The sequence below is a fragment of the Schistocerca nitens genome, chromosome 5 (genome assembly GCF_023898315.1).
Source record: "Schistocerca nitens isolate TAMUIC-IGC-003100 chromosome 5, iqSchNite1.1, whole genome shotgun sequence".
NCBI classification, from domain to species: domain Eukaryota; kingdom Metazoa; phylum Arthropoda; class Insecta; order Orthoptera; family Acrididae; genus Schistocerca; species Schistocerca nitens.
This window is the reverse complement of record NC_064618.1, coordinates 192,161,393-192,449,750: the sequence shown is the minus strand read 5'-3', so window position 1 is coordinate 192,449,750 and position 288,358 is coordinate 192,161,393. Positions and strand designations below refer to the sequence as shown.

General features: G+C 42.5%; 1 protein-coding gene across 1 annotated transcript; it reads right to left on the bottom strand.

Annotated features, from left to right (window-relative positions):
• Nucleotides 1-48,289: 48,289 nt before the first annotated feature.
• Nucleotides 48,290-275,002, bottom strand: LOC126260338 (nephrin-like). Its single transcript, XM_049957663.1, has 6 exons — nucleotides 274,948-275,002; nucleotides 265,732-265,842; nucleotides 184,607-184,810; nucleotides 88,515-88,666; nucleotides 51,256-51,400; nucleotides 48,290-48,468 (listed from the first exon to the last, which is right to left on the bottom strand). Exons 1-6 carry the CDS (start codon nucleotides 275,000-275,002, stop codon nucleotides 48,290-48,292), a joined length of 846 nt encoding a protein of 281 aa, XP_049813620.1.
• Nucleotides 275,003-288,358: the final 13,356 nt, after the last annotated feature.

The following is a 288,358-nucleotide window of genomic DNA, read 5'->3' as shown; positions in this document are numbered from 1 at the left end:
AGATCAGTTAGCATGCATAAGATATGTAGAACAGAGCCGTAAAACTTCCTTCTCGACTAATGCCCCATTTCCTGTGAAAAACAGCCTACCGCAACTCTAGCTGAAGTTAAGGTCGTTAAGGGTGAGAGTAGACTTCCTCAAGTGCCGTCATCTCTAACAAAACATTTCCAGGTAAATGACCATTTCATCATGTTATATAAGTAAAAGGATTTATCGTTGTCCGAAGTAACTGTCAGTACTTTTATTAACTGCTGACAAAACTCGTTGCAGTTATTGCGACCGACCGCCGAGGCCAGTTACTCGTAAGAACTATTTGAACAGATGCGTGGCTGTCTTACTGTTCGTCCTCTGAAAGAGTGTCACAGCAATGTCATAGGACATCATACTTCCGAAACCAGCAGTTTACGCTTTTGGATGGCTGAAAGATAAAAGATACGACAGGCATTCAATAAGTAATGCAACACTCTTTTTCTCAGCCCATTTCGTTTGAAAAAACAGGGAATTCGTTATGGGACATCGAGAAATATTCACGCTTGTGCCTCTACAGTTTCATGAAGTTCCGATACGTAGCGGCGCTTTACGTAGCCTCGAAACTGGAATCAATGAACCGTCTAGAAACTCAGTGACGATATACACTCATTAACCAAACCATTATGACCATTGTCCACAGGTACATTGGATACCGACTGGTGGCGTTACGGGCGGATGGCGGGGTAGCGCAAGTATATAAGCGGAGCAGACACGGACGGAGCATAGCCCTAGCCAAGATATGGGGTGCAGATCCAGAAATCCTTGAGATAAGCGACTTTCACAAAGGGCACATTATTATTACGCAGAGCATGTAAACGACTACCTCCACGTTGGCGAAGATAGTCGAATTTTCACTTGCTACTGTCGTGAGTATGTATGGAAAGAGGTAGAACGACACTGGCACTACCGCTAGATCCTAAATAGTTGTACGGCAATGACTCTTCAGTGAACGTGGAATTCGGAGGCTTGTCTGCTCTGTAAAGTACGATGGGTGATGATCTGTGGCATCTCTGCCGAACGAGTACAATGCTGGTGCACGCACAAGTGTTTCGGAACACATCGTTCATCTTACATTGTTGAGCATGGAGTTCCGCAGCAGGCCATCTCTCGGTGTTGACATGTTGACACAACGACATAGTCAGTTACGATTGGAGAGGGCAAGGGACCATCATGAGTCGACTGTCTGTAGGGAAGCAGCCTACTCACGCTGTAGTAAATTCACGTCAGTCTTTCCATTGTGTGCCAGCCAGTCCGCTGTAACTAGCTCTGACGTCATAAATGTTGCGCAATACTTTAAAAATCAAGCAAATAACCTAAAACTTTTCTAGCATGTCAGGTGTAATACTAAATTAATATGTGTTAAATATCAGTTCGATAACTTTAGCCATTTTCGAAATTTGGACGTTTTTCTGTAAAAATCATTGGCGCAACAGAAAAGAGCTAGAGACTTCAAAATTTATATTTAAATTCATCTTTCATAATAATTTAATAAAAACAGTACTTTGGATTTCACAAATTAAAATTTTAGTGGAAATTCATGATTTTCTGGTTTTCGTCTCAAAACTTAAGGAAGCAAGATAGATTAAGTAGGCTAATAAATAAGGCTAGGATGTTTAGATTTAAATAGGTTGGAGATCCGCTATAACTATGAAGATGTGAAAAGTTTCATTTGAATACCTATAAAATTATAGCGATAGCGTATCTCCAAAGGGCCAGTTCAGAGCTCGTCTACTGCGTGCAGTGTAATTAAATTAATTCTCTCGCCCAAAATATTTAACTTAGCCACGTCAAAATTTTATTATCAATACTTACCTGCGTGCTGAATGCACATTTAAATTAAGAGCTTCATCGGCCATCAGCAAGAGAAGCTATGATTTATTAGGTGACTTAAAGTGGTACATCACTAGCCCAGCGACTAGTCGGGAGAGCCGATTTGATCAGGCGTTCCCTTAGCCGTCCGCACCGCGGCTTTATATATAAGAGCGCTGCGCGAGGAAGCAAGGCCCCAGTTCTCTCCAGACCCTGAATAACACGCCATCTGTGTCGGGAGTCGCGTCGCGTCGGTATCCTTGCTACAAACAGCCTCGGGTGCCGTATTAAGTTACTCGAGATACGCGTAACCATGAAATCATTTGCGCGTGAAGTGTTAATTCTGGGTTGACTTTCATTATCTAGCTTCAGTTTCCGTATTGTCGTATTTTCACGTGCCGTCGCGGGACAGACATTCTACCATTATTTAGCGTGGCGTTTGATGAAACTAATCATCAAATTATGGCGAGCATTCATTTCAACATTTAATTCGGACATTTATAGTTGCATCAGCGCATTAGACTCTGAACTGCTCTGTTAGTTAGGTTGTATGGATACTTGTGTTTTTCATCTGTGACTTTCAGAATATACTCAACTATTTTAGAAAATCGTTTTTGATTATAAATCCCGGACAATCTCCTAATTCCTCAGAGCTATGAGCTGCAGCTATAATTGTATTCTCAGATGAAGTGGGCACTAGGAATTCTAATTACAGGCTTCACGTTTTGTTAAATCACTTTCTGGTTGCTAAAGTGTAATTAGAGAGCGAGTGTTGAGAACGGCGAAAGACAGCATAAATAACATACTAAATAATAGGAACTGATTCAACGTTCAAACTTTTATACAGCAACCATATTTTTCAATACACGCCGCCGCCCCACATGTCGATCAATGGAAACATACCGACTCTTCAGGTGAATCACATTTTTGATACGCTAGACCAATGATCGTCTCCAGAAAGGCCGTCATCGAGATGAATGGCGGCTCGAAACGTGCAGCGCATTACGGACACAGGCTGGTGGGAGCAGTATTACGCTGTGGGAGGCATTCTCCAGTGCTTGCATAGGATCTACGGTAGTATTAGAAGACACGCTGACAGCTGCGAACCATCTGCATCCCTTCATTCTCTACGGCGAGGTCATTATTCAGCAGTGTAATTGTGTCGTTTGAGGAGCATTACAGTGAATTCACGCTGGTGTATCGGCAATCAAATTCGGCTGACTTAAATCGTATGGAACCCGTCTGGGTCACTATCGGGCAGCACTATCCTTTACGTAAATCAGCAGCGCGTTATCTATGTGTGTGAGTAGTCTTGTTTCGAGAACGTTACATCATCAGTTTCAACGAGTACTGCTACAATGATTTCCGACAGACACAGGGGAATTCGGCGCTAAAGCCGTTTATGCTTCAGGAGCCTTGTTACCGATGTTAGAGACCGAATAGCTTTTCATTTAATTCGTTGTGGTTGCGAGCTACTTAGCCACGATGCTACGGATACAACGTAGCTCAACGCTAACGTCAAGGTGTTCACGCTGTTGATATAAGTAAGGCTAAAAAAAAATCAAAGAGAAGTCATCGGCTCTCAGTTTCTCTCTTACGCACTCAATTATGTTTCTAGCACTACCAATGCCAGCAGTATTACCGGTAACCTTACTATTTACTGCGTCATCTGTGTACCGAACCACAGTTTTGGTAGAGCGCAACCCCTGGGGGGGGACTACATACATAGCTGTATTCATGACTAACATTTCAACACATCCGCACACAGAGTGCAGGACTAACACAATCTACGATTTTTGTGTAAGGAAATATTACATAGTGGATTTCTCAATCCACGAACCACATGTGAAAGTTGGTTTCTTGCGGGACGATTGTATTATGCCTCGTGTGAGATGGAGAAACATCTACTGCCACATGTCGAAATTCGACTATGGCAAGATCATAGTCTGTGGACACGCGGTTTATATTTCTGCTATATTGCTGCCTGCAGTGGTCCGGAAGGAATCACTCTCATGGACTCGATGGGTCCAGGAAACCTGTACTCATGCTAGTTCTCATCGGTCCCTAGAGACTAGCGCCTGATAGGACATAAGCTATGTCTTCAAAAGTATCCGGACACCTGCTTAAAAATGGATTATATGTTCGTATCGCCCTCCATTGATAATGCTGGAATTCAAATATGGTGTTGGCCCACCCTTAACCTTGATGACAGCTTCCACGCCCACAGGCATACGTTCAATCAGGTACTGGAAGGTTTCTTGGGGAATGGCAGCCCATTCTTCGCGGAGTGCTGCACTGTGGAGAGGTATCGATGTCAGTCGGTGAGGCCTGGCACGAAGTCGGCGTGCCAAAACATCCAAAAGGTGTTCTATCGGATTCAGGTCAGGACTTTGTGAAGGTCAGTCCATTACAGGGATGTTCTTGTCGTTTAACCACTCAGCCACAGGCCTTGCATTATGCTGGATCGTGCTGAAAGACGCAATCGCCATCCCCGAATTGCTCTTCAATAGTGGGAAGCAAGGAGGTGCTTGAAACATCAACGTAGGCCTCCACTTTTACAGTGTCATGCGAAACAACAAGTGGTGCAGCCCCCTCCATGAAAAACATGACCACACCATAACACCACTGCCTCCGAATTTTACTGTTGGCACTAAACACGCTGGCAGATGACATTCACTGGGCATTCACCAAATCCACACCCTTTCATCAGATCGCCACATTGTGTACCGTGATTCTTCGCTCCACACAACGTTTCTCCAGTGTTCAAGCGTCCAATGTTTACACTCCTTACACCGAGCGAGGCGTCATTTGGCATTTACCGGCGTAGCTTATGAGCAGCCGCCCGACCATGAAATCCAAGTTTTATCACCTAACTGTACATACAGAGGATCCTGATGCAGACAGGAATTCCTGTGTGATAGTCTGGATAGATATCTGCCTATTACACATTACGAATGTCGGCGGTCTCTGTCGGTCGACACACGAGGCCGGCCTGTACGCTTTTGTGCTGTACGTGTCCCTTCACGTTTCCACTTCACTATCAAATCGGAAACAGTGGACCCAGGGGTGTTTAGGGCGGTGGAAATCTCGCGTACAGATATGTGACGCAAGTGTCACCCAATTACCTGACCACATTCGAAGTTCGTGAGTTCCGCGGAGCGCCCCATTCTGCTTTCTCACAAAGTCTAATGACTACTGAGGTTGCTGATATGGAGTACCTGGCAGTAGGTGGCAGCACAATGCACCTAATATGAAAAACGCATGTTTTCTGGGGTGTCCGGATACTTTTGCTCACATCGTGTATGTAATGTTTCTTCGGTCTTGCAGTATTGCACAGCCCCTTGAGTCAAGCTTGCATCAAGAAACGGGCTAATTTGCAGCGAGATAGGTATACGTGCGGGCAGTTGGACGACTTCTGGTGTAGTACAGATTGTCAGCACGGCGACCACTTTTGCGGCTTCCCTTGACGCGGATACAGAACCGGCACCACGATGTCTTTCCAAAGGACTGTGGCGTCTGTGTACAGCATCATGAAGACGGTATGAATGTGTGGAGACTCCGATGGAACGAACGTATCAGATTGCGTTTGTCAGAGTAATATGGCTCTTACACCTGGCCTGATGGTACGTTATGGCGTTGGGTACTCCACGCGATCTACTAAGGTTCGCATATCCGATAATTTTGTTTAAGCTGTTACATTTCGGACGTGTTAAAGACGGTGGCTGTAACCTGCCTTCGAGGTCTCCGTGACGTTAATTTTCAAAAACACGGCACACGACCGCATGTAGCCTGTGCTGTCATGACCCAATATCTGTATGGATGGTGTTCGATTGTTATCCCGGCCGGCCCATTCTGTAGATCTCTCTCTCCTTGAAAATGTCTGGTCATGGGTTGTGGAGGGAGTGGCGCTGCACCACTCGGCAAGCAGAGTGCCAGATCCGCTATAGCACAGAGTTGTAGTAGCAGAAAATGACGTAACTACATCTGAAATCCAAGATCAGTTCGACTTAACCCTAGCAGAAGTACCAGCGCAGTTTCCTTTTTCCCATAACGCGCATTACCATGGATGAGGGGGTGAGGGGGGCAGGGGTATTCAAGCCAACCCTTAAAACATTTTTAAAAAGTCAAAACTCTTTAGTTTTTTGACTATATTAAGAACATACTTCTCAAAGAGGTGCCTATGTGTATGTAGAGTCCGGAAACTGAAAATACCTTTTAGCACCCCCTTACCACTGTCAACGGACTATCAAAGGGAGGCTACCTTATGACCACAACAATAAACTAATTTTTTTTTTTACTTTTACTCTTACCATTCCACTTACAGATATATTCATGTGTAAATAAGGTCCTGAATCTAAATGGTTCAAAGGGCTCTGAGCACTATGGGACTTAACATCTGAGGTCTTCAGTCCCCTCGAACATATAACTATTTTAAACCTAACTAACCTAACGACATCACATACATCCATTCCCGAGGCCGGATTCGAACCTGCGACCGTAGAGGTCGTGCGGTTCCAGACTGAAGCGCCTAGAGCCTCTCGGCCACATTGGCTGTCCCTGAATCTGAAAATGTTGGGTATAACGTGCATTGGGGAAAGTGAGATCCCTTACTAAAAATTAATTGTTCGGAATTTTGTGCTGAGTTCCTATGGGACCAAACTGCTGACTTTATTGATCCCTAGGTTTGTACACTACTTAATCTAATTTAAACTAACTTACGCTAAGGACAACACACCACCCATGCCCGAGGGAGGACTCGAACCTCCGACGGAGGGAGCCGCGCGGACCGTGGTAAGGCGCCTATACCACGTGGCTACCCCACGCGGCTAAATTTTCGGTTTGGATCAAAGCGAAAAGATTAAAATATTTCATCAGTCAGGTAGAAAAATTCACTAAAACCAATAAATAATTTTTCAGGAATTTAAAATATGAAGTAACTGATTAGATCACGATATTTTCAAAAGAAGGGCATAAAGTACTAAACCCCACCCCCTCTTGATATTGCGAGGGATAATTCCCAGTCGGGTCAAAGCTATTGCTGCGGCAAGAGTTGGCAGCTCTGTGTTCTAGATTTCGTACTATGTATAATACTAAATCATCTTCAAATTCTTGTCTGCTCCCTTCTAAGTAATAAACTGTTTGGTTCCTGATATTGCATATTTTTATTTCCGGCAGTATAGATCATGAAAAGTGTCGGTACTGCATTCTAGGGCCGGCCGAGGTGGCCGAGCGGTTCTAGGCGCTACAGTCTGGAAGCGCGCGATCGCTACGGTCGCATGTTCGAATCCTGCCTCGGGCCTGGATATGTGTGATAGGTTAGTTAGTTTTACCTAGTTCTAAGTTCTAGGGGACTGATGACCTCAGAAGTTAAGTCCCATAGTGCTCAGAGCCATTTGAACCATTTTTTGCATTCTAGGAAAATATGGTCGCTTCACCTGCTGGCATCACGTGGAAGACGCACGGCTGTTGCTGCTGGCCAATGGCGTTGCGGGCCCAGCAGAGGAGGGAGCCGTAGTCGCCGTCTGCTACCGGCGCGTAGACCAGCTCGGAGACAGCGGCCGACCAGTTGAAGCGCGACTGCGGCACCTGCAGCGTCTCGGCGGAGTTGTTGAAGGCCCAGCGGAAGCCGCGAGGCGGCGGCGAGGCGTCCACCGAGCACCGCACGTGCGCCGACTCGTGAGGCGACACCGCGAACACATGGCGCTGCCCGCCTTGGCACACCGGCTTGTCTGCGGGACGAGGCGGCGGTTTAACGACTGGGTTTAATTTCCCTCCATTACTCTAGCAACAGTTACTTTTAATTGCACACAAAGCTACGTGATCAACGATCTACCGCTAGGAATAATTTGAGCAAACAGGTATCATTCTTATTTCCCTTGGGACAGTGGGAATCCAAATGCGGGCACTCTTGTATCTGCGTAAAGTATCACCTAAGTTGATTGCCTACAGTTGTATCATACCACAGTTTTCGTTGTAAATGGTTGTGTCCACTAACATCCTGGGCGAGAATTATTTTTAATTAATATTAGTTATCGGCCAAAGGCCTTGCCGAAGTCGTGCCACCAGTTCCCTCAGATCACCGAAGTTAAGCTTTCTGTCTTCCCGAGAACTTGGATGGGTCACTGTCCTGGTCTGCCGAGTGCTGTTGGCCAACTGGGTCCACTCAGCCCTTGGGAGGCCAATTGAGCAGCTACATGATTGACAAGTAGCGGCACTGGTCACGAAAATTGACAGTGGCCAGTAGAATTGTGTGCTGACATCATGCCCCTCCGTATCTGCATCCAATGACGCCTATGGACCGAGGATGGCATGGCGGCCAGTCCGTACCGTTTGTCCTTCAAGGCCTGTTCGGACGGTGTTTGCTTCATTGTTTATTTATTTCTATTATTCCTTTGAGGATTGGCTGGCAGCATCCCAACTGCTGTACTTCACGCTATGTAAATAACATTTTACACAGATACAGAAACGTGTAAATGGTAGGTCAGTGATGTTGGAATGCAAGTCTACAATTTGTGAAGATATACGTGTTGTGTGATGCTTCTTACCGTACTTTAAGGTCTAGGATGGCGAATGGCAACATAACAAAAAGAATATAAATATATATAGCATTTTAAAGTTTTGTTCAGAAACCAGGTAATATAATTTACTTCAGTATTTATTAGCATTCTGTTACTATTGAAACTATGGATCAACGAACGTGGAGATATTTCTGTTTACTATCATTTGATACTTTTGATAATTTATTTTCTTAGCTAACAGGAGCTGTTCATGAAATATTTCAATTCTTCCTCAAATCACTTCATTAAGTTTTTCTTAACTATACTGATGACTTCCTATCAATTAAATAATTTTTTGAAACAGATGAGTAATTTTGATACTTTTCCAATTTCTGACTCTTCGTTTGCCTGTGAAAATACGGGAAAGTCCATTGCGTAATTTTCCCTCGGATCACCATTTTTTTCTTATTTATCTTGAGTACTTCCGAGCAATTAGATCTTCCCTTACTAAACTACATCACACGCTGATCAATTTGACACGCCATTTGTTCGTTCCCCACTCTTCCTTTGGCTTTGAAAATTTCGGCAGAAATCCTTTGTGTAATTTCTAGCGAGCGTTGTTTTCGCTTCACTCAAACATTTGACCAAAATGGGCGCACTCTGTGCAAGGGGGGCAGATTTTGGACCGAGCGAATTGGCGCAGTGCACTCGCATTCAGGAGGACGACGGTTCGAACACGCACCCAACCATCCTGATTTAGGTTTCCCGTGATTTTCCCAAAATCCCTTCAGGCGAACGCACGGAAAGTTCCTTTCAATGGGCACTGCCGACTGCTTACCCCATCCTTCCCTACCCCGATGGGACACATGACCTCGCTGTGGGTCTCCTCACCCAAATCAACCAATCAGTCAACGAGTTGTTGGTGGTAGAAAGGAAGTAGGATTCTAGTCAGGCTGTAGAATGCTTGAGTGAAGCCATTAACTGGGATGAGAGGAGTGGCATAGTTTACAGCTGACAATATGTGTAGGTTTCAGAAATGGTTTCAAGGTCTGGAAAGAAAATGCGGTGAAATTTACCCTAGGAAAGGATATGAGGCACCAAAACACTGAGAGAAGGTGAATTGTTGTGGTATAGGCGGCAATCAGGCCAGGAGTTTGGGGGATGGGAATAAAAAGGGATGTTTTGATTCATGTCTGAGCAAGGATGGAAATAAAAACTGAGTTTCTTGTTTCACTGGCGACGATTTATGAGAGAGAAGGCCGGCGCGTTCTAGGCGCTACAGTCTGGAACTGCGCGGCCGCTACAGTCGCGCGTTCGAATCCTGTCACGGGCATGGATGTGTGTGATGACTTTAGGTTAGTTAGGTTTAAGTAGTTCTAAGTTCTAGGGGACTGATGACCTCAAAGTCCCATAGTGCTCAGAGGCATTAGATTTTTTTTGTGAGAGAAGGATGAAGAAGTACACAGGCCGTCTTCATCACAAGGGAACCATTCCAGCATCTGCTTACAGCAATTTATGGAAATCAATTTACGTTTATGAGATGTGTAGGATAGACAAATGTGTTCCATGCGTTTCAGATGTTTTGGGACTTTAAGAGTTTACTCTGTCTGTGGATGGAAGGAGCAGCAAAACACTGAACGCTGGCTGGAATGCATGTCGTTCCTGGACTTGATGCATCTTGCAATGATTGGAGGGCTATGCAATAATTGAGTAGGTGAAGACGGCACAGATTAGGTCTTATATGTGTCATTAGTTTCTGCGTGTTTTAGTACCCTTATTCGTCCCATTTCTGGCTTATGATATGTCTTTGGGTTCGTGGAAGATAGGTGAAGAGGGAGAAGGGGTCCAAGTAGGTGCAATGCTGTGGCGGTACTGCACCGCTGCGGAAGAGCGAGCGCCTGGTCATCAACAGTCGAAAGTAACTAACACTGTCCTTCAGAAACAGCAGTTATGTAGCACAGCGTAAGCCGTCGTAAGCCACTGAAGTTGAGATGAGACAAGTATCTTCCAGCTCCTTTATTTCATAGTGCAGGTTTTGAATACTGAAGGCGGTCATTACCATCTCTGTAACAATCACGCTCCTCGACGGTATTACAGAGACTGACATCTATATATCCTTCGTGATACTGTGATACGTTCATCAATGTAAACAATGAAATATTTGCATTCCTACTTACTTTCCTACTTACTTTCCATCAAAGTTATCACTATCACATAGTTCATGAGAACATCACACCGAAAGTTTGTATAATATGAATTTTTATATTGTACCGAAATGCTCCACGTGTCGGTTACTACAATACTGTTTTGTACGATCAAACGTCGACAAATAAACCCATCAGGTGAATAAGTACTGATTAGAGTACTATCTTTGATCTTTATACTCACAGAATTGCATGATGTCCACTCAATATTTTTGCTCACTGTTAAAGAAAGATGGGTTTCTGACACATAGTAATTACAACCATTTTTGCGGATACTTCCATATACAGAGATAATATCTTGAAAATCGGATTAATTATTTTAAATGCTTGATATAGCTTGTCAATGACCAAGCCTTGTATGACAAATCGAAAATCAGGATGTTATCACCTGTTGTATCTCAGGGAAAAGCCTGCAGGATACAGTAATCTCAATGCATTTTAGATTGTTAAAACTGTTAATTGAGGATAATATTCGAATAATAACTGTGTAAACTGCGTCGCAAATGGAATTTGAGGAAAACATAAAATCATAGAATACTGGGACCAATGCCGTGTTTGGAATATGATTTCAGGGGAAAATTCACGAGTACTTATGAAGTTATCTTCCCCCTCACGATTCAGCCTAGTCTCCTCAAATTCTGGTGCATGAAGACTCCTTGTCCAGAAACTGAGACATCAATGACGTAATATCTATTAAGTCTCTCCCTACCGGAGCAAATATCTTACAGTTAGTATGACACTTCTTATAGAATTGTCCCCTATGTATTATTTAGCATCTCTGGGCACTAGAGGCTCCTGTATTATACACTACACTGTGTAAAAAAAAGAAATTTTCGTTTTAAAGTTTCGATTGCTAGGTAAGCAGTTATAAACTTTAAACTGAAGTAAGCACAAGATACACATCTTAATACAACATTTCCACCTTGTAAGGGGTTCCGTAGGCCCTTACTACAACTTTGCACTCGGCACAAGTCGATAGGGCAATCAATTGATTGTGACGTGTTGAGAGAGCGAGTGTCGAGTTGCGCCAGTGTGGTTGGCAGAAATGGTGTGTGTGTGGAGGCCATTATTGAAATACAGGGTCTTTAACCGAGAAGGGTGTCACCATCGCCGTGGTTAGACCCCTATGTAATAGATTAATACCGGGAATGTGATGAAGTATCATTATGAAATTGATCAGTGACGTTACTAGTGCCGATATTTAGTTTCGCGTCTACCGCATCGACCTAACCTTGGATTGCAGTGTTGGATGCAGTGATGGATTAGCGTGTGACGATAATGGAAAATGAAGAAAGCCTGTGCTGAGATTAGCCGTAATTAAATATGTATGACGAAGGCAGTGGCTGTCTCCTTTTTGTGTTTTGAGAAGAATATAAGTTCTTAATTAGTAAAACTGTGTTGGTGTTCCTTATTACCATACATTCAGTATTATAGTATTGAACAGGACGAACTGGAAAGTAACAACTTCCGTAGCAGTCAATTCAGATTACCAGCCCCATTAGGTTCACGGTCATGTTAATAATAAATATTGGGCTGCTATTCGATCAGCTCAGGTCAGGATAAAAAACGGAGGTGTTACAACCACTAGAGAAACTTAAATAAGGGAAAATCGATAATAAAATCGTTAAGTTAGAGCTGAATTGGCGTAAATCACATTATTAATTTAACTGTTAGTGAAACATTTATCACATATATAGTACTGACTGTTCATTGTTACGCTAGCACAAATATCACAAAAGTGGCACGGAATTCAATAATATTCGCACGTTCCGCTCATTGTACAATACTGTTTCTTGTTCATCAGTTAATGTTCTCGGAGAAGACTTACTATTCCCCCCAAACAGGTTTCACGGCTATCTTTTTGTTTTCCAGTAAAGCTTTAAGTCTGTTACTTAATGTGTTCCTGGGAACCGAGTGTTTCTCAAACGCATTACTGATTTTCGTTTAAAGAATTGTGACGTTGGGCACGTCTTCCTTCATGTGATTTTCATCCCATTTAATAGTATCTTCTCCGCATTTGGTTGTTAAAGAAAAAAAAAATGCAAAAAAAATCAAGTTTTATTCCGTTTTGTCCGATACAACCCAAAATTGTTTAGTCCGAGCAAACCTGACGTACCGCTGTTGTAGTTTAAAATTCCTACTTTTGTTTCTTGTGCTAGACATTTTCAGAGCCTACAAGGGCGACCAAAATTGTAGTTTTATCCAAATATAGGTAGGATCTAATGGTCCAGCTGTAAAGTACGTGACTGGAATGCGAGAGGTCGTGTGATCGAATCCCAGCTTAACCCAACATTTTCTGTCTGTCTTCACCTCTTAACTATGTGAGGAGTCGTCAGTAATGATATGTGGTTCGGATTTCGTGTTAACTGTAGCTTATTTCCGCAGTTAGCTAACTGTGACATGTTTGGGTCATGCAAGTCGCCGAATGGGCGTCCTACAGAGAGTCTTGCACTCAGCCATTGAGCCAAACCTATTCGTTATCTAAATGTACTAAAAATGTGACATTAGTTACTTATGAACAGTCGTAACACTCCAAAATAATTTTCTTGAAACGAAAAACGTTTTTCAGGGTTGCACGAATAACGTCGATGACATCGTCAACTCTTTACCATGAAACGTAAACAGTTTACAAACACGGGTTTCGGCAAGTATTGTTCTTTGTAGATCTCCTGCCATGTGAAATGTCCATTTTCAACAAATAGTCCCTGGCATCAAAACTCTCTGTTAAGGAGCATAATAATAATCCACAGTGCAAAAGGAAATATACTTCAATTCGCGACCTAGAAATTTTGTGTCTGGCAGGCGCAGCTTTAAAATATTGAATATTTCGTGGTATTAACGTGCGTTATGAATGTATACCAGAGGAGCGGAATTTCGGAAGTGTCTGTTACTTTTCAAACTTGAGCGCTACAGAGCGCTTTGTTTCCTGCGGCCAACAGTTGCGATCAAAGAGCAGAGCTTAAGCTTTCGCCACCCGCGCACTACCGCCCTATAATTGCAATCATTCACATGTCACTCAATGCTTTGAGTGGCGAATGAGTTTCATGTCTTCTGCAAGCTACCTTCATACTGTTCGGTAATATCAAATGTCATGTTAACGCACCACATTTCACGATCCATCAAGAGTTTTGTTGTTCATTTGTAAATATACGTGAGAGAAACTTTGATATATTCACTTGTTTTTACCGAATATTATTTGATTCGTATGAGATACACGGGTAGGTCACGAAGTCAAGATTCCAATGGAAAGAGTGTACTAGAGCTGCTTTCATATTGCTTTGCAATTCAATACGTGGCATTAGTTCCTGCAGATGAAATATGGATAACAGAAATAAGACAATTGCTCCTAGGATGAAAACAGGACACATATATGGAAATTACGGAAATATAATAAAGATGAATGCCATTGTTAGCAGGGAGACCCCAAGTGGTAGGTTTAGTTGCCTACCCTGAACGGGTTTTCCTTCCGCCGCGCGTAACTGCTTATTTCCTTATAGATATGTGTGATATGTGCCTTTTGTGCAGTTGTGGATTTTAGATGAGAGTAATGTATGAGTGTAGTGCAGTGTTATACTGGTATTCCTTGATGTTTTGGAGTGAATAGCACCAACGGGGCCTCCAAGCTTAACGTCACAATCTGACAGACGTATCAGAGTGAACAGCCTCGCATGCACTCACTTCGTGAGACACTGCAGAGAAGCTTTGAATTTAATACAAGACATCAGAGGAAAGCCTTGTGATCAAGAAGTCTACGCGACCACCCCTCCCCTCTCCTTTGCCGGCCAAACAGTGACAGAAGTGGAACAGTGAAATTCTCACCTACCACAGGGATTTGAACGAGCTTCTTACCAAGCCAAACATCACCGCACAGCCATGCGTTAGCTACCTCGGCTACGGATATTGGTAAAATCTACGGAAAATGAGGAACAAGTGCTTGCTGTCATCTTCCGCTCTTGCAGGCGCCTATACCCGCGCCAAGACTCTGTCGATTCAAATCAATATAGTGGCACACTGTCTTCAATGGTTAATTAAAGTGGCTTCATAGAGTAATATTAACTGAAGATCCAAAGAAACTGGTACACCTGCCTAATATCGTGTAGGCCCCCCACGAACACACAGAAGGGGCACAACACGGCGTGGTATGAACTCTATTCGTGTCTGAAGTAGTGCTGGAGGGAACTGACACCATGAATCCCGCAGGGCGTAAATCCTTAACAGTATGAGGGGGTGGACATCTCGTCTGAACAGCACGTTGCAAGGTATCCCTGATACGCTCAGTAATGTTCATTTCTGAGGAGTCTGGTGGCCATCGGAAGTGTTTAAACTCAGAAAAAATGGTTCAAATGGCTCCGAGCACTATGGGACTCAACTGCTGTGGTCTTCAGTCCCCTAGAACTTAGAACTACTTAAACCTAACTAACCTAAGGACATCACACACACCCATGCCCAAGGCAGGATTCGAACCTGCGACCGTAGCAGCAGCGCGGCTCCGGACTGGAGCGCCTAGAACCGCACGGCCACCGCGGCCGGTTAAACTCAGAAGAGTGTTCCTGAACCCACTCTGCAGCGATTCTGGACGTGTGGGGTGTCGCATTGTCCTGCTGGATCTGCCCAAGTCCGTCAGAATGCAAAAAGGGCATGAGTGGATGCAGGGGATCAGAAAGGATGCTTACGTACATGTCACAAGTCACAGTCGCATCTAGACGTATCTGGCGCCCCATATCACCCCAGCCGCACATGCCCCACACCATTACAGAGGCTCTAATATCTTGAACAGTCACCTGCTGGCATGCAGGGTCCATGGATTCATGTCATTGTCTCCATAACTGTACACGTCGATCCGCTAGATACAATTTGAAACGAGACTCATCCAACCAGCCAACATGTTTCCAGTCATCAACAGGCTAATTTCGGTGTTGACGGGTTCAGGAGAAGCGTATAGCTTTGTGTTGCGCAGTCATCAAAGTTACACGAGTGGGGCCTTCGCCCATACGGATGATGTATCGTTGAATGGTTCGCACGCTAACACTTGTTGATGGCCCAGCATTGAAACTGCAGTAATTTGCGGAAGGGTAGCACTTCTATCTCGTTGAACGATTCTCTTCAATCGTCATTGGTCCTGTTCTTGCAGGACGTTTCTCCGGCCGCAGAAATGTCAGCGATTTGATATTTTACCGGATTCTTGATATTCAAAGTACACTCCTGAAATGGTCGTACGGGAAGATATCCACTTCATCGGAGATGCTGTGTCCCATCGCCCGTGCACCGACTAAAACAGCACGTTCAAACTCACTTAAATATTGATAACATGTCGCAGTAGCAGCAATACTCTAACTAACAACTCTGACAGACACTTGTTGCCTTATATGGGCGTTGCTGACCGCAACACCATATTCTGCCTGTTTACATATTTCTTTATTTGAATATGCGTGCCTATACCAGTTTCTTTATCGCTTCAGTGTATGTTACAGAAAATGTATATTACAGAAAAGGTCAAGAATCGTATTGTTGATACAGGGCTTTAACTTTCACCCAAGAAGTAATTGTTATTGAGGATAGCTGCACGTACACGCTCCAGCACAGGCGTTTAACCACAGACTCCACTGATACATCCGCAGATTCCACACCTTTGTAGACCTCTACTAATGTGCACTGTACAGTGGATTTCGCAGTATACAAGGTGCAACGTGTGTAAGTGCAGATATTTTTATATGTGGAACCTTAATATACACACATAATTGTGTTGGTTTTTTTTTTCTCAGCGTCGAAGAACCTTCCCACAAAAATATAGCAAACTTGACGACCTGGTGTTTTCTGCACGGTTGTCACTGCAAACCTACGTGGACTACTTCTGTCAGGACAGACTAGCATTTTTTCTGCCGCGCGTTGACAGTTCAACACCTGACGTGTTTCCTAGGGACAACTAAGCATTAAAGGCTTGCTCTTGCCACGTGCACGTGTAATTGTTACCCACTTTAAAAACTTACGACTGTTAATAGCTATTATTATTAGTCTCCAAATGACGTAAATATTGATTTAATGTTATTCCGTACACCGTCCACAGCCACTAACAGTAATATCTACCCCTGTTCCCACTGCAAGCTGTATATGAAAGAGTATAAAACGGAAACATTTGTTAGAAAGGATGTGAGAATGGGTAGTAGCCTATACACCATCACATTCATGGTGTTCCCTGAGAAAACAGTAAAAAAAGTCAGAATGACGTTCGGGCAGGGAATTAAGGTTCAGGGAGCAGAAATAAAATCTGCTATACTGTAATTGCCTTAGAGGCATTAAATGATGTGGAAGTGAACATGAACAAAATAATTGGTGCCTTGAAAATAGGTTACAAGATGACCATCAAATAAAGGTAACGGAATGTATTCGGATAAAATCAGATGTTGCTGAGGGTGTTACATTAGAAAATTAGACGCTAGAAGTAGTATATGAGTTTTACTACTGATATTTAGACAGCAAAATAACTGATGACGGTCGAAATAGAGGATAAAAAAGGCAGACAGTCTGTAGCAGAAAAATCACATCTGACATAGAAAAATTTAGTGGAATGTGATGTAAATTTAAGTATGTGGCAGTCTTCCCTGGGGGTATTTACATGTAGCTTAGCGTTGTACGGTGGTGAAACGTGGACAATAAACAGTTCAGACAAGAACGCTACAGAAAGTTTGGAAATATGTTGCTAGAGAAGAATGCTGAGAGTAGATGGGTAGATGGAGCGCTTGACGGAAGAGAGCGAACCGAATTGGAGAGGAAAGAAGTATATGGCACCACTTTACTAAATGAGGGTCTAGGTTGAGAGGAGACTTCCTGAGGCATCAAGGAATTGTCTAGTTGGCAAGGAAGAGAAGTGCAGAGGGTGAAAAATGTGGAGGGATAAGTACAGAAAACAGCTTCAAATGTATATAGGTTTGCAACAGTTATGCACAGATGAAAAGGCTAGCGTAGGTTGGATTCTCATGGAGAGCTCCATCCAACCAGTCTTCGGACAGAAGACCACAGGTAGTACAACGTGTATGCGTGGATACACATACATTTCTGTCCGTGAATTTGAACATTTCTGTCTGCCTTTATTGAAACACTAATATTTTGCGATCTAAATGCTAAAAGGAATTCGTTAAACTTTGGTTACACGATAAATGAGTCTAATCTAAAAGCCGTAAATTCAACCAAATACCTAGCTATTACAATTACGAGCAACTTAAATTGGAAAGAACACATAGAAAATGTTGTGGGGTGGGCTAACCAAAGGCTACGTGTTATTGGTAGAACACTTAGAAAATGTATAGGTGTTCATTCTTTCTGCGCGTATACGAGATTGGTATAATAGAGAATTGTGAAGGTGTTTCGATGAACCTTTGCCAGGCACTTAAATGTGATTTACAGTGTATCAGTGTAGATGTAGATGAGTCAAGCCGATCTACAGAAACCTAGGATCGTATATCAAGACAGAGAGCCCTCTGAACGCACATGTCCTTCACCATGTTAGGTGAAGCTGATAAATGTGTGACTAAAATTCTAGAATTGTGGGCTCTTCTTGTACAGAACCACTTCCTCACCCCGGCCCTTGTTTAAAAAATCGAACTTACTTTTAAAAATACCTTAGAATGTGTGGGTAATTATTGCCCCGTTTTAAGTAATGTTAATTTCTCACGCCACTCAATATTTAGGGCGTCATACAACGTGAACTATAGCGGCGAATACAAATCGCAGCACCAAATAATAATTAGTGTAGTGTAATGAAATAACAGAAGTACATTCGTACAGGTAACATATTTAATTGATTAACACTACAAGATTTCAGGTTAATGTAAGCGGGAGGAAAGTTAACATTGGAAGGTTAAAGGTTAATATAAGCGGGAGAAAAGCCATTGCAAATGTGAAATGCTGATACATTAGTAACCGGTGAAATGATATGGAGTCTTCTGCATGTTGCACTTGGTCGGGAAATACAGGGACGGTTAACGCTGTTTTTGGATGATGCTGGAGTTGTCATCCGATGATGTCCCATTATGTGCTCGACTGGGAACAGGCCAAGGCATCATGTCGAGACTCTGTAGGGCATGTTAGGTTACAATAGCGGTATTTGGCCGAGCGTTATTCTGTTGGAAAACACCCCCTGTAGCGCTGTTCATGAATGGCGGAACAATAGGTCGAATCACCAGACTGACGTACAGATTTACAACCAGGGTTGGTGCGATGACCACGCAAGTTTTCCTGTTGTCATACGAAATCGCACCCCAAACCATAACGCCAGGTGTATGACCAGTGTGTCTAGGACGAAACAGGTCGGTTGCAAGACCTCAACTGGACTCGTTCCTGCTTGCCGTCACACGACCATCGGAGACACCGAGAAAGAACCAGTTTTCATCACCCTGCCTTCCAATGAGCTCCCGCCTGACACCACTCAAGTCACAAATGGCGGTGCATTGGGGTGAGTGGAACGCAGCTTCATCCCCTTCTAGAAGTTACAATATTTGTTTCCATCTGTGTATGTGTCGCACAATTATTTAATTTTGCGAGTACATGCATTGGTATATGGGGATACTGTCTACAAAATGTTTTACTACTAAAGAAGTACGCTTACCAGACAAAAAGTTTGGCACCTCAGTGCGCACGCCCTCACATAGGCCGCGGCGTTCGAGTAAAATGCTGAACCAAGCACGCTATGTCTCTACGTGAGCGTAAGGCATGTGCGATCAGTGAAACATTTACGTTTCAAGCGGAAGTTGTACTCAAACATGAGTAAATGTAAGAACGTGGCAGAGTGGCAAAAACGGGCAACCATGGTTAGCCCTTCCCATGGCCATACGATATACGAAGCCGCTGCATTTGCTGGGGTTTGCCGTCCGGTGTGGCCGTGCGGTTCTAGGCGCTTCAGTCTGGAACCGCGTGACCGCTACGGTCGCAGTTTCGAATCCTGCCTCGGGCATGGGTGTGTGTGATGTCCTTAGATTAGTTAGGTTTAAGTGGTTCTAAGTTCTAGGGGACTGATGTCCACAGATGTTAAGTCCCATAGTGCTCAGAGCCATTTGAAACATTTTTTTCTGGGGTTTTGTGCGGGCTGTTCAAGAGTCAACAAGCAGTGGATTAACACGCGTGGCCATTAAACACAGAGGGATCGAAGACGCGTTTCACAGCTTTCGCATCGAAATTGTATTTAAACCCGACAGGAATTACTGCAGGCAGTGAATGAATGAATGTTCGTCCCAACCTGTGGGCGAAAGAACATTGCGATAAGAATTGCATGCAATGAACGTTTGAAGACGGTCATTGATACCTCCATTTTTCAAGGCGACAACAGCAGAGCTCATCGGGCTGAAAGAATAAGTGGGGAGTTTCCTATTGCATCTCGACTTGACTGCAAAATCACCTGATTAGAACCCCATAGAAATTCTGTCCCACAGATACGTTGGAACAGAGGGTAAAACGCCGACATCAGTATCCGTCCAGTCTGGTGGAACTCTGCGTTCAGATCCTCAGCGAGTGGGTTAACCTGGATGGGACGTATATGCTCAACCTTGTGGACTCACTTCTTGACCGAATGTATGTGGTAATCTGGTCTATGGGCGGGATTACGCGGTACTGAAAAATGCTTGTAACGATTTCTCTAGTGGTGACTAATTGTTTGTCCGGTCGCTTACTAAACGAAAACGTCGTAACTGATATTGAAGTTTTACTGCGTGATCAGAGACAGAAGTAGTAAGAGATAGACATTTTTCCTTTCGTTATTCTGTGAGGCGGAGGAATGTCACAGAGAAAAAGTGTGGAAAAATTTGAAAATATGTTTAAAGTTACTTGAAAGTTGCTGCGTGCTTTCTTTCTCAGCTGGGTGAATATAGTCTGTTTCATTTGCGCGTCAGTTATTACTCTACGTGTAGATAACCACGCAGTTTGCAGTTTCAAGACTTAACTGGTTGTGTTAAACCTTTAATGTAAGATTATACTTCTAAGTGAGTATATTATGACAGCATTTTAAATTTTAGAAATTTGCCTAATAATTGTATAAAATACTAAGAGTCTGACTTTTGTTGCCACTGGAAACAGGTACGAAATCGGAAACTGGGAATGGGTAACCTGATGACCGTTTTCGCGGTTTAGGCATATGTGCAGGTGCGCTAAATTATTTCCGCGTACACGGTAACGCGAAACCATAGTGAACAGGTGCGGGCTGAAATCTGCAGCGAAGTGCCAGTGCCCGCCCTACGACGGCGTCCTCTCCATTATGCAACGCTAGCCGCTGACGTCAGGGATTGATCTGCGGATTACGCAGGCTGCCTCTCCCTTGCTGGTGAACTAAGTCTGTTCGATGGGCTTCAGGCGACCTGCCTCTAAATCCCACTCGTCGGCCTAAACTCGCGTTAATTTTCGTGAATAATTAGTCGTAAATGAAAACATTACATGGGATATGTTTTGTTTATAGAGATGGCAATATTGGCAAGTAGTGGTTCAAAATGGCTCTGAGCACTGTTGGACTTAACGTCTATGGTGATCAGTCCCCTAGAACTTAGAACTATTTAAACCTAACTAACCTAAGGACATCACATAACACCCAGTCATCACGAGGCAGAGAAAATCCTTGACCCCGCCGGGAAGCGAACCCGGGAACCCGGGCGCGGGAAGCGAGAACGCTACCGCACGACCACGAGCTGCGGACGGCAAGTAGTGGTGTGGGTGGTAGGTGCTTAGGCATTTTAAGACATAAAGCCATCAACATATTAGTCAGTTTGTCATTATATCATAAAAATTTTTCTCGACTGAATGTGTCAACTTAAGATCAGAATTCTATTCATATGTAGGAAGTTTAATTGTCTGCTCTAACATGACGAACTCTGCGGATGACGTTCGTAAAATGCTGGGTAAGACCTATGGGGTGAAAGAAACTGCAGAGGATAGTTTCAACTCCCCAAGAACGGTGATTCTGACGCCGAATATCGCTGTGGTGGCGGCAGAGAGAAGGTTTTCGAAGCTAGTGAAACCGACAGAAACAGTCAGAGGAGATCGTCATCGAAAGTGTTTGAGCTGAACACTGAAAGACAAACGGCCACAATACCGTAATAGACATGAAAAGACGATTTTCCAGCATGACAGTGCTCTCGACACCATGTCACAACACCCGTCAAAAACATACTTGGAAACTTTGAAATGGGCAATACTACATCAACCGCCGTAATCTACACTCACTACTGCCTCTCGCTACCACCTCTTTAGATCAGTGACATCTGCGGTCATATGAAGAAGTGCGAAACTGGATCGATTCATGAAACTCCTAAACAGACACCCAGTTCTTCCGCCATGGGATTCGTTTGCTGCCCGAAAGATGGACAGCAAAGACCAGTAATTTGAATCACACATTTTTCTCAAGAAAGCCTCGAACTTTGAGAGGAAACGGTGGAAGCAAAGTTACAGGCCTAAGAGTATGCGAGAGCACCGATCGTAGCAGCAAGGGAAGTTGTGGTTCCTGGGGGACAGTGTACGTAGGAACACATGAAGTTTTCCGGTCGGCGTTTCTGTTTTAGAATCACATAAAGGAACAAACACTCCGGATTGCCATAAGCAGATTGCTGTATTTTCTACTTTTTTTATTGTTTTAAGACATGAATATATCTTTTGTGCAGCGTTTGTATACATTAAGAGATCTACATACGTAAGTGCTGGTAATATACTGAAGCTATCTGGAAGGTACTGTTAATTATTCAGTTACAATGTTTTATAGTCAGTAAAACTCTACATATTTTAAAAACTAGTTACATAATGTATGAAAGGGTAAACCATACTATTATTTTTTCGGTCATGCTCCACCTTGTACCTTTAAATGGAAAAAGGTACTCTTCCATGGGACATGCGGTATTTATAAATGAACTGAGTTCACCTGTTCATAAAATGGAAATTTGTGTTAGTTCCTAATAGCTTCTTCTATTTCAAATTATATTTAAGTTGCAACAGGTTTTTGATTACTATGCTTCTACTTACTTTGATTTCAGTTACCGATTATTATTGTTTGATAGAGTAATTAATGCATATGCCATTTAATATAGTACTGACAAAATTTTGTCGACTGTAACAACTTTTAAATTTCAATAGAATATAGGAACATGACCATGCTGTACCTCGGAACATTTTTTTTGGCGTTTGGAAAAACATTACTTTTGTGGAGGTATTCTCATAAAATCAGAAAAAAATATTTTTCACACAAAAAATGGGTGCTATCATTCAAAAATGGAAGAAGAAAAGATATGATTCTTCTTCTGCAGGGCTCGCTAGAGGCGAAAATCGGAAAAGTGATCCAAGGATCAGTCGTTCCCACCTACTCGTTCACAAGGAGAGGTCTGCCAATGAAAAACTTGGTTTATATTGGCATTGTTATTGGGAAGAAGAGAGATACCAAAATATATCTCAAATTGATGGTTCAGTTCAAAATGGTTCAAATGGCTCTGAGCACTATGGGACTGATGGTTCAGTTCTCCAGTGCTAGACAGACATCTAGCTTAAGAGAGAAATTATTGAACACACGGCATCTGACAAACATGCCACGAAGCGAGACAATTATTTGTACTTAAATTTCCTGTGTTAATAAATTTAAAAGATAACACTTTGTCAGCTTCTTTGGCGTTCATTTTCATGATTTATTGTGACCACTTGTCTTTGCAACATGGTGCCATCATCAGTTGGCTGAAATTTAAACATCAATTGTTAAGTAAAGATACATGTGAATTGTGAATCGACTTTTCGCTGGATAGGCCAGTGAGGTTAAGTTCCGTTATGCACTGAAACAATTATAAAAAAAACTGTCTTACAAAGTTTAAGTTATACTCCGCGACTGCATCTGAAATGAAGAATCCGATATATAGATTCTGCAACATGCCGTTTCTGAGTGACGGCAATAATACCCAGCCGTGTTTACACAATTGTAAGATAACATCTATTAAAATTTCGCGCCAGTCGTATAAGACTGAAACTAGCAGAGCCACTGAGAGGATGCAAATGAGTTTTGCTTTAAATATGCGCTGTAACGATCGTGAGCGTTAGTTACATTTGAGATAGGACGTAGTGAGTTGATGTTAGTCAAGAATGTCTTTAAACGGACAAATACGCCATTATCAACACCCCACAGGGTCCGGCCGCGGTAGCTGAGTGGTCAGCGTGACGGAATATCAATCCGAAGGTCCCGGGTTCGATTCCCGGCTGAGTCGGAAATTTTCTTCGCTCAGGGACTGGGTGTTGTGTTGTCCTAATCATCATCATTTCATCCCCATCGACGCGCAGGTCGCCGAAGTGGCGTCAAATCGAAAGACCTGCACCAGGCGAACGGTCTACCCGACGGGAGGCCTTAGACACACGACATTTCATTTCGTTTCAACACCCCACTGAATTTGAACGAAATCGTGTAACAGGTCTACGAGAAGCTGGATATTCGTTATGCAATACTGCAGAAAGACTTGACAGGAATGTAACCACTGTACATGATTGCTGGCAGCGGTGGGCACGAGAATGTACGGTCGTAAGGAGACCGGACCTCGGACGGCCACGTAGTACCACCGAGAGGGAAGATCATCGTGTTCGGTGCATTGACCTGGAGCATCGACTGTATCTGCAGCCGCAATCTGAACAGTAGTTGGCACCACAGTGACACAACAAACCGTTACAAATCGGTTACTTCAAGGAGAGCTCCGAGCCAGATGCATTCCATTGATACCAAATCACGCCCTTTTGCGGTGTCAAGCTAGAGATCATTGTAGGGCAGTGCGAAAGTCTGTTGTGTTTTCTGACGAAAGCTGGGTCTGCCTCAGTACCGTTGTGTTGGTTAGGAGGAGGCCAGATGAGACCCTACAAAGAGTCTCTCTGCGTGCTAGGCACGCTGGACCTACACCTAAAGTTATGGTCTAGGGTGCGATTTCATATGACAGCAGTATCACTCTCGTTGTTATTTCACACACTCTGACCGAAAATTTGTTGGAAAACCTGGTGATTCGACCTATCGTGCTGTTATTTACGAACAGCAAACCATAGGTTGTTTTCCAACAGGATAACGCTCACCCACATATCACTGTTGTAGCCCACCGTGCTCTACAGAGTGTTGACACATTACCTTGTGGCGCTGTGTCACCTGGTGTATCTCCAAATGAGCACATAGGAGACATCATCGGGTGACGGCTCCAGCGTCATCCCCAAACAGCAGTAACCGTACCAGCACTTCACATCTGCATTGGCCTGCCTCTCTCTTACATTAAACTATGATGTAGCTATGTTAATCACTTACATTAGTTACCTAGGCAAATGTATTCCTGAAATTTCGTTTCTCAACACCAACTATTTTTTGGCATTCCAATTATTTTCCCTAAGTATAACGAACAGTAAGCACTTCAGGTTAATAATTCGATCATTCTGAAATTAAATATTGTGATTAGTGTATTTAATAGTGTGTAATATGCACGAGTCGGCTACGTAACTGTTCCAGGCGATGTTAGTTCGCGATTTGTCGTATAAAAATGAGGTAATGTGGTAGAAAACAGAGTATGTATGATTCAATGCAGTGAATAATTACCGAATATATAGGGATATTTAACAAATCTTTGGTAAGTAAAAAATTTCTTAGAATAAAAGCAATATGTAATTCATTGGAAAAAAATCTTATTTGTATCAAGGACATTGTGGTGTCACCGCCAGACACCACACTTGCTAGGTGGTAGCTTAAATCGGCCGCGGTCCATTAGTACATGTCGGACCCGCGTGTCGCCACTGTCAAGATCGCAGATCGAGCGCCACCACACGGCAGGTCTCGAGAGACTTACTATAGCACTCGCCCCAGTTGTACGACGACATTGCTAGCGACTACACTGACGAAGCCTTTCTCTCATTTGCCGAGAGACAGTTAGAATAGCCCTCAGCTAAGTCCATGGCTACGACCTAGCAAGGCGCATTAACCATATCTGGAGAGAGTCTCACTTGTATTATCAAGAGAAATGTACCACAATGAATTAAAGTTAAGTATACGAGAAGCTCCGTTCTTTTCTTTATAGCTTTCATCACGTATCCTGTTTCAGACTTAACGCCAGTCGGCGTGTGTGTACGCGTGCCTTTCGGTTACCCGTCACTGTGGACTGGCTGGCTTGGCAGTCCACTACAGATATCATATATGTAAACGAATCCAATGTTAAAAAATTTTGACTACAATATTAAACAAATTCTCATAACAAGTATATTTAGCATGGTGGAACTTCTTAATAAAGATTTTTACTTAAACTGCTGACTGAAATTGAATGCTGTCTCTTTGCTATTTTATCATTTCAACACTGACCCGCAACATCCCTGCGCAACGCAATCTGACTGCTCAAAAATGATAACCTGACTTCAAATAATTAATACAGAAGTATGGTCCTGAATAAGAATAAATTCTGACAATAACATATACATTTCATTAATCACTTACCTGACAAAGATCTTCATTACCCGAACTACAGCGATACAAGCGCCAATACTTCCAGCTACATAAGAGATTCTAACTACTGTAGACTCTGACTACTAATAGGCATGTGGTTAGCAAGGGAAAGGTTTTCTTGCAGAGCAAACAATACGTTTATCAGATTTTACTTTAATCAAGTGACAACCAGTTGAAAAAAATTATATAATCATCAGTCATAAATCTCGGTGACGGATACACATTCAGACCGTCCGCTCGCGCTAACACTTCAAACCTACAACACTGATTATTATTAACCTCTAACCTCGATCACTGCTGACTACTCACTCCCAACTTCCATCACTGCTGGCTGTTCACCTCGAAGTGCTATCACTGCTGACTATTCACTTCTAACAGCGAGTCTGATCAGCCACAGAGCCTCTTACAGAGTGCACACATCGCCGTCAGGGTTATTAATGCAGAACGCTACATAGCGATGGCAACGTACAAACATATAAACAGCCTACTTACACAAGTATATTCAACACTTAGTACGATAATACGAATTGTAATAGGAGTTTTTAGCAAAATGAGAAATTCATTAATTTTAAAAGACTGTAAATAGATTCGGTTGACTAATCTCTGATTATTGTTTTCGTCAGGTGGAGCATTATGTATTTTTCAGATGTCGGTGCTTTGGTGAGCCATTTTAATAACAGTTTGACATCATGTGAATCATAAGGTTTTCACTTGCGTATTTACTCATCCACGAAGTTCCTAATATCGGAAATCATCTCCTCAATGAGCTAAGTTGAGTACAGAGCACTTTTTTTGAGTTTACTACACGCCCCTCGACCAATTAACTGTAATTCACTAAATAAGCAGTTACATGAACTTTGCTAAGAAGGGCTAGGAGAGAGAATTATGTAATATGACAATTTTGTTTAGGGTAGATTTCGGCAACATAATAACACCCAACACATATCGTTTCGCGATTCACATGAATCTGCATTAAACAACTAACGTGTAAGTAACAGGTAGCTACGTGAAGATGGCAGAATGCCGGATTACAAACGTGAATGAAGGTGATAAATTATTATTTTATAAAATTCATAAAATTATTACATAGCGATGAATCAGTATTTTTAGGTGAAAAGGCATAATGAGCATACAGAAGCCGATAACAGAAAATAGTAACACATCTTCTCGAGAGACAAGAAGAAAGAGAAGGAAAGTGTATGTACAGACACTCTAACTCGTTTTAATTCAAATTTTTTACTTAGTCCTAGGGTTACTGAACTGCATAGGATTAAGTGGTGACTAGATATAACATTATCTCCTTACCGTGCAATGCAAGTACGTAATATTTAGCCAACAGACAATGCCAGTTATGCAAGTTACAATCACTTCAAAAACTGACTCAGGTTCTTTAAGTCTCTGTGTCGTTTAATGCGTGGATGGTGGTGAAACCACATAAATTTTGGAAAGTTGAATCTTATACTACGACCACCCAGCTTTCAAGCGGATGTCAACTGTGCAACTATCACCCGAACAACATGGAAATGCTAGCGAAACATTGACTCTTAGTAAATTACATTGATTTGAGTAATTTTTTTACACTGAAGCACTTAAATTAGCATTTTCTCTTATTTCCGTGAAATTAACGGTGGTTGATGCAATACCATTAACAGGTGACCAGATTAAGACTAATTCCTCTCCTGCAACAGACACAGAGCTCTTTAAATGAATGTTTAATACTAGATAACGAAGTTACAGTAGCAAACAGTTGAAACAGTGGAGGTTCTCAGGAGAGATATACCACAGGCCGCTGTTGTTCAGCGTCCACTGTGGAGTCCATATGACCTAGTTAGCTGATCGCTTACTTAGACCGAAAAACCTTTACGACTAAATTTTATTTAGGACGACAAGTCATTGTCCACACATTTTAATTCAAATCCACACTGTTTACGGAAGAAGCAGAAGCATTACCAAGAGATATGACGAGGTGACTGCGCCAGGCTGACCAGTCATCGCCTTTGTAAACAAAAACTTGGGTAGTTGAGAGTCGGTCTCAAGCTCTCAAGGATCCATACGAACTTAATTATGTATACTCATAGTTCATCCAGCCCTGGAATCGAGAATCTAGAGGTTTTTCGCTTTTATGAACATTCGTAGTGGCAAGGTATTGGTTCCGGAATACAAGACTTTCGAGAATATCGCAATTTTACTCTTAAGTTTAGAGTTGGATAACAAATGACAAAAGAATATTTTTTTTCTTATGATGCAATTACAAATTAACAATTTCCAGAAGTTTTTCCTTTACCTGTACTGTGAAACCTTGCTTCTTGCCAAATTTCGTGATTCTAGGACAACGTAAAGTATCTTATGTGTTTAATGAACGTTTTTGAACATCAAAATATGTAAATAAATGGCCTTATCTTTTGATGTCATTGACTCAGAAACTAAACGTTTTTGCACCATGAAGCAACCATAGACCTTACTGAGACAATCATGTCTTAATACACGGACGGTTACAGAGACAGTGGGACAACTAATGATTTTAAAAAAATGTAGTGAAATTTAATTATAAATTCACTCTTTTTGGTATCTATTCTTTACTTGCAATGTTGCTTCTAGCCCGATTTCATGATTTTATGTCAACGAGAAATAACCTTGACTTTATGAGTATCAAAATAGGTAACATGAATGGTTGTATGTTTCGAGTGAACTGACTGAGGAGCTTATTTGTATTACACTGCCAAGGGACCTTAGACCTTAGCATTTTTCATGGCATTTTTTGCGTCATCTCGTTATTCTGAAATGCACAATGGATCAATACAGTTATCCATGTATCCATGGGGACCAGGTTCACCCCTACATGCAGTTTTTTTTCTCTGCACAACAGAATCCACCGGTAAGACAATGAAACGTGTCACACAGTTCGCGTTGTACGTGCGTGGTCCGAAGAGCACCCGTATGAGATTATCCTACTCCTCTGCCCACCAAAATCTTCAGAATTAAACCCAATGCAGATTCGAGTAGCTCGGTCCGGCTGTACTCGTCATGGATTGTCAACCAAGAAACCTAGAATAGCTGGCCACGGCGCTGCTGGATTCGGCATGACTCCACATCCCCGTCGATACTTTCCACAACCTCAATCACTCTTTCCTTACACGTCTCTCAGCGATCCGAACAGCAAAAGCTGGTTATTCAGGCATTTAACTGGTGATCACATTCATGTAACTGTATCTTTCAGCAGGTGGTCAAGCATTTAATACGCTTTCTTTTCTAGCGTCCAGCCGGCCGGGGTGGCCGAGCGGTTCTAGGCGTTACTGTCTGGAGCCGCGCGACCGCTACGGTCGCAGGTTCGAATCCTGCCTCGGATATGGAAGCGTGTGACGTCCTTAGGTTGGTTAGGTTTAAGTAGTTCTAAGTTCTAGGGGACTGATGACCTCAGCAGTTAAGTCCCATAGTGCTCAGAGCCATTTTAACCATTTTTTTGCTAGCGTCCCTCACTGGTGAACGATCTCGTAATCAGTTATTCGGTTATGAGCAATCATGTTCGTCTGCAGCTTCCCATAGCGAGATTTGAATTTCGGAAAGCACCGATTAATCTCAGGAAGGTTTACGCAACATTCTACGCACATTAAGTGTCCATCTATCTTAACCGCTACCCATTGTGCATATCCGTACTCCATTGATCAAGGTATGAGCGTTTATTTTCTATCTCCATCAGCTGTAGGGTATCGTTCGGAGTATCTTGGAACCCAGGACCGGAGAAAACATCGTCATCGTGAGGAGAAATGAAAGTCCTATATTCTGGAAAGCAGATTGGTCCCAGTCAATTGTTTGTGAGTATAACGATTAGCTTTTTTAACTGTATGACTTGAATCGCATAGGTTTTCACACGGGCTACACTCAGAGCATGTACTGCTGTTCATAGTTACCTTATTTAATTCGAGATTTGTATTCTACTCCCACATGTTGGCAGAACTGCAAAACAATCAGGACCTCATAAGAGGGTCACTCCAAATGAGCCGGCCGGGGTGGCCGAGTAGTTCTAGGCCCTACAGCCTGGAACCGCGCCACCGCTACAGTCGCAGGTTCGAATCCTTCCTCGGGCATGGATGTTTGTGATGTTCTTAGCTGAGTTAGGTTTAAGTAGTTCTAAGTTCTAGGGGAATGATGACCTCAGATGATAAGTCTCATAGTGCTCATAGCCATTTGAACCATTTGAACTCCAAATGAAATGCACTAGGCTTTATAAACAAGCCATTTATTTTCCATACTTTTGATCTTTTACATTATGTAGATTGATTCTGAAGAGAGAAAACGTCATATTTCCACATAATCTCCATCCCATTCAACTGCCTAACACCACGGTGGACTAAGGCGTGCATACATGGAAGTCGCCACAGGGAAGTTACCATGTTTCAAACTCATTCCGCGAAGAGATTACTTCAGTTTACCGAAAAGCTGGTAATCACGTGGTGCCATATGAAGCCTCTACGGCAGATGATTTAGTTTTATCCACCCATGCTTTCTCACTGGCTTGTGGTCAGTCGTTACCACGCAACAGCAAAGTTTCGTGTTTTTTTCCGATATAGTCTAATGCAATATATTTGAGCACGGAGTATTTTGTTATCTGCCCTATGCTTCCGGAGTTGATAGTGGTGGTGTGTAGCAAGGTGTCCACAAGCAACAGTCAGTCTGGAAAAAAAATGTTGCCACCAGTTTTCCTACCATAGTCGCGGTGTTCAACACCTGTTCTCCGGTGAATTTGTATGGTTTCATTCCATTCAATTCTATCGACTGCCTTTTCGTCTACGATATGCAATTGGTTCTCATCTCCCGTCACAGTTCTTGCAAGAAAGACATTTCCATTGTTGTCGTTTTGTTCCAAAAGCATGCTGCCCACTGCCATCCATGTATCTTAGTGGGCATCCGTCAACATTTTCGGAAACCGCCTGACACAAACCTTTCTCAGCGTCAGCTGTCACAACGTTCTGCACACACGCCTTTCATGTACTGCCACTCGGATTGATATTTCATCACTGTTAGACAACTGACAGCCAAAATCAGAATGTGAACTCACTAGACATCGTCAGGGGACCGCCCAGTGCCCGGTCTGACGCTGCGTGCGACACCCAGAGTACTGGCGCGCCCTCTTTCACAGGTTCATCTTCTTGCCTAACGATTAACTGTACTTCGCTCAGCAGCGTCATCCACGCTACAGCGGAGATCTACGAAAAGGTGAGCAGCAACCCCTCGGGCACATCTGGCACGCGTGCAGTCTACACAGCCCCTGCACACCTCAGCATCACCATCTCTCTACGACGCAGTCACGACTGGACCCCAGGCGGCGGTACCAGCGCTGGCAGAGGTCGCCTCTTCCGAGGGACCTATTCTCACCAGCACAACACGTGACAAGAAAATCGTAGCCGCTGGAAGCTGTATATGTCGCGCCTGATCTACACGACTCAGTTCTTCCGATTTCGAGTGCCTCTCCAGGCCTCCGGTTGGCTGCTATTCACTCTCAGGGCTCTCTCGAAGCCCATCGTGGGGAGCAATGCCGCTGCACACAACTTTCGCGGTTCTCTCCCTATGTGGACTTTGACTGCATTAAAGGTATACTTTCTGTGCGTGTGTTGGACCTAATTAGGACGACATTATTGGAACTTGGATTATTTACCTGCAAGCGTATCTTCCTACGAAGCTCCTTGTGCTATTATTATATACTATAAACTGTGAAGCGACTTTCAGATAGCAGCTCGGTCAAGCCTCTTTACCAGTACCTAGTGAGGCGCTGTATTTTGTGCTTTTTGTTCTTACCATCGAAGAAGACGTATATTTATTTCTCAATAAACTGTTTGAAACTTGATCAATAGTTTCCATGTGAGCGACATTTCAATCCCTATATAAGCTTTTCAATCTCTCGTGAATCTCTGACACTGACTCATCCACACAATACGGGCGATCTATAACAGTAGGTTCTTTCAGAAAAATAAAAAGTGCGGTATCCGTCTGGACGCAGTGAGACAACGACGTGACTTGAAAGAAGAGGTTGAATTAAATTTGTTGCCTCTGTAATAGCAAACATGCAGAGCAAAGCCTACATTTTTCACCATATGTTGTACGTCTTTTTAGTGACCGTCATTGTTTTTGTTATTGTGCAATTCTTCCTCCTACTATGTAAGTCAATGATACAAATTTCTTATTATTTTGCATATCATCAGACGTTTACAGCTGAAATTCAAATGTGTGGATGTTTTTCATATCTGCTGAAGTGCATCTTTCGGCAGTGACTTAAAGAATTCGTGGAGTCATTGTTGCTGTTGTGGTCTTCAGTCCTGAGACTGATTTGATGCAGCTCTCCATGCTACTCTATCCTGCGCAAGCTGCTTCATCTCCCAGTGCGTACTGGAGCCTACATCCTTCTGAATGTGCTTAGAGTATTCATCTCTTGGTCTCCCTCTACGATTTTACCCACCAATACTAAATTGGTGATCCCTTGATGCCTCGGAATCATAACTCAGGGCCGGACAAGGCGTGCCAAGCTTCACGCTTGAAGCGTGTGCAGGTCACGGGCGGACCAAGACATGGTTGACGCTCGGCTTTGCGCGGTCCTTCTCGGAAGAACCCGGAACAGATCGACGTTTCATTTAGCACTGTGGTGTGGCACATTTTTGTCGCCTCAGATATCTTCAGTTTCGTATAATAGTGGTCTCAACGCTGTATGAGCTTCGTTGTTTGTTCGTGGTATGAAGGACATTCACTGGTCCAGTGGCTGTATGCACAGAGGATGCAATTTAGCGATCTGTAGTAGGAACCCTTTAAAATCAATGTGTGTGACAGAAACAGCATTACAATACCAAACAGAAAGAATGTAAACATTTACTTGAAAATGAAAGGGCAACAAATTTCAGAGACCCAAGTACAGGATTCATTATTTTGTACATCAAAAATCACTTTGTGCTAAATTTGCAGGCCTGAAGAATGTGCAGAATTTAGGGTGCAAATACAAAAATTTCTGAAGCAACGCGCATTATTCTATTGTTAGTTCCAACAGTTTTGAATGTAACTGAACGAAGAGTATGGAGACTTTATACACACATTAGAAATAAGTTTTGCATCACCTCGGTCACCAGAGTTCCGGAACATGTACAGAAAATTGCAATAAGGATCAATATAAACATCATTTCCGCCCTTTTTATTGCTCACGAAAACCACATATTGTATGTTGTACCACCATACAGCGAGACCTTCATTGATGGTGGTCCACATTGCTGCACACATCTATACCTCTACTACCCAGCAGCACCTCTTCTTGCGTTGATGCATGCCTGTATTCGTCGTGGCATACTGACCACACGTTCATCAAGGCATTGTTGGTCCAGATTGTCCCTCTTCTTACGGCGCTTCGGCGTAGACCCCTCAGAATGTTTGGTGGGTCTCGTCTTCCACAAACAGCTATTTTCAATCCTTCCCAGGCATGTTCGATAGGTTTTGTGTCTCGAGAACATGCTGGCCACTCTAGTCGAGCGATGTCGTCATCCTGGAGGAAGTCGTTCACAATATGTGCACGATGGGGGCGCGAATTGTCGTCCATGAAGACGAATACCTTGCCAATATGCTGCCGTTATGACTGCAGTATCAGTCGGAGGATGGCATTCGTGTATCGTACAGCCGTTACGGCGCCTTCCACGACCACCAGGGGCGTACGTGGGCCCCACTTAATGCCACCCCAAAACAGCAGGGAACCTCTACCTTGCTGCACTCACTGGACAGTGTGTCCAAGGCGTTCAGCCTGACCGGATTGCCTCCAAGCACGTCTCCGGCGATTGTCTGGTTGAAGGCATATGCGACAGTCATCGGTGAAGAGAACGTGAATCGAATCCTGTGCGGTGCATTCGGCACGTTGTTGGGTCCATCTGTACCGCACTGCATGGTGTCGTGGTTGCAAAGATGGACCTTGCCATGGATGTTGGGAGTGACGTCGCGCATGATACAGCCTACTGCGCACAGTTGGAGTAGTAACATCACGTACTGTGACTACACGAAAAGCGTTATTCAACATGGTGGCGCTGCTATCAGGGTTCCTCTGAGCTATAATCCGTAGGGGGCGGTCATGCACTGCAGTAGTAGCCCTTGGGTGGCCTGAGCGAGGCATATCATCGACCGTTCCTGTCTGCCTGCATCTCCGCCATGTCCGAACAACATTGCTTTGCTTCACTCTGAGACGCCCAAACGCTTCCCTATTTCCTGGCACAAAGGAAGAAAGCAGATGCGATCCAACTGCGGTACTGATCGTCTAGGCATGGCTCAACAACAGACAACACGAGCCGTGTACCTGCTTCCTCGTGGAATTACTGGAACTGATCGGCTGTCGGTTCCCCACCCTCTCATAGGAGCTACTCATGCATCGTTGAATACGTCATTGGGCGGGTTCAGTGACATCTCTGAACAGTCAAAGGGACTGTGACTGTGATACAATATCCACAGTCAACGTCAATCTTCAGGAGTTCTGGGAACCGCGGTGATGCAGAACTTTTTTTTAATATGTGTATGTTACGGCACAGTACCTCCCCCATGAACCATGGACCTTGCAGTTGGTGGGGAGGCTTGCGTGCCTCAGCGATACAGATAGCCGTACCGTAGGTGCAACCACAACGGAGGGGTATCTGTTGAGAGGCCAGACAAACGTGTGGTTCCTGAATAGGGGCAGCAGCCTTTTCAGTAGTTGCAAGGGCAACAGTCTTGATGATTGACTGATGTGGCCTTGTAACAATAACCAAAACGGCCTTGCTGTGCTGGTACTGCGAACGGCTGAAAGCAAGGGAAAACTACAGCCGCAATTTTTCCCGAGGGCATGCAGCTTTACTGTATGATTAAATGACGATGGCGTCCTCTTGGGTAAAATATTCCGAATGTAAAATAGTCCCCCATTCGGATCTCCGGGCGGGGACTACTCAAGAGGATGTCGTTATCAGGAGAAAGAAAACTGGCGTTCTAAGGATCGGAACGTGGAATGTCAGATCCCTTAATCGGGCAGGTAGGTTAGAAAATTTAAAAAGCTAAATGGATAGGTTGAAGTTAGATATAGTGGGAATTAGTGAAGTTCGGTGGCAGGAGGAACAAGACTTCTGGTCAAGTGACTACAGGGTTATAAACACAAAATCAAATAGGGGTAGTGCAGGAGGTAGGTTTAATAATGAATAGGAAAACAGGAATGTGGGTAAGCTACTACAAACAGCATAGTGAACGCATTATTGTGGCCAAGATAGATACGAAGCCCACATCTACTACAGTATTACAAATTTATATGCCAACTAGCTCTGCAGATGACGAAGAAATTGAAGAAATGTATGATGAAATAAAAGAAATTATTCAGATTGTGAAGGGAGACGAAAATGTAATAGTCATGGGTGACTGGAATTCGAGTGTAGGAAAAGGGAGAGAAGGAAACATAGTAGGTGAATATGGATTGGGGCTAAGAAATGAAGCCGCCTGGTAGAATTTTGCACAGAGCACAACACAATCATAGCTAACACTTGGTTTAAGAATCATGAAAGAAGGTTGTATACATGGAAGAACCCTGGAGATACTAAAAGGTATCAGATAGATTATATAATGGTAAGACAGAGATTTAGGAACCAGGTTTTAAATTGTAAGACATTTCCAGGGGCAGATGTGGACTCTGAATACAATCTATTGGTTATGACCTGAAGATTAAAACTGAAGAAACTGCAAAAAGGTGGGAATTTAAGGAGATGGGACCTGGATAAACTGAAAGACCCAGAGGTTGTACAGAGTTTCAGGGAGAGCATAAGGGAACAATTGACAGGAATGGGGGAAAGAACTACAGTAGAAGAAGAATGGATAGCTTTGAGGGATGAAGTAGCGAAGGCAGCAGACGATCAAGTAGGTAAAAAGACGAGGACTAGTAGAAATCCTTGGGTAACAGGAGAAATATTAAATTTAATTGATGAAAGGAGAAAATATAAAAATGCAGTAAATGAAGCAGGCAAAAAGGAATACAAACGTCTCAAAAATGACATCGACAGGAAGTGCAAAATGGCTAAGCAGGGATGGCTAGAGGACAAATGTAAGGATGTAGAAGCCTATCTCACTAGGGGTAAGATAGATACTGCCTACAGGAAAATTAAAGAGACCTTTGGCGATAAGAGAACGACTTGTATGAATATCAAGAGCTCAGATGGAAACCCAGTTCTAAGCAAAAAAGGGAAAACAGAAAGGTGGAAGGAGTGTATAGAGGGTCTATACAAGGGCGATGTACTTGAGGACAATTTTATGGAAAAGGAAGAGGATGTAGATGAAGATGAAATGGGTGATATGATACTGCGTGAAGAGTTTGACAGAGCACTGAAAGACCTGAGTCGAAACAAGGCCCCCGGATTAGACAGCATTCCATTGGAACTACTGACGGCCTTGGGAGAGCCAGTACTGACAAAACTCTACCATCTGGTGAGCAAGATGTATGAAACAGGCGAAATACCCTCAGACTTCAAGAAGAATATAATAATTCCAATCCCAAAGAAGGCAGGTGTTGACAGATGTGAAAATTACTGAACTATCAGTTTAATAAGTCAAGCTGCAAAATACTAACACGAATTCTTTACAGACGAATGGAAAAACTAGTAGAAGCCAACCTCGGGGCAGATCAGTTTGGATTCCGTAGAAACACTGGAACACGTGAGGCAATACTGACCTTACGACTTATCTTAGAAGAAAGATTAAGGTAAGGCAAACCTATGTTTCTAGCATTTGTGGACTTAGAGAAAGCTTTTGACAATGTTGACTGGAATACTCTCTTTCAAATTCTAAAGGTGGCAGGGGTAAAATACAGGGAGTGAAAGGCTATTTACAATTTGTACTGAAACCAGATGGCAGTTATAAGAGTCGAGGGACATGAAAGGGAAGCAGCGGTTGGGAAGGGAGTGAGACAGGGATGTAGCCTGTCCCCGATGTTATTCAATCTGTATATTGAGCAAGCAGTAAAGAAAACAAAAGAAAAATTCGGAGTAGGTATTAAAGTCCATGGAGAAGAAATAAAAACTTTGAGATTCGCCGATGACATTGTAATTCTGTCAGAGACAGCAAAGGACTTGGAAGAGCAGTTGAATGGAATGGACAGTGTCTTGAAAGGAGGATATAAGATGAACATCAACAAAAGCAAAACAAGGATAATGGAATGTAGTTTAATTAAGTCGGGTGATGCTGACGGAATTAGATTAGAAAATGAGACACTTAAAGTAGTAAAGGAGTTTTGCTATTTGGGGAGCAAAATAACTGATTATGGTCGAAGTAGAGAGGACATAAAATGTAGACTGGCAATGGCAAGGAAAGCGTTTCTGAAGAAAAGAAATTTGTTAACATCGAGTATAGATTTAAGTGTCAGGAAGTCATTTCTGAAAGTACTTGTATGGAGTGTAGCCATGTATGGAAGTGAAACATGGACGATAAATAGTTTGGACAAGAAGAGAATAGAAGCTTTCGAAATGTGGTGCTACAGAAGAATGCTGAAGATTAGATGGGTAGATCACATAACTAATGAGGAAGTATTGAATAGGATTGGGGAGAAGAGAAGTTTGTGGCACAACTTGATCAGAAGAAGGGATCGGTTGGTAGGACATGTTCTGAGGCATCAAGGGATCACCAATTTAGTATTGGAGGGCAGCGTGGAGGGTAAAAATCGTAGAGGGAGACCAAGAGATGAATACACTAAGCAGATTCAGAAGGATGTAGGTTGCAGTAGGTACTGGGGGATGAAAAAGCTTGCACAGGATAGAGTAGCATGGAGAGCTGCATCAAACCAGTCTCAGGACTGAAGACCACAACAACAACAACGGCACAGTACTTATGTTAAATCAAGGGTCATGCCTGGAACGATTTTTCGATTGAAATTTAGCTACTGTTAAATTTTTTGAAGTAAAAAAGAGTGCAGGAACGAAAATTAATAATTCCGGATCGAAGCGCAAACGTTGCATTTTAAGTGGACTTAACTACACATTGCCCATAGAAAGACAGTCCTGGGTAACTTATTTCCCATTTCATAGGGATGCATTTAAAAAGAATGTCGCGTTGTAAAAGGGAGACAATCTGACAACGACAGGCCCGTTCCCGAAGCTCAAAGGCGTCAAAGAAAATGCGAGATCTCAAGAATTCATTGTGGACCAGAAAGAATTACAAGAATAGTTTTATAGAGATTTTGAGGAAACTGTCAATCTCACAATTTTTTCGAAGGTACTTTTGAGGCCATCTGCCGGTTCAGTTAAAAGTGCCCGTCTGGATGTGCAGATGTAACTGATTGACCAGCAAGGTAATTCCAGATACGACAAATCTTTTTAAGTAAGAAACTGTCTAGGACGTCTAAATTGCTTTCCTCAAGTAGAGTCTGTTTTTCTATAATGAGGTTAATGAAGTGCTACAATATTTGGATCGATATATCTGTGTGAAAGACGTTTTTCGGGTTATGGATCTAAATAAGTCACGATTACGTGGGAATTTGAGTACGAGACTTATCAAATTGTCTGCATCTGTCCATACGCCGGCGAGCGCACCAAAAATAATTAAATAATATGAACATTTGGTTTCTTTCTTTATTTTGATACCGATGCTTTTGAGAAGTGTCAAATACAGTACCATGTATGGACTGCGATTCCACTGCCATTTAAACGCGGCGCGTTCGCAGCTTTCCCCTCTTCCCCCCCCCCCCCCCCCTCGCGATCAGTCTGCGTGGTGTGGCGGTGGGAGAAATGCGAAGTGAGGTTGAGAGCTTTGGCACTCGTGCCCGGACACGGCCCGCTTGCCGAAATCTTGGCCGCCACTACATTAACTGGTAACTGTAAGAGCTGTTGACGGAGCCAATTTGTAATCTTTATCTGGTCACTCTTAGGACCAGTATGTGCCTTGGGCAATGAGGCGGATTCTAGGATGAAACTTCCTGACAGATTTAAAACTGTGTTCGATACCAAGACTCAAACTCGGGACCTCGGGACTAGGTCCCGAATTCGAGTCTCGGTCCGGCGTACAGTTTTTATCTGCGAGGAACTTTAATAGCAGCGCACACTCCGCTGCAAAGTGAAATTTTCATTCTGGAGATCTTAGGGTAATTTTATTTTTATAACCATGGACCTTGCCGTTGGTGGGGAGGTTTGCGTGCCTCAGCGATACAGATGGCCGTACCGTAGGTGCAACCACAACGGAGGGGTATCTGTTGAGAGGCCAGACAAACATGTGGTTCCTGAAGAGGGGTAGCAGCCTTTTCAGTAGTTGCAGGGGCAACAGTCTGGATGATGGACTGATCTGGCCTTGTAACATTAACCAAAACGGCCTTGCTGTGCTGGTACTGCGAACGGCTGAAAGCAAGGGGAAACTACAGCCGTAATTTTTCCCGAGGAAATGCAGCTTTACTGTATGATTAAGTGATGATGGCGTCCTCTTGGGTAAAATATTCCGGAGGTAAAATAGTCCCCCATTCGGATCTCCGGGCGGGGACTACTCAAGAGGACGTCGTTATCAGGAGAAAGAAAACTGGCGTTCTACGCACCGGAGCGTGGAATGTCAGATCCCTTAATCGGGCAGGTAGGTTAGAAAATTTAGAAAGGGAAATGGGTAGGTTAAAGTTAGATATAGTGGGAATTAGTGAAGTTCGGTGGCAGGAGGAACAAGACTTTTGGTCAGGTGATTACAGGGTTATAAATACAAAATCAAATAGGGGTAATGCAGGAGTAGGTTTAATAATGAATAAAAAAATAGGAGTGCGGGTTAGCTACTACAAACAGCATAGTGAACGCATTATTGTGGCCAAGATAGACACAAAGCCCATGCCTACTACAGTAGTACAAGTTTATATGCCAACTAGCTCTGCAGATGATGAAGAAATAGATGAAATGTATGACGAGATAAAAGAAATTATTCAGGTAGTGAAGGGAGACGAAAATTTAATAGTCATGGGTGACTGGAATTCGTCAGTAGGAAAAGGGAGAGAAGGAAACATAGTAGGAGAATATGGATTGGGGGGAAGGAACGAAAGAGGAAGCAGCCTTGTAGAATTTTGCACAGAGCATGACCTAATCATAGCTAACACTTGGTTCAAGAATCATAAAAGAAGGTTGTATACCTGGACGAATCCTGGAGATACTAAAAGGTGTCAGATAGATTATATAATGGTAAGACAGAGATTTAGGAACCAGGTTTTAAATTGTAAGACATTTCCAGGGGCAGATGTGGATTCTGACCACAATCTATTGGTTATGAACTGCAGATTGAAACTGAAGAAACTGCAAAAAGGTGGGAATTTAAGAAGATTAGACCTGGAAAAACTGAAAGAACCAGAGGTTGTAGAGAGTTTCAGGGAGAGCATAAGGGAACAATTGACAGGAATGGGGGAAAGAAATACAGTAGAAGAAGAATGGGTAGCTTTGAGGTATGAAGTAGTGAAGGCAGCAGACGATCAAGTAGGTAAAAAGACGAGGGCTAATAGAAATCCTTGAGTAACAGAAGAAATATTGAATTTAATTGATGAAAGGAGAAAATATAAAAATGCAGTAAATGAAGCAGGCAAAAAGGAATACAAACGTCTCAAAAATGACATCGACAGGAAGTGCAAAATGGCTAAGCAGGGATGGCTAGAGGACAAATGTAAGGATGTAGAAGCCTATCTCACCAGGGGTAAGATAGATACTGCCTACAGGAAAATTAAAGAGACCTTTGGAGAGAAGAGAACCACTTGTATGAATATCAAGAACTCAGATGGAAACCCAGTTCTAAGCAAAGAAGGAAAGGCAGAAAGGTGGAAGGAGTATAGAGGGTTTATACAAGGGCGATGTACTTGAGGACAATATTATGGAAATGGAAGAGGATGTAGATGAAGATGAAATGGGAGATACAATACTGCGTGAAGTGTTTGACAGAGCACTGAAAGACCTGAGTCGAAACAAGGCCCCGGAGTGGACAACATTCAATTAGAACTACTGATGGCCTTGGGAGAGCCAGTCATGACAAAACTCTACCATCTGGTGAGCAAGATGTATGAGACAGGCGAAATACCCTCAGACTTCAAGAAGAATATAATAATTCCAATCCCAAAGAAGGCAGGTGTTGACAGATGTGAAAATTCCCGAACTATCAGTTTAATAAGTCAAGCTGCAAAATACTAACGCGAATTCTTTACAGACGAATGGAAAAACTGGTAGAAGCCGACCTCGGCGAAGATCAGTTTGGATTCCGCAGAAATGTTGGAACACGTGAGGCAATACTGACCCTACGACTTATCTTAGAAAGTAGATTAAGGAAAGGCAAACCTACATTTCTAGCGTTTGTAGACTTAGAGAAAGCTTTTGACAGTGTTGACTGGAATCCTCTCTTTCAAATTCTAAAGGTGGCAGGGGTAAAGTACTGGGAGCGAAAGGCTATTTACAATTTGTACAGCAACCAGATGGCAGTTATAAGAGTCGAGGGACATGAAAGGGAAGCAGCGGTTGGGAACGGAGTGAGACCTGGATGTAGCCTGTCCCCGATGTTATTCAATCTGTATATTGAGCAAGCAGTAAAGGAAACAAAAGAAAAATTCGGAGTAGGTATTAAAGTCCATGGAGAAGAAATAAAAACTTTGAGGTTCGCCGATGAGATTGTAATTCTGTCAGAGACAGCAATGGATTTGGAAGAGCAGTTGAACTAATTGGACAGTGTCTTGAAAGGAGGATATAAGATGAACATCAACAAAAGCAAAACGAGGATAATGGAATGTAGTCGAATTAAGTTGGGTGATGCTGAGAGTATTAGATTAGGAAATGAGACACTTAAAGTAGTAAAGGTGTTTTGCTATATGGGGAGAATAATAACTGATGATGGTCGAAGTAGAGAGGATATAAAATGTACACTGGCAATGGCAAGGAAAGCGTTTCTGAAGAAGAGGAATTTTTTAAACGTCGAGTATAGATTTAAGTGTCAGGAAGTCGTTTCTGAAAGTATTTGTATGGAGTGTAGCCATGTATAGAAGTGAAACATGGACGATAAATAGTTTGGAAAAGAAGAGAATAGAATCTTTCGAAATGTGATGCTACAGAAGAATGCTGAAGATTAGATGGGTAGATCACATAACTAATGAGGAGGTGTTGAATAGGATTGGGGAGAAATTTGTGGCACAACTTGACTAGAAGAAGGGATCGGTTGGTAGGACACGTTCTGAGGCATCTAGGGATCACCAATTTAGTATTGGAGGGCAGCGTGGAGGGTAAAAATCGTAGAGGGAGACCAAGAGATGAATACACTAAGCAGATTCAGCAGGATGTAGGTTGCAGTAGGTACTGGGAGATGAAGAAGCTTGCACAGGATAGAGCAGCATGGAGAGCTGCATCAAACCAGTCTCAGGACTGAAGACCACAACAACAAGAAATAGGTTTATCACGTAACTAATGAGGAGGTACTGAATAGAGTTGAGGAGAAGAGGAATTTGAGGCACAACTTGACTAGAAGAAGGAATCGGTTGGTAGGACATGTTCTGAGAAATTAAGGGATCACCAATTTAGTACTCGAGGGCAGCGTGGAGGGTAAAAACCGTAGACTGAGACCAGCAGATTCAGAAGGATGTAGGTTGCCGTAGTTACGTGGAGATGAAGGAGCTTGCGCAGGATATAGTAGCGTAAAGGGATGCATCAAACCAATCTTAGGACTGAAGATCAAAACAACAACAAGAAATATAAAGGCATTTGAATTAACGAGTTGTGCTATAGTGTTTAAGATCAACATATGATGTGGAAGTCTACCCTTAATAGGCACGACGAAAACGCGCCGAACAAAAAATACACTCCTGGAAATGGAAAAAAGAACACATTGACACCGGTGTGTCAGACCCACCATACTTCCTCCGGACACTGCGAGAGGGCTGTACAAGCAATGATCAGACGCACGGCACAGCGGACACACCAGGAACCGCGGTGTTGGCCGTCGAATGGCGCTAGCTGCGCAGCATTTGTGCACCGCCGCCGTCAGTGTCAGCCAGTTTGCCGTGGCATACGGAGCTCCATCGCAGTCTTTAACACTGGTAGCATGCCGCGACAGCGTGGACGTGAACCGTATGTGCAGTTGACGGACTTTGAGCGAGGGCGTATAGTGGGCATGCGGGAGGCCGGGTGGACGTACCGCCGAATTGCTCAACACGTGGGGCTTGAGGTCTCCACAGTACATCGATGTTGTCGCCAGTGGTCGGCGGAAGGTGCACGTGCCCGTCGACCTGGGACCGGACCGCAGCGACGCACGGATGCACGCCAAGACCGTAGGATCCTACGCAGTGCCGTAGGGGACCGCACCGCCACTTCCCAGCAAATTAGGGACACTGTTGCTCCTGGGGTATCGGCGAGGACCATTCGCAACCGTCTCCATGAAGCTGGGCTACGGTCCCGCACACCGTTAGGCCGTCTTCCGCTCACGCCCCAACATCGTGCAGCCCGCCTCCAGTGGTGTCGCGATAGGCGTGAATGGAGGGACGAATGGAGACGTGTCGTCTTCAGCGATGAGAGTCGCTTCTGCCTTGGTGCCAGTGATGGTCGTATGCGTGTTTGGCGCCGTGCAGGTGAGCGCCACAATCAGGACTGCATACGACCGAGGCACACAGGGCCAACACCCGGCATCATGGTGTGGGGAGCGATCTCCTACACTCGCCGTACACCACTGGTGATCGTCGAGGGGACACTGAATAGTGCACAGTACATCCAAACCGACATCGAACCCATCGTTCTACCATTCCTAGACCGGCAAGGGAACTTGCTGTTCCAACAGGACAATGCACGTCCGCATGTATCCCGTGCCACCCAACGTGCTCTAGAAGGTGTAAGTCAACTACCCTGGCCAGCAAGATCTCCGGATTTGTCCCCCATTAAGCATGTTTGGGACTGGATGAAGCGTCGTCTCACGCGGTCTGCACGTCCAGCACGAACGCTGGTCCAACTGGAAATGGCATGGCGAGCCGTTCCACAGGACTACATCCAGCATCTCTACGATCGTCTCCATGGGAGAATAGCAGCCTGCATTGCTGCGAAAGGTGGATATACACTGTACTAGTGCCGACATTGTGCATGCTCTGTTGCCTGTGTCTATGTGCCTGTGGTTCTGTCAGTGTGATCATGTGATGTATCTGACCCCAGGAATGTGTCAATAAAGTTTCCCCTTCCTGGGACAATGAATTCACGGTGTTCTTATTTCAATTTCCAGGAGTGTAAATCACTCTGAGCACTATGGGATTTAACTTCTGAGGTCATCAGTCCCCTAGAACTTAGAAGTACTTAAACCTAACTAACCCAAGGACATCACACACATCCATGCCCGATGCAGGATTCGAATCTGCGACCGTAGCGGTCGCACGATTCCAGACTGTACCGCCTAGAAGCGCTCGGCCATTCCGGCCGCCGCGCTGAACAGTTTCATTAATTAATTGAATATTGTTATACAGTGTTGAGATTTGTTTTTAGAGATATTTAAAACAAAGGTCATTGCTTATAGTTTTACTGATATAACATTTTATTGTTTTTAATGGTGAAGTGTTTTTATTGGGTTTAACTGCTAAAGCACTCAGCAACTGTCATTGCGAATTACGCATGTAAAAAATATTACCTATACAAAATTTTGTGTTTTGGAAAGATAGTTGGCATTGTGAGTAACGACACTTGTATGTGTGGGAAGTGTGAACCCCTAGTTACAGTTTCTTAAAAATAAAATTTCGTTCTGAAAGAAATGTTATTTTAGGTAGGTTAATCCACCACGTGTAAGTTAAAATATATTCTCAGTCTTTACAGGGGATGATATATTTGGGTTGTGTCTGGTAACGTGTATGAAGTAGTTTGGCCGTATGGCTCAATAGACTCAAGAAGAATCAAAGCGTTTGAGATGCGATGCTACAAAAGGATAGTGAAAACTTGTGGGCTGGTAAGGTAAGGAATGAGGAGGTTCCCTTTAGAATCCGTTAAGAAGGGAACATATGGATCACACTGACATGAAGAAGAGATGATTGGATGTGGACCAAGGGATAGATTCCATGGTACTGGAGGATGCTCTAGAGGGTAAAAACTGTGGAAGGAGACAGAGATTGGAATACATCCAAAATAAAAAAAAGATGTGGCATGGGTTGCCTATCTTAGTGGTGCACAAGTTCACTGCAGTGGACAATCGTTAGTAGTGGCTTCTTTTGCGTTTTCAATCAGTCCTGACTACAAATGCGCGTGCTACACTCCAGTGGATACTCCCTACTGGTGGTGCACCCTGAGTGCATTTCCATCCTGAGGACTGATTGAAAATGCCACGGAACCCACTAATAACGACTGTCCACTGCAGTGGACATTTGCACCACAGGTACATAAAGTATTTTTCGGACCTTTTACTTTGTTCAACCACGAATCTTCATGCTCGCCTCGGAGAAAATACTGTCTTGTGAAATCGGATGATACGTTTTGAATCCACTTGCACCTGCTGTTCTGTATAAGTCAGTGCTCGGAATGAGCCACGCCTGCTTGGAAGACGGTGAGTGGTGAGTGGTGAATGCGTGACAGCAGACTCACACTTGACGCGCAGCACCAGCGGCGGGCTCTCTCCGTCGCCCTCCACGTTGCTGGCGACGCAGGAGTAGCCGCCGGCGTCCTGCCTGCCTACCGACTGCAAGGCGAGCGCCTCGTCGGTCACGATCACACCGGCCGACGCGTTCTGCACCAGCGTCTGGCCCTGCAACAGTGGCGGTCGATTATCACTCAGGACGACTCTTATTCACTTCTAGTTGCTAGATTTCAAGCCGCAGCTGAGCTGCATTGTGAACTTCAGTGCGCCAAACACCAATTAAATACGGAAACAAGATCAAGTTCACTGGTGCAAGGAATGGAAAAATCAGGTAGGAAAGGTCAGGTAGTAATAGATTCGTACGCTATTTACTAACTGCACTACTTTCTGAAGGTTTACTAAACATTCTTTACCTTAAACAAATCTCAATATCAAAAACATATGTGATCCTTGATGTATTGAATTTTTTCCTGTCAGAGTAATCTGCTCTTCCAAATGTTTAGGTGATTATGTCGGATATGAACTTGCAATGTTTAAAAATGTCATTTTTGATGGAAAAAAGCATACCGGGTCGTAAATAGTCATGAAAATTAATTTGTTCCTCAGCTTACCTAGCTTGTCAAAATATCTGTCAACTTTGCCTTGTTGCTCGCTGCAAACTTTGGGATTCAACTGCCACAGTCTTAAATTTTCACGTCTATTCATAAAATCGTAGTAAAAGACTTCGTTCACTTTGATTTTTGTCCTATTCAATCGATGCATTATTTTCACTGTGTAATTTCACATTGTATTCCGATTAAAATTACTTTATAGTTGACGTCTGTCACTTGCTGTTATAGTGTTGTCACATCGGCTGCTGGCTACAACTCAGTTATACGCGACACACAAACGCGGCGGGTCATTTCACGAATGTTGTTAATGTGTAACGCGGAACAATGTTGGAAGCGAACTTCGCGAGGTGTGAAGGAATGGGACTAAACTGCGGCAGACGACACGTTTTGTAGTCCTGAATTTATACTCATGCCCCAACCTAATCACAGCTTCTTGATATACAGTGCATCCGAGGAAGCAACGACCATCAATCTGCGTCAGTTAAAAAATCACGCTCGCTTTGTTCACGGCATTTAAGGGTGACCTCTACGAGCAACTCAAGACAGAAAAATTTATTTCAGCGTAAAACTCAAACTGTATTTCCTCGATGTGATTGGTCACCTGAAACTCCCCTCATGCTAATTACACGGGCTGCAGTGTTATCAGCAGGGCTGCAGCGTTATCAGCAGCGTTACTGGTTAGCACTTGGCTGCAGATTATAGGGAATACAAGAAGAGTCCAAATGAAAGAAGAACGACAAGAAGGAAAAATAAGAGCGAATAGTCCACACGATGAAGTAAATGAAGTGGAAAAGTATTAGAAATTAAAAAGAAATACATTACAACCAATTTATTGAATAAGAACAATGAAGTCTTTTGATCAATGAAGTCTTTTGATCAGATTTAGAAAAATAAAAAAAATTCGTTACTTTTTACGAGATTTGAACCTACACCTTACATACGTCACGTTTACACGCTAACCACTTCACTAGTCGCCTGAGGATGTTGTTGAATTTATTACTCAGTCCCAACGATTAATTGCAGCGTTCAAAAATTCAGCTTCATAGTCGTGCGAAGCTAATGTAATATGAGCCGCTCTATGTGATTATACCTGTGTGTGTGGGTGCGTGTGTGTGTGTTATGAGTAGGAAATAAAAGAAAGCCGGACAAGGGAATGGAAGTGAACTAACTGTTGTGGCAGTTAGGCAACGGTGAACGGTTCGGGCTTGACGATGGGCGCTCTGATTTGAGAAAACCAGCAACAACTAGTGAAATGTTAACTATCAAGTAATTTTTAACGTGATCGCCCAGTACTCTTTCCTGTTCATCACTGTATGTTCTCGTAAAAAACTTTCTTTCCAAAAAGAGGTCTCATGAACACCTCACAGTGTCCGTCAAAGTTTTAAATGTATATCCTAATGCACATCTTGCAACTGAATATTTCTCATTAGCTTCCCGGACAGCTATTTCAAGAAGACTAATTTTTTCTACTGATTCATTCATATTTCTTCATTACATTTGGGACTTCGCTTTTAATCTTTAACTGTTACGGCGCAAAGCCTCAAGAATATATGTCTGTACGCTATTTATTTTAGCCGCAACAACCTGAAAATGCTTTGTCCAAAACATCATGAACGTACTGCTCTGGTCATTCAACTTTACCACTATTCTTACTTTGGCTACACATTGTCACAAACCATCGGTATAGCAATCTCGTACACACATTAACTCAGAGCATTGCGAATCACTGTGTGTGATGTATTGGTTCTCAGATTAATCGTCTTCTTTGTTGACGTTGTCCAGATAGGTAACTGCACTTGATATTTATATTATATGTTCAGGCACAAGAGATATCTCTAGAAACCAGTTTATCTTTTTATACTGTAGCTAAATATTGGCATAATCAACACAAACAATCTAATTTACCCTATAGTTAATGACTTTCCCCTTTATTTACAAGAATTTATCTATTAGGGATTAGTCGTTACACACTACTTAAGAAATCAGGAAGAACAGTTCAATATGAAAACATTTCTACATATCACGGCTTCCAAACATTAAATATGGATAATCTTAACTGTCATACAGTGCGTTTTCTGTGGTACTACCGGTAACGTTTCCATAATTAGGTAAAATTATTTGTTTCTTTCACTTTTGTGGTTCCATCACTGAAATCAGTCACGGCGCCGGACACGTTGACGACGGTGGCAGTGTCCGCACACTTACCTGGAATTTCCAGGTCACTTTGTAGGCCGGCGGGTTAGCTCGCACACGGCACTCGAAGTAGACGTCGCTGCCCTCCTTGATGTCGTCGGGGCGCATCCGCTGTCCCAGGCGCAGCTCGCTCGTGGGCGCATCTGCGAAGATACACCTACAGGAAGCTACTGGACTGAAGCCGGTTCAAACTAAACACATTTTCTGCACATAAGAGAGGGAGTGTGAGTTTAAAGATGATGACATCATATTCGAAAAGCTTCAGGAATCGTAAAAAGAAACTATAGATATGAAAACAGCGGGAACTGATGGATGCATGGCCCTGCACATGTCGTATAAGAAAGCAATGCTGGACAGTAAGCAAAATTCCACATTCATAAAAAGCTGAAGAACTTGTAATGTTGCTCATGATCAACAGTCAGAAAGACTGAAAAGAATACAGAGGGATGCAAGAATCGTTAAGAGAACTAACCCATTTTCAAAGTCTCTAACTGGAGAAGAGCAAAATATATTAAAAAAGAAGTTGAATGGGATAAAATATATTTGTTTTACAATGGAAAGAATTTGACATAGGTAACAGAATTGAACTGTGATCAGTAATGGTAAATAATGGATATCCTGAAAAATTAATGGAAGCCATACAAATTCTATAAAACGACTCAGGCCCATTAAAAATACTAGAACATAAAAGACAGACGAAACTTTAATACATTAATGTATTCGGCAAAGTATTAAAATGGTGGTCCGTTTTTTTTTTATGACATTGTGGAAAATTCATGATTTTGGTGGGTGATACCTCAAGTCCCCATTGGCAGTAATTGAAGGTCACTGGAGGATGCTAGGAAGTGCAAGGGCTCTTGAACACAAGGGATACGCGAAGAACACATCTGTACAGCCGTTGGAGCAGACGGACACCAAGTTTTACTTTACTGTTGAACTGTTGGAGGAATACTGCTACGTAATATACTTCATGTTTTGCGAAAATTTTGTAAGACTTCTGTTCTGATACATCGGAGGTACAGTCTTATACATAGTAAAATTCAGTTACAAGTAGCACTTACAACTTCCGAACTAGGAAAGAATTGTTAAATTTTAGGGAACTCCACCACTTTTCATGCTACTTTGACGCAGCATCACCTGCTGCTTAATATTTGTTATTCTATAAACTCGTTTCAGTGTATTTTGTAGGACCACGATTCCTGCATAAGACTGTTGTATTTCAGAATAATTTATCAGACTTAGGCAACTTTAAACTCAAGGTACCGCCTACAATAATTTTCAAATATTTCGCTATTTTTACCATTATGATCATTGCCATTAACTGAAAATTTACTATTATTAATTTATTCCCATATTCTTCCCGTGCTTAATTTATTAGATCACAGTTTACTAAAGGTCAGTTAGCTATCTTACCTTAGGGCGTCAAGCAGAAGCATACGACTCTCCCCTTCTACATCAGTGAGCCACATGTTCAATTAGAGCCGTACATAGCTAAAAACACTTTTCTGTTCCTACCTCATACTACTGATTGTGAAAAGGACGCAATATTCGGTAGGGTGGCAAAGAGGTAAACAATCTCGTGCCGTCTACAACACGACATTAATTGCACAACTGGCACTGAAATGACACTTATAGTTTCTTCCTTAATGGAGGACGTAATGCAGACTTCTAAGAAAAAGCAGAGATAGTGAACGAATAACAACAGATTTCGATGTTATACATGCTTTGGACAACCGGGACCTACCAGAAAAAATATAATCCATCTTTTATTTCAGAGGACCTGCAACAACTTGCACTGAGAAAATCCCAAACAAGTTTTGTGATATTATCGTTTGTTGTTGTTGTGGTAACCAGTTCAGAGACTGGTTTGAAGCAGCTCTCCATTCTACTCCATCCTGTGCAAGCTGCTTCATCTCCAAGTAACTACCACAGCCTACATCCTTCTGAATCCGCTCAGTGTATTCATGTCTTGGTGTCCCTGTACCATTTTTGCCTTCCACAGTGCCCTTAGTGTTTATAGTCACTAAAAATGAAAAAAAATTAAAACAATTGAAGTTTGAGTCAAGTTAGACTTCAATTAATGTTGTCAATGAATGAAGAATGTCCATCTCAACGCTTTCTTTGTCGAACATTCCGTCAGTTTCCATTGCTTCCAGTCCCACAGAACGCTGCTCAATCGGCCAAACAACATAGAAAGAGGAAGTGGTTGACGAGTGGGTATTTAGCCGTTTTTCAAATAATGCAAGGTGATGAGTAAACCGAGGAATCAATCAGGTGACGTTTGAAGTGTTTTTCTCATGCCATGACTTGTACCCATCACAGTTATCGTGAGAATGAGGCAGGATGTCTGTTTCAAGAATCTCGGTAAGTCTTGTCATTTCTACTAGCTCTTCATGATGAGTGTGTTGCGACCACTTCCGTCTTCCGAGGTACAACATGTGTCTTCACAAGGCTACACCCATAAGTTTCCAGGTTGAGAATACGCTTAGACCCCATATAACATCTCTACGGATCCTCTGAATCACCCAGTTTCACTCCCAAAGAAAATATTTGGAGCTGTCTTGAACAGGGGGAAGGGGGGGGGCGTAGCAATTAGAATCCCTGCAAATTATTAGCTCTGATGGATCAACTTATCGATGAGTGATTTGAGCTGGATATGGCATACATGTAGAAATGTGTGGACTCACCTTCTTGTAGTGGTGCTATTAGCAAGGCTAGAGATGGGGTTACACTGTGTTAGCGTGCAATCTCTGTAAGGTGCTCTCTCTTGATTTCGGAGTGTACTTATGTAGATAGAGATACAGACAGGTCTAACAGACATATCTCACCTAAAGGCCGGAAACATGAGTTGAGCAATGAATGGCGGTTGGTCTGTACTGCGCAGTGTCGGTGACTGTGGAGAGTGGCGTGGTAGCTGAGCAGCGACTTACAGTAGACGGACAGCTTGACGGAGTGCTCCTGGATGCCGGCGCGCACGTGCGAGTTCTCTGCCCGACACGTGAGCAGGCGGCCGTTGTCGCCTTGCGATGGCGTCAGCGACAGCGTCGATAGCGTCTCGTTGCTGTCAGAGGACACCTACGCCACCAGAAACCCATACGGTCACTTAAAACAGTGTTGTTACTACAGGTTCTCATAAACAGTAGCTTCTACGCAGTAGTATTTATTTCTCCATGTACTGTTTGGTCTTCTGATACAGTTTTCTAATCGGTAGTCGACTATCGAACCTATGTCGTTCGTGGCACCTAACAACATATTACTTGAAACTGATCAACAATCTATGTTAAGGGATTTCCATTATTTCCGACACAATATTGCTTACTGCTTGCTGATTCAATAGATACCAGCAGACACATGATTCTTTAAGGAATGAAATCTCATTTATAAAACAGCTACAAACGTCGGATTACCTTACAAATCAGTTACGTCTGATTCCGATGAGTGACTTCCAGCATGTAAGGGCGAAAAACTTTAGAAAAGGTTTACTTAGCAGTCCTCTCATCATAAAACACGGGATGAACATAACCTGGGTAATCAAGTGATCCATTTTAGGCAAAAGCTGGTTTTTCTAGCATCGGAATGTTTATGAACTAATACGTGCTGAACAATATGTTGTAGAACGATATGGTGTTCAGCTATATTGAATGGTACATGTGGATACTGTCTGCAAACAGTTGTTCGAGTGAAATTGGTAGTAAGGAAGTGGTAAATTACAACGTCATGTCTGATGCTGTGTTTGACTGCATGAACAGCGGACATGTAGTAACTGCTTTGCACCCACAGGTCCTGTTGGTCTCTTCAGTAGAGACCGATCGTCTGTCATCCTCCGCAATAGCGTCAGTGGAGGCAGTATGGAGGGGCACGCAGTCAATACAACGCTACCCGGCAACTATCAGATATCGTGACCAGGGGCCGATACTGACTGTCAGATATCACAAAAGTGACTGCTCCCTGGTCCAGCCCACCCACCAAATGAAACTCCCTGGAGGTACTGAGAATCGATCCAAGATATTCGGCATGGCAGTCAGCCACGATGGCCACTCAGCTGCAGACGCAGACATAAAGGCAGTAAGCCATAAACTTCTGTCCTGGAATCGTTCTCAGGTATTTGGGTGCCATTCATTAGTATGCCTAAAAAAACTACAGTTTCTAAATACAATAAATATCTTCTTCTGTTAAACTCTGACATGAGATTATAACTCTCAATAACTAGATTATGGCAGCATTTTAAATTATTTAATAAGGTCAACAAATAGGCGAAATATTGAAAATCAAAATTTTCTTGCTCCTGGGGGCCGATAAATAGCCAACATGTAACAGCTTTATTCCGAAGTTTTAAATCGTTTTAAGACTCCACTATTATGTGTAGAAGATTTTACATCCAAAGACAGCAGAACTCAAAGTCTGTAAACTTAGACAATAGTAAAACCCATTGAAAATTAGTACATGTGAGGATACCATCAAGGTTTTTCAGAGGTGTTGGATAAGAAGTAGGTTAAGATGGATTGAATTCATTGAGCATTTAATGGCAGTTCCTCGATGAAAAATGAAGTGCAGGTTAACTTGCGGGCAGAATTACCTATTGTACTACCGGGAACTCAGAACAACATTTAACACGACACAAAGGAATTAAACGCGTTAACTGCAAGTAACCATTGATTTTTATCGATGAGGCAAGTTGAGACTGGGATTCAAGCCCGGTTCTCGTCCTTACTAGGCAGATGCGCTGAAAACTGTGGTATCCGGACGCAGTGGTCACCACAATCCCACAGACTAGCCAACCACATCTTCTCTCAGACGCAGATTCTTACCTTACACCACACACTATTGATGTAGTGCTAATGCTAATTAGCAATTTAGTGTTCCTGCTCACTAGCCTTAGTACTGTAGATGACAAGGGGTTATTTTTAGGAAATATGGTGCGAAATTGTGATTTAATGTTCTTCATTGCGCACTGCCCCAGCCTCACGGCAGACGGCGGACGAAGGCTCGCTGGGGCTTTATGCAGGTGACACAGTTTTGCAACGAGCGTCAGTATGTGTGTATGTGCGCGGCAGCCATCAACAGCCAGAACCCAGCATTAGCAGAATTACGCAGGCGCGGGCCGATACCCGTGAGTTCGAGCTTGTGTATCGAGCGTGAAGGGATCATCGGCCGTCATCATCATAATTGTACATAAGTTTCAATTATGAGGGGAATTGGCGAGATGCTGTGATGTTGTGATTAATGAGGGTACTGAACAGAGGCACTACATCAGTAGAGTGTTGGTGTTTTTTTAATTTTTTGTTTTTTTTTGTTTTTTTTTTTTAGTCATGCAGACTTCTCACTGCCTTTAGACGACCCGCCACGAATTCCTGTCCGGTGTCAACCTCTTCATGTCGGAGCCGCAGTTACAACCTACGTCCTCAATTACACTCCTGGAAATGGAAAAAAGAACACATTGACACCGGTGTGTCAGACCCACCATACTTGCTCCGGACACTGCGAGAGGGCTGTACAAGCAATGATCACACGCACGGCACAGCGGACACACCAGGAACCGCGGTGTTGGCCGTCGAATGGCGCTAGCTGCGCAGCATTTGTGCACCGCCGCCGTCAGTGTCAGCCAGTTTGCCGTGGCATACGGAGCTCCATCGCAGTCTTTAACACTGGTAGCATGCCGCGACAGCGTGGACGTGAACCGTATGTGCAGTTGACGGACTTTGAGCGAGGGCGTATAGTGGACATGCGGGAGGCCGGGTGGACGTACCGCCGAATTGCTCAACACGTGGGGCGTGAGGTCTCCACAGTACATCGATGTTGTCGCCAGTGGTCGGCGGAAGGTGCACGTGCCCGTCGACCTGGGACCGGACCGCAGCGACGCACGGATGCACGCCAAGACCGTAGGATCCTACGCAGTGCCGTAGGGGACCGCACCGCCACTTCCCAGCAAATTAGGGACACTGTTGCTCCTGGGGTATCGGCGAGGACCATTCGCAACCGTCTCCATGAAGCTGGGCTACGGTCCCGCACACCATTAGGCTGTCTTCCGCTCACGCCCCAACATCGTGCAGCCAGCATCCAGTGGTGTCGCGACAGGCGTGAATGGAGGGACGAATGGAGACGTGTCGTCTTCAGCGATGAGAGTCGCTTCTGCCTTGGTGCCAATGATGGTCGTATGCGTGTTTGGCGCCGTGCAGGTGAGCGCCACAATCAGGACTGCATACGACCGAGGCACACAGGGCCAACACCCGGCATCATGGTGTGGGGAGCGATCTCCTACACTGGCCGTACACCACTGGTGATCGTCGAGGGGACACTGAATAGTGCACGGTACATCCAAACCGTCATCGAACCAATCGTTCTACCATTCCTAGACCGGCAAGGGAGCCTGCTGTTCCAACAGGACAATGCACGTCCGCATGTATCCCGTGCCACCCAACGTGCTCTAGAAGGTGTAAGTCAACTACCCTGGCCAGCAAGATCTCCGGATCTGTCCCCCATTGAGCATGTTTGGGACTGGATGAAGCGTCGTCTCACGCGGTCTGCACGTCCAGCACGAACGCTGGTCCAACTGAGGCGCCAGGTGGAAATGGCATGGCAAGCCGTTCCACAGGACTACATCCAGCATCTCTACGATCGTCTCCATGGGAGAATAGCAGCCTGCATTGCTGCGAAAGGTGGATATACACTGTACTAGTGCCGACATTGTGCATGCTCTGTTGCCTGTGTCTATGTGCCTGTGGTTCTGTCAGTGTGATCATGTGATGTATCTGACCCCAGGAATGTGTCAATAAAGTTTCCCCTTCCTGGGACAATGAATTCACGGTGTTCTTATTTCAATTTCCAGGAGTGTATTTACTGGATGTTTTCTACTCTCTGTCTTCCTCTACAGTTATTACCCTTTACAGCTCACAATGGTACCAAGGAAATTATTCAAATATTGTTGCCAATGTGTTTCATATATTCCTTTCCACACCAATTCTGTGGAGAACTTCCTCATTATTTACCTTGTCAGTCCACAAAGTGTTCAACATTCGTCTGTAGCACAACATCTCAAACGCTTCGATTATCTTCTGTTGCGGTTTTGCCACAATCCATATTTCAGTACCATACAATGCTTTACACCAAATGTATATTCTCAGAAATTTCTACCTCAAATTAAGATCTACGTAAGATAGTACTAGACTTCTCTCGGTCAGGAATTCCCTTTTAGCCAGTGCTAGTCTGCTTTTTATGTTCTCCTTGCTCCACCCGTCATGAATTATTTGCAGCCTAGGTAGCAGAATTCATTAACTTCATCTACTTTGTGACCACCAATCCTTCTGTTTAATTTATCACTGTTCTTATTTTTGCTATTTCTCATCACTTTCGTATTTTTTCAGTTCGCTCTCAATTCCATATTTTGCACTCATTAGACACTTCATTCCATTCAGCAGATCCCGCAATTCTTCTCAATTTTTATTTAGGGCAGCAATGTCATCTACGAATCTTATCATTCATATCCTTTCACTTTAAACTTTAGTTAGATTCTTGAGCCTTTCTTTTATTTCCGTGATTGCCTCTTTGATGTATAGATTGAACAGCAGGAGCCGAAGCCTATATCCTGGCTCACACCCATTTTTATCTGAGCACTTCGCACTTGGTCTTCCACGATTATTATTCTGTCTTGTTTGTTGTACATATTGTGTATTACCTGTCTTTCCCTAAGGCTTACCCCTATTTCTCTCAGAATTTCAAACACCTTGCACCGTTCTACAATGCCGAAAGTTTTTCCCAGGTCGACAAATCATATGAATGTGTCTTGATTTTTCGTTACTCTCGCTTCCATTATCAATTGGATCGTTATAATTGCCTCTCCGGTGCCTTTACCTTTCCTAAAGCCAAACATCGTCTATTAACTAATCCTCCATTCTTCTGCGTATTATCCTTGCCAGCAGTGTGGGTACATGAGCTGTTAAACGTATCGTGCGATAATTCTCGCACTTATCGGTTGTTGCAGTCTTCGGAATTGTGGGGATCATGATTTTCCGAAACCAGATGGTGTATCGCCGGACTCATCCATTCTATTTTGCAAAAGCAGACATAATGTCTGATGGGATAGCAGCAATCAGTGATTGTATAATGTTAGTTATAATCCGTCTTGGTTGCAAATTTTTTTTTATTCATATGACCGGTTTCGGTTTATTCAGAACCATCTTCAGATCTGATATTTCAGTTACAGGAGTAACCCGTCACATGCGACGCAGCATGTGAAAGTTGCTGGATTTGGATGGGTTACTCCTGTAACTGAAATATCAGATCTGAAGATGATTCTGAATGAACCGAAACTGGTCATAAGAATAAAAAAAATGTTTTTGCAATCAAGACGGATTATAAGTAACATCATCTATTCTATGCACCAGCTTGAATAGTTGTTTCATTGCCACTCCCCCCAATGGTTTTAGTAATTATGATGCAATGTTATCTATTCCTTCTTCCTCATTTGATTTTTTCAAGTGCTCTTTTAAATTCTGATTGTATTACTGGAACCCCTATCTCTCCTATGTCGTCTCCTGTTTCTGATACACGCCTTCAGTGTATTCTTTCCACGTATCCCCTATCTCCTATCCATTTAAAAGTGGTATTGCCACTGCACTCTTACTTTGCGCCCTTGTTTTCGTCTCAGTAAGGGATATTTTGACTTCCCTATAAGCTGAGTCAGTCCTTCAGTCAATTATTTCGTTTTATTCACATTTTTCATGCAGCCATTTCGCCTTAGCTCCCCTGCACTTACTGTTTATTTCATTCCTACGTGACTTGCATTTCTGTACTCTTGAATTTCCTGTTTCGTTTTTGTACTTTCTACTTTCCTCGATGAACTGATAATTCCTTCTGTTTCCCATCCTTTCTTCGCAGTTACTTTCTTTATACTGACGGTTTTCTTTCCAACTCGTGTAACTGTCCTTTTTAGAGACGTCCATTTCTCTTAAAATTGCCTAGTGAGCTACTCTTTAGTGCAGTTTCTATAGCCTCAAAGAATTCCAACCGTACCTCTTCATTTCCTAGTACCTCCGTATCCCACGTCTTCGCACACTGATTCTTCCTGACTATTGTCTTAAGCCTCAGCCTTACGATCCAATATCTGTTTTCGGAATCTCTGCCTCACCATGATGTAATCGAATTTAAATCTCCCTGTCTTTTCCAAGTATACCTCCTCCTTTTGTGTTTCTTCAACATAGTATTCGCCATGACTAGGTGAAATTTCTTATGGGACTTAATTAATCTTTCTCCCCTCTCATTCCTAGTATCAATCCCATATTCTACCGTAACACTTTCTTCTACTTCTTCACCTACAACCGCATTCCATTGTCCATGACTATTACATTTTATCTCCCTTTATGTACTGAATTACCCGCTCAATATCCTCATATACACTGAAGAGCCAAAGAAACTGTTACACTTGCCTAGTATCATCTCTTGCGCCAGCGGAAAAGTGCTGCAACACGACGCTGCAAGAACTCTACCTAACGTCTGAAGTAGTGCTGGAGGGAACTGACACCATGCATTCTGCATGGCTGTCCATAATTCCGTAAGAGTACGAGGGGCTCGTGATCTCTTCTGAGCGGCACGTTGCAAGGCGTCCCAGATGTGCTCAATAATGTTCATGTCTGGGGAATTTGGCGGCCAGAGGAAGTGTCTAAACTCAGAAGAGTGTTCTTGGGGCAACTCTGTAGCAATTGTGGACGTGTATGGTGTCGCATTGTCCTGCTGGAATTGCCCAAGCCCGTCGCACAATGAACGTCGGTGTTGACGTTTCCAGGAGAGGGGAAAGCTTTGAATCATGCAGTCATCAAGGGTACTCGAGTTCGCCTCCGGCCCCAAAATCCCGTATCAATTATGTTTCGTTGAATGGTCCTCACGGGTGACACTTGTTGATGGCCTATTGATATGTGCAGCAATTTGCGAAAGGGTTGCACATCTGTCAGGTTCAACGATTCTCTTCAGTCGTCGTTGGTCTCGTTCTTGCAGGATCTATTTCCGGTCGCAGCGATGTCGGAGGTTTGATGCTTTACCTGATTCCTGATATTCACGACACACTGCTGTAATGACAGTACGGGAAAATTCTCACCTCAGCGCCACCTCGGAAATGCTGTGTCCCATCGTTTGAGCAGCGACTGTAACACCACTTTCAAACTCACTGAAATGTTGGTAACTTGTCTTGTAACAGCAGTAACTGATCTAACAACTGCACCAGACACTTGTTGTCTTATATAGGCGCTGCCGACCGAAACGCCGAATTCTGCCTGTTTACGTATCTCTGTATCTCAGTATACATTGCTGTACCAGATTCTTTGGCGCTTCAGTGTACTTTATCTATCCCTTCATCTTCAGCTTGCGACGTCGGCATGTATACCTGAAGTATCGTTGTTGGTGTCTGTTTGCTGTCGATCGTGATGAGAACAACGCTGTCACTGAATGTTCACAGTAACTAACTCTCTGCCTAACTTTCCTATTCGTCACGAATCCTACTCCAGTTATACCACTTACTGCCGTTGTTGATACTACCCTGTACTCATCTGACTAGAATTCAATTTCATTTAATTGATCCCCACTATATCTAAACTGAGCCTTAGCGTTTACCTTCCGACATTCCATTCCCCGGTTCGTAGATCGTTACGCTATCGTTGGTTATTCGATCTTTATCTCATGGGCACCTTCCCTTTGGCAGTCACCTCCCGGATATTTGAATGGGATACTTTGGGGGACTTTTGTGTTTCTCCGGTCTTTAGGGGCAGTTTCCGGTGCCATGGGTAAGGGAGTGCCCTGAACCTCTGTCCGCTCATACACTCTCTTTGACAAGGCCGTTTACTGACTGAGGTGTGACTTCTTATGTTGGATGTCTTCCGTCGCTATTGCTGATGATTGTAATTCAAAATTTCAGCGGTGCCGGGATTCGAACCCTGGACCCAGGGCGTTTTGATTACTAATCAAAGACGGTACCCCTGCACCACAGCTAGTTGAGAGTTTCAGTCTAATGCGATACACGCTAGGTAGTCTTTGTGGCTGTGGTTACCACTGTGTCCAGATGGCACAGTGGTCAACGCATCTGCCTAGCACCCAGGAGACCCGAAATCCCAGCCCGGCACAAATTTTCAACCTGCCACATTGATATAAATCTGTGCCCACTGTCAGTTAATGTCTATAAGTCCTTTGTGTCTTGATTCGTGTCTGCAGGCTCAAGAATGATGAATGTTCATTCTGACAGCCGGTCGTGGTGGCCGTGCGGTTCTAGGCGCTCCAGTCCGGAGCCGCGCTGCTGCTACGGTCGCCTGTTCGAATCCTGCCTCGGGCATGGGTGTGTGTGATGTCCTTAGGTTAGTTAGGTTTAAGTAGATCTAAGTTCTAGGGGACTGATGACCACAGCAGTTGAGTCCCATAGTGCTCAGAGCCATTTGAACCAATTTTTTCATTCTGACATGTCCGAAAGGAGAGTCACCACATGTACGCAACATTTAACACATGGCTGTTACCTTGCTCTCTCCGTCGCAGTTTTGCTCTGGTGCTTCTTCATAAATGACAAATCACACTTGACTCAAATCGAAGTATGCCCGAATAATTTCATATTTGAGTATCTTACATTAGTAAAGCTGCGAATGGAGATCTCTCAATTTCGTTCGCAGACGGACAAAGCAGATCCACTTTGGTGTGTCGTGTCCCCATGGCACCGTGTCCCCATGGCACCGTAGGCGTCAATTTCGCCAGCGCTCGCCGGATGCGGCGTTAACATCCCCCCTCTCGTTCGCTGTGGCTTCTGCCCTGAAACGATCCTCGCGGGGCCGTATCGCCCAGGCTTTCCCGGTCGTGCAATAAACGTCAGGCCCGACCGGCAACGCATTTGGCACGCAAAGAGAGAGGAATGCCGCTGTCAGGCAGCAGTGCGTGATCCCAGGGGCTCTGATGGATGCTGCGGAGGTTTCGCTGCGCAGGACTCGTGGGCTGACAGCGCGGGGGCAACAGCGTCCTCTGAGGGCGGATAAATCGGTGGCCCCAATTGGAATCGATTGACAAATGCCTCTGATGTCTCGCGCGGCGAGCCGAACACACTGCAGGACGGCGAAGCGAAAGATTAATCGTACGGGGATCCATCTGTGTGGCTGAAATGTCGAACTGGGTCATCGTAGATCATACCATTCTTGTAGCAGAAATGTTGCAGAAGGGACGCTTCGGGTGGAAACAGTGACAGACTGTGACCGCTGCCAAACAGTTATGGCCCTCCGGCCGCTGTGACCGAGTGGCTCTAGGCGCTTCAGTCTGGAACCACGCTGCTTCTATGGCCGCAGGTTCGAATCGTGCCTCGGGCATGGCTGTGTGTGATGTCCTAAGGTTAGTTAGGTTTAAGTCGTCCTAATTCTAGGCGACTGATGACTTCAGATGTTAAGTCCCACAGTGCTTAGAGACAACTGAACCATTTTGAGTTACGACACTTAGGCAACGTAAGGAGGGGGCAGGACAACTGTGCGATGTGTTTTGAATGGGAACTTGGAGAGTAGTGTCGACCTTGAGAGCACGCAATCGTCTCAGAACAATGATTTGGACTCCAGGCGCAGTCTACGACAAATAGTCGCGAAACACTGTAGCGCAAAGTATACCACATGTTGACAGCTACAGCGATGCTTGAGCTCCAAGCGGCTAGCATGTAGTAACAGCAGTGGCATGGTATAATCTAAAAATATGTCACTTTCAATGGAATTACTTCATTACTTCTGTTCAATAAATGGGGCAGTGATATAACTAAATATATTATTTTCACGGGTATTACTTTACTGTTTTCTGTTAAATAAAAGGGGTAGACATTTTACCCAATACGATCAGGCAAACACAGTTCGTCTCTTCTCCTTTCTGTGAGTTTTCTACACCATCCCCCGTCTCTCCTATTCAAGTTTCCATTCCTTCGATTTTGTCAGATCACTTCTTGCATGGCGCTGTTCTGCATAGCACGCCTCATGCCTTCGCTCCGAGGTAGCAGGGATTGTCCTCTTATTCTCTCTGTCTTCCCTCTGACATTCTTCTAAGATGTCCAAATCGCGTTAGTTGTTTTCAATTGTATCTATAATATCCGTGGTAAGGCTCATCTATTTTTGTAGCACACCTTAAATGCAAATATATGTAAAGTAATTAACGTATAGTAAGAAAATCTTTGCTTTGGCACTCAATTCTCACAATATTTTTTTTAATTTTATTAATAAATTGGCATGCACCAAAATTGAGAGCACATATTGTAATGTTCTTGTGAAGATATTGCGTATCCTTCTTCATTAGCTCGTCGCTTCTGGTATTAGATGGTCCTTCGCAGTAGTAGTGGGTATGGCAACTGCAGCCCACGTGATTCTCATTGAACGTTCTGGACCACTTTATGATGAAGCCAGTCCCCGTACCGAGCGAGGTGGTGTAATGGTTAGCACAAAGGGCTGCTGCATTCTGGAGGATGACGGTTCAGACCCGCGTCCGGCCATCCTGATACAGATTTTCCGTGATCGCTTCAGGCAAATGCCGGGTTCGTTCCTTCTCCATCTTTCCCTAATCCGATGGGATCGATGACCTCGGTTTTCGGTCGCTTCCTCCAAAGCAACCAACCAACCATCCAAGCCCCATTTGGAGGCTACGAAACCCGGTAACAAATGTCAGCGTACTACTATTAAAACAAGGCAGCCCAGTCAGAATGAAGTTTCAATAAATGAGTTAAATAAATTAAAAAAGTCCAGGTAGCTCAACGGTGCTCTCTAACCAACGATCCCCTGTCTGTCAGAGCATAGCATTAAAATTATAATCTCGTCTTACGTCCAGTAAGAAATTACGTAAATTTACTTCTTTCGTAAAGGTCATATCTGCCAATACTACAATATTTCCAAGCTTCTTCACCTGAATTGTGAAGATAGATTTGCACTACATGGAATACATACACATACATTTAGAAATGCCTAAAATGCGTAAAACGACGATAAAAATATTGGCAACTATCTTTTTATTACTAAGAGAAACAGTGTATGGATTGGTTCACCAGTCGCTTTTGTGAATTTCAGAGGAACTCGGTGTTTAACATTAGGAGTATATAGGGTGTCCCTAGAGGAATTTTCAGTATACAGGGACACGACAGGACGACAGGACGATCATTCGAAATAAACAAGTCTAGTATGCTTAGGCTCTAAAATGCATCTCTTCATCTGCAGTATTGTGAAACAAATCTGCAGGAGAGATGTGTTTCACAGTAGCGAAGATGGACAGATGCTCATAGCTCTTCAGGCATTATAGACTCTATGTTTACCGGATATTTTCCTCGCGTTTTGTTTCATACTATCATCTCTCAAAATATCTAAAGCAGAGAGGTCGCAGTAGAAGAGATTGGTTTCATTGCATCGAAGATGTAAAAGTGTTCACAGCTGTTTATGTAAGCGTTTTAGAAATTTGTTTACTAGACTGTTCCTTCGAATGATCGTTCATATCATATCCCTTAATGTTGAACATTCCGTTTGGGACACCCAGTATAACGCACTCTCCAAAATAGTTAAAAACCGCGAACACGAATAAGAAATTGTAGGCGAACATGAGTTTTATTTTAAATAATGTTCCGTAAGTTCGTATTTCGGTGATGGTAATGGTGTAAGACAGTTGCTGTTCGAGGGCAGCTGACTTCAGAGTTACGTAGCAGATGGATAAGACTGCTTTAAAGAATTGCTGCAAGTCGTAACCGAAAGGTTACCAGGTCAGGTTAAAGCATTTTTCTCAGATGCAATACTGTACTACGCTGTTCCAACGAGTATTATTTTGTTCATTTGTTCATTTAAAGGATGGCAGGTGAACCGACTTATATTTAAGGGGTCGAACTGAGAAGTAATGCCTCTGCCGCTAGAGCGCCCCGAATTGCAGTATATAAAATGGCAGTGTGTAACGTAACTCTGTCGACACGTGAGGAACAGAATGCTGCAATCGAATTTCTGACGTCGGGAAACGTGCCTCCTACTGAAATTCAGAAGTGAATGAAAGTTGTATACGGTGACAATGGTATCGATATCAGTAATTTGCGACGTTGGGTCGTTCGTGCCTTAATGAAGCGAATGGTGGTGCTAATCGCAACGTACCAAAACTTATAGAAAACATTCTAGGACCTCAGTTGGATAGTGATGAAGCGCTGCAAGCAGAGATGAAGTTGTATCTCCGTCAACACAGACAAACATTCTACAGTGACGGCATCAACAAACCGGTCTCTCGTTGTAGTTGCCTGTTGTTGCTGAATGATATCTGTTCCGTATTTTATTGTGTGAGGGTTTGTGGAATTGCCTTAAGCGCTCGAGATAGAGTCAAGAGCAAATTTATTGATTTAGCAACGACTAATGTTGAACCACAGGAGAGTTTGAGTTGTTAACGGGCAAAATGTATCATTACACTAAAATTATACTATATCGAATACTTTATCCATTATGTATTTTTAGTAGGACCATTATCCATTTATGTTCTGACATAAAGAAATTTACCTTTTTCCAATTTCCTTGCGGAATTTGAGCTACTGTGGCCTCAAAACAGTCTATGAATGTTTGTGAAATATTATTCTATTTTATTTTATATGTCAAGTTTTTCAGTGCCAATGCTCAGAAGTAATAAGATATTTCTGATTTTTCCAAAAATGTCACATTTAATTTTAAGCTTACAGTAACTACAGAAGATTTATGATATATATATATATATATATATATATATATATATATATATATATATATATATATATATATATATAATTTTAAAAAATCATGAGAGTATTTGAATTTTTTTGTGTGTATCACGTATCTAGTGATAACTCTTGAAATTGTGAGGAACAGTTCTTTTTGTCATTGCAACACAAATGTATTTTGCATGCACTACATTGGGAATGAAGTCTCCCTTTATTTTTATTTGATCGTAATCTGTCTACATGCTCCACCCCATTCAAGTGTTTGTTATAGTCACGTTCAATACCAGGACCTGGCTTAGTTACACTAGTTTCACCTTTCTGCTTTCTCGACCCTACACTCTGTTAAGTGCCATAGAAATCTGACGAAAACTGCACTCTTTAGAGTCTTGCTAGTGAAATACGATGATACTCTGTGACTTGAGTGCCTACCCTTTAGATATGTTATCCTTTTATTTCTTTGGAAATTTGATGGCCAATCTTTCCTGTTTATTCTACAAGTGGAATAAAGGTAAAAAAAAAACTGTCAAAGTACAGTTTTATGAACTGACTCCTAAACGGTTTAGACAATTTCAATACAAATCTCTCGCCTAAACTGCACTTTCTAGAGTGTCGCATTTCTATTTTGATGAATATCAAAATTTATGTGTATCCGTTTTGATAACAAATTGACCATAGTTTACAGCCTCTTTTGACTGCTTTTTATGGATTACATTGCTTTATGCTACTTCTTCCCTTGAAAACCCGGATTCATCAATACTCAACTCCCTAGTGCCCTGTAAACGCAAAGAAATTGCTTATTTAAAGCGATTGAAGCGGACATAATTAATAGAACTTATCAGTGTCATTTTCTGAAATTTTTTCATCATTAAGATGTTAACTGCTCAAATTAAAATCAAACAAGTCCCTGTTTCTGCATCACCTTACAACAGCAATCCCAAGCTAGTCACGGGTAGACTAGTAGTGGTTCCATGATAGTAGTTTACGGCAAACCCACAAATAAATTAATTCGAAAAAAAGATGGCAACTCATATCCCTTGAGATTTAAAAATTTTCACTTCTGTGTTGCATTAGGATTGCTCTGGAACATTGGTCTTCTAAGACTGTCTTCAAAACGAAACTAAAAATACGTGTAGGTGAGAGGCAATCCTGAAGTAATTCTTCTGCACAACCTGCAGTAACATTATATGAACTGAAATAGTACTACAGTTATCGTAGTCGGAACAGCTTTCTAGCCTAATCCATGAAGTGAAGAAGAATAGTTATATAAGGGGCATTCAAAAAGAAACGAGCCGTAGGCATAATTATTAAAACCAGTTCCTCTATGTTAGAAGTATTGACTCTGGCTGATGAGACACTTGTCCCATTGTGACACAAGGCGGTAAATGGCTGTCTCATAAAATTTCCAGGGCTGCAATGTTAACCAGTGCCGCATGTACGGCTGGAAGTAGTGGTCCGATGAGAATCGTTTGCCCCTCATAGCCTTTTTAAGTGGACCAAAATGGCGTATCACAGGGAGAGAGGTCAGGACTGTATGGAGTGTGGCCTAGAACATCCCATTTTAATTTCTGCAGGATTGCCGCTACTGTGTTGGCCGTATGAGGCTTTATATTGTCGTGCAGCAGAATGACCTCACGGATGAGATTGCATGGTCGTTTTGATTGATCACTTGGCGAAGGGTTGTCAAGGTTTGCGAGTAACGCTGGGCATTCACTGTTGTTCCGTGCTGCTGGAAGTGAATCAGATGGGAGCCATCTTGGTCAAAGAAGAACGTTAGCATAGGGACAAACGATTCACCTCGGACGACGACGTCCAGCTGCACGGGCGAACCTGGTTAACATCGCAGCACCGGGAATTTTATGAGACAGTCATTCACCGCCTTGTGTCACAGTGGGACAAGTGTCTCAACAGTCAGGGTCAATGCTTTTAACATACAGGTACTGGTTTCTGTAATTTTGCCTCCGGCTCGTTTCTTTTTGAACGCCCCTTATACATTGTAAAAGAAAGACAAGGATAGTGTAAAAATATACCTCACTATATCTGTATACACAGTTCCTTGTTCCAGTGCATTTGTTTCTCCACTTTCTATCAATGTTCGGCTGATTTTCACAATAAGCGTAGACTGCGAAATACTCTCAGAGGCACCATTATCTGAACTGCTGGAGTTTGTTACAATCTGCCTCTAGAAAATTGCACGACAGAACTTCGTCAAAGTTGTCAACCCCCTTGGTACCTGCGATTTCTGAAATATAATTGGAAGTGACCTCGTACAAAAGCGCCTCAAACTCTGCATCAGTCAAAGGTCCAAAATAACCATTAGTGTCACAATTTTTGTCCATTTGTGTGAGATAAAGTAGACAGAATATATGAGATATTATGCAATGCTGCTATAGTAAAGGGCTCCCACGTCCTGACGGTACTTACAACTTCACTTTATATTTTATATCTTTTATCATTTAATTACAACGGAATACTTCAAAATATTGTAAAAAGCTAACAGCGTGAGTACTTGCAATAGACAGTACGACAGAAATTTCAAAAACTTGCGTGAAAATATAGGCAACACTAAGGAAACTAACACGTCCAGTCTTCTGTTTTCACAGCAGCAAGTGACCAAGAGTTTCAAGCTCTGTCAGCCAGACAGGTCTACCTATTCCGAAATAACATATTACAAATTGTAGAGCGGAGGTACAGCAGCGTACCGACAGGCTCTCAGTACACAAACCTGAACTGTGAGAAAATTATGCGAGCAAAAACTCATTGCTTCTTTTTAGTATCGTCAATTAACAAAAGGTTAAAAGGAACGGAGGATAGCGTTAGTAGTTACTTTACAATAAGTTCAATCGAGCTTCGGTCTTAATTTAATAGTTTTTGGGAAGTATATTTAGACACAAAGCGGGAAGTGGTCGATATATGCATTTATCGTGTAATAGGCAGAGATTACGTGGCGGTGGCGGTAGTAAAATCACTTTTTGTAGGCAAGAAAAAGTTAGGATTGTGCTACACTGGAGCTATATTTCAGCACGTGTACAGACTGATGTGGAAATATTTATTCAGTAGTGACTTTCTGTAAATACTAACCGATTACTGGTATTCAAAAAAATTTTGAAATCATGTTTTCGTAAATAATGCATAATATTACTTTAATGAAAATGCAACTCCAACGAAAGAAGAAAGAATAAAGATAAGATATATTTCACACACTAAGATACAACAGCTTAAAACAGGTTCTCTGTTACAATGGTCTTGAAACGCTGTAAGTTTCTTAAATTACAAAATCTGACGGTAGTCAGTAAAGATGAAATAGGAGAATCTAGGGTCAAGTTAAATTAAATCATACTTCCAAAACATATCATTTACGTGAAACTTCCTGGCAGATTAAAACCGTGTGCCGGACCGAGACTCGAAATCGGGACCTTTGCCTTTAGCGGGCAGGTGCTCTCAACTGAGCTACGCAAGCACGACTCACGCCCCGTCTCACAGCTTTACGTCTGCCAGTACCTCGTCTCCTACCCTCCAAACTTTACAGAAGCATTCATATAAGCTCACACACCGCTGTAGAGTGAAAATTTCATTCTAGATATCATTTACGTGTCTTAGAGCGTTGACCATTCTCACATTCATTGTACACTCCTGGAAATGGAAAAAAGAACACATTGACACCGGTGTGTCAGACCCACCATACTTGCTCCGGACACTGCGAGAGGGCTGTACAAGCAATGATCACACGCACGGCACAGCGGACACACCAGGAACCGCGGTGTTGGCCGTCGAATGGCGCTAGCTGCGCAGCATTTGTGCACCGCCGCCGTCAGTGTCAGCCAGTTTGCCGTGGCATACGGAGCACCATCGCAGTCTTTAACACTGGTAGCATGCCGCGACAGCGTGGACGTGAACCGTATGTGCAGTTGACGGACTTTGAGCGAGGGCGTATAGTGGGCATACGGGAGGCCAGGTGGACGTACCGCCGAATTGCTCAACACGTGGGGCGTGAGGTCTCCACAGTACATCGATGTTGTCGCCAGTGGTCGGCGGAAGGTGCACGTGCCCGTCGACCTGGGACCGGACCGCAGCGACGCACGGATGCACGCCAAGACCGTAGGATCCTACGCAGTGCCGTAGGGAACCGCACCGCCACTTCCCAGCAAATTAGGGACACTGTTGCTCCTGGGGTATCGGCGAGGACCATTCGCAACCGTCTCCATGAAGCTGGGCTACGGTCCCGCAAACCGTTACGCCGTCTTCCGCTCACGCCCCAACATCGTGCAGCCCGCCTCCAGTGGTGTCGCGACAGGCGTGAGTGGAGGGACGAATGGAGACGTGTCGTCTTCAGCGATGAGAGTCGCTTCTGCCTTGGTGCCAATGATGGTCGTATGCGTGTTTGGCGCCGTGCAGGTGAGCGCCACAATCAGGACTGCATACGACCGAGGCACACAGGGCCAACACCCGGCATCATGGTGTGGGGAGCGATCTCCTACACTGGCCGTACACCACTGGTGATCGTCGAGGGACACTGAATAGTGCACGGTACATCCAAACCGTCATCGAACCCATCGTTCTACCATTCCTAGACCGGCAAGGGAACTTGCTGTTCCAACAGGACAATGCACGTCCGCATGTATCCCGTGCCACCCAACGTGCTCTAGAAGGTGTAAGTCAACTACCCTGGCCAGCAAGATCTCCGGATCTGTCCCCCATTGAGCATGTTTGGGACTGGATTAAGCGTCGTCTCCCGCGGTCTGCACGTCCAGCACGAACGCTGGTCCAACTGAGGCGCCAGGTGGAAATGGCATGGCAAGCCGTTCCACAGGACTACATCCAGCATCTCTACGATCGTCTCCATGGGAGAATAGCAGCCTGCATTGCTGCGAAAGGTGGATATACACTGTACTAGTGCCGACATTGTGCATGCTCTGTTGCCTGTGTCTATGTGCCTGTGGTTGTGTCAGTGTGATCATGTGATGTATCTGACCCCAGGAATGTGTCAATAAAGTTTCCCTTTCCTGGGACAATGAATTCACGGTGTTCTTATTTCAATTTCCAGGAGGGTATTTCTGACCAGCGAGTCGCCAAAACTTTTTTATCTGTGTGGTAACAAAAGATGATGTATATCAATAATTCGTGAAATTCACATTTTAAAAGAGAAAAAGTTCCGTTGACATTGAGATACAGTGTAGTATACGATACTGAAACAGTTAGGCCAGTATATATATCAAAACATAACCCATATATAATAACCGAGTCAGACGTACTAATTGTTCAGATTACGTTTTAAATGTGATACGATATCTTTACGCGTATGTAATTTTACTTCCTTTCCATTCTATGAAAGGGTGTCAAGGGTATTATGAAGCACACTGAAGAAACGTCAGTTTTAACTCAGATTACAAAAGGCATTCTAGAAGCATCACGATACCGTGACCGAGTGTGATCTACCAGTTGTTACTGGGTACAGATTGTTTATATCCCACATACGAAAACTGTCTATCGTTACGTGGGGGAATCTTACTGACTTGTGCCAAGGCTTAACATGGACCGGTACACGATCCTTACTCGGGCCAGTGATACTGTATTCGCAAAGGTCACAAGTACGTGTAGGTATCGATTATCGAGACTGAAGCACCGGTAGCGCTGTGCCAGTAACGTCATTATAGCTGGAGATGTGTTGTAGAAATCAGCGTTTGTGGAAGAAAGCAGATGTTGCGCGAATCGCCGTCGCCACAGGCAAACCATCAACGATAACCGTAACTGCAATAGTACGTGATGGCGCGTATTTTTATTAAAAGTGGATATAAAAGTTAGCGTCTACCACACCGGTCGTTATTGGATCGCACTGTATTTTCTTTTGAGGTCTTGGATACACACTGATCAGCTGCAACATCATGACCATCTTTGGCAGGGTAACAGCGGCGACGTATCGCAACATGGAAGCAATAACGCCTTGATATGTCGCTGGAGGGAGTTGTCACCACATCTGTATAAACAAGTGTCCTAATTCACGTAAATTCTTCGGAGGGGTACATGAACTGTGTCGCGACGTTCAATGGCATCCCACTTGTGTTCGATCGGGTTCAGATATGGAGAGCTGGGGTGCCAGCACGTCAATTGGAACTCACCACTTTGTTCTTCAGACCACTCCATCAGACTCCTGGCCTTACGACATGGTACGTTATTCTGTTGAAAAATGGCACTGCCTTTGGGAAACATGATCGCCATGAAGGGGTGTACGTGGTTTTCAAGCACCGTACGATGCTTCTTCGCCGTCATGATGTCTCCAGCTCCACTGGAACCAAGGATGTACACGTTGATGTTCCCCAGAGCGTAAGAAAGGCGCTGCCAGTTTGTCTCTGTCCCGCAGTAGAGGTGTCAAGGAGCGGTTCCCCTGGAAAACGACGCATTCGCGCCACCTCATCGGCATGGCGGAGAAGGTATCGGGCTTCATCGGACCGTGCAATGCCCAGCCGATGGTCACGCGCCCATTACAGTCGCAGTTGCCGATGTCGAGGTGTTATCATTTGCACATGCATGGGTCGTCGGCTGCAGAGGCCCATCGTTCGGAGTGTTCGGTGCTCTGTGTCTTCAGACACGCTTGTACTCTGCCCAGCATTAAAGTATGACGTTAGTTTCGCCACAAATCGCCGCCTGTCCTTTCTTACCTGCCTGCTCAGCCTACGACATGCGATATTTATAAAGAGGAGTGGCCAACCAGTTCCACGACGTCTAGTCAAGGTTTCACCTTGGTATTTTCAAAGTTTATCTTTGGTTATCCTAGTGTATTTAACCACATTGCATAGGAACACATGTTAGTTACTCCTTAATTCGACAGTAAATATCAGTCTGTGGGATGGAACCTTTTGAATCACACAATCATTGAAAGATTATGTCGCTAAGATTGTCCACAGAAGTCTTTTTTAGAATATGGAAATTAGTACTGTAATGACTAGATGAAACTATGAAGTTTGCCCTGAAAGTAGTGCACCGCATTTTTTTTCTCTGTTGGGAACAATGCTACAAATGGGAAACGTTACGTATCCATTATTTAAAGTCTCGTGAGCGAGCGCGCCAAGTTTCCGTCACTTTTCACAGGTAGTGTAGCTGCAGGGCAGTTTCAAATTGGCGTCTGTAGGTGACGTACGTTACTAGCAACGTGCCGTCATTGATTTTTTCAATACACAGAAAGAAACTGTGCGAAATATTCACAAACGGTGGTGCAAAGACTATGGAGCATCAGCTGTCGACAGAAGTAAAGTTAGTCGCTGGGCACGGAGGGTGGGGTCATCAGAAGGCAGTTCGGCGGAGCTCCACGATTTGCAGCAGTTGGGGAGACCATCCACGGCTGTTACGCCTGACATGTTGCAGCGAGTTGATGTTGTCATTAGCCATTAAAATATGTCATTCGTGGAAGACATTTTGAGGACGATGAGAAGGGGATTCACAGAGTGAAGCACTGGCTCCGCCACCAGGCACGCGAGCGCACCAAACAGTCTTCTTTTCGAAGGAGAGCCCCACCGTTTCTCTGTAAGCATTTTGGAAGCAATAACGAACGGTTATAGTGAAGCGACACGCTGTTGTCAGTTCTCCTTGCGCCAACCAATTAAAAGCAATCTGCCTCAGGTCCGCGCATGCGCACTGAAACGCCACAGCGGCACGAACCCGAAGCGGCTAGCAGCCGATACATGCACGCTATTCTTCACAGTACCGAAACGTTTTGTTAGACTACTTAATACTATTCAAATTTCGCTGACCACAAGCTTTCAGGAGTGCATGATAACGATGGAATATTGACTGTGTTCTGGAACTACCATAAATGTCGCATTATATCATTTTATTCTCATTCACATCGACGTCTTGTTTTGGATCTTACGTTTCGGAATGTGAGTTAAGAATGGAGTGTAGTACCACAGTGTAAAAATACAACCAAAAAGGTCATATTTTCTGTTTCTGTTGTTCCTTAGTTGCTCCAAATTCATGGAGGCAGATTCCGTCTTTGCAACGAATTGATGGCAGTTTGTGTATTGCCATAACCGTTTCGCTCCTTTCATTTGTGAAGATACGTATGGTAATAAACAAACTGCCTTCAGTTAGATGGATAGATTGAACATAACTCCATGAACCTGAAAAACTGTTAAAGAAAGTCTCAAAGGCTAAGAATATGCATGGAATGTGGTTGTAACTCGCTCCTAGAGATCCAAATGATGAAGCATCCTACTTCTGTACATAATACATCAACGATCTGGTTCTTAAAGACAAAATTTAAGAAACACCTTTTGGAGAGCGTGTGGCGAGTGCAGCTACTGAAGTTCGTTGTAATTTATAACATGCATCTGATAAATCGAAATGTGTCATACATGGTGGTGTAGTCTGAAAATATTGTGGCGGGTACCTTTCACCTCTGTCTACTATTGATAAGGATTAGATCGCAGATAAATACTTGTGACAAGCTAGAGTATAAACACCATTTCTGCTAATTTCATTCTCAGTAATTTAAGTTGTGCTCTCTGATTCCTCTTTGAGCACACACTGTGAAATTGCTACGTATTAAAAAAATAGTGAATTATTTGTGACAAGAAAAAATATAAATGTTATAGTCAGTTGTTTCACGCACAGCAATTTCATCTTTCATTCCTTAAACATACGGAAGTCACGGAATCGAAGACACTCATTACTGAGAAAGCGCGTTCTTACGTGTAAGTGCGGCTGGTCCCGGCGGACGTTCGAATCCTCCCTCGGGCATGGGAGTGTGTGTGTTTGCCCTTAGGATAATTTAGGTTAAGTAGTGTGTAAGCTTAGGGACTGATGACCTTAGCAGTTAAGTCCCATAAGATTTCACACACATTTGAATATTGTTGAACGTGTAAGTCTCAACATATGTTACAAACACGAAGAGGAAAAAAAAATCGTATCTAGCGGTACGCGAAACTATGACCTTCGTTGCGTTAGCTGCTTTTTTTGTTTTTCGTTGATCTCATTTTCTGCAATGTTGTTCGTTGTATTTGTTCGCGACGGACGTCCCATGATCCTTGTTCGTCGTTGATGCATTAACTCAGTTTTTTTTTTAATTACAGAGGGCAGCTAACCCTCTCTCCGAACACTCTGAACTGCCGTGCCGGCGTTTAAAATGAAATGATCGTGTGGCATTGTTGGCCGAGAGGACTCACCCGCCAAGTGAAAGTCTTATTTCAGTTGACGCCACTCTGGGCGACTAGCGTGCCGGTGATGAGGATGAAATGATGATGAGGACAACACAACACCCACTCCACGAGCGGAGAAAATTTCCAACCCTACCGGGAATCTAACCCGACTACTTGGCTACCACAGCGCCCTTGCCATTTGCGCTATATTTCGCATAATTCCAGTCAAGAGAGACACAGGCTGACTTCGATGCCGAATGATGTGGGCGTAAGCCGTAAATGCATGAAGCCTCTATCACGCTTCACAAAATTCCTTTCCATTGTTACTTAAAAGTTTTAAACGCGTTTCGATAGTAAATAAGTAAACCATTTGCGGAAAGAAATACGCGAAGTGAATAGTAATTTCAACTAACGCCTTCTGAAATTTAATGCTGAAATTTAATGATTTTCTAAACATTTAATTGCCTAAAAATAACACATATTTTGTGAGGATATTGACCGAAATTGTTTTTTCGATATTATAATCATTCACAGTAACAACAATTCAAGACGTATTTCTAACAAAGGGAAACAGTCTATTATGAACTCACTTTCCACCTGATGCGTCTTGGTGATTCTTCAATAACGCAATCACTAAATCCGAAGCTAAAACGCTCAACATGTCTAAAATTACAAATTCTGCTTGTAAGTCACACCGAACCGAACGAGTGAGCCATACCGAAACCCAAAACCTCTCTGTACAGTTATCAAAATATCGGCTGGGGGACCGAAATGTAACAGGTCTCAGAATCTTACAGAATAGCAGCTTCGGATGAAGAACCGAAAATGACGTCATTAGCGAGCCTAACCTACTGCACCGATCAGTATGAACGATACAGAATAGGGCCCCAGGACAAGGGATTATGTTCAATAAAGAATTCTAAAGAAAAAAAGTGCAGTGCGTTAGTTTCTGGGCAACCCTCGCACAATCGTCCGGCAGTTACTGTGGAATCTTTGCTTGCTATCTGAGATGTCTAATCGCAGCGAACACAAATGAAATATTAGCTCTTCTTATTACTTAACTTGATACAATTCTTTGGTACAGGGGACCTTGATAATTTACAACTGACGTTGTCTATCAAAGCGTCACTTCAGTCACTAATCAACGAACTCTTACCCCGAAGTAGAGTGTTAAACATTTACGAAACTACATTGCCCTCTTAGTCACGAATAACTCTTTAGTCCTACCAAACGAAGTTGACAGCTTCAGCTGAGACCAAGAACTGCGCAGAACGCTTCCGAGCTCGGTTCTATGTAGACCTCTGTGAGAGGGAGCTGCTGTGGTAAAACAGAGGGTATGTATTTTTCAGTCACTCCCATTCGTCACTGCGGGATGCAGCGAGGCACCTCGTTGCGACGGAATCTTCTCACCAAATTCCAATCACGAACATTCTCCTCCAAATGCGAAAATATTTTGTTGACACCGACCTACACAGGGAGGAACGATCACCACGATAAAATGAGGGAAATCAGAGCCCGTACGGAAACATATTTTATTCTTTCCGCCAGCTATACGAGATTGGAATAATAGAGAATTGTGAAGGTGGTTCGATGAACTCTCTACCAGGCACTTAAATGTGATTTGCAGAGTATCCATGTAGATGTAATGTTTGTGGTATCGACGTCGGCTGCTGACTTTGGTGTGACTAAGCGATCCCTTAACTATGACACAAGTACTCATAAGGGACTCATATAATTCACTCAACAGTGGAGTGAGCGCTTATTTGAAACTTCCCAGCAGTTCAAACTGTGTGCCAGACCAGGAATCAAACCTGGAATCTTTCCCTTTAGCAGCGAATGCTCTACCAAATGAACTATCTCATGTATACCTCGATACCTAGTACATTGTACTTTATCCAACTGAAAGTAAAGGTTCCAGCTTCGAACCTAGGTCTGGCAAACAGTTTTGCTCCGTCAGGAAGTTGCGATAACTATATCTAACGCCAGGTAACAGCAAGAAGAGCCTATACTGTATTAGTAACTCACAGAATCCCATAACATCAAAAATACCTGGAAAGTGTGTTTCCAGTTCAGAAAGCAACGAGACGACACAATGCCTTTCTGAAGTATCACTTTCAGTGTATTGCAATCGAACTTTGCACTACCCAGTTTTAACTACTCATCACATCCATCGTGATTTGTTCACTTTGATTTTGCATAGCTTTTTTATTTCCATCCCACACCATTTCATTCCATATGACCATCTACAAAAAACGCATGTTGGTTCACATTTGGAAAGCTTTACAGTAGTGATCCTGCTTGTCATGAATTCCACAAAACCTTGATAATTATCCTTTGAGGCATTGAGAGATGGCACGCCACTCTCTCACTTTAACAAAATTGACAGTCAGATTAATGTTCATATTTTAGGTCATGATCTCCTTGTTCCCCAGCACTACGATTTGTGTGTGCGGTATAGGACTATTTTACCTGGAGAATTGTGGGCAGAATTGTAATAACTGCATGAATAACCTGTAGAGAACTTGTACGCAAGGGGCCATAGTGGAGGCGGTGGAGGAAAGGGGGAGAGATGAACTGTGGGCCATAAATGCCGAGTGTAGTGACCTGGATGTGTAAATGGTTCTGGGACGCAGCACTTAGTGTATCATAAATGCAGGGGGCCTCTTGGCCCAAGCCCTCTCCTCCATCCTCTTAGGGTCATAAAGAAGGTCACCAGTTCACCAAACATTATACCTGGGCAGATGGCAGTCCATCACAAAGGCAGCCAGTTGGTGGGAGGTGGGTAAAAATGTAAATGTCGTGTGACTAGGGCCTGCCGTCGGGTAGACGGTTCGCCGGATGCAAGTCTTTCGATTTGACGCCACTTCGGCGACTTGCGCGTCAATGGGGATGAAATGATGATGATGATTAGGACAACACAACACCCAGTCCCTGAGCTGAGAAAAGCTCCGACCCAGCCGGGAATCGACCCCGGCCCCTTTGGTTTGACATTCTGTAACGCTGACCACTCAGCTACTGGGGGCGAACGGGAGGTGGTTGAACAAAACCATTTAAGAGAGCTGTAATCTGAGCTTTCCTGCAAACGGTGGAAAGGCCATAAAACTCTGTGCAATCTCATGCTAGAAGCTGGGACGATACAGACAGAGCGGGTGGTGCATGTGTTTAGTGGAGGCAAAATTGTAGTCCTCCCTTGACACCAGGAAGTCGCCAGGAAAGATTATATCTCTCCATAAACAAGGGACTGTGGTCCCAACTACGTAGATGATTTTTGCCAAAATGAGACATGCGTACCATAAGAACATCGCCTCCCTTGTGTAAAATTCTTTTCTTTCAGACAAGGGAGATCTGGAGTCGTTGATTGGCTCCTTTCAGGATATGCAAAATGGAGGCCTGCTTCCCCAGCGTGGGAATCCTGGTGCTGTGTCTGGATTGGCTACCACGCCAACAGAACAATAAAGAGGGGAGATTCAGTGAGTGCAGAACAGTTTGATTGACTTGTGCAGTGTGGGGGCGGTTAGGTGCACTCACAGGACTTCGGGCTCTGATACGGAACTTCCCCACGTTGTGACAATCAACTGCGGAGTTTGCCAATTTTTCTGAGTGTGCCAGAACATTACATCTGGTGCAGCGCACCGCTCAATACCGAGGCAAGCCATTTCCTGTGTAATGTCAACGCAAATATTTTGTGTCGTCAGTGTATGGGACAGTGCTCGAGACCTATGCATTAACGAATGTTTTTTCAGAAATGTCTTTTAACTGAGAAAAAACTTATTATTATATTGTGAATTATTATAATATTGTGAAAGAACAACAACATGTTTTATTATTTTATTACCAGATTCCTACAAAGAATAACCACATAACAATAGGTAGTACCACTAAAAGAGTGCAATGGCTTTGTATTGTATGCAGTATTCTTCCTTTTTATGTTCTTCTTCAATATGTTGTATGAAGCGCAATAGATCGAAGATAAGTTGAGGTCTGTTCTTTTAAATATTGTAAAAGGTAGTCATAAGTGGTCAAAGGAAAAATATAACGTAAAATTTACTAAATGGAATTCTAGTGTACGGACCTTTACTTGTTTTGTGTCTCCAGCAGTACAGGCTGTGCTTTGTTTGCCGCCATTAAGTGAGCGTATGAAGCGGCAATTTTAAACTGCAGAAATAATCAGACACTAATCTTTTCGATCGATATTACAATATTTGAACTCCGAGAACAAGAACCCACAGGAATTTATTATTTTCTGTTGGAAAAGTGAAGATAACATCCAGTAAAACAATCTTAGACTTTACCTAATGAAATGATTTTATGACTGGTGCGTAAGATAAAGTTTTCCAAAACTAATTCATCAGTGACTTTAAATAGAAACATTTACGACACCATTGTTGTTATGGGTAGAGATGGTGGTGTGATGTATTAGTTGTTTGGTGGATACATATTAGAGTCCAGTATGGAATTATTGAAACTCGTTATAGTCGGTCTCAGAAGCACATAAATAAGAATTATCAGAGTTTATTTATTTATTTCAAATTATACTATTATTCTTGCTGCTAGATTTTTATATGTTTTGCAGTAACCCTTACACACCTCAACAACAACATTAAATAGAACTTCAAATTACCCATTACATCTGCTGCCTCCTAAATCAAGGTGAAAGGGTAAAATACTGCTGCACCAGCATGGCGATGTTAAATGAAATTCACAAGTCACTGTTCTCAGGTAAAGCATAGTTTGTAGTATACTTGTTCGTAGTTGATACCTAAAAATGTCAGATTGCCTTGTAATAGGGATTAATTCAGGGGAGAATTTGTATATCTTCTACCCGATGCAGGCTTTGCCAATCGAACACCATTCCTTTTCTGATTTGTGTTTGTCACTTTTGGTCAACTAGATGTAATTACAAAAGAACTATTGAAACTTGTCATTATTTTGTAAACTTAAATTCACCACTGTTCTCATTCATAATCCCACAACTATTCACTGTTTTTGTCTTATTGTGATCGTACATGGGTACACCAGCAAGTTAAGGTTCATCCTTTTTAAATTAATTACGTTTATTATTAATTTGAGCTCTTAAAGTGACCATAGGCATAGGCAACAAAAGTTCCGTGAGTAAATTCTATAACTCACATACAAAAATTAAGGGTGCAGCTCACGATTTTAACGTTACTGAGATTATACTTTTCTTTGCATAAAAATAATAACATTTAGCACAAGTCAGACATATTTTTATGATGAAAGCAAGCGACGGCTTGCTGTGCATTGAAACAGATGTTTATGCACAGCTCATGTAATACCAATAAACTACAGGCCACTCATTTCCGAGAGAGGAGCTGATCCTCGATAGCATCGCAGATTTGCTCCATGAGGAACAGCTTTGACGAATTTGGTCGCCAAGTTATCAACGTGAGTTAAGTTTCAAAATCCTCAAATCACTGTATCACGATTATGGCTTGTGCCAGGAAAAATTATACTGCTGAAAGATGCTATCGCCATCGGCACAGATAAACCGATATCAGAGATGATGGAATTCTGGTGCTCCTCAATAATGTTGCTGTACTACCACAGGTGTGTTGTCATCCAAAGATCACAGTGCAATACCAAAGTCGGTAACGCGCATCGATACCTCGATGTCTCGCCGCAGTCCGCTATGACGAATGGGAGGCTCTCCTGAAGACGTGCCCTCTCTCTCAGCACCACAGCGTCATTGCACACAGGTCTATATAGAGAAGAGCATGAACTGGTTCTGCCTAGTTCGTGACCACCGATGAATCAGTCTACATCATCTAGTTAAGAGACCAGTGCTATGCAAGTTCCTACACATCTAGTACTAGTCAAGCTTCTTTCAAGTGAACGTGGATCTCTTCTTTTGTAAATGATGAACATATACCTCAACCTAAGAGTTTGTAACTGTGAGCATCAAGTGATGCTTTACTGTTCAAAGGCAATTGTAAATTTTCGGCTCATTGCTGTGGCAGTGGATTGTATAAAGTTAAGGAAATCTTTTTTATTATTCTTGTATTAGAGGGAGATAATATAAAGTTTAGGAAATCTTTTTTATTATTCTTATAATAGAGGTAGATAATGTTTCATATCTTGTAGTTCCGATCAGCCAACTCCCCTTGCGATCAAAGAACCCACAGATACCACTGGATTATTGAAGTTTCGTCAGGTCATCACAGCAGGTCTCATGAATCCTATCTGAATGAACGACATAGCGTAATACTTTATCCACTGGCATCTGTTCGTGGCGTGGCTTGTGTTTCCAGCAGACGTTCGTGTGGGCGATGGTATACCCGCAAACAAACATCTATCTGATGTAACAATAAACGTGGTTAATCCCACCATGCTATCTCCGCGTGGTGATGAAGCGCGGACGAGCAACACCTTGCGCGCACTCTTTGTTTCACCAGCGTCCAGCCACTTTATGAACACTGGTGTCCAAAGTTAAAGCAACAAACTGACATTTTGCCGGGTTGCGCTTATTTTGCCATTAAACGAACAGATGACAGCAAAGAAGGAACAGTGTAAAGAATACAGACCGTAAACAACTGCAGCAGGCATAACAGCAGACAGAAAAGTTCTTCGTTTTTCCTATCTCAACAGATTTGCACACACATTGCGACAATTGGTTACTGTGCTCATTACGGGGTGTGACTACCTCTGACATCAATACAGGCCTGACAACGACGGAGCATGCTGTGAATAATGTCATCAGTGTCATATTAAGGCAATAATACCCATTATTCCTGAGGAGCTGCTCGCAGGTCTTGGGGAATGATTGGTGGATGTTGACGTAAAGCAACCCGTCTCCCTAGTGCATCCCAGACATGCTCTATAGGATTCGCATCGGGAGAGCGACCAGGTCACGCCATGCGTGCAGCACCTTCCGTTTCCAAGAAAACATCAACCACTTCTGCTCTATGAGGTCGAGCAATATCATCTATAAGTACGAAGTTTGAGTGTACAACACCTCGCAACAACCGCACATTAGGTCCTAAGATATGGTCACGATGTCTCACTGCAGTTAAACCTTTCTGATTCTCCCATACCATTTTAGGAAGAGGTGTTCGAATGGTATACATAATCCTACCCACACCATTAGTGATCCTCCTCGATATCGGTCTCTCTCAACAATGCTCGGGTCTCTAAATCGTGTACCACATTCCCATCAGATGCGAATCCGTCGAGAATCACTCTCCAGACTAAATCGGGACACATATGTGAAACGAAAGTTGGCCCAATCTTCGACTGTCCAGGTGGCAAGTGGATGACTCCACTCTAGACGTTCCCTTATATGAAGACGCGTCAGGGTCACCCATACAGCAATAACGGCCGCTCTCTCGAAACCTGCTCTACGTCGTTTGCCTCGATACAACACGTCCAGTGGATAGTACGAAGTCCGATGCCAGTTGCTGCGCACTACTAAGGCGATAACGTCATGCCATTACAGCCAAATAGCGATCCACTCTTTCTGATTTAACACGTGGTCGGCCCTACCCTGGTCTTGCACATATGGCTTCGGTCTCTAAAAACTGTCACCTCATCCGAGAAACAACCGGGCGATTCACGTTGGGCCATCGTACCACATCAGTTTACGACTATCCAGCTTCCATTCTTCCTATGCCCCTTCACCGCACAGCAGTACAGCACAGAGTGGGTAGAAAGCGACGTGGGACTACCACTGCAAGCACTGCTCGGTTCGATAGGTGCCCTGACATCATCGTTGGGGTGGTTATCCGTTGACCGAAATGTGACCTTCCGTGCAGAACACGTTCGTGTAGACATCTGTTGATGGTTAGTACCCGTGGTCTAGGGGTAGCGTCTTTGATTCACAATCAAAAACGTCTTCGGTCCCGGGTTCGATCCCCGCCACTGCCTAAATTCTGATAAATAATCAGCATTGGCGGCCGAGGACTTCCGGCATAAGAAGTCAGCCTCCTTCTGCCAACGGCCGTGTCAAAGAGGGTGGAGGAGCGGATAGAGGTTCAGGGCACTCTCTTGTCCTAGGGGTGGGAAATTGCCCCTAAAGGCGGAAGAATCAGCAATGATCAACGACATGAGGATGCAGAAGGCAATGGAAACCACTGCATTAAAGACACGTAACGTGTATCCACAGGACATGTGGCCTGTATTAGAAGAAGTGTCATGATGATCTCTCCATTGGCAAGAGATTCCGGAATAGTCCCCCATTCGGATCTCCGGCATGGGACTGCCAAGGGGGAGGTTACCATGAGAAAAAGATTGAATAATCAACAGAAGGATAGCGTTCTACGAGTCGGCGCGTGGAATGTCAGAAGCTTGAACGTGGTAGGGAAACTAGAAAATCAGAAAAGGGAAATGCAAAGGCTCAATCTAGATATAGTAGGGGTCAGTGAAGTGAAGTGGAAAGAAGACAAGGATTTCTGGTCAGATGAGTATCGGGTAATATCAACAGCAGCAGAAAATGGTATAACAGTTGTAGGATTCGTTATGAATAGGAAGGTAGGGCAGAGGCTGTGTTACTGTGAACACTTCAGTGACCGGGTTGTTCTAATCAGAATCGACAGCAGACCAACACCGACAACGATAGTTCAGGTATACATGCCGGCGTCGTAAGCTGAAGATGAACAGATAGAGAAAGTGTATGACGATATTGAAAGGGTAATGCAGTATGTAAAGGGGGACGAAAATCTAATAGTCATGGGCGACTGGAATGCAGTTGTAGGGGAAGGAGTAGAAGAAAATGTTACAGGAGAATATGGGCTTGGGACGAGGAATGAAAGAGGAGAAAGACTAACTGAGTTCTGTAACAAGTTTCAGCTAGTAATAGCAAATACCCTGTTCAAGAATCACAAGAGGAGGAGGTATACTTGGAAAAGGCCGGGAGATACGGGAAGATTTTAATTAGATTACATCATGGTCAGACAGAGACTCCGAAATCAGATACTGGATTGTAAGGCGTACCCAGGAGCAGATACAGACTCAGATCACAATATAGTAGTGATGAAGAGTAGGCTGAAGTTCAACACATTTGTCAGGAAGAATCAATACGCAAAGAAGTGGGATACGGAAGTACTAAGGAATGACGAGATACGTTTGAAGTTCTTTAACGCTATAGATACAGCAATAAGGAATAGCGCAGTAGGCAGTACAGTTGAAGAGGAATGGACATCTCTAAAAAGGGCCATCGCGGAAGTAGGGAAGGAAAACATAGGTACAAAGAAGGTAGCTACGAAGAAACCATGGGTAACAGAAGAAATACTTCAGTTGATAGATGAAAGGAGGAAGTACAAACACGTTCGGGAAAATCAGGTATACAGAAATACAAGTCGCTGAGGAATGACATAAATAGGAAGTGCAGGGAAGCTAAGACGAAATGGCTGCAGGAAAAATGTGAAGACATCGAAAAAGATATGATTGTCGGAAGGACAGACTCAGCATACAGGAAATTGGTGACATTAAAAGCAACGGTGGTAACATTAAGAGTGCAACGGGAATTCCACTGTTAAATGCAGAGGAGAGAGCAGATAGGTGGAAAGAATACATTAAAAGCCTCTATGAGGGTGAAGATTTGTCTGATGTGATAGAAGAAGAAACAGGAGTCGATTTAGAAGAGATAGGGGATCCAGTATTAGAATCGGAATTTAAAAGAGCTTTGGAGGACTTACGGTCAAATAAGGCAGAAGGGATACATAACATTCCATCAGAATTTCTAAAATCATTGGGGGAAGTGGCAAAAAAACGTCTATTCACGTTGGTGTGTAGAATATATCAGTCTGGAATCATACCATCTGACTTTCGGAAAAGCATCATCCACACAATTCCGAAGACGGTAAGAGCTGAGAAGTGCGAGAATTATCGCACAATCAGCTTAACAGCTCATGCATCGAAGCTGCTTACAAGAATAATATACAGAAGAATGGAAAAGAAAATTGAGAATGCGCTAGGTGACGATCAGTTTGGCTTTAGGAAAAGTAAAGGGACGAGAGAGGCAATCTGACGTTACGGCTAATAAACACATCAAGACACTTTCATAGGGTTTGTCGACGTGGAAAAAGCGTTCGACAATATAAAATGGTGCAAGATGTTCGAGATTCTGAAAAAAGTAGGGGTAAGCTATAGGGAGAGACAACCAAGAGGGAATAATAAGAGTGGACGATCAAGAACGAAGTGCTCGTATTAAGAAGGGTGTAAGACAAGGCTGTAGCCTTTTGCCCCTACACTTCAATCTGTACATCGAGGAAGCAATGATGGAAATAAAAGAAAGGTTCAGGAGTGGAATTAAGATACAAGGTGAAAGGATATCAATGATACGATTCGCTGATGACATTGCTATCCTGAGTGAAAGTGAAGAAGAATTAAATGATCTGCTGAACGGAATGAACAGTCTAATGAGTACACAGTATGGTTTGAGAGTAAATCGGAGAAAGACGAAGGTAATGAGAAGTAGTAGAAGTGAGAACAGCGAGAAACTTAACATCAGGACTGATGGTCACGAAGTCAATGAAGCTAAGGAATTCTGCTACCTAGGCAGTAAAATAACCAATGACGGACGGAGCAAGGACGACATCAAAAGCAGACTCGCTATGGCAAAAAAGGCATTTCTGGCCAAGAGAAGTGTACTAATATCAAATACCGGCCTTAATTTGAGGAAGAAATTTCTGAGGATGTACGTCTGGAGTACAGCATTGTATGTTAGTGAAACATGGACTGTGGGAAAGCCGGAGCAGAAGAGTATCGAAGCATTTGAGATGTGGTGCTATAGACGAATGTTGAAAATTAGGTGTACTGAGAAGGTAAGGAATGAGGAGGTTCTACGCAGAATCGGAGAGGAAAGGAATATGTGGAAAACACTGATAAGGAGAAGGGACAGGATGGTAGGACATCTGCTAAGACATGAGGGAATGACTTCCATGGTACTAGAGGGAGCTGTAGAGGGCAAAAACTGCAGAGGAAGACAGAGATTGGAATACGTCAAGCAAATAATTGAGGACGTAGGTTGCAAGTGCTACTCTGAGATGAAGAGGTTAGCACAGGAAAGGAATTCGTGGCGGGCCGCATCAAACCAGTCAGTAGAAGACTGATGACAAAAAAAAAAAAAGAAAAAGAAAAGGAAAAAAAAATATCATGACTTAGACACAGGACAGGGAAACAGCAGTTTGTTGCTTTAATTTTGGACAACAGTGTAGATGATCACGAAAGCAGTATGACAGTAAATAATGGCTCTAAGCACTATGGTACTTAACATCTGAGGTCATCAGTCCCCTAGACTTAGATCTACTTAAACCTAACTAACCTAAGGACATCACACACAATCATGCCCGAGGCAAGATTACAAACTGCGACCGTAGCAGAAGCGTGGTTGCGGCCTGAGGCGCCTACAGCCACTCGGTCACAGCGGACGGCCAGTATGACAGTAGCGGGCCAACTTCACGTTTCTAAGATGCTCGTGTCCAGCCATCGGGATGTAACAGTCTGCCGTTTTTCGGAGTCACTTGTGTCAGAGGATTTCCCCAATTCGTGACCCATTTCGTCTCATGAATGTTTCACTATTTGTATCTGGTACGCTTACATCCTTTTTCTTACTGGTGTATTCAGTCTAGAGGCAGACAGGGTCACAAACTTCTGGACAGCCTGTGTATAAGGGTACTACATTCGATGTCTGTGCAACACTTTGAATGTTCAAGTTCCTAGGCATCCAGTACTGGTCAAGTATCTTTTGAATTAGCTTTGTAGACGCTCCCAGCATCGAGTTGATTATTGCTTCCTGCAAGGTAAACCATAATTTCGTATTGATTTAAGTACAGTCGACTAGACGCTCCATTATCTGAGAGACACCGAAGTTAATTTAATCGGTAGGGGCATTCCATTTCGCTTAATCGAAATTGTAACACTCTTAGCGTAGATGACTATAAGAAATAAACAGGGAATTTAAAACACTACGAACACACAGCTGGTGCTTCGGCAATTTCCATAAGATAAAGCGAGAATCGAGGCGGGAGGTCATTTCCGCGGCGTCTTTACGTGCGCTCATATTATCGGTACTCTATAGATTTTCGATAGCCAATTTCCTATTGTATTGTCCCGCGAGTACAGCTATGAAACGGAACTCGATAACGGCTGCGTCGTGTTAGCAAACCGTCACCGGCTTGATGGATCAAGAATTACGGAGCTGGAAGGAACTCTGCCTCAAACTCCACGCTCGACGAAGTTTCAAGACAGAAGTTCACACTGTTGGAAATATGCCTGCTGAAAAATTAGTGTAAACAGAGTCTGATAAATTATACGTGACAGGAGAAAAAAATTATACCTAATTGTATCTGCTATTGAAAAATGAACTGTCCGCAGCTCGTGGTCTTGCGGTAGCGTTCTCGCTTCCCACTCCCGGGTTCGATTCCCGGCGGGGTCAGGGATTTTCTCTGCCTCGTGATGACTGGGTGTTGTGTGATGTCCTTAGGTTAGTTAGGTTTAAGTAGTTCTAAGTATTATTTAGATGTATGTAGGTTTTCCATATCGTCAGTGATGTAGTTTTTTTGGATTGGATTCACTCAAATGTTAGGGAATTGCACTCGTTTCAAATAAGTTTAGTAAACTGACATCATCACCGTCTGTGAAATGAAAACAAAGGTTTATCTGTTGCAGGGCACTGGTTGCGTACTTTCTTTTATGAAAACTAGACATGGTCGGCTTCAGGGAGTCTCTGCAATCGTTACTTATATAAAATTTTCCAAATTCTGTCTTCATATCACTTTCCTTTCTTTCCATATGACCGGTTTCGGATCAGCACCCACCTTCAGATCTATTATAAAAATTGTAATTAAAATTTGTTTAAAAGCCAAAGCGTTTAAGATTTATGTTTAGAAACGTCCAAAATTGTTAAGAAATTACTTCCATTAAAACAGCTGGCAATATATAATTAATTACAGTTGCAGTGTTAGCCATCGGAGACAGAAATGAAAATTCACTGTCATAACTAGTCGTGCAACAGGCTGCTAAGGCCTTATGAAGATTTTTCAGAAAATCTGATTGATGAAACACCTGCAGCTCTGAAAAGTGCCATCTCTCTGTAGAAGGTGCATTGTTGTAGTTAATAAACTTGTTTGCCATCTACAGATTGTGAAACAACTAATGTAGGGTTTATAACATTAAAATATTTTAAGAGAATAGGCATAATGTTTCATCGGCTTACTGAACTCCAGATCTTTGAAAAATACACAGTCACCTGTCAGCGTTAGAGTGACACTGTACTCCTTCCAGGGTTGCCTTTTCAGGGCTGCATTCGGCCGTAACTTCATTTTTATGGATGACAGTATGCATTTACATCGAAATAGTTGTAGAGGAGCTGTCGGAAAGAGAGGATATTCTGCCGGCCGCGGTGGTCTAGCGGTTCTAGGCGCTCAGTCCGGAGCCGCGCGACTGCTACGGTCGCAGGTCCGAATCCTGCCTCGGGCATGGATGTGTGTGATGTCCTTAGGTTAGTTAGGTTTAAGTAGTTCTAAGTTCTAGGGGACTGATGACCATAGATGTTAAGTCCCGTAGTGCTCAGAGCCATTTGAACCATTTAGAGGATATTCTGTGAATGGAAAGGCCTTGCCCTTCCCCGACTTAAATACCCAAGAGTACGTGTGGGATTCGTTAGTGAGATGTGTTGCACAACGTCCTCTTACACCAAGGACTATTTGACAGACGTTAACAGCGCTGGTGGAGGAGGGGATCGCCCTACCTAAATAGCTCCTAATCAGTCTTGCGTCCAGCATTGATTACCTTCCACGGTGATCACAGTTCCTACTAATAACCAAACCCCAACTTTCGTAATGTCCAGGAGACCATCACAAATCTCGCTGCCTTCAGTGTAACTGTTGACTATGGAAGAGTCATTTCTTTATGTCTCACTGGATATTTCTTTCAGTTACGTTGTGTACTACACTATGGTAGTTCATTCTATGTACGTTGCAACTTCCATCGAGCTATGTTACTTGACAGTGGAACATCAAGTAAGTTTTGCACACCGGAGCTATTCTCGCACACTTTCGTGATTGGTCGGGTATGTCCACCAAACATTCGTAAAATTAAATTTTGGACATCAGCTTACGTAAGGTCTTCAGCATTGTCAGATTGGGTTCTTAATTATTTAAACATTATACACTCAGATGCGAAAGAGACTGGTACACCTGCCTAATATCGTATAGGGCCCCCGCAAGCATGCAAAAGTGCAGCAACACTACGTGGCATGGACTCCACTAATGTCTGAAGTAGTGCGGGAGGGAACTGACACTGCACACGCTCCACATCATTACAGACCCTCCAGCAGCTTCAAAACTCCCCTGCTGACATTCAGGGTCCATGGATTCATGAGGTTGTCTCCAGAAACGTACACTTCCATCCACTCGATACAGTTATAAACGAGAGTCTTCCGATCAGGCAATATATTTCCAGTCATCAACAGTCCAATGTTTGTGTTGTCGGGCCCAGGCGAGGCTTAAAGCTTTGTGTCGAGCAGTCATCAGGGCTACACGAGTCGGTCTTCGGCTCCGATAGCTCATATCGATGATGTTTCGTTGAATGGTTTGCACGCTGACACTTGCTGATGGACCAGCACTGAAATTTGCAGAAATTTACGGACGAGTTTCACTACTATCACGTTGAACGAGTCTATTCAGTCGTCGTTGGTCCGTTCTTGCATATCATTCTCCGGCCGCAGCGATGTCGGAGACTGGATGTTTTACCAGATTCCTGATATTCACGGTAGACTCGTGAAATAGAAGTACGGGAAAAGCCCCAGTTCGTCACTGCCTCGGAGATGCTGTGTCCCATGTCTCGTGCGCCGACTATAACACCACGTTCAAACTCATTTAAATGTTGATAACCTGCCATTGTAGCAGCAGTTACCGACCTAACAACTGTGTCAGACACTTGTTGTCTTATATAGATAGGCGTTACCGACCGCAGCTCCGTGTTCTGCCTGTTTTCATATCTCTGTATTTCAATACGCATGCCTATACCAGTATATATTAATAGCAGAAAGTAAAATCCGGTCCAGCATTCTCTGATATCTGTCGTCGCTTCACTACAACTAATGCTACCCTCATGTTCGACTGACGATATAAATGGCAGCTGTTCCTGGCTAAACCAAAAACGCTGTACCTTATTTTCCCAGCTGAAACAGGAAATGAACACCAAGACCAACCCCCACCACCAGCCCCAGAAAAAGAAAGAACACACACTATACCTTTCTGCGCGCGGCTTCCTCAAACAGTATTTGTTACAAAGATTTCGCTCCTCTAGTTTGGAACTTATGATCTACAAGCTGCTTCCTCTTGTTACGGTGTCTAGGCGACAAGTTACATTAAACCTGTAGTAAGGATGAGTAGGAGAGAGGGTGCACGCAGGAGAGTACCTGGTCCGTGCTGGTGATGAGTCGCGTGTTGTCCAGCCACCAGGAGACGGCGGCAGGCGGTCGCGACCCCACCGTCCGGCAAGTGATGTGGTACCTGCGTCCGGAGGACAGCGGCTGCTCCTCCAGCTCGATGCTCGTCAACAGCGGCCTGACTGCAACACCACCAGACATCGTAAACTTGTGTGCAGACGCTGAATGTAAGAAAGGAAAAAGAACAGGTATTGGTGTTTCAAGTTACTCGGGAGGCAGTTGGAGCACGATTTATTTACGCAGTTATGACCTTGTGATATAAATTGGATGCAACACATAATAACAAATGATTCCTCCGTAGGCTTAGTTTACGTTAAGCGAGATGAAAGCGTAACAATTAAGGCGCAATGGGACGCAATTGTAGGAGAAGAAATAGAAGAAAGGGTTACGGGGAATATGTGTTGGCTGTAAAAATGAGAGAGGAGAAAGACTAATTCAGTTGTGCAATAAATTTCAGACGGTAACAGCGAATATTCTGTCATAGAATCACAAGAGTAGGAGGTGTATTTGGAAAAGGCCGGGAGATAGAGAAAGATTCCACTTAGATATATCACGGTCAGGCAGAGATTTCGAAATTAGATACCGGATTGTAAGGCATACCCAGGAGCAAATGTAGTCTCAGATCACAATTTGGTAATAATGAAGAGCAAGCTGAAGATTAAGAAGCGGGTCGGCAATAACCAATGAGCAAAGAAGTGGGGTACGGAAGAACTGACGAAGGTGAAGTTTTGTGAGGCTATAAATACTACTATAAGGAATAGGTCAGTGGGCATTTCCGTTACAGAGAAACAGACATCTCTAAAAATGGCAGTTATAGAAGTTGGAACGGAAGCATAGCTACAAGGAAAGTATTTGCGAAGAAAACATAGCTAAAAGAAGAAATATTTCAGTTGATCGACGAAAGAAGGAAGCACAAAAATGTCTAGGGAAACTTACGAATACAGAAATACATGTCATTGGGAGTGAAAAGTGGCAGTTGACCCAAAATAACTTCGGTTACACGATAAATCAGCCTAATCTAAAAGCAGTAAATTCAACTGAATACCTAGGTATTACAATAACGAGCAATTTAAACTGGTAAAAGCACATAGAAGATGTTGTGGGGCAGGCAAACTAAAAACTGCATTCTATTAGCAGAGCGCTTAGAAAATGCATTTACTAAAGAGACTGCATACACTACGCTTGTCCTTCTGCTTTTGGATTACTGCTGCCTGGTCTGGGTTACTTATCAGATAGGATTAACGGAGTATATCGATGAAGTTCAAAAAAGAGCAGCACGTTTTATGTTATCGCGGAATAGGGGAGAGAGTGACACTGACATGATACAGGATCTGGGGTGGACATTATTAACACAAAGGCGTTTTTCGTTGCGACGGAATCTTCTCACGAAATTCCAATCACCAACTTTCTCCTCCGAATACTAAAATATTTTGTTCACACCGACATACATAGGAAGGAACGATCACCACGATAAAATAAGGGAAATCAGAGCTTTTACGGAAAGATATAGGTGTTCATTCTTTCTGCGCGCTATACGAGAATGGAATAACAGAGAGTTGTGGAGGTCCTTCGATGAACCCTCTGCCAGGCGCTTAAATATGATTTTCAGAGTATCCATGTAGATGTAGATGTACAAATGAATAGGAAGTACATGGAAGCTCAGACGAAATGGCTGCACGAAAAATGACGAAAAAGAAATTGTTGCTGGAGCGACGGAAGCATATAGGGAAGTCAAAACACCCTTCGGTGCAATTTTAAGCAAGGGCGGTAAATTTACAAATGCAATGGTAATTATATTATTAAATGCAGAGGAGAGCCCGAATAATTAGAAAGAGTACACTGAAGGCCTGTGTGAGCGGGAGGATTTGTCTGATGACGTAGTAGAAGAAGCAATGGGAGTCGATAGAGAAGAGAAAGGGGACCCAGTATAAGAAACATAATGTAAAAGAGCTTTGGAAGACTTAAGATCAGATAAGGCATATGGGATAGCTAACATTCTACTGGAAGTCTAAAATCATCGGGAGAAGCAGGAACAGAACAACTACGCGAATTGCTGGCGATATACCAGCAGACTTTCGGAAAACACACGTTGATGAAATTCTGAAAATTGTAAGAGGCCACAAGGGCGAGAATTATCACACTATCAGCAGCTCTTGCATCCACGCTACTGACAAGAATAATGTACAGAAGAATGGAAAACGAAATTGAGGATGTGTTAGATGACGATCACAATGACTTTAGGAAACATGAAGGCACCACGGAGGCAGTTCTGACGTTGCGGTTGATAATGGGAGCGAGACTGAATAAAAATCAAGACGCCATCATAAGATTTATCGACCTGGAAAAAGAGTTCGACACTTTCGAAGGGTGCAAGATGTTCGAAATTCTTAGAAAAGCAGGGTTAAGTTACACCGAAATACGGGTAATATACAATATGTACGAGAACCAAGTGGTAACAGTAAGACCGGTAGACTAAGAACGAAGTGCTCCGATTAAAAAGGGTGTAAGACATGGGTGAAATCTTCCATCCCTCCTGTTCAATCCATATATCGATGAAGCAATGACGAAAACAAAAGAAAGGTTCAGGAGTGGGATTAGTATTCAAGGTGGAAGGGTATCAACGATAAAATTGGTCGATTAAGTTACTATCCTGAGTGAAAGAGAAGAAAATTACTGGAATTGTCGAAAGGAATGAATGGTGCAATGACTTCAGTGTATGCTTTGAATGAAAATGGAAGAAAGAGAGAAGTTACAAAAATAAGAATAGCAAGAAACTTAACCTCAGAACTGTCGATGAAGTTGAGGAATTCTGTTACCTTGTCATCAAAATAACTCATAATGAACAGAGCAAGGAAGGTCATAAAAAGCAGACCAGGACTGACAAAAAGGGTATTCCTGACCAAGGGAAGTTTATTAATTTCAAAAAAAGGTCTTAATGAGAGGCAGAAACATCTGAGAATGTCCGTTTGGAGCACAGTATTTTATGGTAATGGGAAAAACGGAACGGAAAAGAATCGAAGCATTTGAGACGTAGCGCTAAAGGTAAAGAATGAAGAAGATCAACAAGGAAATGAAGTATGGGAAACACAGACAAAATGAAGGTTCAGGATGATAGGACTTCTGTTCAGACGTCAGGAAATCATCTCTATACTACTAGAGGGAAATGAAGAGGGAAGTGGGGGAAGACGATATTAGAATACTACCAGCACATAATTGAGGACATAGATTTCAAATCCTACTCTCTGATAAAAAGGCCATAAGTTGGTGGAGGACTGATGCCTCAGCTTTAAAAAGAAATAAAAAAACATCCGATTGGTCCTGTTGTAGGTGTTCAGGCTACTGACGCTGAGATTTCAGGTTTGATTCGCGGGAACAACATAAACACAGGTAAGAGACAATATTTGTGAGAATTAGTACAGAAGGAGAACAATGGAAGGCCAAGAAAGAAGTGTTATCTCTAAAAGTGTGTTAGACAGGGACGCAGAAGTTCTCCACAACTGTCCAACCTGTTTGTTGGAGAAGAAATAAAAGAAATACATGAAAGTTTCAGGAATGGGATTAATATCAAGCATGAAAGTATATCAATAAAAAGGATTCGTCGACGACACTGAACGTGAATCAGAAATTCAAAGTGAGAAAGAATTACAGGAGCTGTTGAATGGAATCGACAGTGCAATGAGCGTAAAATACGTATAGAGAGTAAACTAAAAAAAATACAGAAGTAATGTGGAGTAGCGCAAATGAGATTAGCGAAGGACGACAGAGTGAATGATAGACTGTGAGAAAATCAGGAAGCAGAGAATCGCTCCCCAACAGCTGATTATATAATGTTGCACAGACTTACCATCGTGTGACTCAGCCAAATACCTTTCTGTTACTGTAGATAAGAGATCGACTTGAAGGTCGTATATAAGCAGTAAGGTAAATACAGGCTATGGATTTTTTCATCAGTTGTAACCGCCATTCAAGGTTGAAGCACTATCAAACAACGGAAAAGTGACTATGTGGCTCATGAGAAGCGTGATCAATGGCCGCCAACAATCATCTCGAGAGATTTCTTTTTTGTGTCAATAATCTTTTGACTCGTTTGCTGTGGACTGCCACGAATTACTCTCCTCTGCCAAGCACCTTATCTCAGAGTAGCGCTTGAAACCTACGTACTCAACTAAATGCTAAGTCCCGCAATGTTAAGTGCCCCAATAAGGTAAGAAATCTATAAGTTGTCCTCTGAACCGGTAAGGAAAGGAATATATGGAAAATGTAATCATAATAGGAAACATGGTATGACATAAAGCATAACTTCCATTGTATTGTAACTGTAGAAAGTAAAAATTGTACACAAAGAGAAATATTGGAATCTGAGCAACAAGTAACTCAGGTCACTGGATGTCACAGCTATTCTGAGATGAAAATTTTGGCACAGGCAACGAAATCATGAAGGGTCAACCTAACTAGTCTCAGTTATCCAAACAAGGATATGTACCTGCATAATTAAGCTAAATATGTTACTGCAGACTCAGAACAGGAAAGAAATGTGAAAAGCACCAACAAATCTAAGAAGCGAAATCGTAGCAATGCACAGATATAAAAAGAGAACTTATTAATATAAAATACTGTCAAATCTATTACGTTTTTTTTTCTCTATGTGTGGGGAGGGGGCATTTATGAGGCCCTGAGCTCTAAGAGTGCTTCAATGAGTGAATGAAGTAGACACACCGCCGTACACCTTCAAGTGTAATTCCCTGTCCGCCAGACGAGAGCATCGACACCTATGGAGACACTAAAAGAGTGGACTAACCGTATTTATCCATGACAGTTCGTCCTCCGCCAATTGATCATGGTAGCTGATCAGAGCTGCGTCAAAGGCATGCCCGTCTTTATTGATGACGTGGGGAACTCAGGAGGATTTAGGTCAGGATAGTTGGGTTCCGTTTTAGTACCATCACTTACGTGTACTGTATCATTAACTATTGAGAGACCAGACGAATCAGAGGCACAGCATTATGTAAAAGTTACCATCACTGGAATACCATCACCACCAACCTACACTGTGATATGCAGACAAGCGGTATGCATCGCTTCGTGTCGGTTTCAGCATAGACGTCCATTGCCATTTGCGTGTTGGCACATACAACGCTATGCATCAAATCAAATTACTATTTCCTACGTTTCAAATGTTCAATCTCGTCAATCCACCACTTACACTACTCTCGGATTGCTGTGACACGCTGGGAGGGGCAGTGTATATATAAACTTCCGGATAATGGGAGTGGAGCACCCAGAAGACACAATACAGATGATTATAGTTGGAGTTTTCCGTTACAAGTGGAACGAGGCACCAGAGTACATACGTGTTGTCTGTATTTAGTGTTGTCATTCACTGTGGTGGGGTACACAGGGTGAATCACCAAAAACCAGGACTCCAAATACTGGAAAGTGCGATCCTGGTGATGGAAAGTGCTATTGATATGCGGTTCTCACGGAATGGATTGGTAGTCAGGGGCTCGTATGGTTAGCCAAAAACACTTCGAAAGTAGATATTTTGTGGAAACATACACTTACTTAAGCGGAACGATGCCTATTGACATTAACAAACTAAAAGTAAGGTAAATTAGAATGTCAGTGGTTTTTGTTGCAGGATTCTAATGGGAGTCGGTTACGAGGTGCTGCGGTCAACACAGACGCCTACTACAGCGGCAACTCCGCAGACAGACCAGCGACGTAGGTTGCTGACTCCGCTGCGAAGTCTGGCCAATGCAAGAGTGTTTACAAATAAGTTCAAAATGGCTCTGAGCACTATGGGACTCAACTGCCGAGGTCATTAGTCCCCTAGAACTTAGAACGAGTTAAACCTAACTAACCTAAGGACATCACAAACATCCATGCCCAAGGCAGGATTCGAACCTGCGACCGTAGCGGTCTTGCGGTTCCAGACTGCAGCGCCTTTAACCGCACGGCCACTTCGGCCGGCTTACAAATAAGTACCCAGTTGACAACAAACATATAGGTATGGCCAAAGTCCATCAGAGGGCATCAACGAGCAGCAGAGGAAGGGGGCGCGACGACGAAGAACTATTTCTTGGCGATCAAATGTGTGCCACTAGTTCCAGAAATATACTTCAGCCCAGGGCTAGATAAGCCGGCGCCTGGCCATTCAGCTGGTAGTTCTCGATTCGCCGAGTGCAGAGAAGATCGGCGCTCCAGCGGCAACTATTGTGAGACGTCGCTTCCTTCTTGTTAGGCTATCTACCAGCTGCTAACAGCCGACTTCGACATGGAATAGTTGTAGGCGTGTAGAGTCGAAGGTGAACCCTGTTTATAGGAATTAATTGTTATTTGCTTGATCCGCAGAGCGGATCGTTATTATTTAGTTGTTTCTGAAGAGTGTGTTAATGATGGTGGTTTATTGAAGTTTCCTTAATAAAAAAGTTGACAAAACGGGTTGGTTCTTGCTCAGTGTATTTGGCAGTGGCGACGAGTTTGCTCGAATTCCTGCATTGCTCCTTTGATTGCTGACATGGCTGAAGGAATTACGGGTTGAGATGCGCTGTCGGCTCGCGTCCTTGAGCTGTTGGGACGTATGCTACAAACGATTGACCTTCTGATTCAGCGTCTGCAGGCTCTGACTAGTACTCCTCAGGGGTTGCCGGCATCGGCGCTCCTGCCGCGTTCACACCGTCTGACACGTCTATTGAACTGTGGAGTAATTATGTGGCTCGCTTGGAACAACATTTCCTTGCGCATGGAATCATCGACACAGGCCAGCGACGTGCGATTTTCTTGCCTGTATGGGTCCTGACGTTTATGCACTAAGCAGCAGTTGCATCCAGAGGTAGAATCCCATGCTGTCGCTTGCGAACAGCTGACCAGAGTATTTTGATACCCAGGTCCACGTCGCAGTAGCTCGCCACTAGTTCTTCAGCTGTCAGAAGAGTCCATTGCAGTCTTAGACGGAATGGATTGCTTGCCTTCAAGGGCTCTCCCAGGACAGGCAGTTATCTTGTACCAGCCCAGGGTGTAAGCAGTCATATGGTTCGGCCCTCATTCGCGACATGATTCTGGTCCATGCTCCTGACGATGCTCTGTGAACGGAGATGTTGAAGCTGAAGGATACCTCCTTGGACATTGGTGCCAATGAACAGTCTTCCCGTCTGCGGCGCACTAGGCCCGCCCCAGGTGTTTGACATGCAGCCGCCCCATCGTTGTTCGGAGCCACGGACGCTGGAGCAACGCCCGAGCCAGCAGCCAGCGTTGGGCGCCCCGCCACTAACTCCTCCTCCAGACCATATTGTAGGTTCTCGGGCTCAGCAATGACAGAGGTTGCCCTCCTGTTGTCGGTATGTTTTGTTATGCACCAGCGTCGTTTCTGGCGGGTGGCCTGCTCTGCCTGTGGGACGAAAGGCCAATGGGCCGACGTTTGCTGCTCTTCATTAATGGAGGTGGACATCACGGCGTTCGACCCTCAGGACTCAGTCTTGGAGAATTCTGACCAGCTACCGAGAATCTCGTTTGTCCAGATGGTTCTCCCACACAAAATGGGGTCCATCGCTCTGACGGTCCAGATCAACTGGACTCCTCTCCATTTCCAGTGGGACACAGGGTCCTCAGCTACTATTACTGATGGTGACTGTCACCATCATTTGGGTGCTCCATCCTTCATCCCGTTTCCAACCCTCTTGAAGAGCTATAGTAATGACATTATCTGCGTGCAGTGGTGGTTCCTGATGCACTTGCAGCATCTATCACATTATGTCACTGCCAGAATGTTGGTCCTAGCCGCCTCCACAGCCACTGATCTGTTGGGTATGGATCTTTTTCATTCTCTTGACCTTGAGATCCATGATTCAGCGACGGCGGTCCAAACTGTGTCCCATGACGCTCTTTTACACTTGGTTTTCTATTCATTTCCTGACGTCTTCTCTGATTCTTCTCCGTGGGTGTCCAGTTTCGAAACACACATCAAACTATTTCCCTCAGCTTTTCTGAAGTTTTACAAGCCTCATCCGGTGCCTTTCACTCTGTGGGACACTCTACACAAGAAAATGAGTCGCCTGGAGGAGGTGGGAGTTGTGACACTGCTTTACCACAGTCGCTGGGTTTCGCCCATTGTCATTCTCGGAAAACCGAATGGGTCCCGATTGGGTAGCGAATTTAAGGCCACCATCAATGCCCAGTCTGTCATTGACCCTTACCCTATCCTGAAGCTCGATGATATTCTGTCCAAGTTGGCAGATGGAAAGATCTTCGCCAAGATTGAACTTAGGGAGTCATACCTCCAGCTGCCAGTCAATGATTCCTCTCAAGAGATCCTCATCATCAATTGGGCTTTTCTGGTACAACTGCCTGCCCTTTGGGGTCGCCATCGCTCCATCCATTCTCCAACTATGTCTGGAGTCTGTGTCTAAGGAGGTCCCCAGCACTGCCAATTACTTAGACGACATCTTAGTCACAGGGATCTCGTCCATGGACTTAGTCAGAAATCTTTGGCAACTTTTCGAGGTTTTGTAGACTGCGGCGTTTAGAGCCAAATGTCAATTTTTTGTCCCTCGACTAACCTATCTCAGTCATGTTTTGAGTGCTGTGGGAATTCGCCCAATGCCGCAATACCTCGAGTCCATTCACTTGGTCCCAAAGCCAACAAATGTCTCCCAGCTCATATCCATCTCTGGTTTACTGAATTATTATCGGCCTTTCATCCCACATGCTGCGGCTCTGGCGGGACCTCAGCATCGCCGCTTCACAAGAATGTTCCCAGGACCTGCTCGCTGGAATGTGATTGAGCTTTACAGCATCTCAGATCTGTTCTTCTCAATCCCCCATGCATCATCCCATATGATCCCATGAAGCCTCTTATTTTGGATACAGATGCGTTGTGGATGGAGGCTGTGTTGACTCATAAATTTGATGGTGTTTAGCGCCCAGTGGTTTACACTTCGAAAACCCTATCACATGCATAGCGCAACTATGGCCACATCGTGAAGGAGGCCTTAGTCATATTCTTTAGATTCAAGAAGTTCCATGACTTCATCTATGGCCACCAGCTCATATTCTACACGGACCACAAGCTCTTGGTCTCCGTGTTTGGAGCCACATGCGCAATACCTACCGGACTGCTCACTGCCTGCAGCGTTAGGCGCTGCGCCTTGCAGGGTACACTTACAACATTCATTACTGGGCCACGACCTTTTTTGCCAGCACTGATCTTCTTTCTTGACTTCCTGTGGTGGCGGATTCCGTTTTCAGTGCTGATACGATTGCTTGTTTTCATCTGGATGCCGTAGCCTCCTCCACCATTGCCACTGGACGCCAAGCTCGTCGCAAAGCACATGGCCTCAGATCCAGTTCTCTGGACGATTTTGCGCCATTTTCCACTTGGCTGGCCCTCCGATCATCTTCAGGTATCGGACCTGAAGGTCCAGGCTTACTGGCCTCGCTGCAACGACTTTTCCGTCTGCCACAGGGTTCTTCTTCTCTTCGGGGTGCTGATCGCTGGTGTGTCGTGATACCATCCTCCCCCTGTCAGCGAGCCGTTGTGCTCATACATGTCTGGCACTGACGGACTGTCCTGACGTCAACGTGTCTATTGGCGGGGAATGGACGGCGACACCACCCACATGGTGATTTCCTGCTCCTTCTGTCAGCTTCAGCAGTCGGCGCCGCCATGTCGTCTGCTTCTGTGGCCTCTGACCGCTGCCCCATGGTCCCAGCTCCTTCTGGATTTTACAGCTCCATTCCTAGGGTCCTACCGACTCATTCTGGTGGAGACAGGCAGTGGTTTTCACTACATCGCATGCATGTTCTCGACAGACACTGCTCGCACTATTCAAACCCTCTATAATATTTTCGCCATCGAGGATCTACCAGAGGCGATGGTACTCAGTTCACGTTGGCAGAGTTAATTTCCTTCTGTGCCACGTCGGCCATCCAGCTGCTCCACAAAGAGCCATTCCATCCCGCGTCCATGAGTTGGCTGAAATGTTTGTCCACATGTTTAAATCGCAGATGGCCAAACTGTGTCAGCATCACTCCCTCACAGCTGCCCTCGACCTCTTCCTGTCTTCTTTTCCTTATTCTTTTACCGCGGAGTCCTATCTGGCAGAGAAGCTGCATGACCACTCTCATCAGACGCCTTGTCCCTCCAGTTTCCTGCTTCCCCTGGTCCGGATGCTATTTTCACGGCATGGCTGCATTTCTCTCTGCAGGATCCAGTCTTGGCGTTGGTGTTTCCCAAGGGCCACGTCCCTGCTGGGTTGCCACCAAGGTCTCCACGATTCTCGGACGCACCACGGCACTTGTCCGCCTCAACGAGGGTTCCCTCTATCAGAAGCACTGTGATCAGCTCTGGCACTATCGCAAGCCAGGACCGGCCCTGCCATTGCCTTCAGCACTGCGCCTGGTGTCTAAACTTCCAGCAGGCTGGCGTTGTATCGGCTATCCCTTCGCCCCCACCGCCACAGTCCCAGCTGCCACAGCTGCAGCTGCCGCTGCCGCCGCCAGCATTCGCACAGTTCCCATGGGCAGTTTCCTCAAATATGGATGTCGAAGATGCTGCCCCCTGCCACCGGCATCCCTGCCACCACCCATTGTCTCGTTCCACCAAGTTGTGAGGGGGCGAGGGTTATAGTAAATGGGCAGTGGTGCATCGGATACAAGCTACTGGACACCCAGAAGAGGTGCCAAGCAGTGGTTACAGCCGCGCCAAGATCACAGATGTACAGTAGCAGAAGGACTCCATGAATGTGCTCGAGGTTTATGCCGTAGCCCAGCACCCGCTAAAGGCGAGACAACATCTGAGGGCGACATTGGTCTCTTAGAGGGAAGTCTCAAGGAGACTGTAGTGTGCAACAGTAAACAGGCAACGGTGCCTCGGATAAAACCTACAAGACTCCCAGGAGAAGCTCTATGCAGTGCCTGTAGACACGCGAGTGTCATAGATGTACACTAACAGAATGACCCTGACAATGTCCTCGAGTAAAATGCAATAGCCTTGCACCCACCTATTGGTGAGACAACTCCTGAGTGCGGCATTATTCTCTTGGAGAGAAGTTGGCACAGAGGCAGTAGTATTCAGTCGCGATGCGGTGACTGTAGGTGTGTCAGTATCATAGATGTACACTAACAGAAAGACTCCGACAATGTCTGCGATGCTTATGTAATAGCCCAGCACCTGCCTAATGGCGTGACAACTACTGAGGGCGTCATAGGACGGAATTCAGGAAGAACCTATGGTATGGCATGGTGAAGCGACTTCTGTGTAGCATCAATAATTTGATGATGCGAGGTGTACAGTAAACGGACAGTGGTGCATCGGATATAAGCTACTGGACGCCCAGGATAGGTTCCCTGCAGTTACCGTAGCCGTGCCAGTATTATCATGTACACTAGCAGAATGACTCCAACAATGTCTGCAACGCTTATGCAATACCCCAGCACCTGCATATTCCTGAGGCCGGCATTAGACTCTTGTATAGAAGGCGGCATGTGGCCTGCAGCATTCAATCATGATGCAATTTGTGTGTCACATCGTCAATATGATGGTGCGATGCTTACAGTCAACGGGTAGTGTTGCATCGGATACAAGCTACTGGACTTCAAGGGGTCGTTCAATGCAGTGACAGTAGCTGCGCCAGTATCATAGGTGTAACTAGCAGACTAATGGTGAGACAACTCCTGAAGTCGGCATTAGTCTCTTGGAAAGAAGTTGGCAGGTAGGCTGTAGTAAACAATTGTGAGGCTATTTCTGTGTTGCATCGTTAATGTAAGTGTGCGAGGGTTGCAGTAAACATGTAGCAGTACATCGGTTACTAGCTGCTGCACACGTATTACAGGCTCCTTGCTGTAACCGTAGCTACGCCAGTTTCATAGATGCACACTGGCAAAATTGCTCCCACAATGTCCTCGACACTTACGTAATAGCCCAGTACACTCATAATGGCGAGGCACAACCTGAGGGTGGCATTAGTCTCTAGGAGAAAGGTCAATATGGAGCCTGTAGTATGCAATCGTGAAGCAATCTCTGTATCTCATCTTCAATGTGAGGGTGCGACGGTTACAATGAATGGGCACCGGTGCGTCGGTTACATGCTTCTGGACTCCCAGGATGTGCTACATGTGGTGACAGTAGCCGTGCCAAGATCATAGATATACGTTAGCGGTATGACTCCGACAAGGTGCTCGAGGCCTACGCAGTAGCCCATCACCCGCGTAATGGCTATACAACTCCTGAGGGTGGCATTAGTCTCGGCATGCGGCCTGTAGTGTGCAATCACGAAGCAATTTCAGTGTTGCATTCGAAAAGTGAGGGTGCGGGGCCTACTGTAAACGTTTAGCTACTGGATTCCCAGTAGATGTGCCATGCCGTGACGGTAACCACACCGGTATCTTGGATGTACACTAGTAGAATAGCTCCGAGAATATTGTCGAACCTTATACAACAGCCCAGCACCTGCCTAATGTCGAGACAATTCCTGAGGGTAGCATTAGTCTCTTTGAGAGAAGTTGGTATGGAGCCTGTAGTAGTCAGTCACTACGCAATTTCTGTGTCGTATTGTCAGTGTGAAAGTGCGATGGTTACAGTAAGCAGGCAGTGGTGCATCGGATACAACCTACTTTACTCCCAGGAGAGGTTCTATGGGGTGACTGTAGCTGTTCCAGTATCATAGATGTAAACTAGCTGACTATTTCCTCAAGGCTTATGCGGTAGCCCAACACCCGCCAAATGGCAACATAAGTCATCATGGCGGCATTAGTTTCTTGGACAGAAGTCGGCATTGAGCCAGTAGTATTCACTCACGATGCGGTGGACGTCGACGCGCAAGACACTAGCAGAATGACGCCGATAATATCCTCGTTGCTCATGCATTATCCCAGCCTCCGCCCAATGACAAGACTCGGAAATGAGGTTCCGTGAGTGACGTAGCCGCGCCAGTATCTTAGATGTACAATAGCAGGATGACTCCGACAGTGTCCTCGAGGGTTATGCAGTAGCTTAGCACCCGTCTAATGGCGAGACAACCCATGAGAGTGACATTAGGCTCTTGAAGGAAAGAGGGCAGGGATGCTGCAGTATGCAATCGCGAAGAAACTACTGTGCCACTTCGTCAATGTAATGGTACGAGGGTTACTGTAAGCCGCGCGGGATAAGCAGAGTGGTCTGCGGCGCTGCAGTCATGGACTGTGCGGCTGATCCCGGCGGAGGTTCGAGTCCTCCCTCGGGCATGGGTGTGTGTGTTTATCCTTTGCACAATGTGGGTTAAGTTGTGTGTAAGCTTAGGGACTGATGACCTTAGCAGTTAAGTCCCATAAGATTTCACACACATTTGAACATTTTTTTGTTATGTAAAAGTGAAGCGCTGCATCGGTTAAGAGCTACTTGACTCCCGGGCGATGTTCCTGGCAGTGACCGTAGCTGCGCTAGTATCGTAGATTTACAGTAGGAGAATGACTCCAGCAATGTCCTCAATGGTTATGATAGCACAGCACTAGCCTAATGGCGAGATGACTCCTGACGGCAGCATTAGTTTCTAGGACAGAAGTCGGCATGGAGCCTGTGGTATGCAACTGTAAAGCAATTTCCGTGTAGAGTCGTTAATGTGAGGGTGGGAGGGTTTAAGTAAACGGGCAGCGGTGCGTCGGATACAACCTACTGGGCTCCTAGGGTAGGATCCATGTGTTGACTATAGCCGCGCTGGTACACTGTACACGAAGCTTATGCAGTGGCTCTGCACTCGCCTTATGGCCAGACAAGTTCTGAGGTCGGCATTTCTTGGAGAGAAGTCGGCATGGAGACTGTAGTAAGAAATCGCGAAGCAATTTCTATGTCGCATCGTCAGTGTGAGGGTGCGAGGGTTAGAGTAAATAGGCAGTGAAGCATGGAATACAAGCTTTTGGAGCCCCAGGATAGGTTCCATCGGTGTCCGTAGCCGCGCTGAAATCATGGATGTACACGACCAGAATGAGACCGACAATATCCTCGATTCTTATGCAATAGTCTAGCAACAGCCTAATCGCGAGACAACCCTTGAGGGCAGCATTAGTCTCTTGGATGTAAGATGGTAGAGAGCCTGTTGTATGCAATCGCGAAGAAACTTCTTTGTCGAATCGTTGATGTGAGGGTGCGAGGGTTACAGTAAATGTGAAGCGGTGCATCGGTTTGAAACCACTGGGTTCCTAGGAGAGGTTCCTTGCGGTGATTGTAGCCAAGACAGTATCACAGATGTGAACCAGCAGAATGACTTTGATTGTAGCCAAGACAGTATCACAGATGTGCACCAGCAGAATGACTTCAAAAACGTCCTTGACGCTTATGCAAATGCCCAGCACCTGCCTAATGGTGAGATACCTCCTAAGGGCGTCATTAATTTCTTGGAGAGAAGTTGGCATGGAGCCTGTAGTATGCAATCTTGAAGAAATTTCTTTGTCGCATCGTTAATGTGAGGGTGTGATGTTTACAATAAACTGACAGCTGTGTCAGATACAAGCAACTGGACTCCTAAAATAGGTTCCATGCGATGACCGTAGCCGCGCCAGTATCATTGATATTCACTAGCAAAACGACTCCAACATTCTCCTCGAGGCTTATGCGACAGCCCAGGACCCACCGAATGGCGAGGCAACTCCTGAGGGTGGCATTACTGTCTTGCAGGGAGGCTGGCAAAGAGCCTGGCTGCTGTAATTAGAGTGCTTTTGGGTTCTGTTAAGGACGATCTTGCTTTGCGTGAGGCGGGAGTATATCGCACTCCTTCTAGCTGTGGCATGGCATGTATTGGTCAGACTATCAGGACGGTGGAGGACCGATGTACTGAGCACAAACGGCAAACACGATTACTGCAACCAAGTAGATCTTCTATTGCCGAACATCGTTTTGATACTAGTCACCTTATGTTATATAACAATACCGAGATATTGGCATGCACGTCCAGCTGTTGAGCTAGTGTTATTAAGGAGACTGTTGAGATGAAATTAGCGAGCAACCTTGTAGTCAGGGATGGAGGTTTTTGTTTAAACTCTGCTTGGATTCCTGCTCTCTCACTTGTTATAAAACAGCGGGACAGTCAGTGTTGCCTCACTTGCTAGTTCATAGTCTTTCAGTATCTAAACCTGTGACTTTGGTCATCTTTGGTGACACTTGTGTTCAGTGTGTGTGTATTATCTTTCCTGAATTACTCCAAGAACCGAGGTTTAAAATTTTCCTGTACATCGCCTGTCCTTTGCAGTTTGTGCTTTGAAAATGGCGGGGTGTACTCCCTCCGAAATATCGGCGGTCGCTGTAAATATTACCTGGATGAATTCCCGTAAGTTGTTTGAAATCTTCAACGTATTTTATCAATTATATCATGATTCAGGTATGCTGTATTATTTTTGTATTATCTATGCGATAAGCAAACTTCCAGCTTTGGTCATTTCCAAGCACGTATCTTAAGTTTCCAGCTTCATTTCACATTATAATATATCGCTATATCGCTCGTACTTCTCGATAGGAATGCATCTTCCTTCTGTGCATAAGTAGCAGAAAAACAATATGCTATTTGTGTCGGCTAATAGACGTAACCATATACAATAGTATATTGCTTTTGTACCACACACGCACAGAAACAAGATTATTCCTGTCGACAATTACCAACGATATACTGTAGTGTAAAATCAAGCTGGAAACTTAAGATACGTGCTTGAAACTGACCTAAGGTCGGAACTGACCAGCCGCACAGATAATAAGAAAACAATACAGCTTACCTGGACCATGTTTTCATTCACAAAACATTAAGAGAGCAGTAGGAAGTCCACTGTTAAACGAAGAATAGACAGCAGATAGATGGAAAGAGTACATTGCAGGCCTCTATGACGGGGATGACTTGCATAACTGACTAATGACGTCACAGAAAAGTAATTGGAGTGGATATGGAAGACATGGCGGATCCAGTATTGGAGAAAGAATTTAAAAGAACTGTAGAAGACTTGAGAGCAAACAAGGCAGAAGGGAAAGGTAACGTTCTACCGGAAATTCTAAAATCATTGTGGGAAGAGATAACCAAACGGCTTCTCAAGTTGGTGTGCAGAACCCAGGAGAGAGGAGATAAATCATGAGACTTCCGGAAAACTGTCGTCTACGCAAGTCTGAAGATAACAATGGCAGAAAAGTGCGAGAATTATCGCGGAATCAGCTAAGCAGCTCACTCGTCCAAGGTGCTAAAAGAATTATATAGAGGAGAAGGGAAAACAAAATATTGTATTTGCTATATGACGGTCAGTTTGGCTTTAGAAAAGATAATGGCACCAGAGAGCAGCGTGTAAGACAGGAATGCACTCTTTCGCCCCTACTGTTTACTTTATACATCGAAGTAGCAATGACGGAAATACAGAGAGGTGCAAGAGTGTGATTTCAATTAAGGGTTAATGGATATCAATGATAAGATACACGGACCATGTTGCTAAACAGCTCATGAATCTAAACTGCTGACGGGAATTACATGCAGAAGAAGGGGAAATAGAATCTTGTATCTACAACTCCACGACCAGTTTGGCATTCGAAAAGGTAAAGGCACTAGAGAGCAGTCTTTCACCCCTGGTGTTCAATCTATACATCGAAACTGCAGTTCAAGAGTGGAATTAAAATTCAGGGTTAATGGATATCAATGATAAAATACAGTGATGATGTTGCTAACCTCATTAAAAATTAAGAAGAATTACAAGATCTATTGAATAGACTGCACAGTGTAATGAGTACAGAATGTGGGTTGAGAGTAAACCGGAAAAAGCAAAATTAATGAGAAATAGCAGAAATGAGAATACCGGAAAGCATAACTACAAAATTCTGTACTAAGATGTAGATGAAGGACTTACGCTACCTAGTAGTTTAAAAAACCCACGGATCAACAAGGACATAAAACGTAGACTTGCACAGCTCGCCAAGAGAAGTGTACTGGTATTAAAGGTAAGCCTCTATTTACGAATTTTCTGAGAATTTACATTTGGAGCACTGAATTGTATGTTAGTGAATCATAAGCAGTGGAGAAACTGGAACAGAAGAGAATCGAAGGGTTTCAGAGATGAAACTTCCTGGCACATTAAAACTGTATGCCGGACCGAGACTCGAACTCGGAACCTTTGCCTTAGGCACACAGTTTTAATCTGGCAGGAAGTTTCATATCAGCGCACACTCCGCTGCAGAGTGAAAATCTCATTCTGGGAACATCCCCCAGGCCGTGGCTAAGCCATGTCCCCGCAATATCCTTTCTTTGAGGAGTGCTAGTTCTGCAGGGTTCGCAGGAGAGCTTCTGTAAAGTTTGGAAGGTAGGAGACGAGATACTGGCAGCAGTACAGCTGTGAGGACGGGGCGTCAGTCGTGTTTGGGTAGCTCAGTTGATAGAGCACTTGCCCGCGGAAGGCAAAGGTCCCGAGTTCGAGTCTCGGTCCGGCACACAGTTTTAATCTGCCAGGAAATTTCATGTCAGGCGAACACCCCGCTGCAGGGTGAAATTCAAATTCTGGTTTCAGATATGTTGAACATTAGGTCGGCAGATAAAAAAAAGAAAAAATGGGAGCTCTCTGCATAATTGGCAAAATAAGGAACATGTGGAAAATACTGACAAGAAGAACATGGGGTAGGATGACACGACACATCAGGGAATATTCTCCACCGTATTAGAGGGAGATGTAGAGAGTAAGAACTGTAGGGGAAGGTAGAGATAGGAATACACACAGGAAATAACAAAGGAGGCAGAATGCAAGTCCTACTCTGAGATGAAGAGCTTAGCGCAGGAGAGGATTTCTTGCCGGTGTTATGATGGCAGTGTCCGAAAAATGTAATATCGGAATGATAAAGTAAGATTGTTTCCAGTCAGTGTCTTTTTCCTCAGCTATGTTTGCAACGTTCTGTAAACTGCACGCTTTTGTCACCTTGATGTCATGCTACCTTCGTAACTTCATGTCGCAGCTATACCACTTTAGGCAGGCCAAAATATCCTACATTTTCAAAAGGAAAGTAACGGTTAATCAAACGCCGATCATCTTCAACAGGAACAATGAACGGTTATGTGGTCCCTAAATCTGGTAGGCTGAAATTAAATAATGCTTCATTGAGTCCACGTTTAAGGCTAGTGTGGACTTGTGTTCGTGAAAAGTAAAACAGAAATGCCATACAGGGCCAAGCCGTTGGCGGATAGTACAGATACTGAAATTTGTAAATGGTCATCTTATGTTCTTTCAGAATGTCTTTTTGTTTAGTTACGTGATCTTATTAGCGGATTCTTATACTGACAAAGATGTGTTATAAGTCGAAGGCGTTCCCGTAAATTACTTGCGCTTGTCGCGCAACGCCTGTTCTGCCGACAAATACTCTTAGTTAATCTGTCGGAATTGGCAATTTCAACTGACGAACTGAATCTTTTGGCCAAAGGATTAAATTTTAATCTTTCGAGAAATGTGAATTTATGAATTATTAAAAGGAAGATAACAGAAGTGAAAAGCGTTGTGAAATGCGTAAAATTTCTAAACCATTGCTATGCGAGGATTGGACTCACTACTCATAAAGCCCTTCACAGAAATTTACAATCAGTTCTATTTTCAAATTCTCCTTCAGCAATAGTGTATCGTTGTCATACAAGCTGATTAAGTGTAACTCTGCAGTACTTATTCCGGATGTCGATTATATTTCGAGAGTGGTAGAATTTTTTCAGTCTAACAACATCGTTGTAGTTAATAAATACCTACTTCAAAGATATATTAGTGATGCGACAAAATTTGTACACAATTGCTATTTTCTCATCGCCTTGTATTACGTGAAAAAAAGGAGATTACAATGAGTGCTAAATTACACACGCTTCGTTTTAGAGATTAAATTACTCGTACATAAATTGAATTATCCTATTGGCCCGATGGTAAACGACTGTCAGGGACCTAATTACTTGGTCAACACTTTCTGCTATGCTAAACTAATGTTGCGATTACTTTCATCTGAAAGTGGACTGTAAAAAAATCTACTAAATGGCGATAATTTTCAGCCACACCATCGTTCATCAGGAGGATATCATTGCCCCTCTAGACAAAACCAACCGCTATACAAACGCCACGATCGACAACACATTACAAATTATACGGACAAATCTCTAACGCTTATCTCTAAGTTACTTCACGTTTAATAACAAAAGTCATTTTCAGAGGGACGACCTTGAGATGGTGACCATTTTAGCTGATATTTTTATAAATGACTTAGAGAAAAATTTTTGAAGAACAATAAATCCATTGCTCACAATGTTTTTATTTATCGTAGATATATCGATGTATCTGTCTCATATAGATGTAACGAACAGGCTGTAATGAATGTGGTGAACACATTTAGTCACATACATACAAATATAATACAAATATTCTGTTTAACATGGAGCTGGATAATGATTGATGTCTCATCTTTCTTGATTAAAAGGTTAAAATGGAACTTGGATCTCTTATTTTGGTTACATTCCGCAAACCAACCACTACAGACACAATTATTGATGCTGATTCTTCCCACCCACGCTGCCATAAACGAACATAATTTTATACGATGTTCTACAGGCTAACAAAGTTGAACCTAGATGGTGTTTGCATAGATATGGAAACTGATATTATTGTACTAATAGGCGTGAGTGAACAATGGATAAACAGAAAAGTTTTTATTTGTAGCATACGTGTGGTGCGTTTTCAGTAAACAGACTTCAATCTGCTTCAGTTAATGATAATGTCAAATATGCTTTAGTTTCGTTCTCAGGTCAGTTCTGAGAATAAATCACTAGCACTTTTAGAAAAGCCGAAGTACAGATCGGCTTCCGAGCACGGAAGAAGCTTAACTCTTCTCTTACGTACTTCGATAGACGGAAAGCTTAACAGATTCCTGAAATCAGGCTTTTAAAAAATTCTGTGCCGTTCATGTGATGGCTGGTATGTACGATGGACTGCTAACGATTTCATGACCAGGTTTAGGGAACATGGTTATAAGAAAACTATTGCCCTTGGATGTCATCTGTATAGCGACAGGCATCCTCTAGATTCAACTGTAAATACAATGACCATCCTACACCTGGAAGTGAAAAGTATATACTCGAGGCGCTTGAAATTTACAAGCATCGTATGGCCAATCTGCACTGCGTCCTGCAAGAGCAAATCAACTCGAGTCGCAGATGGTACTTTTCACATCTTTAGCGACTTGTTGGACACATATTTTAGTATTTTTCTCTCTTTCTTGTATCTATGTTGTCACGTATAAGAAGGTGTAAGCAGATGAATGACGAACACTAACTTCACTTAACGAAGATTTATTCAGCACATGCACATACAAGAGCGCGGAGCGAACTACTTCCGGGGGGAACACATCCAGTATATATACAGCTACAGAACATTCCAGGAAAATGATTCATGACATTTGCGGATACTTCTCGAACCGAATATAGAAATTAAAATTATACAGTCCATGGGAGTTTCGAACTCACGACCCTTCATGTAACAGTTTAGTATCATAACCACTACTCAACTTCTTCTGCGACATTGCTCCCTCCTTAAGTGAACAGAGTCTCGGTGTTACGTCCCCCTAGTCCGGGAACGAGTCATCGGTACTGCTTATTCCGACTCCCTGGCGGTGATCCTCTTAGAATTTCTTTTGCCACTACGCTCTTCGTCACCTCTCCGCTTGTTACCTGTCGCTGGAGCTCGAATTTACCCTGGGTTGCAGGATCCTTATAGGGCTTCATTCGAAGGACGTGAACCGTATCTCAGTTCTTTCGTCGTCTTGCGTCGGGGTCGAGATCTACAACTTCTTAAGTAACATCAGACAACTGTCTTACAACCGTATAAGGTCCACAGTAGCCCCTGAGGAGCTTCTCAGAGAGACCAACCTTCCGAATAGGAGTGAAGATCCAGACGAGGTCACCAGGCTGGTAGACAACAGGACGGTGGCTCGCGTCATACATTCGGCGATCGTTTTCTTGTGCCTGCAGCGTGCGGAGTCGAGCTAACTGCCGAGCTTCCTCAGCTCAGCTCTAACACCTGGCCGGTGTAGTCGTCGTCCACGTCATCAGGATGTGACGGAAACATAGTGTCCATCGTCGTAGTCGCTTCACGCTCATGCACCAGGAAAAATGATGGAAATCCTGTGGTGTCTTATTTGGCGGTGTTGTAGGCAAACGTCACGAAAGGTAGCACTTCATCCCAGTTGCTCTGCTCAACAATGACAAACATTGTTAGCATGTCGGCCAAGGTCTTATTCAGACGTTCAGTCAGCCCGTTAGTTTGCGGATGGTAGATAGTCGTCATGTGATGAGTAATGTTGCACCGACCGTTTATCTCAGTCACAAGATTCTATTGAAAACTTTCTCTCGATCCGTGATTACCGACCTTATGGCACCGTGTTTTAATTCAATGTCTTCCACGATTAATTTGGTTATCTAGAATGCTTCGGCTGTTTCAACGGCTTTTGTAATGGCATAGCGTATCAGATAATAAGTGCAGACAATAATCCATCTATGACCACTAGCAGACGTTGGAAATCGTTCGAGGAGATCAATCCCAACACGCTAGAAAGGCGTTTCGGCTGGTGGAATTGGTATGAGTCGGGCAGGTAGTTTATGAGGAACTGCCTTTCTCCTCTGGCACTCCCGACAATGCGTCACAAAGTGACCTACACTCCTAAATAAACCTGGCCAGGAAAATCTCTTGCGGATTCTGTCGTACGTCTTAATAAATCCTAAATGTCAGGCTTCAGATGTGTCATGGAATATCTGTAAAATATCTAAGCGCATGTGTTTAGGGATCACTGATAGCCACTTCTTTCCAAACGGATCAAAGTTTTTCTTGGAAAGTAATCCATTAACTACCTTAAATTGTCCGCTCATAGCCTCTGTCCGATTTAAGGCAAGCATAATTTGAGATATCTTGGCGTCCTTCTTCTGCTCAGCAGAGAGATCCTGAAGTGCAGCGAGACAGTCACTATCTTCATCAATGTCTTGATGGTCTTCCATAGTTTCTTCAGAGGCAGTCGGCATCTTGGTGTTTTCTTCCACTTTTGTACACTGTGGTAATGTCATACTCTTGAAGACGTAGTGCCCACCTGGCGAGTCGTCCTATTGGATCCTTAAGACCTGTCGACCAACAAAGTGAATGATCGTCTGTAACAACTGTGAATGGCCTTCCGTACAGCTACTGTAGAAATCTTCACGTGGCCCAGATCACTGCAAGACATTCTCTTTCTGTAGTTGAGTAGTTTCTCTCGGCTTTTGTAAGTGTCCTAGAAGCATAGGCTATAACTTTCTCTTTTCCATCCAAAATTTGCATCACGACAGCATCGATCCCATACCCGCTGGCGTCCCCACGTAAAAATGAAGGTGAATCAAAGTGCAACACCTATTCATACCAACTGGTCAGTAAATTCAGAGCAGTGAAAAATATTGCAATGAACTGGTTGCTTATTTAAATTACTACTGGTCATTATAATACATAAGAGCCAAAAAACTACAATAAACTAGTTATTAAAGTTATTGTAACATGTAGGACATGAACAGTGACTCTTATTTCAGCTGACAGCTGACGATATGTTTTGGTTTGAAGATATCTACAGATTTAACATATTAAAATTATCTGACAAAGTCACTGTTGTAGGAGGCGACCTTTAAATATAGTGTTGTAGTCGTCTTTATGAGATTTGCCAGTATCGCAAGAAAAGATACTTCGACTATTAGTTTCGGTCAGTTAAACAATCATCCTCAGGTCACATAATAGAAAGCGATGTCTACGTCAACTACTGAAGCAGGACGCTTTGTCACAATCGTGTTTCCAATTTGAAAGTGAAAAACAGTACTTTTGAATTTTCGACTTTGGAACTGTAAATGTGATTATGTCAAAGTGTCATGTTTCAGTAGTCGAAGTAGCGACTGCTTCCTATAATGTGATCTAAAGATGGTCATTTAACTGGCTGAAATTAGAAATTGATGTATCCTGCCCTGCGATCTTCACAAATTAAAAGTTATCATACGGAATACTACAACAATAGATATAACATACTTACACAAAATGAACTCTATTGTAATTTTAATCGCATTTACAACAGAACAACTGTGACTTACGTTCGATGAATCTGATTATTCAATTTGAACCTATGTTCAAGAGACGTCCTTCGAAGGTCACCTTTCGTGGTATGTTGCAAACGTGATAAAACACTTAATTCAATTGTGAGCAATATTTAACTGTGTCAATGATTACGAAAAATTATGATTTAAGACGTAAAGAGCGTAAATAAATTCTAATTTACATTACAAACTACACTCGTGAGGTTAAGATTGTCTCTATGCAGGCTGTGTTTAATGGTACAAATTGCAGTATGGTACTTACTGAATTCAAACTGAACAGCAACTAAGATCTGTCAGAATGTGCTACCATTAAAAAGTTTTAGAAGTTTCGCAATAATAACAGGTAGCACATGGATAGTTTCCTGATACTGCAGCAGTGGGGCCACATACGCAGAACGTCTTCGTTAATGCTCGCGGCCACGACCTCAGACGTCCAAATTGGTCTCCAAAAGAGGTCAAGGGGCTCTGAGGACGTCTATTTATCTTTCTGGTTTTGCCCCACTTGTGCGACTACAATTTTTTTCTCTTAAAACGAGCTGATCAATAATGTCGGCAGACCTTTTCACTTATTTTGGACATGTTTAACACTTCTGGGATTGAATTCAGCAGTTCCGTTTGTCTACCAGAGGACGCCTTCTTTTCTGTTCATCAAAGCGAAAACGGATATGTAAAATCATATAACAATACATTAATTTGAGTTCAGAATTATAATTTACCAAAAATTCACAGTCGAATCGTGCAGAGAAGTAGTGGGGGCGCACAGTAGTTTGATAACCTGTTACTTTTATCACCTCCGCAACGAGGAGGCAATCATCTATGGAAGACACTATATCGTCTGCGGAAAGGAGTGAGGATATGGCATACTGCTGTGATTAACATGCATGAGTATTGGTTGCGACATACGATCGCGCAGAAGCCCTGCAACCAGGATTTATATACTGAAAATTAGCATCTCACAACTTTGTTTACGCGTTTCGGGCATAGTCCACCATCAGATCGTCAAATGAAAGTACTTAATACACAGTGCCATGTCCCATGTCACATGATTTCAGTCTTAACATAAGGGATCAATTGAGATTGAAATGACGTGACACGAACCTATTGTTTGTGATTAAAACCGTTTAGATCGTTTACTACGAGAGACATTCACTAATTAAATATACATATCCATGCAGAAGAAACCTGTGCCTTTTTACAAAGCGAGACTCTTAGTGCTTCTCAACATAATCCCCATCAATATTAATTCACTTCTCCCAACAATGAACTAATTTTTTTTATGCCTGATGCAAAGAAGTCTTTTCCTTGTTGTTTGACCCATTTTCTCACAAGTCATTGCTTCATGCTTTGTCTTTTGGACTTTGGTTCAAATTGTTGAACCGAGATTTCACTACACGCTAAAATATTAATTAGAGAAGGGTTACATTCCCTACCATAGTATTCAGTTAAGTTGTACACTTTGAGTTTTTATTCCTTGTGTCGTTGCGTTAACTCTTTCTGGACCCGCCTCGCAATTCATTTCGTGTACTCGTCCTTGTTACTAATAACGTTATTGACTATGCCAACACTTACTGGAACTGTTTTTGTTATATGTTCAATTGTAGCACGTCGGTCTTCACGAAAAATGTCGTCAGTGCAGGTTTCATGCGAAGGAGTTGACACTTCTACTGGCCGGCCACGGCGTTGTTCGTCAGTCACTGAGATTCGACCGTTTTTGAACTGTCCTGACCACTTACAATCATTTCCGCGGTTCGTCAAGTATCCCACAATATAAAAGCATTGTAGAATAGATTTTAGCTACTTTTTCACCTTTCTATATATATAAAAAAGATGACGGATCATGGAACGTTGTTCAACTAATGTGCAACGTTTAAGCGCCCATGCGATCGTTAAATGGAATATTGGAATATTGAGTTATAAAAATGTTTTTAACAGTTAGGTGTTCTCAGCTCATCCCACTGATGAAGATCGAAAGTCATGAAAGTAAAAAGCTCTTCCCAACTTTTCCATTTCTACATCAACATTTCTGTCTAATTATTGAATGTCCCTAGTAAATCTAATTATTCATAATCTCTTTTAGACTACTGCCACCATAAAAACAAAAACTATGTATGCAATTCTTTAAAATAATTTTTTTCGAAGAAGGCGTAAACAAACAAATTTTTAACAAGAAGTAGACCGTCATCATCAGCTACCGAATAAAGGAGTGAAAATAGAAGCACTGATTATTAACTATTATAACATGAGTATGTGGTGTGTAGCCGGCATTCACCTATTGTTGAGGAAGTTTGAGTAATAATCTGGCTGACAAGCAACACTGGCAATGAATCCTTGTACTTCAACATACTACAGTTACAACTTCTGGATAGTGTGCACACAATCTGACGTCGCCTGGCAATCTATACCGTAACATCGTATCCCCAGATGTTGCCGCGAGTCGCTGGCTGTAAATTCCTCTCCAGGACACTTATTTATTTTTTTTATTTAAGGGCTTGCTGCCATTGAGCCCATCATGAGGAAGAAGTTTAGTTATTGCCGAAACTAAACTTGGCTTAGCAGTCGATTCTAACAATTACTCCTCGATAATTCTCATGAATAATCGGATACCCTACAGACTAAAACAGAAATACAATAATGGCAGCTATGAAGAGGGAGACCATCCATTTCCTTTCCCCTGCTATTAACATATGTCGTCCACGAAAACGGAGCTTGTGCCTTTTCTAGATTTTAACCTCACAGGAAGTTATGTGACAGAGCTACAACGGTTCGGCTTGCCGAATGCAGCAAAAATCAGGAAGCTTTTAGTCGACTTCATTTCTTCGATAACACTCATTCCGTTCAGGGTACAGATGTTCGAGCTTCCTGCCTTCTCATTAGTATTAATTCCAAAATCGCCACAAATCTACCCACCAATCTAATTTTCCTGGTAAATTGCGCGTGCAATGGTAGATTACATACTTAATATTCCCCAAATCATATGCAGTGAAAATACGGGTTACAACGTTGTTGTTACTGCAAGGTGTACACACTCTTTGTAGAAGATATTGCACGCTGAAGAAGAAATTACACTGCTAAATAATATTATGAATGCCAATGTGAATGTAAAAACGTCCAATGTAGATCATAGGCTCATGGCGCGATCCATCACCATCACTTGAGCTGAGGGCAGTTAACGTCAAGCGGCCGTAGGCCGGTCGAGGAAAAATTATACCGATCAGAACAGGCAGCCACGAGGTCTTGACGGAAGGTTTACCGAGGCTTAGCTGTTACTGGCGGGTAATAAGATGAAGTCAATGATTTCTGAGCTTCCAACAGATTGATATCGTTACCAGACCGACGAGTAATAATTTACTAGATGACGGAAGAATCGTGCTCAATAAATCAGCTTTTCTTTTGCACTGCGCTGCGTTTACCATGGGGAGTAGTTTATTTATTTAACTTGATCAGATTAGAGTCATCAGGCCCTCTCTTAAATCGGACTAGTGTTCCACACATGCTCCATTTTACATATCATAGTTACATCATGACAGTAGTTTGAATAAGAAAAATAGATTAATGTAGTGACAATATGAATAAAGAGTAATGACTAACACCTAATATAATAAATTCTGGCTGTATTTTTACAACAGCTGCTATACATAGAAATTATGGTACAAGCAATAATAATAACAGTAAAAGAAAAAAATTAAATATTAAGGTAAACATGAGAAAAATTGGCAATAGTTATGAAGATCTGTGCAGAAGTTCATTAATCTACTAGTGTATAAAGTAACTGTTTACTGGTATATCGAGTTTTGGAGAAGGGAAATTTAAGGAGGCCGCATCCGTTGAGACAAAACTGGGAACTGGGGATGATCTAGTAGGAAAGAAGTAAGCAATGGGGTGAAGTGCATTCATGTACAGAGGAAGGCATTACTGTTGCTTAAGCAGATACGTCATTAACCGTTTACTAGAGCCCGACACGTTTTTAAGTTCTCTAATGTAACGAGGGAGGTTATTCCAGAGTCGGGTTCCTGCTACTGTAAAGGACTTCGGGAAGATGACTCAGCTATGAAGTTGAACAGAGAGGATTTTATTATGGTGGGAATGTGTGTTTCTGTCACGTTTTTCAGGCATGAGCGCTAAGGACGAGGAGAGATATGAGGGACAGTGTACATTTATAAGACAGTAGATGAGACAGAGTGTATGGAAATCTCTGAGTTTGTCTGCATGCAGCCAGGACAGTTGTGGATATGCTGGTGAAATTTGATCAAAAAGATTAACGTCAGAGATATATCGAACCCAGGCCTTCATGATCAGTTCCAGACATCGCGAATTTTCCTGAGATAGGCATTGTAAGATTATATCGCTGGAGTAAATGATTAGGAGAATAAGCGTTTCTACTTATTTCTTTTTCAGATCGAAAGAGAAGAGTTTTTATATTTTTGTAGGACATGAAGAGATGCTGATGTTTTTTTGCACACTGCGGTTACTTAGTCTGTCCAATTTAGATTTTCATCTATTATTACTCCCAAACTCTTTACTGAGGGAGAGAAGTTTATATTTGTTCCATTTAGGATTATAGAGGGTACGGATTCCCGATGTTTTCGGCTAATGAGCTTAGAGTGACCAACAAGTACCGCTTGGGTTTTACGTGGGTTGAGTTTTAGTCCTATGTTCGTTTCCCATTTTGATAGTGCATCGAGGTTAGATCGAAATTTTCAATAGTTTTCTTAAGATTGATTGGTTTTGCACTTACATACAACTGAAGGTCATCAGCTTACATGTGATTTTTGCAATAGGCCAGAACCGATGATACATCATTGACATACAGAGAGAAGAGTATAGGACCTATTACTGTGCCTTGGGGAACGCCTGACACTACCTGCCGCCATTATGATTTTATATTCCCGGACAGGACGCATTGCGGACGAGACGTCATATATGAGGGAAACCACAGCACTGCTCTTGGTGAGAAATTTAAACCGTTAAGTTTGACAAGTAGGATTTCGAAATCGACAGTATCAAATATTTTGCTGTAGTCTAAGAAGCAAATGATAGTCGCTTCTTTTCTGTCCATGGCAAGTTTCAGATCATCTGTCACCTTTATCAATGCGAATGCTGTACTTCGATGTTTACGAGAACCTGATTAGTATTCGTCTAGTAGGTTGTTAATAGTTAGGTAGTTGGTGAGCTGCTCATGGACTATATATTAAGTGGAAGCAACACTTCCTGTGTAAACTTCCGCATCGTGCAGTGTTGGCAGTTCGTGTCAATGACAATTATGGGGTTTTATGTCAGCGATTACAAAATAAAGTAGAATCTACGCACTGGGCAGCTGAGGCAGCTGGTAAATGGTGATTCGATCGAGCAAGAACTGAATGTACTGAACCAACTATAAAACACTACAGGGCCTCACGAAGTCAGAATTCTCATCCGGGATGGCGTACCCGTGTTACGACGAAATCATGGGGTCCAGCCGTATGAAGGGTGATCTGGAATCGTGATACTATGTGAGTATTTGTTTTTAATATGCACTTCAAGTTCAAACATGGGCACATGTCGCTTCTGGTTAAAGTAACTTTTATTAATGTCCATTAGTGGACAGAAATCTAGAGCGACAGGCACCGGACTGGAATTCCGGGAAGGAAGAAACTAGTGATATTCTCATCCCTGCAGTTCGAAACATCTCCTACTGGTGAGAAAATTCAATATTCGGTCTTTGTCTGTACATACACAACAATCGGACTAGGTGCTGGGTTCGAATCGCCATCTGACACATACATTACATCATTTCAAGTTTATTGCTTGTGATGGAAATCTATTTAAAATGTTTCGTTGTTAGCTAATAAAGACAATAGTTTCGGGATAGCTGTCCCGATATAGTAGACACAATTTCGCCATTCATTTTAAGGTTCAGACTTGCTAGCTGATATTGGGTTCAAATGTATTCTATCACGTCCCTTTATGGTTAGTCAGCAACGACGACTACTGTTGTGGCCGCATGTCACAAATATGAATAACTTACATTTTAAGGTCACTTTGCTTTAGATAACAAGTACGATACGTGGTTTTCCAACTGCACATAGAGCAACGTGCCATCAAGAAGCTGTAGTAGTAGAATTACTACTGATAGCTTGTTGACGGTGAGGTTTTGACAGTGCTTCACACTGTTAATCATTGTTTCTCCAAGTCATTAGTTGATTAATCAGAATGTGCAAAAGCACTCGCCAAGTGAACGGCGTTTAATAGATGGAAGGAAAATCTGTTAAGAGAACAAAAATTCAAAACTCATTGATGTGTTGGAGCTATAGTCAATCTTTGTGGCAGGTACTAATGAGAGTGGTAACACTTTACAAATATCACTTTTTCTATTAAATTTGAGTTTACAAACGTCAAGAACTGTCAAAGGGATTCCCTGATATTTATAGTTTCGTGGTACAGATTTAAACTCATCGCCATACAGTGCAATGTTTTCTAGTGGTCATTTGTGGTACCCATTTTTACAGTCAAGTGAGAGTACCGAAAAGAGATTACAGGAAATGCAAGAGAATTACGTTATGTGGGCTGTATGCAGATCATAAGAAACCCAGTTCAGGTCGCTCACACACTTCTGAGCATGATACTACGTAAGGCCATCTGCTGATTTTTGTGACTTTGGCTTACAGTATGCGGTACCAATGCATCCGATTTTTGAACTGTTCCCATTGTATGCAAATGTCGCATGACGGTGGACTGATCACAGTTAATCACATTAGCCAGTTCTCGACAAGAGTGGCGTGGATCAATGTAGATTGACGCGTTTTGACGATTTTCATCAAATTCCGAAAATATTCCTCAAAGAGAAGTCACTAATGTAAAAACGATTTTTCTTTTAACGAAACACCCATTTTCTCGCCGTTCTATGAGCAACGGCATATCCTCGTACAGGGTGCAAAGGTGTCTGGCTGCCTCCACTTCTGTCACGTCTCTTCTGAACTCAAACAGGAGATGTTGGCACTACATTTTCTAGCATACACAGCTCCACACATTGTATACTAATGACAAAATAACAATATCGAAACTGAAACAACAATACTGAACAACAAACAAAAAACTGGCAATCGATAAACAAACCCATAGCAACCGGAATACCAACATGTAAAACACAAACATTATGAACTTACGCACTGACGTAACATAAAATTTTTATTGAAAGTATTTAATTACCTAATTTCTTTTTTTACTATCACGAAGTTCCTGATTTATTATCCTTCGTCTTTGATGTATCTTTGCATCTTTTCAGCATCGATTTGCGTTGCCAGATAGCACTGCGGTGCCAATAATGTTCATGTGTCATACTTATATAATTATTGCGTTGATTAATGTTGCTTAATGTTGCCGCTTTGGCACGTGTTGATACTACGATCCATTCGGAATACGATAAGAATTGTTCCTTGCGTGTTACTCTCTGTGACGCCTTTTTGTCTGTAGGACACATCAATTTTTGTTGCTAATCATATGGCATTCTATTTGATTCTTTTTGTGAATTATACGTAGTTTATACTTTGGCACTAAATAGCGTCGCATTCGCTACGTCAACGCCATCACGTGTTGAAAATGTATATCTTAGTATAGGCCGAGGGGTTTAGGTTCAAATGGTTCAAATGGCTCTGAGCACTATGGGACTCAACTGCTGCGGTCATAAGTCCCCTAGAACTTAGAACTACTTAAACCTAACTAACCTAAGGACATCACACACATCCATGCGCGAGGCAGGATTCGAACCTGCGACCGTAGCAGTCTCACGGTTCCGGACTGCGCGCCTAGAACCGCGAGACCACCGCGGCCGGCGAGGGGTTTAGGGCTAGCGTCTTTGGGTAGTAATGGAATCGAAAGGTCCTCGGTCCCATGTTCGAATCCCGCCACCGTTTAAATAATTAATAACAACGTTTAGTTTTCAGCATGGGCGGCCGAAGACTTCGCCATAAGAAGTCAATATCATTCTGCCAACGGGCTTTGCAAAGAAGGCGGAGGAGCGGACAGTCCTTAAACGCGGAAGAATCAGCAATGATCAACGGCATGAGGATGCAGAAGGCAATGAAAACTACTGCATAACGTTTATTTACAGAATATGTGGCCTGTAACTAAAAAAGCGTCAGGATGATCTCCCCATTAGTGAATGATTTCGGAATAGTCCGCCATTTGGATCTCTGGGAGGGGACTGCCAATTCGGAGACCACCATGAGAAAAAGATTGAATAACCAACGAAAGGGTAGTGTTCTACGAGTCGAGGCGTGGACTGTGAGAACCTTGAACGTGGTAGGGAAGCTACAAAATATGAAAAGCGAAATGCAAAACCTCAACCTAGATAATGTAGTACTGATGAAGAGTAGGCTGAAGTTTAAGAGATTAGTCAGGAAGAATCAATATGTAAAGAAGTGGGATAAAGAAGTATCAAGGTATGACTAGATGCGGTTGAAGTTCTCTAAGGCTATAGATACAGCGATAAGGAACAGCTCAGTAGGCAGTACCGTTGAAGGGGAGCAGACATCTCTAAAAGGGGCAATTACTTATGTTGGAACGAAAAAATTAAGTACAAAGAAAATAACTGCGAGGAAACCATGAGTAACAGAATAAATACTTCAGCTGATCGATGAAAGAAAGAAATACAAAAATACACTCCTGGAAATGGAAAAAAGAACACATTGACACCGGTGTGTCAGACCCACCATCCTTGCTCCGGACACTGCGAGAGGGCTGTACAAGCAATGATCACACGCACGGCACAGCGGACACACCAGGAACCGCGGTGTTGGCCGTCGAATGGCGCTAGCTGCACAGCATTTGTGCACCGCCGCCGTCAGTGTCAGCCAGTTTGCCGTGGCATACGGAGCTCCATCGCAGTCTTTAACACTGGTAGCATGCCGCGACAGCGTGGACGTGAACCGTATGTGCAGTTGACGGACTTTGAGCGAGGGCGTATAGTGGGTATGCGGGAGGCCGGGTGGACGTACCGCCGAATTGCTCAACACGTGGGGCGTGAGGTCTCCACAGTACATCGATGTTGTCGCCAGTGGTCGGCGGAAGGTGCACGTGCCCGTCGACCTGGGACCGGACCGCAGCGACGCGCGGATGCACGCCAAGACCGTAGGATCCTACGCAGTGCCGTAGGGGACCGCACCGCCACTTCCCAGCAAATTAGGGACACTGTTGCTCCTGGGGTATCGGCGAGGACCATTCGCAACCGTCTCCATGAAGCTGGGCTACGGTCCCGCACACCGTTAGGCCGTCTTCCGCTCACGCCCCAACATCGTGCAGCCCGCCTCCAGTGGTGTCGCGACAGGCGTGAATGGAGGGACGAATGGAGACGTGTCGTCTTCAGCGATGAGAGTCGCTTCTGCCTTGGTGCCAATGATGGTCGTATGCGTGTTTGGCGCCGTGCAGGTGAGCGCCACAATCAGGACTGCATACGACCGAGGCACACAGGGCCAACACCCGGCATCATGGTGTGGGGAGCGATCTCCTACACTGGCCGTACACCACTGGTGATCGTCGAGGGGACACTGAATAGTGCACGGTACATCCAAACCGTCATCGAACCCATCGTTCTACCATTCCTAGACCGGCAAGGGAACTTGCTGTTCCAACAGGACAATGTACGTCCGCATGTATCCCGTGCCACCCAACGTGCTCTAGATGGTGTAAGTCAACTACCCTGGCCAGCAAGATCTCCGGATCTGTCCCCCATTGAGCATGTTTGGGACTGGATGAAGCGTCGTCTCACGCGGTCTGCACGTCCAGCACGAACGCTGGTCCAACTGAGGCGCCAGGTGGAAATGGCATGGCAAGCCGTTCCACAGGACTACATCCAGCATCTCTACGATCGTCTCCATGGGAGAATAGCAGCCTGCATTGCTGCGAAAGGTGGATATACACTGTACTAGTGCCGACATTGTGCATGCTCTGTTGCCTGTGTCTATGTGCCTGTGGTTCTGTCAGTGTGATCATGTGATGTATCTGACCCCAGGAATGTGTCAATAAAGTTTCCCCTTCCTGGGACAATGAATTCACGGTGTTCTTATTTCAATTTCCAGGAGTGTATTTAGGGAAATTCCGGAATATAGAAATGCAAATCACTGAGGAATGAAATAAATAAGATGTGCGGGGAAGCTAAGACGAAATGGCTGCATGAAAAATGTGGAGAAATCGAAAAAGAAATGACTGTCGGAAGGACAGACTCAGCATACAGGTAAGTCAAAACCATATTCGGTGGCATTAAAAGCAAGGATATCACATTAAGAGTGCAACGGGAATTCCACTGTTAAATGCAGAGGAGAGAGCGGCTAGGTGGAAAGCGTACACCGAAGACCTCAATGAGGGTGAAGATTTGTCTGATATGGAAGATGAGGAAACAGGTGTCGATTTTGAAGAGATAGGGGGCACAGTATTAGAGTCAGAACCTAAAAGAGCTTCGGAGGACTTGAGATGAAGTAAAGCAGAAGGGGTAGATAAAATTTCATCAAAATTTCTAAAATCATTGGGGGAGTGGCAACAAAACGACTGTTCACGTTGGTGTGTAGAATGTAAGAATCTGGCGATATACCATCTGACTTTTGGAAAAATATCATCCACACAATTCCGAAGAATGCAAGAGCTGACATGTGCGAGTATTATCGCACAATCAGCTTAGCAGCTCATGCATCGAAGTTACTTACAAGAACAATATAAGAAGAATGGAAAGGACGAGACACCAGAGAGGTAGCTCTGACATTGCAGCTGTAATGGATTCAAGATTAAAGAAAAGTCAAGATACATTCATAGGAATTGTCGACCTGGAAGAAGCGTTCGACAGTGTAAAATGGTGCAAGGTATTCGAAAATCTGAGAAAAATTGGGGAAAGCTATAGGGAGAGAAGGGGAATACGCAGTATGTACGAGAGCCAAGAGCGATAATAAAAGTGGACGACCAAGAAAGAAATGCTAGTATTAAAAACGGTGTAAGACAGGGATGTAGTTTTTCGCCCATACTGCTCAATTTCCGCATCATAGTAGCAATGTTGGATGTAAAAGAAAGGTTCAGGAGTGGAATTAAAATTCAGGGTGAAAGGATATCAAAGGTCGCTGATGACTTGCTATCCTGAGTTAAACTGAAGAACAGTTACATGAAGTTAAAGAATTCTTCTACCCAGGCAGCAAGGAGGACATCAAAAGCAGACCAGCACTGGCAAAATGGGCATTCCTGTCCAAGAGAAACCTACTAGTATCAAGGATAGGCCTTAATTTGAGGAAGAAATTTCTGACACTGTACGTTTGGGGGACAGCATTTTATGGTAGTGAAACATAAGGTGTGGGAAAACCGGAACAGAAGAGAATCTATGCATTGGAGATGTGGTGCTACAGTCGAACGTTGGAATGTAGGTGCACTGATAAGTTAAGGCATGCGGAGCTTCTGCGCTGAATCAGAGAGGAAAAGACAATTTGAAAACTCTAACAAGGAGAAGGAACAGGACGATGGGGCACCTGTTAAGAAAACTGGGAATGACATCCACGGTCCTAGAGGGAGCTGTAGAGAGCAAAATCTACAGAGGAAGGCAGAGACTGGAATACATCTAGCAAATTATTGAGGACGTAGGTCGCAAATGCTATACTGAGATGAAGAGGTTGGCACAGGAGAGGAACTCATGGCGGGGCGCATCAAAACAGTGAACATTAATCTCTCGTCAGTCTACTTATCATCGCTACTTTTGTATCTATGTGCAACATGGTGTTCTATATTAGGTGCCTCCCAAGGAAAGAAAATTTTTGCGCCTCAGATTAACTTGGTTTTCTAAACCATTTTTGTCTTATACATGCTATGCATTTTTATCTAGTTTTCTACCCATTGCTGATGGCGATAAGGTGCGGAAAGCGTAATATTATAATAATAAAGTCAGCTTGCGTCCATCAACGACTTTTTCCTCACAACGAGTTTTTCCTCAGCGACCTGTTTAGTGTTTTGCAGACTGCACATATTGGATACTATGTTGTTTTATGAAGTGCCGAGTTCACAATATATGGATTTAAAAAGTACGTTGGGAATTACCGGGGCCTCTTTGAAACCTGACAATGACCTATCGGAATATTTGAGCTGTTTTCTCGGATTGTCCATCACTACACAAATCTGAGGATATTGTATATAGCGTCTGCAGAACATTAATACACAACATGAATAGCAATTGGTCCAATTTCCCTGGGCTCTGCCTTGCGTTTATAATACTCTCAGGAAGAAAGAGAGCTCAACATAACCTGCATCTTGACCTAGTGAGATTTTTCTGTCACCCGGATAGTTACGGTTTGACTGAAATATTTCCTTCACTCTGTAAGTGTTGTCCCATTTGAACACTGACTGAAAGCATACGGCCAGAATCAATCTCCAAAAGTCTCTGGGCAAAGCTACCGTGTTGCAAACAGGCAGGTTTATTGTTGGGTTGCAGTACTCTTTACAACCACTCTTCACCACTCAGGAGTGCCAACCAACAGTTCATGGAATTACTAGCACTGTTCACAAAATATGGAGAATGAGAGACACCAGGGAGCAATGCAAAAGTTCTCATGCCACATGGCAGATGTTGCCGAGGATCTTCTCGACTCACAGTCAGAAATTCGATCAACCTGCATGTAAACTGCCAGGGGTGGCTGTGTAGTGTCGATCGTTTGTTCGATTAGTTCGCAAAACTGAGCCCAACTATGACAAAGAAAAAATGATGGGAAGTTCAGTGAACTAAAGGACGGAGTTGGGAAAAATGAAGAAAACAGATTACCAAGGGCAGCTTCGTGATCAGAATGACAGTGAGTAATGAAACAGTGAAAGGAGAACCTAGTGATGCCTCAGAAGAAGTGGTTCTGGTGCTGCTTCACACAAAGCGTTCTAACGTTGCGTTCTGGAGGTATGATTCTGTTTTCGGCAGACATTTCAGTCTTCGAGTCGTGTCCCTGCGTTCGTTTTGATATCTATCATCATCTGTGAAATATCCTCCAATCCTTCTTATGCTCCAATGTTTGAATCTTTTAGCATCCGTCCCTCTATCCTTTATCTTACTCCAGTCACACAATATTACATTGACGCCGTCATTCCGAGCTTATCACTGCAAACAATAGAAACCATACATACAAACGACTACATGGCGTTGGCTGTCGGCAGTCCTCCACCTAGCGGGAACAGGCCAGATCTTTACCAGAAGCAGAAGGTGGGAGTCGAGCTAGCCTAGGCAGCTGCCTCAGAGCCACGGGATATGTCACATGAGCGCTGCTAGTACTCAACAAAAGCCACAGGCCACGAGACGAGATCGACACATCACGCAGATATCGCATCTGCCATACATATCGGGAAGTAATGAGCACTCTGTGGAGTGGTAGGGTGAAGTGATTAATCTCCCTGCCACCCATCCACCGGCTTGCTCAATTAACGTCGTGTCTATGCTCAGTCAAATCGCTCTTTTGATTGTAGTTATATAGAAGACCTGCTAATCAAAATAATGATAAACATAAATGTTTCTATGTATTTATCATTTCTGAATTTAAAACACAACAATTTGGCACTCACAGTGGGACAAGCTCATCTACATACCATTCTGTCAGTCAGCTCTATTTTATCACGTTGTGGCTCCCAACATGTGGCGATCTCGTGTCATATCAATCTGTTCACATTATTACATTTTGGCGACCATCGTTAGGTGACTTCATTTACATACAGATTTCTCACTTTATTTTCACTATATTTTCGACACCCAGATTGGGACTCGTTGCATATTAATCCCTCACTTTTGATATTACTCCATTTTTAGTACTCTGTCTGGGGCGAACTCATCAGCAGTTCAGTCTGAATAAATTTATTACAAGCTACTTCCATTTCTGTTGCAAATTTAGTTTCACATCGGAAATAGTCGTGCTTCCATTAACAAGGCTAAACTGTTGTTCTAAGTCAGTTGTGTTTCAGAGGTATATACTGCATGTACGGGGTTGTTTTTATCCGTGCCATTCAGCGTGTCATGTGAGATAATCACGAGTTGGGTTTCGCTTCACTGCTTGGTAAAATCGTGTCATTCTATTACAGGAAATGCAATAGTATTTCCTGCTGTACAAGTTTTCTCTCTTTTATTGCTATTCACATCCCATAACTTGCCTTGGGTTCCTTGCAGCTAATATTGGACAGTCGACGGCTTGCACAAGGTAAGAGGAACGGCAGCATCGGTTGCAAGTAACTGTTCATTATTTGTAATGTGAAGTGGCACAATGTGCGATTTTATTTACCAGGAATCATCGCGGTGAAGACAATTAGACAGTAGCTGAAATCGATATGCAATAAACAGATTAAAAATTTACGGCCGATGCTGCCCTCCGTTCTATCTTAGAACTCATTAACACGATCATGGAGAACGATTCCGATACACAGCGAATTCCGGTCCAACTGTCTCGGTGGACAAGTGGAAGGAGCCTCAAAGCCAAGGTTGGTTGAATAACAGCCGAGCATAGCACGTTGAAGGTGTGGCGGTGGAACTTTAAGTTCCGTGCCACCCTCCTACGGTGGAAGTACAGAGGAGGGGTGCAGCAGTGCGCCAACTCTATGGTCAAAGAAAAAAAATGTCTGGACGAGAACAGGCCACTGCTAGTTACTGTACGAAAACGAACAGAAAAACGTGGTCATACTGACAAAAGACAAAAATGGAAAATTTTATATATAAATACCAAAAGACCAATATAAGTGAGGAAAGAAATTAAACACTAAGTACAGGTACACACAATAAACTTAGGAAGTTCATACAAGAAAAATGTGCACTCTCACGTGTTCTTGCCACTAAGCGTATTTTCGAAATTCATGCTTAGAGACGTCACGTGCCATACTGGAAGCAGCAGATTCGAGAGTCGTATTACTTCAACTCGGCAACAGATGACGTTGATCTCAAAGACTGAAACGTACCAGGACATAGAGTTTACAATATACAAAACATTGTAAATATACCTTAACATATAACGTCCGATTTCACAATAAGCGTGACATCGTCAATGAAAAAAATATAACAACGTAGCACATATTATGAATAGCATCAATCGTGGAACATACACAAAGAACGTACAGCACAGTAGGCACGATGTCCAAACAGTACATCGAGAGACGACAGTATGAAGGTCATCATTATAAAACAAAACAACATTCATGACCGAATTATAAAATTAACCGGCTCCTTAACAGTAAACTGAAACTGCGTTATAGCTCTAAAAAAAAGTGTATAAATTACATGGTCTGATAGAGACATTAAAAGCGATCGAACTGCCACGGGTGCACGACTGGTGTCGTTGGATGTAAATTTTTACGCCAGTGTTGCAACAGATGAAACACTTCAAATGATTCATCAGTTTATTGCACCATAAAAAAATAAAACAGGGTAAACAATTGAAGTTTTGAATCGTGTAGACAATATTTTGAAAATTTTTGAAGGTACCTAGTCCGAATTCGCAAATCTCAGTGCTTCCTTTAACGTTTTACATCCAAACAGTCAGTTCACAATATAACAGGAAGCTAACTGTGCAATAAATTATCTAGATCTCACAATTGCAAGGTGAGCACCTAGTATTCTCCATCTTCAGGAAACCAATTTGTGCCGATACCATCATCCAAGGATTTATAAATGGACTTATTTTCAGTCAATGATTCACAGGCTTATGAAACCCTAAATGAGTAATGGTGACACGGAAGGGGCCCTCCAGACAATTATTGAAGTAGGGATTCCCAATGGATATTCATGGCGCAATATCCGTGCGATGTTCATATCTATAAGAAGTAAGAAGCAAACGGAAGCTGAAGAGGTCAATGGACCGCAGTGTGAAAGAGTGTACTCTTAATATGCAGGTAAAATACATAGGACAAATTGAGGCACGTTGTCGGGTATAAAGGAAGGGAGCTGGTTAAAAAAAATTCCGGTTTTTAAGATAAAGTGTGGAGAATGCGATAAGAATTATTCTGGAAACACGGGGAGGGATTTCTATACACGGTACTGGGAGCATAGCTATGCTAGCAATGATAGTGGGTTGGGGCAGCACAATTATGCAGAAGGAAGAATACAGCCTGGAATTTGAGATCGGTACGCATAAGATTTGTGAACCCAATCGTAAAGTGAATGAAGGAGAGATGTTCATTAGAAACTCATATTTCGAATAATTTGAGGATACCTTGAAAGACTTTAAGTAGTTCATGGTCTTCAGTTGTGTTACGCCCGTTCTCTTCATATGTATTTAAGTTACTTTCAGCCTATTTCGTTTTCCTGCCCCACTTTATTTTATGAATTTACTGAATGAAATTAATTACACCTAGGTTTTATAATTTTTAATATAATCTAAATCTGTTTTCGAAGGCTGAAATAATTGCTCCTTATTTAGTAGTATTAATCACACCTGTGGTCTATGGTTGTTAATATACTTTAAATATGTTGAATAACTTGTAATACCCTCCCTCTTCCCCCATGCCTGTCCCACTCTCTTATTCCTATTACATGTAGGTCGGCTACACTTTGCTCCCTCCTACATGTTACGTACAGGCAAATTGTTCACCCGACATTTCGCTCCCCTCTCTAACCCCGTCCCCCCTTATCCCAAATCCCTAGTATGTTCTAGTGAAGTTGATATACTTGTAAAATTGATCATGAAATTTCAGCTTATTAATTAATTTTAAATTTTATTCAAAAATGGTTCAAATGGCTCTGAGCACTATGGGACTCAACTGCTGAGGTCATTAGTCCCCTAGAACTTAGAACTAGTTAAACCTAACTAACCTAAGCACACCACAAACATCCATGCCCGAGGCAGGATTCGAACCTGCGACCGTAGCGGTCTTGCGGTTCCAGACTGCAGCGCCTTTAACCGCACGGCCACTTCGGCCGGCAAATTTTATTCCAAACAAAAGGCAGTGATGTATTTCTTCCTATTATATGGTGATCGTACAAACAGAGTTCCCTTCAAATGTGTATTTGAATAACATTATGTGTTTGAAGATTGTATTTGAATAATGTTATGTATTTGCATATGGTTCATCCAACTTAACACTCTCCCTTCACTCATCCTTTCCCTGCCCCCTCCGAGCAATATAATCCAACGATACGCCTATACAAGTTAACATATTCATCAGGTTTCAGCTTATTGATCCATTCTAAAACATAATTCCCAATCAAAGCATCTGTTATATGTCATTTGACCAATGGATAGGTTGCATGTCATGTTCATAAAAAATGTTTATGTACTTGGAAAAGTTATATGTACCAAAATATTTTCGTCGGGTTTTTACACATAGGTCCCCGTGTGTCATATAAATATATCCAAAAAACTTTTGCATCACCTCGGTTCCGAGTGTTCCGGAACCTGTACAGAAAATAGGAATAGAGATCAACATAAAAATCATTCCCGCCCTTTTTATTGCTCATGAAAACCACACATTGCATGTTGTACCACCATACAGCGAGACGTTCAGAGGTGGTGGTCCAGATTGCTGTACACACCGGTACCTCTAATACCCAGTAGTACGTCCTCTTGCGTTAATGCATGCCTGTATTCGTCGTGGCATACTATCCACAAGTTCATCAAGGCACTGATGGTCCTGATTGTCCTACTTCTCAACAGCGATTCGGTGTAGATCCGTCAGAGTGTTTGATGCGTCACGTCTTCCATAAACAGCCCTTTTCAATCTATACCAGGCAAGTTCGATACGGTTCATGTCTGGAGAAAATGCTGGCTACGATAGTCGAGCGATGTCGTTATCCTGAAGGAAGTGATTCACAAGATGTGCACGATGTGGGCGCGAATTGTCGTCTGTGAAGACGAACGCCTCGCCAATATGCTGCCGATATAGTTGCACTATCGGTCAGAAGATGGCATTCGCGTTTCGTACAGCCGTAACGACACCTTCCGTTAACACCAGCGGCGTACGTCGGCCCCACATAATGCCACCCCGAAACAGCAGTAAACCTCCACCTAGCTGCACCAGCTGGACAGTGTGTCTAAGGCGTTCAGCCTGACTGGGTTGCCTCCAAACACGTCTCCGAAGAGGGTCTGGTTGAAGGCATATGCGACACTCACAGGTGAAGAGAACGTGATTCCAATCATGAGCGGTCCATTCGGATAGTTGTTCGGACGATCTGTATGGCGCTGCTTTGTGTCGTGATTGCAAAGATGGACCTCGCCATGGGCGTCGGGAGCGAAGTTGCACATCATGCAGGCTATTGCGCACAGTTTGAGTCGTAACACGACGTCCTTTGGGAGCACGAAAAGCATTATTTAACACTGTGTCTTGGCTGTCAGGGTTCCTCCGAGCCATAATCCGTAGTACTACTGCAGTAGTAGCCTTTGGGCAGCCTGAGCGAGGCATGTCATCAAAAGTTCCTGTCTCTCTGTATCTCCTTCATGTCCGAACCACATCGCTTTGGTTCACTCCGAGACACCTGGACGGTTACCTTGTTAAGAGCCCTTCCTAGCACAATGTAACAATGAGGACGCGGTATTGACCGTCTAGGCATGGTTGAACTACAGACAACACGAGCCGTGTACCTCCTTCCTGTTGGAATGACTGGAACTGATCGGCTGTCGGCTCCCATCCGTCTAATAGCGATTGCTCATGCATTGTTGTTAACATGTTTGGGTCTTTGGGCGCGTTTAGTGACATCTCTGAACAGTCAAAGGGACTGGATCTGTGGTACGATATCCACAGTCGACGCCTATCTTTAGGAGTTTTGGGAACCGGGCTGGTGCAAAACTTTTTTGATGTATATAGATAAAAGGAAGAAAATTTTTATGTACCTGGAAAGTTAGCCAGTGGTAAAAGATTGGTCATTATTTTATCATTAATGTTTATTGTACAAAACTCAGGGAAAATGTACCACTATTAGTAACTAATGGTTCAAATGGCTCAGAGCACTGTGGGACTTAACATCTGAGGTCATCAGTCCCTCAAACTTAGAACTACTTAAACCTAACTAACCTAAGAACATCACACACAGCCATGCCCGAGGCTGGATTCAAACCTGCGACCGTAGCAGCATCGCGGTTCCGGACTGAAGGGCCTAGAACCGATTGTCCACAGCGGCCGGCCTGTCATAATATTCCCTGTTTCCTTCATTGTTTCCCTCTGTCCATTCATTCTACCGTTCCTGGCAGTTCCTCGTTTCTTCCTCCCCTCCAACAACCATTGCGTATTTTCCTACTTACCTCCCCCTCAACTCGATCCCCCATCACATCCTGTTTCCACCTCATCTACCCCTCCCAGCACCCACCCCCTCGCCAATCTCTGTCTATGCCCAGTCAATCCTAATACGGTTAGAAAATTTGTTTTATGATGAGATCCTTTTTTGTTTTGACATGCCCTATCTGTGATTCCAAAAAGTTGACAGGTGTTTGCTTTGTTTGGGAAATAACAAAACAAGGCACATTGTCTTCCCTTATAGTGATGGTCTTTACATAGCTGTCTCTCGATGGAATACTTGGACATTGTTCATAGTATGCTGTACGGTCTTTTCATTTGTACCATGATACGTTCCATTCATAACATATGCTTTGTTGTTGAATTTTTTCATTGACGGTATCATGCTTATTTTAAAAAAGCGCTGTAATATGGTAAGGAATATTTATGAAGGATTGTATCCTGCAAATGTTATGAGAGATTTGACGTCAAGCTCATCTGGCGTCAAGCTGAAGACATACGGTTATCGAGTCTGCTGACGCCAGTCTGACATGCGACGTCTCAGAGTAACGGCTTCTGAGAATACGCTTAACATCAATTGAACATTAGAGTGTACATTTTGTAGTGATGAGTTGTATGACGTTTCCTAAGCATTATGCCAGTACGTGCGCTCAATGTATACTATTGTTCCTCATGTTGCATTGGTGTTGTACACTGAAGAGCCAAACAAACTGGTACACCTGCCTAATATGGTATAGGGGCCCCAGAAGCACGCAGAACTGTCACGACACGGCGTTGCTTGGCTCAACTAATGTCTGAAGTAGAGCTGGATGGAACTGTTACAATGAATCCCACATGTATCTCCATAAATCCGTAAGCGTATGTGGGGGTGAAGATCTCTTCTGAACAGCGCGTTGCAAAGTGTCCCAGATTTTCATGTTTGGGTTGTTTGGTGGCCAACAGAAGTATTTGCTGAAGCCACTCTGTAGCCACTCTGGAGCCACCCCACTAGTGGGGTGTCGCATTCTCCTGCTGTAATTGCTCAAGTCCGGATATGAATGGATGAATGTGATCATTGAGGAAACTTACGTACGCGTCACCTGTCAGAGTCGTTTCTTGACGTATCAGGGGTCGCATATCACTCCTACTACACACTCTTCACACAGAGCGTCCAGATTGAATAGTCCCCTACTGAGATGCAAGGTCCATGGACTCATGAGGTTTTCTCCATACCCGAACACGTCCATCCGCTCGATACAATTTGAAGCAAGATTCGTCCGTCCAGGCCACATGCTTCCACTCATTACAGTCCACTGCCAGTGTTGACGTGCCCAGGCGAGGCATAAAGCTTTGTGTCGTGCAGTCATCGAGGGTGTACCTGAGTGGGCCTTCTGCTCCGAAATCCCATATCGACTATATTCCGTTGAATGGTTCGCACGCTGACAATTTTTGATGGCCCCGCATTGAAATCTGCGGCTATTTTCGCAAGGGTTGCACTCCTGTCAAGTTGAACGATTTCCTTCAGTCGTCGTTGGTCACTTTCTTCAAGATATTTTTCCAGCCCCAGCGATGTCGAAGGTTTCATGTTTTACCGGATTCCTGATAATTCCTGATATTCACGGTACACTCGTGAAATGATCGTGCGGGAAAATACTCACTTCATCACTACCTCGGAGGCACTGTGTCCCATCGCTCGTGCGCCGGCTATAACACCATCGTCAAAATCACTTAAATCTTGATAATTTATCAATGTAACAGCAGTAACCGATCTACGAATTGGGCCAGACTCTAGTTGTCTTGAATGGGCGTTGCCGACCTCAGAGCCGTATTCTGCCTCTTTAGATATCTCTGCATTTGAATATGCATGCCTATACCAGTTTCTTTGGCGCATCAGTATGGTATTTGCACGTACGATTTGTTAATTTTGTCTTCTGTGTTAATTTTCAGCACTGTTATCTAATGATATTTCTCAAAACGATTTATTAATAAAGCATTTACCAGACAACCCGTTTCCGAGGAGTTACTACATGCCAAGTCTGAAAAGTCACATATCTTAGAAATAGATAATTTGATCAGTCAAATGGCAGGAAGTTTGTCCAAGACTGTACATCTCGAAGTTCATGAAGTGCAAGGGATTCCTCATTGCGTTGTATGACATTAGCGTCAATAATTTACAGCGTGAATGTATGTACAATGAATGTGTGTGTGTGTGTGTGTGTGTGTGTATGTGTGTGTGTGTATGTGCATGTATCCAAGTTCTCTGCTTCAACTGTATTTCTTTACTGCGAAAGGCCTGTTTCGGTTCGACTTTCCATTTTCAAGCTATCTGCATATCACACAGAGAATTGTGTCGCTATTTGCTTACATTTTTTGTAGGAACTTACGTCTAGCTGTTCTTGATTTCCATCTCACATTCGTGGCCAATGTCGCTTGTTAAATTGCTGTCCAACGGACATTAGTTTGTGTTGATATCTTAACTTGCCTTAGACAGTGAAAACGGAACTATTATAGGACCACTATGTTGTCCATCTGCCTATCAGTCTATCCTACTTGAGCCGTGCGCGGCTCATGTTCTGCCGTTTATTCTCTTACGGTACTGCCACCTCGTTTCCTTATTCCACTTACTACCGTCACTAACTTCCTGCCTTACCTGCCCCTCAGTCGCAGCAGAAGACCGTATCGATAAGCGCACTGTTGTACCATTTCTGGAGCAACCGATAGTATTTCCGGGTCATCGTGTGTCTCAGTTCGGTCATGGACGGACCAGCTGTAAGTCGGGACGCAGCGACAGTGAAGTCGGAGCGCCGGTGAGGCGTGGACAGCCAGTGCTCGCCGACCGCTGGTGGCACACATGAAGTGTCGAACGAAGGAGACTGGAACGACCGTTGATTGGTCGTTCTGTCGGTCATCTCATTGGCCGACGTCTATTTGGTCCTTTGACCATTTCCAGGCCTAGGCAGTCGGTCGGTTGGGTCACAGCAGCGAGGAAGTCTCCGTGGCGCGTTGTCAGGTTGGAGCCGCTGGCGGCGTGACGTGTGGTTGGAGTTGTGAGGCGCTTCTTGCGAGGGTTACGAAGTTCTTCGTCCACCGAGTGCTCACTTAACCTACTATCAAGGCTCAACTGCTATCATATCTTTTCGTTTGATCCTGGTTGTCGCTTTCTGGAAGATTCCCACGAGCAACAACGTGTGTGCTTTGAAGTTGGCTATAATTGTAGCCGTCTTCCTGTGTGGTGTTCAACTTCTTCATTAATGAAGTGTACGAGCGGTATCTTCAGCCTTGTGGCCGTTGACGTTCCTGTTACCTGCCCTCGTCGCTGAAGTAGTTTTCGGCAGTGTATTTTCCTCGTCGTGTTGATTCTGTCCAGCATGGCGTGTAGTTCGACAGGTGAAGTGTTTTTGGTAGTTTTGGACGTTTATGCTGCCTTGGCTGGATTGGGCACAAATATCCAGAACGTGGTGCTATTGACATCTTGCTGTCGTTTTGCTGGTAGGGTGGAGCAGAACTGATCTTGTTTATTGGTTCGTCGGCTGGAGTTTGGATGGGTTGCCTTCCGATTAAGAGGTTGTCGGTCTGGCTGCCTGTTCAAATGTGTGTGAAATCTTATGGGACTTAACTGCTAAGGTCATCAGTCCCTAAGCTTACACACTACTTAACCTAAATTATCCTAACACACACACCCATGCCCGAGGGAGGACTCTAGCCTCCGCCGGGATCAGCCGCACAGTCCATGACTGCAGCGCCCTAGACCGCTCGGCTAATCCCGCGCTGGCTGCCTGTCTCACCTAAACGTGCGTTAGTGTTACCTTCCCAGGCCAACCCTTGGAACCTTCTGAGCGCCGCTCCTTGTGTTTTACATAGTAGTGTCCTTTTACTCTTAAGTACTCTCTGTGGCCTTCAGCCGAGTTTTAGCTTATTAAAATTGCGATGTTTTTCTGCTTAGGCCTTAAACTGTATAAAAAAAAGAAAAAAATCTTGTCTGGTATGTGGCTTTCAGCTGAGTTTCAGCCTTTCAAAGTTAAAACTGAAAATTCCTTGTGCCTAGGCCTTAAGTTGTAAATTGGTTGCAAATTGGAATGTGGCCTTCAGCCGGATTTTCACCCTTTGCAAATCAAAAGTTGAAAAGTCTAGGCTTTAAGGTGTAAGAAATATTTTCTAGTTTTTATGTGGGCTTCAGCCGAGTTTTCCAGCTTAAATTAAAAATTGGAAATTAGTTCGTCTGGGCTTTAAGCCATGAGATTGTTTGGGTTTCGTATGTGGCCTTCAGCCGAGAGTTATATGAAGAATTTTACGATAAAGCCTTTAGCCTATTTTAGCTGAATTGTAGAAGCTCTTCCCTTTGTTTTCGGCATGGTGTGTTGCCTTCGGCCGAGTTTTAATCTTTCTTAAATTAACAATTCAAAATGCTTGTCTTGCCCTTAAGTCATAAGATTGTTTTACACAAGATTGTTTTACACAAAATATTTTAAGATAAGGCCCTCAGCCTTTTCGAATTGAAAGTTCTTCTTCCTAGGCCTTAAGCCGTTAAATTGTTTTGTTGATATGCGGCCCTCAGCCGAGTTTGCAGCTTATTTAGATTAAACTTATAAAATCTTTGACTTGGCCTTAGGCTGTAACACTTTTCTCGATTAATGTGATGCCTTCAACCGAGTTCTATCGGGAAAAATTAAGCTAAGGCTTTCAGCCTCTTTATATTGAAGATAAAATTTTTTTTTACAGAATTGAAACCTCCAGAAGAACTCCTGCACCGCAATTCCTTGCTTAAGCCTCGTTCCTTTGATTTACGATGTGACCTTCAGCCGATCCAAATTAAATCAATGGAGGTCTTTCGTTAAGACCTTCAGAGTTTTTGATTCTTGCTTGTATGATTGTCTGTTTGAAGAAATAATGTTTATATGTTGAGTGCAACTGACAGTAACTTATTTTGGCCCCTTTCCACTAATATAGCCTCATCCACTCTGTCCTGCTAGCCCACGGATTTCACTACTTTTTAACATCCTTTTGCTCAAGAACGGGGAGAGTTATCAATTTGAAATTTATGTCTGATATTATTGTCTACGTTACCTTCTAGGTCACTGTAATCAAAAGGAGCGGCCATTTATGTCACATATTTTGATACTTCCCCCATGAACCATGGACCTTGCCGTTGGTGGGGAGGCTTGCGTGCCTCAGCGATACAGATAGCCGTACCGTAGGTGCAACCACAACGGAGGGGTATCTGTTGAGAGGCCAGACAAACGTGTGGTTCCTGAAGAGGGGCAGCAGCATTTTCAGTAGTTGCAGGGGCAACAGTCTGGATGATTGACTGATCTGGCCTTGTAACATTAACCAAAACGGCCTTGCTGTGCTGGTACTGCGAACGGCTGAAAGCAAGGGGAAACTACAGCCGTAATTTTCCCGAGGACATTCAGCTTTACTGTATGATTAAATGATGATGGCGTCCTCTTGGGTAAAATATTCCGGAGGTAAAATAGTCCCCCATTCGGATCTCCGGGCGGGGACTACTCAAGAGGTCGTCGTTATCAGGAGAAAGAAAACTGGCATTCTACGGATCGGAGCGTGGAATGTCAGATCCCTTAATCGGGCAGGTAGGTTAGAAAATTTAAAAAGGGAAATGGATAGGTTAAAGTTAGATATAGTGGGAATTAGTCACGTTCGGTGGCAGGAGGAACAAGACTTTTGGTCAGGTGATTACAGGGTTATAAATACAAAATCAAATAGGGGTAATGCAGGAGTAGGTTTAATAATGAATAAAAAAATAGGAGTGCGGGTTAGCTACTACAAACAGCATAGTGAACGCATTATTGTGGCCAAGATAGACACAAAGCCTATGCCTACTACAGTAGTACAAGTTTATATGCCAACTAGCTCTGCAGATGATGAAGAAATAGATGAAATGTATGACGAGATAAAAGAAATTATTCAGGTAGTGAAGGGAACGAATTCATCAGTCGGAAAAAGGAGAGAAGGAAACATAGTAGGTGAATATGGATTGAGAGGAAGAAATGAAAGAGGAAGCCGCCTTGTAGAATTTTGCACAGAGCATAACTTAATCATAGCTAACACTTGGTTCAAGAATCATAAAAGAAGGTTGTATACCTGGAAGAATCCTGGAGATACTAATAGGTATCAGATAGATTATATAATGGTAAGACAGAGATTTAGGAACCAGGTTTTAAATTGTAAGACATTTCCAGGGGCAGGTGTGGATTCTGACCACAATCTATTGGTTATGAACTGCAGATTGAAACTGAAGAAACTGCAAAAAGGTGGAAATTTAAGGAGATGGGACCTGGAAAAACTGAAAGAACCGGAGGTTATAGAGAGTTTCAGGGAGAGCATAAGGGAACAATTGACAGGAATGGGGGAAAGAAATACAGTAGAAGAAGAATGGGTAGCTCTGAGGGATGAAGTAGTGAAGGCAGCTGAGGATCAAGTAGGTAAAAAGACGAGGGCTAATAGAAATCCTTGGGTAACAGAAGAAATATTGAATTTAATTGATGAAAGGAGAAAATATAAAAATGCAGTAAATGAAGCAGGCAAAAGGGAATACAAACGTCTCAAAAATGAGATCGACAGAAAGTGCAAAATTGCTAAGCAGGGATGGCTAGAGGACAAATGTAAGGATGTAGAGGCTTGTCTCACTAGGGGTAAGATAGATACTGCCTACAGGAAAATTAAAGAGACATTTGCTGAGAAGAGAACCACTTGTATGAATATCAAGAGCTCAGATGGCAACCCAGTTCTAAGCAAAGAAGGGAAGGCAGAAAGGTGGAAGGAGTATGTAGAGGGTTTATACAAGGGCGATGAACTTGAGGACAGTATTATGGAAATGGAAGAGGATGTAGATGAAGATGGAATGGGAGATAAGATACTGCGTGAAGAATTTGACAGAGCACTGAAAGACCTGAGTCGAAACAAGGCCCCGGGAGCAGACAACATTCCATTAGAACTACTGACAGCCTTGGGAGAGCCAGTCCTGACGAAACTCTACCATCTGGTTAGCAAGATGTATGAAACAGGCGAAATACCCACAGACTTCAAGAAGAATATAATAATTCCAATCGCAAAGAAAGCAGGTGTTGACAGATGTGAAAATTACCGAACTGTCAGTTTAATAAGTCACAGCTGCAAAATACTAACGCGAATTCTTTACAGAGGATTGGAAAAACTGGTAGAAGCGGACCTCGGGGAAGATCAATTTGGATTCCGTAGAAATGTTGGAACACGTGAGGCAATACTAACCTTACGACTTATCTTAGAAGAAAGATTAAGAAAAGGCAAACCTACGTTTCTAGCATTTGTAGACTTAGAGAAAGCTTTTGACAACGTTAACTGGAATACCCTCTTTCAAATTCTGAAGGTGGCAGGGGTAAAATACAAGGAGCGAAAGGCTATTTACAATTTGTACAGAAACCAGATGGCAGTTATAAGAGTCGAGGGGCATGAAAGGGAAGCAGTGGTTGGGAAAGGAGTGAGACAGGGTTGTAGCCTCTCCCCGATGTTATTCAATCTGTATATTGAGCAAGCAGTAAAGAAAACAAAAGAAAAATTCGGAGTAGGTATTAAAATTCATGGAGAAGAAGCAAAAACTTTGAGGTTCGCCGATGACATTGTAATTCTGTCAGAGACAGCAAAGGACTTGGAAGAGCAGTTGAACGGAATGGACAGTGTCTTGAAAGGAGGATATAAGATGAACATCAACAAAAGCAAAACGAGGATAATGGAATGTAGTCAAATTAAATCGGGTGATGCTGAGGGGATTAGATTAGGAAATGAGACACTTAAAGTAGTAAAGGAGTTTTGCTATTTAGGGAGTAAAATAACTGATGATGGTCGAAGTAGAGAGTATATAAAATGTAGACTGGCAATGGCAAGGAAATCGTTTCTGAAGAAGAGAAATTTGTTAACATCGAGTATAGATGTAAGTGTCAGGAAGTCGTTTCTGAAAGTATTTGTATGGAGTGTAGCCATGTATGGAAATGAAACATGAACGATAACCAGATTGGACAAGAATAGAATAGAAGCTTTCGAAATGTGGTGCTGCAGAAGAATGCTGAAGATATGGTGGGTAGATCACGTAACTAATGAGGAGGTATTGAATAGGATTGGGGAGAAGAGAAGTTAGTGGCACAACTTGACTAGAAGAAGGGATCTGTTGGTAGGACATGTTTTGAGGCATCAAGGTATCACAAATTTAGCATTGGAGGGCAGCGTGGAGGGTAAAAATCGTAGAGGGAGACCAAGGGATCAATACACTAAACAGATTCAGAAGGATGTAGGTTGCAGTAGGTACTGGGAGATGAAGAAGCTTGCACAGGATAGAGTAGCTTGGAGAGCTGCATGAAACCAGTCTCAGGACTGAAGACCACAACAACAACATTTTGATACTCACAAATTCATTCAGTGAACCTATAGGGTATTTCCCCTTTACCCAGAATGATGAAATTGGGAAAGAAGCAAGGCTTTTAATTTTTAATTACATCACATAAAAAATATCTTTTTCGTCATTTGTTATCCTACGTCAATCTTGAGATTGAGACAATCAGTAAATCTGCATTCAAGGTGACTGGGTTGCGATGGTAAAAGTCGAACATTATTTGTTAGATGTAACACAAAGTTTCAGACTATGTGGTCGATGAGACTGTCAACGAGGGTCGACAGTGGTCTTGATGCTGAATTTAATGGTAGCTCGATGCATAAAGCCTTTGGGGTTGAAGAAACCAAGAGCTTGTCAGATGGTCACGGCCGCAGTAGGTGAGGCTCAGTGGTACCAGTTCTGAAAATACTGAACACGCAGGTGCGGAGAGAGTGAATGGAGACCGGGTTTTGCTGCTTTGCACAGCGGTAGCTGTTGCTGATGACTTGGTCTAAGCGACCAAGAGTCATTCGCCAGAGGAACAAGAGAGCTCAGAGCAGGGTCACGGCGTATTGTCCCCGAGGCCAGAGGTAACACTTCTACGCTTACTTTCGCCAAGCTGCGAAAATATTTGGGATGGTTATTCCTCCCTGCCTAGCAGAAGCGCATTCCGCCGTTTCAGTAGGGGTTCTCATGTTGTTCCCTGGGAAACGTCCCGTAAGATCGGCGTCAGCAATATTTCGCCGGAACCAGTGAAATAGGGTGACACCGCAGGCGGCCAGACATTGGATAAACACGAGAACTGCAGCGTTTTTTTATGTCACGTAGATGCATGAGCTGCGCGATTTCCTGTGAGCACTAAATAATGGAGTGTTGATTATGACGTGAAACGTGATGTTCAGAAAACGCATCAAGATGTGTTAGGATCAGATGAACAAAAAAAAATGGTTCAAATGGCTCTGAGCACTGTGCGACTTAACATCTGTGGTCATCAGTCCCCTAGAACTTAGAACTACTTAAACCTAACTAACCTAAGGCCATCACACACATCCATGCCCGAGGCAGGATTCGAACCTGCGACCGTAGCAGTCACGCGGCTCCGGACTGAGCGCCTAGAACCGCGAGACCACCAAGGCCGGCTCAGATGAACACTCTCTCCCATCTTACGAAGGGAGATGTATGGTACAGGAAGTGATACGCGATTGGAACAGGAGTGCTTTTCCAGCTTTCAGTTGGTGGTTTTAGCTTTTTGTCGCAACTCTACTTTGAGCTTTGGGCAGACTTCGGTGGAAACTGGGATTCAATCGTGAACCGCAGAGCAGACTAATTGACTCAGTCATGGAGGAGAGACAGACGTCCGCCGTTCATCCAGATGCGCAAGAGCATCGGGCATCGCATCACGAGATTTCTACATGCACATGGTGAGCACTGTGCAGCATCGGCACTGGGAATCTTTGCAGTTAATTTCTATTACTTCATAAAAAGTCGCAGTCCGATTTAAGCGCATTGTTATTGTTAGCTTCAGAGTACTGATCACAACCAAATTCAGTCATTTTAATTACAGTCCGACCGCGTTATCCATTTATTAAAGTTGAGTTAGAGTAAAATCACCACCCTGTCTTCAACTTGGTAAAGTGTCTATCAGAACACTTCACTCTACGAACACGAGGAAGAATATAGTCGATGTGCTGTGTTGATCTATGTTCCATTAAATTTATGTTTATTGGAATAAACGAGTCATAATGCTGAATTCTATCTGTTATTCAAGCAGACAAGCTCCATTGATCACCTTTATTAATTTTATCTGTTTGTATGGGATACAAGCAGTAGCCTTGGAATAAGAAAACAATTCATCGTCTTAAGTTTCATTACACAGGGCCACATTATTGTTATTTGTGTTTGAACCCCATTGAATGTAACTTTCGCTGAAGTGTCACCGAAGGGGTGGTTCTGTATCTTAGAGGTGCTGAGAGGCAGAAGTTCATAGAAGAACCCATGTACCTGTCCAACACAGACATATTTTGTAATATTGTGGTTCGAAGAAGTTTTCTTCGTACAGAATCTGATGGATTTCACCTATATTGTTTGGCAGATGTTTTTTTCTTTTTTTTTTTGCCCTAAGTGTTTCCTGGTGTACGGGCCGAAAGTATAGCAGGGAGCTTCTGTTAAACTCGGAAAACCTTGTTCTGACGAGTCTGCTTTCTTTTCAGGTGTTTGTTGGTAGCCATTTACCACATTTCTGAACCTTAAGAAGTTCCAGGAAGCATAGTCAGTTTTACGTTGTCTTACATTGCAGTAGTCTTGATGCGAAAATGCAGTTGATAAAACAAGCCGCAACATTTGCTGAGTGACTACTTAGGTGTGACCTCAAAATCAGTCTATTGTCTATTATAACACTAAGGTATTTGACGGAGTCACACCAAGTCTGTGCCACTAACTGTTATCTGACGGTTAGAGAGCTTGAGCTTGATGGGTGAACAAAATATCTTCACTCTTGTTGGGAGTGATTTCCACCTTCTGGGAAGTGCACGAGTGGGTCACTCTGTCCAGATTTCTCTTGGGGTGGCTAACGTTGATGTTTTGGCTGAGGCAACCCTTGAATAGCGCAGAGTCATCGGCGAACGAGCAATTTCTCTTCCCACCTGTTTGGATATGCTGTTGGTGTAGAAATGTAGATAGAATTTGCAGACAGATGCAAAAACAGAATCTTGAGACACCACAGCCAACGCCTGTTTCACGCTGCTGCTGTGACTGACGTTTCTGACAAAGAATTTATCTCCCTCAAGACGAATAAATGACTTGGGTAAACATCCCGGAAAACCTAAAGATTTACATTTGAGCCATCATGCAAGACGCAGTCAAAATGCTTGTGCTTCGCGGTCTAGGTCCACTCATGCCACCAATGGCTGGCGCTACATGACCCTACGTTAAGCTGGTGGTGCAGTCTGACAAAACCTGTAGCTTTCGGCGCTATCGCAGTCGTTAATTGATACAGGAGGAACTATGGAACTTGTACAATCGTATACGAACACTGAGAACCAAAGAGGCCCTGCTAAGTTTTCTTAGTGCATGCCCCATGTTAACTTCCATCTTAGTGAACTTCCGTTTTCCAATGTACTGGGTCCTATCAGACAAATTTTAGACTAACCAATCACACGTCCGTAATGATATTTCATACTTTCGGCTGGTTACTAGGTAGTGATGTTGTACAGTGAAGCCTCTTCCATAAATTTAAGAGAGCGGAATCTACCTGTTACCATCATCGATTGTCTGCATGATATCGTGTGTAAACGAAGAAACTGTTGTCAGCACTGCTGCTTGTCTACAATTACTTATGTGGTAATACAGAGTGTAATGATCGAAGGACAATACTAGCCGCCTGGATTAAGTGAATTCAGAAAGAATAAGCTATAGTTTTCGAAATTTCAGCAACGACAAATAATGTAGTATAGTTGAAAGGCGTCAGTCAACCGGCTGTCTACTCGTCCCATGACTAACTGCAATTGTTTCAGTTAGTTGTTGTCGACTAAACGTTCAGTATCTGATGCTGATAATATTGGTGATACCGGTGACTGCATGGACCGACGAGCCGCTCAAACACTTCTTAATACCTCTCTATCTGTGAGATTAATTGAATGTCCAGTGCCTGTTATGTTGTATGGATCAGACAGAGTATTGGATGGGCCAGTCAGTAGGAGGGGGCGAGAGACACCTGACGACCAGCCCCCAGAGCTCCCTGTGGAGCATAATTCCGTTCTGAAGATTAGGTCAACTGAAGTAGGGGATGAAGACCTCGGGCATCTTACTGTTAGCTGAAACGCCAATGAGGTGAGTGTAGTCAGGATTCCACAATTATGGCCTTGCGTTGTTCGGTCGGGAACTGTGGCTAAATAATGAACTGTGTCCCACGTGCCGCCAGTGCAGAATAAATTATTTAGACAAATCGACCTCTGTGCATAAAGAACAGCGTAGTGGAAACAGCTCATGGGAATGTTGTTTTTCCAGTATTTTTTTCATAGAAAACTGCGAGACTAGTCGAGCGATGTTCCTTTCTGCTTCGTGGCTGTTTATTGTTAAAAGATTTTTCATCGCCCCTTGTGGGTGAGGCAGTGTGACTTCTGGGCACCACTCCAAGTGGAGTGAGAATTTCTCTCTCACACAAGGTGGAAAGTAGCTCACTGGGTTATATAAGAAAATATATATCTATAAATAGGAGTTCAGGACATTGTTTTCTAGAAAGCTTGCAGTGTGGGAAAACATTGAGCGACGTAAAAATAAATCTGAGAAGTGGGAATTTAGAGCTAGCTTTTCTCAGAATTGTGTACGTGGGACGACAGTTCTCTGGATAACTTTTAAAACATCTGCTAGTTTTGAACCGCTCTTTTAAGAAAAAGTATGATTGACCAGTGTCTAGCGGAGCCTTGTAGTTGGCGAAGTGTCTTTCGCGCAGGTTTCTGTAAAGTAGGATTTTTGACACACTCTGGATGGGGAAACGGAGGCCGACAACTAGGTTTTGGAGATGTGGAGGAGCAAATTCTCTGTTTTAGGGACACAGAAGAGGTCACTCTGACTTTCGAGGTGCAGCAGAAGGCATTTTTGAGGTCCAGCCTAACATCTGATGCATAACGGTTAGCAGTAGGCCTGGCCATGAGCAGGACTCGACCCTCCATCATTTATGTTGGGAACATGTGGCAGCATAGACCGCCCAGGAGGGATAGCAGTTTTGTTTTCGTGCTTTCCTTTTAGACTAGATAAGGTTCCGTAATTTAGCACTTGGTCGGATAGTCCAGTGGTCATCCAGGACTGAGCAGGCTTCGTCGTTTACTTGTGGTTCAAAATGGTTGAAATGGCTCTGAGCACCATGGGACTTAAATTCTGAGGTCATCAGTCCCCTAGAACTTAGAACTACTTAAACCTAACTAACCTAAGGACATCGCACACATCCATGCCCGAGGCAGGATTCGAACCTGCGACCGTAGCGGTCGCGCAGTTCCAGACTGTAGCGCTAGAACCGCTCGGCCACCTCGGCCGGCGTTTACTTGTGGGCTACATACGTCTTTCTTGCCCGATTGGGCCAATCACTGTACACTCATTCTTGATTACGCTTTTCTGATGACAGCCAGTCCCGTTTGGCGTCTTCCTTGCGGGCTTTGCCAGATCAGTCTCGCTCTGGTTTAAATTAGTTTCAATCTTCAGAACTAGCAATTCCATTCGCTTCTAATTTTGTAATTATGTTAATGTGGAATAATTGCTTACTTGTTGTTAATGTTAATGTGTGTGAAATCTTATGGGACTTAATAGCTAAGGTCGTCAGTCCCTAAGCTTACACACTACTTAACCTAAATTATCCTAAGGACAAACACACACACCCATGCCCGAGGGAGGACTCGAATCTCCGCCGGAATTGCTAACTTGTTATCGTAAGTGCCTCCATGGAGTACATTCAAAAAAGGTGTGTCAAATTGTGCCAAGATTTTTAGTCCAGTAGTTAGAATGTATCCTTCTAATTATTAAACCTGTAACATCTAAAATGCTGATAAAATAATTTCTGCACCATCCAAAACTTTTCGCCGTTTAATAGCAGTTGATAACTTGTACTGTACTTCTGATTCTGAATCTGTAACCTTTATTGTAGAAACTATGTTTAATACGTAATCGATGTAATACTGTATTTATTTCTCACTGCATATAATTGGCTGTAATTATAATGAAGATACTGTAAAATGCTGAGCAATAGCCAAGGGAACTTTATTTCAGTGTATCGACAGCAACGTCCAAATGGTAGTAGCTATGCCGTTGTTTATCTTTGTGTATGGAGAGTTTCTGTCGCGTTGCGAGCAGAGAGAAATCAGAGGAGCTTGAGAGATGAAAGAATGCGGAAGTGTTTGTTGGGCGCTTGCGCAGGCGCAGTGTGCAGATATGACTGCACCAGTGTAGGCGCATTAAAACCATTAACTCGCGAGTGTTGAGAGCACGGTAGGAATGAACAGGCGGAAGAAGCTGCAATTCTAACTACTGCCTGTCCCATCACTATCCGTGGCTCTGGAGATCACTCGGGCTTCTCATCCAGCAGCAGCAGGAACAGAGGCAGCTCAGCATAGTCGTCGGCTACATTCTTCGTCGTCAGCACAGCTACAACATCGTACGACCTAAAAGTGACAGGTACACTCGTGGTATTATAGAGGCATTGCCCAGTAACATTTCCTTCTCAATGTATGAATAACTTCAATAACGACCTGCACTAGTTACAACATGCAGAGCACCTGTGTTTTCATTGTCCTCAGACATTATTACCAGGCAGGATCTCTTTCCTTACCATGCAGTTACTGTGTCGTAAGAATATGACTACTGATTAACTATTTGCTGCCAGTTTTGCTTGTTTGGTAATGATCAGTTTCAGTCTAAATTTACTTCCTCAGTAACTGTTCATTCTTGTATTTCATAACAGAGGCTTAACTAATTTTAAATTTTTAGTATAACTTCATTCACTTAAAGTAACGTAAAATTTCACTGCCGAAACTAATAACTTAAGATACACCACAAATTAAGAGTGTTAAATTTTATTTATTTTGTGTTTAGCTTAGCAAGTGACTTCTGCTGCCTTAGTATGTATTTTTTTGTTATTATTTTGAAAGTAAAGTCAACTGTTCATTTGCGTAGAGTCAATTCAGTCTTTCAATGATCAAAAGCAAATTGCTTGCCCTTTTGTAAATTTTGCATTACGTTATGCTGAGGTTAATGAAAGCATTTTTTTTACATAACACATTTTAGTTACATTTATTTAAGTAGTAACTGGATTTAACTTTACTTTCCAAATTTAGTATTTCAGAACAAGTAACTGCAAACTCAGTGCTTCCTGATTATTTTATTCTCTCTTGAACTCTTGTGCTGTGAATAAGCGTGGCAACCTTCTGTTACCTCGCCAGTGATTATTTGCTCAAATTTCTTTCGTATTACTTTTTTTTTAAATTCTGGAGATTCATTGCCCTAGCGGGCTGTCGACCGTTTAATTATCCCCTTTTTAGCTAATGAGTGTTTTCTTTGTATTGTCAGTAACTTTTGTAGTAAATATTACGTTGTATCCTTTTCCCCTCTGTGTGGTTCGTGAGCGATTGCAGTATGTTCCACCCGTTTCAAAATTATCATCAGTATCTAGATTATGTTTAGAACAGATTCTTCCTTCCGAAGGGTATGTTGTACACTTTCCTCCTTGGGTAACGATAGCCTTATTCACTGTAAATTTTCACTAGGCATAAGCGATCACGGTTACAGGTTACAAACCTTTAGTGCTCTCTGTAAGAACCGACGCCTGGACTCATTTACGAGGGCTACTTTATTCATATTGTTGAATATGCTGCGCGACAGTTTTATTTCTGTACATCTGTCTGTCGGTAGTCCCAGCTGGTGTTGATCATTATAGCAGTCAAATGGACTGCTAGCTCGGATGGCGCATTTCAAGTTACGATTTAGAAAACTGAGCGCTGTAAAAAGAGGTGCAGAATACAGGGTATATGTTTCAGTTCGGTCCCTTCAACACTCTAGTTTATTTACGGAGGATTGACCGTATTTTCAAATCCCGGTTCTTAAATTTTATGGTTTCCAACGTGCACACGACACATTATACAGGGGAAAACGGAAACGTCGTCCCATCTGAATACTGTATAGACTGAAACGTATTGCGTTATTGTCACTGTCAGATTATTGCTGGGCCTGTAGATGGCTCGAAACAGCGGAAGATCGAATGAAAACTGAATTTCGCGGTGAAATGCGCTGCGGAGTGAACCCCGCGGAAGCCTAATGGAAAAACTTTGTCAGTGAATATTGCGTCGCGCGCGGCTGCAGCGTGAAACGAGCTGTATGGCAGACAGAGCGAATGCAGGACGGCACGTGTGTGTGTGTGTGTGTGTGTGTGTATGTGTGTGTGTGTGTGTGTGTGTGGTGGGGGCGTGACGGTGTGAGGGTTGGTGGTGGGAGGGGGGCAGCAGAGCTCTGCGTAGGCGGCAGCGCCGTTCGCCGATGTACAGGCAGTGTTCCGCCCTTAGGCGGTGTCAAACTTCCGCGCCGCTCCGGGAGTTTGCGGGCGGTTTCCACCTTTGCTCCGACGAGGGGCGTTGTTTGCCGAAACGGTGAGCCGAAGCGTCTGATATTTGTCACCCGCCCGATATCCGACTCCCTGCTTGACAGCACGTATTGCGGGCAAGTATGGTTGTAGTTCCGCAGGGACGGCGGCTGCGGTGGTTCAAGGTAGCCTCAGTCGGTGTTTCGATTTACCCCGCTTATACAAATCGCAAAATAAAAGCACTTCCGCTTATTTTGCTATTGCCGTCGCCTTTAAAACTGATCTCTGATTTTATACAAATCCGCCTCCGACGATGCAGACTTAAGATTTCTGTAATTTCTCTAAATAACGAAAAGTGTGAGGTGATTCACATGAGTTCCAAAAGAAATTCGGTTACTCGATAAATAGTACAATTCTCAAGGTTGTCTCTTCAACTAAGTACCTGGGTGTTAAAATTACTTCAGTTGGAAAGACCACGTAGATAATATTGTGGGGGAGGCGACCCAAAGGTTGAGTTTCATTGGCAGGACACTTAGAAGATGCAACAAGTCCACTAAAGAGACAGCTTACACTACACTCGTTCGTCCTCTGTTAGAATATTGCTGTGCGGTGTGGGGTCCTTACCAGGTGGGATTGACGGAGGACATCGAAAGGGTGCAAAAAAGGGCAGCTCGTTTTGTATTATCACGTAATAGGGGAGAGAGTGTGGCATATCTGATACGCGAGTTGGGATGGAAGTCATTAAAGCAAAGACGTTTTTCATCGCGGCGAGATCTGTTTACGAAATTTCATTCACCAACTTTCTCTTCCGAATGCGAAAATATTTTGTTGAGCCAAACCTACATAAGTAGGAATGATCATCAAAATAAAATAAGAGAAATCAGAGCTCGAACAGAAATGTTTAGGTGTTCGTTTTTCCCGCGCGCTGTTCGGGAGTGGAATGTTAGAGAGATAGTGTGATTGTGGTTCGATGAACCCTCTGCCGAGCACTTAAATGTGAATTGCAGAGTAATCATGTAGATGTAGATGTATTCCAAATGCCGAGATGCCTCCTTTAAAAGGACAGGCCTATTTCCTTCCCAATCCGTGAAACCACCCGACCGTGTTGTCCGCCTCTAATGAGATCGTTGTCGACGGGACATTCAATTCTTCCTTTCTTTCTGTTAATATACAATGCAACATCCGATTTAAAAACAGGGAAGAAACAAGTGAGATATGAGTTTAATGTCCCGTCGACAATGAGTTCATTCAAAACGTAGACAAGAGCCTTCGCTTAGGGGCAGAAATCTGCCGTGCCTTTGGAAGAAACCATCCTGGCATCTTCTTCATGCGAATCAGGGAAATCAAGGGAAACCTAACGATGGATGGCTGGCCGGGTTCTTAAACCGACTTCTTCCGTGATGATAGTCCAGTATGCTAAAAACCGTGTAGAACAAGTATGTAGCTTTGAGTGGATAACAGAATGCCTCACTAGATCATCAGAGACTGTGCTACCGAAAAGCGATCATCAGGTCAGGGGAACAACGGATGATATAAGAAATTGACGGATGCAGAAAAATCTCTTGGAAGAATGGTATGGATTCAGGAAGGGAAGATCAACAACTGATGCAATTTTTACTCTCTGTCAATAATGAAAAAATACTATAACCACAGCCGGTACATGTGCATTGCCGTTTTGGATTAAAAAAACCCTTTGATACTGGGGACAAGAAAGAGGTGTGGGAACAACGAAGAAAATAGGAATAGATGACACAGTACATAGGATCTAGAATTTTTATGAAATGAAAACACCCGCTGGAGTAACTGAAAAATTTGGCATGAGATGTGGATTACGGCAGAGTTGAGTTCTGTCTCCTCTCCTATAATGAACGATATCGAGGAAAAAACCATCGGAGATGTCTTTCGGGCGCTCTAAAGAAGACTTTCAGTGTCAAATAAACACTTGGCGGAAGCCAGTGAAGTGTACTGTATCCTTTTCAGCCGGAAGAAACTTGAGATGAAAAGATATGGACAACCAATGGGAGATGTTGAAATGGAGGGAAACAGCTACAGACTACCCATGCTTGAAAAAGTCTTCCTAGCGTTGTCTCCAATTCTGATTCAACAGAAAAAAATCACACAATTTAAGCAGGCAGTAACTTGTGTTCAGCAGTTAAATATCTATAGACCAAGAAAGAACCACTATAATATAAGAGATTCATTTATGAAACCTACTGCATGTCCATTGACTTACGGTTAGGAAACATGGGACATGAGAGGAACAGACATCAGGTGAAATAAGGGATTTGAGGTTTGTTCGTAGTGTGGTGGAAAAGACACGGAGGGAATGAGCTAATCCGAAAGCAAATCCAAGTGATATAGTAACCTAGATGCGGCTGGAACTCAAAAACAAATGACCGCTAGGAAGAGCAAGACTCAAGTAAGTTCAGGTTCAAAGGGGTTGAGAAGTACACACGCCGACGTCGCAAGCTGAAAATGAACAGATAAACAAAGTATATGAGGATATTGAACTGACAATTCAGTAAGTAAACGGAGATCGAAATCTAATCGTCGTGGGGAACTGCGGTTGAAGGGGAAGGAGCAGAAGAAAGGGTTACTGTAGAATATGGACTTGGTACTAGGAATGAGAAAGGAGATAGACTAATTGAGTTCTGTAATAAATTTCAGCTAGTTACAGAAAATATTCTGTTCAAGAATCACAAGAGGGGGAGGTATAGTTGAAAAACGCTGGAGATACGGGAAGATTTCAGTTAGATTACATCATGGTTAGACAGAGATTCCGAAATCAGATACTGGATTGTAAAGCGTAAGATAGAGCAGGTATAGTCTCAGATGACAATACGGTAGTGATTAAGAGCAAGCTGAAGTTTACGATGAAGAGATATGCTTGAAGCTCACTAGTGCGGTAGATAGTGCAAGCGATACTAAAGAAAAATCAAGTAGTTTCATAGGATTTGTCCACCAGGAAATAACGTTCGACAAAATCAAATGGCGCAAGGTTTTCGGAATTCTGAGGAAAATAAGGGTAAGCTGTAAGGAGAGACGGGTAATATAAAACATATACAAGAGCTAAGTGAGAATAATAAGAGTGGACAACGAAGAACGAATTGCATTTGTAATGTGTTGCTACAGAGGAATGTCGATAATTATGCGTACGGATAAGTAAGGAATGTGGAGCTTCTGTGCAGAATCGAGGAGGAAAGAAGTATATCGAAAACACTGACAAGAAGAAGGAACAGGATTTAAGGAAATAAGGAGTAACTTCCATGTTACTAGACGGAGCTGTAGAGGGTAAAAATTGTCACGGAAGATAGAGATTGGAATACATCGAGCAAATAATTGAGGACATCGATTGAAAGAGCTAGTCTGAGATGAAGAAAAAAAGAAAAGACTGTGTAGAAGCCTTGCTGGCCGACACATGGGTGCAGATATTGTGATAGTTGATACATTAATATGTACCCACTTCAGTTATTCAATTGTTTTTCCTCTGCCCCTCTAACTGTCTTCCCAGAAACACGCCACATAGTGTACTTTCCTGCATGGTCGTAATTGTGCCGCCGAGTGGATCACGCCTGCCAGTATAGATCATCCGTCTTGCATCCATGTGCATCCATGTGCCTGAAATTAATAACCTGACCATCTTCCCAGGTCAAACTAAACTTCAATGGCTTTCTTGTGCCATGCATACTTGGAGGTACTAACTAATTTACAAGCATACTACTCGTTATAGCCATAATTATTAGTTTGCAAACGACGTTATACTGGTCGTAGTGGTGTCCAGTACAGTGGTAGGTATAGTTCACGTTGTAGCACAGTTGTGACCATGCCGAATAATGTATTACGTGATATGTTTGCGCGAAGACTGTTAGGCGCAGAGAAAAAACAGCTGACTCACTGAAATGGGTACCTGTTAAGATCACTTATGATCACAATACCTGATCTGCATCCATATCGGTGTCTCACCTAACTCTGCCGCCTCAAATATCTATGGAACAACAACAGATATTCAAAAACGGTTTTCACCAGCATGAACGTACGGCAGGGGCTTAGGAAACCAAATACCAAAAAAAAAATTTTAAAACGTAAACAATTACTCTTTTCAACACAATCTTGTGTATTTTTAAATGGACATCCCCTACTATTTCGTATGGAATCAATGGCATGAAAAATAAGAAAAATAATGGCGTTGCTTGCATTGCAATACGTCAATTATATACGGAGAAATTGCGAAGCGAAATTGACACTTGAAATAAATGAAGCGCACAGCTAGCACACGTCCTGAGACTCAAGTGTGCACCTCACGCTGCCGGTAATCGTGATGTGATTGATGTACTACGTCAGTGGAGTGTTAATGTGTGGTGTGGTATTGTATGACAACAGATCATTGGCCTATATTTCATTGATTTCATTGATAGCGCTGCTTAAGGGGGACAATTTGCCATCTTCTTGAGCTGTACCATACTTGAACCGGTCGACCTCTGATAATGTGTCAAATAATGCGGTATCAGAATGATGGATGTTCTGTGCATAACGTTTATTGTTGTGAAATGACAATATATATATATATATATATATATATATATATATATATATATATATATATATATATATATAGGGCGTTACAAAAAGGTACGCCAAACTTTCAGGAAACATTCCTCACGCACAAATAAAGAAAAGATGTTATGTGGACATGTCTCCGGAAACGCTTAGTTTGCATGTTAGAGCTCATTTTAGTTTCGTCCACCTACGCTCAATGGAGCACGTTATCATGATTTCATACGGGATACTCTACCTGTGCTGCTAGAACATGTGCCTTTAAAAGTACGACACAACATGTGGTTCATGCGCGATGGAGCTCCTGCACATTTCAGTGGAAGTGTTCGTACGCTTCTCAACAACAGATTCGGTGACGATGGATTGGTAGAGGCGGACCAATACCATGGCCTCCATGCTCACCTAACCTCAACGCTCTTGACTTTCATTTATGGGGGCATTTCAAAGCTCTTGTCTACGCAACCCTGGTACCAAAGGTAGAGACTTTTCGTGCTCGTATTGTGGACGGCTGTGATACAATTCGCCATTCTCCAGGGCTGCATCAGCGCATCAGGGATCCATGGGACGGAGGGTGGATGCATGTATCCTCGATAACGGAGGACATTTTGAACATTTCTTGTAACAAAGTGTTTGACGTCCCGCTGGTACGTTCTGTTGCTTTGTGTTTCCATTCCATGATTAATGTGATTTGAAGAGAAGTAATAAAATGAACTCTAACATGGAAAGTAAGCGTTTCCGGACACATGTCCACATAACATATTTTCTTTCTTTGTGTGTGAGGAATGTTTCCTGAAAGTATGGCCGTACCTTTTTGTAACATCCTATATATATATATGTGTGTGTGTGTGTGTGTGTGTGTCGGTCCATTTTGTTCTATATGTCTGCAAACAAGGCTTACTTGTCTGTCACTTTGCTACTGTCCTAGGTATGTCTTCACAACAATTTCGCATCTCATCACTACGACTGCAAGATTATGAAGACACTTGCAAAACATGAAATTGGGAGCATGAGTCCTACATTGTAGATGGTTACCATTTCACGACAACCGCACGGACTAAGTAAGAGGCACATCATCTACACTCTGTATATGATGAAAGATTACGCAGAGAAGATACTCTCATACAGGAACAGCATTTAAATGTAGCATGTTTTTGTTAAAATTGTGTTATGCTTTCTGTAAGAAGTTTATCGGATCGTGCCTCAGTTCGAGGGCAGCAGCATCCTGACCCGTGGTAATTAGAGTTCATGGTTCCGTGATATTGCTTCTCACGTTCATCGCTATTTCATTACTGGCACATGAATATGGAACTGATAGTTTGACAAGGGCCATAGTCTATGACACACAAATGCTCAATGACCCCACGTAACTAGCGTCCGAGAGAACATTGACAAACTTCACCAGAGTGTACGGGATCGTGCTGTTACGTTAATAATTCAGTTAGCCGGTAATGCGGGCTCCTTTCTTTACATCTCTGACGTGTCTGCGCAATACCTTCGAAGTATCCATGTCGTTAGCCTTCAAAATTATCACTCGAGACCGCCCGGGGCCACGGTGTCTTGATGTACCTTCATACACGGTGTTTTCGTTTGTTGCCAAGGCCAGCATGGCCCCAAGGTTTGTAAACCGCTGCAAACATCTGGCCTTGGGTTGCCGAAACAGTGGGAAGCCATTACACTCCAGCCACTAGGATTATGTACTCTGACATGAAGCTGAAGCAACATGGAATGACGCTCCCGTATCCGCCATCTTATACTCGATGTCTATCCCGCTTAGAATCACTTGCTGATGTCAGAGTTAGCAGCTCTGCGTACTAAGTTTCGCAACATGTGTACTTCAAAATCGTGAAAAAATTTAGTGGTGTATTCTCCTAACCATACTTTATACGCACTGCAAGAAAAGTTTCGTTGTTTTTGTTACCTTTCCTAGAGTTTCAGTTTTGTTATGTGAGTATATTCAGAAACTGAAAAGTTACAGTTCAAACGTAGAGCTTGTAGCAACTTTGTTCTAGTATCGCCGCCACGTACTACAGTCGATACCAGTTACGTTTACAAGTTTCCTAAGTTTAATGACGTACTACAGGGAGATTGTCCTTCATTATGTCAGTAGCTCATTCGAACGCACATTAAAAGTTCGGATTCACGAGAGTGAACAGCGATCTCACGAAGTGAGCACAGCACAGAAAGGAGAGCCAGTAACAGAAGCCAAAGTCGTCCTATGCCAGATACAGAGTTCCAGTAGTAAACCGCACATGAAACCTAGAGAACAGCCTACTCGATGTAACATGTCATATGGCGTCCAACGATTAACTTCATACAGAACATACTGACTTAAGTGCTCAATGTACCCAGCTTTATATAATGCCCTGTGGGAGCTATCATCACTTACACACCTGCTTCTTGGATCTTCCTGCAGTACGGCATTAATCTTAGGAAACTTGTAAACGTAGCTGGTATCGACTGTAGTACGTGGCGGCGATACTAGAACAGTGCTGCATCAAGCTCTACGTTTGAACAGTACATTTTCAGTTTCTGAATATACTCACATAACAAAACTGAAACTCTAGGAAAGGTAACAAAAATAACGAAACTTTTCTTGCAGTGCGTATAAAGTATGGTTAGGAGAATACACCACTAAATTTTTTCACGATTTTGAAGTGCACAGGTTGCCAAACTTAGTACGCAGAGCTGCTAACTCTGACATCAGCAAGTGATTCTAAGCGGGATAGACATCGAGTATAAGATGACGGATACGGGCGCGTCATTCCATGTTCCTTCAGCTTCATGTCAGAGTACATAATCCAAGTGGCTGGAGTGTAATGGCATAATGGGTCACTTTTTGGGTAACTCATCAACCGAATGGCAAATTTTCTGAGTCAAAAAGTCATAATACAAATTTTCTGTGGCATGAATTCAAGAACGTCCAGTAGAGACTTGTTCACGAAACTGTAGTACTGAGTATTGCCTCCCAGTATCTGTTAATGATATATGTCATAAATTATATATCCCTTTCTTAAACCGACAGTTCAGATCATGGAGTAAAAGCCTCAATAGTAATAGTAATAAAAGAATAATAATAATAATATCCTTTATAAAGATATAAATTTACTTCCTTTGGTTGACAAATGTGTTAAGGAACACACCGTTTCTGTAAGTTGCCAGCTACTATAAAAAGTTTAACTGCAAATAAAGTTCATTTTGAGAGGCGACTGAAGGATTTATTTCTAGCCACCTCCTTCTCCACTGAGAAATTATTTACTAGCAGAATTTGCTTGTTTCTTGGAATCAGTAATGAAATCGCTTAACTTGAGTGTTATGCAAAATCAGTCTTCCGAAGATTTTCCTTACAGCTAGCTGCAAACCAAGTACAAATAGCCTAAGAATTGTCATATGCACGTTCGTTTATTGTACATATTATCCATTTAAATATTTTGGGACAAGTTGTTTAACACCTACTAAATAAAATTCCACATGTAATGTACATTACACATTATATGTAATCCAGATATAATGTGTGTCTGGATCAAGCTATGCGACGATATTGTCCGTAAAAACCATAATCTCTAGCACATCTTAATTCTTTCATCTTTTATTCTGTAATGATGAGGACCGACGGGCTGTTGTTCATCTTGGATCTTTTAGCTAAACTGCAGAGAGCTGCTCGAAATATATATGAAGATTCTGCAGTTGTGGGAGAAATTATTTCCATCTACCTAATCAGCGACTTCGATTAATGTATGGTGGTATCCAGAAACGAAACTACTAAGATTGTTGGCATGATATCAACTGTTTTCGGACTGCATATGGTCCTCCATTCTTTGGCAGTAAGAGATTCACAGAGTAGGCTGTCTTGCGTTCTATATCTCCTCAGCAATTTGTTGGCTCTCGGATGTCACTGAATATCTGCCCGATGATAGACTCTTAAGAATCACTCTCGTACTATGTCGTCAATAAATTGAATTAGATAGACTGATATGAAATGTGGTAATCGAAGAGGATGAAGACAATGAATATGGAAAGCCAAGAAATGATATCTTATAAACTGGTCAGATACCATGAACATTCGGTGTAATGGATTTGTAGTGATATGATCCATTATCTGTATCGCCTCAAAACTTTATGTTTTCCCCCATACCTAATTGTAATCACATGTATGTATTATTAGTTTAAAAGACAGCAGGTTATGAAACGATGTCAAATTTTATGTTTTAAAGGTCATACAATCAGTATTTTTCAACGTGTGCGTTAAGCCGCACACACTGAATTTATTTATATTGCGATACATCATATTTATCTTATTTGTATTTATTTATTTAACCTGGTTAGATTAGAGACTTAGGATCCACTCTTTCATCCGACTAGGACAACTGACATGGTAAATTTTGCAAATGGTGAAAGATGTTCGAAATTCTGAGAAAAATAGGAGTCAGCTATAGGGGAAGACGAATAATCTACAAAATAAACAAGAATCGAGAAGGAACAATAAGACTGCACTGTCAAGAATGAGCTGTCGGGATTATAAAGGGGATGAGACAGGGATGCAGTCTTTCCCCGTTAATGTTCAATCAATACATCGACGAAGCAATGACAGAAATAAAGGACAGAGAGGGGGACTGACATCGTGGGTGAAAAAATTAAATGGAAAGGTTCGCTTTTGAGGTAACTATTCTCAATGAAAGTGAGGAATGACTACAAGATCTGCTGAATGAAAATGAATGTCTAATGAGTAAATAATGTAGATTGGGAATAAATAGAAGAAAGACGCAATTAATGAGAACCAGCAGCCTCAAGAAAAGGAAGGGTCTTAACTTCGAAATTCGTGATTATGAAGTTAAGGAATTCTGCTACCTCAGAAGCCAAATGAACTATGACAGACGTAGCGAGGAGGACTTAAAAAGGAGACTAGCACAGGAAAAGAGGACATTCCTGGCGAACAAGTCTTCATGTAAAAATTTGCTTCACTTGTGACACAGAAAATAACGAACGTCAGTTTAATTACTTGGACCTCAGTATTGCTATTGGCTGAGACAGACTTACTTTCAATATTTTTCGAGAAGCCACTAATACAGATTCAATTGTATCCGCTGGTTCAGTGCATCCTTATTCCAATAACAAAGCATTTTTCCATTCAGCCAATCGTCTGTATCTTTGTGACCTTAAAAGCTTAATGAAAAGATGAAGATAATAAAAACCATTGAACTGAATAATGGCTAAGATCCCACGTAAGGTGAAAATATCTTCAAAGTCAAAATTAACGCTTAACGCTTCAGGCAGCGATGCTATTATTGACAGTAACGAGTATAAAAATGTTTTCTCCATACCATTTCCATGCCATATTTCGTATAAAATTCGTCATCGTTTGATTACAATATGTAGATTCCGAGCTGACTTTTCCACGAAAAATAATTCGCAAAAAAAAGCCTCACCTACTATCTCAACTGCACAGTTGCTCGGTGTCAGGTGTAAGGAACATTTTTTGGGAAAACGAGACACTAAATTCCACTTCTGCTGATCATCTGCTGCTTTTCGGACACAAACCGAAACTGTCCACGCCTGATAGGAGGCGCAACTCCTGTCGTTTTCGTGGAAGCCGTGTAAGCCACTTGGCCTATGAGTCTAATGTTCCCAGATGGGCACATGTGACAAAGGCCTGCAACGTTATATTTTACTTTTAACAGAAGCATAGCTGCTCAAAATTTTGACTATTGCTTTTTAGCAACGTAATTTTACGTAAATAACCTTTGGGTGTCATGAAAATTGTCATCTTGATTTATGTGTTTTTGATCATCCAACATGTCCTATGTATTATTTTATAGGATTTAGCGAAAGTTTTTCTGATAAAGACACACCTAGTAGGTGTCGAAACCTAGATCTACGTACGGAACGTTTATGTTCCATCCGTTTGGCTGTTTAATCCTATGTTGAAACCAGTCTGCGGTTGCTGATTGTCATGTTCAAAACTGTAAAATTCCTGGCTAAAAGAAGTTTACTGGTGTCAAATGTAGGCTTTCATTTCTGGGAGCTTACGTTTGGAGCCCAGATTCGTATTTTAGTGAATGATGGATTGCAGGACTAACGGAACAGAAGAGACTCGAAGCGTTTCAGATGTGGTTTTAAAGAAGGATGTTGAATATCAAGAGTACTGATAAAAAAAGGAATAACTAGACTGTCCACAGACTCGGTGAAGAAAGGAAGATATGGATAACACTGACAAGAAGAAGGGACACGATGATAGGGCATGTGTTAAGGCATCAGAGACTATCTTTTCAGATACTGGAAGGAGCTGCACAGGGTAAAAACTACACTCAGCAACTACCGAATGTAACAATGAGAAAGATGTAATTGATAAGTTATCCGTAACGCCGGAAGAGTAAGCATGTAGTAGATAGTGAATCTAGAGTCGGAAGGAAATCAACTTTGCGTTTAATTCTGAGAGCATTTACCGAAAAATGAGAGCTAATGGTAGTACATTTGTTCCTGACAATATGGAAAGAAAGACAGAAACGAAAGCTGTCCATGGTAGATGAGAATCTGGTGACAGACAATGAAGATGAGGAATTAGGGCTAATTACAAGGAACCGGAATCTGTTTTGAATAATTAAGATGCTAATTAGATATCTTTAAAATCAGACTTATTATCCCATATTAATGAATTAACAAGGGAAATTGGTACTGATGCTCATTTAATTCAACATGTGGTTGAAATGCCTGGGCAGGAAGTATGAACTGGCACCAAGAGCATTTCGTAGTCTTTAAGAATGAAATTAAAGATGAGATACCTAGCTTTTGTGCAGAAACTCGTAATGCTGTGGATGACTTGAGGAAAGAACAAGATCAAGTTATCTGTCGGACTAGGGAGGAAGTTTCTGAAGCGAAAAATTTGTGTGAAGTTAGACTTAAGAACCAATCTGAAGTAACTGAAAAGTTATATAGTAACTTAAGTCAGTTAAAACCTGATTTGAATGACCTTATTGAGGAAGTGGAATAGGAATGTAGAACGTAAACGAATGAGCTTAAATCCAGTGTAGCAACCTATTCCAGTACTGAAGAAGTACATTCAGAACTCATAAAAAAGGGGAAAATCTTCTTTAGATAAAGTTATGCATCAGACTAAACAATAGGTAAGGTAAACGTTGGAACGTTAGAAGAAGGTGAAGAACAAGATTTGTATCGACGGCTTTGGCAATGGAGAAGAATTAGAGGTGATAGAATTAAAATTACATAATTTTGCTCATCTGACGTCCTACTGGACATCTTCATTCTATAATATTTTCAAGTTCTTCCAGGGTGTATTCGAAAATATATTGTCAGAGGAACTTAAAATTAGATTTGTTGTTCGTTATTTAAAAGCGGAAACTTCTGTATGAGGTGTTGAGTACCAAGACAACTTAAAAGGATTTGGTAAGTTTCAAGTAGCATTAAAGAAAGCATTTCTGTGTCATAGCGAGTGTGTTTTGGTATATGATGATCATAATACTGATCACGAAAATTATTTGTACGGTAATGAATATTCAAATGAAGATTTAAGCTCTGAATACAGCTTGTGCCAGGAACGCTGGACTACTAGCGGAGATACTAACATATGTACCGCTTTTAAGCATTATGTTAATAAATATAAAAAAAACCTAATCAATGTTCGTGAGGAACATTAAATTACTAATACATATTAAATAGTTTGTTATTTCAATTCCTTTTGAAACCGTCAAGATTGTTAATAGTGAACTATGTCTTACATGCACGCTACGTTATGTAAATGCACTGTATTTACTGGAAACAATCTGTATTAATTACTTGAAATTCAGTAAGCATACCCTTTGGGGCATTCATTGCCCAGATCCAGGAAGGGACTGTGTTATTTCATGTCATAGCATCATGAATAATTGAAAATGTGATGTTCCTCACAAAAACCAGTGGAAGAACTGGGAAAAGATATTTCGTTCAAAACTATTTACCATTTATACACTTATATTTCTTCATGTAGTATCTGAGGCAAAGTAGCCTTTTTTACTGAATAATTTATTTATTGTTCAAAAGAAAATAATGAAGCTAATGGAATTTAATGTTTACATAATACAATGAATGTTTTAAAAGTTTAATTGTTTTAACAGCTATGGCAGAAACCTAGTTGATATAAGAGAATCGTTGGCCCATCACAACTACGCTTAAGCATAAGCTGCGTTGTAAAGCTCATAGTCACTTCAATAGGGCCTCATATTAAATGAATATCTCATACTGAATGGATATCAAACAACACAAACATCACAATGACACAAAATATATTCATTCATTATTAAGGGTAACGCAAGTACTAAGTGTAAAGTAAACTTGACATACGATTTATTAGCACTTTTAATTATGTGGTGGGGAATATTTGTTCCCATAACCAATTTGTGAAGTGACAGAAATAATGGAAGAGCAATAAATAGTTGTTGTTGTTGTTGTTGTTGTGGTCTTAAGTCCTGAGACTGGCTTGATGCAGCTCTCCATGCTACTCTATCCTGAGCAACCTCCTTCATCTCCCAGTACCTACTGCAACCTACATCCTTCTGTATCTGCTTAGTGTATTCATCTCTTGGTCTCCCTCTACGATTTTTACCCTCCACGCTGCCCTCCAATACTAAATTGGTGATCCCTAGATGCCTCAACACATGTCCTACCAACCGATCCCATCTTCTAGTCAAGTTGTGCCACAAACTTTTCTTCTCCCCAATCCTATTCAGTACCTCCTCATTAGTTACGTGATCTACCCACCTTATCTTCAGCATTCTTCTGTAGCACCACGTTTCGAAAGTTTCTATTCTCTTCTTGTCCAAACTGGTTATCGTCCATGTTTCACTTCCATACATGGCTACACTCCATACAAATACTTTCAGAAATGACTTCCTGACACTAAAATCTATACTCGATGTTAACAAATTCCTCTTCTTCAGAAACGCTTTCCTTGCCATTGCCAGTCTACATTTGATATCCTTTCTGCTTCGACCATCATCAATTATTTTGCTCCCCAAAATAGCAAAACTCCTTTACTACTTTAAGTGTCTCATTTCCTAATCAAATTCCCTCAGCATCACCCCACTTAATTCGACTACATTCCATTATCTTCGTTTTGCTTTTTTAATTGATGTTCATCTTATATCCTCCTTTCAAGACACTGTTCATTCCATTCAATTGCTCTTCCAAGTCCTTTGGTGTCTCCGACAGAATTACAATGTCATCCGGGAACCTCAAAGTTTTTATTTCTTCTCCATGGATTTTAATACCTACTCGGAATTTTTATTTGTTTTCTTCACTGCTTGCGCTCCCTGTATTTTACCCCTGCCACCTTCAGAATTTAAAAGAGCGTATTCCAGTCAACATTGTCGAAAGCTTTCTACAAGTCTACAAATTCTAGAAATGTAGGTTTGTCTTTCCTTAATCTAGCTTCTAAGATAACTCGTAGGGTCACGTGTCTCAACATTTCTACGGAATCCAAACTGATCTTCTCCGAGGTCAGCTTGTACTAGTTTTTTCATTCGTCTGTAAAGAATCCGCGTTAGTATTTTGCAGCCGTGACTTATTAAACTGATAGTTCGGTAATTTTCACATTTGTCAACAACTACTTTCTTTGGGATTGGAATTATTATATTCTTCTTGAAGTCTGAGGGTATTTCGCCTGTTTCATACATTTGCTTACCAGATGGTAGAGTTTGCTTTTTTAATTGATGTTCATCTTATATCCTCCTTTCAAGACACTGTTCATTCCATTCAATTGCTCTTCCAAGTCCTTTGGTGTCTCCGACAGAATTACAATGTCATCCGGGAACCTCAAAGTTTTTATTTCTTCTCCATGGATTTTAATACCTACTCGGAATTTTTATTTGTTTTCTTCACTGCTTGCGCTCCCTGTATTTTACCCCTGCCACCTTCAGAATTTAAAAGAGCGTATTCCAGTCAACATTGTCGAAAGCTTTCTACAAGTCTACAAATTCTAGAAATGTAGGTTTGTCTTTCCTTAATCTAGCTTCTAAGATAACTCGTAGGGTCACGTGTCTCAACATTTCTACGGAATCCAAACTGATCTTCTCCGAGGTCAGCTTGTACTAGTTTTTTCATTCGTCTGTAAAGAATCCGCGTTAGTATTTTGCAGCCGTGACTTATTAAACTGATAGTTCGGTAATTTTCACATTTGTCAACAACTACTTTCTTTGGGATTGGAATTATTATATTCTTCTTGAAGTCTGAGGGTATTTCGCCTGTTTCATACATTTGCTTACCAGATGGTAGAGTTTCGTCAGGACTGGCTCTCCCAAGGCTGTCAGTAGTTCTAATGGAATGTTGTCTACTCCCGGGGCCTTGGTCCGACTTAGGTCCTTCAGTTCTCTGTCAAACTCTTCACGCAGCATTATATTTCCCATTTCATCTTCATCTGCATCCTCTTCCATTTCCATAATATTGTCCTCAAGTACATCGCCCTTGTATAGACCCTCTATATACTCCTTCCACCTTTCTGCTTTCCCATCTTTGCTTATAACTCGGTTTCCATCTGAGCTCTTGATATTCATACAAGTGGTTCTCTTCTCAGCAAAGGTCTCTTTAATTTTCCTGTAGGCAGTATCTATCTTACCCCGAGTGAGATAAGCCTCTGCATCCTTACATTTGTCCTCTAGCCTTGTCTGCTTAGCCATTTTGCACTTCCTGTCGATCTCATTTTTGAGACGTTTGTATTCCTTTTTGCCTGCTTCATTTACTGCATTTTTATATTTTCTCCTTTCATCAATTAAATTCAGTATTTCTTCTGTCACCCAAGGATTTCTACTAGCCCTACTGTATCCTCTGCTGCCCTCACTACTTCACCCCTCAAAGGTACCCATTCTTCTTCTACCGTATCTCTATCCCCCATTCCTGTCAATTGTTCCCTTATGCTCTCCCTGAAACTCAGTACAACCTCTGGTTTAGTCAGTTTATTCAGGTCCCATCTCCCTTAATTCCCACCTTTTTGCAGTTTCTTCAGTTTTAATCTACAGGTCATAACCAATAGATTGTGGTCAGATCCCACATCTGCCCCTGGAAATGTCTTACAATTTAAAACCTGGTTCCTAAATCTCTGTCTTACCATTATATAATCTTTCTGAAACCCGTCAGTATCTCCAGACTTCTTCCATGTATACATCCTTCTTTCATGATTCTTGAACCAAGTGTTAGCTATGATTAAGTTGTGCTCTGTGCAAAATTCTACCAGGCGGCTTCCTCTTTCATTTCTTACCCCCAATCCATATTCACGTACTACGTTTCCTTCTCTCCCTTTTCCTACTGCCGAATTCCAGTCACCCATGACTATTAAATTTTCGTTTCCCTTCACAATCTGAAAAATTTCTTTTATTTCATCATACATTTCTTCAATTTCTTCGTCATCTGCAGAGCTAGTTGGCATATAAACTTGTACTACTGTAGTAGGTGTGGGCATCGCATCTATCTTGGGCCCAATAATGCGTTCACTATGCTGTTTGTAGTAGCTTACCCGCATTCCTATTTTCCTATTCATTATTAAACCTACTCCTGCATTACCCCTATTTGATTTTGTGTTTATAACCCTGTAGTCACCTGACCACAAGCCTTGTTCCTCCTTCCACTGAACTTCACTAATTCACTATATATAACTTTAACCTATCCATTTCCCTTTTTAAATTTTCTAATCTATCTGCCCGATTAAGGGAACTGACATTCCACGTTCCGATCCGTAGAACGCCAGTTTTCTTTCTCCTGATAACGACGTCCTCTTGAGTAGTCCCCGCCCGGAGATCCGAATGGGGGACTATTTTACCTCCGGAATATTTTACCCAAGAGGACGCCATCATCATTTAACCATACAGTAAAGCTGCATGACCTCGGGAAAAATTACGGCCGTAGTTTCCTCTTGCTTTCAGCCGTTCGCGGTACCAGCACAGCAAGGCCGTTTTGGTTAGTGTTACCTGGCCAGATCAGTCAATCATCCAGACTGTTGCCCTTGCAACTACTGAAAAGGCTGCTGCCCCTCTTCAGGAGCCACACGTTTGCCTGGCCTCTCAACAGATACCCCTCCATTGTGGTTACACCTACGGTACGGCTATCTGTATCGCTGAGGCGCGCAAGCCTCCCCACCAACGGCAAGGTCCATGGTTCATTGGTGGGGGCAATAAACTGTATTACATACAAATAAAGTAACGTACCATGTGGTACTGCGAACGGCTGAAAGCAAGGGGTAACTACAGCCGTAAATTTTCCCAAGGACATGCAGCTTTACTGTATGATTAAATGATGATGGCGTCCTCTTGGGTAAAATATTCCGGAGGTAAAATAGCCCCCCATTCGGATCTCCGGGCGGGGACTACTCAAGACGACGTCGTTATCAGGAGAAAGAAAGCTGGCGTTCTACGGATCGGAGCGTGGAATGTCAGATCCCTTAATCGGGCAGGTAGGTTAGAAAATTTAATAAGGGAAATGGATAGGGTAAAGTTAGATATAGTGGGACATAGTGAAGTTCGGTGGCAGGAGGAACAAGACTTTTGGTCAGGTGATTACAGGGTTATAAATACAAAATCAAATAGGGGTAATGCAGGAGTAGGTTTAATAATGAAAAAAAATAGGAGTGCGGACTAGCTACTACAAACAGCATAGTGAACGCATTATTGTGGCCAAGATAGACACGAAGCCCACGCCTACTACAGTAGTACAAGTTTATATGCCAACTAGCTATGCAGATGATGAAGAAATTGATGAAATGTATGACGAGATAAAAGAAATTATTCAGGTAGTGAAGGGAGACGAAAATTTAATAGTCATGGGTGACTGGAATTCGTCAGTAGGAAAAGGGAGAGAAGGAAACATAGTAGGTGAATATGGATTGGGGGGAAGAAATGAAAGAGGAAGCCACCTTGTAGAATTTTGCACAGAGCATAACTTAATCATAGCTAACACTTGGTTCAAGAATCATAAAAGAAGGTTGTATAACTGGAAGAATCCTGGAGATACTAAAAGGTATCAGATAGATTATATAATGGTAAGACAAAGATTTAGGAACCAGGTTTTAAATTGTAAGACATTTCCAGAGGCAGATGTGGATTCTGACCACAATCTATTGGTTATGAACTGCAGATTGAAACAGAAGAAACTGCAAAAAGGTGGGAATTTAAGGAGATGGGACCTGGATAAACTGAAAAAACCAGAGGTTGTAGAGAGTTTCAGGAAGAGCATAAGGGAACAATTGACAGGAATGGGGGAAAGAAATACAGTAGAAGAAGAAGGGATGAGGTAGTGAAGGCAGCAGAGGATCAAGTAGGTAAAAAGACGAGGGCTAATAGAAATCATTGGGTAGCAGAAGAAATATTGAATTTAACTGATGAAAGAAGAAAATATAAAAATGCAGTACATGAAGCAGGCAAAAAGGAATACAAACGTCTCACAAATGAGATCGACAGGAAGTGCAAAATGGCTAAGCAGACATGGCTAGAGGACAAATGTAAGGATGTAGAGGCTTGTCTCACTAGGGGTAAGATAGATACTGCCTACAGGAAAATTAAAGAGGCCTTTGGAGAGAAGAGAACCACTTGTATGAATATCAAGAACTCAGATGGAAACTCAGTTTTAAGCAAAGAAGGGAAGGCAGAAAGGTGGAAGGAGTATATAGAGGGTTTATACAAGGGCGATGTGCTTGAGGACAATATTATGGAAATGAAAGAGGATGTAGATGAAGACGAAATGGGAGATACGATACTGTTTGAAGAGTTTGACAGAGCACTGAAAGACCTGAGTCGAAACAAGGCCCCGGGAGTAGACAACATTCCATTAGAACTACTGACAGCCTTGGGAGAACCAGTCATGACAAAACTCTACCATCTGGTGAGCAAGATGTATGAGACAGGCCAAATACCCACAGACTTCAAGAAGAATATAATAATTCCAATCCCAAAGAAAGCAGGTGTTGACAGATGTGAAAGTTACCGAACTATCAGTTTAATAAGTCACAGCTGCAAAATACTAACGCGAATTCTTTACAGACGAATGGAAAAACTGGTAGAATCGGACCTCGGGGAAGATCAGTTTGGATTCTGTAGAAATGTTGGAACACGTGAGGCAATACTAACCTTACGACTTATCTTAGAAGAAAGATTAAGAAAAGGCAAACCTACGTTTCTAGCATTTGTAGACTTAGAGAAAGCTTTTGACAACGTTAACTGGAATACTATCTTCCAAATTCTGAAGGTGGCAGGGGTAAAATACAGGGAGCGAAAGGCTATTTACAATTTTTACAGAAACCAGATGGCAGTTATAAGAGTCGAGGGTCATGAAAGGGAAGCAGTGGTTGGGAAAGGAGTGAGACAGGGTTGTAGCCTCTCCCCGATGTTATTCAATCTGTATATTGAGCAAGCAGTAAAGGAAACAAAAGAAAAGTTCGGAGTAGGTATTAAAATTCATGGAGAAGAAGTAAAAACTTTGAGGTTCGCCGATGACATTGTAATTCTGTCAGAGACAGCAAAGGACTTGGAAGAGCAGTTGAATGGAATGAACAGTGTCTTGAAAGGAGGATATAAGATGAACATCAACAAAAGCAAAACGAGGATAATGGAATGTAGTCAAATTAAATCGGGTGATGCTGAGGGGATTAGATTAGGAAATGAGACACTTAAAGTAGTAAAGGAGTTTTGCTATTTAGAGAGTAAAATAACTGATGATGGTCGAAGTAGAGAGGATATAAAATGTAGACTGGCAATGGCAAGGAAATCGTTTCTGAAGAAGAGAAATTTGTTAACATCGAGTATAGATTCAAGTGTCAGGAAGTCGTTTCTGAAAGTATTTGTATGGAGTGTAGCCATGTATGGAAGTGAAACATGGACGGTAAATAGTTTGTGGCACAACTTGACCAGAAGAAGGGATCGGTTGGTAGGACATGTTCTGAGGCATCAAGGTATCACCAATTTAGTATTGGAGGGCAGCGTGGAGGGTAAAAATCGTAGGGGGAGACCAAGAGATGAATACACTAAGCAGATTCAGAAGGATGTAGGTTGCAGTAGGTACTGGGAGATGAAGAAGCTTGCACAGGATAGAGTAGCATGGAGAGCTGCATCAAACCAGTCTCAGGACTCAAGACCACAACAACAGTTTAAATTGTAGAAAGGGGCCAAAATAAGCGGTTGACAGCTACACTCGAACACAGGACACTCTATTTGATCAAACCTTAAAAGAGTCAAGAAATATTTAAAAGAAAACTTTCGGAAGTTAATTTGCGGCTGAATACGACGTACAATCTCATGCCTTAAGGGCAGGACCACTTTAATTTAAAAACGGCTGAAAGCCAATAACTTAAAGCTCAACCAAGATCAGAAGTTTAAAAGGCAATGTCTTACCATAAAACAGTTCCTTAATTAGGCTGAAGGCCAAACCATCTGACACCTTAAGGACAAAACAACCATAATCTAAAAATCGGCTAGAAGTTATAGAAGTACAGATACAAACAACAAGAACAAGTAAGAAAGGCAGTACACCCAAGGGCGCTCCTAAGTTCCGAGGGTCGGCCTGCAATTCAAACACTAGCGCTCGCTTAGGTGAGACAGGCAGTCGGCCCAACCGTTGTCGATCCGACGACAACCCAACTGACAGACAGTCAACGGACCCACCTACAAGATAACCTCCATTTCACCCAACCAGCACACAAGAAGGAGTTCAACGCAACAACGTAGAAGGTATTGGCGCCTACAACCAATTATACATTGAGCTGTCAAGCTACACACCGTGCTGGACAGCGACAACACGACGAGGAAAATACACTGCCTGAATTTACGTCAACAGCCAGGGCAGGTAACCGCAACGTTAATGGCCACAAGTCATAAGATACCGCTGGTCCACTTCAATTCAGATACCCAAGTACAGTTAAACTCCACCGGAGGGTGACTAAAATTTGCCAACTTGAAAACACACGTTGTTGCTCGCGGGAATGTCCCGTCAGTCGACAACAAACTCCAAAGGACACAACGTCAACAGTTTTGACTTGCTGGTGGGTTAAGTCAAAACTAAACTTTCATGTCCATTATTGGTGAGCCACGGACCTCGTAGCACTGGGAACAGCACCACACACTCCGATACCGATAGAGGCCGTCTGCGGAGATTTCCTCACTGCTCCACGCCAACCGAACAACTGCCCAGCCCGGATACGGTGAAGGACCAAATATACGTCGGCCAATGAGACGACCAACCGAACGACCAACCAACGGTCGTGCCGCTCCAGTCTTTCTCCATCGGACAGTGCGTGTGTTTCGCCAGCGGTCGGTGAGCACTGGCTGTCCACACCTCACCGACCCTCTGTCCCCGACTTCACTGCTGCTGCGTCCCGACTGCACTGCTGGTCCGTCTCCAACCGACTGCCAGACACACGACGACCCAGAAATACTATCGGTCGCTCCAAATATGGTACGACAGTGCACTTATCGATACGCGCTGCTGTTGCCGCTCACGGGCAAGTAAGCCAGGAAGTTAGTGACGCCAGTAAATGGAATAAGAAAACGATTTGGCAGTACCGTAATAGAAGATGACAAACAATAAATGGGATAAAAGCAAGCCATTCACGACTCAGTTGCTACATCTGAGTCACAAACGGCAAAATCAACACGTTCTTTTGAAGCAAAAGCAGTTACATTTGCAAAAATATTCGTGCTTTGGAAAGTCGAGTGAAATGTATGAATGTGCGAATCCTTAGACTCCATACATAATGTGTTAAGGAAAGTGCCTGTCATAACAGACAACAAAAATAAATGTTCCTCTTGCATGAAGTATGTGTTTATACTCTCACGATTTCAGCGGAGTAAGCTGAAATTATACACATATTCGGAAGTATTTATTCATACGTAAGTTACAGCTTATGGCAATGAATCAGTGAGATTCGGCTGTTTTTTACATTTATTTCACTATCGGTCGTTTCAGTCGATAATTTACTAGTGCTTAGAGTGCAAAAGTGTATTATCTATCGTGCGGTTAAAGGCGCTGCAGTCTGGAACCGCAAGACCGCTACGGTCGCAGGTTCGAATCCTGCCTCGGGCATGGATGTTTGTGATGTCCTTAGGTTAGTTAGGTTTAACTAGTTCTAAGTTCTAGGGGACTAATGACCTCAGCAGTTGAGTCCCATAGTGCTCAGAGCCATTTTTGTATTATCTATTTCGTTGGTTGAGTAGGAAAATAGTGAAAAACAAACGTTAATCTTACGGCTGTTTTCTCGCCGCTAGGGGCGCTAATGTCGTTCCAACTGTCAGACGGTAACAATTTTCACAGCAGTGGACGGCGCGACTGTACATGTTAGATTGTGGTATTACTTCGTCTCATCAGGGAAGTAATGCAATGGTTCGCCCATAACGACTGTCAGTACAATATTTTTACTGCTCTCATAAATAGGAAAGATAGAGAAATGTATTGAAACAAATAGCTGAGTAACCTAACAAAGTAAGAGGTATGGAATTTATCATGAGCTAATTTGCTAACAAGGCTGTACAGAGTTACTGCTACATTATTTAATTTCTGGAAGCGCTGTTTGGAGATGTAGTACCAGGCCAGGATTTTGTGGGCGATGGCAGCAGGTTGACAATACATCGGCCGCCACAGAAAGTCGGCACACCAACGATGCTATCACGAAACTGAAGAAAATACGTTCTAGTGTAATTGAATAACTGGTGTATTTATATGTTGTGCCAGGACAAGCTCTTTATTACAGTGAATAAGAAATACAACTGAAATAATTAAGGACAGACAAGGAATAGACAAACAGTGCCTTTATTATGAGAAATGTAAAATATAGTTAAAATATACGTGGAAGGAGAGACAGCATTGGTCGCATATTTTTGTTTATTATCGCAAAATCGATTTTCGGTCACGTAGTGATTATCTTCAGTGCTCTAATATATAACTTAAATTAGTAAGCACTGGTGTCAATAAGCTTACGGCGATCACATAGACTCAACACACATCACATAGTTAAAATATGTTACAGCAGTTTAGCTCTTCTGAGTTATAGTTCGGAAAAAAAATTACTCTGAGCACAATCGGACTTAACTCCTGAGGTCATCAGTCCCCCAGATCTCAGAACTACTTAAACCTAACTAACCTAAGGACATCACACACATCCATGCCCATGGCAGGATTAGAACCTGCGACCGTAGCGGTCGCGCGGTACCAAACTGTAGTGCCTAGAACCGCTCGGCCACTCCGGCCGGCATAGTTCGGAAATATTTAGCGTTTGGTCAAGAACTCTGAACGTGATTGATGATTATTAATCGGCGCAATATTTAATTACATCGAGAAATATTTTCGTGAAACAGTGCGAAGTATCTACTATAAGGACGAGCTAGAATCTCTTAGAAGTCGAACTTGAGATTTGCATTAGGAAGAAGTTAGACTGCTGCGTAGTCAGACGGAAGCGTAGTTCCCAAGTGTTAATACTTGAGGTTAATAAACCATTGCACATATGTTTTGGGGATTTCTACATTAGGCGACTGTTTTGGGTAGTTTCACCTGAGACAATATTATAAGTTCACTAGCAGTTACCCACTGCTGCGCTCGCATATCAGTAGTTTTGTTATGGTGGGTGATAGTAAGTAAGGTAGTAATTTTACGAGATGTACGAGCGTCTATACAGGGTATCATAATTAATGGTGTAAAGTATACGATACTAGAAGCAAAAAAGTCTCGTAAACATAGGGTCAAAAATGCATATCTCAAGAGCTACAAGCAATTTTTCATCTTCAATACTGTGAAACAAATCTCTTCTACTGTAATGTCTTTGCTTTCCATATTTTGGAAATTGGCAGTATGAACCAAAAGAAGAAAAAAATGTCCTGTAGACATATGATCTAAAATGCAGATGTTAGGAACTATGAGCACTTTTTCATCTTCGCTACTTTGAAACATAACTCTTCTAATGAACAAATGCTCATAACTTTTATGGTATGCATTGTAGAGCATATGTCTACCGGAGATTTTTTCCTTGTCTTGGTCCATACCGCCACTTCCCAAAAAAATGGAAAGCAAAGAGCTTGCAGTAGAAGAGATTTGTTTCACAGTATCGAAGATGACAAATTCCTCGTGGATTTTAACGTATGCGTTTTCGACCTTATGTTTACTGAGAATTTTTTGCTTCTAGTATCGTGTACTTTCAACTGTATGCGTTTACACCATTATTTATGATAAACCCGGTATAGTGGTGTAGAGAAGTATGTATAAAAAATGTATACAGTTCTGGTATGTGGGTACATGAACTTAACATTTTCGAGGCTTATAGTCCTAGTTTTAAATATGATTCTTGGGTTTAGCTTCCGATTTTATTGTTGTATCTACACCAATACTCTCCAGCTGTGACAGATGCTGCTGGAACTCAGTGAGATAAACCAAGTGCACAATAACATTGGATTTGCACTGCCACAGAATGTTCTATAGCCGTTGAAATTCACCGACCATCGCGCCAGCGTCATCTGCATGCCACTCACGTAGGCCATAATTAAAAATGTTAGTAATACTCAAAAAGATACAACTTTCTAATGTTGCCTACGGTCTTCGTACGGTTTCAAGCTGTCTCCATACCGAATACCATCGGAATCGTATCAGCTATAGAGTCGTGAAAACCTAATATACCGAGTTACTTTCACAATTAATGATATTGTATCAGTGTGGAAGTATCGATTGAATCCGTTAAGAATAGTATAAGCATTGTACTGATTAGCTGATTATATAACGAAGAACACGTAAATCAAAAGGATTTTCGCTAATACGAAAAAGTTCAAAAGTGAAAGAGTAAATAGCTTTTTCAAAGACTAAATATTTTTCCTTAATTTGCGTAATGTTTTTCAGATCAATAAATATCTTAAACTATACTCTTCGTGAAGCGGCCTATCTTCTTCGTCAGGGTTCAAGCTATCTTACGTCATATGTCATGGATATCGGTTCAGTGGTGAACACGTAGCTGAGTTACTTCAGCATTTATAATACTAGTATGGAAGTACGGACAGACATGGATTAAACATATTGAGGACTGTATAAGCATTGTATTCTAGCTGTTACCCCCGACTGCACTCGCGTATCAGTAAAATGAAACGAAAGGTGTTTACGGCTCCACTGCCCGAGAGACCCCTGTTGGGATTTTCGGGAGCTTGCTGCAGGTATTTCTATTTGACGCCAATTCGGTGACTTGCACGTCGATGATGATAAAACGACTCATCCAGATGCGAGTGGAAAAAACGACACTAGTGACCATTGACCATAGAAACCCATGATACTAAAACAACAAAGCTAGCTGCATGACCGCGAGCTGTGCACGCAAATGTGAATGCAACAAAGCAGTTATAAGAGACGCATGTCGCTCAGCGGCTAAGATGTGGAGGGTTTGCAACTGATATCCGAACGGAAGTATGGATTAAACATGTAGAGAATTGTATAAGCATTGTATACTCTGAAACGTATTATGAATAGCATGTCAAACAATAGTGTAGTTTCACAAATACAACAAAGCTCAAAAGCAAAGAGCTTTATGAAAAAGTAATTATTGTTCTGTAGTTCGCATTATATTATTCAAATCAGAAAATATGTTGTCCTACACACTTCCCCAGCGTTCAAGATATCTCCGTGCCAAATCTTAATGAAAATCGGTTCAGTGGTTTGGTCGTGAAAGCGCAACACACAAAATTACTTCCGCATTATTAATATTAGTTTGGATGAGCTTTAGGGTTGGCAGTGTGTGGACAGTCAGACAATTCTATCGTGGCAGTGGGACATAACGCAAAGCACGATTATTTCATGGAAAGCTTAGGGGGGATTATATATTACTAAAAGCTTCCTCGAGTAGAAAGAAGTTTATCCAGAAAGCATTCATCCTGAAGCAAACAAATGGAAAATACACGTAACAGGCATTAAATGGCACCAAAAATTAAACTGACTACATTCTTACCCAATAATAAAAAGATTGCAAGCGATGATGTGATCCTTAACCTGTTTCAGATCTGAGATGATGAAAAACTAAGTTAAAGACTAAAGATCAAGCAGGAAGTCAGAAATCCATATTATAAGAAATTTTCTACGAATGGGGAACTTTCCTCGATTAAATTAATAGACTGAGTACTTCAGAAAATGTAGATTGTGTTGACATAGATAAAACGGACACTTTACAATGGTACTTCTGTGCAACATCAGAAAATGGTGCATGTACAAACAAAGTAGAAGAAAAGAAACCTCAAGTGAAACAATGCAGCTTTTAGAGAAATGGAAACATTTAGAAGCGAAAAGTAAGAGGAACATGGTAGAGTGTTCTAAATTACACAAAAACAAACACATCCAAGAGAATGCGAGTGGATACATTCAATGTATGGTACATAAACAGCCAAAAACAATGGAAATACGAAGAAAACAAAACGTATCAAATGTTGTACGGCGTCAGTCTTTGATGTTGTTTCATATTTTTATGGAGATATATATCACCAGAGGAAACTGATAACGATAGAAGTAATGCCAAAGTAACTATGTAAGGCCATTGAGGATATGAGTAATGTGCCGTTCTGGCAGATTTCTACGTGTGAGTACAAAGTGTTAAAGAAGTAGGGAAAATTATACATTAGGAATTATTTACATCACTGCTGCAGTACTGAACAGCTATTTAGCTATTCAGTACTGCAATAGTGATGTGATTATTTTCCTAACATGGAAACAAACACACAGTGCATTAATAACTGTAGACCTATTAGTGTTATTTCCGTAATATACAAATTTACTTACAAAAATTATTACAAACATATAAAAAAACGTAAGTCTTCAGGCAGAGGGACAAGTCGGCTTTAGAAGTGGTTGTAGCACATTGGATCACGTAAAAGTCGAGTATTAACAATCGAATAAGTTCCTTAGCTTGGGAAGTCTTACGTATCAACTCTGTTTTTATTTGTTGTTGATATACGGGTGGCGTATCAACTCTGCTAGGTCCTCTGGGCTTGATCGTTGATTTATTTAGTTGTATGAATAAGCCTACTAACTAGAAGCTTAAGCAGACTACAAAGTTTTACTGGGTGTAATAAGTATAATTTATTGAATTTATTATGTAAGTATTTTCCGAGAAGTAACATTTTCCATGTGCGCCTAAAGCTTTCTTGTTCAGTCACCACGAAGTCCTGAAAAAGATTCCAGTTTAGAGGTCGAATGAGGATCGTATAGAAGGAAAATGATTCGGCCTAAAAACCCAACAGATTTTTCCATCAGGAAAACTAGCCATCTCAATAACTAGTTCTCACCATATAACCACATAATAAATCAATTTACTTACGGATTACCTTAATAACTCACTGATATCAGTCTCCTTTCTTTCACTTGGATCTTCCAAATGAGTAAATGATTTGACAAATGATAATAACAATGATTACGTTTAAAATTTGTATCTCCTCTGTACTTCAAAATATAATCCGCCAGTTGTAGCGCCACCAAGTACTAATACAGTGTTTTTGGACTACAAAAGATCTTAATTAGATAAAAGAGACAAAGTAAAGAATTATATTTTCTGAAATATTCCGTACCTGCAATGAAATTATACGCATTTCAAATTCTCACATTCCTACTTTGTGCCGCTTTCTTTCCTCATTTTACCTCTACCTTGTGGTCGACGGTACTCTAAAATTCAAAGATTCTTCCTTCAAAAATAATTTTAAGCATGAGGATGGTTTGAAACATTAGCTGAACCCATGAATCCAAAAGCTAAGTTCTTGAAATGGATATTCTGAGAATCGACATATGCGAAAATCTATCCGATCGCAGCATTCCGTTCGGGACGATGGTCACTATATTGCGTACCACAGAAAAACGTCCTCGTAATTCTCCAAAATGTCCCAAGCTTCATTTGTGTTAAGGATTAACTGTACTTCATCAAGTTTATAAATTGCTCGCCGTTTTTACTTTTTCCTCCCGACTCGCTTAGACTCTTCATTTCTCGCGGTACTTTATCACGAGTCTCTCTCGCGAAGGCCGGCGTTTTGTCATCCTGACTAGAGTAGTGCTTACCGCGCCGGCGACGGCACATCCCGTTCGAGCTGTTATTTCGGCATTACGTTCTTACAAACTTTTTCACACACACACACACACACACACACACACACATATATATATATATATATATATATATATATATATATATATATATATATATATATATAGGCAAATGTAATGACACACTAGGACACGAGGTATCGTATAGATTCCCTACAGGCAGACGAAAAGATTCAGTTATCACTGGTGCAGAATAATTGCGTTGCAGTGTGAAGTGAATATAAAAGAGGTCTTTACTAACATGTAAGACATAAAATTGCTCCACAATTGTAGTGTAAAATTTGTAGAATCAAAAGAAAGCGACTGTGGAATTTGTAAGTAATAGTTCTGTTGCACGGTAAGTATGTAACATAATCTCCTCTAAATTCAAGAATTCTCATAGGACAACGAAGACACCGTTTAAATCTGTAGTAAACGTGATACTGTTAAGTATTACTGAGGCATGATGATTTATCAAAGTTAATTCGTTATTGACATGGAAATATATCGGGGTCAGAGTCGAAAGCAACTAGTAAGTAGTGGACCAATAGAACACAGATTATTCCTTAATATGATCATGCCACAACAACTCTTGTCTTCTATCACTGGATACGAACTTTTCTTTCTTGATTTTACAGTATTGTTACTCTCACTTCATTTTCATAAATGTTGTAAGTTAATTAATTTTAAATTGGGAACCAACAAAAACAAACATAAAACATTTTTTAGTTTGAGTCTCTGATTGTCTGACTCTGACGTATACCTTATTCCATCAAATTTGAGCAGTTGTAGCTACTCGTACTTGATATCAGGTTTGCGTTAGTAGTTCCATTACCTTCCACGCTACTGATGTTCAGTATGACATAATCTCAAATGTACTTCTACTCAAACCTCTTTTTTCCAATTTTCCTTGTTTCGTAACCGAAATTATATGCAATGTAGAGTGCTTTTCCAAATTAACACTCCTTCGAAGTTTATTCTGCATTAAATGAACTACTTAGTCTTCAAAATGTACTTTCAGTATTCGTTCCTCCACTATATCTTTGATAGCTGTGACATTTCACTACTCTGTTTGTTAACTCTGTGACGGATATAAAAAAGTACCAGTGTCAAACTACATTTGTAACGTATTTCCTCTAAAATAATTCGCCTGAACTTGTAAATTTCTGGAACTGGCTACCACTGACTGTTGACCATTGTAAATATATAAGCTGACAGACAGATGATGAGATTATAAACAAATACAATTAAGAAGTCGTTCTGTAAAAATAAAAAAAAATGTTTTTATGAGTGTATTTCAGAACTGTTTCTTGTACATTGTAATTTTACTCTAAGTTTTATTGCTTGGTATGACGTTTGTGCCACGTTTCAGATATTTGAGATTTTTTTTTAGGAAAACTAAATAATTTTGAGAAATTCGCTTACCGTATTTACATCGTCTAGGTAGGTACTCAAAGTTCTTTACACGAATTATGTTAAGCGGATATCATAGCAGAACGAAAAATATATCCAAAACAGACTATTACATGCTACCCAATACCCATTATGTTCTTATAAGCCACCTAGAAAATATGTGACTCCTTGTGACAAATTCGTAGAGAACCTGCTGTAATCAACATGTGCTCATTATGTAGTATGCATTCAATATCCGTTCCTATGAGATTTAATGGTGAAGCAACCAAATTCTTTTATGAAAAGTACTTGTCCACGATGTATGAAACATAATTTTTTCTGAGCCATCAGTGTACTGATCATCTCACAGTAGCACTTGGAACAGACGTCCTCAATTATTTGCTTGATGTATTCGAATCTCTGTCTTCTTCTACAGTTTTTTCCCGCACACAGCTCTCTCTAGTACCTTGGATGTTATTCCCTGATGTATAATAGATATCCTAGCATCCTGTCCCTTCTTACTGTGTTTTCCTCACCGATTCTGCGGAGAAACTCCTCATTTGTTACCCTGTCAGTACATCTGATTTTGAACATTCTTCTGCAGTGTCTCATCTCAAATGCTTCGATTCTCTTCCGTACCGGTTTTCCCACAGTCTACGTTTTACTACCATACATTATTGAGCTTCTGGGGCAAATTCTCAGATATTTCTTCCTTAAATTAATACCTAAAAATCCAGAATTGAAGCTTTATAAATTGATACCAATAGACTTCTCTTAAATAGGAACGCCGCTTTTGCCTGTGACAGTCTGCTTGTTATATCCCACTTGCTCCGTCCATCATGGATCATTTTACTACCTACGTCGCGGAAATCCTTAGCTTTACCTACTTCTTGACCACCTGTTCTGATGGTAAGTTTCTCGCTGTTTCATTTCTGCTGCTTCTCATTACCTTCGACTTTCTTCGATTTGCTCTCAATCCCTAGCCTGGAATTATTAGACGGTTCATTGCATTCAACGGATTCTGTGATTATTTTTCACTTTCACGGAGGATGGCAGTCATCAGCAAATTTTATCATTGACATACTTTCACCTTCAGTTTTAATCCTACTCATGAAATATTCTTTTATTTCCGTCATTCCTTCTTCGATGCACAGATAGGACAGTAGCGGGTCAAAGACTACATCCCTGGCTTACACCGTTTTTAATCTAACCTGGTAGCCGTCCGGCAACAGGGTGGTGGTCTGGGGTGCCATTTCTTTTCGTAGCAGGACACCGTTGTTCCTCATCTGCGGCACCCTTGCATCACAGCGGTACGCTGACGATATTGTACATTCCGTTTTGCTGGCCTTCTTGGCATGCCATTCTGGGCTTGCATTTCAGCAAGATAATGCCGAGCTGCACACGGCGAGAGTTTCTAGTGCCTATCTTAGTGTTTGCCAAACCCTACGTTGGCCATTAAGGTAGCCAGCTCCCTTCCGAGATGAGAATGTTTGGAGCATTATGGGCAGAGCAATTCAACCATTTCGGGATTTTGACGATCTAAGGAGGCATTTTGACACAATTTGTCACGATATCGGTCACAAAAACGTACAACAACTCTATCAATCAGTGCCAAGCCAAATAACAAACTACTTGCTTACGTGGCATAGGTGCCCAACGCGTTACTGACTTGTTCAATTTAATCCGAGCGAGGTGGCGCTGTTGTTAGTACACTGGACTCGCATTTGGGAGGAAGACGGTTCAATCCCGCGTCCGGCCATCTTGATTTAGCTTTTCCGTGATTTCACTAAATCCCTTCAGGCTAATGCCGGTATGGTACCTTTGAAAGGGCACGGTCGCCTTCCTTCCCCATCCCTCGCTAATCCACTGAGGCCGGTGACCTCGCTGTTTGGTCTCTTCCGCAAACAACCCAACCGAACTTGTATAATCTAAGCTCTATCTCTTGAAAAAAATCACACCCTTTTTTGAGAAACTGTAATCATTTGTTTGTCTGTACACGTACAGCACATCTACTTGTTCCATCACAATCGGTTCATTCCTTCGTGGTACGTAGTTTTTTTGTCCAAGAGAGAATTAAGGGAAATTGAACGAAAATTTTTTTTTACAATTTCGGATTTTTATCTCATTATAAAATTTGCAATTTTTCGCATAAAGTGACATATATATCACTAATAAACTCACATAAGAAATATTTTATTTGTTTAAATATGATCTACACCGGTTGAAAACGTTAAAATTTTTACGCGCATTTCTTCCACATATATAAAATCGGCAATTATTTATATAGAAGGCTGTGGATTGCTGTATTACAAAGGTTAAATGAAGTGTTTGATTGGTAGCATTGCCAAAAACAGTATCGTATCGTTTCGTAGTACAAACACGCTTTGTATGTCGAAGAGCTTACGTTTTTCCGAGAAAAAGTGACGAATAGACTGCTAAATCTCACAAAAAATAAAGTATGACGCTAAAACGAAGTTTTTTAAAGAAACGTTGGTTTCATGGTAATAGATTATCGAATAAGGAGAAACATTCTGTTCAACATGTGGCGTGTGAAGTTACAGACAATGAAATACAGGCAAACTAGTGAAAAACCGATTAGTGCTTCGAAGATTAAAATAAAACGTTGTGATATACAGTTTTCTCAAAACGAAAGTGATGTAAATGTTAGGTTAGGTTATATTTGGATAGATTTACACATCATAACAAGGGTGTAATGTGAATAGGTGTGTTCTAAAATATATGCATGGCCAGTTAGTTTACATGAAGACAATGAGGTATCAAATGGACTATCCAGGAAATTTATCATTAATTGTGCCACATGTAAATATACTCATTCATTTTGGAATCCTGATAAGATAATTATTTTGAAGTAAATGTTAGTGGTTTTATCGATTGGGAGCTACTGGCTAAAGACACACTGCAGCAGAAACAGTGTGTGCCACGATGAATGTGCCATGCCCACCTTGTAAAATCGACAAGCATGCAGGATTTATTGGAGCTGCTGTGCAATCTGTTGCATGTGAGGCAATGAAGCGTGCTGCAAACGAAGCTGTTGAAATAAATGACGGTATGAGTGACATACCAGCAGCTTTTGATGGCACTTGGCAGAAGCACAGCTACAGTTCTAAGAATTCTGTTGCTACAGTGACCAGTGATGATACTGGAAAGGTGATAGATTTCCAAATTTTAACCAAAAATTGTTATAAGCGTAAATCATGGCACGAAGAAGGAAATATCTGTGACAGAAATTATGAAGGAATAAGTGGTGGTATGGAGGCCTCTGCAGCTACAGAAATTTTTAGTCGATCTGTGAACGAAGGTGGAGTGTGTTACACTAAGTTCTTAGGGGATGGAGACTTAAAAGCATATAACAATGTAGTAGCCGCTCAGCCTTATGGTGAGATGATTATCACAAAACAGCAATGTGCTGGTCATCTCCAGAAGAGGACGGGCACCACATTGAGGAAGTTGAAACAAAGTTTGAGAGACAACAAACTTTCTGATGGTACAACCATAATAGGCAGACTGACAGACAAAATGATTGATGAACTATAGCAGTATTCGGCGGCGGCCATTAGAAATAATACTGAGGATTTGTTGGAAATGAAGCAGCCAGTATTGGCTACCTTCTTCCACAGACTGTCAACTAATGAAAAACCAGTATATCACACCTTTGCCCTCCTGGGCCTGATTCATGGGGAAATTACCGCAATGCCCAGTACTCAAACAGCTCATACAGCCATAAACAGTGCATCCCAGCAGCACTCATGGATATCATAACCTATTTACAGAGACAAGGCAAATCCTGAATCACTGAAGAAGTGTATGCATGGTCAGACTCAAAATCCCAATGAGTCGTTCAGTAATCTCAATAACCAAAATATTTTTGTTGGAATGAAGACACTAAAGTGGGGGGTCAGTGATGCTGTTATTGCTTTTAATGCTGGCTACATTGGTAAGGTGAAAGCGCTACAGAATATGGGAATTAATACTGGAGCAAACTGGATCAGAGAACTTGAAGGGATGGACAAGGTTTACACTGATAAAGCAGAGTATGCAGCACGTTTGGCCGGAAAGAAGAAAAGAAGAAAATACTTCGAAAAAGATCAATTGGATGATATACACTACGGCGCAGGGTGCTTCTGAGTGACCAAAAATAAAAACAAACTAAGCATATATAAAATGAGTTACAGTCTTTTGAAACTTTAGAAGCCATTCCTGAAAATTTACATTTTCTGTTGCATTTTTCCCTAAATCTCAGAAACCACTTCGAATAGAGTATTCACATTTTTAAGGAAGTAATAAGATACATATCCTGAGTCTACTGAACTAAATGAAGAACATTATGTTATGAATAATTAAAATTATTTAGGATAACGTACAAAAAAGTACAAAAATTTTAAGTGTGTAATTAAAAAATTGTATATCCGAAAGCAGTGGCTGAAATGCTATCATTGTAGTTTAGTATACTCAGAACATACAGTTTAATGTCCTGTAAAATTTTTATGTCAATGGCTACAGTGGTTCCTTAAGTACAGGGAAGCCAAGTCACTAAACTTAATATTGTCGGGGTAGGGTGTTCCAACTCCTTTTAATCTGCTTTCAAGATATCGGGAATTGCTCACTTCATCTTCTTCGTAATCACAAATTTCAGTATTACGTTTGGCGCTGGTCTCACTAGTGCCCTTTCTCTGTACTTTCATTTCTCTTCTGTTTACCCTTAACCCACATTCTGTTCTAACTGGTCTGCTAATTCCATTGAAAAGTTCCCGCAATTCCTCTTCCCTTTTGCGATGACAATCAAACAGTGAATCTTATCTTGGCTTTCATTTCACCCTGATTATCAATCCCCCTACGGAACCTCCTTTTCATTTTCATTATTGCTTCATCAATATAAAAATGTGCAACCGAATTACATTTTAAAAATTTGCGAGCTGCAAAGGATGGGATTTTGAGCTTTTTGATATTTGGAACCTATAGCCGGCATATGCAATAAAGTTTCTGCCGCCACCACTGAGCTGTCTGATTCCCACTCGCTCTCTATACGAGATGTTACCAGATGAGAGTATATGTGATAATTTGGGTTGGAATGTTGTGGTATTACTGAAACTAAGACCTTATCTGATCGCTTGAATCGTGCATGGTATTTCTACATTCTTGAGAATTTCTGGTCTGAGCTTCTGGAGGTTGCTACCTTCTAACTGCGCACTAGTTCGCGGTTTCAGGCTATAGCGTTCCGCCGCATTATGGTCATCTGGCCAGGGCATACGTCGCCGACAGCACCAGACGGAGAGCGGTTGGAAGGGGGTGCCCAGTCCTTCGGCTTGTGCTCTCCCCTGACCTCACCCCTCTAGACTTTTTCCTCCTGATTTACGTAAAATCGTTTGTGTAGTCAACGCCAGTAGTACCTGCGCTTACTGAGTGCATCTTTAGAGCTTTTGGTACCATGAGAGGGGAGCGCGGAATCTCACAGATAATCAGTCAAAACGTGGTTCGACTCGTCGCGCATTTCGTAACGAAGCTGATGGTCGTCACATTGATGATTTACCCTACAGTAGTGAAGTCACAGATTCGGTTTACAATATTTGATTGTACTCAACAGACAACAACAGTCTTCCAGTCTATTAAATTCTGCTCTTTCATTTAGCGTACCGAAGGCGTAAAAGTGCATAATACTGTAAAAAAGTTATTCCACATTTGCGGCTGTAGGGTCCTTGCAGGAAAATGTTAAAAATTTCTTTCTGTACAGGCTCCAAAATTATTAAAACGTCACTCTATTACACACAGTAGATCGAAGAACTCTGACTTCCTTCTTGGTCTTTCGTTCTTATCGTTCCCGCTATGTTTTGTACATATTTAGTATTACTCCTCTTTCGCTATAGGTTTTTCTGAGCATTTCGAACAGCTTGTACCATTTCACATCTTCAAATGCTTTTCGTAGGTCGACAAATCCTATGTTAGTGTCTTGCATATCATGCGCAACCTCAGAACTGCCTCTATAGGTGATATAGTGACATTTAAGAGTTTTTTAATTTCCTTTTCCATTTTCCTCTGTGGCAGTCTTTTCAGGAACTTTGAAACATGAGCTGGTAACCTGATTGTACGACAGTTTTCGCACTTACCTGCCTTTGCTTCTTTCATTTATTGTTCGCTTTATTCTTGTCAGAATTTCATACTCCCAAGTTGCAATATTGACAGAAACCTGACCTGGGTGTTAGGTACTGTGCCGCGCGGGATTAGAAGAGCGGTCTCAGGCGCTGCAGTTATAGACTGTGCGGCTGGTCCCGGCGGAGGTTCGAGTCCTCCCTCGGGCATGGGTGTGTGTGTTTGTTCTTAGGATAATTTAGGTTAAGTACTGTGTAATCTTAGGGACTGATGACCTTAGCAGTTAAGTCGCATAAGATTTCACACACATTTGAACATTCTTTTTGTTAGGTGCTGTCAAATTCTTAAACTCTCAAAGTCACTTTATTTGTGCCATACAAACAAACATTTCAGGTAGAAACAAGAAACGAGTTTGGCTAATGCATAAGACACCAGTAGGAGAAATTGGAAATTTTAAGGTGTGCTATAGAATAAAACAGAGGGACGCATTTTCACCTATTTTATTTAACCTCGTCTTAAAGAAGATCGTTGGAGATATAACTAAAACACGGTGGTGCACTACAGGATGTGTACATTACTAGACTTGCCTAAGCAGATGATCTAGCATATGATATTCGTTTCATTTTTTATTAAGAAGTCGTGGCGTTTTAAAAAGCTTAGAAAAGATCTGGAACAGTGGAGCGAAAATAGGGAGATAAATTATATTGATAAAATGTAATAAGCCAGGGAGTTTACCTTTGCCGCATGCTCTCAGATGATCCTAAATGACCTGTTACCATTATTGAGCTGCACTGTAATAGTACTTCTGACCCTCATGTATTTTGTAAAGAACTGCATTTTCGTTTGAACACTCGTGCGATGGTTCTTCGAATAACGTGAGTCCTAATGTCTGATGTCCCAGCATTTACAATAGCGAACCTTGATCTGGCACAACATACCGACATTCCACAGCTTCTCCAAAAGTAAACTTACATTTCATATTGTTGCTACCTTTACACCCTCGTTTTGGCATGATGAAACAACGAACATGAATCGGTGCTATGAACCGTGGCAAACATTAACAATAAATAAACAAAGATGGTAGAGCGACTTGTATAAGTGCCGCTTCCTAGCTTTCCTATTTACGTAATGTGCAATAAATTGCAAATCATACATTTAGTAACGTAACATATTTTATCAGAGTGGAAACACAAGAAAGCGAGGATTTGAGCGTCTCAAAAAACTTTCGTGACATTGTGACACCTTTTTGAGAAAAACAGGTTTCTCTCGGGAAATATAGGATAACTGGAGATCCTAATGTATAATTAGTAAGCCGTTTCGAAACAGAATTAATCAAAAAGATGTAAAATTACAACCGATCGCTGAGAAAACAGGATTACATTTTAACAAAGGAAAGGTAGGACACCTGGTCGTAAGTAAGAAACGGAAACTGATGAACCTTTAGCCGTAGATTCTGAAGTATTCTGTACTCCCGTACAAGTGCAGTTTCACGCCGCAGACATCAAGACGGCAAGAAAGAATGAGGAACGAAGAAAAGACAGAGCACCTGGTCATGAGAAATCAGAAGTGATGTACCTTTGACAGTAGATGGACTACCTTTCAAGACAGTTGATCGCTTTAAGTACTTAGGTAAAGAAGCCTGCATAGCAAGAGTGAACAAAACACTTCGTAGTTTTATCTAAATTCGAAAGGAAATATTACTTCGTATTAAATTCCAATTTCCTTTGTATCAATTTACTATTATACAGGTAACATTATACGGATGTGAAGCATTAATATTTAGAAAGAAAGATGAGGGAAAGCTATTGATATTCCAAAGAAAAATACTGTATGCATATGACGAAAATAACATGGAGTGAATAATAAGAAAGAAAAAATCGAAGTATGAAGAGAGCTGTAGATGAACCGTAACATCGTCAAACTGCTAAAGAAGAGAAGGTTGAACTGGAAGGTCACATAGCAGAAAATTAAGAAGAATACACTATCTAGAAGAGCACACTGCAGAACAACAGATGTAACGAGAGGAAGGAAAAGACTCAGAATTAGGTTACTACATAACATCCCAATGAACACAGCTAGGATGAACATCAACAGCAAATGGATAAACAGTGTACTCGAAAGAAGGGAATGGAATACGCTCTTGGAGTAAGAGGATGATTCTTAAGGCTCTTGCCATGTGTAAAGTAAATTGCTGTATGAAACCCGTAAAGGATACAGGTCACTTGGAATTACCCATGGTATCTTTCCGTGCTTGGTCGAACCAAGATATCAACCTCTAGAGGCAGTCAGTTGCGGGGAGAGGACTCACAGTTGATGTCGAGGGCGACTCTGGCCTCGGCGGGCAGCGTGAGGTTGCTATTGACAGCCTGGCAGGTGAGCGCGGCGTGCAGGTCGGCCCTGGAGAGCCGCGGCACCAGAAGCAGCCGCTTGCGGATGCGCGTTCCAGCAGGCAGCTCCCGCGACTCCAGCAGCCGCTCGCCGCGCCACCATCGCACCGACGGCTCCGGCCTCCCTGTGAGAGAAAGAAACCTGTCACTGCCAAATGGAATAGGTCACACGATGTCAACGATTCAGTGGTTCCATTATGTGTTTCCTACCATTCCAATATACGAGTACAACTCTACTCGTGTATTTATTTAGCGTAAGCCTGCATCACAGAAAAATTTACAAGTGTTTGAAATTACAAACTAATGTCCAGGCCACGAATGCGGTTTCTTGTTTCCTCTGTCACCACCAGCAGTACTGTAGGATCGTCAGTGAAAGCTCCCAGAGAACATTGTTGAATTACATGGCGAAAAGTTTGCTTTTCAGCACCACAGTCATAACGCGGAGATGTTATTGTCTTTCACTTGTACAGAGCGTCGCTATAAATTCCTGTGTCGGTTCTTATTCCGTTAAGAACCGTCCACATACTGCGTGGCAATTCAATACGAGATGGCTTCGTCGATGTGCAAGGCATAGTTGTTCCGTAGTGTCACCAGCTGTGATTCACATTAAAGTCATTGTCAACTGACATCCTTGCGATTTCCAGACGTGTTTGACGAGAGCGAAGCCATTCTTTCCTACAGTGTGGAATGTCTGCATGAACAGATAGGTGGTTACTTTTCAGTACTTTTTGCACTCCTGTAGCATCCCGTTGAGACGGAGATGATAAGTGGCTAAGTATGGGTAGTCAGAAAGTAAGCGTAAATCTGGTTGTACCGGTTATAAGACGCGTGGTATGTCAACAGGTCAACAGGTCTTGCGTGAAAATTATTCATCTAAGCAGAGGAGCGATGTTTCATAACATGGTAAACCAGTCCAAGGTATGAAGTACAGAGTGTCGATGCAGAGTAGCCCCTTGATGGGCCACAGAGATTCTGGAGAATGTTGTATGGAGTTTTGATTTTCCCAGCAGTTCCTAATACATGGTGTTTTTAACTGAGCATTGTATCAAGAGTGATGCCCAGACGTTTCTAGTTCCCATTATTCCAGAGTAGTCTTCCTTCAAAGTATTTTATCTCTTTATTGGCCAACTTGTTGTTGAGGTGGAACGTTGAAACTGCTGTATCAACGATACTTGGCTGTAACTTCCAGTTCTGAAAATATTAACCAATAGTTGATAAACCAGTGGTCGAGACACACACGGTAACTGCAAGACGTCTGAGTCTCATTGCAAGTGCCCAGTTCCAGGCATATGTGATACGTGCCAACTGAACAGGAGATGAGGCAGGACAGATTCTTGTGGCAGCCTAGCTTCATCTGTGAATTCGTTTTGCTGCCTATTTGTTCTTGGAAACATAAATTACTGAGCATTTCATTGATGAGACTGAAAACTTTTAAGCGTGGAATGACATATAACACCTTACCCGCAGTACCACATGGAGCCGTCAGATTATGAAAACGACCGCTGATGTCCGTTTATTCCGACCAGGTTTATAAGGACCTGATTTGTGAAGCTTAGATTTGGTCTGAATCGTACCTCTTCAAATGGTATATTTTCGTAGATCTTATGACGTATTCTTGTGTACACCACTGTTATCTGGAGCTTATATAGCATGTTAAGTAAGGCTACATGTCAAAAACTTTCTGGTTTGTCATTTGGTTTACCTGGATTCAGTATGGCTATGACTTTCATATAGTATGTTGCACACATCAGCAAGTTTAACCTGTTAATTACACATTACACTGACGTACTGGTTCTAAAATAGCGACAAAATACTGTAACCATACAGTCCTCGAGATCACCATGTAAATTTTACGTCACACGTTCCAATAGCATTCACTAACTTACCTAAAGCTATATAATGCTTGTAGCTTCATGGTGTTTTCATGGTTGTAATGAATACGTTCCTTCAGACAGGTCCCTGTTGCCTTGTGTAAGTTGTATGTGAGTGAAATGGGCATTGTTGTTTAGTCTCCCGCCAGGAAAGAGGTACATTCTGTCATTTGCTTCCTGCGGTCGGAAGGAGTTATTTACGACGAGATTCATCGTCGACTGTTTCAAGTGTATGGCAATGAGGTTATGACCGGCGATGTTGTGGGGGAATGATGAAGAAAGTTCCATGGGGGATTGACAGTTGTTCATGTTGAAAGCGATCGAGGATGACTCTGAATAAGGGATCGCAAAGTTTCATGAGAGTAAAGCGTGATAATACTGTGATATCGCACTTTTATTGTAAGGCTCTTACGAGACTGTGAACTATTTAAAACAAACGTGCACGACGATTACCAGTGGTATCGTGCTCTATCACAACATTACACGACCCTGTGTTGCAAATCGGCAATCCTTCGGGCAAGGAGATTTTTGAACCTCCTCTCGAAACTCCAAATTTGGTACCAAGCGACTTTCATCCCTTCCCAAATATTAGTCTGAACTTCGGATGTCTTGACCAGCTGGTTGAAGACGCGTGGCGCTATCCTTTGATGTAGATGTAAATAACACGGTGCCCCTGTACGCTTAATGTTTGACTTTGCGTGGCGAATGTGTGGAGAAGTAATGTCAATATATACGTAGAGATTGTGTATTAAAGAAAGAAAAAAAAAAAAACAAGAAGAAAAGAAATAACCTGGGACGATTGCTAGTCGGACCCTGGTTCTGAGAGTTCCGTACAGACTTAATTATGTATATATACAATAATAATCACGAGTGACTCAGTGACAGAATACAAGTCTTTCTATTGGTGTGTCCCTCACCTACTCCAGTTATCCAACTGGGGAAAGGGGACCTTTAACGTTGAATCCGAACTATCAGCCGGCCAAGTGGCCGTGCGGTTAAAGGCGCTGCAGTCTGGAACCGCAAGACCGCTACGGTCGCAGGTTCGAATCCTGCCTCGGGCATGGATGTTTGTGATGTCCTTAGGTTAGTTAGGTTTAACTAGTTCTAAGTTCTAGGGGACTAATGACCTCAGCAGTTGAGTCCCATAGTGCTCAGAGCCATTTGAACCGAACTATCAGTTGTATCTGGATGCCCCTCACATCATTGAGAGGTGAAGGCCGGGTGAAAGAGGGAACAATCCATGGTCCGTCCGAGATTAGGTCCCGCAAAGTCTCGGTTTCATGCCACTCGGTTTCATGCATCTGCCTTACCTCCAGGATCCACTGCAGATAGTATCACAGTTAGGCGGGAGGTGAGAAAACTTGGATTTCATGGTCGAGCGGCTGCTTACAAGCACACATAACGACGGTAAATGGCAAACGACGCTTTGCTTGGTGTAAGGAGACTAAACATTGGACGACTGAACAGCGGAAAAACGTTGTATTGAGTGACCAATCACGGTACACAATGTGGCGATGCGGTGGCAGGGTGTGGGTATGGCGAATGCCCGGTGAACGCCATCTGCCAGCGCGTGTAGTGCCAACAGTAAAATTCGGAGGTTGTGGTGTTATGGGTGGTCGTGTTTTTCATGTAGAGGGTTTGCACACCTTGTTGTTTTGCGTGGCACTATCACAGCACTGGCCTACACTAATGTTTTAAGTACCTTCTTGCTTCCCACTGTTGAAGAGCAATTCCGGGACGGCGATTGCATCTTTCAAACCGATCGAGCATCTGTTCGTAATGCACGTCCTGTAGCTTAATGGTTACACGACAATAACATCCTTGTAATGGGCAGGCCCGCACAGAGTCCTGACCTGAATCCTATAGAACACCTTTGGGATGTTTTGGCACCGACTTCGTGCCAGGCCTCACCGACCGAAATCGATACTTCTCCTCAGTGCAGCATTCCGTGAAAAATAGGCTGACATTCCCAAAGAAACCTACCAGCATCTGATTGAACGTAGCACCATACTGAATTCCAGAATTACTGATGGCGGGCGCCACGAACTTGAAAGTCATTTTCAGCCAGGTGTCCGAACACTTTTGATCACATATTGTATTATACGTAGAACGCAATAAGAAAAAATTTTCAGCGACGAGAGAAAGGTATTCGAGTAGAAGATCACACAGGAACAATGAAAACTGGCGCACTAGGCCGAGAATGCACCGTACATCTGAACAGTGCCAAATGTTTCTATCTGCGGATGTTGCGACACGAAATTCGGGGACCAACATGTTTCACAGATCTCAAGATTGTTGACGGTTGCCTATGCCAGATCTACAGAAAAGCTTGTCGACGCTTAGGACTACTGGAAAACGACAGTCACTGAGCATTAACACTATAAGTAACCTCACTCACAGCCTCAACTGAACAAATGAGAGGCTTATTCGCCATAATTCTAAAAACGTGTAAACCATCGAATCCAAAACAACTAAGCGACTTCTTCAGGGAGAACATGAGGGGTGAAATACTGTACCAAACTCGTCAAGCTGATCCTGATCTGTCCATCGAATTCAACGATGACATCTTCAATGGTGCTCTCTTTCACCTATGTCCAGCAACTAACAACCTTACCTTAGTAGGAATTGGGATGTAAGAACCATGGGAAGATGCTAACAGTCCACTAAACATCGAAATTGCAAAGGAAAAGAGCTACAACATCAATGAATTACTTCAAAACATTGCTCACAACAAACCACTTCTCAATGACATTTATGGAAGGAGGATGAACTGCCCATTCCGAGCTACGACTATCGTTCAATATGGCCGAAGAACAATTCCCAGCATGTAAAATCACAAGAGCATCAGTATTTGTAAAGCGAAATAAAAGTATCACAATGGGTCATAAAAAATGGCTCGAAGCCATAGACAGACGTTACAAGGCTTGCGAGGAAACTGAAGTGATTGGAGGAGCTCTACCCGTACTCTCAGGAAATTTTCAACAAATTTTCAACACCAGCAGACGACATCAATGGATACTTAAAAAAATCACCTCTCTGACCACACATGCAAATACTGCGACTAACAAAAAATATGAGAGTTGAACCATCGAAAGACGAAACAGCAGCACAATTTGCTCAACAACTTTTACAAATAGGCGAAGACATATATCCTACTGACCAGAGGACGGCCTCATTAAACTAACAGTGATTTCTGCAGACTAGCTACTGCTGAAAACGAACTCGTCGACCAACCATTGTTCACAGCAATACCAATCCGGACTGGCTCTTTAAAAAGGGCAGTTTTGGCAACTAAAAAAGTATGAACAACGATATCATCTTTAATATTCAAAACTAAATTCCCGGTGAAGCTACAATACACAAGCGACACGATGGTAAACTTTGAAGAATGTGTGAACATCTCTACAGAATTTCTAAACTCTTTGCAAGTACCAGGAATTCCATTTCGCTCCCTTCGACTGCTTTCACTTATTTTATTCATTTTATGTCTAATCCTGTTGGATCAAATTTAGGGCAAATCTCCAAGGTCATGGAACGTAACAGTACATGAAATTACAGCATAGAAGTAATAACAGGTAAAATAAAATCTTTATGAATCCAAAAAAAGACAAGCCATATGTTTATATAAACGCAGTCAACAACAAAACACAGGAATCAGCTTAATTTTTCAAGGAACTCCTTTACAGAATATAAGGTGTGGTCTATGAGGAAACTCTTCAGTTTCGATTTGACATCACGTGGATTACTGCTAAGATTTTTGACTGTTTGTGATAGCTTATTCAAAATGAATGCAGCAGTACACTGCACGTCTTTCTTCACAAGAGTCAAGGAAGTGCAATCCAAACGCAGATATGATTTCTGCCTAGTGTTAACTGAGTGAAAGCTGCTAATTCTTGGGAATGAACTAATGCTGTTAACAATAAATTACAGTGGAGTCTATGTATATTGAGAGGCAATTGTCAGAATACCCAAACTAATGAGCAATGGTCGACAAGAGGTTCATGAACTCTCACCACTTACTGCCTGAACCGCCGGTTTCTGAGCTAAAAATTATTCTTTGAGAATGGGAATAGTTACCTCAAAATATAATACCATACGTCATAAGCGAATGAAAATAAGCAAAGTAGACTACTTTTCGTGTCGAACTACCACTCACTTCAGATACTGTGCAAGTATTAAAAATGGCAGCTTAAGCCTTTGAACAAAATCCTGAATGTGAGCTTCCCACGATAGTTCACTATCTACCTGAACACCTAGAAATAATAACTGTTGAGGTTCACTAACCGTATGCCCATTCTGTGCAGTCAAAACGTAGGGTTCTATTGAATAGTGTTAGAAAGTGTAAAAACTGTGTATTATTGTGATTTAGCGTTTGTTTATTTTCTACAAACGATGAACTTATGCCTTGCACTATTTTACTTGAAACAATACCAACGTTGCATAGAACATCCTTTACCACCAAGATAGTGTCATCAGCAAACAGAAATATTTTAGAATCACTTGCAATGCTAGAGGGCATATAATTTATATAAGGATGGAACAGGAGTGGCCTCAGCACTGATCCGTGCGGCATCACCCCTCCCCCCCTGCCCCCGCCCCATTTAACAATGCCCCACTGAGACCCCACATCATTGCAGTTCTAACTACTGTGATGAATGGCCTTTTGCTGTCTGTTATTAAAGTAAGAGGTGAACCAACTGTGAGGTACTCCCCATATTCCATAATGGTCCAGCTTCTGGAGCAATATTTTGTGATCAACAAAATCAAACGACATTGATAAATAGAAAACGATGCCTAGAGTTCGAAACTTTTTGTTTAATCCCTTCAGTACATCACAGAAAAAGGAGACAATGTAGCATGTTCAGTTGTTAAAACTCACATAAAACTGAACTGGATATTTGATAAAAAATTAAGTGAAATAAAACGGTCAATTATCCTTATATAATAAACCTTTTCAAGAACTTTAGCAAACACTGATGATATAGAAATTGGTATAAAATTGTCTACATTATCCCTTTATCACTTTTTATGAAGTGGCTTTACTACTAAGTACTTTAATCGTTCAGGAAACTGACCAATCTTAAAGGAAGAATTCCAGATATTGCTAAGTACAGGGCTAATATATGCAGTACACTACCTTAATATTCTGCTGGGTACTCCATCATACCCATGCGGGTCCATAGTCTTCAGCGATTTATTTACTGACTCAATCTCCCCCTTGTCAGTGTCACAGGCCAACTTCTGTAACAATATTTTGTGAATAACAGAATCAAACAATACAGTTAAATCAAAAATGATGCCTAGAAACGGTTCAAATGGCTCTGAGCACTATGGGACGTAACATCTGAGGTCATCAGTCCCATACAGCTGAGAACTACTTACACCGGACTAACCTAAGGACATCCATGCCCGAGGCAGGATTCGAACCTGCGACCATAGCGGTCCTTCGTTTCCAGACTGAAGGGCCTAGAACCGCTCGGCCACACCATGATGCCTCGTGTTCGAAACTTTTTCTTTACTCCATCCAGTACATCACAGAAAAAAGAAACAACATAGACGTCAGACATGTCTCGGAAAGGAATTTTCCAAGAGAGTTATATATGATTTTGTTTAGCTCACCAGCAATGCTTAGAAATTGATTGTTAAATATTGTACATATATTTGACTGACCAATAACAGAAACATTTTATTACGTCAACCTTGTGCTGCTGACCAAACACTTCCTTCACAAGTGACCATGTGGTTTTAATTTCATTCAGTAAATTAGCTATTCTGTTTCCATATCACATATTCTTTGCCTTGTTAGTAACATTTTAAGTACGTTACTGTTTGTAATGGGCTGCTGTAGATGGATTGTGACTACTTCTAACATTTTGATATAATTCCCATTTTGTTCTACATGATATCCTTATTGCCGGCCGGAGTGGTCGTGCGGTTCTAGGCGCTACAGTCTGGAACCGAGCGACTGCTACGGTCGCAGGTTCGAATCCTGCCTCGGGCATGGATGTGTGTGATGTCCTTAGGTTAGTTAGGTTTAATTAGTTCTAAGTTCTAGGCGACTGATGACCTCAGAAGTTAAGTCGCATAGTGTTCAAAGCCATTTGAACCATTTGATATCCTTATCCCACTAGTCAGCCACCCAGGCTCCCTTTTACTGCTAGTATCCTGTTTAGAACGTTTTAATGGAAAGTAGCTTTCAAAGAGCGTGAGAAATGAAGAAAACATTATATTTGTTATCTATGTTGTCGGCATTATAAACATCCTGCCAGTTTTATTCCTTAATAAGGTTTAACAATGTCTCTATTATGGACTGGCTTTTCTACATAATCTGTAAAATTTGTGCATAATGGTCTGAAAGGCCATTCACCCATTTGCTAACAGAATGCCCATCTAGCAATGAAGAACGAATAAAAATATTTTCTGTGGCTGTGTTACCGTTCCTCTGCACCCTGGTTGGTAAAAATACAGTCTGCATCGGATCATTTGAATTTAGAAGATATTGCAACACCCTTTTTCTTCCGCAATCACATACAAAATTAACATTGACGTCATCGCACACAAGTAGTTTTTGGTACCTGCTATAAGGTGAACCAAGAACCCTCTCTAGCTCGAGCAGAAATGCTCTGATATTAGAGTTAGGCGACCTATAAATAACAACAAACTGAAGTTTAGTTCCACTAAATTCATCTGCCCCTCCACAACATTCACATATCTCGTCAGTGAAGTGCCATGATATGTCTACGGAGTGAAAGGAAATACTGTTTGTACGTACATGGCCACTCTCACACACCGCAAAGAACTCCTAGAGAAACAGCCAGCTAATATGTATCCTAGTAAAGGAAGCGTCTGAATTGTCAAACCATTCAAGTGGTGCTCCGATCCACCAGTAATGTCAGAGTTAACATCTATAAGCAGTTCACTAACTTCATCTCTAATACCTCTTATATTTTGTTGAAATTTGCTAATTCGTTCACTACTTGGATTCCTGACCTCCTTTGAATGTGATTGCTTTGTTAAAGAGAGTTCCTTTAAGCAGGTATACCTATTAGCTGACTTAAATCTAAAAAAAAGGTGCAGCTCTAACACGAATCACTATTGGGGTTCTCCCATTACTGATTCCACCACAGCCCACAACGCTTCACCAGCCAGCCTCCCCTTCCCTTACCTATAGAGGTACAGGCCATGCCTAGTGAAATCCGATCTATTGATAGACTCAACTGGCACCATTGCAATGTGGGCCATGCCCTCCACCATCAGTACCTTCTCCAGCCCATTGTTAACACGCCTAACGGGAGCATTAAGATGAGGCCGATCATGATACTGAAACGGATGCACATTTGCGCCACCAGCTTCAGTAGCTATATTTACCAGATCACCACGTACATCATACTCCCCGTCTCTTTCAAGACTATTCCCAACTGCATTCACAATTACTATCTGATCCTCTTTCGTAAAATTCCTACACAGCTCCCGTACGCCAAAAGTCACCTGAGCCAGTTCTGCACTAGGCTTGACAGTGCTGGTTACCTGGTACTCACTCACCAACACTTCCTGCAACTGCTGGCCCACACATATGCCATGCGAACAACCTAGCAGCAGCACTTTCTTCTTTCTGTTAGAAATTGCAATTGACTTAAGCTTCCTAGCTGCTGAGGACTGCTGCATGTTTCCTACACCTACAGCTACAAGAGGCTCCACTCCACTAAACACTGACAGTTGGTCAAATCTATTGAATAAACGCAAAGTACAACTGTCTGAATACCTCGTCCTTGTAGCTGCCTTCTTATCACCTACCAGTTCTCTTTTCCCAGAGGCCTTCAACGTCCTCATCCTACCTGGTTCCTCCTTCCCCGCTACTCACAAACCTACAAGGAAGCCGACACTTCTCACTCAAGGTAAAATGTTGGCAGTTACTGAAAACCGTCTACGTTACCTAAGTTCAGTTACTGCAGTAGAACTAACTATAGTGATCTCGAATTTGGCTCTGTACTAAGAAGGCAGCTACTTTTATTAATACCACTAAACCACAAATAATGCCAATACCACAAAAACTTCACGCAAATTCTTATCTAAAGCAAAAATTCAAGCGACCACTGTAACACTCAATGAAATTAAACAAAGCGAACGAAAGCTTCACTAATATATTTCACTACAACCAATAAGAAACATCAGCTGAAAACTACAGTACTGAATTTAATAAATGACTGCAACGCACAAATAATTCCATAAAACAAAGTGGGCGAAAGTTTCCAAAACTTCATTAAACCATTATTTCACCAGAAACATTATGGGACACCGATGAAAATTACTAAATTTATAATCGAATAACAGATGAGAAACAACTTTGTCACTACGTAACTTAAGAATCGCTACAGCTGCAACTGCACGCCGCGAAATGTAAACACATTGCTGAGACGTAAGCACACTCACGAATAACAAACCACTCGAATCAGTAACACAAAAACATAGATTGAAATGAATGAAAATCCACTAGTAAATTACTTTTACAGCAAATATTAACACCAATAATTTTTGACGTAAGTATCTGAATTGTAAAACTTTATAAAATATTGGTGAGCGATTTGAACAGCAGTTCAGGAAACTTAAAATTCTATCTGCAATCATACTACTCAGAAATCTCAACTATGTAATGGAACAACTATGTAATGGAACAGCTATCGAATAACGTCATCGATGCAGAACTCATTACTGGTGAGTACAAAGGATACACACTATTTATCCCCAGAATACCACTGATCTCTACAGAACTGCAATTTCCATTCAAATTAGCATACAGTTTTTCAACTAACAATGCACAAGGTCAAACTTTTAAATATTGCGGCATCAACCTCAAAGACTCCTGCTTCACTCACCGTCAACTATACGTAGCTTGTTCTCGAATAGGAAATTCGAAAAATTTGTACATGTATACCCCGGACAACAAAATGAAAAATTATAAACAACTATTTCAAATAGTTATAATACATTTTCAACAAATGTTTGTACCTCTCATACTTTATTTTTTCCTTTTAATCCAACTGCCACACAATCTCATATCAACACCCCGAGCGAAGCCAGGTACCCCAGCTAGTATACAATACGTAATGCAACTAAGACGGAACAATAACAGTGGACGACAAAGATCGAAGTGCTTGGATTAATAGGATATGAGACCGGAATGTATTCTTTCGCCTCTACTGTTCAATCCTAACATCGAAATTAAAAGAGGACCAGCAAGCTCAGTATAAATGTATTTGTATACTTCTGTGCAAAATTCTTTACTGTTTTGTGAAAACCGCACTGTGTTTGCTGTTTTCGGACAGGGGATGACCTGATTGTCATTCATAAGAAACTGGAAGTCGTACTGACTACTTCAAGCGATTAGCAGCTGCTGCTAATGAATGTGTTGGGAGGACTCCAAATGTGTATCAGAAGTACCAAAGGTATGTCAAATAGTAACCTCTTCTGTCGACACTGTCGCGTCCTTGGAAAATACAAAACTCCCTCATCACTCGCGCACCTGACTGTGAGTGGCGTGTCAATGGTGCGTCTAGGCGTCCTAGGCAGGGGTGATAGGTGTCAGGGAGAGGTCAGGATGTTGCACTCATCCAATTAACAAGCAGGTTCGAGGCGCTGTCTTTCACTGAAACCGACACTGAGCCAGTGAGACTCACTTCTCTTGTGACACCTGCTGTGTCTTGTGTCGAGGAACAACGAAAACAAAGGAATAGTGGTGGTCTAATAGTCGTCGGCAGTTCAAACGTATGGCGAATAATGTTGCCTTTAGGGAAATGGCAGCAAGTGATGGGAAGGAAAACCAGGCACATTCAGGTTGGGTACCTGTAGGATGCATTCAGCATGATGCATATACTATTCCGCCAACCATTGTGGTGCACCCAGCTACAGATTGAGACGCACGTTAGAACAAATGATGCCTCTAACGTGGACTCTGAGGTCATACTTGAATCAGTCCAGCGACTATCAGGAACGGTTGAGAACATCAGGGTTGGTTATGAAGTTTCAACGAAGCTCAGAATCTGCAGCTTCATTCCTAGAATAGATCGTGGCTCGCCGGTTCTGAAAGGAAGCTTTGAACCAGAGACTCTGAGGATTTTGTATGAGCTTAGCTGCTACCTTCTACATTTGAGCAGTTGCGCTGGGAGTTGTAAGGTCCTTCTAAATGGTGCGCACTGCGCATTAGAGGCAGGTACCCAACAGGCTGACTGTGTATGAGGTCCACGAATGTGTTTTTTTAGACAACTCTCCAACTCTTTCAGGTAACGATAACTCTAGAAAATTCAGGAGTATCAGGGTAAGATCCAAAAAAATGCCTACAGCAGATGAGAGTGTTAAAATCCCAGCCGCTAACTGCCGAAGCATTGGAAAACAAAAGTGCAACAGTTTGAAGAGCTCCTAAAAATCACTCGTGCTCACATAACATGAGGCAGAGAAAGCTGCTTAAAACCCTAGCTTGGCAGGAGTGAGATTTTAGGGGAAAATTTAAGAGTATACCGAGACATAAGGAAAATGAGTAATGGAGGTGGTGTTTTTGACGCAGCAGTCAAGACACCAAAATCTACCGAGATAGGAAATGAGGACACAGTATCAATTGATAGAATAAAATTGTAAAGGGATCTTCCCATAGAGCAGCAGTTCACGTCCTGATGTAACGTCGGTTTCCTTGTACATAAGTTACCCAATCATACTATAATCACTGGAGAAGACTCTTATTATCCAACAATCAATTGGAATTCTTACAGTTTTCCAAAAAGTGGAAATGACAAGACATACCGTGAAACATTACCAAATGGCTTCTCTGAAAATTACCCACAACAGCTAGTTCAGAACGCCCTCATGATGGAAACATATAGCATCAAATGGCAACAAACAGATCATGACCACTTCCAGGAAGTCAAAATCGAAGCTGGAATCAATGACAGTGGGGCAGCTGGAGCAACAATAAATACCAAAATACAAAGGGTAGCTGAAACAAGAAGAACTATGTGTCCAGAAAACTAGACTGAGAAGCAGCAATGTCTTACCTTAATGAGGAGAGTGAAACTTTTAGCTTAGGGCGGGAGCCTGTAAAGGAACTATGGTTCAAGTTTAAAAGGATAATTGACCATGTACTGGATAGATACATATACCATGTAGAACAGTTCATGATGGGAGAGATCCTCCATGGTATACAATCTCTGGAAAGACTCCATGGTATACGGTCACTGTAAAGAAACTTCTAAAGAAAGGAGTAGTACTGCGTAATGGGTATAAAACATCTCATAGACCTCTAGATAGAGAGATGATGAGTGAAGCACGTTTGGTAGTACAGAGAGCAATGCGTGAAGTCTTCAATGACGATCATAGCAGAATACTTTCGGAAGGTCGTTCACAAAACCCAAAAGAATTTTGGTCGTATGTGCAGATTGTTGGTGGCACCAAAGTTTGCGTCGAGTCACAAGGCAGAAAAAAATAAGAAAAAATTATGGTTTAACGTCCCGTCGACACCGAGGTCATTAGAGACGAAGCACAAGCTCAGATTCTCTCAAGGATGGGGATGGAAATGGGTTGTGCCCTTTCAAAGAAACCATCCCTGAATTTGCTTGGAGCGATTTCGGTAAGTCATGGAAAACCCAAATCTGGATGGCTGGACGCAGATTTGAAGCGTCGTCCTCCCGAATGTGAGTCTAGTTTGCTAACCTCGCTCGGTAAGGCAGAAACTGAAACAAAGAGTAGCATAGAGAAACCAGAAATGTTTAATCTGTTTTCAAACGTCCCTTTATACACAGGAGCATTCCTAGAATTTAATTCTCATGTCACTGGAAAAATGACTGAAGTAGACGTTAGTGGCACTGGCGCTGAGAAACAATTGAAATCGTTAAAACTGAAAAATGGTATCCCTATCAGATTCTATATCTAACATACGGTTGAGTTAGCCCCTCTTTAAACTATAATCTACAGCAGATACTTCGAACAAAAAGCGTACCCAGTAGATGGAAGAAAAACAGTGTTCACAGAAATTATCTACAACACAACCATCCAGTGCTACTGACATCAATTTACCATAGAATCTTGCAGTTTGTTCTGACCTCAAATAATGGGGTATCCCAAACAGAATGACTTCCTCTATGCCAATCAACATAGGTCTCGAAAATATAGGTAACGTGAAATTCTACTCCCACTTTTCTCTCATAACATTCTTATCGCCATCAATCAAGGCAGTCAGGTAGATGCAGTATTTCTCGATTTCTGACAAACATTTGAGTCAGTAGCATACCAACACTTAATATAAAAAAAACACGATAGTGTGGAGTGTCGGACAAAATTTGTGACTGGACTGACAAGGGGAGGCCACCAATTGTGAAATTCAGATTCGATTCATACTGCGCATAATAAAAGCTCGTGGCCAGAGGTGTAATGTGGCAAAGCACCAAGATGCACTTCTCAGCCGTTGTCGAGAAAATCGACAGTTAAAAGAAACCGTTGCGGTGAAATACTCTCTACGATTAATAGTTTTCTAGAGTGTCGTGGCGCAGCGGTAAGCGCTCGGGTTCGCAATCCGAAGGTCGCCGGATCGAATCTCGCGCTATGCAACACTTTTTATTAGTTTTTTGTAATTATATATTTTTTTAGTATTTGTTTTTAATAATTCAAATGTATATATATAATTCCCAGCAATCAGTTGCAACAATTATGCATATAATAAGTTGTTGAAAGTCGTTTGTCGTAGAAAAACTGGCGACTTCGAACATCATTATGTTTTCCGCAAACAGAGTTGTATTTCACAAATGTTATTAATTGTCTTCATAACGTTAACCACGTATAGTTAACGGAAGACGTAGAAACGATATTCCGAAACGAATACGTATAGCGTAAGACAAACGTTCGAATTAGAATAGAGACCCCACGAACACAAATTTGCTGTGGCGGGTATGAAATATAAACTCCGTTACTCGCTCGTTACACTTGAAGGACAGATGTTGAATGGGCCGAAACGAGCCGCCGCATAACAGCGTAGATGCCTGCTAACTTCGAAAGAAGGTAGATGCGGTCCCTAGCGCAACTTATAACATTGTCGAAAATCAGTGCGGACGGGAGAGCTTTGGTACACCCTGTTAAAAAAACGGAAAAATGGAGGCGGTACAATTGGAGAGCGATCCGCCTTCACCAACATGCATAAGCAATTCATTAATACTATATATATATATATATATATATATATATATATACATAAATTACAAAAAACTAATAATAAAAAAAATGCATGGCGCGAGATTCGATCCGGCGACCGTCGCATTACGAACCCGAGCGCTTACCGCTGCGCCATGACGCTGTAGAAAATTATTAATCGTCGAGAGTATTTCACGACAACGGTTTCTTTTAACTGTCGATTTTCTTGACAGCGGCTGAGAAGTGCATCTTGGTGCTTTGCCACATTACACCTCTGGCCATGAGCTTTTATTATGTGCAGTATGAATCGAATCTGAATTTCACAATTGGCGGCCTCCCCTTGTGAGAATTTCTCGGTAGTGTAGAGGAATGTTGGACGAGGATGGGCTGTCAGGATGCGCCGTATTAAAACTCGTCCGAGTTTCCCAATTGATTTATTATTTCCAGCTACAGTGCCCCAGTTCGTCTCCGCCTGCGTCACCAGGTCCCACAATGATGAGGACGCCACTTTGCTATCTGCGAAGTGGCTTGGTGTGGAATGGCTGCCTCGGTGACCCATGCAACGTCCTGCTGTGTGTCGGCCTTCTATGGCTATGGAGTTGTGACAACGTCAGCCTATACTGGCAGTCGACTCAGCAGTCCCATCCCCTTTTTCTCAGCACAGCTTGCGGGGAGCTGCAGGACAACCTGCAGCGTGCTTCCTCGCTGGCATGGCTAAGATCATGGCGACAACAAGAGCCTGTGATTCTGGCGTATGAATCTGTGGTCCTCGACTCAGAATGCCTCCGGCATATGTTGGAAGCCAACAAGACCAGCTGTGCTAGCGAGCCATCGAGTGGCCTGCAGCTGGCTGGCTATGGACCCGTGTTGGCTTGAGAGGGTCCAACCAGCGAACGCCGTGGTCGGGAATGCTGGCGCCCCATCATCTACTGTGTGTAGCCGGTGGTGTGACATGCCACGCCGTCCAGGAGAGCTGCAACACTTGAATGCCTTGTTAGTGAACCATCGCTTTTTTATACATGGCTGTGCTCCTCTGTTTTGCTAACGCGCCACTCCGAGTCATGTACTCATAACACCTGGGTTGGGCCAGTGGGGCCCTTCTGCCTGTAACTTGCGCCATGCAAACCGCTGTGTTTACTCTTTTCAGTGGGTCTATGGCCCTGTGGCCTCCATTCTACTTTGCCACCGCAGGTAGTGCAACTTACTGTCAACAGGCCCTTGGCTGGCTATAAGCAGTGTGCTCCGAAATATTGCACCAGAGCCTACCTTTTCCCATCTTAAACAGTCGTGCCACTACAGTAGGAAAGACACCCTAAGTTACCTTGTATGGAGAGTCAATGACAGATGTGGAGATAACCTCGGGTGTACCTCAGAGAAGAGTGTTGGGTGTTGGGTCCCTCGCTATTCATGTTATATATTAATGATCTTGCAGATAATATTAGTAGTAACCTCAAACATTTAGCAGATGATGCTGTTATTTACAACAAAATACAGCCTGAACAAAACAGTATAAATACTCGTATTCAGTCAGGCCTTGATAAGACATCGAAGTGGTGCAAAGATTGTCAAGTTGCTTTAAATGTTCATAAATATGAGATTGTTCACTTCACAAACCATAGAAATATAGTATCCTATGAATATAGTATTAGTGACTCACAACTGGAAACTGTGAATCCATACAAATAGGAGGGTGTGACACTTAGCATCCAATGAATGATCACGTAAGCTCAGTAGTGGGTAAAGCAGTTAGCGGAATTCGATTTATTGCTAGAATACCAAGGAAATGCAATCCGTCTACAAGGGAAATTGCTTACAAATCGCTCGTGCGTCCTGTCCCAGAATACTGATCAAGTGTGTGGCACCCGTACGATGTAGGACTAGTACGGAATACTGAAAATATGCACAGAAGGGTAGCATGAGTAGTCATAAGTTTGTCCGACCCACTTGAGTGTGTGACAGAGATGATGAAACTCAACTGGCAAACTCTTGAAGATAGACAGAAACTATCGTGAAAAAGTCTGCCAACGAAGTTTCGAGAACTGGCTTTGAATTACGACTCTGTGGATGTACCACAACGCCCTACATATTGTTCCCATAGGGATCGTGAGGACAAAACTAGAAGCCCTAATAACTGGTGCAGTGGGATGTACCCTCAGGCATGCACTTCACAGTGGTTCCCAGAGTGTAAATGTAGATGTAGTTGTGGAGGTGTGATACAATTTGTAGAGATGAACTAAGGGGGAGTGTGTGTGTGTGTGTGTGTGTGTGTGTGTGTGTGCGTGTGTGAGTGTGTGTGAGAGCAATGATGCAAGATCACCAGAGGGCTAGAACTGGATCATAGTCACCTACGTAAATTATGCAAAGTTTCATCACGTACATGTATGGAGTCAGCAAACATTATCATCTGGCTTGTTGTTCTGGAAGCCTAGCGAGAAATTCTCATGCACCATTAAATCTCTGTAGCTAGACAAGAAACTGTGCGTAACAGGAGCTAACGATTAGAAACACTGCGTAGAATTGCTGAAAGGCCACTACCCGTTGAATAGAAAGCGGAATGGTAGCTTGTGGCTGGAAGTAATGATGGAAATTGGGCGGATAAATCGAGGTGCGCTCGCCAGAGAGGTCCCGGCGATCTGCGGGGGCGTGCCGGTAGCCGGCAGTCATTGTTCAGTTCACGTCCTGCCCCCTCCCCCTGCCCCCCGCTGGCGGTCGATATGGACCGTGGGGGTGGTTGGGGGCGGAGGGCCACCTCCGGTCGCCCGCGGCGGTCAGGCTCGGGTGTGGCCAGCCTGCCGGAAAACGCGACAACCTGCCGGCGGCCGCGCCGCCGACACTGGCGAATTGCCGCCGCCCTCCACTGTGCCCGAAAATGGCACTTCGTGCTTGCTTAACCGTCAGCCAGCGATCAGGTTGCGCTCCACTGGCCTTAACACGTATAATCCCGCAACAAACAAAACGACAGTTACACAACAGGAAGTAAACTGTCGAAAGGTATAGAGTGAGGATTAGCCATAGCTTTTGTTTGAGGTTAAAATCACAGTGGCTGTCATTAGAATGTGAATGTTTATTGAAATTTATAAACCAGCATTTTAGATAAAAATATGTAGGTTTCCACGGCCAGACTGAATCTCATTAAATCCGTCTGGATGCACTGTTCTGTCGTCCTATCTATATAAATTAAGTGACTATCCGGAGGTACTGAACCTAAACTTAGTTACAAACTGCCCATCGGACCGCTTCCACTGTCGAACATAAATGGTGACTGAATTTGAATGCTTAAAATGCTAACTTAATCTAGTTATTGAGAGATACAGGTTCACCACAGTAAAACAAAATTTGCAGTTGTAAATTCAGTACATGTCTTAAGACGGCGTAATTCACTGCGTACAAATAACCAGATTATATTCACTCAATATCTAAGAATGGAGTGAGTATCTGAAAACAGTGAAAGATGTTGGAAATTTTTAGAAAAAGTATAGGGAGAGACGGGTAATATACAGTATGTACAAGAGGAAAGAGGGATTAATAAGAGTGGACGACCTAGGAGAATCTGCTCGAATTAAAAGGGTGTAAGTCAGCGATGTAGTCCATAGGCCCTACTGTTCAATCTGTACAGCGAAGAAGTAATGATGGAAATAAAAGAAAAGTTCATGAGTAGATTTGAAATTAAAGGTGAAAGGATATCAGTGACACGATTCGCTGATGACATTGCTATCATGAGTGAAAGTGAAGAAGAATTACGTGAAGTTAAAGAATTCTGTCACCTAAGCAGCAAAATAACCAATGACGGACGGAGCAAGGAGGAAATGGAAAGCTATCTAGTACTGGCAAAAATGGCATTCCTGACCAAGCGAAATCTACTAGTATCAAACATAGGCCTTAATTTCAGGAAGAAATTTCTGAGAATGTACGTTTAGAGTTCAGCATTGTATGGTAGTGGAATATGAACTATGGGAAAACGGGAACAGAAGAGAATCGAAGAATTTGAGCTGTGGGCATAGAGACGAATGTTGAAACTTAGGTGGACTAACAAGGTAAGGAACGAAAAGGCTCTGTGCAGAATCGGAGAGGAAGGTAATATGTAGAAAACACAGACTAGAGAAGGGACAGGATGATAGGACATTTTTTAAGACTTCCATGGTACTACTCGTAGATGCAGCCGTAGAAAGCAAAAACTGTAGAGTAAGACAAACAGTTGAATACCTCCAGCAAATAACTGTGGACGTAGGTTGCAATTGCAGCATCCTCTGTAATGGTGGATTTTCTACTCTGTTCACTTCACATCTTTGACGACCTAAGAAAAGACATGCATGAACATCGGTTCAGTCGGACGGGGAAGTGCAAGTATTGCCGTGGTTGTGGTTTCCCCAAATGCCTATTGCGTTCCAAGAACTAGGAATTGATCGTTTTATCTCCCAGATAGAAACAAGCTTTAATGTTTGTGGAGATTGCTTTTGAATGGAGCCATTCCATGGTCGTGTTGCGATGATTGTTCGGTTTTCATTTGACTGCTGTCCCCTATATTTCCGATCAATTCAAAGCTTCGTAGCCGTACATTTAAATATAGTCAGGCTCTCGAAAACACATGGTAAAGTTAAGGAAATTTTATGTACTGATTTCCCATCTGGCGCTGAACGCAGGCGAGCTTTCGTGGTGTATGTCGTGGAAAGCAGCTAGTGTGACGACACAAGTGCGATGTGAAGGGTGGGGGGGGGGGGGCTATTTTTCGTGGGCCCTTGTTCAGGAGATATACCCTCATAGTCACTGAAGTTTGGGAAAGACTAGCTTTTGCCTCAAGCGGACGGAAAATTAGCCCTGTTATATTCATTCAAGTTTTGATAATGAGAGCACGTAGTGACTTCGAACAAACCTTAAAAATAAATTTAAATACTTTCCCAAGCTTTTACTGATTTCCATGTTCAACGTCAAATATTTAACACGTTAATTCATTTTCAAAGTAATCAGAAATATTAAGCTGTTTTATCCTTGCGAATTCGATTCTTTAACGATTCAGGGGCTTAGTGGTAAAATATTAAAACGCTAAAATTCTAGAATGCTACAGCACTATAATATCTGACATTCGAGCAGTCTTCTGACTCACTGAAATCTTGATAACCTGCCATTGTAGCAGCAGTAATCGATCCAACAACTACGCCAGACATTTGTTGTCTCATATAGACGTTGACAATCGCAGCTCTGTATTCAATAGATATCTCTGCATTTTCTTACGCATGCCTTTACAAGGGCGATCCTCGGTACATTCTGTGTGGATGCAGCATATCTTCTGAACCCGTGAGGGATTTAGCGAATGCCACGACCATTGGGCTAATAAACAGTTTTTTATGTTGCTGAGCAACAGTCATACAATAATTTTTAAAAGAACACACTGGCATTTGACTGAATTGTTGTTAATTTAATAACGACATAGTTTTCAGCGTTTTATGGCATTTGAAGCAATTGAGTTTATGTCATTAATGTACTGCAGTATCGAGATCAAAATTGACCATAAATTAGGAAAATATTGGCTCCCCACGAAATGCCAGATGTAAAATCATCATCTTGTAGAAACATCAGTAAATAATTGTGGGAGCACTTCTTGTTGTGATAATAGATGAATGCGTTACTTGAGCGTTACAGGTTGAGGATTTGGATTAGACAGGAATTGTGCCCAGGTGGACGAGGTGGTTAAAGCAACCGTTCTGGGGAAGCATACGGCTTCGAGTCCCAGTCTGGAACAAATTAGCAACCTTCACCACTGATTTATTTCAAAGCACACAGGCGGCTGAAATCTAGATTTCTAGCAATATAGTTCCTTTACGTATGCCTGTACCATCAGTGGCATCCGTTCTGTCGTAAACGTCCGACTAAAGATACCGGAATCTATGTTCCATTAAGACTACATTGTCACCTCCTGTTTTGGTCTACTTTTGGAATGCGTTATAGTGGCATTCGTGCTGTCATGGATTCGACGACTCCCAGGTGATTTTTTGGATGCATGTGCCTCCATATTTCTATGCACACGCTCGCACTTCCCATAAATTACACGCCAGTGATTTGTGAGTGAGCGCGGAGCTGGTGCCTGACAATGTCCAAGATGTATTCAGCTATGTTCAGATCATGTGAATTTGGTGGCTATGATATCAACTGGCCTACAACAATAGCATGATTACACCCTTGTGTTACTCTACTTGAATATGCCACCACTGTCATGAAAATATTCAAACACGAAGCGATGCCTGTAGTCTGCATCAGTGTTCACGTAGTCCAAAGCTGCCACAGTGCTTTCAGTTCTTACCAAAGGTTCCACGTCCCATGGAATCTCAGCTGTATGTTCTTCATAGCATAATACCAGGCCCAGCAGCCTGAGTCAGTGGTTTGGTTCATGATTAGAGCATCCTTCACCTTGATGACAATCATATAACGGAAGTGAACATGGGCCTGGTGTAGCAAGAAATACGATTCATCCGAACAAGTGACACATTTCGGTTGATCGTTGGGCTAATGTCAACAACCAAATGCCCACTGCAAACGTAATTGTGGCGATATCGTTGAGTCAACGTGGTAACAGGAGGTTGTCAGCAACACAGCCCCGAGTTCAGTAATGTACCGTTGCTCCACCTGAAGAATCCTGTGCGAATGTAAAATTCTGAAACCTCTTTCTGGCCATATCCGAGGCCAGCCAAGGCAGGCTCGTAGACAACATCTGCATCGGAATGTCAAACAGAAAGGAGGGCCTTTATTGCAGACAGCGTGACAAAACTGAGACAATTGCTACGCATCCATCGAACAAGGTGTTTGAAACACCAATGCAGAAGTATAACGGGCGTTTAAAAAGAAATGACCGGAGGCGTAATTACAGAAAACAGTACCTGCATGTTAAAAGTATTGACCATGGCTGTTGAGGCAGTTGTCCAACTGTGACCCAAGGCGGTGAATGGCTGTCTCATAAAATTCCCGGGGCTGTGATGTTAACCAGTTCTGCACTTACAGCTGGACCTCGTCGTCCGAGGTAAATCTTTTGCCCCTATGCTGCCGTTCTTCTCTGACCAAGGTGGCCTCCTTCTGATTCACTTCCTGCAGCGCGGGACAACAGTGAATGCCCAGCGTTACTCGCGAACTTTGACCATCCCTCTCCAAGTGTCAAATCAAAACGAGTGGGCAATCTCACCTTTGGGGTAATTCTGCTCCACGACAATGCAAAGCCTCATACGACCTCCACTGAGGTGGTAATCCTGCATAAATTCAAATGGGAGGTTCTCGGCCACCCTCCATACAGTCCGGATCTCTCTCTCTGTGATTTCGTCATTTTTGGTCTCCTTAAAAAGCCTCTGAGGGGCAAAAGATTCACCTCGGACGGAGACGTTCAGTTGTACTTGCGGAACTGGTTAACATCACAGTCCTGGGAATTTTATGAGACAGCCATTCACCACCTTGTGTCATAGTGGGACAAGTGTCTCAACAGTCAGGGTCAATACTTCTAACATACAGGAATTGTTTTCTGTAATTATGCCTCCGGCTCGTTTCTTTTTGAACGCCCACTATATTATCTCACTGTGAAGAGAGCATCATGTCATTCTGGCAACCATGCACGGTGTAGTGACGGCATGAAAATGTGTACAAGAACGACTTTCAGCCTACTGACACTGCAGAAAGTAACGAGCTGATGGCCTGAAACGTAATGTTGGGACTCCACTTTGTGGTGAAAAACGCCGACACACCCAGAAAACTAGTCCAGATTCGGTCATCTTTACCATGTTGGCCCCAAGTTTGAAGCCCGCCATTGCTTAAATCACGAATACAAATTATCAGAAATGACGATCGAAGACTTCTGGCACTTCTCCAGTTTCCAAAAAGGACAGAAGTATGAACTGAGGTACAATGTGGGAAACTACCCCTAAAAGCCGGCAGGAGTGGCCGAGCGGTTCTAGGCGCTTCAGTCTGCAACCGCGCGACCGCTACGGGCATTGATGTGGGTGATGTCCTTAGATTAGTTAGGTTTAAGTAGTTCTAAGTCTAGGGGAATTATGACCTCAGATGTTAAATCCCATAGTGCTCAGAGCCATTTGAACCATTTGTGCCTAAAAGGCCGAAGAATAAGCAAATATCCAAGGCGTGAGAAACTATCACATTAACGACACATAATGCGGATTCAAATGTGGTCTGTAATTGAAAATCCGTCATTATGATCTCACCATTGGCAAAAGCTGCCGGAGTATTCCCCCAGTCGGATCTCCAGGAAAGGGCTTACAACGTGGAGGTGAGCATGAGGAAAAGATGGAATAAACAGCGAAAGGATAACGTTCTATCACTCTGGGAATCGAATGTCAGCAATTTGAACGTGGTAGGAAACTAAAAAATCTTAAAAAGAAATGCTATGGCTCAATTTACTCAATTTAGATGTACTAGATGTTAGTGTAGGGAAATTGAAAGAAGACAAGGATTTCTGGTCAGATGAGTATAGTTTAGTATGAACAGCAGCATAAAATAATATAAATTAGGTGGTAGTCGTTATGAATAGGAAGTTAGGGCTAAGAATGAGTTACTGTGAACAAGTGGACGTCATAAGCAGAAGGTGAAGAGACGGAGGAGGTATAGAGGATACTGAACAGATAATTCAGTACATAAAGGGAGATGAATAATAGTCTAGGGGTGATTGGAGGGCGGTTGTAGTGAAAGGAGTAGAAGAAAGTGTCACAGGAAAATATGGGCTTGGTAATAGGACAAACACTAATTGAGTTCGGTCAGACTCAGAAGTGAAATATCTATACTTGAAAACGCCTGAACGTGATTCCAGTTAGAATACATTATGGTCAAGCACAGATTGCGAAATCAGACACTGGACTGTAAGGCGTACCCAGGAGCAGATATAGAGTCAAATGATAACTGAACAATGACAAGAAGTATGCTGAACTTTAAAAGACTAGTCAGGAAGAATCAATCCGTAAAGAGGTGGGATACAGAAGTAGTAAGGAACGAATTCATATGCTTGAAGTTCTCTAACACTGCATGTATTGTCATAATGAGTATCTCAGTAGGCAGTTTAGTTGAAGAGGATGGTTACCCATACAATGGGCAAATAATTAAGAAACAGAAACAGAAATATAGATACAAGGAAAGTATCTGCAAGGAAACCATGCGTAATAGAAGAAATACACCAGTTGGTCGGCGAATGAAGGAAGAGCACAATTTTTCAGGGAAATTCAGCATTACCGAAGTAAAAGTAACATAGTAATAACAAATTGAAAGCGCAGGAAAGCTAAGACGTAGTGGCTGCGTGAGAACTTGAAGAAACCGAAGAAGAAATGATTGTCGGAAGTACTGATTCAGCGTATAGAAAAGTCAAGTCTCTTGTAAATCTAAAAGCAAGGACGTTAACATTAAGAGTGCAATGGGAACTCCAGTGTTAAAAGTAGAGGTGAGGGTGGATAGGTGAAAAGGGTACACTGAAGGCTCTATGAGACGGAGGACTTGTCTGATAATGTAATGGAAGTTATAATAGGAATCGAAAGAGAGAAGACGGGTGGTCCAATATTAGAATCAGAATCTAGGGTGATGGGATCGATAACCTTCCCTTGGACTTTATAAAAAGATTGGAGGAACTCGCAATAAAACGAATACTCACGTTAGCGTGTACATTGTATGGGACTGCTGATGTGCCATCAGACTTTCGCAAAAATATCGGCATTCTGATGTAAACAAGAGTCGACAATAGCGACAATTATCGAATGATCAGCTTAACAGATGATGAATGCAAGTTTCTGACAGGGGGAATATACAGGAGAATGGGAAAAGAAGTTTCAGGATATGTTGGACGATCACATAGGGTTTAGGAAAGGTAAACACATCAGTCAAACATTTCTGGTGTTGCGATTGATAATGGAAGCAGGGCTCGAAATGAAAAGATACGTTCAGAGAATTTGTAGACCTGGAAAAATTGTTCGAAAATGTCAAATGGTTCAAGATGTCCTAAATTCAAAGGAAAAAAGAGGTAAGGTATAGGGAAAGATGGGTAGTATACAATATGTATAGAAGCCAAGGGACAAAGAACGAAGTGCCCAGATTAAATGGGGTATAATACATAGATGCAGTCTTTCGCCCCTACTTTTTAATCTGTACAATGAAGAAGAAATGATGGAAATAAAAGAAAGCTTCAAGAGTGGGATTAAAATTAAAGGTGAAAGGATAAGATTCGCTGATGGCATTGCTATTCTCATTGGAAATGAAGATTTACAGGACCTGTTGAATAGAATGAACCCCAATCTATTAGTATCAAATACGGACCTTAACTCGCGGAATAAATTTCTAAGAATGCACAGCATTGTATGGTAGAGGAACATGGAATTTGGGATAACTGAGATAAAAGTGAATCAAAGCATTTGAGATGAGATGTTACGGAAGAATGTTGAAAATAAGATGGACTGATAAATTAAGTAATGAGGAGGTTCTCCACAGAATCGACGAGGAAAGAAACATGTGGAAAGCACTAACAAGATGAAGGAACAGGATAACAGGACACCAGTTAAGAGATCAGGTGGCATGACAGGATATAGTGATAGCCCAAGTTAACACCAGTCACTACCCGTAAGATATAAAAATATGGTACTAAAATATACAGATTCTATTGTGAGTATCGTTACCTGAACACAAAATCTGTCACTAGTGAGTATCCCATCACGGATATCACTGAAATATTGAACAAGCTAGCACAATGAAAGTATTTTTCAAGAATTTCCTTATCATAACAATGGGGCCATTAATAATATCAAAAAATACCATTTGGACACAAGAACACACCAGTTACGTATCAGAGACAGAGAGAGTATTTCATGAATTGAACCCTGTGAGTTAAAGAGCATATCACTCTCATTTAAATATATGGCCAAAAGAGTCAGCCTTCAGGAATTGTGAAACGAACCCTATCGTCCAGTACCGTGTGCCACAAAGGGTACGGATTCGCCACGAGATGGGAAATTCACATGCGTCTGTTGTGCTGAATGAGGCTTAAGTGCTGAAGTGTGCGAGTGAGACAGATGAGAACGTATATCATACGTAAACCCCATAGAAGCTGTTTGTGGCCAGGGAGACATAGCAGTGTTCAATATGGCGTGAAGTAATTCAGGGAATGAAGCCACAGTAATTTTAATCTACCATCCTTCATAAATTTTCATGGTGATCCCAATAAAACTTAAATATTCACTATTAAAGTGAAATTAACAAGTTTACTAACAAAGACTTGAATGCTTAAATCTGAACGCTTTGGTCGATTCTAACAATCTACATTTCATATAGAAGCGCATCATTAAAATGACGAATGTTGTAAATATCATCTCTGTAACTTCATTTGTTTAAAACATATAGTAAAATTAAATTATCAGTATTTTCAGTTAAGCACTAGATCATCATTTCCTACACACAAAAGACATTGAACTTTGACAGCATGACACCTTACTGTACCATTAGGTAATAGGATATTTGTTGTGAAGTTTAGGGCATAATAGTTACTTTTGTTCTGTATTTATTTATCAGAAAGCACACCGGTGCAAGGCTTCTGGCCGTGGTATTCAAAGCTAAGAAGGAAATTCTATTGGTTCTATGTAAAAGAATGTAACGTTTATTATACCCTCCTGGAAATTGAAATAAGAACACCGTGAATTCATTGTCCCAGGAAGGGGAAACTTTATTGACACATTCCTGGGGTCAGATACATCACATGATCACACTGACAGAACCACAGGCACATAGACACAGGCAACAGAGCATGCACAATGTCGGCACTAGTACAGTGTATATCCACCTTTCGCAGCAATGCAGGCTGCTATTCTCCCATGGAGACGATCGTAGAGATGCTGGATGTAGTCCTGTGGAACGGCTTGCCATGCCATTTCCACCTGGCGCCTCAGTTGGACCAGCGTTCGTGCTGGACGTGCAGACCGCGTGAGACGACGCTTCATCCAGTCCCAAACATGCTCAATGGGGGACAGATCCGGAGATCTTGCTGGCCAGGGTAGTTGACTTACACCTTCTAGAGCACGTTGTGTGGCACGGGATACACGCGGACGTGCATTGTCCTGTTGGAACAGCAAGTTCCCTTGCCGGTCTAGGAATGGTAGAACGATGGGTTAGATGACGGTTTGGATGTACCGTGCACTATTCAGTGTCCCCTCGACGATCACCAGTGGTGTACGGCCGGTGTAGGAGATCGCTCCCCACACCATGATGCCGGGTGTTGGCCCTGTGTGCCTCGGTCGTATGCAGTCCTGATTGTGGCGCTCACCTGCACGGCGCCAAACACGCATACGACCATCATTGGCACCAAGGCAGAAGCGACTCTCATCGCTGAAGACGACACGTCTCCATTCGTCCCTCCATTCACGCCTGTCGCGACACCACTGGAGGCGGGCTGCACGATGTTGGGGCGTGAGCGGAAGACGGCCTAACGGTGTGCGGGACCATAGCCCAGCTTCATGGAGACGGTTGCGAATGGTCCTCGCCGATACCCCAGGAGCAACAGTGTCCCTAATTTGCTGGGAAGTGGCGGTGCGGTCCCCTACGGCACTGCGTAGGATCCTACGGTCTTGGCGTGCATCCGTGCGTCGCTGCGGTCCGGTCCCAGGTCGACGGGCACGTGCACCTTCCGCCGACCACTGGCGACAACATCGATGTACTGTGGAGACCTCACGCCCCACGTGTTGAGCAATTCGGCGGTACGTCCACCCGGCTTCCCGCATGCCCACTATACGCCCTCGCTCAAAGTCCGTCAACTGCACATACGGTTCACGTCCACGCTGTCGCGGCATGCTACCAGTGTTAAAGACTGCGATGGAACTCCGTATGCCACGGCAAACTGGCTGACACTGACGGCGGCGGTGCACAAATTCTGCGCAGCTAGCGCCATTCGACGGCCAACACCGCGGTTCCTGGTGTGTCCGCTGTGCCGTGCGTGTGATCATTGCTTGTACAGCCCTCTCGCAGTGTCCGGAGCAAGTATGGTGGGTCTGACACACCGGTGTCAATGTGTTCTTTTTTCCATTTCCAGGAGTGTATAATGTATATTATTGGTACTTCATTTAGAACGTGAAAGTGGTCAAGAATTGACTATTTAAGTATGTTAAAATGAAAAATAGTGTAGAATAAGTTGTAGCCAATCAGATGAACGGGTTCAGGAAAGGGAACTGCCGTAGTCAATCGAGGGAGTATGTTCAGCGCGCGAGAAACCCGGCCGGGGACGGGCAGAGAAACAATGCTGTTGGAGACGTGAAAGCAGACGGTCGGTCTTTAGGTAGCTACGAAGTGAAACAGAAAATTTCGCGACGTGTGATATCGCGGGACTTAGCCTCTGAGAGATTGTGAGTGATCGAACTGTGTCAAATGGATATTCACTCGAGTGTGATAGTAATTCTAAATACGACCACTTTCGCTATTATTTTGCTTTCTGAATAAACATTATTCTAACCAAATCGCAACTGTGTGGCCTACGTCACTTATGGGTCGTTAATTTAGCTCCTGGTATTATTATTACCGTTGTTATACGTAATATTAACGTTGTAGGTTTCCTACAATTTCGCGAACTTTTCCATCAGCTATACAATTTAACCAAAAGGTCGGAACTATCTAATTTAGGGTATGTAATGCGATACATACGGTTCAACCCTTAGGCGAGTATGACCCAAGACATTTCGACGGCCGGCCGCGGTGGCCATGCGGTTCTAAGCGCTGTAATCCGGAACCGCGCGACTGCTACGGTCGCGGGTTCGAATCCTGCTTCGGGCATGGATGTGTGTGATGTCCTTAGGTTGGTTAGGTTTAAGTAGTTCTAAGTTCTAGGGGACTGATGACCTCAGATGTTAAGTCCCATAGTGCTCAGAGCCATTTGAACCATTTGAACATTTCGACGAAGAGGAACCGTATGTGAACCCGAAAGTCTTTGGGATGTTAACTAGCAACCCTAAGAAGAATATGAAGTTACAGTATAGTATAAAATTGTGGAATAATATGTAAGCGGCTTAGAAAAAGTATTCAATAGACTACAGAGAGCACATCAGATGCCAGGTGTGGATAAATACCATTTTGCACAGAGAGAATTGAATTACCTCAGACATATGACCAGTAGAAACTATGTAAAAACCGGTCCCCAGTTAGTATCAGCAACCTGTAATTCTTGGCATCACAAACAATGGAACAGTTGCAGTCATTCATAGGCCTGTGTATTAAAGAAAATTCACAAATTTTTTTACAGATATCGCAGACGTCTTTATATTTGTCAGTTGTCGTCAGAATGTCCAACAGCATTAGAGACACTGAGAGAAGCTTAAAAATCAGATCCAGTACTGCTCTTTTCTGACGTAGAAAAACCGATTTGTCTTGTCAAGTGACAGGAGCAGTGTCTTGCTTAGCTGTATTTTGAGTCAAAACATATATAGTAAAGAAGATGCAGAAACTTACATACGAAGGCAATTAAACAGGGCAGAGGAAACTACTCGAGTACAGAAAGGAGATGGTGGTTCTTATGGGACACCTAGAGATGTTAGCCACTGAGGGAGCAACATTGAACCTTGAGAATTAATTTAGATCTCTTTTGTTGACGCACAATTCTATGCATCACGGGCTATTAGTCATGCAAGGTAGATGGCAAAAGCTATTTACTGCTTGGAAATGTACGTCTACTGTGACGAATTTCAAATTCACCAAAGGCATAGAGACCAATAGGTGACATTTATGTGTCTCTTATATGGAGAATGAGAGTGAAATGTACTCTCCATGAACTGCAAAATAAGAAAGCTCCCTTATACAATGCTAGTAACTAGTTAGAAATATGTAGTTTCCTAAGTTGGGTTTTAGTTCTACTACCACTCCGAAAAACATCAAAATGTGAAATAAAATGTACTGATTCATACTCCTGTTGACTGTTATTAACAAACGATGGCAGCACTTGCAAAATTTCTCACTTCGATGTATGAACCATGCTTCGTGTAAGACGTAATAGACTGTCAAATTGTTTGCTATGTCTAAATCGTTCTGTGTTGTTTTCCAAGTACAAATTTGTTGTTTCCATTTCTCAAATGTGTGGAAAATTACGTCAGCAACAAAAATAATGCAAATATTAAGTAAAATGTCACATGTCATTTTCCACATCTTTGTACCACATTTTGCAGATACACTGGGGCTTGGACTTAATATAAACACAATTAAATTGTCTGTATAAATATTAAAATACACGTGGCTGTCTTATTGGTGCTACTGAAATAGATCATATATTAATAGACGTGTGTATTTCGACCTTTGAACAACGCTCCTTGGTGGAGCCGGCCATGACGAAACTCTTCCATCTGGTGTGCAAAATATATGAGACAGGCGAGGTATCCTCACACCCCAAGAAGAATGTAGTATTTCCAAATCCAAAGGAAGCAGGAGGTGACAGTTGTGAATATTAGCGAACAATCAGTATAATAAGTCATCCTTGCAAAATATTAGCACTCATGCTCTGTAAAAGAATGGGAAAGCTGCAGAAGGTGATCTCGCGGAAGATCAGTTTGGATTCCGGAGAAATGTGGGCACACGCGAGACAGCACGACTCATCTTAGTCTACGTTTATAGCATTTGTAGACTTATTGAAAGCTTTTGACAATGTTGACTGGAATATACTCCTCCAAGTTCTGAAGGTAGCAGGGGAAAATACAGGAAGTGTAAGACTATTTACAAGACGTACAGAAACCAGACGGCAGTTAACAAGAGTTGATAGGCATGAAAATTAAGCAGTGATTGAGAGGGGAGTGAGATAGGGTTGTAGCCTATCCCTGATGCTATTTAATCTGTACACCGAACACGCATTGAAGGAAACTAAGGAAACATTAGGAGAAAGAATTAGAGTTCAGGGAGAAGAAATAAAAAATGTGAGGTTTGTCGATGACTTTGTAATTCTGCCAGAGAAAGCAAAAGACTTGGAAGAGCAGTTAAACGGAATGAACAGTGTCTTGAAAGGTGGGTAGAAGCTGAACACCAACAAAAGCAAAACAAGGGTAATGGAATGTAGTCAAACTAAATTAAGCGAGGCTGAGGGATTTAGATTAGGAAACGAGACACTTAAAGCAGTAGATGAGTTTTGCTATTGGTACAGTAAAATAACTGATGATGGCCGAAGGAGGAGGATATAAAATCTAGACTAGTATTGGCAAGACAGCTATTTCTGAGATGAGGAGGCACTGAACAGAATTGGGGAGAAAAGAAATTTGTGGCACAATCTGACTAGAATAAGAGAGCGGTTGATAGGACACCTTTTGAAGCATCAAGGGATCTCCAGGCCAGTATTGGAGTTAAGTGTGGAGGATAAAAATTATAGAGGGTGACCAAGAGATGAATAAAGTAAGATGATTAAGAAGGCTGTAAGTTGCAGTAGTTATTCCGAAATACGATAGAGTAGAAGGGAGAGCTGCACCAACCAGTCTTCGGATTGAAGACCATAACAACAACAACAACAACAACAGAATACATAAAAATTTGTTATATAACACTTGTGAATTGCTGCTGCTCTATGTTAAAGCTTAAAGTGCACCTATCGCTGAGAATTAACATAGTAAACAACGTTATTCTGAAGTCCCAAACTCGTCAGTAAAACTGATGCTCGCATTCGGAAGGACGACGGTTCAATCCCGCGTCCAGCCATCCTTTTCCGTGATTTCCCTAAATCGCTCTAGGCAAATGCCGCGATGGTTCCTTTGAAAGGGCACTGCCGACTTCCTTCCCCATCCTTCCCTAATACTATGAGACCAAACAACCAACCAACTAAAACTGATGCCGACCTCACCTGTACATTATAGAGACTTCGTGCCAGGGCATGAACTTAATTTTTCAGTTAAAAACGTTTGTCAGCTTCCGCAAATAAGCTACTAACCCGCGTGTGATACTAAACTGTAGCACAAGGAAGACTCGAACTCTTATTTGTAGCATATGTAGTGCGACAAAAATACGCGACGTACCAAAATGACGGAAGCACCATCGGAGTTTTAAAACGTTCGTTGCTAAATCAAGTACCATATACTAACTATCGATACTAATTCTGACAAAGCATGTCGGTTCTTTTTGCAAATGGTGAAGGGAGGGCGTCGATGTCGTTAACCTGGAAGCAAACCAAGATTTTAAATGGTGGAGCTTCTAACGTGAGCAGATACAGATTATCCGCGACATAGAAACTCGTAGATTAGATTCTTGGAAGCATAATCAGAATGTCTCTATTGTTCACTAGATAACTGAAAGTTTAACTGTAGTGTATATGTGTCATAATGATACGTATTTCAAAGGTTTACGCGTAGGTAGTTATTTGATAGTTCTTAAGATACTTCACTGTCGATTTGCTTGGTATTTAAGGTTGTTACGTTCACCCAGCAATTGAGATTTTTTCAAGACCTCATCATTACTTTAAAATCCGTTAATTCATCCATAGTGCAGTTACGTGAGACGTCATTATTGGATATTGATGTGATGAGCCACCGACTGATTTCCTTCCTTTCTGCTGTGATACAACCAGCCAAACTCTCAGAAGGCGAAGAATAACTCCTATATTCCTAAGAAAATGAAGGAGAGAGTCCTTGAGATTTATAATATCCTTAGCGTGTGTGGAATGAGCAACACTGGTTAGTCCATCTGCACCGCTTCTGATAGCTGTGCAGAATATTAACGACCACTAAAAATCGTGAACTTGAGAAATCTGCAGTTGCTGGGCATAACTTTAAAAGTACTATTTGATGAAACAAAAATTTTGTCCCACGCTGTACATACAGGGATTCCGTTATTAGAGAGGCGGCGGAAATGAGAATTTCCGAGAACAGCTCAACTGGTAGAGCAGATATGATGTAAGTGGTGGATGGAAGCGATCTCTCCAGAGAAAAACAGACAAATACGCAGCAACGTTCTCTCCACTAGCTCAGACGTTCATACAATCTATGGCAGCATGACGTAATTATTGCCGACTAAGCCGGTGTTATCCATGGACTATATTAGCAGCTGCCAATACAGCCAGTTCCTCTTGAAGAAGACGATTATGGTAATAGACGAAAGTTGGACACCGAATGGTTGGTTTGAACACCACAGTGCTTTATTGTTTGTGACCCTCGTGGTCGATATTGCTTCTGTCTTCCTCTGAAACTTGAAATTACTTGCCTATACAGTTATAGAGGAACCAACAAATTTCCATGGCGGAATTTGGAACCTTAGAAGGAAAATTAAGATATAACGCCACATCCAAGAGAAGGTCGTTACAGTTAGAATACAAGCCTGAGGTTAAGGAAGGAAAGATAAGGAAGGAAATCGAACGTTCTCTTTCAAAGAAACCATCCCAGCACTCACCTTAAGTGACTTAGTGATATCACGGAACACCGAAATCTGTATGTCTCAATAGGGATTTAAACTGCTATTTTCTCGAATGCGACAGTAATGTCCTGACTGGGTCACTCGGCATGGTCAGAGACATTCGACGTTTTTCACATACGCGAACCATTGTCAGATTTGAAAGAAGTGATAAGTGGCACAAAATATCCTAGTACCGACTTGGACTCGAACCACAGACCTTAGAATTTGTAGTGTGCCACCTAACCACTGAGCCGCAAGAAAATAAAGAAAGGCTCCTATGGTTTTGTTTAAGGTAAACAACGCTGACGCTTCCCATGTTTTTCGCCTTCTTCTGTAGCGATCATGGAAGGATTTGCTGGTAACATTTAAATTCGCAGCAGATACGCGCTATTCACTTATTTCTCATTTCCTCTTTATTTCTGTAGGTGTGTCTTACAGCGTAGCTCTTCTGTGGTTTGGTCTACGTAACTTTGTGGCGTTCTTCGTTTGGGTGCCTTGTAACAGACACAGCTCTTTACTCCCGCATGCAGGAGTTCATCTTATCCCATTACCGCAGTTCTTTTGTTAACTGATTTCTTAAGGCTTCCTTTCTCACGCACTCTTTAAGGACATTTGTAGCTACGTCAGACAGTTTTCTTCTGTGCATGCGTCTGTAACGCCACAGCCGGAAAAAAATTAGTTTCATCTCCTAGTCTCCAGTGCCTAGATTTCACAGCCACAGCATGCTACATTTCAAATGTAGGTTCTGCGAAACCTTTTTCTCACTTGAAGGGTGATGCTTCTTTAGGATAATACCTTCTTCTTCCTGCTGAAGGCAATTTTAGCTGCACCAGTCCTGCTTTTTGACCTCTGCTTTGCTCCGTGTCCAATTACTGATCTTGCTTCCTAAATGATTAAAATCAACGTGCAGAAGTAGCTCGTTATTAGTACCAGTTCGGACTTCAGCTTTCACTCCTTTACGATATGCCATCACTTTTGTTTCGTACTTATTTTTTTTAATATTATGCCATCTCACATACTACACCTATATTTTAGTAAGATGACTTCAAGATCTGCTGCACATTAAGGAAAGTTGTGTGATAGCATTTATTAACATATCTGTACTTAGTTTGTGTAATAGTGTACCTGTCTGTGAACCTTCTCTGTCTCTCCTAGGTACAGGTTAAAGATAATGTTGATAATGCACAGTTATGCCGGACAATTCTCTATATCTCACGTTTTGTTTTATGCTTCCATTAGCAACAACAGTCTCATTTGTGTAAAGGTTGCGGGCCAGAAAATGGTGGAAGTGGTAAGTGGCTGGGAGTTGTGAGGCGTAAATAATGATCAAGTTCAAAATATTTATCACTAACTCAGTCAAGCAAATCTGAGCGAATGAAAACAATAAAAACATAAGGAGTTGCTCCCGTTGCTCAAACCCAACAAATACGCATTAACCTAATATCTAAAACAAACTACCAACTCGGCAAAATTGCAGGCCCTTAAAAATAAACGTAACTTTTCAAGAACTGTTGAACACAATGTAAATCAAAAAGCCTACAACCATTAACTATACAGACTGAATGACACAATAATGGAACAGGGTAGCCGGACACAAGCTCAAAATAGAATTTACAAACAAAGTATAAATGACAAGTGACACAAGAACACTTAAGGCTATCATAAATTCTGTCAGATAAAGGCAGCACTAAACGGACGACTTGACAGAACGGAAAAAGGTCCACAGTGTGCTGAAATCCAGACAAGATAGACAGGTCCAGCAAAATTAAACTATACCAAACAATTAAACGTAAGATCACCCACCCTTATCTTCTGTTGCTAATCCAGAATGAAGCCTTATGGCCCATTCCTGCCACATCATCTCTTTCTCGGTCTACCCACACTCCTTCCAATAGGATTGCATTCCATCGCTTATAGAGGGATTCTCTCTCTAAGGTGTCATACGTGACAGATATGCTTTCCAATCCTGCTTTCGTTCGATTAATTATTTATTTAGTGACTGGATCGACCCCCCCCCCCCAACCCCTAACTAGATCGTTTGTTCATCTATCACTAATGTAAGGAACTTCATTTCTGTTGTTTCAAGTTGTCTCAGGTCTTTTAATCTTATCTTGATGTCCAACATTCTTCTCCATGAAACACTGCTTGTTGTTCCATGGCTTAACAGAATTTATTTTGGGTTTCTCTTCTAGATTTACGCCAAGTGTTCTTATCATACCACATTTATGTCGATACGTGTTAATTTTTTTATTTATGTCTTTCTCTTCTTCAAAAGTTATAGCAGATCATAGACGCTGGAAATTGGGCACACGCTATTATGTTGTTGATGACTCGCTTTGTCCTTATGGGATATTTTCTTAAAAGGACCATCATTTTTGTCTCTGTTGTTGATATACTCAGGTTATAAACTAAGCTTCTAATGTTAATCTCCGTGCCTGTATCGTAATTTGTCTTCATTGTGCTGTACGATTACCTAGATGTCGGCAAAAAGCATCGTACTGATTAATCTGCGTGGGTCAATGTGTATAACTTCACACATTCTGTCCTTCATCCATTCCCTCACATGGCAGACAGGAATTACCATATAAGCTGATCCGAAAGCTAGAAATTACAGACAAAAATACTGCAAATGTAAACATTATTCCTTCAGATCACTGGATAAATCACTATGCAAAATTATGTCATAGCCCGGGTGCACAAGCTCCAGTGAAGAGAAAACAGAGTAAGGGACAGATTAATAGATTTGACAGAATTAAAATAGGCATTCAAGAAAACAAAACATATTAAAGCACTTTCGTTAGATGGAATACATGGTGGAACATTTCTAGAATTCAGAATGTTCCGTCTACATATAGGTGAAACACCAGGAAAATGGAGATCCTCTTAAGTTATTTGACTGCTTAACAAATGAGAGAGAAGAAATACAACTAGTTATAAGGGAACTACACTCCTGGAAATTGAAATAAGAACACCGTGAATTCATTGTCCCAGGAAGGGGAATCTTTATTGACACATTCCTGGGGTCAGATACATCACATGATCACACTGACAGAACCACAGGCACATAGACACAGGTAACAGAGCATGCACAATGTCGGCACTAGTACAGTGTATATCCACCTTTCGCAGCAATGCAGGCTGCTATTCTCCCATGGAGACGATCGTAGAGATGCTGGATGTAGTCCTGTGGAACGGCTTGCCATGCCATTTCCACCTGGCGCCTCAATTGGACCAGCGTTCGTGCTGGACGTGCAGACCGCGTGAGACGACGCTTCATCCAGTCCCAAACATGCTCAATGGGGGACAGATCCGGAGATCTTGATGGCCAGAGTAGTTGACTTACACCTTCTAGAGCACGTTGGGTGGCACGGGATACATGCGGACGTGCATTGTCCTGTTGGAACAGCAAGTTCCCTTGCCGGTCTAGGAATGGTAGAACGATGGGTTCGATGACGGTTTGGATGTACCGTGCACTATTCAGTGTCCCCTCGACGATCACCAGTGGTGTACGGCCAGTGTAGGAGATCGCTCCCCACACCACGATGCCGGGTGTTGGCCCTGTGTGCCTCGGTCGTATGCAGTCCTGATTGTGGCGCTCACCTGCACGGCGCCAAACACGCATACGACCATCATTGGCACCAAGGCAGAAGCGACTCTCATCGCTGAAGACGACACGTCTCCATTCGTCCCTCCATTCACGCCTGTCGCGACACCACTGGAGGCGGGCTGCACGATGTTGGGGCGTGAGCGGAAGACGGCCTAACGGTGTGCGGGACCGTAGCCCAGCTTCATGGAGACGGTTGCGAATGGTCCTCGCCGATACCCCAGGAGCAACAGTGTCCCTAATTTGCTGGGAAGTGGCGGTGCGGTCCCCTACGGCACTGCGTAGGATCCTACGGTCTTGGCATGCATCCGTGCGTCGCTGCGGTCCGGTTCCAGGTCGACGGGCACCTGCACCTTCCGCCGACCACTGGCGACAACATCGATGTACTATGGAGACCTCACGCCCCACGTGTTGAGCAATTCGGCGGTACGTCCACCCGGCCTCCCGCATGCCCACTATACGCCCTCGCTCAAAGTCCGTCAACTGCACATACGGTTCACGTCCACGCTGTCGCGGCATGCTACCAGTGTTAAAGACTGCGATGGAGCTCCGTATGCCACGGCAAACTGGCTGACACTGACGGCGGCGGTGCACAAATGCTGCGAAGCTAGCGCCATTCGACGGCCAACACCGCGGTTCCTGGTGTGTCCGCTGTGCCGTGCGTGTGATCATTGCTTGTACAGCCCTCTCGCAGTGTCAGGAGCAAGTATGGTGGGTCTGAGACACCGGTGTCAATGTGTTCTTTTTTCCATTTCCAGGAGTGTATTTTATGAATGATTCTTATAAAATCTATAGCATAATGATTAACGAAACATCTCTTCTTCATTTTTATTAGAACAACAAGCAAGTTTCTATAAAGGAAGATCTTGTGCCAACGATGTTTTCACATTGAAACAATTTATGCAAAAAAGAGGAGATTTCAATTTGGAGACGCACCTAGCGCGTATCGAGTTTTACAATGAATTTGACGCCATGCACAGAAAGAAGCTCTGGTCAATAATGGAGAATTGAAGTCTCACTAGACAACTGATAAAAATATGCCAAGGTCTATTCAAAAACACAAAAATTAGAATAGATATTAGCACATAACTTACTGTAATGTCTCCCCAAGTGTTTACCGATTTCGTGACTGTGTGTTTTCGCGCAGTACCGCTGAGACGATTTTATCTCTGACAACAGACTGCGATTACAATGACATTAATATGTAAGTAATTGGACCTTGCCGTTGGTGGGGAGGCTTGCGTGCGTCAGTGATACAGATAGCCGTACCGTAGGTACAACCACAACGGAGGGGTATCTGTTGAGAGGCCAGACAAACGTGTGGTTCCTGAAGAGGGGCAGCAGCCTTTTCAGTAGTTGCAAGGGCAACAGTCTGGATGATTGACAGATCTGGCCTTGTAACAATAACCAAAACGGCCTTGCTGTGCTGGTACTGCGAACGGCTGAAAGCAAGGGGAAACTACAGCCGTAATTTTTCCCGAGGGCATGCAGCTTTACTGTATGATTAAATGATGATGGCGTCCTCCTGGGTAAAATATTCCGGAGGTAAAATAGTCCCCCATTCGGATTTCCGGGGGGGAACTACTCTAGAGGATGTCGTTATCAGGAGAAAGAAAACTGGCGTTCTACGGATCGGAGCGTGGAATGTCAGGTCCCTTAATCGGTCAGGTAGGTTAGAAAATTTGAAATGGGAAATGGATAGGTTAAAGTTAGAAATAGTGGGAATTAGTGAAGTTCGGTGGCAGGAGGAACAAGACTTCTGGTCAGGTGACTACAGGGTTATAAACACAAAGTCAAATAGGGGTAATGCAGGAGTAGGTTTAATAATGAATAGGAAAATAGGAACGCGGGTAAGCTACTACAAACAACTTAGTGAACGCATTATTGTGGCCAAGACAGATACGAAGCCCACACCTACTACAGTAGTACAAGTTTATATGCCAACTAGCTCTGCAGATGACGAAGAAATTGAAGAAATGTATGATGAAATAAAAGAAATTATTCAGATAGTGAAGGGAGACGAAAATTTAATAGTCATGGGTGACTGGAATTCGAGTGTAGGAAAAGGGAGAGAAGGAAACGTAGTAGGTGAATATGGATTGGGGCTAAGAAATGAAAAAGGAAGCCGACTGGTAGAATTTTGCACAGAGCACAACTTAATCATAGCTAACACTTGGTTTAAGAATCATGATAGAAGGTTGTATACATGGAAGGACCCTGGAGATACTAAAAGGTATCAGACAGATTATATAATGGTAAGACAGAGATTTAGGAACCAGGTTTTAAATTGTAAGACATTTCCAGGGCCAGATGTGAACTCTGACCACAATCTATTGGTTATGACCTGTAGATTAAAACTGAAGAAACTGCAAAAAGGTGGGAATTTAAGGAGATGGGACCTGGATAAACTGAAAGAACCAGAGGTTGTACAGAGTTTCAGGGAGAGCATAAGGGAACAATTGACAGGAATGGGGGAAAGAAATACAGTAGAAGAAGAATGGGTAGCTTTGAGGGATGAAGTAGTGAAGGCAGCAGAGGATCAAGTAGGTAAAAAGACGAGGGCTAGTATAAACCCTTGGGCAACAGAAGAAATATTGAATTTAATTGATGAAAGGAGAAAAAATAAAAATGCAGTTAATGAAGCAGGCAAAAAGGAATACATACGTCTCAAAAATGACATCGACAGGAAGTGCAAAATGGCTAAGCAGACATGGCTAGAGGACAAATGTAAGGATGTAGAGGCTTATCTCACTAGGGGTAAGATAGATACTGCCTACAGGAAAATTAAAGAGACCTTTGGAGATAAGAGAACCACTTGTATGAACATCAAGGGCTCAGATGGAAACCCAGTTCTAAGCAAAGAAGGGAAGGCAGAAAGGTGGAAGGAGTATATAGAGGGTTTATACAAGGACGATGTACTTGAGGACAATATTATGGAAATGTAAGAGGATGTAGATGAAGATGAAATGGGAGATACGATACTGCGTGAAGAGTTTGACAGATCACTGAAAGACCTGAGTCGAAACAAGGCCCCCGGAGTAGACAACATTCCATTGGAACTACTGACGGCCTTGGGAGAGCCAGTCCTGACAAAACTCTACCATCTGGTGAGCAAGATGTATGAAACAGGCCAAATACCCTCAGACTTCAAGAAGAATATAATAATTCCAAACCAAAAGAAAGCAGGTGTTGACAGATGTGAGAATTATCGAACAATCAGTTTAATAAGCCACAGCTGCAAAATACTAACACGAATTCTTTACAGACGAATGGAAAAACTAGTAGAAGCCGACCTCGGGGAAGATCAGTTTGGATTCCGTAGAAATACTGGAACACGTGAGGCAATACTGACCTTACGACTTATCTTAGAAGAAAGATTAAGAAAAGGCAAACCTACGTTTCTAGCATTTGTAGATTTAGAGAAAGCTTTTGACAATGTTGACTGGAATACTCTCTTTCAAATTCTAAAGGTGGCAGGGGTAAAATACAGGGAGCGAAAGGCTATTTACAATTTGTACGGAAACCAGATGGCAGTTATAAGAGTCGAGGGACATGAAAGGGAAGCAGTGATTGGGAAGGGAGTAAGACAGGTTTGTAGCCTCTCCCCGATGTTATTCAATCTGTATATTGAGCAAGCAGTAAAGGAAACAAAAGTAAAATTCGGAATAGGTATTAAAATCCATGGAGAAGAAATAAAAACCTTGAGGTTCGCCGATGACATTGTAATTCTGTCAAAGACAGCAAAGGTCTTGGAAGAGCAGTTGAACGGAATGGATGGTGTCTTGAAGGGAGGATATAAGATGAACATCAACAAAAGCAAAACGGGGATAATGGAATGTAGTCGAATTAAGTCGGGTGATGTTGAGGGTATTAGATTAGGAAATGAGACACTTAAAGTAGTAAAGGAGTTTTGCTATTTGGGGAGCAAAATAACTGATGATGGTAGAAGTAGAGAGGATATAAAATGTAGACTGGCAATGGCAAGGAAAGCGTTTCTGAAGAAGAGAAATTTGTTAACATCGGATATAGATTTAAGTGTCAGGAAGTCATTTTGAAAGTATTTGTATGGAGTGTAGCCATGTATGGAAGTGAAATATGGACGGTAAATAGTTTGGACAAGAAGAGAATAGAAGCTTTCGAAATGTGGTGCTACAGAAGAATGCTGAAGATTTTATGGGTAGATCACGTAACTAATGAGGAGGTACTGAATAGGATTGGGGAGAAGAGGAGTTTGTGGCACAACTTGACCAGAAGAAGGGATTGGTTGGTAGGACATGTTCTGAAGCATCAAGGGATCACCAATTTAGAGTTGGAGGGCAGCGTGGAGGGTAAAAATCGTATGGGGAGACCAAGAGATGGATACACTAAGCAGATTCAGAAGGATGTAGGTTGCAGTAGGTACTGGGAGATGAAGAAGCTTGCACTGGATAGAGTAGCATGGAGAGCTGCATCAAACCAGTCTCAGGACTGAAGACCACAACAACAACAACAACATGTAATTTAAGAGAACAAGGACTCACCACTTTTTGTTCTCTCTCTTCCTTTTCAGCTATTGTCTGGTACGGTCATAAAATATATTTCTTGGTGTATGTTACGTAGAAATTTTGTTATTTGTGCTCATTTTGCACAATTTGCAATTTCTGTACCGTCTTGCAGACAAGAAATAAAGAGCAAAGCTTATGAATCATTTTATTAAAATACTGTACAACAAAGCGAACTGATGGACTTTTTAAACAAATATATATCTGTTTCTGATGAAAAGCCAGTTGTAATTAAAGGATATATGTACGCAATGCAAGTAAAGCCTCCCGAAATATTTTGCCGCTCCACATATTCTGTCCTGTGGGCCAGGAGAGAAACTGTATGAAATGAAGTCCGTCACAAGTAAAAATGGGATATTATAGAACCATCCATGTCACCTTATACTGGTAAAAATTTCCTAGAGTAGATGTACCTATGTAAATGTTATGAGAATTGGTAAATGTATTAGTAAGTAAGACGTTTCACGGTGTACATAGCAGTCTTAAGACTAATTTATTTTCTTCATGCGCATAAGTAGATCTTAAGTAAACTTTCTGCTGAACAACAAACTTTCACATTAATAGTAGAAGTTCAGGAATAATATTTCAAGTAAAGTCATTTCATTAATATTATGAAGAGAAAAGTGAAAAAGAAACTTGTTTTGATATAACTGTAGTAACATTTTTCATGGATTCAATTGTTCCATTTCTCCTTATATGCAATTCTAAGTAGAGAAAGTAAGGCAGAAACCATACATATGATAGGGTTTTTTAATCAGTAGATTTCAAGTTTTGTACAGATGCAATGAATAACAGTGTAAAATAATTTTTCTGTTTATGCCTAACATTTAGGTTGTAAACATAAACAGCAAGGTACTGTGGGTCGTGATTTTTAAGTGAAGTGATAAAACTGATGAGATTTTTGTCCGATAGTAGGGAAATGGCAACTATGTGCCATAAGCAGATTTGTATTCTGCACCACCTCTAGCGACTGGTTTCAACGGCACACACCAGTTTGTGTGAGGTAAAACCAGTCAGTGATGTCCTTAGCGCCTGCAGTAACGACTAAACTCGCCCGCATCCCGTGGTCGTGCGGTAGCGTTCTCGCTTCCCACGCCCGGGTACCCGGGTTCGATTCCCGGCGGGGTCAGGGATTTTCTCTGCCTCGTGATGGCTGGGTGTTGTGTGATGTCCTTAGGTTAGTTAGGTTTAAGTAGTTCTAAGTTCTAGGGGACTGATGACCATGGATGTTAAGTCCCACAGTGTTCAGAGCCATTTGAACCATTTGACTAAACTCGCAATACACTCTGAAAAAACACTGTAAAGCTTGGTTTCGCTACCGTAAACAGCCACACAACGAAATTAATATCTCGAAGAATTGTAAGAGGAAAAAAGAAAGTTATAGAACATAAACACTATGCAATTCATATAGTTAGTACCTCCAACAGAGTACATAAGCTGTGGGGTTTTTCTTTGAGCATGTGTGTGACATGACACGTACCAGACACAGGGAGTAGTAAGTTGTCAATGGCAAACAGAACTGTCAGTGGTGAAGAAGCGCACGTAAACTTGCATTTCGTGGGAAGACTCTTTACACAAGAGCAAAGAGAAGTATGTGTTATCAAGAGACGTTATACGCGTGATAATACAGTTTCGCCTGTTGAAATAGATACAAACACTTTACACTAATGTCGAATATTGACCCACTATTAGTGGCAAGTGAACTTGTGTACTCACCCAGACGACAGCATTGAAGTGATGTGATGATCCGCTGAAGTGAAACACAGTGTTGTTACTTTAAAATAAAACTCAGATACGGAACCGCGCTGCTGCTACAGTCGCAGGTTCGAATCCTGCCTCGCGCATGGATGTGTGTGATGTCCTTAGGTTAGTTAGGTTTAAATAGTTCTAGGTCTAGGGGACTGATGACCTCAGATGTTAAGTCTCATAGCCCTCAGAGCCATTTCAACCATTTTAAAACTCAGATAACGAGAATCGCGCATAAACTGTGAAGCAGACTGTAGCGCTGGAACTTTGTGAATGCGACGTCACGTGTGATTATTAAACGCCGGCGCGAAGCTGAACGCTTAAGAAACGAAAACTTGATAAACACTTTGCAAACATGTGTAATGCACGGTATTCTGAGGACTCTAATGAATGTGCGGCAACCGAAAGTATCACGAACGTGTTTGTGCAATAACGGTGTCGATGTCAACTGACGGTAAAGGGCGTAAACAAGAAGCACACATTAGACCTTTTGTATCACAATGCAAACATATATACTATGTAAGCCACAGCTATCACCGAACAAACTGATGTAAATTAGTGTTGCACGTGATTACAACTACGTACGTATCAATATTCTTTTAGAGAATGTGGATTAAAAGTCAAAATTGCTTTACTGACACCAATCTAAGAGTGTTTCATGTAATCCCTGTATCCTGAGCTGACTGGATACTGTCGAGCACAACCGGTCCAGAACTTCACAATTTTGTTGCTACATCACAGATCATCGTGGCTCACACGTATGCAGATTTTGTCAACATCGTGAGCACGCCGCCGTGACCGCCCAGCACAACAGCAACGGCAAATGCTGCAACACGACTGACTTCGCCTACAATGCGTCGTCGCCCTTACAACCATCGGGCAAGAATGAATAATGTTCAGCTGAGTGATTATTGTAAACTGTTCCAAAAACCAAACGTATTCCTGTAACAAAAGCCAATACGACGATTCGTAAGTATTTACTATGAACTTTTCAAAACTCAAACTCAAATCACGAGAACAATTTACTGTCAACAATGCACATTCTATACCTTGTGTTTCCTTCCCTAACGATGTAGTTTGTTCATTCTGATTGATGTACTAAATGATCTGATTGTGTCAATGTGTAATGTTTGTAAGTTTTATGAGAAAACTTGAGAGGCACCCACTTGCCTTTCTCATACTGTGGCATCAAGCAGTCAGGCCTGCAAGATGAGTGGATTGCCAAGCGAGTGGATTCTTCCTTAATTTATCGAGTAACATGAATTCTCATATCTTACTATTTAGTTACAAATTACTCTCCTGTATGAATAATACGCAACGGAAACACGCATCTGACTATCAGTGATTTATAGAACTCTGACTGTACACTACGCACTGGCAATACCACATTTACTTTTTGTCTTTTATTTAACGGCTTTTATATAAATTCGGAACATTATGACAACATACAATTTAATGAAAAAGGCCACCAATCTCTTTCTTTTCACTATCTGATTTATTCCTAAGCACACAAATTCTACAACCTACAACAATATCACATGAGAAATTCCGCCCAGTGGGCATGGCTTTACATTAGTGAATCTCTATATTATGGTCTCGTAATTTATTTTAAGGCTACAGTGCACTTTCTGGATAGGATGGTGGATCTTTTATTATACCTCACACTTCGACTCTCACAATCATCCTCACGAAACTTTCCTCCAGATCGAGCGATACAGAAGGAACAAGCATAACCCACAAATCTTTTGAAACTACCTAGCTACTGTCCCATGCTAAACACACATACCCAAATTACATGACATACACCACACAACAATATGAAATACTACACAAAGAATGGTTACAACATTATCACTTTCAGCTTTCCCACTTCAGTTAATATTGATCCCAGTTTCACACGACACTACCCCACTTTGTAATTCTACTTTCCTACTGTGAACTCTGGAGATAAACGCACGTCTTCCTGTGCAATGCAAGCCAAGTGGCGTTGCTGGATAGACGGCCGACTCACCTTGATTCTCTCTCAGAGTTTAAATCTAGCGTCACACGGAATGATATTTCTTAAATATTTCAACTTATGATACACACGCTAGTAATTCAGCTTAACTTAAGCACACGGAAGTATCTCAACTTATAACTACACGTGGTTTCATTGTGACCGTTGGTTTACTACAATCCCCTTAAAATTACCTGCCTGACATTTAATTCTCCCCACAAAAGTTCCTGAGATAGAGAAATTATTAATTCAAGCTACTCTTATATATTCCGCATCCATACCATGCCTCCACTCTTTCATTACGGAGCACAACAAAAACAGGTCTTTACGGCAGAAGGTCCAGCGGCAGAGTGCTGAAACATGGCCGTATTCCGGTTCTCTCGCACCTCTGTCGAAGTGGGAGAAGCACCTTGCTACCTTATTGGTCAGCCACATTTCAGGCGCTCAAAGCTCTGGTAAAATTTTCATCTCTTTGGTCTCACCAAAGGATCAACTCAAAGATGAACATATATTCCCATTCACTATCTGTGGTTAGCAGACGGCCATACATTCATTCATTTCACAGATCTCACCAAACTGGATGTAGGGATTTATTTTGAGGGAGTGCACATGTGATCAATTAAATAAATAAATCGTCATTCTTTCCCACACTGGTATCCGGCTTCGCTGTATTAATTGAAATTGAGTTACTTTACAAAAAAATGTGTTGTTCTGACAAAAATAATGAAGTATTTCGTACCTATTTTCAATGTCGGGCGGTTCTGTACCCTTTCACCACCGGCTACCCATGCAGAAAAAAATGGCACGGTACTATCCTTGCAATGCGAGGGTAGTTCCGAACATTTTTTTAAGAAAACTGTATTAGAACAAACATAGCAAGTCATCAAAATACCCAGGAGGAGACCTTAGCCCCTGGTGACCTCAAATAGACGACCAAATATTGTTACTTTACCAAATTATTGACAGTTGTTGCATTATTGTACTCTCCACAATCCGGAGTAACGTACACATACAAATTTATAAAAATCCACATGACAAATAAAACCTCACATCATACAACTAAAAAATAATGTTGAGATAAAAATTTGCTTTAGTTACTGGGATCTTCGCTATTTTTTATGAGTAATCCAAACTTCACTAATTCTATGACAAATAAAAAAAATGCTAATTGTACTCATGAAATTTTAAATAGCTCACCGTCCAAACACAGAACAAGTAATCTGACATTCATAAATTGCGTTGTAAAAACCTTTACACAGCAAAGTCTAAATACAAAACAAAATCAACAAAAGAAAAACATTGCGTACACTAGTTACACGTAGAATGTCAGGCTCCATACCATTACTCTAAAATATACCTCAAACCTACAGAGAAATAAAACTGAGAAGAAAAACAATGAAATATACCACAAGTTACATACTGGTTACGTAATATAGTTCGTCTAAGACATCATGTCATACCTCATTAACTATCACCACCTAAGCAATTGCAACTAGTCGACAGTGAGTTTAACCTTATCCTTGAATCTACCAGTAGCTCTCGTATCTTACTCTACTGTTCATTTCTCTGTTGTCACACATTTAGACGACAAGAACTTGCATTTCGACTAGCCTTCGTTACACTTTAATGTGAAATATCACCACTGTGATAATGCAAATAAGTGGCTTCAGTCAACACACCAATAAGATCATTACTGTCCCCGACATCAAAATGCATCAGTTAATTCCGATATTTGTTGTGCAATGCAAACCCTTGTCCCCTGTGACAACCTTACTGATCAATGCTACAAGAGCCACTACGTTAGTATTACGCCACTGGCTAATAATTAGAGCATCATTGTACCAAATATTCTAATAAACATGCTACGTGAACTTGATAACCCAGAATCAAACAAAAAACAAACACTAACTATTCTAAACACAAATGTTAATGAAATACAATTACACTTGCTGTACCTTCAGGAATGAAACATATAAAAAAAGAAAACATTTACACAATTACAAATACATTATCCCCTATCTTGCGAGTCACAGGGAAACATTTCAATCTGTGATTTTCTTGGGGTCAAAAAAGTTGCTGATAGTTTTCCTAGAAACACTGTCTCGGTGTCAAAGCTCTCCCATGGTTACCCGGACGAAAGTCTTTGAGTCACTCAAATCGGCATTTTGAACACGCACTGAACAGTAAACTGTATCTCACATTAAACACAAATGTCATAGTCACTCTCAGCGCACCATCCACACGAATCTGGTCGTCCAGAAATGGCCCTACAACTACTATTACCCACGGTTCTGTCCTTTCAGTTCATGGTGTAATTAAAAGTCGTAAGTTCCAGCAAACAGCACTTATTCCCGCACCAATTCAAGAAATGTCTCCTACTACAGACGCAAATGTCAATGTCCCACTCTAGTTTCTTGCATTCATACAATTATTAGTCACCAAACGACAACTGTCCTCTTTAAGTATACCAAGTGTGCCACATGCAATTCACAAAGCACACTTTACAAGTCACTGCCAAAAGTTTATGGATCCCACCATTCAGTGGTCGAGACAAAACAAAACGATCGTCCTGTCTGCTAAAGACAAAATCTTTTCCACCACTCACAACGTGGAAACACCAGTCCCTCACTTTCCACCTTATGGAGACATACGAGCAGTCATCTTGTTTCACGGCTCCACAGTCCAGTACTAGTTAATAGTTGCTGGTAACAAATGCTCGCCGGGCTCTGCCGTGCGTCGTCCATTCTGCCGTGGCGCCTCTGCGCGCGCCGTTGAGCAGAAGAAACCACCCGCTGTTGCCTCCGCGGGATACCTTCCCCAATCGTAAGGGTGGCGGAACTTATGAATGGCCAGTGGTACGCGCGTGTCGCCCCAGGCCGTTGACCTGCTGTAGCGGGCGCGTGGAGTGTACCTCGACCGACAGTGGAGTGGGGAGTGCCGCGGCTCTGTCGCCCGTCACCATGGCAACGTCAGCTCGGCCCGCTAGCGGTATGGGCGTTATGACAACCAATCAGTCAGAGCCTTCCGTGCATCTCGCAACATTACAGACAAAAGGATATTCTTACATTATTTAAATACTCATTGATTACATGTATGATCTATTAGATACATTGGTAATAAAAGAATCTTTGTTCTAAAAAACATAAAATTATACACCCTAGTTTTCTACCCATACAACATCAACACTTATCCATCCCTTTTCTATAGACAGCCCACACTCATGCTATTCATTGTACCTGTCATCCCTCATGCAAAACATGAAAGTGTAAAAAAAACAAAAGGAATAATAAGCAATCTATACTGCTCATAATTACAATATCAAATAGTAGGCTACTCTAACATCCTATCACAGTGAAAATATTAGAAACTGTTGATTCTAAAACTACAATATACAATGAACTTTTGTGCTTGTGACAAACTGAAATTAATACCCCTTGAAAGTGTTCTAACAAAAAATAAGAATAATCTACACAGCTCACAATTACCTACCACATGTTATTAAATAGTAAACTACTTTAACATCCTAACACAACAAACATTTTGGAAACTGATGACTCTAAAACTACAACATACCATGCACCTTTATGCTTGTGACAGACTGAAATTAGCATCTCTTTACATATTTTACATTTTATTATATATAACAACATTTCTAGGACACGTATGAACCATCCACATGATGTCAGATCCTGACCTGCCATTGAGGTTCATCCAATCAAACCATACATAATAATGTTTTAGTTACAGATCGGTAGCATCCCCTTTACAGGAGTGTGCGCATTGATCACACTACTCTACGACTTTCACTCACCAGACATCACATTTTCCTTCTCATTCAATCCATTAATACACTAACAGAATAGGTATAGAAGTCAGCAAACCTTAAAACCACCACACTCACGACAACATACCATACCTTTGCTCCCTTATACTCATAACACCATCACACTCACGACAACATACCATACCTTTGCTCCCTTATACTCAACCACATAACACATGAAGCTGTTTCGGAGATAGCATTCCAGTCTCCGAATTCGTCCTTTCACTCTGGCACCTCTCTCCATCGGCTTACCTCCGCATTCGCTTTACCCATTAATCATTCTGCTAAACACCAACTTAGAATTGCGACATTTCATCTAAGAACAAAAAATACACAAATTAATCAACCTGCAAAATAACTGTACACATTCTTGGTACCGTTTTGATTAGTTATACTGGTACCAGGCTTCAACAACAACAAAAAATATTATTTTTGCCAAATCGCAAATGTTATGCTAAGAATTAGATCTACACTTATATCACATCTTACGTCAATATTCCACAACGTTCACCATCTGGGTCTCATACTCTCTTTACGTCCTTTCACATTGTGCAGTTGTCCTCATCTCTTCATTCGTATTTCGGCTCTCCGTCCGTCCATTACTCCATCATTTCCTGGTCTTCCTTCGCCATTGGCATCAATCTCTATTGCAGCATACACAGGCCTCTCTGTAACATACATCTAAGACATCTCCACATTATTAATTCTACTCACCTTTATTTACCACTGTTTCATCACGTCGAATCTCTCTTTATTAATCACACTGCTTCACGTCGCTTCTTTCCTTACATATCACCTTTATCCACTACTATTTATCACGTCGCTTCTCTATCTACCATCTTTATTCACTCAATCATCACGTCGTTTCTGCTTGATCCTCATTCATATGACAAAAAATACGTACATACACCACTCTGTCGACTCCTGTTCATGACTCATTCGACCAGTCTATTCCGTCACACTTCCTGACATCCCGCCTGAAAATTCTTATGTTCGATTTGACCCTGCACAACGTTACACACCACAAATAAATACACTGACTATCTACCATAAATTGCCTACCTTAGATCTATCCTTAACTTTTCCATAATTTGATGTTAGAAATGTGATGAAGCCCACGAGATTGTTTTCCCTTGATCGTCTCAATCAGTACAGCATTTTCATGGACAATCCGCCTCACTCTGAATGGTCCACTATACACCGTAAAGAATTTGCTAGTTAGAAATCTGTGCTTGTTTGATAATCGATGAGTTTTTATTAGAACCTTGTCTCCTACTGCCAATTCGATCGTACGGATCTTTCCTTTCTGCTTCTCCTGCCTATCCTTAGCTGCTTTCTTAATTCGCTCTATCGCAACCTTGACAATTTCTGTGTGCCTCTGCTTTCCTGATCGCGGAAAATCTACCAGCTCCCTGACTCGATCTGGTGGTGGTTCATTCTTTAGTACCGTAATTGGTGATAAACCAGTTGCTCCATGTGGTAGCTCATTGAGGATGTCCTGAAAATCTTTGAGAAAAATACTCCAACTTCTGTGTTGCCTATGACAATAGATCTTACACAATTTACCCAGTTCTTTTACCACTCTTTCACTGGGGTTACTTGCAGCATGGTATCGGGATATGAACACCGGTTTTATCCTTCTTCTCTTCAGTGTGGTTAGCCATTGTCTGGATCTATATTGCGGTCCATTGTCAGCAATGAACTTTTCTACAGTTCCTACTTCTCGCAAAAAGTTTTTAACGATTGCTGCTGCTACTGTACTTCCCGTCGCACGTTTCAATGCGGTAAAAGTCACATACTTTGACACCAATTCCACTGCTACTAAAACATATCTATATCCCTGCACTGACTTAGGTAGCGGGCCAAACAAATCTGTTGCTCCGAATTCCCTCAGTCTACCTGGCACTATCGGAAAAAGCGGTGCTTTGCATGAGATAGTTAACGATTTTGCCTTCTGGCACAATTTGCAACTACCAAGCACGTTCTTGATCCTCCTCTCCATACTAATGAAATAAACTGATTCCGTTAACTTCTTACAGCATTTCCTTGCCCCGTAATGCCCGTAACTTAGGTGCGTGTACCAGATCAACTTGTTGACTATTTCATTTGGTATACACAACACCCAGTCTTGTGTGTTCGGATTTCTACGGTAGAAAAGGACCCCATTCTGAATTGTATAAAAACGTGCTATATTGGCATCTAAGTTCGCTCTAACTCTGTCCTTCACCATTCTCCATGACGCGTCTTTAGCCTGCTCTTTCGCGATATTTGTGAGTACCGCCCCTATGTATTTCTCGAACGGCACGCCCTGCATATACAATATATCATATCTGTTCTCGTTTACCTCCTCATCAAAGCATTGACCGTGACCTGCTGGATTCCTTGATAATGCATCTGCCACTATATTCTGTGGCCCAGGAATATACGTGACCGAAAACTGAAACTCCTGTAAATAGAGTGCCCACCTAGCGAGTCGTCTATGGTTATACTGACTTGTGGTCAGTATAGATTTTAGTATGCCTTCCATACAAATAGTATCTAAACTTACTAAAACCCCATACTATTGCCAAAGCTTCAAGCTCAGTTACCGTGTAATTTCTCTCAGCTTTGCTAAGCACTCGGCTCGCAAATGCAATAGGTTGTTGTATTACTTCTCCTCCTTGCTCTTGCTCTTGGAACAATGTTACCCCAAGTCCACTACGGGAACTGTCCGTGGCCATACAAAACTCTTTCCCTAGGTCTGGATGCCCGAGAAGAGGTGCCGATAGCAGTGCCTTCTTTAACGCCTCATATTCTTCCTGCGCGACAGGGTCCCAATTCCATACCGTTTTCTTTCCAGTCAGCTGACATAGTCTGGGTGTCGCTGCACCCCCAATCTTAATGAACCTCCTGTAAAAATTGATTAATCCTAAATAACCCAGTAGCTGACGTTTTGTTCTTGGCACCGGAAAATCCCTTATTGCTTCGAGTTTGTCTGGATTTGGTCTTATTCCCTCTGGTGTCACAATGTGACCTAGAAACTCGATTTCTTTTCGTCCAAATTCTGACTTTCCCAAATTCACGGTCACCCCATGTCTCTCCAGTGCACCGAGCAATATGCCTAACGTTCTATTGTGGTCTTCCCAGTTTCTTTCTGCTATCAGGACATCATCCACGTACTGTGTTACCTTGTCTTTTATTTCATTAGGAATGACAGTATTTAGCGCTCTGATAAATGCCGCGGATGATACATTTAACCCAAATGGTAGTTTCCGGAATTGATACGATTTCCCGTAGCACAAGAAAGCAGTGTATTTTCTACACCCCCTATCTAACTCCACCTGCCAGAAACTCATTCTCAAATCAACTGAGCTGAGAACTCTGATCCCGTGGAACTTTTGTAGCAATTCGTCAAGTGTCAGCGGCCGATCTGTCTCTGGCTCTATTATCATATTAATCCTTCTTGCGTCCAAAACTAATCTAATTGACCCATCCTTTTTTTCAACACAAACTAAAGGGCTGTTGTACGGACTGGATGCTGGTTCGATAATCCCTTGTTGTAGCATGCTTTCGATCTCAGCTTCCACTCTTTCTTTGTACACAACAGGTATCGGGTACACTTGGGCCCTAAACTGTTTATGTGGCTTAACCTTGAATCTATACACAAAATTTCTTATTGTACCCGCAGCATGTTTAAATACCTTTCTATTCTCGTATAAAATTTTCTGCAATTCCCCGTAGACCGTGGTCCCTCGTAAATGCCAGATTTTCTCTCGCACCTCCTCCTCCAAACATTTATGAATTTCCTTATTCTCTTGTTCGAACCCCGTATTCTGTGCCTGTCTACCGGACTTTACCGCCAGACATAATGCTAAGTGTGCGTTATCTTTACCATGTAAGCCATCGTCGAATCTTAATGTAATTTCCTCCGAATCTCGTTTCAACTCCATCGAACCATTTCTCATGTTAACGACTGCTTTATATTGGTTCAAAAAATTAACGCCTAATATCCCTTCAACAGTTAGAGATGACACAATCATGAACACTGTACTAAACCTCTTCGCCTGGCACACAAAGTCTACCTGCGCTTGTAACTTCACCTCAATTCCCTTTCCTGTAATTGCCCCTCTCACTGTTGTCCTTTGCAATGGCAACGTTGGCCATGGTTTTGTAAGACTACAACACTTAAACACATCTTCCCTCAAAACACTCATTACACTGCCTGTGTCGATGACACAAGGTACGATTATATTATTTATTTCTACGCTAATTATTGGGTGGACTTCACTCCCCACATCTCCTACCTCCTCCAACAGATTCTCCCTTAGTTTTCCGTAATCGATATACCTAATATTTACATCATTAATAGTCCTGGTTTGTACCCGTCTATCAAGTAGTCACCTTCTTGTCCCTCCGTCATTGTGACAATGATTGTCCTGTCGTGAACCCAATAACTGCCTATCTTCTCTTCGCCCATCATTTTCATTTTCCCTTCTTCTTCCATCTCTGTCCCATCTTCTATTTTCCCGGTTTGCTGGTCGATATCCCCATGAATTCTGCCCCCTATTTCCTCGCCATCTTCCATTTCCGTCATTCCTCTGATTCCATGCTCTCCTGTCATTCTGATAGTTTCTACCGTTCCTATCCTCAACTCTGTCTGACCTATGAGTCATATCGCCGTTCACAATGTTGCTCTCATTACCCAGTTCCTGTAAGAAGTGCTGAAATGACGCAGAATCGTTCAAGCCTCTGCCTGCTATCACTATATCTCTGCGCAATCTCACTGGCAACTTCGTTATACAGATCCTAATGAGCTCCCCAGTTTCGTATGGCACATCCAAATACCTGTTTCGTCTCAGCATTTCCTGATAGCACGACACTGGATCCCTTATACCCCCTTCGTTACAATTTGGCATCATCAATATGCTTTGCTTAACCTGGTCCTGCTTACTTTTCGACCAGAATTCATTTAAAAACTTGTCACAAAACATCTTGTAGCTACTACAGTCTTTAATAACTTCCTGCATTTTCGCTCTAGCCTCGTCCCTCAAATGGTTACACACAAATTTCATTTTGAGGAGCGGTCCCCACGATGAAGGTAATGAATCTTGAAATTGAGACAGCCACAGGCATGGATGTTGGTAATTATCAGGATCCGGAAAGCAAGTGTACGTTTGTACCGACACGAAGTGCCTCCTACATTCTTCTTCCGCATTTATGTTTTCCGACCTTGGACTATACCCAGTTGGGTTTGCCACCTGTTTTATCTGACACAGCCGTTCTTCCAACTCTCTGAGTTCGTCTTCCTCTTTCTGCCTATTTTCGTTTTCTGAATTTATCTCACTCTCCCTTTGCAGTCTACCTGGTGGTGTTTCACCTTCGCTTCTGCACGCTAATTGCAACTGTGCTAGTTCTTCCCTATGTTTCCTATTTGTTTCTAATTGTGCCTCTTTAAACTGTAATAGTGATTGTATCTCCTCCTGGTCGGCATAAACCTCTCGCTGCGTACTGTCAGAGCCCGTTTCGCCTCTTATACTGATCTTTTCTACATCTGCGCTAATCGTATTCATTCTGGCCACTACCTCCGCAACTTCATCCCTGTGTTTATTTAGCACCATTTCCTGCCGTGTGACTTGAGCTTCCACGCTGTCTAATGCCCCTTGTTTATCTGCAAGTAAGTCCTCCACTATCTCTTTGATTCGCTCATCCGGCCACACGCCCCTATGTTCTGTAATATCGCTCTCTATTGCACTTATTCGTACCTCCAAATTATTGGTTTTTTCTTTCACGGCATCACAAACTTGCTTCACCGCACCCAGATTCTTCTCCCCCTCATCTATCCGATTATTAACTGCGGACAGACGCTCATCGATAACTGTGTGTAGCTTCCTCATTGCCTCTTTATTTCCCTTATCCATTGCCTCCAATTTTTCCTTAGTTGCTTCCAATCTTTCCTTATTCTCCCTATCTCTCTCCTTATTATCTCTATCAAATCTTTCCTTATTCTCCCTATCTCTCTCCTCATTCTTCCTATCTCTCTCCTTATTATCTCTATCTAATCTTTCGTTAATATCTCTATTCATCCTCTGTAAAAACTGCAGTAGCACACTGTCATTTGCTACCGTCGACGCGCTCACCTCGTTCGCCTGAGAAACGGTAGCTTCGCTAAGGGTAGCTGCACTTTCACTGAATACCTGACCTAGTCCCGAGCCCGCGTCGTCGGGAAAAGCCTGCGTTTGTGGACAAAGCCTGCCGCATAAAGGATCCCCTCGCAGTGGTCCACCGAACAATTCAACCCCTTTCGAGTGTTTGTCTTTCTCGCTCGTTAACCCATGGTCAACAGCTACTTCCTGCTGCACTGCTACGTTCACCGCAGAATCGCTATTCTCCATGGTGACTACACTTTTCGACTGTGACCTAGTTACTACGGACATTACGCAAAAAAAATTATACAACGATCTTCCCGCCTTGGACGATATAGCAATTAGTTACATAAAATAAATAAAAGATCCTCATCAAGCCAGAAAGAAATTGCAAACAAAAAAATTTTTACTTCTTAGCGTTATCACAATATATTCCATCAAAAAATAAAAAAAATCTTAACAGCAAACCCTAACAGCAAAAATATCCTGGCAGCGTCGAAATTATGAGAGGCACCCACTTGCCTTTCTCATACTGTGGCATCAAGCAGTCAGGCCTGCAAGATGAGTGGATTGCCAAGCGAGTGGATTCTTCCTTAATTTATCGAGTAACATGAATTCTCATATCTTACTATTTAGTTACAAATTACTCTCCTGTATGAATAATACGCAACGGAAACACGCATCTGACTATCAGTGATTTATAGAACTCTGACTGTACACTACGCACTGGCAATACCACATTTACTTTTTGTCTTTTATTTAACGGCTTTTATATAAATTCGGAACATTATGACAACATACAATTTAATGAAAAAGGCCACCAATCTCTTTCTTTTCACTATCTGATTTATTCCTAAGCACACAAATTCTACAACCTACAACAATATCACATGAGAAATTCCGCCCAGTGGGCATGGCTTTACATTAGTGAATCTCTATATTATGGTCTCGTAATTTATTTTAAGGCTACAGTGCACTTTCTGGATAGGATGGTGGATCTTTTATTATACCTCACACTTCGACTCTCACAATCATCCTCACGAAACTTTCCTCCAGATCGAGCGATACAGAAGGAACAAGCATAACCCACAAATCTTTTGAAACTACCTAGCTACTGTCCCATGCTAAACACACATACCCAAATTACATGACATACACCACACAACAATATGAAATACTACACAAAGAATGGTTACAACATTATCACTTTCAGCTTTCCCACTTCAGTTAATATTGATCCCAGTTTCACACGACACTACCCCACTTTGTAATTCTACTTTCCTACTGTGAACTCTGGAGATAAACGCACGTCTTCCTGTGCAATGCAAGCTAAGTGGCGTTGCTGGATAGACGGCCGACTCACCTTGATTCTCTCTCAGAGTTTAAATCTAGCGTCACACGGAATGATATTTCTTAAATATTTCAACTTATGATACACACGCTAGTAATTCAGCTTAACTTAAGCACACGGAAGTATCTCAACTTATAACTACACGTGGTTTCATTGTGACCGTTGGTTTACTACAATCCCCTTAAAATTACCTGCCTGACATTTAATTCTCCCCACAAAAGTTCCTGAGATAGAGAAATTATTAATTCAAGCTACTCTTATATATTCCGCATCCATACCATGCCTCCACTCTTTCATTACGGAGCACAACAAAAACAGGTCTTTACGGCAGAAGGTCCAGCGGCAGAGTGCTGAAACATGGCCGTATTCCGGTTCTCTCGCACCTCTGTCGAAGTGGGAGAAGCACCTTGCTACCTTATTGGTCAGCCACATTTCAGGCGCTCAAAGCTCTGGTAAAATTTTCATCTCTTTGGTCTCACCAAAGGATCGACTCAAAGATGATCATATATTCCCATTCACTATCTGTGGTTAGCAGACGGCCATACATTCATTCATTTCACAGATCTCACCAAACTGGATGTAGGGATTTATTTTGAGGGAGTGCACATGTGATCAATTAAATAAATAAATCGTCATTCTTTCCCACACTGGTATCCGGCTTCACTGTATTAATTGAAATTGAGTTACTTTACCAAAAAAAATGTGTTGTTCTGACAAAAATAATGAAGTATTTCGTAATTATTTTCAATGTCGGGCGGTACTGTACCCTTTCAAACTTTGCATTCGAAAAAAGGAACTGGATGCCTATGCCTTTCCTGCCGTTTCTCCCGGTTCCGGCAGGATCGCACCCAAATGGGAAGGCAAATTACATTCCTGGAAATGCTGAAACAGGCTCCAGCTGAAACAAGTAAAGTGACACCACTAAATGTGACACTAATGAACAGAGAATTACGTAATATTAGTGTGTATTTGATGTACTGTAAAGTGATGCAGTGTTACGAAAACGAGATACGCTGAATTGATACAAAAAAGACAATCTAGAGACGAAAAGTTAATGAAGCATGTAATTTTTTTAAACTTTTTACAAAGACTTGACAAACTTTTAAAAGTGTAGGGGGCTGTGTAAGCCGGCCGAAGTGGCCGTGTGGTTAAAGCGCTGCCGTCTGGAACCGCAAGACCGCTACGGTCGCAGGTTCGAATCCTGCCTCGGGCATGGGTGTTTGTGATGTCCTTAGGTTAGTTAGGTTTAACTAGTTCTAAGTTCTAGGGGACTAATGACCTCAGCAGTTGTGTCCCATAGTGCTCAGAGACATTTGAACCATTTTTTTTGGGCTGTGTAATTTTTCCCCAAGTGTTAGCGGATTTCGTGACTGTGTGTTCTCGCGCAGTAGCGCTGAGACGATATTATCGCTGGCGATAGACACTGCGATTACAAGGAAATTTATATCTTTGTAAGTGAATTATCTATTTAATTTCTTTTCAGCCAACGTCTGGTACTGTCAAAAAATATTGCTTGGCCTATGTTACGTAGCGATTTTGTTATTTGTGCTCATTTTGCATGATAATAGCTACTTAATTTCATTTTGTTTGTTATTACGACTAATCACACCTTTTTTTCCTCATATTTTTTTTCGTGGATTTGATAGTCAAATGTGGCTTACCTTGTGTGGGAATGTCTGGTAGTGGATCATTGCGTATTAACGGCACCAATCAGTGTAATAAGTTTGGTTTGCTTTCAGAACAGAACCTGCATTTAACTTCACACAAAACTAAGTCCGATAACATTTTGCCTTAAATCACTTCCCAGAATTATTCTCGCCAACAGAAAATCCCGGTAGAGGAGCCTAGCTAAAAATTTGGTGGTAATATCTGGCAAATTGCATTTATTTAAAAATATTGTTACGTAGGTTTTCAAGTACGTAATTTTCTTTCTTTAATTGAAGACTCATTTAGCCAAACATAATTTTAATTTGATCCAGACTTGCAATTGAGTTCAAACATTTTAAAAGCCAGGATAATACAAAATTAAATACTAATTTCCAAATCCAATAATAATAAATAATAATGATAAAAAGCCACCATCAAAATACAAAAACACCAAAATAAGAATAGTTATTGGCAAAGAGCTGATAATAGAAATACAGATAAATTTGGGTAGTACGTCACCAACACATTTCAACATCATCAGTTTCTACACTTAACATCTCCCCCCTGCCACCACCTAAAGCACTAATTCACGTAAGTCTTCAACATCTGAAACATATTTCAGCCGAACATATTTGGTCTTGTAGTGGCCCTGCAGTTAAGCCAACAGTAAGCAGCAAAAAACCAAATGTCTCACTGCTAGTAGGTGAAGCAACACCAGAATGCAACCAATGGCACAACTGATGTGGTCAAGTAGCACCGGCACTACACTCTTCTTGTGCACCTTTGTTGAAGAGCATATCACGGGTAGTATCCACTTGCTCATTGTCGGCTATCAGCACGGGCACAACACTCCTCCTACGCACCTTTGCTGAAGAGCAAATCACGGGTAGTATCCACTTGCTCATTGTCAGCACAGCGTCACCTGCAGCCACGATACGTGTCACCGTCTACCCTTCCAACACAGGAACCGGTTTCTGCGCGTTAATAAATTCCGCTCGCTGCTTCGTCTGACCCGGGTTTCAGCAGGCTTCCCCACTGCTGCCCATGCGAACTTACAGCTCTATCTGTACTGCTCACACACGTCTCTACTGTTGTTCTTCTTCGGTAGCTCCCCGTAGACTCTACATCTGCCTCTTCTTCAGCTTTCAGTGTCCATTATAAAAGCGGTTGCCATGTCTTCATTACATATAGGGGCACTTTATCACCAGTTGCCAGTAACCAAATGCAACTCGTTTCCCGAGGAAACTGCTGGAACTCAACGCGACTCTGCTGCTTACTGATCAACTGCCAGATCGCTAAACAACACTAGCCAGTCAGTGATCCTCGCATACGAGCCGCTCCCTTGTCCCATCAGTTTGCTGCTGCGACGCATCTCCCCAGCCGTCCTCTCATCGGCCAGACTATTCCGCCGCTCGACGGAAACGCCAGGCGCATATTGGGGCGAAGGGAACAAAGGGCAGGGCGGGGCAACACAGTTTTCAGTCTTCACCGCACACTCTACAGGACACAGTGTACTGTGCAAGCGGCACGAAGCTGACTGGCTGCATACAGACCACACGCTCTCGCGTTCGCGGGTTTGGTACGACAATGGAAACTGTGTGGCGAGGTACACTCCTGGAAATTGAAATAAGAACACCGTGAATTCATTGTCCGAGGAAGGGGAAACTTTATTGACACATTCCTGGGGTCAGATACATCACATGATCACACTGACAGAAAGGCACATAGACACCGGCAACAGAGCATGCACAACGTCGGCACTAGTACAGTGTATGTCCACCTTTCGCAGCAATGCAGGCTGCTATTCTCCCATGGAGACGATCGTAGAGATGCTGGATGTAGTCCTGTGGAACGGCTTGCCAAGCCATTTCCACCTGGCTCCTCAGTTGGACCAGCGTTCGTGCTGGACGTGCAGACCGCGTGAGACGACGCTACATCCAGTCACAAACATGCTCAATGGGGGACAGATCCGGAGATCTTGCTGGCCAGGGTAGTTGACTTACACCTTCTAGAGCACGTTGGGTGGCACGGGATACATGCGGACGTGCATTGTCCTGTTGGAACAGCAAGTTCCCTTGCCGGTCTAGGAATGGTAGAACGATGGGTTCGATGACGGTTTAGATGTACCGTGCGCTATTCAGTGTCCCCTCGACGATCACCAGTGGTGTACGGCCAGTGTAAGAGATCGCTCCCCACACCATGATGCCGGGTGTTGGCCCTGTGTGCCTCGGTCGTATGCAGTCCTGATTGTGGCGCTCACCTGCACGGCGCCAAACACGCATACGACCATCATTGGCACCAAGGCAGAAGCGACTCTCATCGCTGAAGACGACACGTCTCCATTCGTCCCTCCATTCACGCCTTTCGCGACACCACTGGAGGCGGGCTGCACGATGTTGGGGCGTGAGCGGAAGACGGCCTAACGGTGTGCGGGACAGTAGCCCAGCTTCATGGAGACGGTTGCGAATGGTCCTCGCCGATACCCCAGGAGCAACAGTGTCCCTAATTTGCTGGGAAGTGGCGGTGCGGTCCCCTACGGCACTGCGTAGGATCCTACGGTCTTGGCGTGCATCCGTGCGTCGCTGCGGTCCTGTCCCAGGTCGACGGGCACGTGCACCTTCCGCCGACCACTGGCGACAACATCGATGTACTGTGGAGACCTCACGCCCCACGTGTTGAGCAATTCGGCGGTACGTCCACCCGGCCTCCCGCATGCCCACAATACGCCCTCGCTCAAAGTCCGTCAACTGCACATACGGTTCACGTCCACGCTGTCGCGGCATGCTACCAGTGTTAAAGACTGCGATGGAGCTCCGTATGCCACGGCAAACTGGCTGACACTGACGGCGGCGGTGCACAAATGCTGCGCAGCTAGCTCCATTCGACGGCCAACACCGCGGTTCCTGGTGTGTCCGCTGTGCCGTGCGTGTGATCATTGCTTGTACAGCTCTCTCGCAGTGTCCGGAGCAAGTATGGTGGGTCTGACACACCGGTGTCAATGTGTTCTTTTTTCCATTTCCAGGAGTGTATTTCCTAGGTATCGCTGCCGTGCCTTGCCCTTCGCCGGCTGCGTCCCAGCGTGCGCCTGGCCAAACAGCCACTCCGGAACGTAAATAAGACTGTATGGCGCGCCCTCCTTGGACCAGCGTCGCACTCGAAGTCTTCTTCTCCAGCTGCTGCTAATGGCCCCTGCTGCTCCGCTGTCACACCCTGGACAGCTTATGGCTGTCACTCGGAGCCTCTCATCGCACCGCGGTTGCACTGCACTCGGCTAATGCCTAGTTTAGTGTGCTCCCTGCCGCGGCAGGAGCATTCCAACAGCGCTGGCAAGAAATGCCGAGCGGGGCACGGCTTCGAAAGTGCCGGGGACCACTAAATCGTGACACAAATGCTACGTATTATTCTTTGACATAGTCTATTCCTACTTATCCAGATGTCAACAATTTTGCCTCACTTTATATTAATAAAAGCTTTTTCACCAGTTCTAAAACAATTTTATAGATACGTGACATGTAATGAATATAACAATACCCCTCTATAGCTAAAATGCAGTTTACACGCTTTTCATGTGGAACACGTGGGTTCGATTGTTAGTGAGTGCACAAACTGAAACTGACACGCCCATCGCTGCAGTGCCATCAGGTGAAAATATTTACATAATGGTGTGATCCACAAGAGATTAATCATTTATAATTATTAAAATAAAAATGATTTTTCTAATACAAAGTGATTATACACTGAAGCGTCAAAGAAACAGGTTAGGCATGCGTATTCAAATACAGAAATATGTAAATAGGCAGAATACGATGCTGCAGTCGGCAAGGCCTACATAAGACAACAAGTATCTGGCGTCGTTGTTAGATCATTGCTGCTACAATGGCATGTTATCAAGATTTAAGTGAGTTTGAACGTGGTGTTATAGTCGGTGCACAAGCGATGGGACACAGCATCTTAGAGGTAACGATGAAGTGGGCATTTTGCCGTACGATAATTTCACGTCTATACTGTGAACATCAGGAATCTGGTAAAACATCGAATCTTCGACATCACTGCGGCCGGAAAAAGATACTGCAAGAACGGCACCAATGACGGTTGAAGAGAATCGTTCAACGTGACAGAAGTGCAACCTTTCAGCAAATTGCTGCAGATTTCAGTGCTGGGCCATCAACATCAGTGTGGGAACCGTTCAACGAAATATCATCGATATGGGCTTTCGGAGCTGACGGCTCACTCGTGTATCCTGCCGGCCGGTGTGGCCGTGCGGTTAAAGGCGCTTCAGTCTGGAACCGCGTGACCGCTACGGTCGCAGGTTCGATTCCTGCCTCGGGCATGGATGTGTGTGATGTCCTTAGCTTAGTTAGGTTTAATTAGTTCTAAGTTCTAGGCGACTAATGACATCAGAAGTTAAGGCGCATAGAGCTCAGAGCCACTCGTGTATCCTTGGTGGCCGGCCGAAGTGGCCGTGCGGTTAAAGGCGCTGCAGTCTGGAACCGCAAGACCGCTACGATCGCAGGTTCGAATCCTGCCTCGGGCATGGATGTTTGTGATGTCCTTAGGTTAGTTAGGTTTAACTAGTTCTAAGTTCTAGGGGACTAATGACCTCAGCAGTTGAGACCCATAGTGCCCAGAGCCATTTGAACCATTTTTTTATCCTTGGTGACTACACGACACAAACCTTTACGCCTCGCCTGGGTTCGTCAGTACCGACATTGGACTGTTGATGACTGGATATTTGTTGCTTGGTCGGACGAGTCTCATTTCAAATTGTATCGAGCGGAAAGACGTGTACGGGTATGGAGAGGACCGCATGAATCCATGGATCCTGCATGTCAGCAGGGGACTGATCAAGCTGGCGGAGGCTTTGTCACGGTGTGGGGCGTGTGCAGTTGAAGTGATATGGGACCCCTGGTACGTCTAGATGCGACTGTGACAGGTGACACGTACTTAAGCATCCGACTGACTTGGGGGATTCCAGCAGGACAGTGCGCGACCTCATATGTTCATAATTCCTACAGAGTGACTCCAGGAACACTCTTCTAAGTTTGAAAACTTCCGCTGGGTACCAAACTCCCAAGACATGAACATTACTGAGCATACCTGCGATACCTTGCAACGTGCTGCTCAGAAGAAATCTCCAGCTCTCCTAGCCTTACGGATTTACGGACAGCCCTGTAGGATTCATGGTATCAATTCCCTCCAGCACTAATTCAGACATTAGTCGGCCCCATGCCACGTCGTGTTGCGACACTTCTACGTGCTCGCGGGTGCCCTACACGTATTAGGCGGGTGTACCAGCTTCTTTGGCTCTTCAGTGTAATTAAAGTTTAATTATCAAACCACCGTAAAAAAGAACCACTGCTGAGAATGACGACAAATATGAACGGAATGTTATCGAAGAAGGGGAAAACGTTATGGGAAATAAATTATCCCACCAGATTGCGGTGTAAGTATCATAACGTAAAAGGGTTTGGCTAAATATGACAGACGAATCGCAGTACAACTACTGTGATGTGGGTTGCACATTAAATCTGCTTTGCTGTACAACATGCATGGCAGTACAAGTTTGGTATTCAGCAGTTGTGGGGCTGTTATTATGTAATCCCGTTTAAAACGGCGAGGTAGTACCAAATCGAAAGGCAATAATAGGTTTTTAACTATCCAGAGGGCAAAAAGCTGCATGAAAAGCAACGAAGAATTCGGTTTGTAATTGTCTTGGGGCTCAAAACCACATAAAAAGCGGGAATGAAATGATTTTTTAGCTGTCGTGAAACTGGAGCAAGACACGTTTTGTATGCTGCCCATCCTTTTCTTCAGAAAGTTGAAATCGCGAATCAGTGCGTTCCATAACAGTAGTCAGTGCGGAATGCGTTGCGTAATGCGTCCCTTCACTTCCGCTCCGTTTGTAATTGAAGCTCTGAACACAACATCTTTCAACTAACGCCATATAGCCAGAAGTCAAACTGATTAAGATCAGGTATTCTGGAAGGCCAGGCTGAAGAGAAATAAAGGTTGATAAGTTTAGGATTTCCGAAATGCCGCTGCAGCAGCCGCTTCATCGGCTGTGCAAAGTGCAGAGGAGCGCCGTTTCGCATAAAAATGAAAAATCATCCTATCCACACATCCTAGATGGTAAAGGGTTGGAATAACGATGATGCGCAAGAGACGCTCATAACATTTACCAGTGACGCGACAGGCAACTAGACACGCAGAACCAATCTCCTCGAAAAAACACAGCCCTATGATAAAACGATGCCATCGACCCACACTACATAGTCACCACTGAAGAATGAAATGGGACTCGCTGACGTGCGTGCGGAAGCCCATGATGTGAAATTCTCCGTTTTGTCATGTCCTTTGAGATTCAAATGGGCTACGTCTGTGTACAGAATGTCACATGGCCATTCATTGTCCACTTCCATAAGAGCAAGAAATTTCATTGCGAACGTTTTGCTTGCTGGCAGGTCAGAACGAAGCACACCATTAATGTGGGTGATTTTTTAAAGAACGTCACATTCGCCGTTAACTGTAGAAATTATTTATTTCACAATTGCATTTTGGTCCTGTAGGTCATTTTACAGTGGTACTGCAGATTTTTCTTCAGCACATGTCTCACTTAAAAATGCTGTGACATGTATACTGTCATCGTAGGATTCTGAAGTCTGACATGTGCTGAAGCAGAATCTTCTGCCGTACTTCTTGAAAATGGCCCAAAGGACTAAACTGCAATAGTGAAATAATTAATTTCTGTAGTCAACGGCGAATATAACGTCGTTTAAAAAATTCTGCCTGATAGTGAATCCCATTTATTAGAAGTTAATGGATGTTCTCTTATGGATAGTGAGACAGGATGTTTCGAAGGATTTTATGCACCTTCCTCGCAGGCGTGCCCAACGTTCGGGCATTTCCCCTGTGCACTGTATGTTTGCACTGCATCGCTCGACCCCTTCTGCAATGCTGTGGCGACATCTTCTGCAGACGTCGGTCCAACTGCTTTCCTCCCTCCACCACATCGCCCTTCAAAAGAACTTCTCTTTTCTAATATTATAATCACTTTCTCCAGACCCTTAGTAGATATCGGGCCAGTGCCTTTTTTCATACCCTTGAGTGTCTGGAACTTCTGCAGGGCTACTGCGGCTCAATCACCTTTCTTGTAAAAGAGGATTGGGAGCAACGCTCGATCTTCATGTCGACATTAACGTTGGGCGCCTCGGACGCAAACTCAGAAACAGCCGTTTGCCGCTCGTCTATTAGTGTACATATTCCGTTGCTTACAGACCATCTATTGGTCGAATTTTTGTTAAGTTTGCTCTGTTCCATGACGTTTCAACCTATGTCAATAATATGCTCTTAGATCTGACGTTATTCTGGACAATGGTTCTCTTTCTTCAGCGTTTTGTAACTGGAACTTTAACCATGGAGACTCTATATAAGCTTGTACAAGATGGATCACAGTTATTAGCGAAAAATGACACTAGTGAAAAGAATACCATGATAGAATGCTAAACGTTCCCGTAACCATAGCTTATAGCTGCTATTTGACTACTGAGTACGAAACATTGTCATGATTAGTGTAAATGAATATGAAATGCAAATTTTGCTTTTAATTCCCCATCTCAGACTCCGCCCACAGCCCACCACAACATGTGCAACTTCTGCGAAAGGGATGTCAGCAGGATGGAGCACAGGCACATTCTACTGCTGATGTAAGACATGTAAAGCAGGAATATGGTGCCATATTGGCTGTAAATTGGGCTTGAAGGTCATGTGACCTCAACCCTGTAGCCCCTTCTGTGAGGGGTCATCTCAAAAGTGGCATACAGTAGGGGAGAGCGTTGTACATTTGTAAACTTTTCAGACTGTCTCCTCTAGCCGGCCCTGTAACAGTAAGTTTACAAATTCTCGTATTCCTTTCTTAAATGATGGTGTTCTCTTTTTAATGTGCTGTAGCCTTTCTGAAATTACAAAAAATCACTGTAAAATTAAAATTTTTCAAAATTTACAGACATGTCCTAAAGAACAACAAGGTCATGTGCCTAGCAAAAAATACTCGATGGGTTGTAAAAGTGTTGCAGTAGAGGACATCGTGTCGACAATGTACTTAATAGACTATACGCTAAATCATTACTCTGTCGCACACCAGGAGCCAGTAAGCGAGATCAGATTAAGGACGAGTATTACCAAAAGCCAGCTACAAGTTAAAAACGTTTTGAAGTAGAAGTATATGAAAGCAGCAAAAATTTCCGTTTTGAAGATAGATGGAACCATTAAGACATTAAAGAAACTCAGTTCATTTTCAAGAACCACACTTTCCAGAGAAACAGACTTTCTGTTTAAAGGTACAAGATGGCGCACGACCGAAGAAGAATGTTTTAACTGTCCACATCTTATACAGAGTGTAAAAAAATAGTGTGACCAAACTTTCAACAAACATTCCTCACAAATAGAGGAATAAATGTGCTACGCGTACATGGAACCAGAAATGCTCTGATTCTATGTTAGAATTCACTTTCTACTTCCTATCACATTAATCACAGGAAACAGAACTGACTTGAACCAAACTTAAGAAAGAGGGCGAAAACGCTGTAGTGAATAATTCAGACATTGTTGGAAGGCCAAAGCGTTTTAGTTATTAGGGAGAAATTGTAAAGAGAGGCATCTAGATTCAGTTTTGTGTCTACCTTTCTTCCTTTCTGTGGACCGTCGAGAATCCTCACGAAATTGTACAGTAACACCACCAACGAAGATTTTCTGTCAACGCTTACGCCTGTATTGGTGGTGACTGTTTTTTAGGGCTTCATGTTCATCCACACAAGCTGAACGGAAAATGTTGCCATGCTTTCTTAGAGAATACTCTACCTATTGTGCTAGAACACTCTCAACAAAACATGCAGTTCATGCGCCATGAACCTTCTCCTCATTTCAGTATTAATGTTCGTAGGTTTTTAAATGACAAATTCCGTGAGAGATGGGAAGATAGAGATGGAACAATTCCTTGACCTCCACTGACTCCGAGCCTAGATTCACTACACTTTTATTTGTGAAGCCAATTGAAATCTTACGTCCACAACCCTGGTACGAGATGTAGGGAGTCTTCGTGCCCGTCTTCTGCAAGGCTGTGAAGATATACGACCACTTTCAACATTTTATTTGGGAAAGTGTTTCATACTGTGCTAATACGGTCTTCTCCTGTGTATATCCCATGTTTAATGTGTTGAAAAGATGTAGAAACTGACCTCTGACTTGGAAATAAAGTGTTTCCGGACCCAAAATTAGACACTAGACTGAGGTATCGACCAAAAAGAAACTACGGTCCTAGGTACATTTTCCACTTGGAATGTCAGTCTGCCCTACTCCTCTATGAACGGTTGAAGAAATGCTTCATCGAATTGTACACTACTGTCAAAATCGGCGAGATAATCCTAGGGTCCAGAATTAGATTTTCACTCTGCAGCGGAGAGTGCGCTGATATGAAACTTCCTGGCAGATTAAAACTGTGTGCCGGACCGAGACTCGAACTCGGGACCTTTGCCTTTCGCGGGCAAGTGCTCCACCAACAAAAAAAAAAAAAAAAAAATGGTTCAAATGGCTCTGAGCACTATGGGACTTATCTTAGGTCATCAGTCCCCTAGAACTTAGAACTACTTAAACCTAACTAACCTAAGGACAGCACACAACACCCAGCCATCACGAGGCAGAGAAAATCCCTGACCCCGCCGGGAATCGAACCCGGGAACCCGGGCGTGGGAAGCGAGAACGCTACCGCACGACCACGAGATGCGGGCGCTCCACCAACAGAGCTACCTAAGCACGACTCACGCCCTGTTCTAACAGCATTACTTCCGCCAGTCCTAGGGTGCTTAAAAGAATTCGTAGCTCACTTAAACGACGTGTGAGTATTGGATCCCAATGCAAGGACAACACGCATAACGCTTTCACAGGTACTAGCAAAGCATGTGATTTTCTCAAGCAGTATTGTATTTCTTGCTAAAGTATGCCTTCGGTGAAAATTGGATCCAATTAAATGAGGACCTGATCGAACGTTTTACTTGGAAGTATGTTTATACTAACAGAACAGTACTTCATACTACCGTCAGTGGTACCTCATAAACACACATCTCCAATTATTTTGCAGACAGCTCCTTTAGGAACGGCAACGGCCTCGCTGTAGTGGACACACCGGTTTCCGTCAGATCACCTAAGTTAAACGCTGTCGAGCATGGCCATGCGCTGTTTGCCATTTTCCGTGGTGCACTCAGCCTCGTGATGTCAATTGAGGAACTACTCCACCGGACGGGAGCGGCTCCGGTCACAGAAAACCATCATAACGACTGGGAGAGCGGTGTGCTGACTGCACGCCCCTCCTATACACATCCTCAGCTGAGGATGACACGGCGGTCAGAAGATCCCGATGGGCCACTTCTGGCCTAAAGATGGAGTACTCCTTTGGGGACCAATGACACTCGAAAGATTTTTGTGGTGGTATCATGTATTTTGACTCGAGTTAGTTTTTGTCTCTAGTTACTATACACTCTGTAAACAAGGTAAACGTGTATTATACATGGGTCCCTTTGACGCCCCTAACAGGATGAAGCTGTCGCTTGGGACTTAAATGGTCTCTGGGTTTTTCCATATCTATGCAACATATGAATGCCGTTAGATTCCTTTCTGTTGGTTTCAGTACAGCTGATTTTAAATCATATAAGGCAGAAGGGAAAGACCACATTTCATCAGAATTTCTAAAACTATTGGGGGAATTGTTAACCAAACGTACATTTAAGTTAGTGAGACTGACCATATACTACCATACACGCAATTCCGAAGATTGCAAGAGCCGACATGTGTGCGAATTATCACACATCCACAGTTGATGCACCAAACTTGCTGACAAGACTAATATACAGAAGAATTGAAAAGAAAACTGAGGATTTGTTATCTGACGATCACTTTGGCTTTAGGGAAGGTGAAGGCACCTAAGAGGCGGTTCTGACGTCGCAGTTGATAATGCGACTTACACTGAAGAAAAAGCAAGACATTGTCATAGGTAAACTTTCAACCTTGCAGCACAGTCAGCAATCGTGATAATATATAAGAAATTATCAGCCTCGATTGCGGCAATGAAACCAACCTTTACCTAGGTTTCAGCCCAAATAATTGAGCCTTCTTCAGAAGATATACCTGAATCTATAATTTGCCTAGGAGAGCATGGTCTAGAAACAAAAATGAAACAGCGTGAATAGTTTCAAGAGTGGAATTAAAATTCTATGTGGAAAGATGTTCATGACAGGATGTGCTGCTGACGTTAATATCCTCAGTGCATGTGAGGAATGACTACAAGTAGAGTTGAATGGATTGAACAGCCCGATGAGTACAGAATAGGTATTGAGAGAAACTCTAAGAAAGGTGAAATTAATGAGTTGTAGCAGAAATGATAATATGGAGATAACATCAGAACTGGGGATCACGATATAGGCTAAGTTAAGAATAATTGCTACCTAGGCAGCAATGTAACCGATGAGGGACTGAGCAAGGAGATCATAAAAATCAGACTAGCACTGGACGAAAGGGGCCATTGCGTCCAAAGGAAGTCTAATAGTACCAAGTACAGACCTTAACTTGAGGAAGAGATTTCTCAGAATGTACGTTTGGAGTACGGCACTGTATGGTATTGAAACGTGACTTGTGGGAAAACTAGAACATAACAGAATCGAAAGTGTTGAGATATGATGCCCCAAAATAACGGTGAAAATTAGGTGGACTCATAAAGGAAGAAAAGAGAAAGTTGTCTCCACAATCGGTGAAGTGAGTAACGTACAGAAAACATTAGTAAGCAGATGGGACAGTATGACGAGTTAGTAAGTTCCTATGGGGCGAAACTGGTGAGGTCATCAGTCCCTAGGCTTACACACTACTTAATCTTACATAAACTAACTTACGCTAAGGACAATACACACACACAGCCATGCCCGAGGGAGGACTCGAACCACCGACGGGGGGAGCCGCGTGAACCGAGGCAAGGCGCCCAAGACCGCGCGGCTACACCGCGCGAAGACATGATGATGAGACCGATGTTATGACATCGGGGAATATCTTCGAAGGTACTAGAGGGAGCTGTACAGGGTAAAAACGGTAGAGGAACAAAAAGGTTGAAATACACGGAGCAAATAACGAGGGACGAATGTTGAAAGTACTACTCTGAGATGAAAATGTTAGCACAGGAGAGGAATTGGTGACAGACTTGTCAGAAGACTGATGAGAAAAAAATTAGTATTGCATCTTTAGCCAATGTATCGCAAACAGGTTTGAGCCGTAAAAATTGCTGTTTTGAAGAGCACGCCGCAGCGCGTAGTGTGAAGCAATCGCCCTCCGTTTATGGCGGTGGCGCCGCTGTGACAATCGCAGCTTTGGTGTCTCCCCTCCCTCTGGTGGGAAAGGGGAAAGGTAGCCTGTTTACGTGCATTTAAGGGGCGCTATGAGCTCACCAGTCGGTGAGTCTGGGTCAGTCTCTCGTCCCCAGCTTGCTAGTCTGTCTCTCGTCTGCATTTGTTAGGCAGTTAATATCTGTTTATCGTTCGGAGTGCTAGTATGTCTGTCGTTCGGATCAATCTTTAAAGCCGGCAAAATGAGAGTCTTTCCACTCCGCCAGTAAGGGAACTCAGCGTGTGGTCGAACGGTCGGGGCTTAGCTCCTGCATCAGAGTCTGCACGTTAGGCCGCGCGTCTGCTCGAGTTTGCTCAGGCAATGGTCATTGGCGATTGGATCTATCGGTTGGTCGGTCGCGCACTGAGACACAACATGACTTGTCCGTCTTGAGCATCGGCGCATGTGAGGTCGCCACGTGAGTCCAGTGGGCCGCGGTCGACACGAGAGCAACAGGAGTCAACCCACGACATCGGCCTGCCCGGTGCGAGCTGCGACGCCGTGGGACGAGAGATCGGGGCGCCTTCCTGCGTCCGTTGAAGCGGCTGGCAGCGGACGGTTCAGGAGAGCGATATGGGGGAGCTGCGCCAGGTCCTCTCGAGAAATCGCAGTTTATTATAAGTGATTGGGTATATGTTGATTTACTCTTGTTAAATTGTACTTGTTTTCTTGGTGAGGTCACCAGTCGTTTTGTTTTGGGGTCGTCCCACCATTCTTCTCCAATTGCCCACCCGCAGGAAGGTGGTTGTTTATAAATTGGGTGGTCCGGTTTTCGCTTGTGAAGTAGGGGCAGGTTAGAGTAACCTGCGGTTCGGGTTGTCGGTAATCTCCCTATCACTCTACCGTACGTTAATAGCTGCCTCTGTCATGCTTGTCGGATTTGGTGTGTTAACGAATTTATTTCTTGGAATGTAACGGCCTTATACCTGAAATGTGCTTTGATCTTTGGAAACTTTGGTATTACTGCCTATGATCTTGAGAGGCGGTATCTGTGAACTGTAGAGCATCTTAACTATTGTTTGTCCAACCTTGTAGAATTTTATATGATATTGCATTTCATGGGCTTGTATTTAAATGATCATTTTAGTATATAATGTTACCACCCTTTCACCGTAAGACTTTTCTTAGAAGTTAAAATCAAGTTGCACCTTCGGTGGAATGGTTAATATTTTAATTGTTAGTGTTTTGTACCATTTCCAGCCCTCCTACGGGCGTGCATAATTTTTGTGCTTGTGTAAATTGTTAAAACTCTTAGTTTAAAGTAATCTGGTGTGTTGCAGATTTGCACCAGTGTAGTCTTTCAGAGGCTGCTGTGAGCGGTCGTAACTACGGCCGTGTCAAAAGTGAGCCGCAAGGTTCTCTGCCCGAAAGCTCATACAGTCATATCTTGTTTCTTTCTGCCTCTGAATAAATTATAAATCTGATATTTAGAAGGTGCATTCTGATTATAATTTTAGATCTGTTTCTTTTAGAAAATGCTTTGAGCCACTATTAAGGTGAAAAAAATTCCCATTTGTTAAAAGGAATTTGGTTATCATTTCATCAGTTACTCCCTCGCAACTACTTCCATGCTTACATATTGTGATTAAGTGTGTTTATGTTCTTGATGAATCGCTAGTAAATGAAATAAATTCTTATCAATATTCTTTGAAAATAAATCATGGTTCATGGTCAAACAAGAACAGTGAAAAAATGTAGAAACGAAGCGAGCCACATAGTTCAGCACCTTTAGACGCATCCATCAGTTGAGAATATACTGTGCCGATCATCACAATAAGTTCCACGTTTGTCGGCAGTAGAGATACCCTTCGCTGCTTCCAGAATTCAGTAAAGAGAGTTCCTTTAGAAAGCAGCGCCATCGCGGAACCACCGTTTGCACAGTGGAGATATGAAATTCGATACGGAGGCTTTGCCCGCGGAGAGCTGGTGGCTCCGGAAGAAACAGCCGAAGGCGGAGCGGAGCGACAACAGGGGCGCGGATGGGGGTGGTAAGCTGCCTTGGGCGCGACGCGAGGCGGGCAGGGGCCCTGCAAACAAGGCGCCGCTCCAAGGGCCCGCCGAGGGCCGACCGAGGGCCTAGTCGAGGGCCGCGCCTCTCGGATTACACGCTGACCCAAGAGGCCGGCGTCTGGCGGGTGCGCAAACTAGCTGTCTGCCGCGACGCGCCACCGACACCACAAGCCGGAGTGCCTGCAGCTCCCAAAGACACAGTGACTGCAAAGCACTGGATGAGTTCGCGAGGCTGTACTTGCAACAACAGAGAACAAACATACAGCACGATCCATTGCAAGCTTTTCATTTTTTTTTTTTTTTTTTTTTTTTTTTTGTGAGGGTGGTTTGAGTCATCAGTCTTTTGACTTATGCGGCCCGCCACTTATGCCTCTCCAGCGCCAAACTCCTCACCTCAGTGTAACACTTGCAACTTACGTCCTCAATTATTTGCCGGATGTGTTCTAATCTCTCTCTACCTCTTCGGTTTTTGCCCTCTACAGCTCCCTCTAGTAGCATGGATGTAATTCCTCTGATATCTTAACAAATATCCTATCATCCTGTCTTTGTCAGTGTTTTCCACATATTCCTTTCCTCTGCGCAGAACCTCCTCGCTCCTTACCTTATCAATCCATATAATTTTTCAACAATCGTCTGTAGCGCCACATCTCAAATGCTTCGATTGTTTTCCGTTCCAGTTTTCACATAGTTCACGTTTCACTACCATTCAATGGTGTGCTCCAAACGTACATTCTCAGAAATTTCTGCCTGAAATTAAGGCCTATGTTGCCTACTAGTAGACTTCTCTTGGCCAGGAACTCTCATTTTGTCAGTGCCAGTCTACTTTTGGTTCAAATGGCTCTGAGCACTATAGGACTTAACATCTATGGTCATCAGTCCCCTAGAACTTAGAACTACTTAAACCTAACTAACCTAAGGACAGCACACAACACCCAGCCATCACGAGGCAGAGAAAATCCCTGACCCCGCCGGGAATCGAACCCGGGAACCCGGGCGTGGGAAGCGAGAACGCTACCGCACGACCACGAGATGCGGGCAGTCTACTTTTGATGCTCCCGTTGCTCCACCCGTCACTGGTTATTTTGCTGCCTAGGTAGTGGGAGTCCTTAACTTCATCTAATTTGTGGCAATGAATCGTCATGTGAAGTTTCTCGCTGTTCTCATTTCTGATACTTCTCATTACTCCCGTCTTTCTTCGATTCACTCTCAGTCCAAATTCTGAACTCATGAGACCGTTCATTCCATTCGGCAGATCATGTAATTCTTTTTCACTTTCACTCAGGATAGCGATGTCTTAAGCGAATCGTGTCATTGATAACCATTCACTGCGAATTTTACACTGCTGGCCACCGTAAATGCAACACCCTGAAGGAACCATCCGAATCAAGTGAAATTTACACCATGGGTTTGCAGCGATGAGATATGCAACTGATTAGAATTTCAGCACAGACGCACATCACGCGCGCCTGTGGCGCCACCTCATAGTGCCATTTAAGCCTTGGCGATTTCGACGAGTGTACGTTCGGCACATGTGTTTACCTTGTGGTTGTTTCACAAGACGATCAGTTATGCCTCGTAGACAACAGCGAACATCTTTTGATCAAGTATCCGAGTTCGACAGAGGAAGGATAGTGGCTTACCGAGATTGTGGATTATCATACAGAGAAATCGCTAGTCGTGTTGGACGAAACCAAACAACTGTAATGCGGATATGTGACCGTTGGATGCAGGAGGGTACGACGGACCGACGTGGTCGATCACATTCACCTCAGTGCACCACTGCACGTGCTGATAGGCAAATTGTGCGCATGGCAGTGACGGATCGCTCAGTGACATCCCGAACCATAGCACAGAACATTGCGTCTGTAACGCATCATCCAGTGTCTGCGCGTACCATTCGACTCCGTTTACAGCAGAGTGGTCTGTCCGCAAGACGTCCATTGCTTCGTCTACCATTGACGCAGAACCACAGACGTCTCCGTCGCCAATGGTGTGATGACAGACGGATGTGGACGGCAGAATGGAATGACGTTGTCTTTACTGACGATGCACGCTTCTTTCTGCAGCACCACAATGGTCGGATTCGAGTGTGGAGACACTGTGGAGAGAGGATGCTGGACAGCTGCATTATGCACCGCCACACTGGTCTTGCACCGGGTATTATGGTATGGGGCGGTATTGGATATTACTCTCGCACGCCTCTAGTACGCATTGCCGGTACTCTAAATAGCCGGCGCTATATATCCGAGGTGCTGGAGCCAGTTGTCCTTCCTTACCTTCAGGGCTCGGCCACAGCCATATTTCAACAGGATAATGCGCGACCACACGTGGCACGCATTGTCCAAAGGTTCTTCGTCAATAACCAGATTGAATTGCTTCCCTGGCCGGCTCGCTCTGCGGATCTTTCGCCGATAGAAAACATATGGTCCATGGTTGCTCAACGAGTGACCCAGATTACATCCCCAGCTGCCACACCAGATGATCTTTGGCAACGTGTGGAAGCTGCTTGGGCTGTTGTACCCCAGGAACACATCCAACGTCTCTTTGACTCAATGCCGAGACGTGTGGCAGCGGTGATCTCCAACAATGGCGGCTACTCTGGCTACTGATTCTGGCAGGAACCACATGTCACAGACGTCTGTAAATGTAATCATTTGATACTTGATAACATGTTATCTACAAAATAAATCTTGTTTTGCTACCTCTTGTCTTTCTTGGTGTTGCATTTACGGTGGCCAGCAGTGTAGTTCCTCTCCTGATCGTTTGTTTTACATCCATCATTGCTTCTTCGATGTACAGACTGAACGGAAGTGTCGAAAGATTACATCCCTGCCTTACACCCTATTTAATCTGAGTACTTAGTTCTTGAATTTCCACTCTCATTATTTCCTGTTGACTCTTGTACATATTGTTTCTCCCTACTGCTTACCCCACTTTTTTCAGAATTATGGACATATTGCACCGTTTTACATTGTAAACGCTTTTCTCACCTAAACCACTTCTATGAATGTATCTTGAATTTTCTTTAGTCTTGTTTCCACTATCAAACGCAAAGTCAGATTTGCCTCTCTGGTACCTTTATTTCTGCAATTGTATGTAAATTCTTAATGATCACTGACTGCCAATAATGCTGTCTCACTTCAGTTTTCGCCAACTCTAATTTGGTTCTATTTCCCAATACCATTGTACATCAAGACCTCACATCTCTAGAAATCGTCTCCCTCTTCTTCCTTCATATACTACGCAGATTTTCTGTTACGGTATTCCATCACTTGCAGGGTCTTCCTACATTTCCTTTTACCGTGCATCTACAATTGAGCGCCTTCACGGGTAATCTTTCTCCGTCAATACGGTCTACATGTTCCTTCTATTTTCTCCAATTTTCCTCTATCTTTTCATTTTTTTATGTTATATGTTCCTACATATTTCCTTTATCTTCTTTTCTTTTTCGAACTTCACCTCTTTAGATCTTCACATTTATAGAAATTTGAATCAAAACGCAGGAAGACTAGATGAAAGACTTAAAATTATTTCATACTCCTTTCATATTTTGTAATATTTTATTCTGCAACGGTATCTTTATCATTTTTGACCCACAGTTTTCTACACTTAAAATCACACTGGTATTTGAAAGGTATTTCTGTTTCATTTTTTTGAAGACTGCAGTCTGTCTCAAGTAGCCACAATGGGGTTCTCATCCTGCGTAGATCTGTTAGCTTGAGAACATGGCTTGTTCGTTTCAGTGCTCTGTAGGAGGCAAAGAAACTCGTTTCCTTATTCTCCCAGGTAGCAGCTCCAACCTTTGAAGCCTTGCGTCTCCTCATGCTTGGTGACGCAAAGAGGTCCCCCTGCCTGAATTTTGATGAACCATGAGACATCAAGCTGCATTCGGGCTACTTTCGAACAGGTATTTCAAGCGTTAATTTTGCGCGGCCTCTTTGACCAGCACATGATAACCACCTTTCCTCCCCCACAAAGTCACTTTTCCACTTTGAACGAGGGAGAGAGGCTGCCTTCAGTAGAGGAATTGTATTCCTGACGTCGATGTGTAACCATGTCTTCATAGTGGACACAGATTTAGACTAGGTTGCCATGCGTGAGGTAAATCAGGAATCCAGTAAACTTGAAAGCATCAGCGCTTTCTTTCTCTCCTCTGTTCCTACCCCATTCTTTATTTATGCTTTTGCGTGTGAAATTCATTCAATGTCCGTTTAGCTGTGCTGGACTCAGCACCCAAGCATTTGGACATAACCTGATGGGATTAAATATTTCCTGGAGACATACTGCTCTGGAGACATATAGGACTTGAAACCAGGTTACCTGCTTAGTAAGCAGACGTCGTATCCACTGCACCACGTTGGCACTGTGGTTAACACAGCTGCATGGACTGCCCTGATACGGAGCGCTCCCTTACGGTGAGACTCAGTATGCCTCCAGGAAAAATGTAATGCCATCAGACCAATATATCAACTACGCTTGATAGACACATAGGATTTTGTCCTTACGCAGAAAGCTAGACGATAAAAGATGGAGATAATCAAGATGGACTGAAACAGGAATTAAAGTTTGCGTTAGGGAAGGTACTAGATTATGGTGGTCCATGCAGGTGAGTCAGCAGCAATGCCAAGGTAATGTAATGGATAGTACGTCTGCATTGTAAGCAGGGACATGGGTTCAGGTTTCGACCTTGGCACAAATTTTAATTCATTACTTCAGCTTCTGTCCTTATTGAAGGTTTTTGTCCGTTAGGTCTCGTGCACTTGGAGAGACTTGACAACCGTGTTAAGTAACTTCACCTGTTTTTCATCCGTCTGTTTCGCGAGTCCTATATTCGATTCAGTATTTCTCAGGTGACGTGAATATCTTTAGAACCGTCAATTTCCGTGAGGCATGAGCTTGTTGCTTTGTTCCTGAATCCTGGGACCACGTGGTGAGTGGCAGAATTTGGTATTTCTTAATAGAACAGTAATTATTCGCGGCTGAGGAACCCATAATTTGCACTGTAGTATGCTACAGATCGTGTGATGAATGCTCTAGTAATTTACCTAACATGGAGAAGGGATGCTTCTTCACTATCGTTCCATCCCTATGGCGAAATATTTCCCAGATTATCTACCTCAGAGTTGGCTGCATGTTAACGGTCCCCCATTTCTTTGTAACCACTAATGCAGTAGTAACAATCAGGCTCCGTCATTCTCTACTTTTTTACCACACGATTCCTTACTGAGATACTCGAATAAGCGTTCACGCAGATATAGTGTTAAATTGTGGCCGGCTCGTCATCTCCCGATTGTAATCAATAGTGAAACTTGCTGTAATAAACGAATGTTGGAAATTCCTTCTTTTAATGGCATACAGCTCCAATGAAACCGTAAACGAAACGTTTGAAATTGCAAAGAACTTTTCATGGTTTCTGTAAGAGGAACAAATAAACTGATAAACATTGCATTTCGTTCTGATACGGTCGTCAGGGATCTCCCGTTGTTGTTGTGCTGCTGTTTTGCTAAATTCAACCTGTCGATCAGGGCTTTACATTTCAAGATTCATTCCGAATATTACAGTACGAAAGAGTAGTTGAACGTCGCTCCTCCTAGTAAAGGAAGAATCGTGTCTCATTGCTAGACAGCAAAACAAAATTCTACTTGATGTCTTGAAAGATAATGCTTGATTTTGGAAGTTATTGTCAAGGAATCATACCCTTTCCAACTTATTCCGTTGAATTACGAATCCTAGCAAAATCTTGTTTCACAAACCCAGTGACCTCTTGTCGAAACTTGGTGCAGTGAGTGGCAGTTAATGCTTACGACTGCTTTAGTTGTTATTTGGGTATAACCTTCCTTCGAAAAATGAGATCTCTGTGTCCATGGTAGTGGCTTCTTTGTACTGGAACTTCCGGTCCAGGTAAAGAACAATTACAGGATCTACTGAAGTGAATGAACAGTCTAGTGAGTACAGAATCTGAACTGAGAGTACGCTGAAGAAAGGCGAAAGTACTGAGAAATGTCAGAAATCTGAACAGCGAGAAAGCTAACATCAGGATTGATGGTCAGGAAGGAGATGAAATTAAGGCATTTGCTACCTAGGCTGCCAAATAACCCATAATGGAAGGTGCAAAGAGAGTATCGAAAGCACTCTAGCAGTAGCCAAAAGGGCATTCCTGACCACGAGAATTCGACTATTATCAAACAGAGACCTTAATTTGGGAAATAAATGTTTATTCGTAAAAGGATTAATCCAAACCACATAATTTTAACGTCAAACACAGAAAAAAGGGAAGAGCTGCAAATATAAAAGATGAAATTTTAAACATTTTAACACTCGGTACAAACCAGTCCAAAGTTGCAAATTTCACTCTTTTTATTCACTCGATGATTGGTTTCGGCACGAAACAAGTTATCGAGTGAATAAAAAGAGTAAAATTAGCAAGTTTGGACTGGTCTTTCGTTGTACTGATTAAAAGAAGTTGCTGAGTCACAGCTACTCCAGCATACTTAAGCTCGTAAATTTTATTACTGATCTGAAATTATTTCTTTCACATGATACAGCTCATGCACTGATTATGCAGGAAGCCTAAGTTGCTGTTAAAGACACACTCAGAGATGAAGCAGAAACAGGAAAAGGTGGATAACAAACATTTCCCTTCTCAATTTCACTAATGTTGACACCCGTTCCTCCAGCGATCGGCAGGAGAACTGTGATACCAGCTGCTATCATCTATTAGTGGATAGAAAATGCCTTGCTACCAGCGTATCATTCAAAATTCATGTGTAAAAATGTGTCCTGAGCCGTGGCAAAAAATTGCTGTTTTGAAGAGCGCCCCGCAGCGCGTTGTGTGAAGCAGTCGCCTTCCGTTTCTGGCGGTTGGGCCGCTGTGGCAATCGCAGCTTTGGTGTCTCCCTCTGGTGGAAAAGGGGAAAGGTTGCCTGTTCACGTGCATTTAAGGGGCGCTAAAAGCTCGCCAGTCGGTCAGTTGGTCACCCGGGTCAGTGTGGGGCAGTCAGTGTCTGTCTGTCGTCCGGAGTGCTAGTATGTGTTAGGCCGCTAGTCTGATCGAGTTTGTTCAGGCAGTTTTCATTGGCGGTAGGATCGATCGGTTGGTCAGTCGCGCTCTGAGGCACCAGATGACTTGTCCGCCTGGGCGTCGGCGCATGTGAGGTCGCCACGTGAGTCCAGTGGGCCGCGTCGTATTAGCGAGGGGTAGTGGCTTCGCGGCCGACACGAGAGCAACAGGACTCAACGCACGACATCGGTCTGGCCGGTGCGAGCTGCGACGCCGTGAGACGGGAGATCGGCGCGCCTTCCTGCGTCCGTTGAAGCGGCTGGCAGCGGATGGTTCGGGAGAGCGGTTTTGGGGGTGCTGCGCCAGTTTGTTAGAAGTTAAGTGATTCGTGATATGTTGTTTCATTTACTTGTTAATCCTACTTGTTTTCTTGGTCAGTCTCTCGTCCCCAGCTTGCTCGTCCGTCTCCCGTCCGTATTTGTTAGGCAGTTAGTGTCTGTCTGTCTGTCGGTCTGCCGTACGTTAATAGCTTCCTCTGTCATGTTTGTCGGATTCAGTGTTAACGAATTTATTGCTTGAAGTGTAACGGCCGAATTCCTGAAATATGTTTTTATCTTGCCTATCATCTTGACAGGCGGTATTGTGTAATGTAGAGCATGTTTGGCTAACCTTGTATATTTGATGTGAGACTGCATTTCATGGGCTTTTATTTAAATGGTCATTGTAGTATATAAAGTTGCCACCCTTCCACCGTAAGAGTTTTTTTAATCAAGTTGCACCTTCGGTGGCAAGTTAGTCTTTTAATTTTAGTGTTTTGTATCATTTCCATCCCTCCTACAGGGTGCATAGTTGATGTGCTTGAGTGAGTTGTTAAAATTTTTAGTTTAAAGTAATCTGGTGTGTTGCGGATTTGCACCAGTGTAGTCTTTCAGAAGTTGTTGTGAGCGGTTGTCACTATGGCCGTGTCAAAAGGGAGCGGCAAGGTTCTCAGCCCGAAAGCTCATACATTAAAAAAAAAACATTGTAGTTTCGGCCTCTGAATAAATTGTAACTTGATATTTAGAGGGGGCTTCCCCTAAAAAAAAAAAAAAGAAAAAAAAAGCTTTTAGGAATAAAATTTCCATTTGTTGAAAGAAATTTGATTTATTTTCATCACTGGCACACTGGCAACTGCTTCCACGCTGACATAGTGTGATTAAATGTGTTAATGTTCTTGATGAATTGCTAGTAAATAAAGAAAATTCTTAAGAAAAAGTTTTGAAAGTAAATTCACGGTTCATGTCCCTAGGTAAGAAATAGCGCCGGTCGGCAGTTCTTATTTGTAGGTTACTGGTAGACGTAAATGTAACAGAAATGAAAGGACAGTTTACGGTGGCTGGAATGCGCGCAGGCCGTGACAGGATACTGACCTCCAGACACGATGCACGTGAGCCGCGCGTTGCCTCCCTCCTCGTACGGTCCAGCCACAGCTCCCAGTTTCACGCCGCGCTCGTCGAAGATCTCTGGCCGTTGTGGCGGAACTGTGAATGAAGAAAGGTTAAGTAAGTAGTATTTTTTACCTAATTTCTGTGCAAAATAAGGCTTAAGAAATGCAATCAGTTGCCCCTCATACTAGTCTGTAACCGTTGGCGAACAGCAGAAAACAGAAGTAAATTCCGGTAAACCAAACGACAGTGCCGTGAATATAGTTTGTAAACATCGAAAAGCATACTACTGATGAGTATACGCTCTTCTTATTGTTAAACATTGCTGCGTAGATACGCAAGTGGAAGTGATAGTAAACATAAATAATTTTCTTTTAATTTTATTCACAGACTGTAACCCCACAGGAGTTCTCGGTCTTTCAAACGTAGTAGATCCTGTTCTCAACATCCGGAACTGTTAATATTTGAAATGTCGATCATTCCGCAATACGCCATGATGCTATCGCCCAGCCATGGTATAATCGTCCAGCGACACGTTGTGCATGATAAATGATAAAACGATGTTCTGCAATACTTATCTCACTCACTAAGTGGGCAGCTTAACGTATTTTCTCTTGTGAATGTTTTGCGATCAAGACTTCCCTGCGAAAATTTAAATGTTGTAGATCTCAGGATGAGACAGTAAATATCGTTAATGTGGCAGAATTGTGGCACATGTCTTGTAATTTTGTAATGTTAAAGTTTTTTTGGGTTGTCTTAATGGTGAAATATAACGATGCTAGAAACTCTGTAGTGTCTGCTTTGTAGAAACATGTGTTACTGTGTAACAATATGGCAAAGTAATGGACGCTTCGTTATCATTTGACACTAATGCTGTAGTCATAAACTGTTATGGAACTGAGAAAACATTTTAATACAGACAGCTTTCGGAACGTCCTATGCATGACAGGTAATTTAGGCACGAGGGAAAGTTGCAAAACACGATGCGATTATGGAATTTAAAAGGCAAAGTATAAATCTTAGGATTTTATATTTGCGTCCTAATCAAGGAGTGTAAAACACATTGATTCCAAGTATTATCAGAAGACTGTATATTACATCTACTTCTGTATCGCTCAGTCGATAAATCAGTAACTACTAGATACGCAGAAGATACGTCATATCTGATTAATATTACTGGTACGAAATCATGACATAAATTCTGAGCGCAAACTTTGATTTCACCTGTTCAAGATGTTCACCGTAATGTAGACAATTCTTTTGGTTAACATTCCAGACATACATACATAACAAGAGTATTACTTTCAGAATAATTAGATATATTAGAGCTCAAAAGTTATACAATATTTCTCAAACAGCATATCAGAAATATTATAAGTCACTGTTAGCGTTACTAAAAAGACGTTATGTACGGAACAGTGTCAACATAAAATAACGATGAACCATAAACCAGAAATACAGATTCCAAAAGTAAGTTTACTAGACAAAACAAAAAATACAGCCCTCGCCAGCTGTAATCAAAACTTGACATCGAAGCTGCAGGGCTTCTCCTAGGTGCCATAATGCAACACGTGATGCCTAGGAAACGACTCTTTGAAGGAATGCTACGAAAGTCGTTTTCAAACGAAAAATGGATATTAGGATTTAACATCCCGTCAACATTGAGGACACAGGAGTCAACAAACTCTGTGTGTCAAAGTTTGGGGAAGGGAATTGGCTGTGTACTACTAGAAGGGCAGAATTGAAATTCAAGGCGAAGAAATAAAAATTTGAAGTTTGCGGGTGAAACTGTAAAATTGTCAAAGAGAGCAAAGTACTTGGAAGCACAGTTGAACCGCATGGATATTGTCTTGAAAAGAGTTCCTAAATGGGCTATCAACAGAAATACAACAACGGTAAGGAATGCAATCGAATGAGATCACGTGATTCCGACAGAGGTAGTAGACCAGTTTTGCTATTTGGGCAACAAAATAACCGATGATGGTCGAAGCAGGGAGGATATAAAATGCAGACGGAAAATAGCAAGAGAAGCATTTCTGAAAAGAAGGAATTTGCTACAATCCAATATAAAATAACATTTCAGGCAGTCTTTACTGAAAGTATTTGTCTGGTGTGTAGCCTTGAATGGAAGTGAAACGTGGACGATCGCAGTTTAGACAAACAGAGAAGAGATCCTTTTGAATATTGGTGCTACAGAATACTGCTAACGTTTATTAGTGGATTGGGTAACTAGTGAGAAGTTTAAGCATTTGAAACACTGTGGTAGAAAAGGATACTGAAGATTGGGTGGGTAGATCGAGTAGCTAATAAGGCCCTGCTGACTCTAACAGAGTAAAACGGAAATTTATTGCGCAACTTGACTAAAAGAAGGAAGAAATTTATAGGACACGTGATGAGGCATCAAGGAACCATCAATTTGGTAACTGAAGAAGTGTATGGGGGATATAGGGAGCAGTTTCTGTGAAGAGATGAAGGGGCTTGCACAGGATAGATTAACGTGGAGAGCTTCATAAAAGCAGTATACGGAACATCATTCATAGTAACTTTAGTACTTGAGTGCGACACTAACGTAGCAGGTCACTATCGCAAACTAGCATTGCTAAGTCGATCCGTTAAAATCTTGAAAATTATTCCGTTTGCAAAGAGTTTAGTTTATCATTGTGAAAATAGCTATGTGGAACGCTTTCTAAGACAAAGTAAGTTTGCAGTGGATAAAAGGCATGTATAACGTCCGATTAACTATACGTGTGAGTCATTTACGTACCATCATTCAATTAGGTAAGAAAGGGAAATGATTAAAACATCAACAAGTGATTAACTTCAAATATATTGCTGCTAGTATTGAAAACTGAGATTACTCCGTTAAAAGTCAACAACAAAAAGTTTATCCTATGTCAACCTCCACCAAATAATACGGGTGTTATCATTGTATTGAATATTAGCACTCGAAACTAAAATACGACTACAACTACTCTTGTAGTAGTCGGATACTTATAATGTTGTCTGTCACGTTATTATAATAGCTCCACCAAGATATTCCACAAAACTCTCCGCAACTGAGCGCATGTGAACTCTGAAAAGATTTTATGTATCCTCAGCGGACGGAAAAGCACGGGGCCGGCACAAATGGCGTAACTTAGAGGAAACCCGGTTTAGTTTCTTGTGGGGTGCAGATGGAAATTCCTGGCGCATGTAAAGGACGCAGCAGGCATTCGTAAATAGCTTGACAGACACCAGGAGGCGCCTCTCACCCACCGTCTAGGGATAAGAACAGGGGAACACCACCGGTAAACATCTAGGTCACGGTCAGAAGAGGAGACAGATATTATGTGGGGATAGTTCCACTGGAGAGGTCAAATTCTCACTTCTTAGCCATCTCAAAAAATTTTCTACAATATGTTATGTTTTGAAGCATCTTCGTCATTACCATGCGCCTGTCAAAAGTCAACACAGAGGTAGCAGGAAGATACAACGTGACCCTTTAAGATTTAATAGCTGGAGGAAGAGATTTCAAGGAGACAGAAAAACAAGCGGTGTCTCCCCCATAATATCTGAGAGCCATTTAGACTCACATGGAATCAATATTTCTCTTCCTTCTAAAGGAGGCAACCCGACATTTACTTCAATCGGTTTAGGAAAGTCAAGGGAAACCTTACTCTGGATAGTCGGGCGTGGATTTGAACCGTCGTCCACCCGAACAACTACTGTGCCACCTTGCTTTTGCTCTCGATTTAAGATTCTACTAAACGTGTCAGAGGCTGCATTGCAGCAACTGCGACAGCAGCCGTGAACACATCTCCACATCACATCAACAGTCCGTACGAAATTTGTAACTATTCAACAGATATGCTTTCATTTGCTTTACATTGAGTGTATTTTATTTTAGTCAATATGACATTGATCCCTGGCACCCTATAATTTTCGTTGTGTCAGTGTTTGACAAAAAATCTTTCAAGTCATTCTTTCATCCTTCATGATAATTTGTGTTTTAAGTAACTAATAGAAATAAAATATTAACCAAAATTAAGATTTGCCATAAGTTGAATTAAATTTAATGTTACCGAGCAAGAAATGAGTAAATATGGGAATACTCTTCCTAATATGTGATACTTGCAACTGAGTTTTGAATCCTACAAATACTGAGGTTAGAGTTTCAAACCATGTCTATCACGAATTCCTTGCAGGTTTGTTCAGCTGCACGATGACGGGTAGGATATCAGCCGTTGCTCAGTCATTGATACAGCTCCATCATTAACATGAAATTATTTTGAGAGAAACTTACACACTATGACCAGATGGAGATTTCAGTCTCATTTCTTCCGTATTCGTGTTCAGTGTCATAACAGTTGTCACTCTGAGCGCTTACGTTTTCCGTAACTAAATCGTACAGCGTATGTTACATGCAGTGTTCATAAACTAGAAAATTGTTAACTATCCATTTGCATGTAACTGCACAAATGAACGTACGACTACGTCATGTTCGAATGCAGAATAGAAGGACTTCTCAAGTAGGGCTAGTGTTCCTTGTGAAAAAAACTAACTAGTACACGTAGATAGCCGTAAAAACAACCTAAAAACTACAATTATCATAAAAAATGTCTGTGGTTCAACATGAGATAGTATTCTCAGGTGATTCTCCACGACTATGTTACAAAGCAGCAAGAGACTTTTTTTAACAGAAAAAGAAGAAAGTTCTATTAGACTAGGTGTATTGAAATAGGCCCTACATAATGAATTCTCTATTATTCGAATCTCGAACAGCGTGCAGAAAAACCGATCATTCCGATCGATTTCTGATTTTCATTACTGTATTATGGTGATCGTTTCTTCATATGTAGGTCGGCGTCAACAAAATATTTTCGCATTCGGAGGAGATAGCTGATGATTGAAATTTCGTGAGAAGATTTCGCCGCAAGAAAAATCCCCTTTGTTCTAGTGATGTCCGTCCCAAATCCTCTATCATGTCGACGACACTCTCTAACCTATTTCTCGATAACACAAAACGTGCTGCTCTTCATTGACCTTTCTCGGTGTACTCCGTTAATCCTATATACAGTAGTAAGGATCCCACACCGCGCAGCAATACTCCAAAAGAAGACGGACAAGCGTAGTGTGGGTAGTCTCTTTAGTAGATATGCTGCACCTTCTAAGTGTTCTGCCAATAAAGCGCAGCCTCTGGTTCGCCTTACCTACAACATTGTCTACGTGTTCTTTCCAATGTAAGTTGTAATTGTACTTCCTAGGTATTTAGTTCGATATTGGCCTTTAGATTTGCCTAATTTATCGTGTAACCGAAGTTTAATTAATGCCCTTAAGCTCTCATGTGGATGACCTCGCACTTTTCGTTATTTAGTGTCAACTGCCAATTTTCGAACCATACATATATTTTTTCTAAATCGTTTTGCATTTTGTTTTGGTGTTCTGGTGACTTTACTAGGCGATAAACGACAGCATCATCTGCAAACAACCTGAGGCGGCTGCTCTGATTATCTCCTAAATCGTTTATACAGATAAGGAACAACACACGGCCTATAACACTACTTTGCGCAACGCCAGAAATTACTTCTGTTTTACTCAGTGACTGTCCGTCATTAGATTACAATCATGTGATGGACCTGGAAAGGAGTTTCGTGTTACGGTCCGTCACAAAGATTTAACTGCCATGAAGTTTCAGATCAGCGCACACTCGGCTAAAGATTGAAAATTCATTCTTTAAGCTACAGAATGTCATCAAAACTGAAGCGTCAAAGAGGCAGAAAAGTAGCTCCTTAACAGAAAATTACAGTACATGTGAGAAACTAATCATAAAATTTTCAGCAGTCGTGTTGGCAAATATTGACAGGACTGTTCTTAGTGTGTTTTTATGCGCGAGAACCTAAACTTAGAAACCTACAGTATATAATGTCTCAGAAAAAACTGCACTAATTCAGGAATATGTTATGCCACAGTATTCTCTATTATTCGTATTTACAGACTCACGTTCTCACTGCGTGGTATCAGCTTGGTTCTCTCTACTTCTCGTATAATATTGCAGGAGTCCCTGCTGTGTCGCAGATGAGTTTATTTTGAGGGACTTTACCGGCAAACATTAATTAAGTGACTTGTTGACCATAGATCTCCTCGTAAATATGAAGAAGGAATTGAATTAGGGGTGGTAATTTCCTGCTAGCTTCTTGTTTAACCTTATAATTAGGTGTACGATTATATTGATGAGCAAAAGGGTGGTATAAATGGACCAGACACTTCATCATATTAGAGTGCTTCCCTAGTAAAGCTCCCACACAATGATTACAGGTGCTTACTGACAAAGACGTATTGTCGTCTTTTCACAGGTTGTAATATCCTGTTGTGTAGCGCAGAGTAGCGGAAGACGAAGCGGAAAGACGTAATTTCCGATCTACGTTCCCTGCTCTGTAGAACGTATCAGTTGACAGTGGACATCCGAGAAACATCGAGGCAGTGTTTATCCCGCAGAACTTTAAGATCACCGACGAAAACTTAATTAGTCCCTTTTTAATTACGTGTAGTTCCCCCCACAACATTCACATCCGCTGTAAATTGCTTTTACATAGAATGCCCTGTGGGGTCGAACGCATCGGAGCCATTAATCATTGCGGCACTAGAACCTGTGAATGTCGGGCACGCTACTTTAAACAGAATGAAAAATGCTCCTATTACATAAAAAAAAGGCGAGTATGTTCTGGACAGAGTTAGGGATGTAATTGAGGGGAAATAGCTTTTCGACTTAACCTGTAGCTTCAAAGACATTTAAATAAAAAATCTTGATATACTTGTCTCACATAATGTAATATTTCATGGCCCAGACATTTTTTTTAGCTATTACATGCATGTTCTTCATCCCTGCGATATTATGAATTTCTACTGTGGCCGGCGAATCTTCTGGATTTTGGGCACATAATCAGGGACTTCAGCCCATAAAATGCGGCTAGCAGGGCTCACACTGGGGAAGTAGGATTAATCAGTAAAAAAGAGCGAATATGTCAAGATGATTTTATTTAAATGTCTTTGAAGCCGCCAGATAAGTCGAAAAGCTAGTTCCTTTTTCTTACATCCCCAACTCTGCCCCGAATATATTCACCTGGTATCCAACTTTAACTCTACCGTAATATTGACATTAGACCACCATAGTATGGTAACCGACGTAGATTGTTGTTAAACGTCGACTGATTCGCTATAGGTCTTTTAATGTCTTTCGACAGACGTTGCTTCTACCGTGGCAACATAAAAACAAAAGGACGACTATTAATTACATGTATTTGTTTACCCACCTACAAAATTTGAAGTGATTCGCACACGTCTTAAACACAGAAGAGCTGCACGAAAAAAAAAGGAAAATCGGAATTAAGCTACGTTTTTGAAAGTGTGTTTTAAACTTGATTAACTTCCACATCGTAAGAGGGTATTTTTTATTCCTCTGAGTCACTTTAAACCATTTCCGAGCATTCGGTCCACGTAAGAAGGTATTTTACATGCTACATCCATATCGACTTTCACCCATTGTTTGTGGACAACACATGAAGATTATTGGATGAAATATTCCTTTTTCATTTTATCCCTTTATATATAGTGCGAAGTTTAACCTATTTGTACAAGTTTAAAGTACAGAAACGGGTGTTTTTCTCGAGCAAAATTAAAACGATGTAAGGTTTTTCCAAACGGTAAAAACTTAACTTAGACCAAGGTCCGATACACCGTGGACCAAATTTGAACCATCAGACTCGCTCCAGTCCAGAGTTATTTAAGGGTGACTCTCGTTGCACATAAATTCCGAACGAGGGCGACTTTTTCCACGTAAAATCCGAACGGTGCAATGCAAACGGTGCCATCAGCTGTTCATTAATTTCAGCCCAATTACAATCTTTTGCCTACTCGTACAAACCTTGCTTAATATGCTGTAACATAGTTACAGTAAGCAGTGAGACAGATGTTCGAATGGCTATACAAATGGCCCCTGGTCCGGGATTAACCAGCTCAAATAGATACAGAGCATCAAGAGGCCCCCCCCCCCCAACCCCAAACTGCGATTCTGTGCGTGGTCTTTTCGTATGTATTTATTGCAGTGTTTCCACGCTGAAGCGGTTCTGGCCCTCAGAATGGTACTCTTTCCTAAGCAGTCTCCAATATCATCGGAGACTATAATATCGACGTACTTCGCCAGTTCGCCAGCCTTCAAAGGTAATACCTTCAAATACTAAGATGCCCACTGTTGGTGAAAACGGGGGTGCATGGCTGTTACCAAAAAAACCTTTGTTCAGATCGCGGATACTAGAATACACGGTAGGGGTCACGTTCAGGCGGGCTGTGAGCTGTGCACAAGATAGAGTAGCATGGAGAGAGAGCTGCATCCAACCACTCTCTGGACTGAAGACCACAACAACAACACTGCGTGACCTCTAAAACCAAGGAGAGGGACCACGGCCTAAGCGACTGTATGTCAAAATCGCGCTTCTCCACTGACACACAAGATATAAAAACTCGTACAAAATAACACGGCCCTTCCGACAGAGGTTTTGTACGACAAATACAGACCAGAGTCTGCAACTTCATCTGAGGATCACACAAAGATCCCGTTTACATACTGAACTAGGTGACGAACAGCGAAAATCTGGTAGGCACATAGTTGAGACGGACAGATGCCTGCTGCACGTCTAGCAGCGTGCACGGCATGGGGCACAGGAGTTTGTGTCAAACCAGTCAACAGCTAGCCTGATCAACTGAACAACGTAGTACCATTTCACGCAACAACATTCACGGCAACCATTCGCTGCCTGCAAGAAATTAACCACCGCATGAATAATTGCCCACAAAGCGCACTTCTCTTCCACTTCAGACACACTGAGAGATCACAATTTTAACCTATTTACGGGAATAACATGGGAAAAAAAGAAAAAAAATCTTGAAAATGCCAACATACTGAGAAATCTTTATGAACTTCATAATCATTGCAAAAGCCTTTAAAAAACTGTAGTGAATATCAGTAACCAAAGTAGCCAAGAATCTAGTTAACAACAGTACTAACCCTCCAGACTGCTGTCAACATCTAGACGCAGGCTTGAAAAGCAGGATACAGTAGGCAGACAAATGTGTTAGCTCTCCAGGAACACGCAGCCACACGAAACTGAAGCTACGAACTACACGGAGGATAAGGTGTCACGTAATCCATCCGTCGAAAACTCTGACTGGTATCCCACACTTCGGTAACGCCCTTGGTACCGAACGGTGGTCGCACCGACATGCTGAGGTCTGGTGGGCGGCGTTATGCTGAAACAGCGGTTTACAACAATTGGTTCCAACCAAGGGCTTTATCGAAGTCTGGGATGCCACGCCAGAGTTTCGTCGGAGGGGCTCTGTGACAGCTGTTGCACCTACACAGAACATTTTGTCTGGGCTTGCATAAACAGCGACCAGCTAGGCGGTCGAGGGCATCGAGTCAAGAGACCGCTATCGAGCTAGCGATCACCACAGGGGCCGGAGAACCGTCGTCGCTCAGTCATTGTCTGCTGGTGCAGCCACCTTCTGCCAGCATCATTCTACTCAACCGCACGCCATACGGTCCTGCACTTAACACTGATGGTCCACGGGGAGGGCCAGGGTCTCCAACTGGGACCCTTCTGGCCACCAGACGCCGTGAGCCAATTGTCAGTGGCCGCAGTTTAATCCCTCGATGTTAACGTCGTCACCGCAAACCTCTGCTAGGCCGAACGGCAACACAACTCTGCCGCCGTCTGGCCGTTAGACATGACTGTGTTGGCAGCACTGAAGGCGGCATCTCCTGTCGGATGACTGTCCAGTAAGAATACTCCGCTCTGATCGATGCTGCGCTGTTTACAAGTGTGGCTGGGATCCTAAAAGCGCACCAAGCGCAGCGCGTTCAACATCCATACTAACTGCTGTATGTGGAGATTTAGCATCCCTGCACCATAACCAACGATTATAAATGTATGTGTTTGCAAAGTATGTGTTGCTTAGTTAGCTTCTACTTCTTACTAGAGAGCCGGTTCTCTGGTGTAGAAACCACGTAACGCTGCTGAATGGCAATTAAAATACTGTGCAATGTCGAGCAGCACAGTCGATTTCCACGACTACGGAGGTTTCTTTCTTCGACTGTCGCACTCGTACCACGAGAGGGTGAACGGCACGGCCAAATGATAAACATGATCCCCCGACCCTTCTTCTGTCCCCCCACCTACCGCCGCCCCTCCCCCCCCCCCCCCCCCCCCACGTCCCGCACTCGACCTGAGGACAGTCACGGACGGCTGAGGTCAGTCAGCTGTAGCCACTGTAATCAGCAAATTAGCAACATTTTCTACGGACAACACTGTCACCGCATTAGGAGCAGCGGACAAGATTGTGGCACGTCACCTGGATTCTGTATGGCATAGTGGCCATGTTGTCAGTAAAGGTGGGCTAGACCTGATGTCACAGGAATTAGTTGGTCAGTTGCTGCGTTCAAGTGAAGAAGGCAGTCCTACACAGAGCCAAAGTCCTACAGAAGTTGGTTGGCGGGACAGTTACTGAGTGATATGATGGTCAGTGCTGGCGGAGCAGTCATGTGCACAACATCCTGGTTAAAGGGACAGAAAGCATTTGCAATGGAGGTGAAGCAACGGCTTTGTCGTAAGTTAGTACACAAGCAATGATGCGGTCCTGGTTTCATTACGACTGAAGCGGTGCACCGCGTTATGTGCAGTGAATGGAGAGTAGCCTCTCATTAACAACTTCTGCACGGAATTATGAGGGCGCTGAGTAACTACTTGGTATTTGTAACACACGGGACATGCGATAGCGTGTGCTCTGAAGCATATTGGGCGTCATCCTGTAAATATTGTGGGAGTGATTAAATATGGTAAGCAGAAACTGACTGACTGTGAGAGTAAAGCAGTTGGTTATATCAGTGGGTTTAGAGTTTATTATGTTTTTGATTCTGTGTAACTCAACTTGTGACTCACTTTTGCATTGAGAGTAAGGTTATGCATGCTGTTACATACGAAATTATTCAGACATAAGCGTGGCTCACTTGGTGGTGTTATTTATATCTGGCGTTTTAGTTGTCTGGTGACAACAGTAATAGATCAGAATGTGTAGTCTGAGTCTGAGCCAGAATCAGGTTAAGCATTCTTGCTCATCGTAAGTCTTACAGTTATTATTTCAGGTTCAGGATAAGCGTCAGCCATTGTAAATTGTTACACTGTTGTCCGACTGTCCGTTATAGGGCACCACTGACGTCATTCTGTACTTGAATTATTTCTGTAATGATTATTAGAATAATTGTGCGATTGGTTATCCAGATTCTACTTAAAGTTCCTTCGCGATATATATATATATATATATATATATATATATATATATATATATATATATAATGTGTGTGTGTGTGTGTGTGAGTGATTTACTATCCTGTCAATTGATGTTTGGATGCTTCATAAAATGAGTATTAAACAGAGCCCCAGGTCTACACAGCCCCAGCTTTGAAATTTTTTCCGAAACCCGATGCTGCGATACTCTGACCTTCTCTACACTTATTTTTGTTTTCATGCTGTAACGCACTAAATGGAGTACAGTTGTTGTGAACTTGCAGGTATTCACGAGTCTCATAGCCGTATCTTTATTCTTGTTCCCTACGAGGTCGTCTCTGCTAGATGACGGTCTCCCACGACGACGAAACCTGACGAAAAAAAAAAAAGAAAAGAAAAGAAAAGGCCGTTGGAGCTGTCATGACTTCCTTTGCACATCAGCTTCCTGCATCCCAGACTACGGAAACAAATTAATTATAATTCCAGGTGAACTTCATTAAATCCGATGGTAACACATTTAAGGGTGAGCCGTAGTAAAATTTGCTGTTTTGAACAGCGCGCCACGGAGCGTAGTGTAAAGCAGTCGCTCTCCGTTTCTGGCTGTGGCGCTGCTGTGGCAATCGCAGCTTTGGTGCCTCACTCTGGTGGAAAAGGGGATAGGTTGCCTATTCACGTGCATTTAAGGGGCGCTGTGAACTTGGCAGTTGTTGAGTCTGTGTCAGTCTGTCAAGCTGAGTCAGTCGGAGGCAGTTGGTCAGCCAGGGCAGTCTGGCAGTCTGGGCGAGTCTGGTCAGTTGGTCAGCTAAGTTAGTCTGGGTCTGTCTCTCGTCCGCATTTGCTAGGCAGTTAGTGTCTTGTCTGTCGTCAGGACTGCTAGTATGTGTTAGGCCGCCAGGATGCTCGAGTTTGTTCAGGCAATGGGCATTGGCGGTTGGATCGAACGGTTGGTCGGTCTGGCACTGGGATACAAGATGACTTGTCCAACTGGAACGTCGGCGCATGTGAGGTCACCACGTGAGTCCAGTGGCCGCGCTGTATAGCGAGGCGTACTGGCTTCGCGGCCAACAGGTGTCAACCCACGACATTGGTCTGGCCGCTGTGAGCTGCGATGCCACTAGACGGGAGATCGGCGCGCCTTCCTGAGTTCGTTGAAGCGGCTGGCAGCGGACGGTTCGGGAGAGCGATTTGGGGGTTCTGCGCCAGGTCTTCGCCAGACATCGCAGTTTATTAGAAGTTAAGTGACTGGAGATATGCTGTTCATTTACTTGTTAAATTTTACTTGTTTTCTTGGTCAGCCTCTTGTCCCCAGCTTGTTCGTCTGTCTCTCGTCCGCGTTTGTTAGGCAGTTAGTGTCTGTCTGTCTGTCTGTCGGTCGGTCTGGCGTACGTTAATTGCTGCCTCTGTCACGTTTGTCGGATTCAGTGTTAACTAATTTATTGCTTAAAGGCCGAATTGTTGAAATATGTTTCTATCTTGCTTATCATCTTGCGAGGTGGTATATTTGTAATGTAGAGCATGTTGTACATTTTATGTAAGTCTGCATTTTATGGGTTTTATTTAAATAGTCATTTTAGGTTATAAGCTTGCCACCCTTCCACAGTAAGAGTCCTTTAAAAAAATTTAAAAAATTGCAGTTTTGGTGGCAAATAATTTGAGGGTTGTACCATTTCCATTCCTCTTATGGGGTGCATAATTTACATGTTTTTATGAGTTTTTAAAAATTTGCACCAGTTTACTCTTTCAGAGGTTGTTGTGAGCGGTCATAACTACGGCCGTGTTGAAAGGGACCAGGCAAGCTTCTCACCGAAGGCTCCTACTGTTAATATTGTTCTTGCCTCTAAATAAAACTGTAACATAATATTTAGAGTGTGCTTTTCTGCTTATCATTTTAAATCTCTTTTGAAAAGGCTTTAGGAATAAAATTCACATTTGTTAAATTGTGACTTGATATTTCGACTGCGATTTTCTATTTATAATTTTAAGTCTGTTTTGAAAAGTCTTATAGGAATAAAATTCACATTTGTTAAATTGTGACTTGATATTTCGAGTGTGCTTTCTGCTTATAATTTTAAGTCTGTTTTGAAAACGCTTTTAGAAATAAATTCACATTTGTTAAGAGTAATTTTCCAGCAGTAACATCTTGGCAACTACTTCCATGCTCACCTAGTGTGATTAAATGTGTCAATGTTCTTGATGAATCGCCAGTAAATTCTTTAAGAAAAGATTTTGAATTCACGGTTCAAAGGGCAACTCTGCGCATCCACGTTCTTAACCCAGAGAAAGACGGAATGATATACAGTGTCAGTTCATCAACTTCGTGGAGGCCATTAATTATGTTTTCCGGAATGACATTTCTGCAATCACTGTAGGTTAATATACTTTCTCGTGGATTATATGGCTAGTAATAGGGACTCAATCAAAACGAACTGCCATTTTCGCAGATAGAGTGCACATGGGAAAACGATTGGCAGTTGGATATCAGATCTTTAAGCACTGTACGGAAAACTGTACACCGTTATATAGGCTTCATTTTCAATATGCTTCCAGCGAAACGAAAATTTTTTAGCGATACATGCCAGACATTCAAATTAAAATTAGTAGTATCTTTGTGGCACACACGTATTACTCTGGACGGAAGTTACTCCCCCAATCCCTCCAGTAATTTTTGAGCCTTAAACTATATCATTTTTATTGCCTTCTCGTTTTAAATTATAGTATCTGCACCCTACAAATCAGCTAGTGTGTTATTAAAGACCTAGAAACCTAATGAAACAACTACATAGTTAAATAAATGAACCAGTTTCTAGGTTAAAATCTAAAAATAGCCTTATCTTTCTGCATATTGATATCGAACTCAGCGTAACGAGAAATTAGTCCAAACCAACACACGACACACACAACAAGATAGCCTACACAGCACTCGTGAAAATAAATGTATATATGGCAACAAAAATCACGATATGTCACGCGTCGTATTACGAGTTACAGACAATGTAGAGGCAGACATGCAACGCTCAGCCGTCTCGCGTGATGAAACAGGTAACGTTTTTTGAGAACTCATAAACGTTAAATTGAATTTATTCACCTTTGTATGATTAGGGCTGGCAGCGAAGTACTGACATACAGAGAATATTTGAGTTGCACTTCACATATAGTGAGTTCTTTCACAAGTATCCTGGCAGTTGGAAACTGAAAATGTAATGCAGTAGTCGGAGCTCGCATCTACTCCCAGAGGTCCTGCCACACGAAAAAATCCGAGCTTACATTTCACGAGTTTGCAGTTATCAGCGATTTTCCACTCTGCGCTATCGTAAAAACGGCACGCAAAGTGGCTCTGCACGGCCGAACTGACATTACGCGCTTCTTTGTTTCCGCGGAGCGTAAACGTGAGAGTTTGCCAAATGAACAATATGCTACGTTTCATCCTCCTCACGTGCGCAGCACCGCTGTGGCTGAAATGGAATTACGTACTTCTCATTAGTTCTCGGAATGTTTTGTAAATCTGACGCTGAGAGAGAAAGTACAAATAAAACGAAATAATATATTTAAAAAATGAATGGATGTACTGCAGCATATACATATTTTTCGTTCTGATACTTACTTTACCCACCCAAAAGAGAATCGTTGGTTTTTACTGCGCGTATGTACGCAGTATAGCCTAATGTCTGTGTGTGGATCACATAACAGTTTTTGCCGTATACAACAGGTCATTATTCCGCAGAATCTGAAGATCGTATTGTCAAGGGCACTTCATGCTGAGGTGACAGAAGCCATTGGATGGCGATACGTACATATACAGATGTCGGTAGTATCGCGTACTCGAGGTTTAAAAGTGTGTTGCTTTAGCGGAGCTATCATTTGTACCCAGGTGAATCGTGTGAAAAGATTTACAGTAATATTGCCGCCCGAGGTATTAAACAGATTTTGAACATGGAATGGTAGCTGGGGCAATAGGCATGGGACATTCCATTTTAGAAATCGTTAGGGATTTCAATATTCCGAGGTCCACAGTGTCAAGAGTGTGCCGAGAGTACCGAATTTCAGGCATTACCTCTCACCATGGACAACGCAGTGGCCGACGACCTTCACTTAACGACGGACAGCCGCGGCGTTTGCGTATAATTGTCAGTGCTAACAGAAAAGCAACCCTGCTTGAAATAGCAGCAGAAATCAATGAATATGCACGACGAACTTATCTGTTGGGCAATGCGGCAAATTGGGCGTTAATGGGCTATGGCAGCAGACGGCAGACACGAGTGCCACTGCTAACAGCACGGCATCGCCTGCAGCGCCTCTCCTGGGGTCGTGACCATATTGGTTGGATCCTAGACGACTGGAATACCGTGGCCTCGTCAGATGAGTGGCGGCCTCAGTTGATAAGAGCTGATCATAGGGTTCTATTGTGGTGGAGACTGCCCGAAGGCATCAACAAGTCTGTGTTGAAGCTGGTAGTAGCTCCATAATGATGTCGACTGTGTTTACTTGGAACCGACTGGGTTCATTGGTCCAACTGAACCGATCATTGACTGGAATTGGTTATGTTCTTGGAGACAATTTGTAGCCATTCTTGGACTTAATGTTCCCAAACAACGATGGAATTTTTATGGATGCCAATGCACCATGTCACCAGGCCATAGCTGCTCGTGATTGGTTTGTAGTATACTATGGACAATTCGAGCGAATAATTAGACCATCCAGATCGCCCGACATGAATCCCATCGAACGTTTATGGCACATAATCCAGAGACCAGTTCGTGCACAAAATTCGCACAGCCAACACTTCCACAGGTATGAACGTGTATAGAAGCAGCATGGATCAGTACTTCTGCAAGGGGCTTCCAATTACCTACTGAGTCCATGCCACGTCGTGTTACTTCACTAAACCGGTCAAAAGTAAGTCCAACACGATATTAGGAGCTATTTGAGAAAGCTTTTGACAATGTTGACTGGAATACTCTCTTTCAAATTCTGAAGGTGGCAGGGGTAAAATACAGGGAGCGAAAGGCTATTTACAATTTGTACAGGAACCAGATGGCAGTTATAAGAGTCGAGGGGCATGAAAGGGAAGCAGTGGTTGGGAAAGGAGTGAGACAGGGTTGTAGCCTCTCCCCGATGTTATTCAATCTGTATATTGAGCAAGCAGTAAAGGAAACAAAAGAAAAATTCGGAGTAGGTATTAAAATTCATGGAGAAGAAGTAAAAACTTTGAGGTTCGCCGATGACATTGTAATTCTGTCAGAGACAGCAAAGGACTTGGAAGAGCAGTTGAACGGAATGGACAGTGTCTTGAAAGGAGGATATAAGATGAACATCAACAAAAGCAAAACGAGGATAATGGAATGTAGTCAAATTAAGTCGGGTGATGCTGAGGGAATTAGACTAGGAAATGAGACACTTAAAGTAGTAAAAGAGTTTTGCTATTTAGGGAGTAAAATAACCGATGATGGTCGAAGTAGAGAGGATATAAAATGTAGACTGGCAATGGCAAGGAAAGCGTTTCTCAAGAAGAGAAATTTGTTAACATCGAGTATAGATTTAGGTGTCAGGAAGTCGTTTCTGAAAGTATTTGTATGGAGTGTAGCCATGTATGGAAGTGAGACATGGACGATAACTAGTTTGGACAAGAAGAGAATAGAAGCTTTCGAAATGTGGTGCTACAGAAGAATGCTGAAGATAAGGTGGGTAGATCACGTAACTAATGAGGAGGTATTGAATAGGATTGGAGAGAAGAGAAGTTTGTGGCACAACTTGACTAGAAGAAGGGATCGGTTGGTAGGACATGTTTTGAGGCATCAAGGGATCACAAATTTAGCATTGGAGGGCAGCGTGGAGGGTAAAAATCGTAGAGGGAGACCAAGAGATCAATACACTAAGCAGATTCAGAAGGATGTAGGTTGCAGTAGGTACTGGGAGATGAAGAAGCTTGCACAGGATAGAGTAGCATGGAGAGCTGCATCAAACCAGTCTCAGGACTGAAGACCACAACAACAACAACCATGACTTTTGTCACCTCGTTGTAATTGTGAGATAGAGGCTCTAATTTTATGATTAAAAAATAAAACCTGAAGTATAAAGCTAACGCTGTTGCAGGGAATATTGAATTTGTTAAGTTTCACGCTACTCGCGGGCGAAACGTAATAACTAATGTTGACGATTTTTCGTTATTCTTGTTTGTCTTATGGCCGTCAGGGTGATTTATGAAGATATGCAAATATTTGTTATTCAACAAGTAAAACTAAAGAAAAAAGTTCATATAAACATAGGTACGCAAATGTTTAGTTACACTGTTACGGCTTATAAAAGATTTTGCAAAAAATTTAGCAACTTCACTAGTATGAAGCCATGGCAAAACTGTACGAGGTTAAATCAAAGCACAATTTCCATTTATTTTGTTGTTATTGATTTGATGAATCTAATAAAACATGTCCCAGACATGTATCTGAAATAGCTTATCAGAACATCAAGACAAGCAAAGACGTAATTTCGTAAGATTTTTAATTTATTAACTACCTGACCCAATTTATTTTTTAAATTATGACAACTGCACAAAGTTTCCAACAGAAGTTGCAGAAAATTTAATTTGGGACGACTGATGGTAATAACGTTTACTGAACCTGCATGAATGTATCAGATAATCTGCTTTTATTAATACCATTGAACACTTGAATTCATGTTAAACCAGGAAAAAGAAATCGCAGTGTTAAGGAAGTTGTTCAGTGTACATACATTTTCAAAATACATTCACAGTATATGTTCAAAAATGTCTCCACCGATAAACACCATATCGGCGTATTGCTCTGTCGTAAATTTCAAAGGCATCCCTATTTCATAAATAATCTACGAACTGCAAGAGTTCCTGAGAGGTTTCACATAAATACACTGTTGATATTATGTTATTTCACTGAAAAATACAGAAATCTAACTCATATGAATGTTAGGAAAGGACTGGAACAACTCACTAACGGTTGCCAACTATGAGATAAACGTTTCTACAATCTTAATGGAAAGAAAACATATTTACTTGTATAATCATCTTCACTTCTCTGGATGTTCTGGAAAACTAATGCAGATACACGTCTGGCACATCTTTCATTAGATTCATCACAGCAATAACAACAAAATAAATTGAAATTGTGCTTTATTTTAACCTCGTACAGTTTTGCGCTGACTTCATATTGGCTAAGTTGCTAAATTTCAGGCAAAATCTTCTATTAGCCGTAACTCCGTAACTAAACATTTGCGGAGCTATGTTTATATGAAATTTTTCTTTAGTTTTACTTGTAGAATAACATATTAAAATATTTGCATATATTCGTGAATCACCCGTGTATAACGAAAAAGTTCTGCTTTCTTAATAAAATACTGATCTCAAACTAAGATTTAAAATATTAAGTTCCATACGTCACGTAAAAACAGAATATTGTTATTAATAAATTCCTAGTGAACGTACGTTGCATGTTAAATCATTCTGTCATTCTAAACAACTGTGTCATTCTAAAAGTCCAAACGCTGGGCTTCAACATCAAGTTGGACGCAACATCTGTTACCGTCAAATCTCACTCCTTTAACCTCAGGAATAATTTGTAGGCAGTGATACTAAAACGGCTATTCAAGTTGAGCCTGGAGTGACTCCATCAGACTTCCGGAAAAAATCATGAATACAATTTCGAAGGTAGCATGGGCAGATAGGTATAAGAACTATCGCACAATGAGCTTGAACTCATGCATAAAAGTTGCTGACAAGAATAATACACAGAAGAATGAAATAGAAAATGTAAGTGCCAAAATTTTCTCGCTTTGTCTCCAGGAAATGAAAAGACTCTGCAGAGGCAGTACTTGAAGGTTGAAGAATGGGATATGAAAAATTAAGTATTTGCCGACACAGACTTCGACAAATTCAGCAAGGGCTTCAAAATCTCAGGAAAATTGGGGTAAGCTATAGAGAAACATGGGTGATATTCGTACACAATATATACTAGAAGCATGGGGTGGGGGGAGAAGAATGGAATCTCGACAATTAAGTTTTCGGATTACAATGTGTATGAGACAGGAATATATTATTCCGTTCCTACTCATTTGACATATCAAACAAGCAATAACAGGAATAAAAGGAAGAGCTAGGAGTGGGACTAGAGTTCAAGGTGAATCAATGTTAGTGATAACAATCGCCGACGACATTGCTATATTGAGTAGAGTTGAGTTGAACATTCTAATGATCAGACCGTATGTTTTTAGAATTTATCGAAGAAACACGAATGTAATGAACAGCAGAAAGAAAGAGGTTCAAGTGACTCTGAGCACTATGGGACGTAACATCTGAGTTCATCAATCCCCTAGAACTTAGAACTACTTAAACCTAACGAACCTAAGTACATCGCACACATCCATGCCCGAGGCAGGATTCGAAACTGTGACCGTAGGGGTCGCTCGGTTCCAGACTGAAGCGCCTAGAACCGCTCGGCCACAAGGGCCGGCGAACAGTAGCAGAAATGACACAAGCAGTAAACTTGACATCAAAATAGGGGAAACATTTAAGATGAAGTGAAAGAATTTGCTCTTTTGGAAGCAAAATGACAGACGACAGACGAAGCAAAGAGAACATAAGGAGCAAACTTTGATAGACAAAAACGTCCAAAACAAGTCTAGTAGTATCAAATGTTGTCCTTAATTTGAGGAAGAAATTTTTGACGCTGTACGTTTGGAAAGGGGCATTATATGGAAACAAATAGAGAAGCCTGCGAAAAGGAAGAGAATCGGAACGTCTCAGTTGCAATACTAAGGAATGATGTTGAAAACTACGTGCGCTGATAAGATAAAAATCATGAGTTTCTGTGTACAATCAGCGAAGAGAGGAACATGAGAGAAACATAAATAAGAAGAAGTGATAAGTTGGTAGATTCTGTGTTAAATCGTATAATTGTAACTTCCATGGTACTTAGGGAAGTCGTAGAGAGTTAACCTCTTGGAACAGATAGAGACTGGAATCCAACAGTAATAGGTATTGGGGGCAAATTCTACTTTGAGGTGGATTATAGGTGGTCCGCATCAAGTTAGTCAGAAGATTAATGACCCGATAAAAATGTTAATGTGAACAATGCGTAATACGACCTTAAACAGTAACGTCGTTTACATTAATGGTTAAATTTTTCAAAAATCTGATAGTGCCGTGAGAGTACTATTTTAACTGTGCCTACGATTGTTAAAGCGTTCAAACCAAACTTCCTCTTGCGGAGAGATTTTCCTTTACGTTTATATGTTATTGAAACAGCTGTCGTACGACGAAGCCAATGGCCAGCATTAAATGTTCTCTTAGAATGACAGTGTTATCACGTGATATTCTGACAAACGTAATGATTTTATGTATGCGACTGGAGAAATCACAATAGATGGGCCTCTGTTCCACGTCATACGGTAATCGCCATCATTCTGTTAGAAAACAAATATCTGTAAAATGTAATTCACAAAAATTTTACGTGAATTTTTCAACTGAATAGACACCGCGGTGGGCGTAAAGATGAAGACAAAATAAGCAAACTGTACAACTAGAATAACAACAATGAAGTAAACATCATAAATCGGTGGGGAGAAGTGAAAGATGAAATTAATGATGTTATCAGGAATGTAACACGGCACAAAGAAAAAAAAAAGGAAGAAAAGCGTGATGGCGAACTCGTAGAGGAGAAAAACGTTTTCTTCTGCACTGTAGTTCCATACTCTAGTAAGCCTGTCAAGAGAGCTTAAAGTGAGTGTCTGATCATTTGTCGTAGCATCTATGATTTCCAAGAGCCTATCCTGTTCGCCTCATGTCGTTTTTCATTCTTTACCACCATTCGCCGAGTGCACTGTATCACTGGAATACATAAACGTCTAAGTTAAATGTCGGTAATCGGAAGAAAAGGAAAAAAGAGGAAAAAAGGGAAAAAGAGAAAAAGAAATCAGAAACATTCTAAAATTTGAATTTACACATGTTATTTCATGAAAGGAGGAAATACAAAAATGCAGTAAATGAAGCAGGCAAAAAGGAATACAAACTCCTCAAAAATGAGATCGACAGGAAGTGTATAATGGTTAAGCAGGGATGGCTAGAGGACAAATGTAAGGATGTAGAGATACATATTGCCTACAGGAAAATTAAAGAGACCTTTGGAGAAAAAAGAACCACTTGCATGAATATCAAGAGCTCAGATGTAAACCCAGTTCGAAGCAAAGAAGGGAAAGCAGAAAGGTGGGAGGAGTAGATAGAGGGTCTGTACAAGGGAGACGTTCATGAGGACAATATTATGGAAATGAAAGAGGATGTAAATGAAGATGGAATGGGAGATATGATACTGCGTGAAAAGTTTGACAGAGCACTGAAAGACCTAAGTCGAAACAAGGCCCCTGGAGTAGACAAAATTTCATTAGAACTACTGATAGCCTTGGGAGACCCAGCCCTGACAGAACTCTACCAGCTGATGAGCAAGATGTATGAGATAGGCGAAAGCAGGTGTTTACAGATGTGAAAATTACCGAACAATCACTTTAATAAGTCACAGCTGCAACATACTAACACGAATTCTTCACAGACGAATGGAAAAACGGGTAGAAGCCGACCTTGGGGAAGATTAGTTTGGATTCCGCAGAAATGTTGGAACACGTGAAGCAATATTGTCCCTACGACTTATCTTAGAAAACAGATTAAGGAAAGGCAAACCTATGTTTCTAGCATTTGTAGACTTATGGAAATCTTTTGCAATGTTTACTGGAATACTCTCATTCAATTTCTGAAGGTGGCAGGGGTATAATACAGGGATCGAAAGGCTATTTACAATTTGTACAGAAACCAGATGGCATTATAAGATTCGAGGGCCGTGAATGGGAAGCAGTGGTTAGAAAGGGTGTGAGACAGGCCTGTAGCCTATCCCCGATGTCATTCAATCTGTATACTGAGCAAGCAGTTAAGGAAACAAAAGAAAAATTAGGAGTAGGAATTAAAATCCATGGAGAAGAAATAAAAACTTTGAGGTTCGCCGATGACATTGTAATTGTGTCAGAGACAGTAAAGCACATGGAAGAACAGTTGAACAGAATGGACAGTGCCTTGAAATGAGGATATAAGATGAACATCAACAAAAGCAAAACGAGGATAATGGAATGTAGTCGAATTAAATCGGGTGATACTGAGGGAATTAGATTAGGAAATGAGACGCTTAAAGTAATAAATGAGTTTTGCTATTTGGGGAGCAAAATAACTGATGACGATCGAAGTAGAGAGGATATAAAATGTAGACTGGCAACGGCAAGGAAAGCGTTTCTGA

Coding starts and splice junctions, on each gene's coding strand:
- LOC126260338 (XM_049957663.1), bottom strand. CDS start 275,002: ATGTCGGTGCGACCACCGTTCGGTACCAAGGGCGTTACCGAAGTGTGG. Junction 184,811..265,731: donor CACGTGCATCGTGTCTGGAG/GTCAGTATCCTG, acceptor TTTCTCTCACAG/GGAGGCCGGAGCCGTCGGTG. Junction 88,667..184,606: donor AGTCGCCCTCGACATCAACT/GTGAGTCCTCTC, acceptor GTGGTGTTGCAG/TCAGGCCGCTGTTGACGAGC.